This window comes from Pipistrellus kuhlii, unplaced genomic scaffold (assembly GCF_014108245.1).
Source record: "Pipistrellus kuhlii isolate mPipKuh1 unplaced genomic scaffold, mPipKuh1.p scaffold_m20_p_12, whole genome shotgun sequence".
NCBI classification, from domain to species: Eukaryota; Metazoa; Chordata; class Mammalia; order Chiroptera; family Vespertilionidae; genus Pipistrellus; species Pipistrellus kuhlii.
Window position 1 is genome coordinate 13,089,500 of NW_023425427.1, and position 288,358 is coordinate 13,377,857.

At 40.4% G+C, this 288,358-nt stretch overlaps 2 protein-coding genes across 4 annotated transcripts; one reads left to right on the forward strand and one right to left on the reverse strand.

The window, feature by feature from the left end:
• The first annotated feature begins 6,729 nt into the window (after positions 1–6,729).
• Positions 6,730–10,529, forward strand: LOC118716242 (acyl-coenzyme A amino acid N-acyltransferase 2-like). The gene is made up of 3 exons (XM_036433171.2): positions 6,730–7,344; positions 7,809–8,011; positions 9,749–10,529. The coding sequence occupies exons 1-3, from the start codon at positions 6,885–6,887 to the stop codon at positions 10,394–10,396; spliced, it is 1,311 nt and encodes a 436-aa protein (XP_036289064.1). The 5' UTR covers positions 6,730–6,884; the 3' UTR covers positions 10,397–10,529.
• Positions 10,530–17,134: 6,605 nt separating this feature from the next.
• On the reverse strand, positions 17,135–199,860 carry PLPPR1 (phospholipid phosphatase related 1). 3 transcript variants are annotated; one of them, XM_045579953.1, is made up of 8 exons: positions 199,630–199,860; positions 101,649–101,756; positions 53,618–53,743; positions 41,284–41,416; positions 32,919–33,169; positions 28,478–28,654; positions 24,741–24,872; positions 17,135–18,261 (listed from the first exon to the last, which is right to left on the reverse strand). In XM_045579953.1, exons 2-8 carry the CDS (start codon positions 101,709–101,711, stop codon positions 18,229–18,231), a joined length of 915 nt encoding a protein of 304 aa, XP_045435909.1. In that variant the 5' UTR covers positions 101,712–101,756; positions 199,630–199,860; the 3' UTR covers positions 17,135–18,228. The 3 variants fall into 3 exon arrangements, with proteins under 3 accessions (XP_045435909.1, XP_036289069.1, XP_036289070.1); XM_036433176.2 differs by having other exon boundaries at positions 53,618–53,806; positions 199,630–199,859; XM_036433177.2 differs by lacking the exon at positions 24,741–24,872 and having other exon boundaries at positions 53,618–53,806.
• Positions 199,861–288,358: the final 88,498 nt, after the last annotated feature.

A 288,358-nucleotide genomic window follows, 5' to 3' on the forward strand; every position in this document is an offset into this window, starting at 1 on the left:
ACAGTGGCTTTGTAATATAGTTTGAAGTCTGGTATTGAGATCCCTCCTACTTTACTCTTCTTTCTCAGGATTGCTGTGGCTATTCGGGGTCTTTTATTGTTCCAAATGAACTTTTGGAGAGTTCTTTCTAGGTCGGTGAAATATGTCGTTGGTATTTTAATGGGGAGTGCATTGAACCTATAGATTGCTTTAGGAAGTATGGACATTTTGATGATGTTGATTCTACCAATCCATGAACATGGTATGTTCTTCCATCTCCTTCCATCTTCCTCTATCTCTTTTTTCAGTGTTGTGTAGTTTTCTGCATATAGGTCCTTTACTTCTTTAGTTAAATTTATTCCTAGGTATCTTAATTTTTTTGGTGCAATAGTAAATAGAATTGCTTTTTTAGTCTCTGTTTCTGCAGTTTCACTGTTGGTGTATAGAAATGCCATGGATTTCTTGGCATTAATTTTGTATCCTGCTACATTGCCAAATTTATTTATTAAGTCAATTAGTTTTTTAATGGAGTCTTTTGGTTTTTTTATATACAATATCATGTCATCTGCAAATAAGGATAACTTTACTTCTTCTTTTCCAATTTGGATGCCTTTTATTTCCTCCTCTTGTCTAATTGCAATGGCTAGTACTTCCGGTACTATGTCAAACAGGAGTGGCGAGAGTGGGCATCCCTGTCTTGTTCCTGTTCTTAGAGGGAATGCTTTTAGTTTTTGCCCATTGAGTATAATGTTGACTGTGGCTTTATCATATATAGCTTTTTTTTTTTAAATATATATATATATATATATTTATTGATTTTGTACAGAGAGGAAGGAAGAGAGATAGAGAGTTAGAAACATCGATGAGAGAAGTCATCAATCAGCTGCCTCTTGCACACCCCTTACTGGGGATATTCCCGCAACCAAGGTACATGTCCTTGACCGGAATCGAACCGGGGACCCTTCAGTCCCCAAGCCGACGCTCTATCCATTGAGCCAAACCGGTCTCGGCTATATATACAATATATATCATATATAGCTTTTATTATGTTGAGGTATGATCCTTGTACTCCCACCTTGTTGAGAGTTTTTATCAGAAAAGGGTGTTGGATTTTATCGAATGCTTTTTCTGCATCAATTGATATGACTATATGATTTTTATCTTTCAATTTGTTTATGTGATGTATCACGTTTATTGATTTGCGGATATTGTACCATCCTTGCATTCCTGGGATAAATCCTACTTGGTCGTGCTGTATGATCTTTGTGATGTTCTTCTGGAGTCGATCTGCTAGAATTTTGTTGAGGATTTTGGCATCTATGTTCATGAGGGATATTGGCCTGTAATTCTCTTTCATTGAGTTGTCTTTATCTGGTTTTGGTTTTAGGGTGATGCTGGCTTCATAGAAGGAGTTTGGAAGTGTTCCTTCCTCTTGGATTTTTTCAAATAGTCTGAGGAGGATAGTTTTTAGTTCTTCCTTGAATGTTTGGTAAAACTCTCCTGTGAAGCCATCTGGCCCTGGGCTTTTGTTTGCTGGAAACTTTTTGATGACTGTTTCAATTTCTTCCCAAGTCACTGGTTTATTGAGATTTTTAGATTCTTCTTGATTGAGTTTTGGAAGTTTGTATTTTTCTATGAATATGTCCATTTCCTCCAGGTTGTTCAGTTTTTTGGAGTAGAGTTGTTCATAGTATTTTGTAACAATCCATTGTATTTCGGTGGGGTCTGTTGTTATTTCACCTCTTTCATTTCTGATTTTGTTTATTTGGGTCCTCTCACTTTGTTTCTTGGTTAGCCTGGCTAGAGGTCCATCTATCTTGTTTATCCTTTCAAAGAACCAGCTCTTGGTTTTGTTGATCTTATGTATTGTTTCTTTGGTCTCTATGTCGTTTATCTGTGCTCTGATTTTTGTTATTTCCTTCCTTCTGCTTACACTGGGCTTTTCTTGTTGCTCTTTTTCTAACTCTTTGAGTTGTAGAGTTAGATCATTTGTTACCCTTTTTTCTAGTTTTTTTGCAATAGGCTTGTAAGGATATGAACTTCCCTCGCAAAACTGCTTTTGCTGTGTCCCATAGATTTTGGATTGTTGTGTTTTCATTGTCATTTGTTGATTTCTTTGGTAACCCAGTCGTTGTTTAATAGCATGCTGTTTAGTCTCCATGTGTTTGATTTCTTGATTTCTTTGGTAACCCAGTCCTTGTTTAATAGCATGCTGTTTAGTCTCCATGTGTTTGATTACTTTGGATTATTTTTATCGTAGTTAATTTCCAGCTTTATGCCATTATGGTCTGAGAAGATGCTTGATATGATTTCTATCTTCTTGAATTTGAAGAGACTTTGCCTATGTCCCAAAATGTGGTCTATCTTTGAGAATGTCCCATGTGCATTTGAGAAGAATGTATATTCTGTGGCTTTGGGGTGAAATGTTCTGAAGATATCAATTAATTCCATTTGGTCTAAGGTAGGGGTGTCGAACTCAATCAGAGAAGGGGCCAAAATCTAAAATCCAGCCTAAATCGCGGGCCGAATGGTTTACTGAACAGTCATAAACTGTCATTGTGATGGAAACTCAGCGGAGTGCAGTGATGACAGCGTGGTGTAGGCCACATTGCAAGGCCTGGCGGGACGGATTTGGCCCGCGGGCCTTGTGTTTGACACATGTGGTCTAGTGTGTCATTTAGGATCGATATTTCTTTGCTAATTTTTTGTTTAGATGATTTGTCAAAGGGTGACATTGGGGTATTAAAATCTCCTACTATGATTGTATTGCTATTAATCTCTCCCTTAATGTCCTCCACAAGTTTTTTTTTATGTATTTGGGTGCTCCCGTATTGGGTGCATATATATTTACCAGAGTTATTTCTTCTTGTTGGATTGCTTCCTTTAGTATTATGAAGTGGCCTTCATTATCTCTTGTTATGTCCTTCACTCTGAGATCTAATTTGTCAGATATAAGTATTGCTACCCCAGCTTTCTTTTCATTTCCATTTGCCTGGAAAACCTTTTTCCATCCCTTCACCCTCAGTCTGTGTGCATCTCTTTTTCTGAGGTGGGTTTCTTGTAGACAACAGATGTATGGGTCTTGTTTTCTTATCCAATCTGTTACCCTATGTCTTTTGATTGGAGCATTTAAACCATTTACATTTAATGTTATTAATGATAGGTACTCATTTGACGCCATTTTTATTCTATACCCCTGTGTTCCTTCTTCGCTTCCTATTTCTTTATTTTTACAGTAGACCCTTTAGCATTTCTTGCATTGCTGGTTTGGTGGAGATAAATTCCCTTAGTCTGTTTTTGTCTGTGAAGCTCCTGATTTCCCCTTCAATTTTGATTGATAGCCCTGCTGGGTACAGTATTCTTGGATTCAGACCCTTTCTTTGCATGACTTTGTATATTTCACCCCATTCCCTTCTGGCCTGATAAGTTTCTGTTGAGAAATCAGTTGTTAGTCTGATGGGGGTTCCTTTATATGTAACTTTCTGTCTCTCTCTGGCTGCTTTTAAGATTCTTACTTTGTCATTGGTGTTTGCCAATTTAATTATAATATGTCTTGGCGTTGGTCTTCTGGGATCCATTTTGCTTGGGACTCTGCGAGCATCTTGGATTTGTGTGGGTTTTTTCTTCTCTATCTCAGGAAAGTTTTCTGTCATTATTTCTTGAAATACGTTTTCCATGTCTACCTCCGTTTTCTTTCCTTCCGAAACCCCTATTATTTGAATATTGTTTTGTTTTGCATTGTCCCAAAGCTCCCGTAGGCTCTCCTCCTGCTTTTTATTTATTTTTTCTAGGAGCTGCTCTAATTGGGTATTTTTTTCCATCTTGTCTTCTAGCTCACTGATGCGATCCTCTGCTTCTTCTAGTCTGCTCTTGATGCTTTCTATTGAGTTCTTCATAGTAGCGATGTCATTTTTCATTTCATCTTGAGTCATCTTCATTTCCTCTTGTTTTTTTTTCATTTCCTCTTGGGTCTTACTCATATTGTCAAATTTGTCTTCCATTCTTTTTAGCCATCTTAAGATTGTTACTCTGAATTCTTGCTCTGGTAGGTTGCTTGCCTCTAACTCGTTTACTTCCTTTTCTGGTGATGCCTGCTTTTCTTTCATTTGTGGGCTGTTTCTTTGTCTCCCCATGGTCTCTCTTCAGGATGTCTCTCTCCTGTGTTGATTTATCTCTCCTGCATTGATTTAAAGGCACAAAATACAACACAACCAGGTACAATACACAAGACACCAAACAGAAATGTGTTTGCAATATTAATAACGTCCAATAAAGGTAACCACTAGGGAAATGCAAATTAGGGAATAGGGGAGAAAGAGGAAGAGTAAAAAGAGAGGAGGGAGGGAGCAAAAGAAAAAGATAGGAAAAAGAGTGTCAAAATGAATTTGGGAAACAGGGAGGAAAGAGAGAGAGAGAGAGAGAGAGAGAGAGAGAGAGAGAGAGAGAGAGAGAGAGAGAGAGAGAGAGAGAGAGAGAAGGGGAACAAACTATATATATGGGGAGAGAATTTCAATTGAACAACCACTAACCCCAACAAATGGTGTCAGCAGTACCTGGAGAATAATACAATTTACAACGTCCCCTAATTTACAGCACAGTAAGGGAAAACAGAAGTAATAAAATAACAACTAACAAAAACCAATCAAATAAGAAAATACTGAGCAACAGCAACAACAAAAGATTAAGCAAAATATTCTCACTTAAAAAGCATAAAAATACAATATAATCATCATTCCCCCAAACAGCATCAAAAGAACCGTGAGGAAAACAATTTTTTTTTTTTTTTTTTTTTTTTTTTTTTTTTTTTTTTTTTTTGCTAGTTAATATAGCTCAGAGAGGGGTGTGTATGCACTTGACACTAGGGATTGGAGATTAGATATATAAGTAGGGTAGAAATTTTAGCAGGGGGGATACAGAGAGAGTAAAGAAATCTAAAGCAGGAAAGGGTGAAGATAAACAGGATAGCAAAAAGTGGGAGGGGTAGAAAGAGAATGATGGTGTAAAGGTCGTGTTGAGATAGGGTTAAACAATGTTAAAGGAGAAATGAAAATAAAATGAAGAATGCTAATTCCAAGTGTAAAATAAGGAGAAAATAAAATGGCACTTAAAAAAATTAAAATAGCAGTACTAAAAATGCTTATTGAACCTAAAAATGTAATAATTAAAAAGTTAAAATCTAGTCAGGAAAAAAGGAAAAAAATTGTTTCTTAAGTAAAAGATGCCAAAAATGAAAGAAAAAAAATTAGCAAAAAAATTAAAATAAAAAATAAAAAATGTCCAGTTGTGAAGGCCATTCACTTCTGTTATTCTATTTGACATGCCCGTTTCTTAGTCCAGCCCATATTGCAGTTCCCTGCATTCTGCTGCACCTCAGTGACGATTCCTTAGTTTCTTGGTTTTTGATCAAATAAAACTAATAATAAACACAGTCAGATTGTACTCCAGACCCTAGGTGGCAGTGTATGTGGATTGATGTCCTGTCTTTTTGGTTGCTTTAGCCTTCTTTTTCTGTGTCCCTCAATACCAGTTTTTTTATTTTATTTGTTTATATTTATTTATTTATTTATTTATTTATTTATTTATTTATTTATTTATTTTTGCCTCGGAGCTGAATCCTGGATGATTTCTCCCTGCTCTGCTTCTCAGTTTCCAGAAAAGCAGATTCCCCCTGCTGTCTCTTAGGGTCAGCCAATCTGGATGATCTCTCCTTTGTAATCAGAAGCAAAGTGTTGCAGGGGAACCAGCCTAGGTGTGCAATGGGCGAGTCTGCACGCACTTAGAAAAAAACTGCTTTCCAACTCCTATGTTCTCCCTCCGTGTGGGATCAGAATGAGTTGCTCCCTAGAGAACCCCACTAGTAGCAACCTTGGGGACCCCTGTCCACTCTCTCGAATCACTCCAGCCCCAACAGTGGGGGCTTCTGTGGACGCAGATTTCCGGGGTCCCAGCCCGCGCTTTTTTTTTTCCCTCTGCTTACCCAGTGGCCACTGCTGTTGTAGCTGCAGCTGCTGCTGCTTTCACTTTCGTTTTTGCGACACAGACACCCCGCATTATCCCTGCAAAATCCAACCTTTCTGTGGAATCCGCCTGTACGCGCAGGTCGGACTGCCCCGATTCTTAATAATCTGTTCCGTGTCCCTTGGCGTTTTAAAAGAGTCCCACTTCTGGGGAAGATTACGCCAGACCCAGACCCCGCACTGGGTCTCCCCAGGCAGGATATTCGCTGCAGCCAAGCCTTCTTTCGGCGCCGCTCGGCGTGGGGTGCGGTGGCTGCAGTTGCTGCCGGCACAGCGGGGCCCGGATCCCTCACGCTATCCCCGCAAACTCTGACCTTTCCGTGGGTGATTGAAGATCTCCCTTGAATCCACGCGTTTGCACCCATTGGGGTGTCTCAGCTGCTTGATGGTCTCCTCTGTGGTGGGTTTCCCAGGCCTCAGAGAAGCTCCCCCTTTCCTGGTAAGATGGCGCAGCCTTCCCTCCGGGAGAGCTCGCTGCAGCCACCGCAGTGCTGGCCACTCAGCCAGGAAATCCTGTCCAGCGGATCTTTCCTTACCTTCCTTGAGAATTCCACTGCCCCTTAGCTGCCAATCAACATTCCGGGAGCAACTCAGACACTGCCTTTATCTGTTCTGGGACCTGGGTCAGAACAAGTCCGTCTGTTCTGTCGCCATCTTGTCTCCTCCCTCTACTATTAATTATTTATGAGGCTTTGAACGTGTCACTTAACCTGTTTCCTGCTCTTTAAAATGAGGGTAACGGGCACTCCCTCCTCCAAATGTTCTGCAGACCTTGCACTGTTTCCAGAAAGCTAACTAGGCTGGACCTCACATAAGCCTGGTCTGGATCTTTTCCTTGGACTTTTCTCCAGCTTAAAGCCTCCTCTGCCTCTGCAGGGTGGGCCGCCAATGTTCCAGCTGACAGCCACCCCCACCAGCGCCCTTTCTGATGAGCCTGTGCACATCCGAGTGACAGGCCTGCCTCCGCTGCAGCCGGTGACCCTCAAAGCATCCCTGAAGGATGAGAAGGGAAACCTCTACCAGTCCAAGGCCTTCTACCAGGCTGACGAGGCCGGAGAGCTGAACCTGCAGCGGGCTCCTTCCATGGGAGGTGACTACGTGGGGCTCCACCCCATGGGCCTCTTCTGGTCTCTGAAGCCTGAGAGGCCCTTTGGGAGGCTGCTGAAGAGGGATGTGAACAGCCCCTTCTTGGTCACGCTGGACCTGTACGACTTCGTTTGCTCCCAAGATCCAGCCCCGACTCTGCCCCGGGCCAGCCAGGTGGTGCAGCGCTGGTTCTGCCGCCAAGGGATGCAGCGGGTGCCCATCCGAGAGGGCCGTGTGCGGGGCACCCTCTTCCTCCCTCCAGGTGAGACGGATCAATGGCGGTAGAGAAAACAGAGTTGATGGAAATAAAAATAAAATCAAAGAGCATTGATGAAACCAGTTTGGCTCAGTAGATAGAGCATAGGTCTATGGACGGAAGGATCCCGTTTTGATTCAGGTCAAGGGCATGCACCTTGGTTGTGGGCACATCCCCAGTAGGGGGCGTGCAAGAGGCAGCTGATGGATGACTTTCTCTCATTGATGTTTCTATCTCTCTACCTTCTTCTGTATAAAAAAATCAATAAAATAAAAAATTAAAGAGCACCATCAAAGTATTTCCCGCGATCTGTTAAAACTAACTAGTATAGCCCAAAATCTACTAAAAATGAGCTTGCCCTTGTGTGTTTGGGTGGGAAGGTGGAATTCATTTTGCTCTTCCTGTGCTCTCCACTGGATCCTCTCCTCCCCCTTCCTAATCCCATTCTCTCCTCTCTTTGTTGTTCTCAGGAGAAGGCCCTTTCCCAGGAATCATGGACTTGTTTGGGGGTATCGGGGGTCTCATAGAATTCCGAGCCAGCCTGCTGGCTGCCCGTGGCTTTGCAGTCCTGGCAACAGCATACTTCGCCTACGAAGACCTGCCCACGCGGCTGGAGGAGGTGGACCTGGAGTATTTTGAGGAGACTGCCAACTTGCTACTAGCTCATCCCAAGGTATTTAAAGATAATTTTCATTTTACCTTGCAATCTTATAGCAAAAGACAAAAACAAACAAACAAATCACAGATGTTTGTTCTGATCAGTTTACACCAGTCTGTTTAAACCTGGGCATAGTCCAACCGTTTACAGTTAAAATGGAAATGCTGTTGTCTACCTTGTAAGATTGATGCTGCTATCTACCGTAGGGGACGGTGGGATTGATCAGCGATCAGCGTAGTGCTTGCTGGCATGAAGAAGACAAGAAAATAAAAAAAAGGGTGGATATATTGTGATTATTTTCAGTGGGCAAAAAGCCAAGACTTCTTGCATTTAAAGCGCTTGCTTTTGATTTACATTGGGCTCTTCAATGTTTTATCAGGTGATTGAGAGGACAGAAAGGTGTTGGGGTTACAACTGTGAGCAAAATAACTTACCAGGTGGCTATGTGTGCGGTTGTCTCTCCAGCATGCTGGTCCTTTCCTCCCTTGTCTCTCAGACTCTTTGCTCCCCTCTCAGCCTGTCATAGAAGGAAGGACCCACTCTTTTGACCTACTTACTGCTTTTCCTGTTGGATGGGGTCCTGAAATTCACCTGTCAGTAGAATCCAAGTCTTTCCTCCTTAGGATTAGCCTTTGGAAAATCTCTGTAGCTGTAGAACGCTATTTAAATAGGAACTACTCTGACATAAGAGTTGAAAGAACCCAGGAAACCTCTTTTCCTAGCGGGAGAGAAGAATTTGATTCTTACCTGCCTCTGCTTTTAGGATGTAGATTGCGGCTGACACATTCGATCCTTCAGGCTTTTATAGAACTCTGCCTTTGATAAAGAGTTTTTTTAAAAAAACATATATTTATTAATTTTTTTCTTTTTACAGAGAGGAAGGGAGAGGGATAGTTAGAAAAATTGATGACCCAAAACCGGTTTGGCTCAGTGGATAGAGCGTCGGTGCTGGGTTCAATTCCGGTCAAGGGCATGTACCTTGGTTGTGGGCACATCCCCTGTGGGGGGTGTGCAGGAGGCAGCTGATCAATGTTTCTCTCTCATCGATGTTTCTAACTCTCTATCCCTCTCTCTTCCTCTCTGTAAAATATCAATAAAATATATTTTTTAAAAAAGAAACATTGGCCGAAACCGGTTTTGCTCAGTGGTAGAGCATCAGTCTGCAGACTGAAAGGTCCCGGGTTCGATTCTGGTCAAGGGCATGTACCTTGGTTGCGGGCACGTCCCCAGTAGGGGGTCTGCAAAAGGCAACTGGTCGATGTTTCTCTCTCATCGATGTTTCTAGCTCTCTATTTCTCTCCCTTCCTCTCTGTAAAAAATCAATAAAAATATATTTAAAAAAAAAAACATTGATGAGAGAGGAATATAGATCAGCTGCCTCCTGGGGACGTGCCCGCAACCAAGGTACATGCCCTTGATGGGAATGGAACCAGGGATCCCTCAGTCCACATGTCAACGTTTATCCACTGAGCCCAACCAGCCAGGGCTGATAAAGAGTTTTTATTTCTATTGTTTCTCCTGAGCTTCCATAACAATCCGGCAAAGTAGACAATCCTATCACCCCTCTTACCCCAACACAATAATAGGCTTAGGGAGGGGAGGTAGGTACTGTTCTCAGTCACAAAAGCTTGTGACCCCGATTGCCAGGACTCCCACCTCACATGTTCTAATTCCTGTCATACCAGCTCATGGCCGGTGGCACGGCTCCTCAGCAGGTGGCCTGCCATGGATTCCCTTCCTTGTGTGTTTCAGGTCCGAGGGCCAGGCATCGGCGTGCTGTCTGCGAGCAAAGGCGCGGAGATCGGGCTGGCCATGGCCTGCTTCCTCAAGCAGGTGGAAGCCGCTGTCCTCATTAACGGGCCTAACGCCGTCTGTGACTTCCCGTTCAAGTACCGGGGTCTGGTCATGTCCCCCAGCCCCGTGTTCCTGGAGCGCATGCAGGTGCACGTCTCCGGGGCCATGCGCCTCCTCCACTTCAGGGGGGACCCGCGGGAGAAGCTGAATCAGCCGAGCGTGTTTCCTATCGAAAAGGCCCGGGGTCAGATCCTCTTCGTCATAGGAGAGGATGACCAATCGATGAACAGCAAAGCCTATGCTGAGCAGGCCCTGGAGCAGCTGAAGAGCCACGGGAGAAGCAATGGAAGGATGCTGGTCTACCCGGGGGCAGGCCACATTCTAGAGCCGCCCTACGCACCCCTGTGCTATGCCTCCCGTTTCTACTCTGTTTCTGCTTCCGCTTCCAATAATCACCCCCTTTCGAATTTCCCTAATTACTCCATTTCTCAGCCCCTGCTCTGGGGAGGGGAGCCTGCAGCACATGCTGCAGCCCAGGAGCATTCCTGGGGGGAGATCCAGAAGTTCTTCAGGCAACACCTCACGCCAGCCAGAAGCCAGCTCTGAGCAAGGGTGAAGGCTGAGATGGAGGAGGGAGAGAAAGAGGAGGGTGAGGCAGAGATGTGGCCAGGAGTGGGGCCCTCCTGATTTCTCTATATTCACAGCCACCTTGAATGAACTGCAAGAAAACTGGACGAAACCAAAGGACTAGGTGCCTCTGATGTATTTATGACAAGTTTGTATGCACTTGGTATTTTTGTAAATGGAATATTAGTTTATATGCACCAGGAAATGCTGTTATTTCAATGCAAATGGAATAATCTTTTGTATCCCAGTTAGGGATATACCTTGAATTAAGGTATTGCCAATCTAGGTAAATTCCCTGGAATGTCCAAGTTAATTGTAGAAATACATTTTCTGTTTAAACTCTTTTGAGTTGAGTTTCTGACATTTGATGTGCAATATCACTATCCAGTGTAATGCTTGCTATAGATTTCCAGTTGATACTTTAATTTTTTTTTTTTTAGAGTGGGATGCTTCTTTTTATTTCTAAAATATATTTCTTATTATAATTTCAATCAGAAATTGGACTGAGTTGAATCAAGTTCCTTTGTAGCATTTATTGTAATTAAACGAGTTACTATATTTCAAGCTCTTAGAACAGTGCCTGGTGTACAGCAATTTTTATGAGTTAGCTATTATTATTTTCATAATGATTTCCTCCTTCAATCTGTTAATATGGTGAATTACATTCATTAATGAGCTAATTTTGCATATTCATCTAACTTTAATAGATGAATACTTTATATTGACTAATTTGGGTCTTTAAATTTATTGTGAAGCCAACCTGGTCATTATATTTTCTCACAATTTCACCCATAGGGAGGGTGGTGTTGGGAAGGTAATGGGGGGGTGGGGAGATGAGGACAAATATGTAATAAAGAAATTTAAAAGAAAAAAAATCAATCAATAAAGAAATTAAAAAGAAAAAAAGAAAAAGAAGAATTTCACCCATATTTTCTAGAACACATTTTTCCCTTATATTTTTTCCACATATTCCCTGTTGTTTATTTACATGCTATCTCTTTTTTCTCTTAGTTTGACTTACCAAATACTTGTCTATTTTAGTGATCTTTTCTAAGAATAGCTTTTGGTTTGGTTATCAGTCAAATCTGATTCTTCAATTTCTATTTATTTAAAATAAATGCATTCTTTCTGCCCCTTTGTGTTTATTTTTTCTGGCTTCTTGATATGCGGTAGTTCTCATTTTGTTAATTTCTAAATAGCCTCTAATTGATATCTCTTTCTCCACACCCCTCGCCCCTTAAAACCAAGAATAGTTTTAATAAAGCACAAAGAGCCATTCTACCAGATCACAGGCTGGTTATAAAAAAGAGGGGGGGGAGGGAGGAATGATGTCACTTTGCAGTGGAGAGATCACACTGTCACTACCTGAACTCTCCCATCAAAGTTAGCATCTCTAACAATGGTCAATTTGATGTTGTGTGCTTCATGATGAGATGTAAGGTAGAGTGCCCAGAACTACCTCTAACAACCATGTTGAATCTGAACTTAAGCCTTTAGATTAGATCAAATGTGTTATAAATGTGATGGCTAGAGAACAAATTACATGGCACTTACAAAGAGACAGTCATACAAACCCAGATTGTGGGTCATTCCATGATGTGGTCTGAAGGCCTAAAAACTATGAGAGCCACTATGTAAGTTCTAGTCTGAAAGCTGGCAGGGCCAAGTCCAAGAACCAATGCTTCATCTGAGCATGAAGGCAGGGAAAAACCAATGTCCTAGCTCCAACAGTCAGGCAGGGGGTATTCCTTCTTACTTGAAGGAAAGTCAGCCTTTTCATCCTATTCCACTTTCAACTCATTGGATGGGGTTCACCCACACTTTAGGGGAAGCAATCTACTCCATCTATTGATTCAAGAAGTTAATCTTGTCCAAAACACCCTCACAGACATACCCAGAATAATGTTTGACCAAATACCGGGGAACCTGGTAGTTCAGTTAGGCTGACATAAAATGAACCATCACAGCATGGGGAGACACTAAAATATTTCCATTTTATTGTTGTGTTAATTAAGCTGTGGAGAGCTTACTTTACCCAAACTCACATAAGTAGAGTTAAGTTTACAACAGGATTGAACTTACAGTCTTTTCCCAAGACTCAGTCAACTATTATTTCACCCAGCTGACAGCAGTATCTACCCAGGTTGCCATAACCTTTCTGTTATGGCTTCCACTATATTTGTGGCTGGATGTGGTGAGTGTCTTTATAATTTCTCAGTTTGATTGGCTCAGCATAAAATAGTAAAAGACAGACTTTGGTAGTTAAAAAAAAAAGTATTATGTAAAGTCTCTTACATAAAAGACAGACTTTCTCCTAGTTCAAAGACATGGGACCTTTGCAAATACTTGGATATTACCACACGCACAGAGAAATAAAGCAGGCCAAACAGAGTTGTGTTCTGACCTCAGTGAGGAAGGTTCAGTGAGTGTTCAGCAATGTCCTGAATGAAAAAAACTGGGACAGAGAAGAGAAAACCCACCAGTTGAGGAAAACCAGAGAAAAGTCATGTTGGCCATTAGACCAGGCTGTATAGTAAGCTTTTCCTAGGGCTTATTATATACATAATTTTATTTTATTTCTTGCTGAGATTTCATGCTCACTTAACAACATTTTAACTAATAAAATGGCTTTGTAGACATCTCAATTACAAGATGGGGTGTGGGTAAGAAATGTCAAATTCTGGACACTAGAGAGAGAGATGATTCTACAATCAATTAATAAATGTTTTTTTTAGTTTAGGTTATGATGTGTCAGAGATAATATTTTTAAATGTATTTACATGCATTTCCCTCTGCATTTCCTTGCTCCTTCCCCACCCCCACCCTGTGCTATTTACTTGCCTCGGGGAAATTTAGGATTATTACAACAACTAGAGGCCCAGCAGGAACCGGTTTGGCTCAGTGGATAAAGCGTTGGCCTGCGGACTAAAAGGTCCGGGGTTCGATTCCGGTCAAGGGCATGTACCTTGGTTGCGGGCACATCCCCAGTAGGTGGTGTGCAAGAGGCAGCTGGTCGATGTATCTCTCTCATCGACGTTTCTAACTCTCTATCCCTCTCAATTCCTCTCTGTGTAAAATCAATAAAATATATTCAATAAATAAATAAATAAATATTTAAAAAAAAATCTAACAAACTTTTTTAAAAAACAAAAAAACAAAACAAAAAAACACACAAAAAAACCTAGAGGCCCAATGCAGGAAATTCGTTCAAGAGACTCAGCTCTCCCAGCCCTGGATGATTCAGAAGGCCTTCACAACCCTTCTGGCAGCGTTGGCCAGCAAGCCCTCAAAGCCTAGCTTCGTCTAGAAGGTCATCCAGAAGGTCGTCTGGATGGTAGAATATGCTGTTCAGTCTAATTAGCATATTAGCTCTTTATTATATAGGATAATGTGAAGAGAAAGAAAGTGTTAATGTTCCCCAAAGGGATTGATTTTACCATTACAAGACTGGATTAAGTAATACACTTGATTGTCAAGTTAAGTTTATTTCCCTTCCTCTACTCAGTGGGATAGAGAGGCTTGTTAGGCAGTTTATATTAGTGTTAGAAAATATATATGCAGAGAAATGGGTTATCCTGCTACATTCAATATGTAACAGTCCTTCATAAAAAAAAACCTGGTCATCTTTGAGGAGTTCAGAGCCTGGTTTCAGCCCCGCAAGGCTGAGGTTCAGACCTGGCATGTGGTGACTCTTGTCCTGAGAATCCTGTCTGAGTGATCAGGTAGAATCAGAGACCACATCTTCTTTTGCCTTGACACCCCGCCCCACCAGTTGTGGTAAAGTTACTATGAAAAGCTATGGAAATACGGATGGGTGGTGGTGGTGGTAATTGTAACTCCCAAGCAGGGGAGTTAAATTTAGAAAAGTTTCTCTAAGAAAGAAAGTGTTACTGAAAGCTGTCGTCTCACCACATCTAATCCAGCTTCAAATCCTGTTGAGTCTACCTCCCCGCTGTTTTTCATATCCTTCCAACCCACGCTCTGTTGTTACTACCACTACCCTAGTCAAGTCATAATCATGGTTTGCCCCATACAGTGACCCCTTAATGGATCATCTCCTTTCCATTCTGGATTCTGTTCAACTCACTCTACACACAGAAGCAGCTCAGAAGGATTTCTTAGAAAGATAAACCTGATTCTGACCTTCTCTTGCTTATAAAGGGCTTTCTGTCTTCTAAGGGCTTCCTGTAACTTGAGAGCAAGTTCTAAAATCCACAACAAGCCTCCAAAGCCACCAACATGATCACCAGCATCATCAAATGCCTCTCCCTGACCTCCAGTCACTCTGGCTTCCCTTTACTTCTTCATGTGCATAAAGCTCTTTCCTGCCCCAGGACCTTTCCACATGCTGTTTCCTTGGGCTCGTATGCATTTCTCTGCTTCTGTCTAGTCACTTCGTACTCATTCTAACATACATGTCACTTTTTTAAAGAAGCCTTTTCTACCTAAATCAGGTTGCCCTTCAAAGCACTAATTACATATCAATTGGTTGTTTTCATTTTCTTCTACTTGATTCTAAGTTCCATGAGGGTAAGAAGTAGGTCAATTTATTTTGCTGCACATTCCCAGTTCTAAGCACAATTCCTGACACACAATAGAAGCTCATCAAATACAAATCAAAGGTATAAATGTATCAATCGATCCTGGGACATCTGGATCAAGAACAAAGACACAAGTGAGCCGAAACCGGTTTGGCTCAATGGATAGAGTGTCGGCTTGGGGACTGAGAGGTCCCAGGTTCGATTCCTGTCAAGGGCATGTACCTTGATTGCGGGCATATCCCCAGTAGGGGGTGTGCAAGAGGCAGCTGATCGATGACTCTCTCTCATCGATGTTTCTAACTCTCTATCTCTCTCCCTTCCTCTCTGTACAAAATCAATAGAATATATATTAAAAAAAAAACAAAAAAGACACAAATGAAAGGTTTGGTGTTCACTATAAAACTCCCATGGTAGTACCAGGGATGATAGGAAATGGCAGGCTGGTTCTAGTACACGTCTGGAATTCAGCAGGGCAGAAATAGTATAACAGCTTTAATGTAAATACTCCTTAAAACAAACTAGGGCAATCTAGTATTTGATGTATCTGCTTCCAAGACATTTAACACTCTTGAGAGGTTCTGGTAGTTGCACCTAACATGGAAATCAAGTCAACTTTTTGAAACAAAAATGCTACTCCTGGCTCTTCTGCTCTTTAAATCATCCCGACGATACCCACTCCCTCTCTTTCTGAGTATGGGATTATGCCTGTTTGCATTCTCTTATTCAGCAGAGCAACATACAGCCCTTCTGCCTATTACAGCCTAACAGGGAGATCTTTAGGCCTTACTGAGAGAAACACCTAACTGCTGAGTGCAGTCTCCTCACCCTTATCATTCCTGTATCTAAATAAACTTATCTTTCAGATACCTTTAGGAACCATTTAAATTCTCTTTTGTCCAAAGTGAGTCAGGTCTCCTTCAGGCAAATTAGGAGGAAGTCTGTAATCCATAGACGTGACACATTTTAACGGCTTACTCTGTGCCAAACCCTGTTCTGGGTGATGTATCAACGAACTGAAATATGTCAGTTATCCTCAGGGGCTAATAGTCTCATGAGGTTGCTTATATCAACACTCCTTATTAGCCTTTCTTTTGTTTCTTCCTACTTTCCTCTCACAGTGAGTCAGACTTCTCAGGCTCCGCTGGGCTTTGCTTAAAAAGAGGAAGAAAAGATCTTGGCAGAATTCATTCTTCCTGAGGCTAAGTGGCCACTTGTCCTATGTAGACAGGGGGCTTTGCTTTGGTAGGAGGCCCATGTGAGGGGTCCCTAATCCTAAGAAATGAAACTCAATTGGCAGGCTTCCAAGATAATGTGAGGCCCGTGAAGAAACTTGAGGCTACGTAGGGGCAACACCAAGGTTGCCATGGCATAATGGTAGGAATCAGACTGGCTCAGGGGTCCCAGCCATATGAACCCAGACATGCCCCTTAGTTCCAAGTACCTCAGTGTGGTGTCCTGTGGAACATGACTCCATTAGGTACCAACATACCCAAAGCCAAAGGCCAGGAAATAGGGGTCTGTGCCTAGGGCGCTTGGGACATTTCTTCTAGGTCCTTCCAGACTGAAACAAGAGAGAATAATATGAGGCTAATGCTCAAATTGCCAACTTAAGTTCTTGAAAATACTATCTGGTAGTTAGATAGTTAAATGGCCTCTCATTGAGGCAAGAAACTGGTAATGTAAAATCAGTACAGCCTGACAGCATTTTCCAGAATGCCTTTCTATGAGCATGAAATAGAGTTGAACTCTCACTGTTGTTATAAAATAAAAATCCTAAAATATGTTTAGAAAACGAATCAGTCTGAAATTGGGCTTGCAAGTTCTTTCTCATAAACAGAATCCATCCTTCTCATGGCATGCTTTTTTTTTTTTTTTCTTTCATTTTTTTTTACCTATACCACTCCTGAATCATCTAAGGAGGTACATTTTTGTTTTTGAGAAAACAAAAAGCCTTTGAATACATTGAAGGTATCTTGATGTAGTGGGAAGAGTGGAATTGTGAGCCAGGCAGACCCGGATTATAACATCGGTGCTGTATGGACAGCCTCTTTTAGGATTTAGCTCAGCAGGCTTGGAACTGCAAAATATAAATTGTACTGAGGACACTTCATTGTGACAATTCCAATACCTCTGCCCAGTGGATGAAGCTAAAAACAAAGGACATGAGCCAGAATAGATTTTGTGATAACTTTTTTCTTTCCTTCTTTTTAGAAAAAAAAAAAAATGTACAAAAAAAAAATGTAAGAACAGCCAACATGGAAGTGTCAAGAAAACATTCGGATAGGTACAGACAAGGGCTCTCTCTTAAAGGAGTTTCACATCGGTTATCACCATGCTAGGAAAATGAGATGCAGTAAGAATTCTAGAACAATTAAAAGTCACAAACCAAGCTGTTGCTCTGGGCTCTGGGTTGTAGACGCTCTGATAACCTTTCTGTAAAATAATACTGTGCAAACTGTAAAATATTCATTTTCATATAAAGTCCATACAATATGATATACAAAACTATTGAGTTGACAGGGGAGGCTGGTGCTGGCTGCCTTTGAAAGAAGGCTAGTGTCACATGTCTGCCTAAGGGCATAATTCCAGAATCATCTTGAGTTTCTTAGATGGGACAGACCGTTGTCTAAGAAAGAATCATATAATCCCAATACTTCTCAAATTCAGGATTTTTCTGCCAATTGTTTAACGAAGTGACTTCATTAATATATTACTTTAACTTAGAATGCAATGACACATTAAGAGATCAGAACACCAAGTTCTTTTGAAAAGTAATATTTCTTTCTGTACAATTTGATTTTGAGATTTGCCATTTTCCAACATTGTCCTCCCTGCAACTCAAAAGTTAACTTTCATTAATATTCAAAAATTCTGGAGGAGGCAGCAACTGTGATAATAAACGGTTAAAGTGAATTGTTAATATTAATTTTACTTCTGTGTCTATAAAACTGAGAAAAGATCGGTGTACAAATATCACAAAACAACATCAATCATTGAATATATGTGGTTCTTCAATGCACACTTGAACAAGAAGAAAATTTTGTTGGTTTGAAATTCTGGCATAAATATATTAAAGCTGACAAAAAATAAAAATAAAAATCAGGGCAAGCTACATCACTTCCTCATACAAAAATTTACAAAACATTAGCCTCTAACTAGATAAACATAATACTTGTCTTCACAGTTTGACATCGAGTAACTGTGTGTCTTGAAGTGTCGAATTGGAGGGTGATTAAAAACAAACAAACAGCTTGGGACACAGCAGCCGTCTCAGGTAACTTCGGTCATGGAGGCAGAGTGATTCTGCAAACACAAGCAGATAAAATCTGAGCGTTGGGTCGATTGACACCTACATGCACACACTCATTTTCTCCCCCTGACTATCTCTTGCTTTCTTGTCTCCTCGAGTTTGCCCTGGCTGTTCCCTCTCTTTGATATGCTCTTCAAAGACCTCTGAAATTATTACCTCTCCTGGTAAATCTTCCCTCATTTATCAACCCAAATCAGATTATTTTTTTCATCTAAATTTGTTCTCTGTATATAATTCTGCTTTATGGTATACTTTATTTTTTATTGATTTTTTTATAGAGAGGAAGAGAGAGAGATAGAGAGCTAGAAACGTCAATGAAAGAGAAACATCGACCAGCTGCCTCTTGCACACCCCCTACCGGGGATGTGCCCGCAACCAATGTACATGCCCTTGACCGGAATCTGGGACCTTTCAGTCCGCAGACTGACGCTCTACCGCTGCGCCAAACTGGTTTCGGCTTTATGGTATACTTACTCACTATATATAGGATCTCAAATAACTATAGCTATCTCCCACATCTTTTATAAGGTAACTAGAGGCCTGATGCATGAAATTCCTGCAAGAGTAGGCCTTCCTTTCCCTGGTTGCTGGCACCAGCTTCCTTCTGGCACCCGAGACCCGGACTTCCCTCAGAGCCCTGGCTTTGTCCTGAAGGTCATCCTGAAGGACATCAGTCTAATTTGCATATTACGCCTTTATTATTATAGTGTTTTTACTATTGGACAGTTCTAATTTTTGAAAATTTTCCATATTATTTATTCTTTGAGTCATGAGTTATATAGCAGTGAGTTTAATATTTTCAAATGTATGGGCATTTTTAAAAGTATTTTTGAAATTTTTTTCTAGATAATATAGTCTGTACAATATAGATTCTTTAAAATTCCTTGAAACTTATTTTATAGGTTTTTTTTAAAATATATTTTTTATTGATTTTTTACAGAGAGGAAGGGAGAGAGATAGAGAGCTAGAAACGTCGATGAGAGAGAAACATCGACCAGCTGCCTCTTGCACACCCTCCACCGGGGACGTGCCCGCAACCAGTGTACATGCCCTTGACCGGAATCGAACCCAGGACCTTTCAGTCCGCAGACCGACTCTCTACCACTGAGCCAAACCGGTTTCGGCTATTTTACAGTCTTCTACGTGGTCTGTTTTCATGTTTTTCGAGAAGGATTATACATAATGCACATTAGATCACCTTTTTAAATTTCATGTCTTTACTATATTTTGTTTGATTATTAATTACAGAGAGAAATGTGTTAAAATCTCCTACGATTGCAGCTTTTTGTAGTCGATTTTAGTTTATTTGCTTGTTTATATAACCCCTATTTTTTGTTTATATAATTTATATATGCAGTTGACCCTTGAACAACATGGGTTTGAACTGTGTGGGTCCACTTATAGCAGAGTTTTTTCAATAAATACTGTAAATGTATTTTCCTTTATGATTTTCTTTCTTTTAAAAAATATATTTTTATTGATTCTGAGAGGGAGAGGGAGAGAGAAATAGAAATATCAATGATGAGAATCATTGTTTGGCTGCCTCCTGCATGCCCCTTATTAGGAATCAAACCTACAAACCAGGCATGTACCCTGACTGGGAATGGAACTTAGACCTCCTGGTTCATAGATTGATTGTCAACCACTCAGCCACATTGGCTGGCTCCTTTATGATTTTTAAAATAATATTTTCTCTTCTCTAGCTTACTTTATTGTAAGAATAGAGTATATAATGTATATAACATGCAATATGTGTTAATTGATTGTTTATGTTATTGGCTTCTGGTCAATAGTAGACTATTAGTGAAGTTTGGGGAGAATCATATTTTATACATGGATTTTCAACTCTGTGTGTGTGTGTGTGTGTGTGTGTGTTGGAGGTCAGGTCCCAACCCTTAATGTTGTTTAAGGGTTAACTGCATAACCCCCACCTTTTGCAGCCCAAAGCTTCCTCTTTTGTTTGAACTTAACCTCTCCCCATCCACTTTCCTCATCTCATCCTCAGCTCCCAAGTCCTTAGAATTGGCAAATACCTTAAGAACCTGTGGCTATAACTCTAATTAATTATTACAGGTTTCCTGATTCCAGTTTGAGAGCTCAACTAAGAATTTTAGAAATTGACTATTTTGTATTTTTCAAGGTACTCTTATCTGTCATATTGGTAAAAATTAAAATTGGGTGCATTTTTACCATAAGGTGAAAAATAACTGTGTTATAGTATGCTTTATTTTTGAAAATCGATGTTTGACTAATACTTTGGTCATTTATACTATTCCGTTTAAGAGTAAAAGGTCAAGATAAAGTCATCCAACACTTTAAGATAATTAAATGGGTGACTTTGGGCAGATTTCTTTCTCTCTGAGTCCTCTTTTCTACTTAGAATATGAAACCTTTAATATCACTGGCATAAAGGGGGCCATTAGAATTCATCTGGAAATTTTTCTTAAATATAATCTTTTCACCTCCAAATTGCTGAACTAGAATCTCCTGGAGTAAGGCCCAGGCATTTGGATCTCCCATGGATTAGATTCTTGTGTGTGTTAAAGAAAAAAGAAAAAGAAAAAGAAAAGGTAAGTCCTTCCCCCACCCCACCCCCAATCTGGAGATTCAAGGAGACTTTACACCAAATCCAGAGTGAGTTAACACAATAGTCTCATCTCTAGTTTCTTTGTTTACAAGGAGATAAATTGTGCAATGCTAAGCTTGATTGCTCTGGGGAACATGGGCATGTAGAGCGTGGCTGGCTTGCAGCCAGTGTCTTTAAGATCACAGTAACTCTATAGGACCACAGAATAATGCTTCAGAAACGTGGCCATTTTTGTTGTTTGCATTCTGTGATTATTTACTTTCTGGTTTATCTTCAGTACTTGGGAAATATGTTAGAAAAATGCACCCCATTTCTATCGACCCAACCAAGGGGAATCACAGAAGGCAGACATTCAAATTTGAGTTGATATTTGAGAGAGGAAAGCAACACAGTAGCTCTGCGAACTCTCTATGGCATAGGGGAAAGAAAGTGTCAGGAGGAAGGAAAGAGGAGTGACTGGGTACCCTCCCCATCCAGACAATCTACTCTTCTCCTTGAGGTATTCTGAACAATGGGATGGATTTCATGGGTGTGAATGGTGATCTGAAGAGAGGCTCAAGAGGAGATTTGATCTCCTCTTGAGGAGAGGCTCAGATCTCCTCTCAGATTCCCCAGATCCTCCTCCTGGGTAGATGGCTCTAATTCAGAAATGGCAAAGGACTAGCTTCTAACAGAAAACACGGATGTTGGAATCGCACAGGGGAGCTCTTGCCCGCAGGGGAAAAGGCAGGGCATACATATTTATGTGGGAAGAGCTGTAACTCAGTTCAAGCACACCAACCCCTATGGCATGTTTCCATTTTCAATGCTGAGACTTGCAGACTTCAAAATGAAATGTCCCTTGAATTAAATCAGGGCTTTTAGAAATAGATGGTCCTTGCCCCAACTGATTCTGCTCAGTGGATAGAGTGTCGGCCTGTGAACTGAAAGGTCCCAGGTTTGATTCCAGTCAAGGGCATGCACCTTGGTTGTGGGTACATCCCCATTAGGAGGTGTGCAGGAGGCAGCTGATCAATGTTTCTCTCTCATCGATGTTTCTAACTCTCTATCCCTCTCTCTTCCTCTTTGTAAAAAATCAATAAAATATATTAATTAAAAAAAAAAGAAATAGGTGGGCCTTTAGAAATAGATGGGCTTGTGTCTTTATTTTGACTGGGCTACCTTGGGCAATTAAACCCTTTGTGCTTTACTTACTTTATCTATAAAATAGAATAATGATGCCAACTGCAGGATTCTTGTGAGATTGAATGTGGTGGCTCAGTATAAGCCACCTTTCTTGATCAACAAATAAAGGGAATATTCTCCTCACTAACCCTGTGGAAATATTTGACATTAACAGCAGGTGGGTGGTTACTTGACTCTCCCACATTGGTATGGAAGACATCACTTGAGAGGTAAGAACTTCCATCCAACTTCCTGTAGCTTCACTCGAACTAGTCTGCACTAGTCCTGTTTCACTGTTGCTCATACATTCCTAATTTCCATCAAGGTTCTATGGCCTGATTTTAGGTTCTTCGTTTTGACTCAGGTGTCTAGTTCAGGCTTTGGTTCTGGCTTGCACCTGTCTACTCACCAAACATTATTTCACACCTAGTGAATGCCAGGAAATAAGAAGAGTAAGGAAGACATAGTTCAGATCCTCAAAGATCTCTAGGTCTTTGTAGGAGGCAGATGTGAGGGGATATTCTTGGCTTTAATTTTGAGGGTCCTCTGGCCAAAGCCTGGTCTTCAGGAAAGACCTCAAGCTGTACCCAGATGAGGTGATCTACATGAGTGCAACGATATGTGAAAGCAGTTCCACCATTGCCTCTTGTGAGCAATAAATCACTATATTAATTAAAAGAAATTTTAAAATCTTTCCTGTGAATAGCAGTTTTTGAAACCCTGTTTGGCACTTCATTTTTCAATGTAAATGAAAATCTCTCTCTCAAAATATGGCCTGGTTGTCTCATGGTCTGGTCAAATACTCATGGTCTTGAAGAGAAGAGAAAAGGGATCTGGAGAAGGCTTCAGACAGGGGGTAACACTTGAGCAATGTTGGGAGGAAGGACGGTTGGGAACGAGGTGTCCTTAGACTGGAATGTTCGGGGCGAAGTAAACAGCATTTACAAGGACAGAGATTGACATGTTTGTGGAACTCAGCAAATATTTCTGTTTCTTTTTCAAACCGACCTCTGTCTTTAGTTGCTTCACTTAAAAAAATAGAGGGAACCACTCTGATGTCACCAGGTACAGAGACATAATTAGATAGGGGGAAAAATGAGGGAGGGTCTATTTCACCATTTCATTACAAGGTCTTATTATTTAAGCTAATCTGCCATTCCTCTGCATCAACAGGCTATATATATAAATAAACCAGTAAGATATTTTTTAGTACATTCTTTCTAATTAGACTGAGTCAAAAATTTCATCTTAATACAGGTTAAGAGAAAATAAACAAATAAAATACCTGGCACTGGATTTAAGGGAGAGCCCTACATATTTTTCCCAAGAAGGAAATAGCTTTCTTGGATTTTTCTTCTGGTTTATTGATAACATTTAAGAGGATAGTTATCATAGAGAGATGACTGGTACTTAATAATATTTATTTATTTTTAAAATATATTTCTTTATTGATTAAGGAAAGGAAGGAAGAGGGAGAGAGAGAAAATCCAATGGTGAGAGATAATCATTGATTGGCTGCCTCGTGCATGCCCCCTACTGGGGATCAAGCCCAAAACTTGGGCATGTGCCCTTGGCCAGAATAAAACTTGGGACCCTTCAGTCCACAGGTTAATGTTCTATCCACTGAGTCAAACTGGCTAGGGCATTAATAATTTTTAAATAAAATAGTGAAAAATATTTTTTATGCTGTACTGATATAAGACACACACTAATTGTAGGGGGAGGTGACTTACTTTCCTTTGCAGGATCTATACAAATGGATTAATAAGAAAAGGCCAAATGAAAACAAGATTTCAAGATAGATTGTTATAGAAAGTAAACATTTGGGCAGAAATCACTCTCTACTTAAAGAACTGCCCACCTCTGACATACGAGGTGTGTGGTTTTGGGCAAGTGATTTAATACGGTGGTCTTCAGTATTCCTATATTTAACCTGGAAATGGGGATGATACTATTGATTCAATAGGTTTTTGTTCACAACAGAGTCTATTTGTAAAGCCCCTCGCAACTGTTCAAGGTAAAAGTGAGTGAGTGAGTAATGCCATCTTCTCCACGCTTTCCCCATCTTCTCGGACAGAATTTATCTTTCTTCATTTATATTCACACAGAAAATCTTGGACCCATCATGCCAATTTATGATGGTTCACTGACATCTGCCTTCCCTAATCATCTGAGAGTTCTTTGAGGGCAAGGAGGGTGTGGCTAAGTGTGTTCTGTACCCCTGGTGTAAATAAGTGATCAGCAAGAATTGCTGCATCGAGGTTTTGATGGTTGTCATCGGAACAGATCCGAAAGGACGGGTGCATCTATTTTGTTAATAACCTTGTAAAGGTGCTTCTAGTGTACACCTGTCCGTACATATAACAAAACCGCTTTCTTTTCAAATGTTGTCCTCATAACTACATCAAATGGACCTCCCACGCAACTGGTCTGGATTTCCTAACTGTGCTATTCCCCTGGAGGCCAAGGTATCTTGAAGCAGCTGAGGTTTACATGAGGCTAAGAACTTCCTGAGGTCTTATGATGGCCACGCCCCAGAATAAAGGTGGGACTAATGGAGGGAAGCTGTGAGGTTCCTGAGGGCCTTCCCACCAGACTTTTATTGCCGCTGGGCAGATGCGGTGGTGCCTGCTTTTAATAGAACAGTTGAATGGAACAGTTGCCCTTCTCAGGGTAAGGCCTGAGCCTGTGGGGTTGGTTGCTTCAGCCACTTTACTATACCTGTGCGCTTAGGGTTTCCAGAGGGCTCTCTATCCTTGGGAAAGCCATGAGGGGTACTCCACGGGGATCCTCAGGTTTGGGTTTGGAAGGAGATCCTTGTGTTCCTTTAAAGTTATGGACCACACACATTCCCTGCAGGATGAGGGGTGAAAAGATTGGGTTAGACCACAGACATCAGTGCCTGGCCATTTCTGAGAGTGGCAGGCCATTCCCTTAGAATGTCATTGCCATAGTGACTTCTTCCTTTGAACCAGTGGGCAGGTTCCATGGAAAGACCTGGGGCATGGCCCAGGTTGCCTGCTGAGCACATTCTAAGTGCCGAGGAAGCACCTGCTTCATCCCCAGACGGCCAGTGATAATCCATCCACCCAAGGAGCCTGACCTGTGAAATGAGGGTAATATAATACCTACCTCATAAATCCATAACGATGAAAAGACACGATGGTTATAAAAGATTTATTGAGGGCAACTATTTGTCTGGCATTGTCCTAGAGTTTTACTGACTTCATTCTCAACCATCTTACAACTTAGGGAAGGAGGCACAGAGAAGCTAGATAACTTGCCCAAGGTCATACAGAGATTTAAACTCCATAGCTCACACTGCTATAATAGTTTGCCTCTTAACAAGTGTCCAACATAGAGCAAATACTCATTCACTGTTAGTCTTTAACTTCTACCCAAAATGATCACCCTGAAATTATGTGACCACTATATGCTTGAGATTAAATAACTCCTTAGTGACACTTCTGTTGTTTTCATTAAGAAACTTTCCTTCTAAATTACTACATTCTCTTCTTTATTTCTCTTTCATACCTCAGTCTGCTTTTACCATCTGGCCTGCTTCTGTTGCCCATTAGAGTTTGTCTGTTTCTTCCCACGCTCTTTCTTTCATTGTTCTGCATCTTTGTCTTTATATCCAGTGCCTCTGAATCTTTCCTGTCATTCCTCCAACCCCTCAGAACATTTTTATAAATATTTCCTCCCTCCCCACATCTCTGTTTAAACTCCCTCCATGCAGGAAATGAGAGAAGTGGAGAGTGTTGAAGTTGAAGAGACTCTGGAGTTGAAAACACCCAGGTTAGATTCATGGCTTATTGACTGTAGCCATTGGGCAAGTTCCTTATCTTTGAGCCTCACTTTCCTCATCTATGACATGAAGATAAGAATCCCGGAGGGTTGTCCTAGTGGCACATGATTTGGTGCACATACAGTGTAGGGTATATAGTAATTGCTCAACTAATAATCTCCCCCTCCACCCACCATTCTCATCTTCATTGGAAACACAAAACAATAATGAACTTATGCCACAAGTATGCTCCTCTTCTCAGACTCTCCCCTCTTTCTGTCTACTCTCCAAGCTTCTGCTTTGGAATGCTCCCAGTCTTTTCTATAACATTCTCCCCTTCCCATATTCCAGGTTACTGAGTGTGCCTGTGAGGTTGTATACGTGTGCACATGTAGTTACGGTGTGGTCTGTCACCTGCCGAGCAACCCAACAGCAGGACTGGGTCTTACAAAAAGATCATTTGTGGAAAACAAATTTTGACATTTGCCATCAGTTGGGAAGCCAATGATAGGCTACACAGTAGGAAGCATGGCTATGAGCCCCTGAGAGAAAACAAGTTTAATGTCAAAGCAGAATCTGTATATGGGGCCTTAGCTAAACACAAAACATTTTTATAGATTTCCTAGAAAAAACCCATCACATTTTTGGGGGGATAGTCAACACTGCTCTTTCTCTCTAGCTGGGGCTGGCTGGCTCCAGGACTGAGGGACAACAAAACTGGCTGGATTCCTTTTGAGCCATCTCATTTATGCGGTATTGATGTCTCTTTGAAAACTCTATCCTCTCTGAAGTCACTTCTAGTCTTTCCTGCTTTAAAAAAAGCAACCTTAGGAAAACATCCCCTCGGAGACATCAGCGCCACAGAACATCCTCAGCACCACTCTTGCTGTGCCTTCACCCAGAGCTGTGGTTGGCAAATTGCGGCTCGTGAACCACATGTGACTCTTTGGCCCCTTGAGTGTGACTCTTCCACAAAATACCACCGTCTGGGAGAATCTATTTTGAAGAAGTGGTGTTAGAAGAAGTTTATATTTAAAAATTTTGGCTCTCAAAAGAAATTTCAATCGTTGTACTGTTGATATTTGGCTCTGTTGACTAATGAGTTTGCCGACCACTGACCCAGAGATTTTACACTTAAGTCCACCTTTCACTACAGAAAAAAAAAGCCTAAATCCGTTAAAAATAATTTTGAATTAGAATGGAGTTTCCCAACCAGTTTTCTGAATAAATGTGAGCATTTTCTGTGTGAATCTTAGCCGGCAAAAACACTGGGAAACTGTTAGTGGTTGGGAGAGGCAGGTGTGTATTTTATATATGTTGGGGAAGACAAGGAGGAGTGAAGTCAAAAGACTGTGAAATCCTTCTATGTGAGATGTCAGTCTGATTGACTGCAGAATGGGAGGGGACATACAGACCATGATGGCTTCGGTCTCAGAGGGGAAGCTGGCTGAATATTGTGAACATGTGGCTCTCCAGGCCTGGTGAGTGACTGTAAACCCTTTGGGCCTATTTTAAATCCTTGAGGATTATTAAAAACCCACACCTCCATGGTATGCCCATGCAACAGAATATTATACAGCAAGAAAAAGGAATGAATTGTTGATACATGCTACAACACGAACGAATCTCATAATAATTATGTTGGTTGAAAGATGCCAGAAAAAAAATTACATTCTACATGGTTCCATTTCTATGGAATCCTAGGGAAGACAAACTAATATAGGGTGAGGAAAAGAAGATCAGAGGTAGCTTGGGAGTGCGGGGAAGGAGAGGGCTAGTGAGAGAGGACATATCTATATGTAAAAATTGGTCAAATTGTACACTTTTTGTGCCATATGTTATAGGCCTATCATACCTCAATAAAATTGTAAAAAAAAAAAAAAAAAGACAAAAACAATAAAAATTAACCTCATCTCTTCCAATCCTGCTAGGATTGAGGGATTTCCTAATTGAAGAGGTAGCCAGATTCTTATGTATTTGAGAAACTAAAATATCATCAGAATTATAAAGATATGGAGAAAACGGTATCATTCACAGCTCTTCTCTAGGCAGAGTATCATATGTTGTTGAGAAGCCACTTGTAGCAGAAACAAGATGTCCGAGGGCATGCTCACATAATAACAGGCTTATAAGAAGGTTGTGGTTAGCTGAGAGTTTTCCTGTTTCTGAGTGAGATATGCAAGCTGGCCGGAGCTCAGTGTCCTGGGATGCTGGGGAGGGGGCTGCCTGCTTCCAGCAGCGTTCTTTGTTCCCTGTTCTTCCCCCAGGCAACACGTAGCTTCTCCCCACACACCGTGAACAAATATGCTAGAACATGGCTTGAAGGTATGCAAATCACTAGTCTGTCCAGCCCTAGTCCCAGCTCCATCCCAATCCCAATCCCAATCCCAATCCCAATCCCAATCCCAGTGTTGAAGAAAGTGGAGCAACCATTCTCCCCTGGGCAATCTTCCCCCCATCCCCAGGGGGATAGGCAATCACATTTCTGAAGGAAAGTGTGTTTTAGAAATCATCCTTGCAGCAATAGGATGCATAATACTTGGAGAATAATTGCAACTCGCAAGGTTCAGCCAGGGAACTGGGTTTAGAACTGTGATGACTCCTCATGGTCTTGGGCAGCCTCTCAGAGGGCACAGGAGGGAGGAAGGTAGGAAGAGGGAAGCTGACTTACCAGGAACAGGGCTACCGCAGTGCCCAGGATGAAGCCTGCGATCACATCGGAGCAGTGGTTCCTGTATTCGGAGACCCGGTTGAGGCCCGTCAGGAAGGCCATGCAGAGGGTCCCCAGGCACAGCACTGGCTTGGCCAGTCGGCTGCTCTTCGTCTTGATTGTGCTTGTGATGTACATCTGGAACAGGATAGAGACTGGGGAGTGACCCGGAGGCTCCTCATACAGTGCACACACATGCACTCACCAACACACGCAAACAGGGTCTGTGCCAAAGCAACCACATCAATCAGGTGAACAGCTTCCCTCAGCTAGGCAGTAGAGTTTGGGTAGAAAATGAGTGCCAACCCAGGCATGTGTCCTGACCAGGAATCAAACTGTGACCTCCTGGTTCATAGGTTGATGCTCAACCACTGAGCCATAACAACAGGCTCAGAAGCTGCAGTTTTCACGTAACAAACTTAAGCACCATTTTGGGTATTAGGAAATCCATGGGAGATTCTCAGATACCAAATAATCCTTCTATGAGAATGGAGTTTATGGAGAAGATCAGGTAGGTGAATGGCTCTCTACATTTTACTTCTTTGCATCCCCCATACTGCTAGCTGATTCTTCACACTGCTAAGTGAATACGAAAGCATTTATTGATTAGTTGATTGACTAAATTAGACCTTCCAAACCAGTGTTTCACACAAATAGATTTCAGTTGTGCTGGAAATTAATATCTACATTCCTTGGGACAACTGTGATCAGCTCTATCCATTCATTGACTCTAGTGTATTTTTTTTTTTAAGGTGAGTGCACTTATCCCCATTTAAAAAATATATTTTATTGATTTTTTACAGAGAGGAAGGGAGAGGGATAGAGAGTTAGAAACATCAATGAAAGAGAAACATCGATCAGCACACCTCCTACTGGGGATGTGCCCGCAACCTGGGTACATGCCCTTGATCAGAATCAAACCTGGAACTCTTCAGTCGGCAGGCTGACGCTCTATCCACTGAGCCAAACTGGTTAGGGCGACTCTAGTGTATTTTAAAATATTAATTTAAAAAATTGTGTCAGGACTTCCAGAGGACTGGGAAGACCTAAACTAAGTAAAGAATGATTAAATTTATGACACTTGAAATTTACAAAGTCTAAATGTAAGTAGGCTGTTCTTTAATTTTATTTTTTAACTACAGTTGACATTTAATATTATTTTATATTAGTTTCAAGTGTAATATGTAGGCTATTCTCATTTCACTGTGAGGAGCTGAGCCAAGTTGCACAGGCTCAGTTATTAAATGGCCTAGTTAGGAAGATGTGTTTCAAATAAGTACCTTGTTAGATCATCTTTGGTAATAGTTACAAGTAACCAGTAGAGGGCACTATTGATCCATCATTTCTTGAACAAAAGTGAGAAATGAGCTTGCAATGCTGAAAAATAGTATGCTGATACTTAATTTATAGTCTGTGGTGTGGCTGTGTGGCCTGAGCTCACACAAGTTCCAATGGTGCATTTTATAATATTACAATGGAAACGATTAATTTCCTAGGATGAAATTTCAACAGGGTGTGAATACCGGGTGATGGGATTCTTTTCATTACATGTAGCAGATACCCTGAAAAACTGTGGTTAGGTCAGAGCTACACAAATACAGCATGTTATTACCATTCTGAGGCCATGTAAGCAATGCTATGGAACATTTGTACTGGGAATATTTAAGTTTTGTTTTTCTAATTGTTTTTAAATATAACCTTTATAAATCTATCCTATTAATTTATAAGCTATTAAGAGTATGAGGCCTACAGTTAATTAGTATTCTTCACAGTATGAACTAGTACATAGGGAATATCTGTTGAGTAATTTCTGAAAGGACTTCACACATAATGGGGGCTCAGAAACATTTGCACAGTTAGAATCTGGTATCAGGGTTTATCTGATGATAGTGAGGCATGACTTGAATTGGATTATATCTGTATCCTTGAAAATGTGCTATAGCTGAATCAATTCTGAGTGAGCTGGCTCTGCTTACTTTTTCTCCCCAAAATAAAATTATATCTTACTTGATGAGAGCAGTTTATTACAAGTAATCTATTTAATTTTTATAATGGTATTGTAAAATTAATTTCACATAGCAGTGAGTTGAGCCTGATAAAAATATAGAAAATGGTGCAAATGTACATTGCTTCACCCATATACTGAAAGGATTCCTGGTCAGGACACATGTCTGGGTTGAATGCTTTCACATCTTTCTCTTTCTCTCTCTCTCTCTCTCTCTCTCTCTCTCTCTCTCTCTCTCTCTCTCTCTCTCTCTCTCTCTCTCTCCCTCCCTCCCTCCCTCCCTCCCTCTCTCAAAATCAATAAAAATATTTTAAAAGTGCATTGCTTCATATAATTTAGGTTCTAGATAATTTAAGGCAAGTCAATATTTTGAATATGAAAAATATAGTAAATGCCTGAGAGGACTTTTTTTTGCTTAAAAAAAGAAAGAAACCTGGCATAGTTTGTTTAAATAAAGAGAAGAAGCCTCATTGAGCTATAATGGATCTGCTTTGTAAACTGCGGCTTCTGTATGATTTATGTTTGTGTTTCCTTACTGTGGCGCGGGAAGAGGGGCAGCTGAAATAACTTTTATCAGGTATTCATTAAAGAAAGATCTTAAAGGAATCATTAAGAAGACATTTTGGATAATTGGTGGTGGGTAAATCGGTCCTATGGATGTGATCCTGTAAATGGGACTCCGAGGAAACTTTGCTTTAGAGAGAATATTTAGCGTTTTATTTTAAAGTCTGTCTCTGAAGGGACAGACTAATAGTGAGCCACTCTTTTTCTCCCTGAATGAATGTAAATCAGAGTTAACTGCAGGGATTCTCTGATTCTCTGCCGTCAGAGGTAGACTCCCAGAGGAGGGGATGGGAAAGTGCTGGGGGGGAGAGGGGAGGGGGGAGGGGCGGGCATGCTCAGAAGCTCTGGAAAGAATGGGCAGTTTGAAAGGGGTCTTTTCTCTGTCTTCTCTTCCCTCACCTTTCATTGAGAATCACCAGATCAGTCATCTCCTGAGTATAAAATGCGTAGGAGGAAGGGAAAGGGATATTTTCCACCAAGAGTTGGGCTTCCACGCTAACTGCCTATGATATTCAGCCTTTGATCTGATCCCTAACTCTCAGTGCTATGCAAGTGAAGGGACCAGAGTTTTTCCACCCTGAAGCTGCCTTTTTGGGATACTGATTTGAAGCTGTTTATTAGGAAATAGGACCTCCCCACTTTTCCTGCCCAGGGGATTCAGACAGAGAAACCTGGTTCAGGAAGGAGATCTTAGGATGCTGCTTTAGCCTAATTTGCATTAAACATGGTAAAATCAGCTAGCTGGCCCTGTGTCCCGCCGTTTCTCAGTTGCCCAGCAAGGGTTTTCCTGCCACATGTGTTCTGCTTTCTCTCAATTACCTGTGACTCACCCATCCTCACTTCTGAAATCTTAACTTCCTGTTCCCCACCTTTCCCCTTTGCCTCAAATGTCTTATATACCCAAGGCGGCTTCATGATTTTTGGAGTTTTCATGCCTATGAGAACTCCCCATGCACCTATATTGAACTTTGATTTTGCTCTTGTTTATGTATCTCTGTTAACTTGATAATCAGCACAGCCAGAATCACTTAGAAGGCGGGAGGGAAAGTATTATTATTTCTTCTAGCCCCCACAGAAACACAGGCCAGAGAAAGGTGAAATGAGATCATTTCCCGGATGGAAGAAATTAAAGAGAAGGAAAAAAAAAAAAGCGCGATGCCATCGTATCGCCTTGTATTTTAAGATGAATTGCACTTTAGGTTTTCTCTGTGAAAACAGAAGAAAAAAAAAAAAGTAGAGAGCATTATACCTCAGTGGGGGCACCAAGGCTTGAGTGCTCTGGAGAGCAGGGGGAAGTGAAGTGTCAGGTTGTGGCGTCAGCCATCAGGGTGGCAAAGTGATGGAGAAGGGTCAGGAGGAGCGGAGGAAAGCGTGTCTTTCCCCGGCTGTGTGCACTGCAGGCTTGGCCATGCCTTTATGGTGCACACCTGCACATCTGTAGGCAGGTGTGAGGAGTCTGTGCCGGCTGGAACCCACCAAAACTCTAGCAAAGAGTGCTGTCGTGGGCCGTGAGAGAATCCTAGACACAAAGCCAGGAAGCCTGGGTACCAGCTCCAATTGTGCGCTCTTAGCTATTCTCGGGACCTCAGTTTCTGCATCAGTAAAATGGGGAGATTTGACTAATTGATTATCAGCATTCTTTCCAGAACTCATCTCCTCTGAAGATGGGGGCAACAGCATGGTATCACATAGGAGAAACGCTTTGTAACAAGGCTCTAAAAACCACTAGAGGTGACAGTGATGAAAGAATGGGGGCGGGGAGGGCAGACAGACACACACATCCCAGCCGCAGTTCCACTTGGGAGAGTCAGACGGCCAGGCTCGCATACTCACCGTGGCGTATAAGGCGGAGTAGACGCTCAGGGCAGCGTGCTTGGAAGGAAAGGATCTCCGAGCCTTTTCGATCACTTCCAGGTCCCCGGTACAAATGTTGCCATTGTTGATGAACTGCTGGTGGGCTCGGCAGTCCGTGCTGGTGTAGTTGGGCTTGCACACCGTCAAGAAATATGGCGTGAGGTGCCCGGTGACCACTTGTCCGGCGTTTACAAAAATGTCAGTAGCAAAAAGCCCAAACGCAAACACCCCTAGAAGAAGATTTACAAGGATTAGAAATGGTGCCACACGCTGATGACTGGCTTTATCCCCAAGAGGAAACACTGAGTCCAGGACGACCCACTGAAAGGTCTTCCCCAGAGTCAAACTGTCCCCTCACCTCTCCCTTTCCAGGGTGTGGCACTTGCATCTTTCTCCATGCAGCATCTTGCTGTTAGCATGGCATGACTTTGTGTAAGTAAATTAGAAGCGGCATGTTCTACTGGGAAGGACTTCTGAATTATGGAGTCAGAGAGACCTGGGTTCTAGTCCCACCTTTGGTAGCTCATTCACAGAATAAGTTATTTACAGTGTCTGAAACTTGGGACCCTCGGTCACAAAATGATGGACGGGAGTGACGCCTCAGAAAGGAGTTGGAAAGATGAACGAAGGTGCGAAATATCGGGGATGGGGCCCAGCGCTAAGCGGTTACTCAACAGCATTCTCTTTCTATAGAAAACAGTTTCTCCCTGGCGCTGTTTGGAAATGAACGTCTCCTGGCAGGTGTTATCTATCAGAGTGAATGAGGCTGGGGAGTTGTCCTTAGAAGAGAGAGAAAAGATCATTCTGGAAACCTTGATTGAATTGGATGTGTCTTTTGATGTTGGCAAGAGAAAATGAGAAGTAAAGAGGGGTCAAGATAAACGTTGTTGACTGTATTAGTTTGCCTATTGCTGCTGTAACAAATTACCACACACTGTGTGGCTCAGAATAACACAAATGTATCCTTTGCGCAGTTCTGAAGGTCAGAAATATAAAGTAGGTTTCACTGGGCTAATATCAAAGTGTAGGCAGGGCTTATTCCTTCTGGAAACTCCAGGGTAGAATTCATTCCTTGCCTTTTCAGGGGTCTAAAAGATACCTTCATTCCTATCTTATGACACCCTCCCCCCTCCTGCCCTTTCAGCAAGCCTATCATTAGGACCTCGGTTTCTACATCTCCTTCTCTGACTCTCCCGTGCTTCCCTCTTATAAGGACCCTCTGATTGTATCAGGCCCACCTGGGTTAATCCAGGACGTGATCCTCACCTCAAGATCCTTAATTTAATCACACCCCTAAGTTCCCTCTTGTCATGTAAGGCAGTGTTTCCCCAACTTCTCTCATGATGAGAATCACCTGGTGGAGTTGTTAAACTACAGATTCCTGAATCCCACCTAAGAAGTGCTAAACTAGAATTTTGGGGAACTTAGAGGTAAAATTGTCTTAGAGCACTAGTTAAGTATTCTCATCATGAGAGAAGTTGGGGAAACACTGCCTTGCAGGAAGCCTCCCTGTGAATTCTTCCCAAGCCTAAGAGCGCCCACGTAGAGATTATCTGTTCAATATATCGAGAGAGGCTATTCAGACCCATGGTGGGTACAAGTTGCTTAAAGGGATAAAGCCGACTTTTCAAATGCAGCTCAATTATGGGAGACGTGGGCACCCGTGAGAGGCAGCGTCACCCTGGTGAATGTCAGGGGTCTGCTAGAGTTTCCATGAAAGCTCTACCCAACGTTGACTCCCATGTTCAATGTCCTGAACCTGCACATGGTGCTGATATCAGCACTCGAAAGTTAATCCATTATAGCAGGACGGAGACAGGTGAGGCTGAAAGCCCCATCCGGTCTCCCTGTGATCTGTATTGATTGCTGTAATTTTCCTTTCTGTGGCTTTGCCAGGATTCGCCTTCTCATAATGAGAACTGGCTCTTTCAGCGGCGTCAGCCAGCTCCCCCTCCCGGGGTCTGACCTCCCAGAGCAGCCGCTCATTGATCATTCCTGGCAGTTTTCACCCCTACATTCTGCAAGTCTGAATGGTTAGACATTTTTTATTTTATTTTTTTTCATCTTCAAGCAGGGTTCTCGAAGAGCAGGTCTGGGGCTTTATTGAGGAGGCAGTAAGTCCGTCTAGACATTCTTTTCCAGGAAGCGAGGGTAATTTATGCTTTGACAGGGGAACAGGGACAGCGTTCTCTGACATTGCATTTGTCAGAAGTGCTTCCAATTAGGGCGGGTTTGTTCTCCCTGAGACAGAGGATCCGGGGCTCCTGGGCTCCTGTCTGCAGTGTCAGCTCTGTGGCCACAGTGACAGTGACAGCCAGTTCTCTTGGCTGTCCTGTGATAACATTGCTGGAAGTTGCTTTCCCCTCTCTTCCGCCTCCCTTGGACTGGGTCTACCTCTCCTGACGGCTTAACAAGCACCTGCTTCTCAAAAATTTCATTCTGGTGCGTTAGATGTAGCCTCAGAAGGGCACTGCAGCAGCCTGAGTGACACCTACCTGGCACGGTCCAGGCCAACAAAGGGCAGTGGGACCTGCAGGGCTGGTGGTTCACAGATAATGGCAGATCCCACAGCGCTTTTTAAAAGAAACCACCAGCCATGCCTGGGCTTAACTCTGAGCTCCTCCCGTGTGTTTTACCAGCCTCCGAAGCTAAAAATAGCTACGTTTGTCCTTTGAGCCAGCCCGAACACCCCTGATGGTCTACATTGCAAGGTATTATCTGAAGGCAATTTAACCATGTTTAGGTGCCCTAAAACTAGTGCCTAAAACCCTTTAGGGGAGATCCTGTTTTTGAGAATTTAACAGTTACTTTGTTCATTCCTGTAACCCTTCCTCCCAGTGGTGCTCCCAGCTTTTGGAGCTGGTTATGTTTCTGAATGGATTCACAGCAGACACAAAAGTCTAAAGCTATGGGCTCCAGCCTTGTGGTTGTTGCTTTGTTTCTTTGGAATTGTGGCAAAAGGCTTGGCTGCGGTGACCCAGAGCCATGGTCTGGAGGACCAGCCCACTGGGTTTCAAGATCAACTCTAGGAAAGGGGAGGGTTTGGCTGAGGGTGTCACCCACCCAAGGAGGAGAAAGCACCCCCCTGATCTGGCTGCAGGAGTCAAGGGCCACTCCCATGCTCCCTGCCACATGCTGGCTGTCCAATTCCAGGGGAAGGGCAATAGCGATCTCCAGAATAATTTTGGGAAACCAAGTTGAAGTGAGTCCTGTGCCTCTCACGGTGTAGCTGGGAAGCCCTGTGCTCCCCATCAGAGAAGATTCATATTCACATTCAACAGGGTGCTTATTAGCATGATGGGAAGATAGGACAATGCTTTCGCCTTAACATGCCTTATTCAAACGACAAGTTTCCTAATAAAGGCTGCTTATCTGCAGTTACTATGTCCATCTCATTTTCTTGCAAGGGCATACTGAGTTGGAGACATGTTTGTTTAGGACTGCCATGGATACTAGAAAGTAATAATAATAAAAATAAAATAATGGAAGTTAGTACACTGTGTTTAATATGTATTGGGTGTTGTTGTAAATTCCTCAAAGTATTACTGCTCTTAATCCTCACCACAATTCTATAAGGTAGACACTATTATTATTTCCATATTTCACCAATGAAGAAATTGAGGCATAGAGAGGTCAAATAACATGACAAGTTCACATAGCAAATGAGTAGCAGAGCTGAGATTAGAAACTGAAATAGTATGGCTATAAATTCATACTTTTAATTATTACTATCTAAGCTTATACTTTAATGTACTGTAAAAAACATGGGTAGACATCAGGCCATGAAAAAATTGCCTTAGCTCTGTATGCACACACACACACACACACACACACACACACACACACACTGAGAATATGGGAGGATTTAGAGCATGACCCTGATGAATGTATTGCCTTGAACAACAGAACAAAATTTCTTGAATTTTTAGCTAGCAAATTTTCACCAAGAATATGACAGTATATCTGTATATAGTCACTAAATGAAGTGCTTTTCTCATCCCTTTGGCAATGAATCAGCTTTTTTTTTTTTTAAAAAAATAGTATAATATAAACATCATTGGTGTAAATTGATCTACAGATATAAAATATTATTCTATGCTTCAAAAAGAAGTTTCTGACAGAATTAAATGTATCGGTTCCTTGGATAGTTCATTTTAGGAATTCAAGATTCTCTGGTCTCTCTCTTCTCTAGATTTCACAAAAATACCCAAGTCTGATAGCAGTCTACTTGTATTGTTGATATGCTTTTAATTCTAAGTAGAGGTTTTATTTAAATTAATTAATCTGTGTTACTTTATATCACAGGTTTATTATGCAAATAATAGAAAGAGTTATAAAAACATTTTGTAAATTGTGAACTATACATAGATGTTATTATTCTTTTTATATCTGAGGAAAGTAGATGCCCACAGTATTTTAAATAGTTTTGAAACAGAGGAAAGAAACAAGAAGCTTATAATTCTAACAACTTCAAACAACACATTTAATATTATACTCATGATATTAAAAAATATCCTCTATTTGACATATTATAACTATTCATCATCATAAATGAAGATGAAGGATAACTACTTAATAAAGAAGGAGAGTAATCCACTACAAACACCCCAAACATTTTTACTAATTAAATAACAAATATACTTCTACTTCCATGAAATATACTTGCATAAAATTAAATAATTTTTTAATGACTTAAAAAAAAAACCTTAAGAAGAGTATCTTCTTTACTTCCCACCTCTAAGGACAGCAGCTCAGTGCTTTTTCTTTCAAATGTCATTTAAAGGTGAGATTTGTTCTCCGCACTGGGCAGAGCAACTCAAAACAGCCTCTTCACACTTCCTGAGCCTTGAGCAGAGCTGATCCCTGGCTATGCCTTTTAGATCAATTAAGGCTCCAGGCTTCAGCATCCCTCCCGCCTTGTACTCTTGATCGCCACTCACAGGGCCAATCCTGATATGTAGTAGGAAGTACCAAACATCTTTTTAAATAAATATATATGTGTGTGTATATACATTTTTTGAAATATATTTTTATGGATTTCAGAGAGGAAGGGAGAGAGAGAAACATCAGTGATGAGGAAGAATCATTGATCGGCTGCCTCCTGCATGATCTCTACCCAGCCATGCACCCTTGACCAGAATCAAACCCAGGACCCTTTAGTCTGCAGGCGGACAGTCTTATCTACTGAGCCAAACTGGTTAGGGCAAAAAATACATATATTTTTATTGATTTCAGAGAGGAAAGGAGAGGGAGAGAGAATTAGAAATGTCAACTATGAGAATCAATGATTGGCCCTTGGCCCTGCAGGCCCCACCCTGGTGACTGAGCCCACAACCTGAGCATGTGCCCCACCGGGAACTGAACCGTGGACCTCCTGATTCACAGGTCGATGCTCAACCATTGAGCCAGGCTGGGCAGAAGAAACCAACATCTTAGTCTCAAAGTCTGGTGGCTTGGCTACTCATGGAGTCTGGAAGCTGAGGTTCCATTTACTTCCCCTAAGATCCATCTTGGCTTTCCACCTGATCTATATATCTTTTCTTCAACTCCCATTCCTGCTGCTGAGTCTAGAAATATCTCTGCCTGGGTTGCTCCTGATATTTTTCTTTTAAAGTCTAGCCTCTCGTCTCAGAACTAAAGTTGGGTGCCTGGGCACTGCAAATTACTTTGAGAGCACTCACCAGACTCAACTTCCTCAATCAGCATGTGGAGCGAACCTAGTTCACTGTGCGCCTGGTTGGCAGGGATGGCCCTTGTCTTCCTATGAAATCACTGCCACCTTTAGACAATTCTCATTGTAAAACAGGTCCTCCCACCCCATTCAAAACTGCATCTCTGCCCCCACAACCTCCTTATTTCCCTTTTCTACGTTATTGTTTTCCCCCATAGCACTTTTCCAACAAACACTATAATTCACTTATTTGTTTAATGTCTGGTTTCTCCCACGAGAATATAAATTCAACGAGGAGCAAATCTCTTTCTATTTGGTTCATTAATATGTCTTTAATACCTTAATCAGTGCCTAACGTATAATACATGCCCAACAAAGTATTCATTCAAGGTTGAATGAATATGATCAGTCTCCCCGTTTCTGTAATTGAAGTAAAAACAGTAAATGTAAGTAGAAATGGATTGATTGAATCAAAAAAAGTCTCTTTTCAGGTAAAATGCATTTTAATGACTTTCAAAACTGAGAAGGATTTTCTAGTTCTTGAAAAGGCAAACATTAGGCTTGTCTCAGGGTATCAATTCTTATAACCATAAAACACTGTGACCTTTGAAACTGCATTTAAAATATTCATGCTTCATTTAGATCACACTTAATTTATGGCAATTAATTAGTGTTACATGAATTAACTGTTTACCATGGCACTTTCTATTCTACCCAGTGCTACCAACTCCTTAGATCTGACCTAAATGGCAGAAGACTTGCTTGGAATTTAATTAAATTTTTATTAGAAGTAATAATAAAGCAATTATGTGATTCCAAACGAAAAGGCAACAATAAATAGCTTCTGGATAACAGGCTATTTTAGGTGCTAATGGTCTAATCTTAGCATATTAGGATCCATTTTTTTTCTTTAACTAAAAAAAAAAAAAGAAGTACTTATTCAGGAAGAGAAAGTTAGTTTACTTTTCCTTCTGTATAAAACAAACCCAAAAGCCCTCAGCAAATTCTAATGCTTTTCAATATTAATTTAAAGAGTTACTATTGAATAGTTGATATTTACATGAATGTATTTATTCAAGTATATTTGTGTATGAAAAGGATATAACTCAACTTATCTTCATGCATTTTGGGGAAAATCTGACTTCCTTATTTTGTTTTGCTGCTGAAAAAGCAAAATATAGATGTTTATCTTTTGAGAATTTAAATCTCCATGTTGTTCTTCAATGTCATGCAATACCAAAGTAAAATGGTAATAAGGGAAGGGAAGGAGAGTGAAGAAATGAGAAAAGGGAGCCATTCAAATATGTTGCTAATTTGACTACATTTGTTTTTATTTAGTGTTGGTCAAATTTGTTAGTTCAGTCAATGCCTTTCCTTCCTTCACACATCATGTACAAGAAATTTAAGAAATTATGCAATGGTTTAGAAGTGGGTAGAAGAGTTTAGTTATGAGAGTTTATACATAATGCCAGGGAGGTGGGACATCTTCTTATAATGATAACCTTGGGGGAAAAAATATATTGTTGGATTTGTGAATCCAAGGAATTCAATCCTCCCTGTCAAGGTCAATACAATAACATTTATCTACAGGAGGAGATGGCTTAATTAGAATGTTTTCCCCTTAACTTTGCTATTCTTGTCATTTTCTCATTTAACATTTAATTTGGATGTGTGAATGTGGTGAGGGACTATCTGTTGAAGTCTATGCCACACAGACTGGAGAAGACAAAGAACTGAGGACCTTGGGGTACCACTTTCAGCAGTGCTTTGTACATTGAAGATACTGTTAAACAACGGGGCCATCTTTCTGAATAGCCTTTATTTTGCTACCCCTATTTTTTTTTAAAATAATGTTTAGCTCATTTTCTTAATTTAAAATTATATATTCATGATAAAAAAAAAACCTGGAAAATACAGGACAACAGAAAGCAAAAAATAAAAAAATAAAAAAATAAAAATTATTTGCCCATTATTCTACAAGACGAAAAAGACAACAGTTAACTTTTAGCATATTTCCTTTAAATTTTTCCTGAGATACACATACACAAATACTTATATACATACACATACATACATTTATATGATGTTGTAATCTTTTTATTTTGAAAGAATTATAGATTCATAGTGTCTTGACTTCTTTTCACATAACATTGTACCTTGAATATTTCTTCCTTCAATAAAAATTCTTACAAATACCATTTTCTGAGGCTGCAACTTATGGTGGTAGCATTATTTTAAAAAATTGTATTATTAGATATTTCTAACTTATATTATGATAAAGTAATTTTAGTCCATAAAAAGTTATCTATATCTCTGATAATTTCCTTTGGATAGATACGTTAAAGTGGAATGATGGGTTTAAAATAACAGTTATCTTTAAGACCATTGAAATACATTGTCAAATAACTATGTAGAAGGGTTTATCAACTTAGCCTCCCCAGAAATCTATTAGAATCCCAGGTTTCTTCTCATCCTTGGTAGCATAAAGCATTATTTTATTAAAATAAGTACTATTCCGCTTGAAGGATCAAAAATGTGACTTGGCACAATGATCAGGCTCAGTTTCTGCATTTGGCAAAAGCCTCAAAGCACCTGGCTCAAGTGTTTGTGTTTACTAAGTTTAGTAGGTTTTACCCATAGGCGTGACTCAGTTTAGCATGCTCTTGTACTCACCTATGAACCTGACGATCCTTCGGAGTAAGGGGTTCAGGTAACAGCATTCTCCGGTGAGAATGGTTTTCTCCTGGGCAATCAAAGATTCTCGGGTTGACTTTATGAAATACATGGATACCTCACCAATAAAAATCTGCAGAAGGAATGTGTATGAAATGTCAAATTGGAGAGCTGGCTGATAAAAAAGACCCATGGCTTCAAACACACAAACACAAAGAGCTTCTGAGGCTCCAGAATTCTTGTAAAAGGTATCATGTTGGGGAGATGGAGAGTTAAGTAATAGTTTGCACTGAACTGGTTGAGAGTATTAGAGAGAGCAATAATTAATAATCTCAGATCGATTTCAGACTTAATATTAAATTTTAAGGTCATAAAACATCAGTTAAAATAAACAATTGTAATAGAATTCATGACCAGGTTTACTCATGCTGGGATTGACTTTTTCTTAACTCAATATGTGAGTTGCAATACTGAGAAATAAGTGGAAAAGCCAGTGTTCCCAACAAGGCACCATATGCACACAGCACAATAAGTTATTACTTTGTGATATGCAACCCTACCTTTATTGGCATGATAAAGCCTTATTTGAATGTTTGCCTGAGCTATACTTCTCCTCTAAACTGGCTGACTGTCCCTTGTTTATGATTGGCTCCTCTTCCTTGTTATCTTGAACTAATACATGTATTGTATAATTTAAATATAATGCCTTTGCATAGATTGTAAGCTCCCTAATGACAGAAACTACATCTTATATTTCTTCCTTATGCTTATAGCTCCCAGCGCAATGTACTCCCATTTAAAACAAGGAGCTAGCATGAGACAAGTTGTCACCAACTCTGACACTGCCATAATTGAAGACTGAGAACCACCAATGAAGAATAGAACGTTGATAGTTATCATCATCCATTAAAAACTAGGTGTCAGGCCCTGGCCAGTTTGCGGTCTGCAGATTGAAGGGTCCCAGGTTGGATTCCGGTCAAGGGCATATACCTTGCTTGTGGGCATATCCCTCGTAGGGGGTGTGCAGGAGGCAGCTGATCGGTTTCTCTCTCATTGATGTTTTTATCTCTCTATCCTTGTCCCTTCCCCTCTGAAATCAATAAAGATATATATATATATATATATATATATATATATATATATATATATATATATATATTTAAAATCTATGATAAGTGTCAGACACCTTATCATAGCATTTTTCACGTTCATAAGATTCCCAGTGCAGGAATTCTTACTCTTGCTATGCTAATGAAGAACAAAAGTTCAGCAAGAATAAGTAACTGACCCTCTAGAACACACACTGGCACGTGAGGTACCCTGGACAGCAGAGTGCCAAAGTCCACACTTCCCCAGAAGAATGTTATCAGATAAATGTTCTTCTTTGCTTTGTATATCCTGTGGTTTCAGATAAACTCTACCAATGTTTAAGAATTCCCATGCCTTACATCCCCCCTGTCATTAATATCTGTTTGGATGAATACAAATAACAATACCATGAATGTCACAAGGTGATGGAAATTAAACTATAGAATTTTTTAAATTGGAATCATTCATAGATGTTTACCCTTTCCTTTTACAAGTAAGGAAAATGAAAGTCTCACGGACTTGACCACACACAGCCAGACTGTGTCTGAAGCAGCCCGAGGATGTGGCCTCTAAATAGACCCTGCCATCCTGACTGTGCAGCTAAGACCCTGAGGTATATTGGGGTTAGATAATTTGTCCAAGGTCATCATAGCTAATAAGTCACAAAGCCTAACTTTGAAGCCAGGAAAGCTTGGCTCCGGCTCCAGAGTTCTTCCTCTTAGCCACTACACTTACTTACTAGCGGCTCAGTACAAATATCTATTGAACTTGTGTTTAGCAATGAGAACATAGAAAACAAAACAAGTTAGATGCAATATGCCTTCACCACTGAAAAACTCATATGACACTAAAGTATAAGCAAGAATAGTAATGGCAGAAATAGAACTGTAGTGGGAAGTCAATTGGAACAGACAGACATCAGGGTCAGACAGGCAGACAATGGGCCAGCATGGATCACCTTGGCAGGTGCGGAAATACTCTGTGCCTAACACCCCTTGGAATGAACAATGAGTCAATGAGCCCTGTCATGTAGAAATGTCTGAATGGCTTCAGGAACCCAGTCCTCCCTCTTTGCCCCCAAGACCTATTGCTGCCAAAATAAGGTGCCAAGGGGCTTTGTTTGTCCTGAATGTTCATGATGGAACTGCATTGCTCTTCCTTATCTTTGTGAACAGATGGGGATAAATTCATGGATGCTCAGATACAGGAAATCATATTTCCTTGAGGGAGTTTTCTATTATTCCACAGACTAGCTCAGGCATTCTTGTTGTACATGAATCTCTTACCTCATGTTTCTCCTTCCTAGGTCTTATCACAAATAATTACATAGTATTATTGTTATTCTCTGTTATGGGATGTCATGCCTCTCTTATTCTCTATGGTATCCCAGGGGCTTAATCCAGCGGAAGGTACATGGTAGTTAATCAATGTTGAATGAATTAAGCATGTCAGATTAATGAAGGTCTTTTGGAATATAGGTTTAATGAGGAAGATTATAAAAAAAATGATTTCTATTATTTCTCTTTCCAGACTCACTGAAAGTGTCACTGCTCTTTTCAAAGCCTTTTCAGGCCCCCTCAGGAAAGGGAGACCCTAACTTGTCATTGCTCATACAATACATCATATAGATCTCTATCCTAACATCTAGCCAATTAACTACAATTACTGTTTGTAAGTCCCTTTTTATTTGACTCTGATGTCCTTATGGGAAGAACCTTTGCCTTTCCTTGTAGGGTGCCTAAAACAGGACCAGTATATAGTAGACTCAATATTTGTTGAACAAATAAAACATTGAATTTTTAGAGGACCTACTTATGGATAGAACCCTCTGACCTTAATTTCTCTGAAGATGAACACTGCAGGAAATTCCCAATATGGACTAGACAGCCTGCAATTCGTGGTGTATCGCTTAAGAATAAATAAAAACCAAGGACTAAGGAACACATAGTAAATGATCTTTTTCAACCTTGATTTACTTATATATTCATTTTTCATTCACCAGTTTTGGAGAGGGAATTGTCCTAACATTGGTGACACATCTGTGGTATTTAGGGGGATAACACAAACAAACTAATAAATATGTCATGTAATGTCATGAAATGATTAAAATGTAAACCAGGGAAATAGGATGAAGAGTGATAAACATGGGAGAAAAAAGGAAAAAAGAAAGAAAGAAAGAAAGAAAGAAAGAAAGCATTGCTTGCCACAGCCATTTCAGAAGATTAAAACATTCTTAGTGTATAGGAAAGAGCTCTGCAAATTCTAGAAGTTCTGTATTCATTGAAGCTATCTACTACTCGTGTAAGGGGGCAAAAAAGCAAGAAAATGGCTCTGGCTGGTATGCTAAGTGGATAGAGTGTTGGCCTAAGCACTGAAGGGTCATGGGTTCAATTCCCAGTCAATGGTATGTATCTAGCTTGTGGTTCGCTTCCCACCCCTGGTTAGGGTGTGTGTGGGAGGCAACCAGTCGATGTGGCTCTCTCCCATGGAGGTTTCTCTCTATTTTCCCCTCCCTCCCTTCCACTCTCTCTCTGAAAAGCAATGGAAAAGTATCCTCAAGTGAGGATAATTAAAAAAAAAAAAAAGGCAAGAAGATACATGAGAAAATCTATATACAACCTATTCTTGTTAAAAAAGTACATGAATAGCCCTGGTGGGTTTGGATCAATGGATAGAGCCTCAACCTGTGGACTAAAGGGTCCAGGATTCAATTCCATCCAGTCAAGGGCATATGCCCGGGTTGCGGGATCGATCCTCAGTGGAGGGTGTGAAGGAGGCAGCCAGTCAATGATTCTCTCTCATCATTGATGTTTCAATCTCTTTCTCCCTCTCCCTTCCTTTATGAAATCAATCAATCAATATATATATATTTAAAGTACATAAAAAATTGAAACAAAATCATTTCAAGGTATAGCAGACCAAATAGAACTTAGGCAAAAGGGTATGGGGTTCAAATAAATCCATAAGTGAAATGTCTCAAGACTCTCATGTCAAAGTGATTAGCAGCACACAAAAAAATATTATCAATAGCCAACAATATTCAAATCACAATTGAGGTATGAAGCATAAAACAAATCAGAGCAAGGATATCTATACTAACCTATATATTTAGTTATTGACCTAAAGCCTAGAATATATTAAGTGATAATGAATGTTTACAAAAGGAAGGAAGGGAGGGAGGAAGGAGGGGTTATCTTATACTTTTTTAGGAAGCTCTTCCTAGTTTTTAGTTAGGACTGATTGGAAAAATCTAGCTCTCGATCCCAGTGAGTGGGATTCATGGATGTTCATTTTTCTGATCACACATAGGGTGCTATTTCTCCATCCACTGGATCCTATCATCTCATAGAGGGCCTGATTCTGCCTGGCGAAAGGGAGAGGGAGGATTCTGCTTGATCAGGGGAAGGGGTCTTCTTTCCTGCCAGACCTCCAGCCCACGTTGGATGCCATTTAGCACATTGTGTCAGATTTATGACTCTGATTTTGGCAATGGCTGGGTTCCTCCATCTGTATCTTTGCCACACGCACTCTGCCTCCATCTACTACTCTGTGCAGAGAGCAGCTGGGGCATGTGGGATGCACCATGTGTTCCATCGTGGCTGCCCTATTATGGCCTTTCTCATTGTTAGCTGACAAACATCGTATCACTCATGGCAAATGAGAACACCCTCTGGTGAGAAATCATTAAGGCCAAACTCCAGATCTGGCAATAAATGAACTGCAAATGGATTCCATTAGTGCATTTCTCACCCTCCAGCTATACCTACGTTAATCCCAAGGGACAAAAGACATTTAGATAACAGTAAATATACTTTAAGTAATGAGGATAACTATTCTATATTGATAAACTTGTCTTTAAAATATGGAAACCCAAATGGCAAATAATAAACAAATAACCCTAGAATGTAGTATGTTAGTTTGGTGTGCTATCTTTTAGACTTCATTTCTTCACAATGTTTTGTAGGAGGTCTGGTGAGTGATTAATAAGTGATATAAATGCAAAATATTTAGGGAACAGCTTTTTAGATTTCAAAATATAAACAGCCTATAGAAAAAAAATTACACACTGTAAGATGTATTATAATTTTATATTGTAAGGGGGGTTCACTGCATGTTGTATGTAGTTGTCATTAAAAAGGTCCCAATATTAGTGTCTATGTGCCTTCAGAGCTTTAAGTTCTGGAGATTTTTATTTATAAATGTTTTTTTAATCCTCACCAGAGAATATTTTTCCATTGATTTTTAGAGAGACTAGAAGGGAGGGGGTGAGGCAGAAAGAGAAACATTGATTTGAGAGAAACACATTGGTGCCCTTGACTGGAATTGAACCCAGGATCCTTTAGTGCCTGGGCTGATGCTCTATTCTAGGAACCAAACCAGCTAGAGCAGTCCCAGGGATTTGTAGAAGCTTCCAATAAGCTCTCTGAGAAGCTTCCATAGGCACGAGCATTTCTAAGACAGTCAGACATGGTTTTTGCTGTAGGTTTTGTTTAAAAGTGACACAGGAGATTTTTATACGCATAGACTATGCTGCCAGTCCTGCCTGCCAACGTCTTCATACTCTGCTTACATCTTTTCTGATGAGGACTGGTCCTCTCACTGCTCAGTTTTGGTTGTTTTAAGGGCTCTTGACTTCTGCTTCATCACACCTAAGTGTAAATAAAAGAATTCAACTCTGGGCACTCCTGATGTCTTTCAAAGCTCAAGGCTTTCAATAAAATCAAGGTCATTGGGATGATGATGGCATTTTGAAAACCCTTCAGCAACTGAGACAATAAGTGTTTCAATTACAGCCTCCCTGCTGGTCTTAATCCAGGGGCTGCACCTACCCATTCAGAGGCTGCCTTAAATTCACCCTGGTTATAAAATGTAGCACCAAGGTGACACCCTACATTTCCAAAGCATAGTCGTCTCTTATGCCTTTTCTCTGACAGTGGATACAAAAGAAATGGGAATTTAAAACGAGTTAGCTAAAATACTGCTCTCAATAAAAAGTAAAATGCACTGTGATCACCAAGGAAATTGATCCGCATGTCTTTTAGGCAAACAATAGTCTTTTGAAGACACGAATGATCAAAGCGCCTTAACACAGTCACTAGTCACTGACCATTAGAAGGGGTATCTCGAAGGTGGTAAGCAAATCTGTCTGTGGAACAATGTCAGGGCAGAAAACAATCTGTAAAGGAATTGAGAGCACTCACGGACCGAATATAGGGAAATGAATTTTTTCTTTACATTTTTTAAAAATTAAATATTTATTGTTGAAGTATTACACATCTCTTTTTACTCCCATTGACCCCTTCTAGCCGGCCCCACCCAACAGGCCTTCACCACCCTATTGTTATGTCCAAGGGTTAAAAATTCACATAAACCTTTCCCAGAAAAAAATTGTAAATTGTACGTTAGCAACAAAGAAAATATGTTCATGGTAAAAAACAACAACAACAAAAGGCCTGTGTTAATGTACAAAAGGAAAAAAAGATGTGAATTATGAGGCCTTAAAGGGACTGGTGAGATGCTCAGAGCCTGGAAGGGTGGAGGATGAGACAGGACAAGGTCCTACAATGGCCCCTTGCTTCAGCAGCTGTGCGATCAGGGGCCCTCACACAGACTTGCATTTACTGAGCCCGCTCTGTGATCCACAGTGTGCCTGAGGCTTTCATATTCCCTGTGAGAGCTTACAGCCCCGACACCCCCCCTAAGTGAAGACTCACAACTTCCTCCACATTGAGCCTTTCTATCAAACCGTGCTTGTCCCTTTCTTCCCTGGGAAATTTTAGCTAAGCTTGTGCGTGCCTGCACACTTGCATGCAAATGGCGGGCTGTCTCAGCTCTCTCAGCTGGGCATCAAATGCTCTGCAGCTTCAGTGCTAAATACTCCCCTGTTAGTTTGTTGTGAAGCCGGGGGAGGGGTGGGGGATGGGTTAATAGCCATTTTCTCATGCCCTGTGGCACTGGAGCGGAGATCAAATAAGGGTAAATCAGATTCTCTGCCCAGTTAAATCCTCTTATCTAAATGGCTCTCTGCCTAGGATAGGAGTGGGGCTGAGTTATTGAGGAGGCCCGAGGCAGTAGTCAGCCAGGTTTCCTAGTTGGAGAGAGTGAGCTCCGTAGAGTTCTAGCAAGCGTGGGCCACCACTTTCAGCTAAACGGTTCTGGACACAATAAATCCTCCAAGCTCTAACCTCTCCTGAAGCTCTGGGACAGCGGGGCCTGCCCTGCGCAGTTTCTCCCACGTGACCTTGCCTCAACACGATGCTAATCTTTTCTGACAGAGCACAAAGGAGAAATAGGAAATGACAGGTCAAACTACACATTGTCTTTCCTCCCCCCCCCCCACCCCCCGTGTCTTTCTTGTGTGTCCCTGTAGTTTAAATAGGGCTGTTAATGCATGTCCATAGAGACACAGTGCAGGGTAGGGTGCTAGGGTTTCCTAGGTCTAGAAATGGGAATTTAAAACGAGCTAGTTAAAATACTGCTCTCATAACGTGCTTGAGAATGCCAAGGGAGCCAAGGGCTGGTCTAGTCGGAACTACTCTTTTGAACATTGTCATTAGTTAGTGCCACACGAATGAGGTACCCCAGGGGAGCCCTGCCTTCTTCTGACTCTAGGGAAAATAGGATATGCGTTTAAGGAGGAATATAAAAATAAAGAGAATATAACCAAAAAGCTACATTTCTATGAGTCACCTGACCAGGTACAGAGCTGTAAAATGAAACTCCAGAAAGAAATCTCAGACCTGGGGATCGACAATCTGACATTTGGAGTCTATCCATCAGATTGTTCTTTTTTCTAGCTCTCATGAAAATTAGAACCAGAGAGATCTTGAAGATCATTAGGTCAACCCTTCCTCTTATTTACTGACGAGACAGGGAATCCGTAGAGGGAACATGACTTATCAGAGGTCACACAGTCACTGGAGGCAAAACCCTGCTGGGGATCCCTGCCTCACCTGTCAGATCAAACCTGAGTCGGGTCACTCTGCAAGGTGAAGAATGAAGGGTGCACACTCAGAAGCAGGGCCTGTGTGGATGTAGGCTCTTGGGGTCTGTGTCCCCGTGACCCAATAAAGGCTGCTTTGGATGAGCCATCCCTCCCTAGGATGGGGCAGAAGAAATGAACATAGCTGCTTGCTCCCAGGCAATGTTTCTGAGTGTCTGGAGAGTTCTGCTTTTTGACCTGATGCTGCTGACTTACTTTCGGACCTTGAGGGGAGATCAAGCACCATCAGCAGGGTTCAAAGGCCACATGGCTTTCTGCCATTAACCCATAAGCTGTAATCAGCCCTGGTTCCTAGCAAGGCCTCTCATTCAGGAAGAAAATAAAAATGGAGCCAATATCCACCTAGTCATACATAGAACTAGCTGGGACCTTCGGCAAATCATTTGCACCCAGTTAAGCCTCAATGTTCTCAACTCAGAACGAAGGGAATTGCACCATATAACTTCTCTGTGTTTTTTGACATGTCTCTTTTCTGTTTCACTGGCATGTTGTAAGGATAAATTAGGCAGGGCTGCAGAATATAAGTAAATTAAAAGATGTTATTCTTATCACTATCCTTTATGGACTATTTTTCAGCACATATTTTGGGGACCTGCCAGCATCCTTGGTCACATTTTCATCAGGAAAAGCAAAGGAGTAGAAAGTCTGGAATCAGGGTTCAATACTTGAGAGCTGGAATAGAGCTATAGGTTCCTAATACTCAGCTTACTGTCCATTGGCTCTATTGCCTTGGCCTCCCATTGGAGCATTTGATCTTTCTAATTGTGTCATTTGGGGTAAGAAATCGATGAAAGAGAGATGATCAAAATCTGCAGCCTGGAGAAGAGTTTCTGCTGAAAAACTTAGTATAAAGGAGCTATAATTTTTGCCTATAGAGAAGAGAAAATTCTTCACAAAGTTCTATTTTTCTATATTTGTTTTTTGGACCAGGTGAGTCTATGCTTTTTAGAATTGCTATTTTCAAGTCTTATTAAATTCTAGTCATTTCATAATTTATCACCAGAAGAACTGGAGTATACAATTTGTTTTAAAATATATATTTTGATTTGACAATAATATGCATTCATGCAGAAGTGGAAAGAAATATATAAGTATTAGAGAGAATTTAAAAAATGAACTGTACCATTAACACTCAGAGGTAATCATTGTAAATTTTAGTTTATTTCTTACTAGTATTTTTTTTTCCAGATTTTTATTTTTATTTTTGGGGGGGTGAAATGGGCCAAGTGCTAGATATTGGCTTGTCCTTTCTAAAACTCACAGCAACGACCCAGAAGTGACCTCCTGTGCAGTTACTCCCCCCGCCACCCCCTAATTTCTTACTAGTATTTTTATATATAAGTATACACTTGGGAGTATACTTCAACACGCACAAGGTATCTTCTTAGGGTCTATTAAATATTCAGACCCATAGACAGCCACATCCTACACGTGGCCTTGGTCCCCTAGGGAGGAATCATAGCTTTCCCACAGGGCAGCATCACATGCTTCTCTTCAGCACGTGTGTGTGCCATGGTCCAACAGAGCATTACAGCTCAGGTGTAAGGGGACCACAGGTTTACAAGAGGATGCAGGAGCCACCAGGCTGAAAAGCCTCAGCCCCATAAGAGCTCCATTTTCATGGCTCCAAAATGGACATGCCGTTTCCGGCATCTCTGTACTCAGATGTCAAAGCATGGTTCCTCCTTGGCTAATTATAGTTCTCTGAGTCCAGATGTATTCACTTACCAGGGATTAGTTTTGCCTAGTAACACAGAGCATTTTAGACACATTTAAACATTTATTCTATTCCCTTTCTTTTTCTAGGGAAACAAAGCCAGAAAATTAAGAGAACCTTAGATTATCTTGGAGAAGGGAAAAAAACATGGTTGACCCATACTGTATTTACACAATTCTATATTATGTATTTAGTTAGTTCCAAGGTTGTTTTTTTTTTCCTCCCCTATTTAAGCTATTGTTTTTTTTTGTTTTTTGTTTTTTGTTTTTTAAAATATATTTTATTGATTTTGTACAGAGAGATAGAGAGTTAGAAACATCAATGAGAGAGAGTCATCGATCAGCTGCCTCTTGCACACCCCCTACTGGGGATATGCCCGCAACCAAGGTACATGCCCTTGACCGGAATCGAACCCGGGACCTTTCAGTCCCCAAGCCGACGCTCTATCCATTGAGCCAAACCGGTTTCGGCTATTTAAGCTATTGTTAAGATGAAAATTCCTATAGACAAATCTTTGTATTTCTTTAAAACTCTGGTTATTTCCATAACATAAGTTTAGAAAATGGAATTAATGCTTGGGTCTGAAGTTTATAAAATGCTTAATTCAACTTTGACAAGCTGCTCTTCAGGAGGAAAATACCACTTTACACTTGACTAGAAATGTACAATATAAAAGCATCTGCATCTTCAACAACGTGGGCTATCTGTCTCTTTAAAACATTTGTCAATTTTCTATGGGAAAAATGCTGTATTTTTAGATATTACTTTTCTTTAATAATCGATGAGTTTAAAATTGTTTATATGCACACAGCCAACTCACTGTTTTGCTACTTGTCTATTCTTGTCCTCCCCCATTTTTACTTCGGAAAGTTCATCTTTTTAAGTACGAAGGATATTTACATTTGAATCTCATATGCTGCAAACTTTTTTGCAGGCTTTATATACTTTTTCTTTCGATACAAATGTTTATTTTTAAGTAGGCAAATCTACTAATCCTTTTCTATATGCTTGTATCAACAATCCTAAGTAAAATTGTTGTGACTATTTGAGGGTGCTTTGTGGTTGTGTTTCCAGACAGGTTCTTTCCCCCCTGTTTCTAACCACTTAGTAATGCGTGCCAGACACTGAGCTAAGGCATGTTTATGTATCATCTGATCTAAGTCTTGATACAACTCTATGCAATAGTCACATTACCCCCATTTTTATTGGGGGGGCGGGGGGAGGCAAAGAGTGACTTGCCCAAAGTCACACAGCATCATTTGAATCTAGGTATCGGATTGCAAAACTAATTGTATTAATCACCCTGACATATCATGTTTAATCAGTGCTGACCCTCATCCCTACAGCAGCCTTATCAAAATAATTAAAATAATAAAGCGTTATGATTCCTTATGTCCACATTACCTTTCAAAAGTTTATTCCATTTCTCATCTTAAAGCAAGCAAAAATACACATAGAAAACAAGGCTTGAGCCGAATGTCTGATCAATCAGAATATTCCTCAGCACACCAGCAAGTATTTTTATTCCTGTCCAAGAAAGAGGGGGGAAGGAGAGGGCAGGTGGAGGAGGAGGCAGAGTTGGGAAGGCGTTTATTGGAAGAGAGGTGGGGAAATGATCACTGAGATTACATCCCAGACGATCTGACTTTGTAAAATGTTTGGGCACAGAAATGTTTCTTTTAAACCCCTTGCCAAGCCATTTTTAAAATTAAAATGTCTAAGTGTTAAATCACTCTTTATCAGATAATCCAGATATGCGAGCTTTGGGCTTTGAAACAGTCTCCCTAAAGGATTGTCTGGCCTTTATGTTGGCCTCATGAGAGGAAGGAACGAAATAAATGAAGGTAAAGTTACAACTTAATTGAATGTGATGTAACGTGAACAGAACCAGAGCGTCAAGAATGAATCAGAGCAAACATCAGGTCAAGCGATTGCTCTCATCTCTGGAAGTTCAATCAAAACAGCAGGAGACACAGGCCCCGGGGATTCTCCGCCACTCTCATCCAGGGGCTTTATATCAACCCTGGCAATTCAAGACCTTCTTAATGCACACCACCCACCGTATATTTTTTCAAGACCACAGTAGCTGTCCTTCACACATTAGCTCTGACCATGCTTGTTGAATTATGACATTCACACATGCTTAAAAAAAAAATATATATATATATATATATATATATATATATATATACACACACATATACATATAACACACACACACACACACACACACACACACACACATATATATATATATATATATATATATATATATATATATATATATAGATATATATATATAGATATAAATTCAGATACCAGAAAGCAAACACCACTTACAAAAGACAAAGACCTGTTTCAACGAGCTTTTATGCAGAGTCACACTGACTCTGTTTCAGCTGAAACAGGACGCCCCTGAGAAGGCTGCTGCTGAATGCCCAGGAAGGGAGGAAAGAGGAGAGAAGGCAGACAGGAATGTGGCTTAGCATCTGACGACAAAGCAGGGAGTCTATTTCGGTACTTACAATAGCGGTCGGGGTGGCAGCCAGCACACAATACAGCACCAGAGGGGTGATGAAGCTTTCTTCCTCTGTCCCCGGGTAAGGCTTCATTAAGTCTCCGTCCTGACAGAAGAATCCTTGGATGTGCACCTGAAAAGTGTCAGTGCATTCGAAGTAGTAGGCAAGCAGCACTGTCCCGGCCATGATGACAAGCTGAAAATACAGCATGGCCACACAGAGACATTAGCAGGGCTTCGCAGCAGCGCTCGCCCCTCAGAGCACAGCCCCTCCATCACCCCGCGGCTCTCCTAGTATTGGTATTGGCGAGTGCGTGCGTGCCTGGCTCAGCATGCTCTGGGCTCCGGGAGGGTGTGCTCGCCTGTCTGCCTTGTAACATCTGTGATCTAAACCTTCCAGCAAAGAACACACAGCTCCCATCTGAGAGGCACGGCACAGCAAGGCGTGCAGGAGACCCAGCCTCTGCGGCCACTCTCTCAGAGGGTACATGGGAGCTGAGGCAATATTTCCATTCAGGACAGAGGTGGAAAGTCAAAGGGCAGTGGCAGAAGAATTGGCAATTTGTAGATGTGAGATCTGTTCATGAGAAGTTCTATAAATTGTGAGAGGTAGGCTTACCTTATTATAAAATATTAGAGGCAGGGAAATCATGAATGAATGACCATGGAAGGAAGGGAGGAAGGAAGGAAGGGAGGGAGAGAGGGAGGGAGGGAGGGAGGAAACAGGAAAGCTAAAGCCTAGAATTTAGCTTTGGGCCAAGGGAAATTTTCAGAACCACATCCTAAATTATTGGTAGGGATGAAAACAGTGCAGGTATTCTACATTACTTATTACTTTTGTCCTTTTCCAAAAAGCTTTTATCTTTATTCCAAAATGCTTTCTACCAATAAATCAAGGACTCTGTTGCTGATCACATCTTATTATAGACCTGTATCTTTCATAGGGTTAGACATAAAAAGAGACCTGATTACCATTTAATTTTGACTCAGAAATGTCCCAGATACTCACCAAGGTTTAGATAGTGCTTTTAATAGGTATGTGGAGTTGAGGGGACATGGAAATGCCAACATTATTTTTCTCATTTGTATTTGGAAGAAACCAAAAGGCCAAGATAAGATGATAAAAGTAGATAGTAAACATCTTTGAGATGTCGAAATTTCAGAAAACTAAGCTGGAAGAGATCTTGGGGAGCTTCTTATCTAACATCCATAGGAGAGAAAACCGAGGCCCAGCAAGGATAAATCAAGCAAGCTAAACATGTGCTTAGACTGAAGCAGGGAAACTTCAGAATTATTTTTAAGTGTTGATTTGCTTAAAAGTGTCAATTATTTTTAAGTGTCGGTTTGCTTAAAAGTGTCAATGTAAGCTTTATGAGGAAAAATAGAGAACTTGGGAAGATGTATTGGTACATCATTTATGGCTTTAAATTGGGGCAGTAGGGGGAAACCATAATCTTTTCAGGGTTCTATTTCAGCCCTAGAATGACTAACCCAGGGTCATAAATAGTTATTATTAAAGCCAGAAACCAGTTTATAAAGTCAAGGCCATGGTGTTTCTATTTCTTTTATGCTTGACCAGTCAACTGAGCTGACCTGATGGGAAGGAATCTAGCTAGTTGACCTGAGTGATTTGAAGCTGAGATAACACTAAGATGCCAACAGTTTAGGGCTCTGCTTCTGGAGCTGTTTGTCTTCTGCCTGGGGCTGATCTACAATTTCTGTGTGTCTTATCCATGTGGCTAGAAACACATCTGTCTCTCTCGGCATCATCAGTCCTTGGGAGATATATGTTTGGGGAAAGGCAGGATCTCTGAGGGCTTTTTAGACAAAACAAAAATAGCATCTGGCTTCCTCTTTGAGAAAGATTATTACGTTTCTGTGCCTATGTGCTACCACTTTTCATTGAAAAAAGGGAAAGGTAAAAATGAAGTACACAAAAGCAAAAACATCCACATCCACATAGATATGGTGTAAATTGTAAATTGACTCAATAGAAAAGAGAATAGAAACTTTTAGGACATAGAATTGTCTTAACATCAAATACATCAAAATCAACAATAACAGTCATATGTTTAATTTGAAATTTGGAATAGCTGCCTGACGAATTGAATTCTGAAAGCAGCATCCAGAGAGCATTGAATGAATGAGTGAGTGAATCAATTAATTACAGGGCATGAAGTAAAGGGCAGGAATGTTTGGAGACTCAGAGTAGTAGGGTGGGTGGGAACTTGGGCAGCCTATGGGACAGAACGTACCCACTGGCATGAGTCCCCTTGCCCTTGCTCCCCCATGAGTAGCCATATACCCCTCCCTATCATTTTCTTTTTAAAAATTTTTTTATTGATTATGATATCATATAAATGTCCTCATTCCCCCATTCGCATCCCAAACCCCTCCCCACATATGCCCCCAACCCCCTGTTGTCCATGGCCACTGGCTAGGCCATATGCACCTCCCTATCATTTTCAAGCAATATCAAACTGCCCGGAGAGTCCCTAATGGTGTCAGAGACGCACAGATGCAAAAATAGAACAATTCAGTTCTTGATTTCTTGCTCACAGAACATTCTCTCGTGACCATGTATTAAAAAACAAAACAAAAACTTATGCATTACTGCAGGGACAGAAACACCACATTGGTTCCATTTCCAGGAGCAGAGAGGCCTGCCTGCCTTGCTGCACTGATGACACTGCACAATTAGCCATCAGCATCCTCCCTTCTTCCTCCCTGTCTGGGCCACGACTCATCACTGTCTAGGTTTACACCACTGGTGCCAGCTGGCACACTTGCCATCTCTGTTGCCTTCTCCAGCCCCCTTTAGGGATGCATGGAGGGAAGCCATAATGTTGGTGTCATATGAGCAGATGGTGAAGAGCTGTGCTGGACCCAAGAGCTGGTAGAAGGGTTGACGATGTCAGTGAGAAAGGAGCAGCTATGGCAGGGTGGGGGAGAATAACGAGGTGTAAGGAGCTTATGTACCAGGGATTTTCCTCAGTTGTCTCTTTCTAAGAATTACAATCCAATATACCCTGTATATAAAAATGCATTAATTCCTGATCATTACACAAGGATTCAGAAGGCAGAATCCACCACTACTTGAAATCCAGCGTCTCAGGGTTGAGAGCACTCTGTTGAGAGCACCAGGATCTCTGCTGATCAGAGAAAAGTGAATGTCACAAACAGTCATAACTGGGAAGGTCATAAAGTTGAGAGAAGATATGAATATTTTCCATCAGTCTGTAAAGTCTGGAGCAATTGCAGATTACTCATTTATATGACCTGATAGAACCTGAGAAAGTGGGTGAGAGATAATGGTGGTATAGAATCATATGAGTGAGTGTGAGTGTGTGTGTGTGTGTGTGTGTGTGTGTGTGTGTATAGTATATCAGCGTGTCCAGAGAGTGAGAGCAGACACATAAGCTCATGACTTACCCAAAATCAACCAATCAATTAGAAACTCCACAAAATTGAAGGTGCTGCCCACTATGTCAATCTGTAGAGGCCTGCTGCTCTGTGGGAGTAGGATATGGCTAACAAGGTATTGGGCTGCTCAGCTTTTAAAGACGATACTGAAGGTTAGAGAAAGGAAACACAAAGTGTTCAGTCTCTTCTCAGATAAGTACCAAAGGAAGGTAGCCCTGGGAATCATTCTTGAGGGTAGTTAAATGTTCTCTTGGTCATGATATGTTGTGTTTAGCCATTATACTCTGATGACATAAGGGAAAATTAAGAAGGAAAATACCCCCATAATTTGGAGATGAAGACCTAACCTTTGGTCTCTATTCTTCCACTGACTGGCTTTATAATCCTAGATATATAACTTTGGCTTTTCTGAGCCACATTGGGGGGAAATATTCTAAGGGGTACAACATAGTATGGAAAGTGGAATTAAATGAGAATGCGGTAGAGCCTGTATGCACAGCTGAAAACTTACTTAATATCAGAGATTTTTATCGTGGAGGAAAGTCTTATACTGTACAAAATGTGAAAAAGTGCCTGGCTGGCATTGGTCTGTGGTTTAGCTTCAACCCTATGAACCAGGAGGTGCAATTCCTGGTCAGGGTACATGCCCAGGTTGGGGACTTGATCCCCAGTGTGTGGCATGCAGGAGGCAGCCAACCAATGATTCTCTAATCATTGATAGTTCTATCACTCTTTCCCTTTCCCTTCCTCTCTGAAATCAATAAAAATGTATTTGTTTAAAAGAAAAGAAAATCTTTGGAAATACGATTGCCCAAATACCCAGGATAGTTAACCCTACTCTAGGGAATGGAGACTTGTGTCACTTCTGACAGGTGAGATGTGTGCAGAAGACTTATTACGTAAATAAGTAGCGGGGGGAGGGCCTTTGAGTGGGAATTCAGGGAGGAAAAACTCATTAATCTATAAGGCTGAGGCCTTCTCAATTTTTAAAAAGCCAGTTGAAGAAACTACACTTAACCTATAAATTCCAAAGGAGATGTAATTTTCTTGCCATCTTTAAAATTTCCTTCATTAATAATCAAAAGAGGTTTCCAGTAAAAGAGATATGGCTTTAATCAGCAGACATAGCCACCGGGTGAGCAAACCCCGCTAGCACAAGTGAGTACACAAGCCTAGTGCTTGAATCATCATCATGGCAGTTCTAACTGAGCACTGCACTAACTGGTTTGGGGGAGGTTAGGTTGTCTTTCTGCATCAAGAATGGCTTTCTAATGGGTCTTAACAAATCGTTTTGAGTCTTTGCCTCCACTGAAGAAAAAAAGAGAACTTCATTGTTGCTTCCTTTGGCCTGTCCATGTTATAATAATACCCACATTAAAAATCCTAATGTATGATGTTGCAAATAAAAGTAATTTACTTAAGAACTGCGACATTCTAATCCACTTAATCTTGGAGAAACAGGAGAGAATAGGATTTCACCCCAACAAAAAAAATTTGCCTAGTCATTGTGGCTCCACCGGAATGGGATGGAGCCCAATGGGGCTCCATGGTATGTCTGATCCCGTTCTTTCCTTATTTAGGGATGGGGGCATGTAATGTGTTTTTCATCCCTAGGAATGCTTTGGTATAGAACACTAGGTACAGATGCTGTAAAGAAGAACCCAGAGTGGATGCACACTGGCTTAGAGGAACACTAGAGTTCCTGAAATGGCTCCGGAAGACTCCCTGAGAACCCCATGCAATGCGAAGAGATGTCTCCTTCGGTGCTGCTACAGCTCCCTGGGAAGACCTACAGGACCCCAGCCCTTACAGTTCTGCATTGCCATGTCTGATTTTCCTGTGTCTCCCTCCACCAGACTGTGAGGCCTGAAGGGAAAGTGTCCTTCATATCTGTGACTAGTTTAGCACAGGTCCAAAATAGATTTTTAAAACATATCAGTTGAATAAGTGGATGAGATTCTAGAATTCATTTTACTCACAGTTATTCTGGCATCTGTCCAACAAACATATAACCTGAAACTGTTTAAGACATCTTATTAGTATATTGGCTAAATCTAAAGTTTTGAATATAAATCAACATATTCTGAACAGTATGTCTGGTATGCAAGATCTTAATAGGTGTTTTGAAAAGAGAGTTGTCATTATTTTGCTCTAAAAAATGAGGGATATTTTCATGGACCTACTGTTTCATGGTTTTAAGTGGATATATATATATATATTCAGTTGCTTTTAGGTATTAAAATCACACTGTTATCTCTTAAATGAAAATTATTGAGACTTCTTGTTTGTTATTTAGAACATGAATCTTTCTCTCATCATGAGTCTTTAAATTACAGATCTACTTGGGGGAAAAACAAATGATTTTATGACTCTAAATTAGAATAAAACCTATAACAAACACTGAATATTCTGCATGCAGTATAGAACAAATGTTAAAAAACTCAGCAACACTAACAAAAACACAAACAAAAAAGAAAAACAAGGTAGAGCTTCCTGTTTCCTTTAAAATACTTTTCAACAGACGTACTTAAGATACCATTTTCATTTCCCTACCAGAAAACAGCATGATTCTTCTTTCTCCAAATGCCTTGCTAAGTTTCTTGGGAATTAGGCAAATGAGAAGAAAAGGAAAAACATTTTTCTAAATCAACCAGTTCATTCTTCTTTCTAATTAAACAGGTAAATCTTATTGTTGCATAAGATTTAGGTGTTCTCATTTTCCTTTAAGAATTACCAAGTAGGGATTTTCCATGTGTTCCTGAAAATTACTGGTTAAGTTGCCTCTGTAATAGTGCCTCTCCCAAACACACTACGCTGCATAAATGAACACAGACCAGACGATCACTCACACTCCTGGAGATTGTCAGATCACAGGTGCTCAGGCCTGCACCTGCTTCACTCCGGCTGCTTCTAAGCAAAGTCAATTTTTCTACTGAAAGCAATTTCATGAGCACCTAGGTTCAGTTTGCTTGTCAGGTTTTGCTCTGTGGGAGTAACATTGAACATCGGTGGAAATGTTCTTTGTCTGTACTCACAACATGGTAGCAACCAGCCATGTGGGGCTACCAAGCCCTTAAAACATGGCTACTGAAACTGAAGAACAGACTTTTAAATCTGATTTTACCTTAATTTATTTAAATTTAAATAGCCACACATGTCTAGTGGCTTCATATGGGACAGTACATGATGACTTTGCATTAGCAGGATTGTGCCGTGAACCAAACATAAATTTGAACCTCTTAGAAAATGCTAAAATGCTGTAATCAGAATTTAACTCACTGGAGATTAATCATTATTAACATGTAGTATCTACTTATTTTTCTAGATTTCCCCCCATATGAACACACACAATCGTAGGTAGATTCATAGATAGAATTACACTGTGCATGTTATTCCATAGCTTGCATATTTTGATTATCTTCCTCTGTTAGTAAATAGCTTTAGTTACATGAGTTAACATATTCCCCCTTCTTTTTTTTTCTTTTCTTTTTTTTGCTAAGCCATTCTCAAATTTCCCATCAAGGAAACTGACACAGATGTGCTCAGGGACTAGCTTCACCTTTAGGGGTAGCATGCTGGGTGTACCAAGGGCTCCTTCTCAGGATGAAAGATGACAACTCAGAAGAGGAGAGCTGTGCATGCAGGCAAAGTCGTTAACATTATTTATACTCAAGAGGAAACAACTGAAGGGTTCTGAGCGGGGAAGTGACACCTTCAAACCTGTCACTGGAGAGGGTGACCTTGTCAGTAACCCACATTAGAGTGCAGCAGAGTCCCTTGTCAGAGAAATCAGAGTTGGTAGAAAGTTCTGTTTACAGGTCAGTTAGTGGGAACTCGGCATATCACTGATCCTGCTGTGCCATGGCATTTCCGGAGCAAGCTCACAAAATCCCACTGAGTTCTCTCTCAACAGAGAGGAAGTAAAATACAGTGTCAGGTTAGTTTTCAACTATTATTATGAAGATATAAAGGAAGTCATTCATTGAACTTTTATTGATAAACTATGCCAGGCATTAGGGAAACAGAAGTGCACAAAGGGAAGTCTCTGTCACACGGGGAGGCCAGAAAAAAAAGAGTACATGTGGGATGGGAAAAATAAGACGTTGAATTTTGAACATATACATTTTGAGATGCCTAATAGACACCTAAGTGTATATGTCCAGAAGGCAGTCAGATATGCAAGTTAGAGATACATTTTGGAAGTCATCGGAGTTTGTGATTACCTAGGAAGTGAGCCCACAGAGAGAAAAATGAAGTCAAAGAAATGAGATGAATGAGCCAAGGAGACAGAGTTGAAGAGAAGGTAATAGTGAGCCATGAACTAGAATCTTCAAAGAATGGGGGAGGGACTGGTCCAGAACTTTGGGTAATTGTGCCAAGGAGGCAGAGTGAGTGGTACCAATTGATGGCATGAGTTTCCAAACTTAGTGGTTTTGAAGGTGAATAGGGCAACTGTCTAGAAGTGATGAGGAGCAAGGACCCTACCTTGTCTCCAAGACTAATAGCACAAGGATGTGAGGAAATAAAATCTAGCACTGGGGAGAGTTCTAGGAAGCTATATAATTGCAAAAGCCAAGCTCACAGTAAGAAGAGGAAGGAACTGTTCAGACAAGGTTACAAAGCCAAGGGACTTGAGTGATGACAGACTTGTGAGTTGTAGAGTTCACAGGGCTGCAATTCAGGGTTGAAGTAGGTGGGAGATAGAGTCAATGAGAGATGGTATTGTGTGAGCACAAGAGGCCACATGGTGAGAGATTACCTGAGCCCTTGTTTTCTAATTGCGGTGAATATAGATAGGGATGAAGGACATAACAGAATTAGCCCCAGTATTCTTTGAGGCAGATCAGAGCGGATGCACTGAGAAGGAAGGAAGAGACAGTTAGCTCTTCTGTGTTGTGAATTAAAAAACAATAAACATTTGAGTGCTAATGCAGGAATGTGATCCCTTAATAAATGATTTCATCGTAAAATGTGTTTTCTAAGTTGTGCCACTGTAGCACTAGGCATCTCTAGGGAGCATGGATTCAACCCTTATCACAACAAATATGTGTCAAGTATCTATACTGTACTGGGCATGGGAGAGGATGAAGAGAAAGGAAGGCAGTCATCTCTAGAAAACATGTGTCCTCAAATGCAGCTGTGCCTCTTGCCTATCAGGTGACAAGAAGAGTCATGACAGTTTCAAGCCTTTTGTTGCTCACTGGAGGTGCAGCTCCTCCTTTGTCTCCAGGGCAACCCACTTGTCCACTTCTCCAAATGCTCCAATGTTGGATAGTTGTGTCTTAGAAATGCCTGCACCATTTTATAACAGACCTAATAAACCATGACACGCATACTGGACCGGCATCTTCATTGTTCAAAATGTGAAGGACCTAAACCCATCTGCCACACCCAATTAAGCTCCCTGCTCCCTGTATTTTTTAAAGAAATGAGAAAAAATAGTAGTTTTCAGTCAACAGGACTAGAATGATCAAAACATGCCAAACTTCTCCATCCATAATTATGAAAGACAGCAGTAATTCTTGGGGTTCTTCCCTGATAACACCAGTAGGGTCTTCCAATCTCTTTCCACATGGTATTCCAGTCATATCAATTGATTAGAACGAGGCCACCTCTGATGATCAAAGGAGCATCACCTGTTCAGACATATAAAATGGGTCCTGAAATGGAACCCCATAAGATTTTTAGTAGATGCTGGAAGGATTTCTGTGCTCCTTCACAGTACTCTGTGTTCCTGAGACAAGAAAACTAGTTCCAAAGTATCCTCTCCAGGGGAGAGGGCACAAGAGGCAACCTAGCATGGGAATATGACCAGTTATTTGCTCATCAATGAGCACCTCCAGGTGTTGGAGGAAGCCAGTAGCTTTGGTTAAGATGGTTATCTCCTGCCCCAGGGATGGCTCCAATTCTGGCATCTGATATTATTGCTGTGTCATGGAGTTTGGCATGAAAATTGATGCAAACATGGTAATTCTACAAAATTTACAGCATTGAATGGAGCAAAGACTTTTCTTCCCTCTAATCTTAGGCTAAGGTGCCGGCCAACGTATTTTATTAGGAAGATGTTATTATAGCCCCCCTAATAATCCTAAAACTGTGTCTCAATTTGAGTCTCTTCTTGGGAGAGGCTTTCTTTACCTTGCCTTTGAGAGGAATGTCCAGCCATGAGGCCAACCACATAAACTCAAAACTTGGAGTCATCTGAACAGTTTCATTTAGAGAAGCAGATACTGAAAAGATTTGGCATTTTTGTTCCTATGTTCTCTCTAAGTTGCACAGAAATTAAGCTGCTTAGAGATCTGAATTAGGGGAGCAATTATTCTAACCCCCATGATAGGGAAAGGCTCCCAGAATGCATAATCTCTTGATGCTTATGAAAAACTGTCACTCTCTGGCTATGTATGCTTGACTAGAGGTTCTGCAAAGTAATCTAAGCCTCATTTTCTTGCTTTTATACTCTCAGATTGATATTTGTTCCTTTTGAAATGATTGTTTCATTTTAAAACGTTCTGAACAAGGCACAATGCATAATCTGTATCACTTAGCACTCTAAATACTCTGCCATTACACCAGGGTTCTTATGGTTGAGCATGCCTTGTCAATGGAAATTTATTCAATGAAATGTGAAATTACTTTAGAAGATACATTGAGAGCGTTTGCTCTAGCTGGGCATGCTGAGCTAAAAAGGTTCAGGGATTTAGTTATATATTAGGAAGTTAATAATTGTTTATCATTGGGTACCTTGCCATTCTTGACTGCTGCCTCTGCCTTTTGACCAGCCACATGACCTCAGAGGGCAGACAGTCCAGTGTGTGAAAGATAATTTCAATGGTGTCTTTACATTTTCATGACTTTTTTATTTCTTATTTTTATTTTTATTTTTATTTTAATGTCAGAACCAGAGTGTGTAGCCGGGGTGCTGGTCTGAGCTTTGCCAACTGTCCCCTTCCAACCTGCATCATCACCATCATACAGTCTCCAAAAGTAGATTCTGATAACTATTAGTATTGCTGTATGAGCTAAGCCAGGTTTAGCCAAAGCCATTGCCAGGCAATGGCTCCTTTGTTTCCTATGAAGGAGGACAGCAACTCTATTCCCTTGAAATCAGAAAAAAAAAATATGTTTAGCTGGATATATTCAAGAGGCGGTTATATTCTCTCAGCAAGGTCAAGGACTCAGAGGTGCTGGAGAGAGAATCTATAATAATAAAAGCATAATATGCTAATTGGACCAGATGTCCTTCTGGACAACCTTCTGGATAAAGCTGGGGCTGCAAGGGAAGCCCAGGACCCAGGTGCCAGAGGGAAGCCAGTGCCAGCAGCCAGGGGGAAGGAAGGCCTACTTTTGCAAGAATTTTGTGCATTGGGCCTCTACTAATAATAATCATGCAACTTTAATTCCTAAAGAGATTTCAATGAGTACCCTAAGTCTGAATGATATATCCTTTCATGTGGGAGCCTATAAAAAATCAATGCCCTGGACCAAGAGGTCCCCAGGGATGGTGAATGCAGCAGAGCCATTATGTTCCCAGAGCCTGGTATGTGGTGGGTGCTCCATGAGAGCTTGTTCAGTCAATGAATAAAAGCCAGACTATGATTCAAGATCCAGATGCTAGCCAGAAGGGTGCCAATACCCACAAACCACTGCTCCTATAGTCCACGTTCTCTCAAGCACCTCAGGACAACCATTAATAACAAGGAATGCTCTGTAAATTACCATGTAGTAAATCTAAACCCCATTAGAAACCAAAAACACATTTCCTCCTAAAAAGTCCCTTCCCTTCTTCATGATGGTTGTAAAAATCCTCTTCTCTGACACTACAGGTGAAGAGCAGGTTGATGTAAGCCCCCAGTGACACTATCTAGAAGCCAGGAGGCAGGAGGAGTGAGAGGAAGCTGGAGTTGCTTATTTTCTGTGAGTTTCTCTCTTTTTGAAGAATCTCTTCTGGTGGCCAGGTTTCTGAATCTACTTTTGTAAAGGGTTTTGCTCCAGGTGACATATTATTGGGGTCTCCCTCCTTCTGGGAGGTGCTGCCCATGGTTTCAGGGAACAGCGTGGATGTTGGGAGAATCCTTGGGCACTGCAGCAAAAACCTCACTGGCTGTGACTACAAGCAGAGGCATAAACAGCATGTGTTCCCATTTGCTCTTGTACCCCTGCTTTCACCAGGAGGACATGCCTGGTTAGCCTACTAGAGGGAGCCATTAGATATATGGAGGAGAGTCAAGTCACCCCAGGTGACAGCCAATTAACCCACAGAGATGTGTGAGCCCCAGACAATAGCTGGCCAACTCTCAGACTTATGAGTGAGCCAAGCCAAGACCAGGTCTAAAAAGCAATCTGCAGACTCATAAGCTAAATAAATGATCTATTGCACATCACTGAGCTTTGGAGTGGTTTGTTGTGCATTATTATTGTGGCCAAAGACACCAGATGCAGCCACTTCCATTACTGTTAAGGGGTAGTATAATTCAGTGATAAAGGCACCTGACTCTAGAAGCTGAGAGCTTAGGTTCAAATCCTGCCTTTGTCCCTCACTGACCCTGGGAGAGTCACTTAAATTCTCTATATCTCAGTTTCTTCTTCTATAAAATGAAGACAATACTATCTACCACCCAATGGGTGATTTGAAGATTAAATGAACTAATTACATATGAAAAACTTAGAATAGTCTCTAAGTAGCACTATACATGTGGTATTATCACCTGTTACTTGTTGATTTGCAACTTTCTTTGCTCTTAGAAGAGGAAGCATTGATCACTCTGAGCCAGGATGGATTCAGTAAGCATGAGTCAGATCATCTTAGACTGATCTTATTTCATTCTTTAATGGAGTTACTAGGTTGGCACAGCAGGAAATTGAGTTATTTGTGGTATATTTAGATCACATCCAGAAACCTGGCAAATGTGACCTTGAGAAACTGGTGGACAAGATAAAAAAGTGGACTGGATAATAGGTATATTGAATACTGGAGGAACTCAAAGTGAGTTTATTAATGAATCAGTAGTAATATTAATGGAGAATTCTAGATGTGGTCATTTCTCAATCTTATGCCAGCGAGTTGGAAGTCAGCCTGATTAAATCTGTGAATGATGTGGGCTTTGAAGGATAACCTATGTACTAAAAGACAAAATCAGATTCCGAAAAGTTCTCAGCAGTCTGGAATGAACAACTAAATTTAACTTAAAGAAATTTCATAAAGATAAACAAAAGCCCTAACACTTGGGTCTCAAGTCTATTGTACAAATACTGGATGATGGTAATGAGAGGAACATTAAATGTAATTTAATTGAACAGTAATACTTAAACAAGACAGGGGAAAGTCTGTTCACTCTCAATTGTTAACTAGTTTGTCTTCCTTGGAAATACTGCTCTCTCCTATTCTTCTTCTTTCTGAGTCGCGGTAAGATGGCAGTGGTGCTTATTTTACATCTTTGCAGTTAGGCTTTGCCCCTTCTACCCCCTCTGAGCTGCTACTCTGTCTCGATCAGTGTTGAGGTCACTCTCCTCCTATAGGCTTCCTGGGCCCAGATTCTCCTGTGCCCAAAGCCTTAACAGGAAGGGTTGGGAGGAGAGAACATGGGAGATTGGCAGAACCATGGGAGGTTGGCTGGTCACCAGTTGAAGGGACCACAGGAGGTTGACTGTGGGAATGCACTGAACACCAGGGGGAAGCTCCTGTGTTGAGCGTCTGGCAACTGTCAGTGAGCATCATAGTCATTCAGGTCATTCAGTTGTAACAGCCACTTAGGCTTTTATATATATAGATTATACAACTGCACACTTGAAACTTATAAACTTATATAATTTTATTCCCCAATGTCACCCCAATAAATTCAATAAAAATTATATATATATATATATATATATATATATATATATATATATATAATAATTTGTTCTCTCAAAAAATAAAACTATCTTGCATTATCTTAGGAACATTATAATAGCAAAGAGCAACTTTTAAGACTTAGTGGCAGAATAAGCCTAGCAATATGAATATGGCTATTGGTGCTTGGTTTAAGGTCATTGCTTGTTTTGTTATTGATTATTGGCTACCAGGACAGCAATATTAACTGCACATGAAAGGAGGGGGGAGTGGGTTGCATAAAAAGCACTAGGAGCTTTGATTTTGCATCTGCCTGAAGAGTCGTGGCAGAGCTCAATGGAATGATGAGTCTCACAAAGATCCAGCTGGCCTTGTGCTGATGAAAACATCTCAGCCCAAATTCACTAATTTTCCAACCTCGTGAGAAATCCGCAGCTGACATGACACTGCTTGTTTAAAAATATGTGGGCTGAGCCAGGAGATCTAATAATTTCTGGGCATTTATGAAGATGCCCTGAGATTGCATGTTCTTGGGAACATTCAAATCACACTATACAGAAATGGAATCTGTCTCCTCTTTCCTTTACTGAGTTCAAAAATAACATTTAAAAAATATTTTTACTGATTTCAGAGAGGAAGGGAGAGAGAGATAGAAACATCAATGATGAGAGAGAATCATTGATTGGCTGCCTTCTGCAAGCCCCCTACTGGAGATCCAGCCTGAAACCCAGGCATGTCCCCTTGACCAGAAATAAACCTGGGACCCTTCAGTCTGCAGACCGATGCTCTGTCCACTAAGCCAAACCACCAGGAAGGGCCAAAAATAACCTTTTTAAAAAGTGTAGTGTAACCAATGAGAGAGAGAGAGGGAGGGAGGGAGGGAGGGAGGGAGAGAGAGAGAGAGAGAGAGAGAGAGAGAGAGAGAGAGAGAGAGAGAGAGAGAGAGGAAATTAAAAATTAACATACCATTTGAAAATAGGAATTTTATATTCTACTGGAATTCTGACATTTTGTTCCTTTGGTCAAACATAAATGTATTTGTCTTTTTAAACATTTTTTTTTTATTTTTTATAGTTGACAATATTCTTCCTGGGAAAGAGAAGAATGTCAAGAGAAAAACATAATCTTTCTTTTCAACTTCTGAAGAATTAAGAGGAATTAGATTTATTATAGCAAAAGCTGTTAGAGCAGGCAAAGATGGTTGGTTTGGTAGGTGACATGTTTTCTATCACTAGGAAACCAAGGAATTACTTGATGGAGGTGACATTAGAAGGCATTCAAGTAAATCAAGAGCATTAGGTTTTAAAATCTCATTATGATACAAGTTCTAAAATGCTAAAGAAACAAAGACAAATGCAAAGGTATTTTGAGGGACTTCTCCCATTAAATGTAAATATAATGTAACAGAAATTATGTTATTATAATCAAATGTAAGTTCTGGTTCTTATTTTGTCAAGTGCAAAGCTCTGTAGACACCTTTAAAATTGTTTTTCTAATACAGGCAGCCAAGCATGCAATAACTTCTAATTGTGTTAGAAAAGGCTAATAGAGGAAATTACACTAATGAGAGGCTAATAAAGCTGACTAAGATGACCCTAGAAGCACCTGTCCCTTTCAGACAAGGCTGGTAAATACCAGGCTTGTTGTAACAGAGGGTTATGTCCTCATTTTCCAAAGGAAGGTTCTGGGGAATTTATCAGCAGGGGGCATTGGTGTTCTAGCAGCAAGAGAAGAACACGTGCTCTTGGTAATTCTATAAGCACTATAAAATGATCAACAAATCAAAGTGGACAGGAAACTATTTTTAAAAAAAGAAAAATCTGCATAGAAACATCATCTGTTTTAAATGAAACTAAAGGAAAGAAAAGTACAGCCTGTATATATTCGTTTTTCCCCCCAAATAAATGAAAGATGCTGGTGGCCTTAAAAATTAATTTTGAGCAGAAAAAAAGAAGAAAAAAATCACAGCAGCTGCAGATTCAGCATTTCTAAGTCCTAGGAATCGAGGAGACAGCCGAATCTGCATGGTGGTGAACTAGCATCAGTGATGCTTAAAGCTCCCCCTTAGCTGTAATGAGAGTAAAATTCAACAGTTCTCTGGGTAGGAAACTTCTCCCCCTCCACTGGTACAGACAGGCAAAGGCACACAATCATGAAAGGAATTGGGAGGGAAAAGCAAGAATATGTAGATTTGGAATGCACAGTGTATGACAAGAAGAACTGCATTTCTTCACTCTAGAACACACACAGCCCTGTAATTTGTCAGGGATAAAAAATATTAAATACCAATAAAAAATAAATGCAAGTTTTCCCATATCTACCATTATATAATTGCCAGATGGCTGTTATAATTTCTTAGGAATGATTATACTTCATAGAAAATTTTAATATCCTAGCTTTCACACCCTCTATCCTCAAAAATACTTTTAGTGTTATACCTTAGGATTTAGAATTCTAGGATTTAAAACTTGATATCTTAAGGAACAACACAGAGGAAAAATACTTCAAATTCTACTTGAAGGATGGTATAGCTGTCTAATTCCAACCGACCCTAAGGCTCAGCCAGGTTTGTACCTTAGTTCATTTGTACACCTTGATGAAACCCTTCCAGGTAAGTGACAGACTTGAGCTAGGACTAAATACTCCTCTATAACATTTGCCTTCACCCCTGAGGGTCATACTCTGAACTCCTAGAACATGAGTTTCCAATTGAGTTATATTTTCCTCAACTTCATAAACCCTTAGAGTAGTTCTCCCTGATACTGCCTACAGGCACAGGAAGAAAACAGCACCACTCTACAAGTGAATAAACAGTGAGCAAAGTTCACTTGGATGTTTCTGTAAAATATGGGTTCTGTTATTGTGGTGACATGAATGAATCTTCACCTTCTCATAGGGAAGAATTCTCTGATAGATAAGCTAAAAAAAAGTTGACTTTTGTAGTGACATTTTCAAATCAGTTCAACAAATTTGGAAGAAAAGAGTCATCAGAATAGTTTTGCAATTGCAAATAATTTTTAGACCAAAAAAGAAATCAAAAGCATATTCAAATAAGAATTTTTTTAAAATGCGGGATCTCACACAAGTCTTTTTCACAAGGACCTGGAAAAATTAAATTATTACAGTAAGATAAATTTTGCTAAATCCCTGTTTCATGTAGCTTAATCTATTTGGGGCAGGAAAAAAAAATACACACTCCTCAATACCTAAAAAAAACACACATCAATTTATAGCTAGCAGACTTCCAGCCCAGCTGGTTAACTCTGTGGTTGAGTGTCAACTTGTGAATCAGGAGGTCACCATTTGATTCCTGGTCAGGGCACATGCTTAGGTTGTGGGCCCCATCCCAAGTAGGGGGGCATGTAGGAGGCAGCCAATCATTGATTCTCTCTCACCATTGATGTTTCTATCTCCCTTTTCCTCTCCCTTTTTCTCTGAAATCAATACAAAAATATTTTTAAAAAATGGCTTCCAGGCAAATCACTGCTCTCTACTGACAGACAGAGTGCCAGGGAGTCTCCCTCATTGACCAAGATGGCTCTGGGGGAGGTTAACACTGAGCCACTGAACATGCCAAAAGTTAGAAAGATGCATGGATAGGGCCCAATACATTGAAACCTAGAAAGATGAATGGATGGGATCTGAGTATGCCAAAAGGCAGCAAGAAAACTGGATAGGGGAAAAAAAAAATCTCTCCCTTCTAAGAACTGCAGGCTTGAGCAGGAAGGGGAAATGGTCTTTGAGATGAGAGTTCACCATTCTCCCAGGTTGCATGACACCTGAATAAATCTCTTTCCTTTTGTACCAAAACCTGAGTTTGTCTTTCATTGCAGCAAGCAGCCAAAACTACATTTTTTGGTTACACTTCCAGCAAGTATTATTTGTCAAGGCACCAATTTTTGTTCCTTATTTCTCCTCCCATTCTCCTAGTGGCCTTGATAGCAAAAGGGTAGGTAAGGGTTGTGGGGAGAGATATAATGAAAGTTTATGTGAAGAAAAAGCTCAAACTGTAGAGTTCATTTCCCTGATCTGCTGCTAACCAGCTGTGAGGAGTTGGGCTAGTCATTCAACCTTACCTCATCTCAGTAAAATGGTGAAAATCATTCCTAATACAACAGGGGGAAAATAACAATCTGTGAAGATAACAGCCTTCTGCCAAGGAAAATTCTGGCCACTGATAGCTAGGCTTCTTCTTTATCCTTCCTTTTAATTAAACAGATCCAGAATTAAATGCTAAAAGGCAGGATGTGTTACAGAATTTATACTGAAAATTTAGAATAGACAGTGACTAAAGAAAAAAAGCTCCTTAAAAACATGCCTAAAAATAGAGCAGGGTATGTGTGTGTGTGTGTATGTATGTGTGTGTGTGTGTGTGTGTGTGTGTGTGTTTTAATTTTTATTACCAGCCTTTGTGTTTGGTGATGTTCATTTGTAAGGGAGCCAGTCAATAGCACCCTTTTCACCCACCAAGTATTTTGGATCAATTAAGAGAGAAGATGTAAGAGAGATCAAGCTAGTTTCCCTTGATATTCCTAACTGCTGGTTTGGAGGATGTGGTTTAGATGGATCTTCTCATACTGAGCCTCAGAATTGGGTGTACTTACCTACTTAAGCACAGACAGTGCTAGAAAACCACAGTCCTTCCCCACAAAGAAGGCACAGACCAGAACATGTTTCCCATGGTATCTGGCTCCCAGTGGGTAGGAGGGAGGGAGAAGCTGAGCCATGCATGTCCAGTGCTTCTTCCGAACTTTGCCAGGGATGAAACATTCTGCCCCAGAGCAGGGGCCGTGGAAGGGGTGGGAAGGCCAGGATTTACATATGCCCTCATCCATATCTCTCCACATGAAAGGAAAAAGCAGGAGTGGGAAATGTGTTCCTGAGATCATCAATCATGTCAGCATTCCTGTTCAGCGGAATGAATTGGATTTTGCAATAATGAAATTTATCATAAGTAATAGAACTCCGCATCTATATCCTTAATGTTTAAACAGACCGCACATTTCATCACTCTGATGAATACATTCTTTTTTTTTTTATTTTTTTATTTTTTATTTTTTTATTCTGGAGTGGCTTAAAAGGAGACCTGATATGTCTGGATTCCCCACCCCCACTCCCTTCTCCATTTTATTAACCCTTTTACTGCATTTAATTTCCAGAGAGGACTGGATCGTTTCCAGGGGAGGGAGGGGAGAAGGATGTACGCTGCTGTCATGATCTCTGACACATAGCACTGATTTTGACAGCAGTAATCAAAATCACAGTAATTAGGGAAAATATCCACATATTTATAAACAGAGTGTTGACTGATGCTACGAAACTTAATGAGAACTTACTAGAGGAAGTGTACTTCTGCTGCTGAGAATTACACGTTAATTAAAGTCAGAAGGCAATGGTTACACTGCCTCGCCACCTCAGTCCCTTGGCAAGGCACAGTGACTGAGGAGGCCTCAGAATCTGCTGACCTGCTGCAGCAGCTGCCAAGTGGGTCCTCTAAATTTATGGTCAGTTTTAAGGCTGAATTTTACTTCCCATTAAAGAGCTTTTTAAGATCTTGTTGCAGAGATGGAAGCATTCAAATACCCACTACTTTAGATTTAGGCATCTTATTTTGTGGGGGAGGAGGAAAGCCTTTTTAATCGCCCTTTTAATTACAAAGATAAAAAGGGCAATTAAAAATCTACAGCTAATAATTTGTAACAACATCAAATTATTAGCAGTAGACTTCTTTGGATGATTGGACAATGGATGGTTTCTTTTTCTTTTCTTTTCTGCATTTTATGCTCATTGCTTTTATAGATGGAAAAAAATAAAGAAAAATTTTCATTTCTAAAGGGCTACTGATTCTCCAGGAAGAGTTAATCAGTGATGCCAACTTAGATTTAAGACACTTAAGAAGCTAACTTTTGTTTTTGTTTCTATGATCTTGGAGATGTGGAAAATTTGACGAACTGGAAAAGAAACAGATATTATTTAAGTTTTACACTGAACTTTTCTTCTTTTCTAAATAACTGAAAACACTATTTTTATTTCAATATAAACTTGAGAATTAAGAATTAATGTGTCACTTTATATGTGGAATCTAAAGAACAAAATTAAACAAAATAGATACAGAGAAGAGACTGATAGTGGTCAAAGGGAATAGCGTAGGAGACTGGGTGTGAAAAAGGTGAAGGGATTAAGAAGTACAAATTGGTAGTTACAGAATTGTCACAGAGATTAAATTACAGCACAGGGAATCCTATAAAATAAAAGCATAATATGCTAAGTGTCTAACTATTCATTCTAATTGTTAGTTAGTTCGACCGTTCCATCAGTCACTATGGAGACTGTGCGAGACTGGCCAGACATGCTCTGGACCCCTCTTGCAGTCCCTCCTCAGCCATCTGGCTCCCATTGGCGCGATCAGAACTGGGTGAGACAGCCCTGATCAGCTCCAATCACTGACCAAGCCAAGGGACCCCACCAGTGCACAAGTTTGTGCACTGGGTCTCTAATATAGTCAATAATATCGTAATAACTATGAGGCCAGGTGGGTACTTGAAATATCAGGGGAGAGAGGGGACAGGCCCACTCTAAAAGTACATGATTGTCTAACCACTATGCTGTACATCTGAAACTAATACAGAATAATACTGAATATAAACTGTAATTGAAAATAGGGATTAATATATCATTGTGGCTTTGATTCAATAACAAACCTCTAACCCAATAATAAATAAGACAAACTTATGGAAGCAGACCTAATCATTTTTTTCGTTCTGAGTTAAGAAATGGTTGATTTTGACAGGGTAGGTCATGGGAATGGCCAGTTTGGTCATAAGAATCTCCTTGGGGGCTGCAGCCCAAAATACTTTATATCAACTCCTGGATAAATAATATAGTGACTTGGGGAGAGGGATCTTTTGACATTTGACTCCTTCAGCTCACATAGTTTGTATTTCACCCCTGCAAATTTCTATTGTTCCTCCCAGCCAATTCATTCTCCTCCAAATTTAGCAGCAACCCTATCCAATCACCTTTATAATGAATTGACTATTTTATTCTTTTAAATTACGGCTTCTCTAGTTTCTGTACAGCATTTATGGTGAACTCAATGAGTTCTGCTTTTAAATAATATCATCTTTCCCAACCTATATCATATCTCCAATAGTCCCACTGGAATTCATTGTCATTTTCAACCTCTGTCCAGTTTCTTTTTTGTGTGTTTAAATTTATTGATTAAATGCACCTTATTTATCCTTTCTATCTCTTCATATCCTATCTTCTCCACTTAATTCCCTGATATCTGTTTTATATACTTACTAGTGGCCCAGTGCACAAAATTTGTGCAAGGGTAGGGTTCCTAAGCTTGGCCTGGGATCAGGGCCGATCAGGGCCTTCCTGGCTGCTGGCCAGGGCCTTCCTTTGTTCTGTGCCATTCCCTGGTGGTCAGCACATCATAGCAAGCAATTGAATTCCTGGTCTCCTGGTCAAACTTCTGAGGGAGCACTTTGCATATTAGGCTTTTATATATATAGATGCTTTCTTTGATAGCCTTTTTATACTTTTTAAAATACTGTACTTTTAAGTGTGATATATTCTCACCAAACTTCTGAGGCAAATACTATATCTACTTCCAGATCCAAATAAAGGATGTGAACTCCTTGCTTTCAGAATCTAGCCTTTGTACCCCTACAACCCTGATGTGACTTGCACCGGCTGGTCTTTGTACCAGAGTTACAATCAGTTAGGTTTATGCTAGTCCTGGAAGAGAGTCCTACAGCGGGTATGATCATAAGGGAATTTGCAACATGGTTTTTACTCACCATTTGTATTGGTTTTGCCTACCCTCCCCAACAGGCCAGGAACTTCCAGATTGTGTGTGTGTGTGTGTGTGTGTATATGTGAACACAAAGGCACACTTTTTCTCATAGCAGAGTGCCCCAAATATACTAGTGCTCCCCTTAAATTTATTGAATTGTCAGAAATTGAAAGCAATAGCAGCAACAAATTTGAAAAGCTAGACACCACCTCACACCTTCTAAATAACTAGGCTTTCTGATTTTCATTGGGTCAAATGAAGAATGCACAAGGTTTCTTTTATTTGTTTTTTACAAACTTCAAGATGAAGTGACATGTAGCCTGTGCTGTGGATCCCCAATTTGTCCTTAACCTCTTTTCAGGAAAAAGGCTCCGGCCAGCATAATACACACCCACTGATTTACCGACATGCCCGAGTTCGTGCTGGTTCCCTGAAGACTAAGGCACACACTACAGTTAATGAGCTCACAGTGTAGGAAGGGAGATAGTCCTATACAGAACCAGTACAATGCAGAGGGTCAAGCACAATTCTAGATGCATTTAGAAGAAACAGTAGATGCCCAGAGAGGGGATGTCTGGTCAGGAAAGGTTTCACAGAGCAAACAAAACCTCCACCTCACCAAGCCTTTTGGGGCAAATCATTAGTTTTGAATTGGGTCTTTTTATATTCTGAGAACAAATGTTGTTAGGATTCCAGTCGTTGAAAAAAAACATAATATCTATGCTTTCATAACAACTTTCATACAAATTTAGCAGATAAAAATGTTGCCTTTAAAATAGGATATTTTTAAAAATTCCTTTTTAAAAAAATGTCAATTTATATCTGAGTTTGAGCTGCCATCACAGGGGACCACAGAAATTTATCCTGAAGTAATTAATGGGATTCTTCAGGATCTTACAAGTGCATCAGAGAGCCCTCAGGGTGCTGGTCTGTACTGCACTGGGCAGCCATGAAGCCCTCAGATTCCTGCTCACTCATGTCCTTCTACTTCCAGTGGCTCTGCTACTTCTGTGCCACAGTTTGGTCACAGGTGTCTTTCCAGGGCTCCAAGCTCTGGGCCCAAGGTCCAGCCTCCTTGGTGTCACATGTGGTTTATCACATTGGAGGTCTAGCTAAAGTTCTGACACACCGTAGGACATATGCCCCATTAATTGAAAGACCCATCCATTTTTTCCCTCTTGTCTAGTCTTGGAGAATATCCTTCTCCTCTGAATATATGCTTTGCTAAAAGACAAGAAAAGTCAGTGAATATAAGTAGCTTTTGCTGTTTTCCTGGCATGGATCCCCAGTATTTGAGAAGTACACTGAGCCCCTGGCTACTGGCTTGGTGTTGAAATGGAATGGAATGGTGTGTGTGTGTGTGTGTGTGTGTGTGTGTGTGTGTGTGTGTAGGGGTAAACACACATACAAATTATTATCTAACTATATTGTTCTGCCACATAAGCCACATGTTTCCCAGGAAATTCACTTTTAGAAAAGTTATTGTTCACCTGCCAGAGGACATGCAGTGGAATCCTTAGGTCAGATGCAAACTCGGGGCTCAGAGAGAAGATGAGAAGGGGGAGAGATCAACCAAAGAATCTGTATGCATAACCCATAGATACAGATATTAGGGTGGTGAAGGCCAGAGAGTGGGTGGGGGGTGAAAGTGGGCTAGAGAGGTCAATGAGGGGAAAAGAAGACATATGTAATACTTTCAACAATAAAGATTTAAAATAAATTAATTAAAATGTAAAATAAAATGAAGAGAGAAAAAAAAAAGACTGAGATTGTAAAAGATGAAAAGAAGTCATAGGCTCTTTGGTCCTGTAGAAAGAACGCTGAATTGGGAGTCAGGAGGCATGGGGTTTGGTCTTAGTTCTCTCACTAAAGTTACTGTGTGACTGGACAAGAGATTTTAATCTCATGGGCCTCAGTTTCCCCAATGTTAAATAAGTGGTATGGATGGGTTGATCCTAAGGGCCCTGAGAGCCCCAATATGTGTATTTGGTTTGGTGTAACAGGAGTGGGTCTATCACTTTTACAAAAGCATCTTAATAGTCACCAACTTATTGTCCTAATCTTGACACCTTTAAGTGCTATTATTTGGCTGGACAGGCATAGGGAACAGTGGGGGAAGTAATGTGAAGTGGGGGTGTATGGAGCCTCCAGAGGCAAATGTGGTACATACGTAAGCATGAGCAGAAAGGTGTGTCTGAAGCATGTCACTCCCACCGACTGCGGTGGGCCCTCCTATTGTTGATCCTTTCTGGCCATCCTCACTGCATGCTCCATGGTCAGCTGCACATGTGGCACCTGAGATATGAAGTTCTGGGAATCTGGGAGTTTACAGGTGAATTCTTGTAAGGTAGCGGTCTGTCTGGCTCTTGTTTGGGGCGAGCTGCGTGGGACCAGAATGAGCCAATCAACCCTACACAGTGAGGTGAAGAAGGATCCTTGTTAAATCTGTCTGCAGTGTCTTCTATTTTTGGGACCCTGTCATGTGAGCAGTGACAGTATTTCTCTCCACAAATGGTCCATCAGAAATATTAAAGATGCCATGTGCTTGAAAGGAATTGACTTAATGATTCTTTCCACTTAAGGAGAAATGCCTGGTAAAATCCATTCCTCAAATGACCCCAAAATGACAGATTGCTGAGCCAGCTCAAATTCAGGCCCCACATGTGAACATCCTTTCACACCCACAGATCATCTCCAGAGTGTTGATAAGTTGCCAACCCTGGGCCATCGATGGGCACTGAGAAGGAGCCCACAGGGCATTTTCTCCACCAAGTGTAACTGTCACTAGGGTATCCTCTTCATAAGGAGGAAATAGAACACTCCCTTAAGGCTCATGACAGAGGCCGGACATCAGCAACTTAGGGTTCAGTGAGAAGGAAAAAGAAGTTCAGTCATCTAAGTGGAAGCTTTAATTAAGTTTCCCACCATATCTGAAATGAATGATCAAAAGGTAATAGTGGATCGTATCTTTTGGGTCCTCATTATTTTCTGAGCAGAACATTTTTAACCATTGTTAGTGTGTAACCATCAACAACAGCAAAGATTGGGAGAGAAAACTGCAGAATCTTTCCATCTCATTCAGCCTCTCCCACTGTCAATTGTCAGAGCCTCAGTGGCATCTTTTTATTATTCCTTACAACAGCTCATCTCGGGCAGAGAGAGGCTTTGTGAGTCCATCTTTATAAGATGGGGGAGATTTAGTCCCAGATATTAAGCCACAGGCTCCAGCACAGTAATAGGAACAGGAGAGGAGTTGGAACAGGGGTTTCGTATTGGTCCATAATGTACTGAAAATGTTTATAAAACTGTAATCTGAAGATTGATTTGTTTTCTACAATGATGAAGTACTGGTTTGGTTACATACATCTAGGTATTACATGTATATGTTTCACATCTATATTTATATATAATTTTCTTTAAATGGACAGAGTTAAACTAACTGGGCTTTTCATTTATACTAGAATTGTCATGCCATCATTGCCCAGAGGAGCTCAAGCTACCTCAAAATAGAGCATAATTTTCCCAACCCATGTATTAAATGCATTTCCTGGGCAGGAAACTGGCTGGTCAGGCAGAAAATAGTCTGCGGCTTTCTTCCACTCGCTGTCCCATAGTTGGGATGGGAAATCCAAAGGCTTAAGTTCCCTGTAGAAATTATCATTATAGGTCTTGTTGCTGCAGGTAAATTAGCAAAAGGATTTAATAATTGGGCGGGGAGGGGGGTTGTCTCTCAGAATATGATGGTCTTCTCTAAACTTGTGGAAGTTCTATCTTCTGGATGTCATGGCCAGCACTAGTCTATGCCAACTAGAATGTTGCCATCCAAATCCGGGAGACATTTGTCCCCCAAAGTTTGTATCCTCTAGAGCTGTGGACTTCTAGTCATTTTAGGGCCTGTCACCCTGAGTCTAGCTCAGACCTTTCAGAGGCAGAAACTGGGTGTTTCCTTCAGGACTGTAGTTTAAAGTCTTGTGAATAGTGAAATGTTTGCAGACACAATTTCCTCCAGGGCTCCAGTATTAGAAGCATACCTCCATGGGGGTGCCCAGGAGATGGGGTGGAGGGAGGAATCACACCATCCCCCGCCTTCTTTGAAATTGTCAGAAGCCTCATTCTCTGCAAAACCCAATTCAAGGGCTCCTGCTATAAGCTATCTGCAGAGAAAAGCCAAACCGTTTACAGCTGTCCGCATTCTCAGAACATATAATAGAGAAATGGCTATTTATGTTTGTGCCATCCTACTATATAATATGGATCATGGCAAAGAACTGAGTTTAACTCACAATCTGTGAAAGGTTTACGTGGGTTTGGGATGACAGCTAAAAGGCATATAGAGATGGATTTGGATAGCGGGTTGCCTGATGCATTCTGGGGTAGCTAAAAGCCATATTCTCACCAGAGCTGAAATAAATCCACATGACACCCTCTCTGGCAAAGAGCATGCACAAATTTTATGGCTAGGTTGGCTTTTCAAGGTAGCCCAGGAATGAGCAAACATTCTTTTTGTTCTATTCCAAACGGCAGAGTTAGAATTTCAGCAAAACCCATGCTCCTGTGCATTTGTGTACTATCTTTCTTCAAGTCCCTAGACCAGGCGTCCTCAAACTTTTTAAAGCGGGGGCCAGATCACAGTCCCTCAGAGAGCTGGAGGGCCGGACTATATGAACTACTAATTCCTACTGTAACACCTCAGCTGCGCTCACTGCCCAAAAAACCTGGCGGGCCGGATCAGACTCCTCTGCGGGCCGCATGTGGCCCGCGGGCCGTAGTTTGAAGACCCCTGCTAGACTCTCGGTTCCAATAATTACAGGCTGTTGTTGTTCCCTGTGATTAAGCCCTGATCCCAGTGGTCGGCAAACTCATTAATCAACAGAGCAGCAAACTACCGCTCGTGTGCCGCAGTTTGCCCACCACTGCCTTATGGCATACCTATCTGGGGGCAGAGCCGGGATACTTTATAATTGTCATACATATTGCTGGCTTGCCCTCTTCTCAAGTGCAACTTTGGTTCCCACGTTACTGTAGGCTGTCCTAACTGTTGCTAATTTCTCTGGAGACTCGGTGTCCCTGCCTGAAGAAGTCACGTGCTACACTTCTGGTGAAGAACTTGCTTTGCCATTGCTACAGATGCTCTTGTTGTCACATGTTGATGCTGATTGTCCAGGCACTCTGCGCACCACTAGAAGGACTAAGGATGCCATTACACTCAACTTTTATCTTTCCTATTTCCTTTCTTTCCCTCTTCCATTCATTTATTCCTGAAGGATAGGGGAAAGGCTTTATATTCACTCTCAAGCAAATAATGTTGAGCATATGTCTTGATAAATAATAGATGTTTGTAAATATATATTTGTTGATCTTTTTGGAATTTACTTTTGTTGTTGTTGTTAATCCTCATCTGTGGTATTTTTCCATTGATTCTTAGAGAGAATGGAAGGGAGGGGGAGAAACAGAAAGAGAAACATCGATGTGAGAGACACACATCAATTGTCTACCACACGGAGATCAAGCCTACACCCAAGGCACAGGCCCTTGGCTTGAATCAAACCTGGGACCCTTGAGTCCACTGGCCAACAATCTATCCACTGAGAAAAACTGGCTAGGGTGGGAGTTCACTTTTGATGACAAAAAACACAGGCTTTGGCATGAATGACGACATATCAGTTTGAATACATGGTCTGTGGTCTGTTTTTTGTAAGTGGTATAACTTTGGGCAAGCTCCTTTACCTCTCTGAGCTTTCATTTCCTGATCTTTAAAATGGGATAGTAATATCTGTGTCAGGGTGGCTGTAGGAAGACATGATACAGTGTACGTGACTTGCTTGGAATACACTAGCTGCTCAACAAGGTTAAGTCACTTTCCCTTGCACTTGAAGAATGAAGAGCAATCCTACTTGCAGTGTGGACAGTTGGGCACTGCAGTCCCCCTATCATTCAGGTTCTAACTGAATGATAGAGACTGCTGGGAGTCTCTCCAAGAAGCAATGGGCTGTCCCCTAACTTGGCCCTTTCCTACGCTGAAACCTGTTCTGTGGGTACTGGTTTACCACATTGGTCAACTGGGCAGTTGTCTCATGGTTTTCAGAAATGCCAGGTAAAAAATAAAATAAAACAAAAACAAAAAAACCCACTGCCGAAAACCAATTTCAGCATGTAATAATTACAAGTGTTTCATCAAAAGGTTGGTGAAGCTTGGGAGACTCAACAAGGGCTGAGCCACATATGTAATTACCTGTTGGAACGGCTGGAGGGCATCTCCCCCAAACCTGAATAGGATAATCGTTTGCTGCCAGACAGCTCAGGGTATCTTAAATCTTCATGTTATTGCCTCCTGTTGGCCAAACGCCTGAACATCTGTAGGCTATTCCCCAAAACTGGCAATGCTTCTATAAACCTTACCCTTTGAAGTGTGTGTCTCCACCTTGTCTTAGGACAAATTGTGTTAATAAATAGTATGGGGGTCCTTAGACAAGGGGTAGTCTTCAGTTCCTTTAGCTGAAACTTCTCTGACCCCCAATGCCTTTCAAAATTATCTTTCATCTTTGGACTCCTTCTTGAATCTATGCATCAGTCCCTTTCTCCAGATTGCAGAACACTTCGTAAAGCTGGAACAAGAACCCTGGCAACCCACACAAGTGTATGGTAAAAACTCTGTGATAGAATATGAGGGTATTAAGTAATGAAAACTACCAACTGTAGGAGACAGGTTAAAAGATTTGGTATAAAGACATATTATTTGGCCCTCCCTAGCAAAACTGAACCGAAAACAATTCTGGTTGCCATACCTGGAGGGGAGCTGCTGCTAGCATTTCATGGGTGGAGGCCAAGGGTACTCCTAAACATCTTTCAATCCACAGCACAGCCCCCACCCCAAAATCATCCGGTCCAAAATGTCACTGTGCTGAGGTTAAGAAACGCAGATCTAGAAGACAGGCCTACTGGTGTCAGTGGAGCACTCAAACCAGGTGTGGAGCTGCATTACTTCTGCCAAAACACTATGGGAAATGGCAAGTACATGAGATGGTACCACCGAGGGGAAATCTGGGGGGACCCTGCTCCTGTCCTGAGGCCAGAGGAGTTCTACTTGGGATGGGTGGGTTTAAGAGTGTACCAGGGAGGTAAACATCAGCTGAGAAAATGCCGAGTTTGTGGAGTATTGGGGGGGGGGAGGTGTGTGTGCAAGTCTGAGTTCCCGGTGAGGGCTCCTGACAGTGCTGCAGTAGGAGGAGGAATGTCACCCTGGAAGGGGGAGGGCAGGGGAGGAGACGCAGGACACAGACATAACTCTGGAGCACTCCCCACATTTGTAAGGATTGTGAGGTGAAATGTGGTCAAAATGTTGAGAACTTGGAGTCAGAAGGAATAGAACATCTTAATTTCATTAACCAGCTACTGAGCTCCTCGACGTGATATATTGGTTTATACACTTTAAACACAATTGTATATATTACTATGTCATATTATTTGCTATGTGTGTGTGTGTGCATGTGCTGAGGGTGCACATTATAGAAACTTCTAACAGCTGTCTTTAAAAATGTAACAACGAAGACTAGAGCAACATTGCCTAATTCAGCCTAACGGGCATTCCCAGGTATAAGAGAGAAAAAGCGTGGGACAGCCCCAGCAGTCATAACCCGGCCCTTAGTGGTAATGATAATAAAAGACTGCTGTAAAATGCGCCTAGATTTCTGCACCAAATGCTTCCTTTCTCGTGAAGCTTTTGTCACCAAATGGTGGGAGTGAATTAAGGGTCATGCACCCAGCACCCCAGACCCTGAGCAGAGCTGCTGAGAATAATTTAACTGGGGGAACCCTCCCTCCCCCTGCCTCCTGAGACTATCCAGCTGCAGGGTGACGGGGAGCCCCAGTCATCTTCAGTGAGAGGCAAGGGCAAGGACTGGGCGTGAATGGCAGAGCTTCCTGGCAACGACAAGATAACATGGTTCCTCTTTTCCACGGGGGAGAAGCCGGGCAGAGGGGAGTGTGTTCACTACACGACTGACTTAGCTACCACCTCTTTCCCTGCTCCCGTGCTGGCTTCCTCAGCCTCTCTAAAGGATACATAGATGAGGGTAGGTTTGCACTGTGCGTGGACCCGGTGGCAGCTTTAATTATCACCACTCATTTCCCTCCCCTGTGCTCTCTCTAATTGCCTTCGTGACTCCGCTTAGCAACTTCTGTTAAGACATTTGAGCAGTTCTTTTTCCATTGGTGAAATCTTTAAAATAGTCTTTCTGTTTTCCATGTTTCAATAGGTTTAGTTTGCTACCTGCTGGGGTTGCTGTAGTCTTAATCGTTACAGTTTTAACGGCAGCTGTTAGAAGTTTCTGTAAGTGCCCAAATCACACCATAACAACTGAATTAAAAATTAAGTAAATTTTTACTTTCCCGTGCAGTATACTAAGATGTTTAATATCATATCAACCTCATCCAGCCACCCACCCTGTTGGTTCTGTTCCTTTAGAGAACCGTGACTAATATGCACTTTCAGTTTGGATTCCAAGGTGACTCTTTCTGTCCAAAGGGCTACACTCTTTTCAGCATATAAACCCATTAAGAACAAATCTCTCAGAAGAACTGAAGTCAGAGAGGGACAGAGCTATTGTATCAGCAAGCCATGCCCAGGGTCAAGAAGGTGGGCATAACTAGAACAATTGAGATTTGTTTTCCAGAATGGATACAACCAAATAATAAATGCACTTCCAGAATACTCTCTAGCCAATGCCACCAGGGACACACCTGCAAGCTGGGTGTGTCACTCACTGCAGGGAGGGAGAAGGCACACCACGGGGCACTGTGGCAGTCTCTATAAGAGGATGTTAGAAGGGACGACAGGATTGGGGATTTGACAGCGATTTGAAGAAGATCCCAAGAAGCAGGCTTCTCTCTGGGTCGGGTAATTTCAGAAAGAAGGAATCATTTCATGATTATCTGAGTAAATCTTATCTAAGGGCAGGCAGACTAGAGAGAGACTAAAGCTGTGACTAGTAAAGAAACAACAGTCCTATTTGCTGAGACAGGGGAGGTTTGGCGTTTTCTCGCTTGGATGATGTGTGTGTTTTGTCGGCTCAGATGTGAACTCGGAGTGGTCTTGTTTTTGTCTTCATCCGTCATCGTCACAAAATGGCCTTGTCTGACGCTGACGTCCTCTGTAACTGTCTGCGTCCCACAGAATGCCACGGCCTCGCCCCCAGCACCAGGCCAGCTCCTGGGTGCCAGGGCTGCTCTTCTCTTTCCTCCTTAATGAAGCTCATTTCTGACTGGGCGGGTGTCCCCTGTGAAATCTCCACTCCTATCTTCTTTATTACTATTTTCAGCAGCAAATTTAACTCTGAAATTAGCCAGGGGCTCATCATACTATAATTATAATTAAAGCATGAGTATAAAATTAGTTAAGATTAAAAAAATGGAGGGGTGCTTCATTTCCATTGTAAAGATAAATAAAGAAGAAAAATTGCATTCTTCTTCCAAGTTCCTGGTTTTAAATGCCTATTTTTGCCAACAAAGTTGCCAACAGGAATGTGTACATTCCATCATATTCACAGGCTACCCTGTCAAATGTTGGGGGAAACTGATGAGAGACTATGAATCCTCTTATACAGTGGTTGGAAAACCGTGGCTCGTGAGCCACATGCAGCTCTTTGGCCCCTTGAGTGTGGCTCTTCCACAAAATACCATGGCCTAGGTGAGTCTATTTTGAAGAGGAGGTGTTAGAAGTTTAAGTTTAAAAAATTTGACTCTCAAAAAAAATTTCAATCATTGTACTGTTGCTATTTGGCTCTGTTGATTAATGAGTTTGCCAACCACTGCTCTAATACTCAAGGCAAATCAAGTACCCCTTGCAGAGGGCTCTGTGGAGTGAGGTGGGTGGAATGCACCACCTCATTTTCCCTGTCTGTTCCTAACCACTGGGTATTCTCCACACAGACCCCACAGAGCCCAGGGAACTCCTGTGTCCCCTGAATTAGGAACCACTGGCCCCTGAACTGCTTGCTTCATGAACTACACAAGTCTTTATCTTTTCCCAAATGATCCCCTCAGAGCTCTGAAGAAATAGCACGACTATATTAATTTCTTGTGAGGTGCGTGCAATCTATACCTCACTACCCCAAAGCCAGTGGTGCATTTGCCTATGGCAGCATACCACTGCTTATTTGATTGCAGCACTGACCATTGTTTGGGGGCTTAGCAGAGTATGGTTCATGATCACAACTTAAGGCAATTGTCAGGACATAGCAAATATGCTTAAACCAATATACTTGGTTTCATAATTCTAATAATCATTTTACATCTGAAGGAAGCTTAAGTGGTTATGAAAATAATCCACATATTTCCAAGAAATACTGCTCATTCCGCACAGGTAAGGCTCCATTATTCCTGGGCTCAGACCTGGGTTAATAGTCACTGCACAATCAAGCTGTCTGCAGGAATCAGTGTTAATCTTGAAGACAGAACAAATGATTAAATCTGCAAGGCTGTGATCCAGAAGATAGATGATGTGCTATTTTTAAACCTCTCACTGCTAAAATAACCCACATTTGCAGAAATTCGTTCAAGGGACTACCTCAGTTGCTGGAAAAAAAGGGGGGCAAATCTGGAATAAGCAGATTCATGTGATGTTGAAATCAAATACTCTGGCCAGCAAGGAAATTGCACTGTCAACTGCTCACAATATGTTGCCAATTTTACCCTGTGCATTTCCATGGTTTGGACTAAACGTGAGTCCTTCATTGTGAGAATTGGTTGATCCTATCTCTCTGATCAATTGACAATGGAAAGGAGGTTGTGGGAAAGGAAGAAGCATTGACTACTGGGCTGTGGAGGTACTGGCTGACTAAACATGACTAAATCTGAGAAATTGCCTTAAATATAAAGATAAATAAGAAGCGAATGTTTCACTCTCTCCAGAATTACCTTAAAGGTTGGTCCTGTCTATAACACGTCTACACTGCAATACTCATGCAGCACACATCTCTACCAGACAGGAAGAACTTACAGAAGAAAAAAGGCTGCCTCTTTGAATACCATGGACTTCACCCCTTTGTTTATTTGTTTAGTTTCAGAGAAAGCTTTGTGAGGAAACTCAGGGTAGATTGCTGTACATGGAACACAGAACATCCTAGCCCTTAAACTTTAATATATGTCAGAATCACCTGGAGGGCATGTTACAACACAATTATGGGGGCCACCCCTAGACTTTCCAATTCATTATATCTGGAGTGGGAGTTGTGAATTTGCATCTCTGACAAGCTCCAACATCATGTTGATGCTACAGGTTGGAGATTACTCTTTGAGAATCATAGGTCTGGTTCTTTCACTTTATTAGTTTTTGAGCTCTCTCTTTCATTGCCCAGGGCTCTTACAGGCACACTCAATAAATGATTGCTAGAGAGTGCATGAGGAAATCAAGGACCAGAGGGCCAAAATGGCATACCCAACTTAGACATTTCTCTTTTTTAGTCTGGCCCAAAGGGAACCACTAAAGAAGGTAGTAGTGGCCAGAGAGATCTCTCATTGTAAATGGGAAAAGCACCAAATTACAGTTTACAACTAATTAGAATTTGTGTGAGTCTTTTAGAAAATCACTCTAAGGATTCAATAGAAATTTTCTATCTCCCTTTCTCACTGCTACAGAAAAGGTAGCTAATAAAATTACCTTTACAAATGTATTAATTTATTCTGCCCCAAGGATATTATATTCAGTGATTTGGCAACACTAATCTGAACTAATAATAGACACACATTTACTGAGACTAAGCAAATTTTCCAGTAGAGAGATAGTTATCCATTTGGAACAAATGAAGGTTGAAGTATAAAGACGACAGAATAGCTGCAGTATCCAGAAGAGGTGAAGGTGTTTACAAAGAGAGCAGCACAAATTGACTAACATGCAAAGCTTGGCATGCTGACAAAGAAAAGCATCACAGGGAGTGGAAAGCCCACCCCCACTACCAAAAAATTCTCAACCACCAACAGATACTCAGATTCAAAGAGACATCTCCATGTGTGTGTCTCCTAAAGGTGCCCAAGCAAGAACCACAACTTCTCAGAGCCCTTGATTTTCTCCATGTAGTCTGGCAGTGACGGCCCATTCACTTCCATCCTGACAATGAAATACATATCCAGTGAGTACTGTCCCTTTAATTTTCCTAAATCTATTGGGTCGGCAGCTAAGTAATTGCGGGTTTCACACATATATGGCTTCAGTTGAATTTTTAGGTTTGCAGACATAGTACAAATGTAAAACACATTTTGTTATTTGATAGTTGGCTATTCAGCTGTTAATCAGTAAAAAAAGTTTTTTGATCTGTTTTGTAGTTATCGTTTGGCGTTCGTTGAAAAATGGAAAATCAAAAGGAACATTTTCGTCATATTTTGCTTTTTTATTTCCGCAAAGGGAAAAACGCATCCCAAGGTCATAAAAAGTTATGTGCTGTTTATGGTGACGAAGCCTTAAAAGAACGGCAGTGTCAAAATTGGTTTGCCAAATTTCGTTCTGGTGATTTTTCACTCAAAGATGAAAAACGCTCTGGTTGTCCAGTTGAAGTTGATGACGCCCTAATCAAAGCAATAATCAATTCGGACTGTCACAGTACAACACGTGAGATTGCAGAGAAGCTTCATGTATCACATACATGCATTGAAAATCACTTAAAACAACTTGGCTATGTTCAAAAACTCAGTACATGGGTTCCTCACGAACTGAAAGAATCACAGTTAACGCAACACATTAGCAGCTGCGATTTGCTAAAGAAACGTAATGAAAATGATCCATTTTTAAAACGACTGATAACTGGCGATGAAAAATGGGTTGTTTACAACAATATCAAGCGGAAAAGATCGTGGAGCAGGCCAGGTGAACCAACTCAAACAACATCAAAAGCTGATATTCATCAAAAGAAGGTTTTGTTATCAGTTTGGTGGGATTACAAAGGAATTGTCTACTTTGAACTCTTACCACCCAACCAAACGATCAATTCTGATGTCTACAATGAACAACTAACAAAATTAAACAATGCAGTTGAAGAAAAGTGGCCCGAATTGACAAATCGAAAAGGTGTTGTATTCCATCATGACAATGCAAGGCCACACACATCTTTGGTCACTCGGCAAAAATTAATGGAGCTTGGTTGGGATGTTTTGCCACATCCACCATATAGTCCTGACCTTGCACCATCTGATTACTTTTTGTTTCGATCTTTACAAAACTCCTTGAATGGTAAAAATTTCAATAATGATGATGATGTCAAATCGTACCTGATTCAGTTTTTTGCTAATAAAAACCAGAAGTTTTTTGAACGTGGGATTATGATGCTGCCTGAAAGATGGCAAAAGGTCATTGATCAAAATGGGCAATACATTACAGAATAAAGTTATTTAGTTCCATAAAAAAATTCTTTGATTTTCTTTAAAAAATCCGCAATTACTTAGTTGCCTACCCAATATTTACAGACCAGAGCTGAAATCCTATAAGCCTATAGGGACCAATATAAGTTGAGTGAACTTAGAAGAACATAAGATTATAGTAATAATGGGACTTGGTTAAACAAGATCTCTAGCTTCTATTTAAAGGTGATGTTGTTTTCATGATCTAGGATATTGTTGCATTATGGGATATGATCCCAGTATTACCACATCTTTCAATTTTTCAAGAGGTATAGAGATTGGTAAGTTTTCTGATTGTTAAAATGGTGTGTGAGCCCTAGCCCTAACTCGTTTGGCTCAGTCGTTAGAGCATCAGCCTGCAGACTGAAGGGTCTCAGTTTCAATTACTGTCAAGGCATGTACCTTGGTTGCGGGCACATCCCCACTAGGGGGTTGCAAGAGGCAGCTGATAGATGTTTCTCTTTCATTGATGTTTCTAACTCTCTATCCCTTTCCTTTCCTCTCTGTAAAACAAACAAACAAACAAACAAAAAAACAAAAAAACCAAAAACAAAACAAACAAACAAAAAAACCAATAAAATATATTTAAAAAATATATAAAATGGTGTGTGACCTGAACAAACGATGCTTGTAGTTAGGACAGAGCCACTAGCCTTTCATTTAGGAACTCTCCTCAGACTCTAGTCCACACTGTTTTCTTAACTATCTCACTATTCTTCTTCCTCTAATTCCTGAAGGACAAGCCAGGCAGATCATGGTTCCAGCAAGAATTCTTTGATCAGTTCACATGCTGAAATACAGTCCATTGACGATGAAATTCCCCATTTGTGGGGAAAAAGAGTGGCCCAATGTCACATAGCCTGGAGCTGACTTAAGGGGTAGAAACTTGGGTTATATTTCCCATGGTTACCCCCACTTTCTCCTCACCCCATCCTTCCATCTCAGCCTCCTGAAAATATTCTGAAAGTGCATGTGGGCTACAAGAAAAGGAATACTTGCCCAATAGTTTAGACTTTAGAGTATGAAACCTTTCAAACCATGGCTGGAGAAAAACCACAGTATCAAAAAAAAAAAAAACCAAAAAAACAAAAACAAAAAACCAAAACCACACACACTAACTCAAAACATTAGAGGGTATAAAGACAACTCTGTTTAATTCTCCCAGTCCAGGTACAATGAAATAGAGGACAGCCTTTGTAATAATCCAACAGGTTAGTGTGTTCTGATGCTTCTAGCTCATTCTCTATCTATCTCATTCTTCTTCGTTTCTTGAAAATGGAAGTAAAAGGGTCTGGATATTTAGATTTTCCTTGAGGGTTTATTTATTCATCCACTGAACCAATATTTATTATCTTACATTTGCTATACATAGAGTTATAGTACACTGAGTGAGACAATAAAAAAAAAAACCCACAATAAAATTAAGATAATTGCAGATTGTAAAAAGTATAATCTGGCAAATAATCAAGAGAATGCAAATAAATAATCACTGCAGAAAAACCTCTTATCACATATGTATTTGTTGTATGTCTACTCTCCCTAACTGTGATAAGTAATGTTTCTTTTTGCAGGGATTCCAGTAGGAAGGGGCTATGATCACTCCAAGTCCTGATAGGCAATAAGGGGTTGTTCTGTGGCCCACTCTGCGTCCTCAGCTGAGCATTGCCAAGCCTGGGAACACCCACCCTTAAAGGATCCAGGTGGGGATGTCAGAGCCAAAGGTGATTCAAGGCAGTGCTAGCATGGGAAGTGAGTCCTCCTTCTCTTTGACATTTATATCATGATATGACTTTTCATCGCTATCTTGAAATACTTGATTTCCCTTATTCATAGTGAGATATAAAGTCCTCAAAGAGACAGGGGTTGGGGCAAGTGAGCTCTACAAATCCCCCGTGGACGTGAGCTTGGTGCTAGTAACCACTGCACACAACTTAGTCTAAATCAGCAAAAAATACCTAAATTAAAAATACAAAGCTTTTTTTTTTTAAATATTAAGAGACGGGGTATCTTTTATACAACTCTAATTCTACTGAGCTTAAAAAGACAAATGAGAAATTCAGAGAAATTTACATCACATGAAGGAGCACACAAATTTTCAACGATATTAATCTCCACAGACCACTTAATCACTTCAGCCAAAGAAAAACAAAAGACATAATTTTATTCCTCAAATTCCTTCCCCTGTTCTGATACATGAAAAATGTAATAATCTCCTTTGTAAATGGGAAAAGAAATCATTTAAAAATGTTTTTATTGATTATTAGAGAGAGAAAGGAAGGGAAACAGATAGTGAGGGAGAGGGGAAAAAGGAGAGAAAGAAACATTGCTGTGAAGCAGAACATTGATTGGTTGGTTGCCTCCACACATGCTCTGACCAGGGATCAAACCGGCAACCCAGGTATGTGCCCTAACTGGGAATCAAACCCATAACCTTTTTATGTTTGGGACGATGCTCCAACCAACTGAACCATCCAGCCAGGGCAGGAATCATTTGTTTTAAGGAAAAAAAAAAAACAGAACAACCATTTAAAAAGGGCATATTCTGAATTCCATGAAAATTTGTTTGCTCATTTTGGGAGTAAAAATAAAGACAGAATAAGTAGACACATCACATCTTTCAGGAATAAATATGTGTATTTGCACATTTGTTTTAAGGCTGTATATATATTTTTAAAAAATATATTTCATTGATTTTTCACAGAGAGGAAGAGAGAGGGATAGAGAGTTAGAAACATCGATGAGAATCATCTATCAGCTGCTTCTTGCACACCCCCTACTGGGGATGTGCCCGCAACCAAGGTACATGCCCTTAACCGGCATCGAACCTGGGACCTTTCAGTCCGCAGGCTGATGCTCTATCCAATGAGCCAAACCAGTCCCGGCAAGGCTATATTTTTTTCTACCAGTTCTTACTTCATCCATATAACAGATATAGGTGTCATTGCTTTACTTCATAGGACAATCATACTGGAAGCTAGTAGAAACCTCTGTATTCAATCTGTACATTTTACAGATCAGCAAAATGAGGGTTAGAAGGTTCAAAGTGAATTCTGCAAGGCCACTTGGCTACAGGTCACACAAGACAAAAGATGGAAACCTACATTTCCTACCTCCTGGCCTATTTCTGTTTCCAAAGGACCATGAAATTTCCCCTCTCTCTCCCCACCGCTTGCATTTCTACTGGGATCCCATATACTTGGTTTAAAAAAAAAAAAAAAAAAAAGCACAAAAAGTACTTTTATTGCTCCATCTATAACATAGCCTGGGCATGCGAGACATCCCAAAAGTGATGGAGTCAGAAGAAAAACTGCTTTGCTACTGCTTTCAGGGATGGCACTGCCCTCAAGTCACTCTGTCCTGACAAAGTTGAAACTGTGGAAAACATGTATCTGCAGGAAGTGAGTAAAAATCAATGATTTCAGGCTTTGGGATCACTTGACATTCTTATAGCTCTTGGCAAATCCCATTCAATTCTGTGCCAGGAGTTTATTGATCATTAACAGCAGAAGCAGCCAGTGCCCTGCCCATAGTCCCTTGGCACTCACTGTTTCCTCACAAAGCACCTCTCTACCTGAGGGCTTCCTGAGGGGCAGGCTTATGCGGGCTGGATGCAGGGCTCACCACAGTGTCCAGAACCAGCACCCCTTGGAGTAAACCTTGAACAACAATGCAGCTACCGTATAAATACTAAATAAAAAAATAGATATGAAGATGGAAGAAGATTGTATTGGCCACAGTTGGGATAACTCTGAGGCATAGCCTGGGTAGCCTTCCACCATCTCCAGCATGCACTGAGCCCCAGACCTCTACATGGGAAGCTGTTCTTTCATGTCCCCTGTATTTACTTCATTCCCTCCTTTTTCCTGCTCTCCACAGGGACTTTCTGGGATTATCATCCAGATAAACTACTTGAATTCAAATCTTTGTTTCAGGAGGAATCCAACCCAAGATAAGCATATACTCTGTAAAAAATGACTTCTTTATAATAGCTATCAAGAGATATAAAAACGAAAAAATAGATATGACGATGAAAAAGATTGTCTTGGCCACCATGCAGAATGCTGCCATGCACACAGTAGTACATATATCTGTATGCCAAGACATGGAAATAACCAAAGCGCCCTTTGATAACTGACTGGATAAAGAAGATGTGGAACATATATACAATAGAGTACTACTCAGCCACAGAAAAGAGGAAATACTGCCATTTGTGATAACTCGACGAATCTTGAGAATATCATACTAAACAAAATAAGTCAGGCAGAAAAATAACATATGATTCACTCATGTGGGATATAAAACTAAAAACAACAAATGAACAAATAAGACAAATAAACAAATGAAAAATAGTACTGTGGTAACCAGGAGAAAAGGGAGTAGGGGGCAGTAAAAAAGAGTAAAGGAGGTCAAATGTATGGTAATGGTAACTTTGACTTTGAGTAGTGAATACACGATGTGCTACACAGATGATGTATTACAGAATTGTACACTTGAAACCTATATAATTTTATTAGCAATGTCACCACAATAAATTTAATAAAATTTAAAAAATAAATAAAATTAAAATAAATATATTCACTCATGAAGGAGTTTCACAATGAAAAGTGGGATTTGCCATTAAGTATTCAGCATGAGCTCTAACCAGTTTTGCTCAGTGGATAGAGCATTAGCCTGGACTGAAGGGTCCTGGGTTCGATTCTGGTCAAGGGCATGTACCTTGGTTGCCAGCTCGATCCTAGTAGGGGGTGTGCACGAGGCAGCTAATCAATGTTTCTCTCTCATCAATGTTTCTAACTATCTCCCTTCTTCTCTGTAAAAATCAATAAAATGTATTTAAAACAAAAAAGAACTCAGCATGAAATTCTATACAGCAGGAAGGCAATGTGGTAACATTATACACATCCAGTAAACAATGAAGGTCCTGATTTCACCTGGAAATATGTGTCAGGATTTGTCGCTGCTTATACAATGCAAGCTTGAATGTTCAGTCTGAATGGAAAAATTTCATCCAACCCAAGGTTGTTTTTCAGTGGCCAGATCAAGTCAGAAACCCCCAAACTGGCTGGACAAGTTTAGTTGGCTGTTTTGCATCTTATGCTTGAAGTGTGTCAAAACTATGTCCCTTCAACTCTGTCAAAACAATCTAATTTCTGTGGAAAGCAAACAAATTAAACAGTGAAGAAGTGTGTGTCTTTAGGTTGACAAGTCAGCAATTTGAGTTTTCACTTGAGTTAAAGGCCATGCCAAAGTCACCCAAACACATACAGGTCGCAGACTTTGTCTGCATGGAATCCTATAAATAACTCTCCTTCAGTCCACGACAGGTTACCAAATAAAAATGACAAAAACAAAGTTGAATAAACATAATGTAAAGAAAACTCAAGGGCACCCTTGAGCTGATCAAATGCCTGCTTTTCTAGCTGGTTTGTCCTGTGAGCTAATGATTAGAGAGCATCTACCTGCAGTGTGCTGGGACCTTAAAAACGATTTATCCTCAAAACTACCTAATAAAGCAGGTATTATTATTCTTTTATAAATGAGAGAGCGGAAACTTGGAGATGCCTCGTATCTTGCTGAAGGGCATACACTATTTTTTCAGAGACTCAAATCTGAAGTTTCCCCAAATTATCACACTGTCTTCCTTCAGGGCTGAAAAGAAAGCACACCGGTATTTAAGCTCCAAAGGGTTTTGTCTCAGGAAATGCCGAAGATGAATTGGAACAATTATCAGTTGAGGGAAACTTATATTTTAGTAACATGGAGTTGAAATTTTTACTTGATGAAATAACATATAGTTCCAAGGAAAATGAGTCTTTGAAATGCCTTTTTTTTTTTTTTGGTCTAAGTATTCTTTTGTCTATTATTAAAAAAAAAATGAATTTATAAGTTATATAAATTCCATGTAATTTATCCCAAATTAAGTAGTTCTACTTTTGTATAAATAATTCTGTACTTCATACTAGATGTCAATAACTTACTGCAGACTTAAAAAAGTTATTTAATCTTTTTTCTGATGGAAACAGTAATTAAATTCACACACATACATATACATTTAATTCCAACACCCGGAGATGAGTACTGATTTTTGTGCATATCTCGTCTTTCTAGGTATATGAGTACTGATTTTTGTGCATATCTCCTCTTTCTAGGCATATGGTTGCATAGGCATATATATATATATATACATATATATATGTATATATGTATGTATATATATATATATATATATATATATATATATATATTTCCAAAAAGGCATCACATTTTATGTCTCTACTGAAGAATTTGAATGAAAAAGTGATCTGGCTTGAAGGCTGCAATATCTACTGCCATAATTCTAACATGTCTGAGTCTGATGGTCCCCCCCAAATTTTCCCATGAATTAATCTGCAGGGAGAAAGCAGAAGGGGAAAAAAACAAAACAAGGGTAGGAGAGTTAAAGTGTGTGCTTTTAGGTATTGGTCCTTCCACATGGATTCATGTCTAAGTGCTGTGAACAGGAGGGCTGTAGACAAAAAACATCAGACACAGCAGCATCCACGGTTGCTCAGGTGACAGAGTGAGATGTGGAGTTCAGGAGCAGGGCTTCTTCCCAGCCTCTGTGTGGGGAAAGTACCAGGGGCTCAGAGATCAGCCTTCCCCATCTAAACAATGACTACAGCGAGGCACCTTTTGTGGCTTCTTTGCTTGAGGAAGTGAATGTGCATGGCTGGAGATAATGAAAATTCTCTAATTCTCTGAGTAACAAGAGCCGGCTTCATGGGCGCACATGACAATCCTGGGTTTAACTTGGGGAAGACCACAGGGCTGCTGGATGGTCTGTGAGCAGGTGTCAGCAACAGACAATGAGATTTTGGTTCTTAATGATGTCATGCCAGCCATATGCACAGTCCGGTGAAGCCTAGAGAAACACAAGTCATATACTGCTCTGACCATTCCCTCTCCGCTAGCATTCTAATTTAAGTATTTTTCATGGAATTAAGTATTCTATAATATAATTTTATGGATGCACGTTGTTTCACTTTTTTAATGAAAAAAAAAAAGAATTTTTAACCTCCCCTTATATTTTAATATTAGGGCTTTTTCATCATTAATGATTTTATGATAAGTAGCCTTATAGCAAAATATGCCATATACATGATTATTTCTGTAGAGTAGAATTAAAGTGTACTTTTGGTGTCAGAAAGGGGGAATGCAAAAGCTTGAAGATTTTGGTACCCAGTTCCAAACTGCTCTCCCTACAGATTGCTAATTTATACTTCTTTTCTTATAAGTGAGCATTCCTATAAATTGCATTTTTATATGCTATAAGATAGATCAGAATGCTCTTGTTTGATTTTTTTTGGAATAAACAATCATAACTTTGCATTGACTTAGAAATTAGGTTTCATATAATCTTGGAATTAAGATTCAAAAAAATAAATAAAGAGCTTGGCCAGCCACACATACCGATGACAACTCAGACTAGTTCATATTATACTTAAAGGATAAATTTTATGCAAGAAAAATGCATCAAAATCATTTCACCTGCAGACTGTGCAAAATAATATACTGTAGAGAGTTATGTATTTCATCACAATGTCCTTTGAGCAAAGGTGCTTTTCTTCTGACCTCATCCCTGCCTATGCAAAATCCTGCCCTGACATTTTATTGTTATGACCATTACCATTTTTAGAAAACAAAAAGAGGGTGTGCTGGGAGGGTTACAAAAAGAAGGAACTGGAAGGTCCTTAGGTACAATGCCCAGTCCTTCCCTCGGAGTCCAAGCACTTGATTTCCTGCAGAGCGGTACCTCCACCTCTCCAGATCCTTTGTCCTCTGGGGTCAGATGCATTTGCTTAGTCCCAGTTTCTCTTCCTCTGGTGATAATTTGTTTTAACTGGAACCTTGATCTCAAAACACCCCACTTGGAGAGACTCAGCGCTGTGGAACAGAGGAGCCCTCCCTCAGCTGGCGAGCATCTGAGGATAAGGGTGAAGGGTAATGACCACCACATTTCATTTTGAATATCAGCACTGGTGTTTTGAGACGATGGAAAATAAATATTGGTATTGTTCTTTTGCTCCAGCATGACAAACACTGGTCCAAATGATGATTAAATAATAAAAAATGGAAAAGTACTTTACAATTTGCGTTTGTCATTGAAATGTAGAAGGCCACAGTTTTTTCATTGCCTTGTTTAAAGATTATCCAATAGCACCTCAGTACACATTCTATAAATATTGGTCCCTTAAACCTAGCAGTATTTGCCATATACATGGTTATTTCTGTAGAGTAGAATTAAAATGTACTTTTGGTGTCAGAAAGGGGGAATGCAAAAGCTTGAAGATTTTACTAGGTTTAAGGGACCAATATTTATTACATACTTATTACTTGGCAAGTACTTTCAGGCCCATTACCTCATTTATTTCTTAAGAGTACCCATGAGGAAGTTTTTATTTCCATTTCACAGATGAAGCAACTGAGGTCCAAAGAAGTTACTGTGTAGCAACAACAGATGGCTGACTGAAACTAGAACTTTCAACATCAAGTTATTTTCTCATTCTACTCAATGATACACGAGGATTAGAATTCTCCTAGCATACACCAACTAAGTTTTAAAAAAATTAGAGAAAACGTTCTCAATGTGACTTAAACATAAACATCTAAGACAGTAACAATCTAAGTCTCAGGAATAAAGCATTCAGAGCTGCTAAATCTAAGCACCTGTAAGTAAAGATCAGAAAGCCAGACCAAGAATCATTGTTTTTTATAACCTGAGGCACACAAAAAATAAGAAACACTGAGATGGCACATTTCCAAAAATTATATGAAATTCTTTAACTTCTGTCCCCTGAGAAAAATATTCAGAATCATCAAGTTTTTGCAGAACTTCATGAGATTATTTATCTCCAGGCTGGGATTTATAACATCCACCTGGTATGTTCGAGCTGAGAAAAATGAGTTGTCAAAAATAGGCAATAAAAATCGCAGGTACAAGCAACCGTCAAAATGATAAAACTGTCACATCTGTACACATTAAGCAACAATTGCATTCATTGCACCCAAAGTCCTGGTACTTAATATTGTCTTCTAAGGAAGCTAAGCTCCACTTAAGAGTTTTGCTCTTAGCATAGATATATTTGAAAGAGACTTGACTGAGTTATTTACGAGTTTACAGAGAATTCAGTGAAATTGTTGAGAAGAATCTATTGATATCTGGGAAGATTTGTCAAAGGGATATCTCAGTCCTGAGTATTTTTGGAAGAATATATCTGGAACTGATTGTGAAGGCATAAAAGACCTTATACAGCTCATGTTTTTATTTTTAGGGGAAACCTGATACTCTAATCATCAAAATGAGTGTGTTTTCTGCCAGGAAAATCCTCCTTCTGTAGGTCATCAAGTATGAGAGAAGTTGCTGAAATGACAGAGAGAAAAGGAGAGAGGAGGAACACAGTGAGAAAGGGAGAGAAGAAAAAAAATACATTTTGAAAGAAAGGCAGAGAAGAAGGTAGGGAAGTGGAAGGAGGGAAGTAAAGAGAGAAGGAAGTACCATGGGTGAAAAAGTACAATAGAGAGAATATTTGATTATTTACATCACTATTTTTTTTTAGCCATTTTGATGTAAGTACCTTTATCCTCACCAAAAGGTAATATTATTGAGTTCAAGGAACAGAAATGAGAAAGTACATTTCCTCAAAAATAAGAGTAGTAAGTGAACCAGGGGTCCTCAAACTTTTTAAAGTGGGGGCCAGATCACGGTCCCTCAGAGAGCTGGAGGACCGGACTATATGAACTACTAATTCCTACTGTAACACCTCGGCTGCGCTCACTGCCCAAAAAACCTAGCGGGCCGGATCAGACTCCTCTGCGGGCCACATGTGGCCCGCGGGCCGTAGTTTGAAGACGCCTGGTTCAATAAACTGATGATACAGTGGACCTAGATGGGAGTAGAGAAAGGGTTACATGTCAATCTCAGTGACAGGATTTGGGCTTTGATATCCGTGGTGATAGGACATGAGGACTCGAGTTGGAACAGAGACTCCAGTAAAAGCCAGAATTCTGAAAGTTTGCTTTTCATTTCAGAGAAAATGTGTTTTACCTAAATCCACCTGCTGGCATAAGAAGACTACAAGGAAAGTGAACTTCGACTATTACATTTTCGGGATGTACAAGTTAGGGTTCTGAATAAAGAAGCCTAAGCTCAAGAGAAATATGCATGCAAAATTCCTTCAATGACATACTCTTAAAACCCAAGGCCCACATGAATCCTACAGAAGAAGCAAGTTCTGCTAAAAATTAGCTCAAAACAAAGTATAAAAATAAACTAGGTAATAATTCACCATGTGCTAGAGACAGCAGACACAACATTAAGGAGAATTAGGATACCAATAATTTCAGATAACAGAAAGAATGTAAAAGAAAAACCCTAAGTATAAAAACAGGCAGATTTTTTAACAACATAAATGGTTTAAACAAATCTAATCTAGCAGTAAGAGAACAGAAAAAAAAGTGAGAGTCCACACTCATTTAAAGTCAGAAACAAGGTAAAGATATCCTCTACACTGCTTCTATCCAATATAGTACCAAAGCAATAAGATAAGAAAAACAAATTAAAGTCATAACAATCAGAGAAAATGAAACAAATCTGTTACTACCTGCAAATGATGTAACTGTCTGAAAAGAAAATCTAAAAATTACAGACACATCCATAGAGTTTAACAACGTTTTTTTTCCCAAGGAAACTGACATATATTATCAACATTGATCCTATAATGCAGCAATAAACAACTGGAAAATGTAATTATCCCCCAACAATTCCATTGCCATGTGTTAATCCAAGGGAAGCTCGTACACATGAAAACAGAAATAAGAATATTTTCTGCAAAAGAAAAAGTTGTAAGAGTAGAAAAAAAGCAAAACTTTTAAAGTGAAAAAAATTAGGAAAACAAACAAAAAAATCAACAAAAAATCAACCAAATTGTCCCTCAACAGATATAATCACAAAACAGGATAAAATGCAACAATTAAAATGAATAATTGCCAATCTGGATAAATCTCAGACACTTAATGTTGAATGAAAGGGCAAGTTGCAAAAGAAAAGAAAAAAAAAGAAAAAAAAGAAAGAAAGAACAGAAAAAGAAAAGTTTAATACAGTATAATTTATGTGAAATCTCCCTAAAATATTATTTATGGATATATACACATGTAGAAAAATTATGAAAAGCACATGTGAGTCATACAGAGGAATGAAGCCTCTAACTTCACAAATCTAGTTACTTCTGGGTTCAGGACAATAAGACTTTAACCTTAGCTGCAATGTTTTATTTTCCTTGAAAAAATCCTTGATGAACATATAGCAAGATTTTAAGATGTGGTCTTGATGGTGGGTGCAAAGATGTCTATTGCATTGCTTTCTATGTTGGAATTCTTTCATAATTAAAAAATAACATTGAAAAGGTATTCATTGATTAAATTGACATTTTACCCAAGTTATCTTTGACCAAGTTTTTTTTTTATTTATTTATTTTTTATTTCAGTTATATCAGAATACCTGGAATAATGTAGATAAACAAGAAGTGTTTGATGAATGAAATACTTGAGAATTGTAAGAGCCATTTTGAGATTCACCTCCTTCTCTTTCAATTTCTACTTAATTCTATTTCCTTTTTTCTTTCTCCTCCTTGTTTCTGAGAGAAGTAATTTCCATGCAAAATAAGGATGACAATACTGCAAGAAAAAGAATAAACTATCTTTCCTCTCCCAGATTTTTAGACTGATATTTATGTTTGTGTCATGTTAAGGCACAGAAAAACTGATTTATGTCTTTTGTTGCCTGCTCTACCAGTAAAGCTCAGCATTCACACATTAGTGGGCTAAAAAATCTGCAGAGAGATAGTTTCCAGCAATAAATTAAACCTCTTACTTTGAGGTTTGTTCCTGTTTGATTTTTAAGAAAATATCAAATAAAATTGCTTTCAGGCGCATAAAGATGATGACAGATGACTTATACTCCAATTTCTGCAGCTCACTTTAAAAATTCATTTTTCTTATAACAAAAGAAAAGTTTTACCATCAAAAACTAATTCTATAGTGTTCTATCCTTTCCTGGGTGAGCAGCAGGAAAAAGGACTCCTTTTCCTACATTCCAATCCCAATATGAACAACAGTGACCAGAACCCACAATATACATGATGGATAGTTCTGGTCTGAATGGAGTTACCCTTGGTCTTGGATAGCAAATTAAAGGAAGAGTATTAAGAATATGTGTTTATGATGAGAGATGAGTTCTTTGCCTACCCTTTCAGAGATTAATTTAGTTCTAGTCTATGTGCGACTCAGCTTATATTAATACCTCTGTCTTACTCCAATTCCTTATTTCCACCTGATTCTGCAACACATCAGATTCACAAATATCACTAGAAAGTAAATTATCAAGTAATATTTGTTCATCTAAACTACAAAGAGGCATCTATAAGGTGCAACTTAAGGATCAAACACATATAGTATTGGTCCAAAATCAGAATGTTCAAAATTATCCAATTGACTAAGTAGATAGCTAAAGTTATTTCAAGAGTTAGAAGATAAAAACACTTGTCGCACTAATTCACAGAGTGTGTTTAAACAGCGTGTGTGCTGAAAGTGAAGTAAACACTTCATCCAAGTGTTTGTTTTCACCTGGCGAATTAAATGGATCAACATCCATGTTCCTGTGACATTCAGCTAAAAAGATCCCACAACACAAGAACATGCTACAGCTGACTGACGCTTGGGATATGGAAACTGCCAGGCAGTTACCCAGAAAGGAAATTCTGACAGTTACTTTTCAGCTGTTTACATTTTCATAGTTGAAACCTGATCTTCAGGATAAAAAACATACCATTACATGCCTAATATCTATTGAGAAGGGAGAAATACCACTGTCTCTGGCAAATGAACATCTTCCATTGAGATAACCTGAAATAGTTTTTTTTTAATGTGTGTGAATCATATAATCCCATCTTTCTTGAAATTTTTATGTCTTTACTCCATAGCAAACACATACAGAAGGAGATACAAGAAGTTTAACCAAAAAGGTGCTAGAGAAACTGTTTCCGGGTACAAACTTCGAGCAACTCAACAAAATCATTCATGACCAAAGGAAATTGCTTTTGTAAAACAGTACACAGGCTTTCAATACCCCACTGAAGAAAAATGCCTGGCAGAGATAGACAACTTTAAGACTTTTTTCTTTATTTGGACTCCAAGGCAAAGGACCATCAACTAACGTCATCTGTAAACTGCCTGGTGTACTGAATTCCTGAAACATGACATTGATTTTTGAAAAACAGCTTAATTGAAATGCTGCACTCATAATCAAAACTATATTGAAGTTTCCACTGAATATAAAAGAAATATAATAAATACAATTATGTTGTACCCCTATGGAGGTTAAGTGTTCTATGGCTTCCTATTAAAGAAACATTGCATGATTTATTAAATCTTTATCCGGTTTGTGCTATCAAAATGTAATTATCAATCCCAAGATGAAATAATTTCACCCCAATTTCTCAGCATAAAAATTGCTACTATGATTCCAATTTTTCTATAAAGGCAAAAAAAAATACACATTACCTCCACAAATATAAAACATGGGATGATGGAATAACTCCGCTGAGTGTTGTTTCCTACAGCCATTTCTCACACCATGAAGCAAGGCTGCACCGTCCACAACTGTCCAGGCTGAAACAGAAATACGTAGCATCATAATGTGTAAGTCCATATGTTTACCAGTCCCTTAGGTATTTACATAAAAGCATCACTTGTCCTCTAGATAAGCAGGCTGTATACAAACAATGCAGAACAGTGTGATCTACAATGCAGTCAGGTCAAATGAATCATCATTCCAGGGAAAGGAAAGTAATATATACAAGCCATGCACAGTCTTAGAGACAAAAATGACCGGATAGGGAGCCCCTGTGCACACAGCCATAATCAGCAGAATTCTAATTGCCTGGTTCTTCACAGTGCCCCGTGCCATGAAACGGTTTCTACTATAAGATGTTTGGTATTGTCCACCCTGCATGGATTTCCTCTTTCTGTGCCCCATCCTCTGGGTTGGCAACTTAGGGACTCATTTGTTTCTGCCCTTGCTGACAACTGTGCCCACACACTCATCTCTGATTTCCTTCCATGGCCACTCTTTGCCCTGGCTCCCTTGATTACACGGCTATTAACCACTTTGGATCAATACATCACTAATCTTACTCCCTGGGTTCCTTCAGCCGTGTGTGTGTGTGTGTGTGTGTGTGTGTGTGTGTGTCCCAAATACAAATACATTCTCTTCACTTATAAGGATGGAGCAGCTGGGCAGCAGTAGATAATTTTAGAACATTTCTGTCCTCATTTGACCCAAAACTATTTTATTAGGAAATGAGTCCATTTTGGTTCTTCTTTTAAAAAACCTAAAACTACCAAGCAGAGATTTTAGACTTTTATAAAACTTCCGAGGCCAGATAAAAAGAATTTTCTTCTACACCTTTTATTCTCTATGCAAAGGAATGCTTACTTAACACGCTTCAGGGGTGTGCTGTTTATTTCCTCTTTTCTGTTTGTCTTGTTTCTGTGTCACCCTTCCCCGTGGCATGAAGAGTGACACGGGCTACTACCGGTAGTATCTATGGCCAACCGCACTTTTCTTAAAGGTCATGAATTAATGCCAATTTTTTTTAAAAAAACTTGTGTTTCCTTTAACTAAGTCCTTCCTTATCTCTTCCATAAAACATATTTCCTTTTCTAAGATACCAACTTTGGACTTGTTGATTAACACTTTCTCTGATCAAATGCAACATTATGTGTGACATGCAGCCCACACCAGTACATCCACCTGCGAGATGCCAAATAAGGTGACCAGACGTCCCGCTTTTGGTGGAACAGTCCCGATTTCTAACAATTTGTCCCGCGACCCAAGGCATTTTTTAAAAGTCCCGATTCAAAAATCGGGACTTTTTTTTTTTTTTTTTTTTTAAAACACCGCAGGATGCGGGACAAATTGTTAAAAATTGGGACTGTCCCGCTTTTGGCGGGACGCCTGATCACCTTACAAAAGCAGTATCTATCCTGCCCAAGCTGTGGCAACTGCACATGCCTCCAGCCAGACACTGACAGCTGTCCCCTCAAGGTGGGGAGGAGAAACAGCAAAGGGGGCATGTGGCCCCTGGCTAATTTAGGGGGATAGAAAGTGATCCCCTGGGGGATATGAGACATTTTTGGCTGAAGAACTTGCTTCATCTGGGATAAAGATCATAGTTTTGCCAAAGGGGACAAACCTTTTCTTGCTTGGTACCTAACAGAAGAAAAATCTGAAAATGATTGGGGTGCCTTACTGACATTTGGGGAAATGTAGGACACCTCAAGCTCAGACACCATGATTGGGGTGATATTAAAGCTCCTGCAAGTGGTGGTTATTACCAGTTCAAACCCTTAAAGCCGTGGTTGGCAAACCACAGCTCGAGAGCCACATGCGGCTCTTTGGCCCCTTGAGGGTGGCTCTTCCACAAAATACCACGGCCTGGGTGAGTCTATTTGAAGAAGTGGCATTAGAAGAAGTTTAAGTTTAAAAAATTTGGTTCTCAAAAGAAATTTCAATCGTTGTACTGCTGATATTTGGCTCTGTTGACGAATGAGTTTGCTGACTACTGCCCTAAAGGAAAGCAGGGCTGTTTTCTCCATTGGATGCAACAAGACTCAATTCCTAGAGCCTGTGAGCTAGTTAAGAGTCCATGAACATATACAAAGTGAACAACAAGGCACCCAAACCATGACAAATCAAATGGAAAAATACGTACGTATATACCTAAAAGTGTAAAATTCTCACAACTTCATTCATGACTGAATATTAGTGTTCATAACAATTCAATTCATTTGAAAATTATTTGTAGGTTAAATTTTCTTAGTTCTAAAAGTTCCTTTGCAGAAAAAAGATAATGATTGCAATTAAATTAATGACACAGGAACATAATTCCAAGAGTTTTGAATTTTCATTTTGCCACAAAATAAAAATATACCATCAGATTACTCTCTCTGTGTTTATAATTATATGAAGTGGCACCTCAGAAAAGCGAGCACAGAAAGCAATCTTAAACAACCTTAAAATAGCCCTGGAGGGATTTTGCCTCCAGCCAGGAGGAAATGATTGTGACTCGATTTCACGCCTGACACAACTGTAAGATAGAGATAAAATAAAGGAGACAATGGTATTCAAGGCATTGGCCTTGGGGCAATGAAGGGCAGTGATCCCTGAAAGGTGGGAACCAAAAGAAGTGATTGCCCTAGTTTACTGCCTGGAGACACTTTCCAGGACACACATTGAGAGGGAGAACCCAGGAAAGTGGCTGGTGGTCTCCTGGAGTTGAGTAGTTAGAGCTGGGAATGTCGGGTGGCCAAAGCAACTAGAGTCCACAAGGCAGAGACCAGAGAGGAAGGCTGCACAGAGTGGGGAGGATGGGGGGCGGGGGGCTCTGCAGAGGTCCCCTTGAGTTTTCTGCAGAGTACTGAGGGGCATGGGAAGAAACCACGGAAGGGCCAGAGAGAAACCATCTAAGGATTGAGGGGAATAATCATCAGGACTCACGCAATACTCAAACAGGGACCCCTTAGTGGCGCTGAGTATTCCTTGCTGGGTATTTGTGTGTGTGTGTGTGTGTGTGTGTGTGTGTGTGTGTGTGTGTATTTGTGTGTGTGTGTTCCCTTTAATTTCTCTGATGCAGAATACTGATTATTTATTGAGATTCTGGGCCACTGAGCAGTGTCCTTTTCCCTGGTGTCAGGGGACACCAGAAGCAAGAATGTGACAGCACAATCCATTCTCAGGTCTTTGACATGAGTTTCACAACCTTCAAAGTGGTGAAACTTTCTAAAAGTTCCTCAGAATTCGGTGGTGTAGGATTTAAATGAGATAATGTCTAAAAGGGGGAAAATGGAGCTTATTTCTATGTGGTTCAAATCTTAATTGGAAGCAAGGCGAGGGTGGGAGATTTCAGTAGAAAAGAGAAAATTAAAAGGCAAGAAAAAATAAGTTGTGAGAGTTACATTTTATGTAAAATAAAACATATTTTAAAATATAAAGGAGTGGCCAAAAATAAAATATAAAGAGAAAGAACTCATGGACACGAACAACAGTGTGGTGATGGCAGGGGGCAGGGAGAGTGGAGGCAGAAGGGAGGGATATAAGGGGATAAATGATAAAAATAAAATGAAGAAAACTTTATGTTACTAGTTAGCCACAATCCCTAAATCCAGCTCATCTTTAACACTGTAAACATCTTTAACATGGTAAAGAGGCATTGACTTTCTTGGTATCACTGAGCAACCCCTTACTGTTCTGGACCATTTCTATTCATTACATTATCTCCAACCAGGATCGCAGTCTGCATTTAATTTCCCAATGCTGAAAAACCGTTTTTTCTTTCTTTCTTTCTTTTTTAAAGCACCAAAGACATTAAGGAATAGGAACAAATTAAATGGGATTGTAGATGAGTGCAAACTAGATTTCATCAAGAGATGGTGTGGGATTTAAGAAGGCACTAGTGAGGCTTTCAAGAGAAATACTTGACTATTAAGTTTGAGAGTGGCTTTTCAAAGCTTGTAAGGAATGACAATGTGAAAACCCACACATGACATTAGGGTGGAATTGGCATTCCCTTTTTTCTCCTGTCTATCTCCCTTGACATTCTGTCACAGCTAGATCCACGATTTAGCCGTTGAACTATCCCGGATTAAAGCAGAGAGATACAAAGGGCAAAAAATCCACAATCCAGGGAAATCCAGAATTGAGTCTAATTTTCACAAAATACACAGGACTCAGGGGTCCTGTGTAGATACCAGGCTCCCACATTGTTGCCTGTGGCTTTTTAGACCTAAGGGTCATTCCTGGTTTCCTCGGGGTTCCCATAGTGCACTGGCCTGGTCCTTGTGACCAGTCATTAGCTCTGTCCCCACTACTTACATATGAAGGGTCACTCTGATTCAGGTGTCCAATTTACCCAGGGCTGTCCTTCAAGCAGACTAGCTTGCCTGGCTCACACTTCAGCCATAAGCCTGAATGGAGAGTCTGCAAGACAGCCACTGCCTCTTACCACCAGAGTAGTACTTGATGTGTAGGGCCCCTGCTCCTGGGCGGAAGGCTGCCTGTTAATGTCTAAGCTTGCAATCATTTCTGACTCTCTTAAACCTCTCCAGTCCCATTTTATAACAGTCTCCACTCCCTGCTCACCCCAACCTTTCTGTACTTTAGCCTCTCACCGAGTCTCTGCAAAATGCCAAGCTCTTTCTCAGGCTGGGCCCTCTCATATCCCACCTCTTAGAGCACTCTTCCTCCTCCATATTTGCCTAGCACATGTCTGCCTTTCCTTCAGACCGGCATTAAACACCAATTTTCAATGGCAAAGTATCCTTAACTGCCTGACTGGCTCCTATCTCTCTATTATACATTTTCATCCTCCTCCTTCATGATATTGTATAATTGTTTAATATCTGCTCCTTTTCTGAACTGTCAGTCTGCTTCATCTCCAGTGACCAGAACAGTAACCTTAGTACCTTACATATAGTAGGTACACAAATATTGACACTGACAATGTGCTTAATCTGCTCAGCTCCATCATCAGTATCACTCTTGCGCTGGGTCAGTTCCTTAGCCCCTGACCCAGCCCTAATCTAGGACTGGGGTCCATCCTTTCTAGGTCTTGCATGAACCCAATAATACGGTCCTAGGTCAGTCCCTTCCACTTACTCCTTCCAGATAAGACCCACTCTACCTTGGACCCAAACAACAAGGAAAAATAAAGTGTCTGGAAAGCCTGAAAATAAAAATGTAAACCTAAAACATATTTCAAAATGTAAAATTGAAAGGAGAAATTATTCTACTGAATCTTACCTCTGCATCTCTTTGATGGTTAAAAAAAAAAAAAATCACTTTCAATTGCTGTTCTAAAAGATGTGTTCCTTAATTAGATATAACAAAAACTTAAAAAAAGGTGGGGGGGGAGGAAGGGGTCCCAAGTCTATCTAGAAGTAAGCCATCTCTGGTAGAGACCAGTCTTTCCAAAACAAGCTGGAGCACAAGGATGTGCTGAGCACAGAGCTCAGCAGACGCCTGGAAGCTGGGGAGAAAGCAGAAAGCAGAGAGCATTCTACCATCTAACTGGCTGATGGAAGGGGGACCCTGGGTCATCTAGGGGCCACCACCAGGAGAACTGCTTAATAGGAAAACACATGCCCAGACATGCAGAACATGGTCCTAACTTCTTTTTTAGTTGTTAATATTGTTTACGCCTAATTTTCTATCAGGAAAACCAAACAAAACACCCAGCTGGAAAAAGTAGCAGGGCACAAAGAGCTTTTCTTAATGAAAGCCTAGTTAATGTTCCCTTCAGTAAAATCAAAGGCTGAAGGAAATAAGGTTTTGATGCTCAGTTAAACTGGAATCTCGATGCCCGGAAACAAGAACGCTCAGGGACACACATGTACGCACCCACCCCTAAAGGGTGCAGACAAAGGGTAAATTCCAGGGAAAGTTGTGCTCAGCTTAAAGTCTGGGAGAAAACAAGCAGAGAATATGTCCCAAAAGCTCTCAATTGAAAAGCAGTGAATGTGATTTTATATATTTTGTTTTGTTTTAATCATCACCCAAGGGTATTATTTTCTTTTTTTTTTTTAGAGTGGAAGGGAGGGTAAGGGGAGGGGGAGAGACGGGAAGGGAAGAGAGAGAGAGAGAGAGAGAGAGAGAGAGAGAGAGAGAGAGAGAGAGAGAGAGAGAGAAACATCGATGTGAGAAGAGGTAATTTGATTGATTGGTTGCTTCCTGCACTTGCCTGGACTAGGGCCGGGGATCGAACCTGCAACTCAAGTACGTGCTCTTAACTGGGACTCAAACCTGTGACCATTTGGTGCACCACACCAGCCAGGGCAGTAAATGTGTGTCTGAAATGTACTTCAGTATTTGCATCCTCCTGCATCTGGCTCTGATTGTAACATTTCAAAAATGACTGAAGTTATCAACAACAAACTTCCCGATGATGTTGTCATCATGATCTATGTTGTAGGACTGACTAGATTAAAGGTAAGAATTCTCCTTTACCTGGAGTGGTTGTCTACTGGAGTTAGGAAGACTTATCAGGAACTGCAATCATCTAGGTGAGAAGGAATCAGACCAATGTAGGAGCTGGCTTCAATCCAACTGCTGTATTTCTGAGATTAGCAGAGGGAAGAGATAGATAAAAGCCCCTGGTTGTGCCTGGGCCTCTCAGAAACAGCCTAGAAAGGAAATTTATCTTATGAAGGTTGGGGGGTGTGTGTGTATGAAGGGTGAGGGGGAGGATCAGAGTGCTTTGTCAGACTTCCCAGCCACTGGGCCCTCTACATTTCCCTTTGACATCTGTCGTGGTCCTCATTGTCAGGGCCATGGTGGTTTCTAATGATTCAAGGAATGGGATCAGTAATTAAGTGGAGAGAAAAAAAAAGCAAAAGATCAATCCAGGGTGGGAACTGCTGGAGAGGAGAGGAAGTGCACCGCTGGAGTAGAATCTTAAAGGAAACGTGCAGGGGGTGGTTCCAGGATATTACACAGCCCTCTGTGGCCTTGCCTGCAGGGACGTGTATCACAGGCTGCTCCGAGCAGTGGGGAGGCTGTGACACTGCTGTTCTGCCAAGGAAGACTGCATTTCCAATTTAAAGCTCAGCTGCCCAGGAGCCAAGCTGCTTCTTTTTCAGAAGAGAAGACAGGGGAGGAAGGAGGGAGGGAAGGAGGAAGACACAGAATGAGACAGAGAAAGAGGGAGAGAGAGAGACAGAGAGAGAGGGGGGGGGAGTGAGAGAGAGAGAGAGAGACAGAGAGACACAGAGACACACAGAGAGAGACATAGAGAGAGAACCATGAGTTGAGATACCAAATCTATCCTCACATCAAATCTCTAGAACAGAGTAGTTTCGTGTGTGTGTGTGTGTGTGTGTGTGTGTGTGTGTGTGTGTGTATCATTAGCTCCTTGGTCCTTGGGTGCTCTCAGGATTCACTGCCAGGAAGTCCCTGTGCCCTCGTGACAGGTTAATTAAATAGCTCTGTTGGGCCCTGTTGGGGTCTCACAAAAGACAGGAGAAAGAAGTGAGACAAATTCCCTTTCTCCATGAGAGATTTCAAAGGAGGATTCAGACAATACTAGCACCTGCCTTGCCTTGTCTACACTGCTGAATGATCATAGGACGATTGCATCTGTTCTGTTATGGAGGCAACCTTGGATTTTGAATGAGTATAAGTATCTATACTAATAAAAGGGTAATATACAAATTGTCCAGGATGCCCTCAGTAATGACCAGACAGCAGGCTGAATGGGATGACAAGGCCGGCAGGAGATTTAGCGAGAGATGACAAAATGACTGAACAGCAGGCTGCATGGGGTGACCAGGCCAGCATGGGGGACAGTTGGGGGTAACCAGGCTGCAGGCAGAGGTGGTTAGGGGTGATCAGGCAGGCAGGCAGGCGAGCAGTTTGGAGCCAGTGGTTCCAGATTGTGAGAGGGATGTCCGACTGCCAATTTAGGCCCAACCCCTAGATCAGGCCTAAATCAGCAGTCAGACATCCTCCAAGGGGTCCTGAATTGGAGAGGGTGCAAGTTGGGCTGAGGGGACCCTCTGCCTCCATGCATGAATTTTGTGCACCGGGCCTCTAGTATGAGTGTATAGCCCACTTGTCTCTTTGATCAACATGTATTGAAGGCTTACTATTCCATACCAGGCTTTATACAAAGTTATAGCTTTATAGTCATAGTTTTTATGTATACCATAATACAATACTTCTTGAGTTAATTGGCATATAGTATTGGAGATATGCTGACCATCCTCTTTTAATATTGCAACCTGCTTCCCTCATCTGGCATTCCTGGTCTTTCTTTCCTATTTATACCTCTGTGGTCTAACATACTTTATAATTTATTATGTTTATTTTATTATCTTTCTCTAGCTGCGAGAATGTATGCTTCACAACTCCTTGCCTAGTTTGTTTGCCAACTGAACCCGAAGTGTCTCTTGGAAAGATGATGACATTCAACAAGTAATGACAAGTCAGATAAAGACAATGTCACTCTGAGTCCTGTAATGGGGTTAACCTATAGGGAGCCAGGAAAGTCTCCTCCAAAGAAGGTGCCCAGGAGTGAAGAGGGTGGTGGGAATAGCATATGCAAAGTGCCTGACATGAGACAAAGCATGGCCACGTGGCTGAAGCATGAAGAACACTGGCAATGGGACATGTAGAGACCGGAGCAGAGAGGGCCCAGATGATCAGGGCCAGGAGGCCTTGTTAAAAAGTTTGGAATTAGTTATAAGACTACTAGTCAGCCGAAACCGGTTTGGCTCAGTGGTAGAGCGTCGGTCTGCGGACTGGGGGGTCCCAGGTTCGATTCCGGTCAAGGGCATGTGCATTGGTTGTGGGCACATCCCCGGTGGGGGGTGTGCAAGAGGCAGCTGGTCAATGTTCATCTCTCATCGACATTTCTAGCTCTCTATCCCTCTCTCCTCCTCTCTGTAAAAAATCAATAAAATATATTAAAAAAAAAAAAATAAGACTACTAGTCAACTATTGAAAGGTTTAAGGAAGAAAACTGCTTATGCCCGGCTTTATTTTAGGAAAGAATTGTTTAGGATAGAGAGTAGTTTGGAACAGTGGGGCAAGAATAAAAGCGTCCTTTCTGTCCCTTTCTGGCGTTCGAGATGCAGAAGTGAGGATAGGATGTGTTGGGTCCTCTGGTGGGAAATTCCGGGTTTCCCCAAGTCTTCCCGTAGGAGCCGTAATCAACTGTGCTGACACCACAGGAGCCAAAAATCTGTGTTATCGCCTCTGGGAAGGGGATCAGGGATGACTGAACAGACTGCTGACCGCAGGTGTGAGTAACACGGTGAGGGCCACAGTCAAAAGAGGCAAACCAAAGCTCAGAAAGAAGGCGCATCCAATGGTGGTAATTCCACAACAAAGTCATACAGTAGAAAAGATGGCGTGTTTCTTTATTTTGAAGATAACGTGGGGGTCAGAGTCAGTAGACTCTGAGATGAAAAGTCTGCCATCACAGGACCAGTTGTGAAAGAGTGATGATCTGTGGCCCAGGATTTCGTCCAGTGCTGGCAGCATCGCACGATTCTCTGGTATATTTGTAAAAAACAAACAGAAAGCAAAATAACCAACAATAAGAAAAAAAAAAGCATTAAAGATTATCTCTCCCTCCCACCCCCTGGAAAAAAAAGAAATGAATACAGTGAGGTGGCCAGTTGAAGAGACCTTCGATCATCTAGACAAGAGGAGAAGGTGGTTTGGGGTAAGGATGAGGCAATAGAGATAGATCCAGCAAGTGAATTCAAGAGATAATTAGAAGAGCAAATAAGATTGAGTAAGAAAAAAAAAGAAAAGAAAAAAAAAAAGATTGAGTAAGGATTAGAGTGGGAGTGGTGAGGATGTCAAAATGCCTTTTCTTATTTGTTTAAATCCCTCAAGCTAAAGCACGCATCTTTTTGTGTGCTGTCTCCAGCCGTGATGAACAGGTGCTAAGAGCTTTCTGTTTGCTCTGCTCAGTCAGCTGCAGCCTCCTCTTCCAGCTCCCCTCCTGAATCCCAATTGTGTCCTTTCCGCATCCACTTCCTCCAGCCCAGAATCAGGCGCAGCGTGAAAGTGACTGTTCTTGAAAATCAACATATTGCCTTTTAAAATGCCGCACTTAAAGAAAAATTTAAAAAACCAATATCTTGTTGTAAATGTATTCCCCTGATAAACCGGGGTTCCCTAAACATATATGAATGCCTTTTCTTATTTCCTTTCTACTTTACTGATCTCCATGTACCCTTTTGAGGCACAGTTCCGTTTATGCCTCTGCCAGGAAGCCATTCACAACAATTGATCTGCCAATAAGCCACCAGCCATTGGTGAGGCATTTAGTCTCAGGCAACAGTAGGACATCAATGACAGGATGAGGCAGGGCAATCTCTTAGCCTCTTTCCCGTCTATGATTTCCCTTTTGTGCTCTCATTTTGCCTTTCAGCCAAACTCCAAAATTTTTGGTTAACTTTCCATGGGTGAGTGGATTATGTTTCCTTCTGGACTGAGCTCACTTGCAAGTCTGTGTCTCTCACAGCAGCTACCATGGCGCTAAATGACAAAAGTGGTGAATACTTATGCTTGTTCCAAGGAGAAGTATGGAAGAAGTGATTAAAGTCTGCCTTAGCTCCAACACCCTCTTCTTTCACTTCCCCACCTCTGCAATAAATGTCCTTTCTCCCTGTACCATGTCAGCTGGTAGCCTACAGAGTGAATCCTGGCCAGGTTCGCGAGCAGCCTACGCGGCAGCCTGATGTCTGAGAAGGCCCCTGAATGGTAGGGTTTCCTCCAGGGTCAGCCACAACCCTCAACACAGGAGTAAATGTAACTGGTTCTCGATGAAAAGTCCAGTCCTATGGACGTGAGCACTGGATGTAGAGCTGTCAGCTATGCATCTGGACCCAGGTCACAACAGCAGGAAAATTACATTAATTCCCTGAGCCTTGCTGCGTTCCTGTCTATTCCTTTGTCTCACGGGGAATGGTTCTGAGGGGCAAATGACACAATGTGCATGGTGATTAGCACCTGCCAGGTGTTCTGTAAACATCTGTTGAATGAAAGCTCTTCATATTCAGCACTTGCAGCTCAGTTTTCTGCTTTTCCCTTCCCTGTCCAGACACCATCAATTAGGGAAACACTGTACTGTACTATTCTGCTTAATCAGAAGGGACTGCTTTGAAAGCACAACAACAAAACTTATTAAACATCTCCTTCTTCACCCAGATGGAAAGATTATTAATTATCGAACATTGGCTAATTCCCAGGACACCTAATTTGCTCACATCCATTTTCAGAAAAGCTTCAGACTTGGATATGAGTTAATTTCACATTTTCCCCTCACAGAGAAAGCACAGGGCAGCCAAGCAGGTAGTGGTCTGCAGGCCACCTTTCAGCCAGCAGGGATTTACAAGGAGGGAATTCATGCTGGAGTTTGGAGGAGAAATGTGGATAATGAGATAAGGGGAGCAGTGGAGGAAACAGCAAGAAAAATGAAAAAAAAAAGCACTTGTGGGTTCTGCCTGGAGCTTTTAATTAACTACACTTTCCACAACACAGAGCACACCCATCTGGGCAACCCAAAATAACAGGGATGGGTCAATGCTGCAAAGTGATAGGTCAGGCCCTGAAGAACTTAGAAGTAACCCTCCCCCCCTGCCCCCCACCAGATAAGAATCAAAAGTAATAGCTACACTATTGATATCTGGGGAAAGGAAGTAGTGAAATATTTACCCTAAGTAAATACTATGAATCAAATACCCAAAAATAATGGAGTCTCAGGATATGAAGTCACTTATTCCAAGGACCCATCCTATGCTTAGAATTTCAGGAAAGGACTTTTACACAGTTTGCAATAAGATAATAACATTCCGCCAGGACCGGTTTGGCTCAATGGATAGAGCGTCAGCTTGGGGACTGAAAGGTCCCGGGTTCGATTCCGGTCAAGGGCATGTACCTTGGCTGTGGGCATATCCCCAGTAGGGGGTGTGCAAGAGGCAGCTGATCGATGACTCTCTCTCATCGATGTTTCTGACTCTCTATTTCTCTCCCTTCCTCTCTGTACAAAATCAATAAAATATATTAAAAAAAAAAAAAAAAAAAGATAATAACATTCCATAAACACAAAAAATCTTGGGGTATGAGGAAATATCTTTACAAGGCACTATTTACTCCTCCTTTTTAATAAATAACATATTTTGAATGCCTACCATGTGCTATGTTATGCTAGGCAGGCCAGCTTTGCCTTAAGAATCCCCACAATAATTTAACAAGGCAGGCACTATTATTAACATCCCCATTTTACAGGTAAGGAAACTGAGGACTAGAATGGCTGCAGAACTTGTCCTAGGTCACACAACCAGTAAGCCTCTGAGCAAAGATTCAAACCCAGTGTATTAATGTGTTCTTTAAGATATGTGGAAACACAATGTAATATAGAAACAAAATTAATGAGTTCCTACTATTCTCTGACATCCGTAGACGGTTGTGCTTATTTGCAAGTTATTGGAAAGATATCCAATAACCCAATACATTCTTCAATCTAAGGCACATCCAACTTCTCTTTGGTTTCCTAGAGTCAGAGCATTTTGGAGTAATTGAGGCAACATGCTAACTACCATGTATGGAGCCTGTATTTGAATATCTGCCGTGAAGGAAAATACTCTCACAGCTCGTTCCATGTAGGAGCAGCTCTGATGATCAGGACATCATTCTTATCTTCAATTGACGAGGCAATTCAGTTAGGAACCTCCCACTGGTATCTCTTGTAGGTCAAGGGCAAAAACAGTCCTGTCGATGAAGTGACATTATCAAAAGCAAAGAGGTTTAATGCTATTCACTGAAGCACAAGTGATCTTGAGGGAAATTGAGAGATTCTTTTTCAAGGACAGCTTTAATAGCTGAAGGGGAGTAATGTTTTATATCCAGCCACCCAATCCGCTATAGACAACTTGTCACAGGAAAGTGGCCACATTTTTTTTTAAATATTTCAATGACATTTTGAATGCACATAAGAGGTTGGAGTGAACAAGGAAGATAAAGACTTTTTTAGAAGTCGCATTTGCATTTCATTTGAAATTCTTTCCAGTACGATGACTTCGGCATAAATATTTATGGAATCCCAATGGCTAATTAGATTATAAGCCTTTTTATCCAGGAATTTGTCCAATTTTATGCTGTCCGTGAAACCTGAGCTCTTTGCTGATTTTGGTTTGGTCCGTATTAAATAAGCATTTGTTTCAACAGCCTTAAAGGCCATGTTTTAAATTCTCACGTTTGTTATGCATATTTCATCATGAAATGTATAATCCTTGTTTTTAGACAAAAGTCTGAAGACTCAAATCCCATGATAAAATGGCTTTCCTGGGTGAATGCTTTCATGTTGATCAAAGAAGAGTAAAGTACCAAATGCCCCCAAAACCAAGAGAGGAAAAAGCACAAATTGGTGCTTTATGTCATCAGCCAGGCAGTCTTCTGCATTAATGTCTTCATGTGGTCCCCACAACCACCCTTAGAAGTGGAGATTACTGTTCTACTTAACTGTGAAAGAAACTTCAGTATCACACATAGAATTAAACAAAAGTAGTTCTCCAGCTGGGTCTTCAGATACAGCACCACTTCTTTAGTTACAGAGGAAGGCCAGAGAGGAATAAACCACTCTCTGTATTCTACCCATTTCTAGAAGTTCAAGGTCTCTCCAGCTCTACACTTTAGGAACCCAACAGACCTTTCCATCTATACTTAGTATCATCACTCCATCTTTTTGTTTGTTTTATTTTGTAAATCCTCACCGAGGATATTTTTCCATTGATTTTCAGAGAGAGTGGAAGAGAGGAAGGGAAGGAGGAGAGAAACAGAGAGAGAAACATCAATGTGAAAGAGACACATCCATTGGTTTCCTCCTGCACATGCCCCAACTGGGGCCAAGGATTGAGCCTGCAAACGAGGGACATGCCCTTGACTGGAACTGAACCTGGGACCTTTAAGTCCATGGGTCCACTCTTTGTCCACTGAGCCAAAACTGGCTAGGGCCTCACTCCATCATTTTATCCCCTAAGGTAATGCTATCACCACCACCAAATTTTTCTAGATATAAAATTTTTCTAGCTGCATTGCGTTCTGGTATCATCATGTCATAAGCAAAACAATTCCTTTTTGTGGGAGAATCTTAATTGCAGTCTTAAGGGTCTGACTCTCAGGATCTTGGTCCCCAGAAAGTGAGGTGCAAAGCGAAACTAGCAACACCCTCTTACAACACAAGGGCTGTTCATTTCAACTAGCTTAGCCCCCACCAATGCCTTCTTCTATTCACGTGTGTTTCGCGTGATATTCCTTCCAGATTGTTTCAGATGTGGCCACTTTATCATCCTCACCTCCCTAGAGTCTTTGTTCTTTCATCCTGTAGCTCTGACTCACCACCTCTTCCTGCTTGTCTTTCTTTTAGCCTTTCTTTCTTATTCCACAAACCATTATTTATAAAGTAATCTATGTGTTGAGTTTAAAAGGTCAGATAAAACTACAAACTTATGACCCCAATAGCAGTCTCCCATTTCCTCTCTTCTCACTTCTATATTCTACTCTTTGGAGGCAATCCATTTGAAATATTTTAATTTTTTCTTCTGGTATTTAGTAAGAAGACTCATATCTTTATGGAGGGAAAAAAAAGTCATTTTCAGTTTGATCTAAACACCAGAGAAGAAAGTCCAGAAAAACTTATATATTAGTATAAACTAAATTACCCCTTAACTCTTTCACACCAAGATAACTCAAAATAAGATGAATCTGAGATTAATACCTGTATTTAAATCTCTGAAATAAGAGAGTCCAAACATGTTATGACTTATTTTTTAAAACTGATTTTTACAGAGAGAGGAAGGAATAGGGAGAGAGAAACATCCATGTGAGAGCAATACATCGATTGGCTTCTTCCTGTACACCCCTTATCAGGGATTGAGTCCTCAACCTGGGCATCTGCCCAACCAACCAATCATACCAACCAGGGCTCTAAGACTTATCTCAAGGATATCAATTCTATAGGGGGAGAATTTAACTCAGATATTTAGACTGCCTGATGGATGATTTTTAATTTCTATGTATCTAGTCACATAAATTTGATTTTTCACAGTGAAATTTCATTTCCAGGTGTTTCTGAAAGATCTGTTGTGAGAAATCAAATAAGACTTCCTACTTCTCTTGAAAATGGAGTCAGGCATCATTCAGGTGATCAATTATATATGTAAGGTGGAAAAAAGAAGGTCTTTATCTTGTAGATTTCTATCTAGACACACTTTTAACTCTTAAAATCAAGGATATATAACAAAGATCTGAGCTAAATTTAACACACATACACCTATTACACAAAAGGTAAGGGTGAGTCCATTAAATCCCATTCTTCCAAGCACAGGAGAAGCTCTTGTTGCCAGCACATATCCCTTGAGCCTTACTACTTCAGTTAACTGGCCAAACCCCCAATTCTGCACTATCTACATCTCTTAGCCTGGGGACGTTTTACCTGAAGCAGAGGACAATGGCTCAAATCCTGCAATGCAGGCTGCAAGTGCCAGAGAAGGAGAACTCTTGGGCCCAGATGTTTTTATACTAACTTTGTCTGAAGGACTTCCTGTGGTGGATTGAATTTTTGCCACAATGTTATTTACAACTGGAGATTCTTTCCATCGGACTTCTATTGGGTTGTCTGGGAGTGGAACTCCCAGATATTTTGATTGTTGGTTAGGTTTGAGAACCACTGCTTTTTTCCAACCAGAGTTTGTTTTATTATAAGTTCATTGACTATGTCCCTCGGTAAGAACAAGATGAACTGTGTGGTTGCCAACATCAAGGCTGGGAACTAAAATCGAAATTTGTCAACACTCTTTAGTTTTCTGTTTACTCGGTTATTCAACATTTACTCATCACCTACTAAATTTCTGACCTATGTGCTAGGGATATAAAGATGAATAATCATCATCTCGGTCCTGGGGGAGCGTTGGCTACAGGAGAGGCAGATAAACAAACGAATATATCACAATGTAATCTGAAATGTAATTTTAAAACACTTTATCACATTAATGTTTCTTTTCTTGTTTTTCTCTCTCTCCTCCTTCATCTCTGAAATTAGTAAAAAAAAAATATATATATATATATATATATATATATATAAATACATTTTATTGATTTTTTACAGAGAGGAATGGAGAGAGATAGAGAGCTAGAAACGTCGATGAGAGAGAAACATCGACCAGCTGCCTCTTGCACACCCCCTACCAGGAATGTGCCCACAACCAATGTACATGCCCTTGACCGGAATTGAACCTGGGACCTTTCAGTCTGCAGACCAACGCTCTACCACTGAGCCAAACTGGTTTCGGCAGTAAAAATATATTTTTAAAAAATAAGACAAAGTCTACAGCCAAATTGACCAGGTTTGAATCCCAGCTCTACCATTACCAGTGAGACCTTGGGCAAAATATTTAACCTCTGTGCCTCAGTTTACTTATATGTAAGAGGAACTCTTATATATTGAATTACATGTTGAATTACACTCAGGTTTATTTTCTTGGTGAAAGAGGAAAGTTGGATCATCTAGTGAGAGGGATGTTCGGATGAGGTTGGATTGAGAAACACAGTAAAGGGTTGGGATAGAGAACAGAATTTCATACCAACAGGGAGAATCAAATTGGGACTGGGTACAACATGCAGTGATGTGGCCAATTAGCACGGTCTTGCTTTCTTTCCCCCTATACCGTTAGGCAGCAAAGAAACAGGAGCAGAGAAGCTCAACCAAGGAATTGAACTAGTTGGGGAATCACCGAGGGAGTACAGGAACTGAAATTTAGAGAACATAAACATACAGGGTGCTCGTGACATAAGTTCAAAAATCAGGTAAGGACATTTCCTAATGCAGCTTCTCAATTTCAGTTACATACTTATTCAAGGCTTTCCCGTATCCATGCTATAGCTAAAAATTTACCTTTAATTCAACTATTTTCACTTAGTCTCATTTTATTTTTTAAATATAATTTTATTGCTGCTTATTTTTTTTTATTTTTTTTATTTTTTTATTTTTTTATAATAGAGAGGAAGGGAGAAAGATAGTGAGTTAGAAACATCAATGAGAAAAAAACACCCATCAGTTGCCTCCCGCACACCTCCTACTGGGGATGTGCCCACAACCAACGTACATGCCCTTGACCTCCCTTGACCGGAATCAAACCTGGGACCTTTTAGTTTGCAGGCCAATGCTCTAGCCACTGAGCCAAACCGGTTAGGGCTACTTAGTCTCATTTTAAAAATACCCAGGATGAAATCATGACTTAGATTTCTTTCTAATCTTCATTCAATAAATAAATAGGTTTTTAAAGTGTTTACTCATATACAACATAGAATCCTCTTGCTCATCTTGTGTTAGAAAAAAGCCATCGTTATTATTAAGGCATGAGCTTTGACCCGAGTTCGATTCCATCAAGCAGGGTGTACTCAGATTTGCCACCTACAGTGTGAGCTTTGGCAAGGTATTTAATCTCTCTAATCCTCTATTCTATCCTGAAAACTGTCAATGATAATAGCTACTTCATAAATCATCATGTGAAATAAGGTAATTTACACAGAAGGCTTACCCCAGTGATTGGCACAGAGTAGATGCTCAATAAATTATGGTTGTATTTGTTATATCAACCCCAATTTGTGCCTAAGATTTTACAATGCTAATGATTAAATGTCAGGAGACAGAAGAGCTAATATTTTCACAGACTGGAATGTTTCCCATTGTCAGAGGAGATTCCCATAAGTTCTCCTAGGAGACACATTTCTCCTCAAAACATCTAACAGAACCCCATGTCCTTTGCAGTTGGTAATTAATGCTTATTTCTACTAAAATAATTTTTATTCCATTTGACACTACCCACACAGGGATATTGGGGTGTTATACTTTTTTTTTTTCCAGGTAGAAACTTCCATATTTTAATCCTTTTCTCATGGGATTTCTGCCAGGTGCCATCATTGTAACACCTCTAAGCAGAGAGTGTTACCTACTGACAGGCCTTGGTGTCACTCATCTGTGCAGCACGCTCTCCCCCCGTTTCTCACACTCATGTCTTGTTATTCTGCTCATCCTAGCACTGTGGTTGCTATACTTTCTGTGTGGCTAGGAAGAGGACGTACATATCAAATTGTGCAAGTTCAATAAACCTTGTTACACATTCTATCAGAACAATCATCCCAACACAACAGCCAAATTCTACGGTAGGTAATTGGCTACTACCTTCTCACCCCCATTCTCTCTCACTGTTCCTAAAAGGTAAAGCTATCTTGTTGGTGTTTTCTCTATTATTCATGTTATCATGTGTCATTAAACAACACTATTCTTCAGAAGGGGCCATTTATCCTTCTACAACAGATAAAATAATACGAAGCACTTCAATGGGGGGAAGTCCCTGGAGAAAGAGACTGTTCTGTAAATACATAACGCACCTTCTCTTGCCTTTCAACCACCCGCCAAAGCACATGGAATGAAAAGAAACTTTCACACCCCTAACAATATCCACCCTAACCATTTCAATGCCATTTCATTCTTGCTGGTGTTTCAAATACCTGTATTTCTTACGCGCTGTGCAGAGCAGAATCTCTGGTATATAGAACCTCAACAAACACTTGTTGCATGAGTGGAATTTAGACTCAGCTTCAGTCCATTTAGGGATTCTGTTGTGTGTGTGTTTTCTCTACGTATTGACCTTGCTTTTAGCCTTTGCCCTTTAGATAACAAAAGGAGGGGAGTGGAGAGAGGGACAAGGACACCTACTAGATCACATCATCCCTCTGGTTTGAAGATTCCACAGGTTCATGAGTTTTGTCTCATTTAAGGGTCCAGTGTGTGGTAGATATTCATTCCATTTGTTGGGGGAGCAGCTGAGGCAGGAGTAGAGAAGCTCTTAGGCTGATTCAGGTCTGGATCTGGTTTCCAGGCCTACAGCTTTTGACACTGGCCTCACAATCACTCACATCTTTTACTTCAAAATGGCCCTTCTACTGATCAATTATAATCATACATACTTTTGTTTCCCATTTCCTTGCCTGCAAAAATTACTATAATGATGTCATTCTTAATGTGAAGGCACCTCCTGCGCCTCATCTGCCTACCCACTTACCACACTGGCAACCCTAGAGCTCCCACGAGGCCAGGTCGGCCACATCTGTCACCTCCTTTAGTTCTCACAGAGTGCCGGCGACGCAGGAATTGCCACTCTGATATGAGAAAGGATGGCTGAGGCTCAGAAGGGAGACTATCTCACCCAAAATGATAAGGCTAGAAAGTGGCAGATCTAGGATCTGAACCCCTTACTTATTTATTTTTTCAATTACAGTTTACATTCAATATTATTTTATATTAGTTTCAGGTGTAAATCATAGTGGTTAGACAATCACATCTTTATAAATATTTCCAGTGTCCACCAGGCACCATGCATAGTTATCACGATATTATTAGCTATATTCCCTATGCTATACTTTACATCCCCGTGACTATTTCATAACTACCGTGTGTTTATTTTTATTTCAAAGTCATGTTTTCTCTTTGTAGATGGGGTTTGGTAGAATGGGAGCTCCCTCTTTCCATGAACAGTGGTCACTTCTGTGTGTCTATTTTATTGTTGGCACACAGTGCTTTTCATATTAAGGGGTTATGGGGTTCCAGCAACTCTGCCTGTATCATTAGAATTTATTATAACTGTTTAATTGATATTTTCTAAGTGACATTTTTTTCTGTTTCTGAAAGGTGAAGAAATAGATTACTGATTACACACAAAAAAACCTACCAATTGCAATAGTAAGTGCTTTACTTGAGGCCTCTTGGGATGCATACATTATGAAGACAGAGAACTGTGTCTACCACCATATGGGATGTTAGTGGCTTTTGGCCACTCCTCTATCCTTGGAGAGAAGCCAGTATCATTGTCTCCCATGCTGTGAGACGGTGAGAACAAGCCTTACCAAAGCTAACGTGGGGTAGGTGTTTAAAGAAGAAAAAGCCATCAATTGGTTCCCCCAAGAAATTGTCATCACGGAGAGCATGACAGGGAGAGAGAATCTTGTTAGTGAGCCTTCAGAAACTGCGCTTCCACTTATTTACCAACTAAAACCTTTTATTCCTAAGACATTTTAATTTTTTAAACATATTTTTATCGATTTCAGAGAGGAAGAGAGAGGGAGAGAAAGAAAGAAAACATCAATGATAATAGAGAATCATTAATTGACTACCTCCTGCATGCCCATACTGGGGTTAAAGCTTGCAACCTGGGCATGTGTCCTGACCAGGAATTGAACCATGACCTCCTGCTTCATAGGTCAACACTCAACCACTGAGCCACACAGGCCAAACTTCCTAAAACATTAGGAAACAGACTTATAGATACAGAGAACAGACTGACAGCTGTCAGAGGGGAGGGAGTTTGAAAACTGTGTAAAAAAGGTGAAGAGATTAAGCAAAAAACCAAAATAAAACACACACACACAAAAACCAAAAAACAAACCCAAAATAACACACATACAAAACTCATAGATACAGACAAAAATATGGTGATTACCAGAGGGAAATGGGAGTAGAGGGAGGTAGAAGAGGGTAAAGAAGGATAAATGGTAATGGAACTAGATTTAAATTGGGGTGGTGAACACACAATATACAGATGATGTATTATAGAACTGTATACCTGAAACCTATGTGATTTTATTAACCAGTGTCACCCCAATAAATTCAACAACAAAATAAAAATACAAAAAATAAAAGTGATAATGAATTTTGCATTTAGAATGAGAAGGGAAATTCTCACTAATCAAGCATCTCAGTGCTGGATCCGGTACCTAATTTTATTTAATCTTTCAAACAACTCTAGTAGCTAAGAGCATATACTGTAGAATTAGACAATCTTGTGCTTCAACCACAGCCCTGCCTCTCACTAGCTGTGTGACATCTGGAAGGTTACTTCACCCTCAGCGTCATGATTTCCTATCCTGTGAAATAGAGGTTACTATACCCAGCCTGCAGATCTGTGGCAAGGAATAAATAAAATAATGTTTGCCCAAAACCCACAATACAGTAAACATTCAAATCCATGTATATTTTTTTTAACAAATATATATTGAACACCTATTTGTATCAGGTATTGTTATTGTCTTTGGAGATAGTGACTATAGGAAACACACAAAAACCCTGCCCTGTGGAGTTTAATATTCAGAAATATAATTATGATTATGAACAACCCAGTGAGATCTGAGGTAGATATTACTAGCCTCAGTTTACATTCGAGGAAACTGAGGCATAGGAGTTCATTCCTCCAAGTGACCTTGGTGACAGGAACCCACCAGTTATACTGGTATAGACAAGATGCAGAGTTATCTTAATTATTGCATACTCCTAGCATAATGAAGCTTATCCCCGAGGAATGGCAATGATTACTCACAAACACAGCCTCAAGTATTCTATCTGGGTGCCATCAGTGCGGATAGCCTGATAGAGCAGAAAAGCTCAGGACTTCTGTCAGAGGATCTGGATTTAAATCATGATGGCTTGGTGTCATGTGTCCTCTGTGAGCAACCTGATCTCCTGAACCTGTCTGTTCGTCACCACATGTGTCAAACACAAGGCCCGCGGGCCAAATCCGTCCCGCCAGGCCTTGCAATGTGGCCCGCACCGCGCTGTCATCACTGCACTCCGCTGCGTTTCCCTCACAATGACAGTTTATGACTGTTCAGTAATCCATTTGTCCCGCGATTTAGGCTGGATTTTAGATTTTGGCCTTTGCTCTGATTGAGTTCGACACCTCTAGTCTACACACAGTGGGGATAGCAGTATACTCACAGGGCAGTTTAGGGGAGCAAACGAGGCAGGGATGTTCAGAAAATTTGTAAATCCCACTAGATTATGTAAAAGAATATTACAATATGACCACCAGAGAGGAAGGTTTCTCTCCAGAGGTAACATACTAAAAGTAGACCACTGCTTACAGCATATTCTTCTTCAGTCCAATCGGAGCTGCATGGACAGTAGGCAAGCCATGCTTTGCACAAGGACACCGCACCGAGGAGGCAGACAGGAGCTAAACTCCAACCTAGTCTCTGCTCACCAACTGTGCACCTGATCCCAGACCCTCTCCCCGCAGAGTAACAGGCTACTTCTAATTCGCCCAAAGGCTAAGTATGGGCTAGCAGTGTCCCTGCTTAGACTTTGTGCTCTTCTTTCATCTTTGTCTATCTATTTCTGTCCAATTAATTCTTTTTTTTTTTTTTAGTCCCACTGACTTCCATTCCTTCTGGTCCCCCCACCCCACCTCTTAGCTGGTGGTACTGCCAATAGTTGTTCAAACCAACATGGCACCCTCTCTGCCAGCTGCTTCTTCTCTTGACTATATATCAAAATTTGAGAACCCAAATTTCTCTTGACATCCTAGGCCCAATACACGGAACATCCCTCCCTCCAGATCTGCCATCTAGTCTGCTGAAGAATGTCACCTCTTGGACTGCCCTGAAGGCCTGAAGAAACAGGTGTTGTGAGCAGTCCATCTAGACTACAGGTCAAAGGAGCCAAATGTTGCTATTCAGAAAGTGGGTAACCACAGTCCACAGTCAAATCCTAACCAGGTAATTGTGGTTTATAATAATAACAACCACACAATATATTTTCATACATAAATGTACATAAAGCTCTGCAAAGCACACTTAATAGAATAAATGCAGTCCATAAAGAAAGACATATACACCTAGTGAACCAAAACTGAAGAGGAAGCAAGGGATTTCTGAGCAAAATGTTCAGTAGTAACAAGATAGAGAGATTGGAAGCTTGACTAGAGTGATAACAACAGCTCAAAGTAGGAGGAAAAGAGAACATTTTCATGCAAACCATGTTTGAATGGCATCAAATGAGACAGCAAAGGAGAACGCAGGAGTCTTTCTTATTCTCAAATTTTAACACATCCAGTGACATAGGCCTCCAATTTGATGAGCGTACATACCTTCATTTATTCTCTAACTCTAAAGCTGGCAGTATGAGCTGTCCCTCTGGACCTACATGCTTCTTTAGGCTCTCTGGGCACTTTGCAACACGCAGGCAGTATCTCAGGTTGCAATGGGAAGTGGGTGGGTGATAAATGGTAAAGGAGAAGCAGATGAAGTAATTATTCCTCCAGTAATTCTGACTCACCTGCCTCTAGGGGCTGTGAAGGGAAATGGAGGGAAGGGAAGAGGAGGAGGAGAGGTGGGGAAAAATTCTGAAGTAATTTACTCCCACTCAGAGGTGAAGGAGAATTAAAGCTGATGAAAAAATAGCAGGGAAACTCCCCTACATCCCCATAACCTCAATCACAGCTCATGCTATATAGTACTTTTGTATTTTATCAGTAGAATTTCTGGCTGCCTCCCCTTCCCAGGACAGCCATGTAAAATCAACCATGGTTGTGCAAACACTCCATGGAAAGTGGGCTAAGAACAAGAAGTGGTGGCAAGTCTTTCATATCCATGAGCAGATGCCGTGTGTGAAAAAGAGCCCTCCCAGAGCCGGTCCAGGGGCTTCCTGCCTTGAGGAGAGTCCATCTCCTTGGCTCTCTCTGGTCCTTTCTGCTTCCATCTCCCAGTCAGAGCTTCTGGGTCCAGCTCCTGCTCAGGTCCCTGTATAACGGATCGTCCCAATATGGACACACCTGGACCAGGGAGTGTGGGCCTGCCTTAGAAATTAGAGGCTTGGTTTGGGAACCTCCCTTGATTGCTTTGAAACAAAAGTACTGCTTTAGTTTTTTGTTTGTTTATTTTTAAATATATTTCTTTATTGATTTCAGAGAGGAAGGGAGAAAGAGAGACAGGAACATCAATGATGAGAGAAAAATCATTGATCGGCTGTCTCTCCCCTCCCCTCCCCCCCTACACCCCCCCACTGGGGATTGAGCTCACAACCCAAGCATGTGCCCTTGGCTGGAATCGAACCTGGGACCCCTCAGTCCACAGGCTGACGCTCTATCCACTGAGCCAAACTGGCTAGGGCTGTTTGTTTTGTTTCTTTGCCTTCCAGCACTTAGTGGGGTTTTTGTTGTTATTGTTTTTAAATGTGCTTTTTAAAATTAATTTTTTTTAGAGAGAGAGAGGAATAGAGAGACAGAAACATCAATGAGAGAGAAACATCATTGATCAGCTGCCTCCTGCACTCTCCCTACCGGGGATTGAGTCCATAACCCAGGCATGTGCCCTGATCAAGAATTGAACCAGTGGCCTCTCTGTTCATAGGTCAAAGCTTTACCACTGATCCACACTGGCCAGGCTCAGCACTTAAGTTTTTAATGTGACAAAATTTTCTCCTTAAAAGAAATATTAATAGAAGGACCGGAGAGATGGGGCAATTTCACACACACACATACACACACACTTATTCCAGAATAAGTTTTTAAAAGGCATTTTAATAGTTTGGTATAACACCATTACTGTCAGGTTAAATTGTGTGTTTATCCTCAGTACACAAGTTGCCCTCCTCGATAATAAGTAGTTTAATAAAGGCCATTCTGCATATATTTACTCTTGAAATTATTCCTAATATATGTTACAGTGAATTTGCGATATGTGGACTGCTATTTACATTTCGTAAATGAGTAAAGGGAGGACCTGAGAAGTTTGATAGGGTTTCACATACACATAGTAAGTGGCTGAGCTCACATTTAAAATCAGACTCTCTCAATAAAAACCCACCCTCTTTCAAGTACCTCTGGCTGCTTGTTCAGGGGTCAGTTCCTTCCTGGCCCGTGATCCACATTCTCTGTATGATCCTGTTCTCCACTTAGAACATCTGAACACACATGTGCTGCCAACTCAGCTGAGCACGAATGATGGAGAGTGAAGTGGACAGGTGCCCAGAAGTGGTTCTGTATTATTTATATTTGCAACTCTTTCTTTGTTGCTGTATTCTCAGTAATTGGTTGGGAATCAGTGAGAGTTAAATCAAGCTGGGAAAGTTCTCAATAACTGTGTGCCAGTCTCATAAAAAAAAAAGAGGAAAATAAAAGGGTCTTAGTAATATATAATGTGTTACCATTTACAAAAGTGCTATGCCTTTTACTTAGTTTATTTTTTATACCATCTCTCTAAGGTGGGTATATAATTAGTCTCATTTTATAGAAGAGGAAACTGAGGTCTAAGGACTCGGAGTAAGTTGCTCAGGGTTATTCACTGTGTAAGCAGCACAGTTGGGTCCCACCAGCTCTGCCTGACTGACATGTCCCATCTGCTCCATGTCATCTCCATGCTGGCCTCAAAGGGGAAGCTTCTTACCATGGAAATATGGACTCAGTGGAATACTAACGGGAAAGCGATGGGTGCAGAATAGTTTCAGCGCTTTCCTTTTGTTTTCCCCCTATCTTTATAAGGTGCAGTTGACAATAAACCAAACACATTTAAACTGAATGATTTTTGACATATGTATCTATCTGTTAAACATCACCATAATCAAGATAATGAATGTATCCATCACCCAAAAAGCTCCCTCATCGCCTTCATAATCTACCCCTCCAACCTCCCATCCCCAGGCAGCCACCTGTCATATTAGTTTGCATCTCCTAGAATGTCATATAAATGGAAATAAAATATGTATTCTTTTTTGTCTGCCTGTTTTGCATCAGTATACTAATTTGCAGATTTATTCATGTTGAATGAGTTAAGTTTGTTGCTTTTTTAAAAAAACCTCACCTGAGGATATTTTTTTTGATTGCCTGTTTAGAGAGAGTGAAAGGGAGGGAGAGAGAAAAATGGATATGAGAGAGACACATCGACTAATTGCCTTCTATGCCAACTGGGAGTGGAGAGTGAACCCGAAACCCAGGTGCGTGCCTTTGGGAATTGAACCTGCAATGCTTTGGTGCACAGGCCAATGCTCCAACCACTGAGAACACTGGCCAGGGCAATAGTTTGCTGCTTTTTATTGGTAAGTAGTACTCCAGTGTATGGATATATCACAATTTGCTTTATCCATTTACCTGTAAGTATATTGGTTGTTTCAAATAAAGCTGCTATGATTATTTGTGTACAAATCTTTGTATGAGTATATGTTTTCATTTCTCTTGGATAAATAACTAGGAATGGAATGGTTGGGTCATATGGTAGATGCAAGTTTAGCGTAAAGAAACTTCCAAACTGTTTTCTAAAGTGGCTGTGCCATTTTACATTCCCACCAGCAGTGAATAAGGGTTCCAGTTGCTCCACGTGTTTACTAGCATTTGGCACAGTCAGTGTTTTTAATTTTCAACAAGGATTTCTTTGGCTCCTACAGTGTTACTGTTCATTGTGCAAGCGGGCATGGCGACATTAGACAATTAGAGGACAAAGGAAACCCCATGGAGCTCAAAGTCTCCCTGGGGAGACAATGAAGTAGTCAGATCACTGTTAGTTCTGTGTGTACCTATGTCTATGATATATTATTATGTATATGATAAGGACAAACAGGATAGGATATCTAAATATGATTAAAAAAATAATGTAGAGGAGAAATAGAAAATAAGAGCATAGCATTATTAAGTATAGTTGGTCAGGTTTAGCTTCTGGGAACAAACAAATTTTGTCCCAATCCTGAGAGAACAACAGGATGCGTGTTGCTAGAAGAAAAGGGTGGTGTGTCTGAATCCTGTTGCCTGGGCTAACTTGGGTCAGTGGTTGAATCTCTGTTCCTCATGACAGGGGGTTATACTTGAATGACCCACATCAAACTTTAAACAGAGCATGGTGGAGTCACCTCCTGCCAAAGTTCTCATCAGAGACGTGTGTCAACCCTGCAGATTTCATGGACTTCTGCAAAGAAGCGAATGATTACCGACATACTGTATTTTGAGAGAGAACACCAATTACCTTGGGCGTATCAACAGAACAAAGGCTACCCTTCTGTCACCTTAAACTTGCTCTCTGCTGGGTGCCAAACATCCTATCCAACTACTGCTGTTCAGAAAGTCCAGGTTTCCCATACCCTCAGGGCAGCCACTGGAAACTCAGCTTGGCACTTGGTAAGCTGTCTGCCACAGATCCACTTCAATGACACAAAGATTTGGCAAGAGTAGATAAGATCATTATGACAAAGGAAAATGATTTCTATCTACCTTAAGAGAAAGCATTCATTCTTTTAAGAACAGAACTTCTCTGAATTTAAACAAAAAGCTATCAGATTCTAGTGTGGTTTTTCTTCTTTGGAATTTCTCCATCACTGAAATGTTCTGGGGGTTGTTCCAAGCAAAGCCACAGACCTCTTGGTTCTTTGATACTAGAGGTCCCTGTTTTTCTTTAAGTGTAAGGTAACCAGACATCCCGCTTTTGGCGGGACAGTCCTGATTTTTAACAATTTGTCCCAGGTCCCAGCAGCATTTTAAAAAAGTTCCCGATTTTTGGAAAGAATGCACGACAAGCTAGGGAACGGTGGGGAGAACAGGAAGGGAATATATGGTTTTCAGCGGCCATGTGGCTATTTAGCCAGGATATGAATTTTATATTATTTTTGTTAATTTTATAATGTTAAACTTTAATAATAACAAATAATTGTTGAGAACTGATTATCGAGAACTGCTTATCAAAGTTCGCATTGTTGGTCAGTTGTTAGAATTCGACTACCATTGTTTGGACTTAATGAACAATGGCATTTTGTCTAAAACCAACAGTTGTAGACAGTCAGTATTTGCTCAACGATGAAAACATTTTGTAACTGTCTCTCAGATGATACACATCATACTGCGTGCTAGTAAGCTAGTTAAACAAGTGATGTAATTACAAATCAGCTATTCAGATAATTTAGGTAAGTAATTTATTTATTTATTTTATAAATACATAAATTTTCTTGAATTTAGCAGACAGTACTCATATTATTTATATTTTACAGTGGCGGCAAAAAGTCTAGCTCCGGCCTTGAAAGTGACACGACTATAAATAATTTTTATTTATTTATTTTATTTGTAAATTGTACTTATGTTGAGATTTAAAAAATATATCACAATACTATTTTTGCGTTCTATGAAAATTTTTGTTGCTCCATATAGATCAAATTTTTAATCAAAACACCCCCTTCTTCCCCCGGGTCAATGGTGTCCCGCTCTACCAATATTAAAATCTGGTCACCTTATTTAAGTGTATCTCCAGACACAGCACCCAGGCCCTTCAAGAACTTCCCAATATCCCAAAGTGCTAATTCTTTTCTAGATCCCCACACAAATCCCTGGACTACCCTTTGTAAACATTCTGTCAACCCTAATCTGATAACCCCTACATCATGTCAGCTGTGGTCTCATTTTTCCCTATCCTGTCCCATTGCTCACTGATCCTCTTGAAATGATACTCCAACTATCTACTTGCTTTCACTCTGCTCATACCCCACCCCTCACCATGGACTCCCTACTGTCCCATGAGCACCCAGCCATCACTGGGGACATTACATTTACTGTCATCCATATTTGCCCTTCCTGGTATAAACCAGGCTGTCTGGTCTCCAAGTGTGAAGGCTTCACTGTGATGCTCTACTTAGTGTCCTAAAAGCATTGGGACTGGCTTATAGGTAGAGCCATTCAGCATTTCTAACATGGGGGGACTTTCAGACTGTTTGGTTTCGATTTCCTATTAAGAACTCAATGTATCTATACATTTCCAAAACCCCTATGGAAATGTATAATACATTGAGTTTGCTTATAGGAAAACCACCCATAACAAAGTCTCTGAGCAACTTCAGGAACACCAATTCCTTGGCATAAGCCCAGGAAAATCATCTATCAAAATGGAACTAAATTCAGGTCTAAGGGAAAGAATGATATTAAAAAGCCCTAAAAACATTGTATGGGGTATTTGTCTTAAGGAAGCCATACTCAATTTCATCATTTGCAATTCTGGAGGCAAGTATAGAAGAATACTGACCTAGCTTCTATAGATAGACCTGAAAGTCAGCAGTCTCTGAAAGTAATTAGGTGCTAACTAGATATTAGAAGAAAGATGGGTTAGGTATTGGGTTAAGAGATGGAAATTATAAAAAAAAAAAAAAAAAAAAAAAAACAAAACAAAAAAAGCAATGACTTCAACTCAGAGTTTACCCTCGGTCAGTTTTTTAACAGGCAGCTTTTTTTTTCATAGGGACATCAAGTATCTCACAATAAATTTGATTAAGTGGACTATGAATTCTGATTAGCTACAGAAATTGTTAGATAAGGTTGAAAACTAAGGTGAACGGTAAATATGACTCTACAAATAACTTCTAGAATACACTTCTTTGAAATTGTTTTTCGTTTTAAATTGAATATCACTCTAAAGCTTGTGGAGAAGTGGTTGTGTTATTTCAACATTTAATATTTCTCCTCTGTTTAGGAAAAAAAAAAATTAAGCTCGATATAGTGTCTATCTCTGTAAAAATGAGAACTACTTCAGAGTTGTGAGATAAAAAGCTCTCAGACCGGTGATGGGCACAGAACAAGTACAATGAACTGTTTGCTAGTCATACCATGAAAACCAACAGTTGTAGACAAAGTCAGTATTTGCTCAACAAAGGGAAGACGGCAAGGTTTAAAATGTCTGGAAAGGGTATGTATCTCTGTAACGGATGACAGAGCTCCTGCGGTGAGATTAGCTTTTAGTGGCAGATCCGGGAAGACTGCCAGATAAGATTCCGCATTGAGGCTCAGATACTACTTCTGAAAAAAATCCCTCTCTGCCCATTCAAAGCAAATTGCAAAAGCTAACCTGGAAAACAAATGAATACAAAGTAAGTTTCAATGTCTGCTTTTATACACAGGAAATAAATACTGAATGGTGGACTGTTTGGATGGGCTCCCACGTTCCAGCTAGCACTGGGAAATCGATATCCTTGCTCCTTGGGGTGAGTCTGGCCTCTGAGCTCTTCAAACCACAAGTCAGTGGAATCGCTTGACCATATGCCATGTCGCATTTGGGATCAGACCTCAAATAGCTTGCCTTGTGCACATCCCATATCCAAAGAAGAGGAAAGAAACTCACCAAGATAAAGAGTGGCGTGAAAAGCTGCTACCTTCTGGAAGAACTCGTGCTTCCTGCCCCCAATTTACCATTCTGGCAGCACACTGGTAACCAGTAATCAAAACCTTGCTACCCCTGCAAATCCAACCTGACCAATTATTCTTCACCTTCCTGGAGCATCACTCTACTTGCTGGGGTGTGACAACTGATTGACTGTACACAAATGCTGAAATGAATGTAGAATGAGGCTGAGCTATGTTTGCCCTGCAGTGATTTATGAAGAATTACAACTGCTCCTTGATCATAAATTAGTATTGTGAATGTTGTTGCTTGTGACTAAAATGCATGGTAATGCTCAGAGGACAAAGCTTTGGCAAGTGTAGCTTTCTTTTCTTTTCTTTTCTTTTCTTTTCTTTTCTTTTCTTTTCTTTTCTTTTCTTTTCTTTCGTTTCCTTTTCTATTTTTATTAAAGGTGGCCCAGTGTGTTGAAAAGACAGACCTACAGACAGATCTGGCCCCAAATCTGGGCTCTATTATGATGTAAACTGGAATATGTGACTTAAACCCTCGAGCCTCAGTCTTAGTTTCCATATCTGTGGAATGAACAAAACAAACCTTGCCTCTGATAGAGTACACAGCACACAGGAGTTTAACAAATGCAATATGTTCTATACACATAACCTATAAACACAGACAATAGTGTGGTGAAGGCCTAGGAATGTGTATGTGGGATGGAGGTGGTCACTGGGGAAGAAAAGGGGACATCTGTAAATACTTTCACCAATAAAGATAAATAATAAAAAAGCAAATCCATTCCTCATCAGGTAAAAAAGAAGCTAACTGCTACTTCTAAGATGCATTGCACTATTCTACTGGCTAAGGCTCAAGTGAATCCATTCTGGAAGGTCATCCTCATTATGTGTCCTGAATGCTATAAAAGACTTTAAAAAACAATCGGAGCATCAGAGAGATCAGTGATGGTACGGAGCCTTCCACCTTCTGCCTAAGTGGCTATCTTTGGGCAGGTTCTTCTGTGAGAAAATGCTTCTTTAAATTGAGCCCAAATTTCTTTCTCTGTAATAACACCTGCTGATGGATTCTGATTCTGTCCTCTAAGCCACCAAGAATAATTTCTGATTGTCCAATGCGATGTAACTGTGGCGATGAGACTGAATAGCCACTAAGTCCTGGAAATGACAGATGAGGAAAGGCTTCATAGGTACAGAGATTCTGAAATGAAAGTGGGATCAGTGGCTGAACAAATAACCCTTCAGTCTTTCCATTCCTGAGGACCCCACAGGTATATCCATTAAAAGAATATAGGCCTAACCGGTTTGGCTCAGTGGACAGAGCGTCAGCCTCCGGACAAAAGGGTCCCGGGTTCGATTCCAGTCAAGGGCATGTACCTTGCTTGCAGGTATATCTCCAGTGGGGGGTATGCAGGAGGCACCAGATTGATGTTTCTAACACTCTATCCCTCTCCCTTCCTCTCTGTAAAAAAAAAATCAATAAAATATATATATTTAAAAAGAATCGTGGGTTTTTTGTTTTGTTTGTTTGTTTGTTTTTAAAGAAAGGCAGCATGCCAAAACTGGTTTGGCTCAATGGATAGAGCATCGGTCTGTGGACTGAGGGGTCCCAGGTTCGATTCCGGTCAGGGGCGTGTATTGGTTGCAGGCACATCCCCGGTGGGGGGTGTGCAGGAGGCAGCCAGTGGATGTTTCTCTCTCATCGACTTCTCTAGCTCTCTACCCCTCTTCCTTCCTCTCTGAAAAATCAATAAAATATGTTTAAAAAAAAATAAAGAAAGGCAGCTTTGGGCGTTTCAACTGTAAATGTAAATCACTAAAACCTCTCTCTCTCTCTCTCTCTCCCTTCTTTTTTTTTTAAGAATATGATAGGAACCATTTCACTTGTTTAGTGAAGAAACAGAATGGTCATAGGTAAAAAGAAGAGGATGGTACTTGTTACATACGGCACCCACCCAGCCATTGATTCAATAGCACTTGCTGCTAACTAAATAACACCTATTGCTAACCAACTGGGCGGGGGGGGGAGGGGGGAAAACCATAGATAACATATTTAGAAAAACACTTTATCAGGCAGTGTGGCTCTAGCCAATAGGTATTGGTGCTTCTTTGAGGAAAAATAAACTGAGATGACAAAAACAACAAAGACGTTGATTAATAAGATGCACTGGCCAGTGAACTTGAAAAAAGCAATAGAATATGCAAACAGTACCTCTCTTTTAAGTAAGTCACAAAGCCTAATGCCCGTAATTCTAACCATCAAGGCCAACAATGAGAATCCACAACAATTGATGCCATTGGCAGTTACAGGTAGGGTAAAAGAAAAAAGGAAAAACACATTGTGAGAAAGTCTCATTCCATATCTCTTTCTTCCCCTTTGTGGATGGTTATTTTTATTATTGTATGGATAAAGATTTCTTTTTCTCCAAGGAAGCCACAGTAAGAAGAGACTGGAATACCACATTCGATGTGAAGATGTGGGACCTGAATCAGCCACCAGAAAGAACTCAGAGATCTCTCTTAGCCAATAAGCAAAAATGCAACAAGCACAGGCTAAAAGTAGGAAGGAACATCTCCTAAATTCTGCTAGTCGTGGCAGTAAACTGAGATCAACAGCCCCTACTGAGGCTGTTGAGATACCAACAGAATCCTGAGTTTGTACTTCAGGGACTAACCTCCACAACTACCTACCGAACAAATGGATGAGGCAGAAAAGTGTGGTTTAGGTGAGGAGGAATGTGGGAAAGGGTATGGGGAGGGAATTTTTCCAGAGAGTAGAACCACTGCATTCTTTAAGCAAATCAAAAGGCAAAACTTCACCTGAGGTTCCCTTTGAGGTCCTCTGGCAAGGGGATCTCATCCAGCTCACCAACTATTCCGGTGGTCTACAGACGGTGGGATTGTATAAAGGTTGGGCTCCCACCGTCTGTAGACCACTGGAATAGTTCTCCTTGTGCTCAGCTAAAGTTCCTAGAATCCCATTGGTAGTTCCCAACCTATCGTGAAGTTTTCAAGGGGACAGCTCCTTAATTTCTCCTAAGAGGCTATTGGCTCTTCTTCTTGGTTGCCTATGAACATTCCCTGTCAACTCTTCACCCTTATGTCCTCCATCCAGAGATGCCTCCTGGTAGTTCAATGGCCTCCAGAGGAAAGTTGAGAAATGGGACCTTGCTCTGCAGCCCTCTGCTGCCCTCTGCTGGCCACCTTTATGGCCAGGGTTTGCTCTTCAGCTCTAGGCAATACAATATATAAGCATTTCCCAGGAGACTGGGTGGGCTTCCACATTGCTAAGGCAACATACTACCATGGCTGTCTGTAGAACAAACAGATACCATAACAGAGGGGAAAGCAACAATATGAAGAAGGTTCCATCCAGTACCACCTTCCATAGAAGAGGTACCAGCTTTTCATTTATTAAACATACGTTGAGTGCTATGTGCCACGCATAGGTTATGGCTGGAAAACACAGATGAAAAGGACACAGGGAAAGGACTCTCAGAAGCTTCCAGTGCTGCCTGCCCAATTACAGCGGACCCGTTTTAGTGTAAGGGGGGTGGGTGGGTGGTTACTTCCTACAGGAGCCCTAAGCCAACAAGTCTCTGCAAACAAACTTCTCATGGGATGTCATCCAAAACAATACTTTATCTGTGTGTCCTTGTCTCTCTCTTATGTATCTTATTGATTTCAGAGGGAGAGGGAAAGAGACAGAAACATCAATTATGAGAGGGAATTACTGATTGGCTGCCTCCTGCACGCCTCCTACTGGGATGGAGCATGCAACCTAGGCATGTGCCCTGACTGGGTATCGAACCCTGAACTCCTGGTCCATAGGTTGACCCTCAAAGACTGAGCCACACCAGCCAGGCTTTTTGAATGTATAAAAGTCTCATGCACCGGGTCTTCTTTTAAGGAATTTCATAATTGGAAGGAGGAAGACAGTCATGGAAAAGAATAACTGGAAATAAGTCATAATGTGGTAAGACCCGAGCTTGATGTGGAAAAGCCGAGGGAGATGCAGTTAATTAGGACAGTGGGGATAAGAAGAAGCCTGTAAGGAGGTCTTTCTAAAACAAAAATGTCATCATGCCATTTAAAAGAAAATAATTTTATGGCTCTGCATTGTCTATAGGCTCAGATGGAAAGCCCTTAGCCTGTCCAAGGTAGGCTTCATCACCTTTGCCTCCCTTCCTGCAGAGCCTCTCTCGTCACTAACATCGGCTGGGCCAGTGGAAAGTGCACTTCTATGTCCAGGTTGTGGCCAGTACCCAGAGACAGTGTGCCAGGCATCCCTCCTCAGTTCATGGGACAAGTTCTACATCTTCTGTGCTTTGCTCCTCCTAAACATCTATCTCTTCATCTCCCATTCCATTTACTCAGCTCTCTCTTTTAGACCCTGCTTCCAAAAAAGTGAATTTGGTCTCTAAGATGTGGCTCCAGACACATTCTCTCTCTCTAGCTCCCTCATATCAGCTCCACTGAACCCAGAACCCCAGAATCCACGCAGGCAGCACTTTGTTCCAGGCAGGCAGTGGCATTTAACAAGTTAACATTATTTACAAGCTATGCTTGCCTTTATTGCCTCATGCCCATTTTTTCTCCCAGGATGTTAGTAATTAATCAAAATTGTTACAGCTACACCATGCCCTGAGTAATTTCTTTGGACTAAGCCTCTACTTTCTACTCTGAACATTTGATCTTCTCTTCTGTCCCCATTGGCTGCCATCTGAGTGATTCCATCATATACTTTCCTCTGGAAACCATTTCTGACATAGAATCTGTTTCTGTTGACCTCTTCTGACAAATCAGCCCTTGGGCAGAAAACACTCAATATCCTATGGCTCCATTGATTTCAGAAGAGGGTATCAGAGGTAACTAAAGTGATGATGAGAACACGAGCAGGATTAGGTGAGGCTGGCTGAATGCTCATCATGTGCCGGGATCTGTGCTTGGGACATTATCTGATTTAACTCCCACAGCTAATTCTTTTTAATACATTTTATTGATTTTTTACAGAGAGGAAGAGAGAGGGATAGAGAGTTAGAAACATCAATGAGAGAGAATCATCGATCAGCTGCCTCTTGCACACCCCCTACTGGGGATGTGCCCGTAACCAAGGTACATGCCCTTGACCATAATTGAAACCATGACCTTTCAGTCTGCAGGCTGATGCTCTATCCACTGAGCCAAACCGGTTTCAGCGCACAGCTAATTTTTGAAGGAGGTGTTCATAATTATCTTCACTTACAAAGAAGGAAACAGAGACTCTAGAGATTAAATAATCTATTAATATGTTTTTCAGACAACTTATTTCAGAGCCTGCACTCTTCACCACATCTTTTTCCTGATTGCCTGCCTTGTCCAGATCAGTGGTCGGCAAACTGCGGCTCGCGAGCCACATAGGGCTCTTTGGCCCCTTGAGTGTGACTCTACCACAAAATACCATGGCCCGGGTGAGTCTATTTTAAAGTGTAGTTAGAAGAAGTTTAAGTTTAAAAAATTTGGCTCTCAAAAGAAATTTCAATCTTTGTACTGTTGATATTTGGCTCTGTTGATTAATGAGTTTGCCGACCACTGGTCTAGATGATACTGACATCTGGCCACAGGGTCACGTTGGGATTTGTGGTCAGTCCTATTAATAGAAAATCTTCCAAGTTCTGTGCTTCTACGGAAGCTTCTAAATTGGAAAGATTTGAATAAAGCCCAAGAATCACTGTTAGGCAGTGAGAATGGTCTGGAACTCAACAATAAGTGATGGCCCTAAATAGAGTGGCTTATTACTATTGCTGCTATTAGAATCACTCCTACCTAAATCTGATGGAATGCTATCAGTATACAGAGAGGAAGTAATCCCTCTCATTAAAATGAGCTGCAGCTAAGTGTACATCCAAGTTACATGATAAAAGCGTAATGCACACATCCATATGGTATACAATCTTCACCACCAGGTTTTATGTAATGGTTGTTTTAAGGGCTATTATGCAATGTGGTTTTTTATGCTTCTCGCAGCTATGATTTTTTTTAGGCTTGATTCCTGGTCCTCTCTTTATTCCCGAAGGGAGAAAAAGACACATTCTTCATTCTCAACTGGCAATTTGCATTTTTTAAAGTGAAATTCTGAAAGAATGATGAGACCATGTCTGTTTTGCTCATTATTGTAGCCCCAAGTGTTGGGTAAGCACTCAATAAATAATCGCATAATTGAAATCAGTCCCTGTTCTCACAAGGATCACAACCGCCCTCGTAGGCTAATTTTGCACAGGTTGCTGATCCTCTGTGGGAGTCAGCCTTGGAGCACAGATGCATGTAATGTATAGGTCGCCTCTTCCTCCATGTGTTCCAGAAACTCCATTTGGAAAGAGGAAAGCGTCCCCCTAGGAGTGAACAGGGCACTTTGTTTCCCTGGGCCTCTGCTGTGAGCACGGAACAAGGTGTCCTGAACGCATGCCCTTCTTATACTGCGGAGACTGGACAGAAGGGATGAGGCAGCAGAACCAAATGCAGGATGGCCCAGGAGTGTGATGCCGAAGTTACCTGGAGAGTCATCCCAGCAGTTGCTAGGATCAGACTATTCTAAGAAGCAAAATTAGCTATGAGCAGTTACAAAATCCCTCTCCCACCCCTTCTAAGTACTGAATAAGTGGATTAATAAACAGCCCTTAGCTCTCCCCTGTAGAGAAGCAGCATTCACCTACTCTGCTTTCGGTAACCCTCCCAGACCATTCAGGTCTCATTAAACGGGAACCAGGACCAGTTAAGCACTTTGTACCAGAGAGACAGACATATGCCATTGATAACAGCAGCTGTTCTGGAACCAAATTGAAATCAAATCCCTGTTCCATTGCCACTTGCCTTGCAGTCGACCTATCTTACCCCCACCCCTGCTCTGGGTCCTAGGGGCCACTCTATTTGAATCACATCAGCGGCCTCCCTTACCTTCCTGCTTTGCAAGGAAGGGCACCAGCAGGAGATTTAGGGAGAGCACGTGGTCTGGTATCTCCACCTCTGCCTCCTTCTCTGCATGCTCACCTTATGCCAGCTACGTTCCCCTCACACAAATATCTCAGTCTTTTGCAGGTGACCCTCTCTAAGCAACACTGTCTATTTCCTGGACCTTCAGGTTTACGGGCTCCTTAAGTCAGGCAGGTCCAAGTACTGCCTGTCCCCTGCTGAGATCCTGCCTGACACACAGATTATTAGCATGTGATTTGGCCAAGTTACTTGATCTCCATGAGTTTCAGGCTTTCGTTTATATTGAGAAGGGTGATAGGGCCTAGGTCACAGGGGTAACAGGTGGAGAGTTCAAAAGGGCTACAACAGAGCAGGCAGGGGTTATACCCCTGTAAGTTGAAAGGTCAGGAAAGGCCTCTCTGAACGTTGCATTGAAGTAGGAGCAGGAGTCAGCCAAACTGGGGACCGTGGGTGGAAAGTAAGGGAGGATATTGGGCAGAGAAAACAGCATGTGGAGAGGCCCCGAGTTAGGAACAAGCTTGAAATATTGGAGGAACCATAGGCAGGTGAATTTGAGGGGGCATAGAAGACAGGGGAGGGTGGTTAGGTGGGAAGAGATCAATCAAATAACTTGTATGCATATATGTATAAGCCATGGACACAGACAATTAGGGTGGTGAAGGCCTGGGGTGGGCTAGGAGTCAGTTGGGGGGTGGATGAGGGCATATGTAATGCTTTCAACAATAAAGATTTAAAAAATAATAAAATTGTTTGATACGAAGAAGAAGAAGAAGAAGAAGAAGAAGAAGAAGAAGAAGAAGAAGAAGAAGAAGGAGAAGAAGAAGAAGAAGAAGAAGAAGAAGAAGAAGAAGAAGAAGAAGAAGAAGAAGAAGAAGAAAAAGAAGAAGAAGAAGAAGAAGGTAGAAGAAGAAAGAAGAAAGAAAAGAACATCATGGGCCATGTAGAGTAGAGAGATGGGCCTAAAGGGGAACGTGAGAGCCAGACTTTGCAGGCCTTCGCAGGCCTTGGTAAGTAAGGATTTTGGACTTTTCCTGTGTGCAATGGGAAGCCTTTGCCAGAATCTGAATCCTAGGTCTGGTGGCTGCTATTGGCCTTTGTTGATTTTTTTCAATGTTACCTATTTTCCGACTCCTGTCCACTTTTTAGGACATGGACCTCACTCTTCGCCTATCTCCCCTGGGGCCACCCAGCTAGCTCCCCTATTGTCTGTCAAGTCATCACCCACTCCTGCTGCTGCCTCTCCCTCCTTCTTCAGCTGTGTCCCTCCCACCGGCTGCTGACAGGCCTGCTTCCAGGTTCCAGGCCTCCCCTCCTCCTCAGCTCACCAGGCGTCCATGCCTGCTGTCACTTATTGCTGGGCAGACAGAGACCTCTCTCCACCATTCAGTCACAGAACCAAAGAGCCATAGAGGCTTAAGTTTCCACAGAAATGCACAAATTATTTTGTTAATATTTTAAAAGTTTTTTTGTGAAATAAAAATCATTTGTTTATCAACAGTGCAAGGGTTTGGTTGGTTTTTGTATTATTTTTTTTAGGGGGGGGGCAGGTTTTGCATGTGAAACAGCTGCAGTGTCAGCATAAAATAAAGTCTGATTTTTACTCTTCTTTATTAACACCACCACATTTCCCCTGAAGCAGACTGAATACTGACTTTAAGAAGCTGCAAGAAAATTTTCATTAGGAATGCAAATTGCGGTTCCATAGTATATGTGAATTCTGATTTGTACAGATCTTGGAATGATACATTTTCCCATTCGTGCATCTGCAGAAAATCTAAGAACATCAGTAACAGTCATCTATCTCTTACTCATGTCACTTTCTTGTTGCTCCTCTAAAGTATGAACATCACTTACAAAGTATGAGGGAAAAATGCACAGAAACACAAACCTGGCTTCTTTCTATTGTGTTTGGGTTTGTTTTGGTTTAGCATAGTTTTTATTTGGGTAAATCAGAACCAGGGTTTTCACTGAAAGCTACTGAGTCATGCTCCAAGGTAAGAAGCATTAAAATGCCCCAAATAAAATTTTTATCATGTTCTCTCTCATTTCTGATGATCATTCTAGCACCTCCTAAACTTGAGGGTCTGCACCTTAAAGAATAGGACAGCCAAAGTTGAGGTTCCCAAGCATCTACAAATATCCCAACAGATAGTTAGGGATACCTTTCATAAATTATCCCAAAGAAGTAAAATAAATAAATAAATAAATAAATAAATAAATAAATAAATAAATACCAATACAAAACAAAAAAGAGGAAAGGATCAACCCAACTGTGTTCATTACAAATGGCCAATATTGAAGCAGATGTTTGAATAGTGAAGCCAGTTTCTGCTTCATCCTGAGTGACTTGACAAGAACACATTTCTGCTGGGTTTATCCTATATAATACTATCTAATAAAGAGGTAATATGCAAATTGACTTTCACACCCTCACATAAGATGGCCACCCCCATATGGTCAAAGATGGCTTCCCCATGTGGTCAAAGATGGCTACCACAAGATGGCCAGCAGGGGAGGGAAGTTGGGGGTGACTGAGCCTGTAGGAGAGGGCAGTTAAGAGTGACTGGGCAGGCAGGGGAGGACAGTTGGGGATGGCTGGGAGGTGAGGACAGGAGAGGGCAGTTGGGGGTGACAAGCAGGGGAGGGTAGTTGGGGGTGACCAGCAAAGGAGGGCAGTTAAGATCAACCTGGCCAGCAGGGGAGGGCAGTTGGAGGTGATCAAGCCAGCAGCGAAGGGCAGTTGGGGGTGACCAGGCCAGGAGAGGAGGGCAGTTGGTGGCAATCGGGCCAGCAGGGGAGAAGTTAGGCATCAATCTGGCTGGCAGAGGTGTGGTTAGGGGGTGATCAGGCTGGCAGGCAGGGGAGTGGTTGGGATCCAGCAGTCCTGGATTGTGAGAGGGATGTCTGACTGCCAGTTATCCCCCAATAGGTCCCAGGTTGGCAAGTGTGCAGGCTGGGCTGAGGGACATCCCTCCCTCTACCCCTGTGTATGAATTTCATGCACTGGGCCTCTAATTTCAACATTAATGATAAACAAGCAAGTGCCACTCCCTGGAATTTGGCTGTGCAAGGGTGAAGTTTTCACACACCTGCTCAAGCTATCATAGTCAGACAGCTGCCAGCACCCCTTCCTATCTCAGTTTGGGGGGCAGAAAGTGCCCCCTCAGCATTCCTTACTCCCACATTTCCCCCAAAGTGCGAAGCACCACTCGGAAACTGTCAAGCTCAGCTCTGCACTGCTTGGGGTAACCAAGTAACAGTGCACGTGTTCTGCGCTCAGGGGAGACAATGATTAAATGCAGGAAGAGGGAATTTCTGTTCTTCAGCACACAGAATACTGAACAATACTGCTTGCATTTGAAGCTGATCATCTGGGATATTTTTAGATGGAAATAGTAGTCAAACTCGAAAGAGCTATGGGAATATGAACACAGTACTAATGGAGAAGGACAGTATAAATAGCCAACTCGGCTAAATGTTATTCTTGAAGATGGGCTTTTATTTCCACCTGTGCTCACTGTTTAGTTCTATGTGGAGACTAATTGCCAGTAGGTTTAAAACAAAGACACATTCATGAGCCCCATGATACCATATAGAAATGACAGCACCTCACAAGTTGTCTCTGCCATTCTGAGTGGTTTTGTGGTGTAAATGATTAAGTCAGTATTAACCTAATATACAGGGTATTCAAATAGGGTTGGAAAACCACATGGTCTTTACGTATGATTATCAACTGGCATATATACCTGCCGTTAAGAGTGTGAAGATGGAAGTAGGGAAATGCCAAATGATCCTCTGAGCTCAAATTTGCTTAAATAAAGCAAATTTGGGGGTTAGGGAGGGAGGCACTAATGTTGAAGCAACATTGTATTGATTTTTTTTAAATAAATCTTTATTGTTCATATTATTACAATTGTTTCTCATTTTCCCCCCCTCCATTGTTTCCCTCCACCAGGTTCCCACCCCACCCTTTGCCCTTTCCCCACCCCCCATTGTCCTCATCCATAGGTGCACAAAGAGTTGAGAGAAAAAAATCTATCCTGTTCTGCTACAAAGTCTTTCTAGTAGCCAGTGCCCCTCTAAATTTCTCATTAATAGGCTGGTTGGATTGGTTGATACCTTAAATCAGCGTTTTTCAACCGCTGTTCCGCGGCACACTAGAGATGTTGCCTGGTGTGCCGTAGGTGCAGACAAGACAAGAATTTTATAATTTTTCACTATTTTGTTTACTTAATATTTCATAATAAAGTAATTATAAAATACTTTCTTTGTGTTTATTTGATTCCTATTCAAGAGAATTACTTTATATATAGTCAATATAGGCACAGAGTTAAATTTTTTAACATTTTCTAATGGTGGTGTGCCTCGTGATTTTTTTCATGAAACAAGTGTGCCTTTGCCCAAAAAAGGTTGAAAAACACTGTCTTAAATGACATGGTTCAATCAGATCAAGCATTGCATTGTTCTGTGATCAGGGAGGGAGACTCAGAAAATCCTGAGTGTTTACCACTGTGTGGTTAAGGTTTTACCACCTGGTGTCTGAAATTTTCACAGAACAACTGACAATGCTTCAGTTTTTCCATTTTACCAAAATAAATAAAATCTATTCAGAAAGGCCAGAGTAGCACCAACAGAATAATGGCAAACCATAATGAACTGCATTGATCATTTAATGCTGTTTAGTTACATAAATACAAGTATAAAAGAAAAATGTTATTCCCAGAATATTTCACCACACAAGCTCCAAACATTTTTATTAAAGGGTCTGACCGCTACCGAGACAGCGTTTTATGAATGCATCAGTATTATAGGAATTCCACGGCATGTGAGCCAAGCGGTGAGTAGCATTACTGAACTAAGAAAATAGAATTGGGTTATGAAAATATGGAAGCAGAGGAGGTTAGATTAATTCTTAGCAGAAATATTGCTCTTGTATTTGGAAATACTTTTTAAAAGGCTCCTCGCCTGGTTTTAAAGGAAGAAGTTTGAAAAAGAGAAGCTAATCTGCTCTGTAGCATACCAACAATACAAAGGTTGTCTTTCTTAGGTTCATGGACTTTTTCTTTAAATATATCCAACAAATAGTTTTTTAAGCACTGGTTTCTAGGTATAGAATAGTAAAGAATGCAGTAAAAACAAACAAACAAACAAACAAATAAAAAAACAAAAACAAAAACCAAAAAACTTTGCCCCTATGCAGCTTACAGTCTGCAAGGGTTTAAACTACCTGGCTCACTGCCATCTAAAGAGTCTATAGATTTATTCTTCCATTCATCCACTTATTCCATATATTCAACAAGATGGCCAAACATTGGGTAAAGTGACCAATAAAAAATTTTGGGGAACGTTACGTCTGATAACCAATTATTAGTTTTTCTTTTTTTTTTGTCCCCTCTTGAAGTTACCCTCAGGTCCCAACTTAGTGTCCAGAGCTGGTTCTGGAGTTTCAGCTGGACCAACAGGTGACATATGGCAACAAAGGTGAAAAATTAAAGAAGAAGTATAAACCAATTATGACACAAAGCAATAAGTGATATCATAAAGAATACACAAATATCCTGTCCCAAGCTAAGCAAAACACAGGCTACAACGGGGAAAAGAGGGCACACTTCCTTAGGATTAATTTACGTGCACATACTTTTTGTACACACAGGTATTGCATAGTGACTCAAAGCCTGTGTTTCAGGGTCAGGCAGGCCTGTGTTTGAAATGTGACTCCACCACCTTTAGCTGTGTGACTTTGGGTAAGTACATTACTGTGCATCACCAGCACGGTTCCCTCAGCTATACGGATGGGGGAAATAGTCCTGAGTGTGGGCTCTAGCAGTGTCATTGTAGAGCTAATGGTGGCATCCTACCTGTGAGGATTAAATCATAAAGAACGTGGAAAGCACCTTGTTATTCAAAGAACTCAATAAATGTGAGCTATGATCACAACTACACACACACACACACACACACACACACACACACAAAGCAACAGTAAATTATTTCTGACAATTGTTCTTAAGTTTACCCCATTTAATATCAGAATACACATTCTTAAAATTCTTAAATGCTAGCATATAAAAATGTATCTTCCAAAATACATTTCTGTTATAATTACAGTATTTTCAACGGTTGCGATCACTGATGTTGTATTTCAAGGAGGTGAGCTGGGCGAAGTGTGAGGAGTGGGGATGGAAGACGTATACAGACATGAGCATTCAACTAATACCTAGAATATGCAATCCTAGGTTTTTTTCTCAAATAAAAAACATTATTTTTTTAAAATATATATATTTTATTGATTTTTTACAGAGAGGAACTGAGAGGGACAGAGAGTTAGAAACATTGATGAGAGAGAGTCATCGGCCAGTTGCCTCCTGCACACCCTCTACTGGGGATATGCTCACAACCAAGGTACATGCCCTTGACCAGAATCGAACCTGGGACCCTTCAGTCCGCAGGCTGACACTCTATCCACTGAGCCAAACCGGTTTTGGAAAAAAAACCACAAAAACACATCAAATTCTTATTCCTTTTACAGGTGCAGTCTTTACCCAACTAGGTCTCATTAGCCTGCCTTTGCATGGAGATGAGAATTGCAAGTAGTGGTTGTCACCACAAAAGTAAAATCTTTTCACTTTCTGAGTGCAACTCAAGCCTTTATACTTCTACCTTACTGGGTCCTAGATTTAGTCAGAGAAATTACCCTTTTTGTAAACTTCACATATTTCTAGATATGCCTGGGATGTGACTCTCAAAGGAAGTAATGAGATCCTCTGACCAGATGTGATAAAAGGGAGAGGACTAATCAGCCACCACATTTTCCCCAGGCCCATAACTCTTTCTCATTTAACTGCAATATTCTGAGAAACAAATAATCACCAGCCGCAGTGACTGCATCTAGGAAACAGTTTATTACGGGTCATCAGTTTATTCGGTTCCATGCCTCTCAGGCTGCTCAGCTGCTTCAAAGGGTTGGGGGAGGGGCACTTTTGCTGAGCCATATTTTTTTTTTTTTTAGTGCATTTGCATTTTATGCTGTTTTTCAAAAAATCAGACTAACCTTCTCTTCACTGTGTATATATGTCAGAAATCAGAAGCCAAGTCCTTCTTCCTAGTCAATATTTAGGCCATAAAGTTATCTACTGAGCCCCTCATCACAGGATCACAGGAAAAAAAGAAAAAGAAAAGAAAAAAAGGGCAAAGGGTGCTGAGTGGAAGGACTTTAGAGATTATCTAGTTCAACTTCCTCCATCATCATAATTTTCACCAGGTTTTGTTGTTGCCATTGTTGGTTTTTGTGTTTGTTCATTTGAACATGTTGCACTAGGTATAGTGTGTGAAGCACTTTACATGGCTTGTTTGAATACACAACACACACACACCCTACAACTCTACTGCTGCTAGCTTTACTTGATAGGAAACTGAAGCTTGGAGATATTAAGTAACTTGCCCAGGGTCAGAGAACTGGTAAAGGATGCCTTCAGGATTTTAACCCAGAACTGAGCAACTCCAGAGCCTGCCCTTGTACCAAGCAGGCCAAGGACAGCCTTAAAGCCTCATCCACAAAACAGAAACCACCTTATTTTTTTAATTTTAAAACTCAGACCCAGCCAAAGCCGGTTTGGCTCAGTGGTAGAGCGTCGGTCTGCAGACTGAAAGGTCCCAGGTTCGATTCCGGTCAAGGGCATGTACATTGGTTGCGGGCACATCCCTGGTAGGGGGTGTGCAAGAGGCAACTGGTCGATGTTTCTCTCTCGTCGACGTTTCTAGCTCTCTATCTCTCTCCCTTCCTCTCTGTAAAAAATCAATAAAATATATTTAAAAAAAAACAAAACAAAACAAAACAAAAAAAACTCAGACCCAGAGATTCAAATTAATGGAGCAAGGTCACAAATGTATCCAGTGGCTTTGCAAGGATGAAACGCAAAGGTCCCTCTTGAACCATACACTCTGTCTGGGACCACCTGTAAGTCACTTACATGACTTCCCCTTCCTTTAGAAGGAACTCGCTGCTTCATGAGGCCACATGCTTGCACCCCCCTATATTTCTGATGGTTCCATATAATTTCCTTTTACTTGAGTCTTTTTTTCTGTCCACCTCTCGAATGTTGATGACCCCTTGGGTTCCCCATCTTTGGCCTCTTTGCTTTTCACTCTTCTCACCAAGTCAGTCCTATTTCCATGAGTGTAGTTATCACTAACAAATCATTTCCAAAGTTGTAACTTTGGCCTGAACTATATACAAAATCTCCTTCTGAATGCTTCATAGCTGCCTAAATTGATGGTGTCTAATCCCAAATACATTATTCCTTCTAATTCCTTCTCCCCTCCGCCCCTGTCTCTCCCACCTGATGCACAGGTCCACAAGTCCTATTGATTTTTATCTCTTAAACTAGTTTCTTTTTATAAATATATTTTATTGATTTTTAACAGAGAGGAAGGGAGAGGGATAGAGAGTTAGAAACATTGATGAGAGAGAATCATCGATCAGCTGCAGCTGCCTCCTACTGGGGGATGTGCCCGCAACCAAAGTACATGCCCTTGACCGGAATCGAGCCTGGGACCTTTCAGTCGCAGGCTGACGCTCTATCCACTGAGCCAAACTGGTCTCGGCTCTTAAAATAGTTTCTAATGCCCTAGCAAGTTAGGCTCAATGGACAGAGTGATGGCCTGTGGACCAAAGGTTTGATTCTATTGATAGTCAAGGGCTTGGCCTTTGGTTGCAGGCTCCTCCCTGACCTAGGCCCTGGTCAGGGCACAAGCAGGAGGCAACCAATCAATGTGCTTTTCTCACATCAATATTTCTCTTTGTCTTTCCCTCTCTCTTCTGAGGATTAAAAAAATAAAATAAAAGTAAGCTAGCTTCTAATTTTCCCCCTTCCATTTCATTGCATTTATTATAGTTTAAGACTTCATCATCCGTCATAAATAGATGATGTGGTTGACTTCTACTTCATTTCCAATCTACTTCCACTCAAGCTCCGGAGTGATATTTCTAAATCTACACTGATGACGTTACTCCCCTGCTTCAGATCATTCACTGATCCTCTAACACGGATTGGGAGGAACAAAACCGTGTTCTACATCCTGGCCTGCAAGGATCTCCGTGGTGTGAAATCTAGGGAACACTAGCCTCAGCCCCCTGATCCTTCTTTATGTTTTATTTTATAAATTCTGAGCTCCTTGTGCTTCCCTAAAGCTATTTCATGCTTTGTGCCTTTGCCTATGCTGGGCCCTCCCACAGAAACACCTCTCCCATTTACCTCCTCTTCTCATCACAGAGCATCCCTAGTCAGCTTTTAAAACAGACCTCACATGTCTTCTCTCCTGCCCACACACCCTCCCCTAGTAGCTTCTGCTCCTAATGTAGATAACGTTTCTTGTGCATCCTTGTTCCTTGAACATCCATTGCTGCATTTCTCACAATGTACAGTAGTTATTTCTGTAAATGTCTGTCTAGTCCTACAGACAATGAATGCCTTCAGGTATAACACACACACACACACACACACACACACACACACACAGCTTCTATGTTATATCTACTCAGATGGTGCTCATCCTCATTCAGATCCCCCACAACTCCTTAGATTTCACATGTACTGGTCCAGAGGTTTTTAAAAACATATTTATGTTCAGTTTATCTATATACATCACTTAGAAGATGTTCCAGTTGTTTGTGTAGATGTTAATCAGTGCACTTAAACGTCACACATAGGTGTCACATACACTTAACACAATGGTTCTCAAAATGTGGTTCCTGGACCAGCAGCAGCAGCACCTGAATGCATATGCTTGGGCCTGACCTGAGACCTTCTCATTCAGAAACACTGGGGATGAGTTCCCAGCAATCTATTTTTATACATCTGGAGGTGATTCTGGTGCATTCTCAAGTTTGAGTCCCCTGACACAGATGCTACGCATCCTTATTCAGATGTTCTACCTGCCTGTGCAGATTATAACCTTACTACTGCAGGTGATACACGTTTGATAAAATAGCACACGTGTTAGCTTTATAAAACATATACACTTAGACAGTAAACAGCTTAAAGGTTACACACTGATATTCAGATCATGCTATGTACTTTTATGAAAATTACACCTGAGGCATCACAAACCCCCCTCAGACATCACAAACCCCCCTCAGACAGTACACATGCCTGCTGAGATGACACACAGATTTGCTAAAAATATTTACTTAAATCTTACATAGGTTAAACTGTTCACTATGATCTTCCACAGATGTCACCTATCTTTTTTCAAATAATACACATGCTCACTCAGATCTTACACATGTTCATACATGTTTCACAGCACACATAGGTGTTTCATAAACTGATTCTGATGGTAAATATGCTTATTCAGATCACCATGTTCAATCAGATGTCCATGGGATCATTCAGTTGTATGCTCACTCATTCAGATACTGCTGTCCATGCCCTGTATGCACTGCCAACCAATCCACCCTAGACATAAAGGCCATCTGTTCTTCTGGCCACTTCTCTTCTTTTTTATTTTTATATTAATTAATATGTTTCTATTGATTTTTGAGAGAGAGAGGAAGGGAGAGGGTGAGAGAGATAAACATCAATGAGAGAGAATCATTAATCAGCTAACTCTTGCATGTGGTCCACTGGGGATTGAACCTACAACCTGGGCATATGCCCTGACTAGGAATCAAACTTGGATCTTCTGGTGTATGAGACAACACTCAATCTACTTAGCTACACATGCCTGACTCCTCCTTGTTTATGGTTTTTGGAAAGTTACTCTTTGCTTGGTCTTCTATGGCACCTGGCCTCCCTTGGTGTGTCACTCCCTTCACAGAATGTACTGAGTCACCAGCTGCCTCACTGCTGTTTATGATCTTCAGGGTAGCCCGATCATGCCATTGTTTGTGTAGAATTTTGATCAGTTTGCCACACTCAAACACCTTTATCTACTTGTGCAAAGTTGTTCTAACAACTGTAAGCCTTTCACCGAATTTGAATGTACTTTTACCCACATGGTCTTTACTCTGTGAGCAATAGCTAGCCATTGAAGGTTTTGAAGCAGGAAAGTGACTTGAGTTGATTTATCTTTTAGGAGAATCACTCTGAAGGAAGGCAAAGCAGGACAAATGAGGCCCTGCTAGAATTGCATTGATGATGGTCTGGATTAAGCAGTAGCGGGAAAGATGAAGATGGGAACACAAATTACAGAAAGTTAAGAGCTAGAAATGACAGGATTTGGTGATTACTTGAGCAAGGTGTTGGGGAGACAGAGATGTATGTCCTATCACAGTTTCAAAATAACTGCAAGTTTTAAGTCAAAAACTTGCTCTGATACCTGGCACTCCACCTTAGTTGAAGCATCCAGAAACACTGGCCACGAGCCACAGATATCCAGTCAGTAATGCATTCTGGGGCTTTAACTGCTTCTTCTGGGATGATAAAGCAGCACAGTTGAGCTAATGAAAAGAGATGGTCACAATCTCCATTTCATTTAGCAGAGATGGTAGAAGCAGCTGCCACAGTGATGGACTTACATGTCAATTGAGTTGACGAATGGAAATTCTAAAGTTAAAGCGGAAGGACCCAGATCGAGTGAAAAATTGGTCAGTAGCTACAATGTATTTGCTGGCTGCGTCAGAACAGACAGGAAACCAAATATATGACTTCTGAATGGACAGAAGTTTGGCATTCTGAATTTCAAAGCTCTACTATAGTTGCCACAACCAAAATATTCAGTTATAAGTCTCAGGGTTACATATTAAGTGGGCACTGAATTGAGTGACTAAATTAATGAATAGATTTCTCTGAAATATTAAATCTAGCTTTCAAGATTCCCTGGTGATTATATTACTGTTCGCATTCTCTACATGGGCTTGGTGATGGCATATTAATAACTGAAAATGTTGATTAATGGATCATTATTAACATAAGTGGAAGTTTTAGTGGCATACCCAGGTTTCTGTTCATAGCTCAATCTTGTTCAACATTTCTGTCTAGAGTTTGGACGATAGCACAACTGTTCATTTTTATCAAAATGACTCAAATATGATGCCTTCCCTGTCCTTCCTTCCCTGTCCTCCTTGATGATCATGGAAGGTCTGATCCTGAAGAAGAAAATGCAAAGTAGAGATCATCTAGTTGCTTTATATTTTGGGGGAAATTCAGTAGAGAAAAGGAAGAGGAAGAGAGGAAGGAAACAAAAGGTCCAGGGGAACAGGGAGCAGGAGGGAGGAAGGAAGGAAATAAAGCAAATCAATAATGAGAAGAGGGAGGGAAGAAGAAGGGAAGAAGGGAAAAAATGGGAGAAAGAAAGGCGGGGAAGGGAAAGAAGAAAGGAGATGAGAAAAGTAAGAGAAGAGCCATAAAACACAAACAGGGTAGTGATTGTTGAAAGGAATGGAAACTAAAAAATAGTACTGGAGAAGTCTTAACTGCCTTTAAATACTTGAAGGGAATCAAGTAGAAGAGAAAATCACTTTATCTTGTATTGCAACAGAGGGCAGAGATAAGATTAATAGAAGAAATTTAAGAAGATGGTTGTTGGTTTGGTAAATGGAAAGTTTTCAAACAATCAGAACTATTGAAAAATATAATGTACTAGAGGCCCAGTGCACAGATTTGTGCACTGGTGGGTCCCTCAATCTGACAATCCAGGACCCCTTGGGGGATGTTGGACTGCCTGTTTCACCCTGTCATCCCCTGAGGGATGTAGTAGTGGGTACAGTGGCAGGTGGCTTGGGGGGAGCCCGAGCCCAGGCCTGGCACGGCACCACTCATCCTGGCCCCACTGTGCCTGCTGCCACCACTCGGTAGTGCTGCTGCAGAGGTGGGAGAGGCTTGTGCCGCAGCAACTGTGCTCACCAGCCATGAGCCTGGCATCTGGCACCCATCGTCAGCTGAGTGGTGCTCCCACCATGGGTGCGCACTGACCACCAGGGACCAGCTTTGTGTTCAGTGTCTTCCCCCTGGTGGTCAGTGTGCATCTATGACCAGTCACTTAGGATTTTATACATATAGATTGACATGTCACAGCCACCAGTAACTGAAAAAGTTCATAAGTTATCCATCTAAGCCCCAGGGTTGGTGAATATACTTCTGCCTGGTATGAATGTCCTGATGATCTCAGGATCTTGCCATTGCCATTTGAATGTAGACAAAGAATCTCTTTCTGTGCTTACATGTTTATGATAAGTTGCCTACCTAGGTCAGTGGAGTGGAAGAAGGGAGAAAAGGAGAGAGTTTAAAGGAGATGATAAAAGGAGAGGAAATCATTCATCCATTTATTCATTTTTTTTTTCATCCAACAAATACTTATTTGAGGCTGAATGTAGATATAATGATGAGTCAAAATAGATAGTTTGTGTTCTTATGGAATTTAGTTTGTTAGTGAGGCAAACATTAAATATCTCCTCTAATTAATGCATAAACACTAACTGAGATAATGGCTCTAATAGAAGTGTTTTTTGAAAATATATATAACAAGAGATTTTGACTGGGAAAGGGGGTAGGGAGTGTCTTAGTGAGTTTGAACTGCCACAACAAAATACCATAGATGAGATGGCTTAACCAACAGTCACTTGTTTTTCATAGCTCTGGTGGCTGAGAAGTCCATAAGTACCAGCCAATTCAAGTGTCTGGTGAGGACCCTTTACCTGGTTGTAGGTGACTGCCTTGTCACTGCATTTTCCCATGAAGTAGAAAGAAAGAGAACTCTGGCCTCTCCTTTTCTTATAAAGACACTAATCCCATTATGGGGGCCCCCACCCCCATCTAAACCTATTACCTCCCAAAGGTCCAACCATTACATCGTAGCTCAGCGCTTCAACATACAAATTTTTTGGGGAGGGAAACAAACATTCAGTCCATAACAGGGCGGGGAGTCAAGGAAATTTTCCCTGAAGCAGTAAGCCCTGGACTGAGGTCTGGAGGATCAGAATGGGCGTGAGAATTTATTCTAGAAAGAAGGTGCAGCATGGGCAATGATTCTGAGCACCAGGGAGCTGCAGCCCTGAGAGGCCAGTGTACGCGGATCACGCACATCCAGAGTGAGAGAGGGGCAGAATGCGCTTCAAGAGGTGGGCAGGGCTGGAGCCCACAGAGCCACTGTATTTGATTAAGGATTTGAACTATACTGATTCTTTCTCCAGCTCTACAAATCTATATTGAGAATGTACATCAAGTACCAACAAGGCACTAAAATACTCCAGGCCTAGGAAGCAAGATATGACTCCTGGTATTCATGGAACTTAGAATTGCCTTATTTTGCATTAGGAAAAAAAAAAAAAAAAAAAAAGACTCCCTCTGTGAAGCTCTGATTTTCCAACCTTTTCTTTACCAAAAAAGTCATCTTTCTTTCTCTCTCCCCTGTAACCCAGTTATCACATTGGTATCAACTTCACAGAGAATTGTGTTGATTAAAGAAAATAAAGCAACTTGACTCTGGGCCTGCATTGAGTAGCTTTTAATAAATTAAGTCATCGTCACCATGGTTATCATCATCTTTACCTCTATATTCACTCTTAATAGGTCCAGCCACAAGGCTGTAGTGATGTACAACAGAGTTTTGGACTTCCCTCACATTGATAGTGATCACCACTTTGCACTTTGTTGGGCAAAGCATCCCAGACCCACTCAGATCCTGGAATTTAGAAAAGAGAATAGGCCATAGCAGGTCCCAATGGCATTGCACAGACCACCTGAAACATTTCTAACAGATTTTCCCTGTTTAAACAGCCTCCAGGCATCCCCACACAGGCAGCTGAGTCCAAGTCCCCTTGTGTTCAAAGCTCAGAATGGGCTCCATCACTGTGTCTGTAGGAAGATCCGTTAAAACCAGCTATTCAGGGCAAACATGATTCATCTCTGTTCCTCAGTTATTAGATCTACAGATTGGAGGACATTAAAACTGCATCCTCCTTACGGGCAAACTGTAAAGATTAATTAGGTGACACCAGCCAAGTGGAGTTCTCCTGAGGTTTACATAGAAATATATTCGCTCATTATTATGGAGCTTAGAAATATTCTCTTCCTCTCTGTCATTTAAGGTAATGAATCTGGTCATTAATAAGTAAACAGATGAAGGATAGACCTTTGTATTCACCATGGCATTCCTCACTCAGGGCTTCTCCTTTAAAATGGATAATGGAGCTGGTACTGCATGGTGGGCAATTACCCGTCTTAAGGGGCCACTTCTTGATAGCATGATACAGTTCCCGATACCATTTTGATTCAGTCTTTTATTAAAGATCTACCTGCAGTAGACAATTGATTTTCATTAGTCCCTGGAGGAACTGCTTAAAGGAGGCCTCATTGCATTTATTTGCAGAGGCTCCTGCTCCTTTATGAAACATATTTGAAATGATAACAGAAAAAAGGAAAAAGCTTCATTGACTAAGGGCTATTCTTTTCACAGTCAACTTTGCAATCCTTTTTTTTGTTGTTGTTAATGCCGGAAACCTGGTTCTGAATCATGGATCTTTTGAGTCTTATTCATTTTCCTGGTTCAACTTTTTTCTCCAGATCTGAAAATATATCTGTGAGGAGGTTTGAAAACAAGGCTATCTGGTGTGTGATAAAAGAAATTATAGGGAGAACTGGAGGACATTCCATAAAGCAGGATTCATTTTCTTTAAATCGGACTTATTGGGGTAACATCCTATATAATAAAGAGCTAATATGCTAATTAGACCAGATGGAGGAACAACCTTCCAGAATGACCTTCCTGAATGACCAGTGGGCAGGGGGCAGGTCTGAAGCTGAGGGGGGTGGGACTGCAAGGCAGCCAGGGATGAGAAGGCCTATACTTGCACCAATTTTGCGCATCAGGCCTCTAGTTAATTAATGAGATCATGTTAAGTTTCAAGTATACAATTCTATAATACATCATCTGTATATTGCTTTGTGTGGTTACCACCTGTAGTCTAGTCTCCGTTTGTCAACATATATTTGACCCCTTTTATCCTTATCACCTCCCCACTCCTGTTCCCCACTGACTGGCAAACTTCCTATGCTTGTCTGTGTCTATGAATTTGTTTGTTTGTTTTGTTTGTACACTAGTTGCTTTCTGTTTCACACCCCATATATGTGACATTATATGGTTCTTGTCCTTTTCTGTCTGGCTTTTTTGGTTTAGCATAATACTCTCAATATCCATCCATGTTGTTACAAATGGCTATATTTCTGAATTCATTCACTAGTCTGCTGTGGAACCAAGTTTACCCAGATTCTGCAGGAGAAGCAGGCTGAGCTCACTGGTTGTCTTTGGTCACTCGCAAGCCACTTCTGAGATGTCCCCCCCCTTCTCCCTCTGACAGTCCCATTCCTCCTTTGACCAGTCATAGTCATGGTGATGACAAAAGCTGCCCCTCATTGGTATGTGCTGGGCAGTTTACTTATACTTGCTCATTTAATCTTCACAGACATTACATAATGAACATAATCCTCATTTTACAGACAAGGAGGCTGAGATTCAGAAAGATTAAGTAGCTTGATCAAAGTCATTCACACACATTTGTCCCACTGCAAAACTCACTCTCTTTACTCACATGTGACAATGCCTCCCAGAAATGAGGGGTTAGAAAATCCTGATCAAATAAAGAAGCATTATATTGGTGTTGTCCTTCCAAACTTAAAATTCAGAAAAGACAAGGAGTTGCCAAGCTTCCACTGCAAAGTACTGAATGGCTATTTCATTTTCCTGAGTTTGACTTTTCAGTTCAACATAAATCCAATCCAATTTCTTGATATGGCAACCACAGCTTTCTCCCCATGGCACTGGTTTCTCAACATGTGGGAACATTCACACCTAAGGGGAACTTTGCGTGTGTGACCATGTTAAACAATTGTAATCCTCTCCTTGAAAAAAAAAAAAGCTTTCCTGTTCACTCCCACACCTCAACTCTGAACATAAAAAAGATGTGAGCTGATCTCAGTGGCAACTTTGCAATATCTAAATGTGCATCTATGAGAGCATTACATTTGCTTATAATGAAGATATTTCTTAATCCCAACAAGGAAAAGACAGCACTTGCTCCTGCACTAATTGCTGGGCCTCACCAAGTCAACGCCAGCCAAGAGAAGATCCACACCTATGCTCCCAGCTCTTTGTCAATTCAGCTCCTCAATTCAGCTCCTCAGTTTCAGTGGATTCCCCTGATAATGCATTTCAACATCGACACCGTAAGATTTCTGCTATTATCTAATCTCCATTTCACTTTCTGAAATTTAAATACATCCTGCTCATTTTAAGCAAAGATGAAATCAAACCGTGTCAACATGCAGTACAGGGGAAAAACTAAATCTAACTTACTGTAGCTTTTTCTGCTTTCTGATGAGACGTGTAGGGATAGAGGTGCCACAATGCATATGACTCTCTATTTCTCCCAACCCAATGCAGAGACAAGAGAGGAGAAAATAAGTTTGAAACCCTTCTGGTTGAAAATAGTGAATGAAACACATGCATTTAGTTCTGCTCCCTCTCAAACCCTCTTAAGTCTCATGTAAAATATTTTTATTTAATGCATGCACTCACAACGGAAAATGGGAGAGGAGACGATAAACCAAAAAGCTGGGGGTTAGAAAGTGGGTGGTTGGATGGTAACTGACTTAGTAGACATAAAAAAGCAAAATTCCTAAATCAGCAGCAGGGAAAGGCAAGATGCAATTTGCTTTACATTGCAGAACTCCCAGCAGGATCAGGAATAAATGGCATCCAGTGCTTCTGGAAGGGGTAGAGAAGATGAAGCTAACAACAAGAAATGTGTTGAGAGAATGTTTAAGAAGCAGTGGTCTCCCCAAAGTTTTTTTCCACTGCTCTTCTTTCATGTTGTGGAAGCTTGGAGCTTTATTAGCCAGAAAAGGAATAGAGGCTCTCTGAGCTGGCGAACACCAAGCACAGTTGAAAGTTGAGCCCCATATTTAAAACAATGGAATTGCACTGCATTTGCTTACTGAAGGTTCAGACCTCATACCTTTTCCATATCCACTCAGTTCCCAGAGGTTGGCAGCCAGGCAGAGAACTGGCATAGTTTTCTTGGGATTGTAAAGAAAAGAAAATTCTAAAGATGCTGATATTAGCAATTCCCCAAGATAAGACTCCATCCAATCATTTGACTGTGAAAACCAGAATCAACAAACCTCTTGGCATGCTCAGAACTTCCAAATAGATTCACAAAATAAATAAGTAAAAAAATTAATAAATAATCACCAGATAGAACAGCAGAGCAGAGAAAATGGAGAGGAAATCAGTAGTGAAATAACTCAAGAAAATTCCCTACACAGATATCAGATTTTTAGTTATAACCAGCATAATGGTTTGGTATAATAGGTGAAAATAAACCCACATTAAGGCATTTCAAAATGAAATGTCAGAATTCTAGGGAGAAAGAAAAGATGCTAGAGACTCCTAAATGGAAAAAATATATATTTTTACACAAAGATTCTGAATGGCACTGGAAATAGAAAATGGAGAGATGTCTTCCAAATGCTAAGGATAAAAATGATTTTTAATCTAGAAGTCTTTCCAACTACTATTATTTAGTGTGAGGATAAAAGAGATAATTTCAGACTTGAAAATTCTAAAAAAACAAAACAAAACAGCCATATCTCTCATGCACCCTTCTTGGAAAGTAAGGAGTGTGGTCCAGCAAAACAGAGTAAAGTAAGATAAAGTGGACACTATGCATCCAGGGAACAGAATCTTACACAAGAAAGCAGAGAACAGGATCCTCCTATGTCAGTGAAGAGCGGTGTGCAGCCTGCCTCGAGTCACCAACCAGTCTGGGCTATGTCAGAAGACTCTAGGAGAGACTTCTCCAAGAACATCAGATGTAAAGCTTGCCTAATGAGAAACAAGAAGAAATTTACTCTAAATCATGGAAAGAAGTTGTCGTGGGGGGTGGGGTGAAGTAGAAGTGTCAAGTATCCTGCCTGAGTCCCAAGGAGAGAGAAGTTAAACAGAATGGAAAAGTGGCTTTCTCTCACAATGTCTGAGATTTGGAGAAATAGAGTCAGCACTCCTTTGGTATTAGTGTGTTTAATTGTGGGAGCAGCCTTAGCACTAGCCCAACTGGGGTGCTGGCACAGGGTCAAAGGACATGTTACAACAGGCAACACCGCCAGTAATGGGAGATAGCTTAGGTACACCTGTGGTAGTTGTGGCACAAATAGCACACCCTCATATAACTTCACTATACATATCACAGGAAGTGAGGAAAAGAGGGACGAAGTGAAGGGAAAATGGCAGATGTAAGTGAGGCTGAGAAGACTTGTTCTAGAACACTCTTGAATCATCCCTTAGAAACTCCATAAATATCTGAAGGGATTTAATGGTAGGAAGGTTAAGTTCCCAATCTATGAAGCATGTTTTACACCACACACAAACTACCAAATCTGGGCCCTGATACCCAGGGTATAATAGACAACATTAATTTATAATTGCCCTAATTACATTTCATTGCTAAAAACCAATTGTTTGTTTCAACTAGAAAAAAATCATAGTTGATAACGGGTTTGCATTTCCACAAGTATGTTTGAATTTCAGTTATCTGACATCTCACAGTAGGGAATTACTATTTGCATTTTTAGGTAAGGACATCTGGAATTCAGGCATGAGATTGAACACAATTATCCTTCACAGTAAAAGTAAACAGAGCCCGGCATGAATCCGCTAATTGTTCTTTCCTACTGAGCTACAATTTTTAGTTAGAATATATCCATTAAAAAGTAAGTACCAATCTGTCCATTCTCCTCACTAAAGCCAAAGCTATCTTTTCAAGGCCTAACTCACATTATTTTTACACTAAAAACCCTCCAATGTGGAATAAAATTCAAATTTCTTATCATGGCAAACAAGGCCGTAGATCATGGGTATGGAGCTTGCATGCCCATCACCAGGAGAGCTGGTTAAAAGTCATTTTGGCTGACCACACTCCCGAGGCTCTGATTCCAAGGTCTTAGATGGGGTCTGAGAATCTGCATTATTCACAGACTTCTGGCAAAGCTGATGCTGCTGGTCCAGGGTCAACACTTGAAGAGCCACTGCCCTACCTGCTCAGGTTTCTGTCGAATCTAGCAACATTTCCTAATGCTACCCACCTTCTTGCCTATTATGCTTCCGCCACATTGATCGCCTCCTGATCCCCAACACTTCATGCTTCTTTCAGTTCAGGTTTTTGCACTTATTATTCCCTCTGCCTAAATCTGTTCTCTCCTTGTTCTTCCTCTTGTCAGATGGGCCTTCTTAACCACGCTAGGTAGAGGAACTCTCCACTGACCACTTTCATCGATACCATTGTCCTATTTCATTTTCTTACCACAGACATTTGTCTCTGTCTGAAGGTATGCTATAATTATCTGCTTGTCTCCCCTAGAGAGAGAGTAAGTTCCGTGTGGGCAGGCACTATCTCTGGCTCTTAGGTTTATCGGTAGCGGTTGAAAGCAAATAATAAGTAATTTTTAGATGAACAAATAAATGCGTGGAGATGCGATCTAGTCACAAGAGGGCTTTCATCTCTAACCAAATAGGCATCTAACAACTCTATATCAATTGGTCTCTTTCCATTACTCTCATCCAAGAACCTTTTGTTCCCTGTGTCATCTGTAATTAGAAAATTTATTCCACATGTCATTTGTAATTAGAAAATTAGACCAGGAGGGAGAATTTATAACAAAGCTGGTGGAATGCAGTTCAGCTAAGCAGAAGTATAGTAATATGAGCCTTAGTCAAAGAAAATCAAGCTATTTTACAGAAAAGGAGAACGATGTTGTACGCAAATTAAGCACGTTTTAAAAAGAAGCAGAATGGGATTTATTTTGATGTGAAGCTACATCCGTGATCCCAGGCCTATGACCCTTGGCAATCACCGAACTTCAAATCCATAAAAGAAAAGGCTGACTTTCAAGATTTTTTATGTTGTTAGAGCCATTAGAATGATGCAATTTTCAAACTAAACAAAAACATTTTTTTTAAAAACCACTTCTCAATAAAATTAAATCAAATATTAAAAAATTAAATTAAAATAAAAAAATCACTTCTCTTAGACAATGGATTATATCTAACAATTGTTTGTTGTCCAGTTCTTACAAAGATCTTAATTTTTACAGCACTCATTTGAGTGGTTTTTCACAACTGCTGGCCATGAAAACTTGCTTCCAGGAGAAGCCGGATGTTTGGTTCAAATCCTATGGCTCACAGTAAGCGATCTCCCTTAATTTCTTTCAGTTGTGAAGGGAAATGAACCCCTGCACTTGAGAATCACATCACTGCTGGGGATTTTAATGGCACTTCATAAGCTCGTGTCTGCAATCTTTGCACTCACAGTCGTTGTACCGAATATGTTCCCAGGATGTGGACTTTTCTCTAGGTAATCATGTGATAATTAGCCCACTAGTTGGCCCCATTCGTATATAAACATACTTACCCTTCTCTGGCTACATCCTGCAGGATAACCACCCCATGTGATGCTTACCAGGTACTTAATGAATAAGTGACCAATACAGCAATCAAAGAGAACAAGAGAATAAAGTCATATTTAGGGAAAGGAAACCTGTCTTCGTGGTGACCTGTACTGCCCATGACCTCAGAAAAATATTTTATGTAACAATAGGCAGACCTTTGATGTTTATTTTAGGAGAGGAGCATTTATGGACCTGTTTATGAAAATGGGCCCAGTGATCCACAAACTCATTATAGTCAACAGAGCCAAATAACAACAGTACAACGATTGAAATTTCTTTTGAGAGCCAAATTTTTTAAACTTAAATTTCTTCCAATGCCACTTTTTCAAAACAGATTTGCCCAGGACATGATATTTTTGTGGAAGAACCACACTCAAAGGGCCAAAGAGCTGCATGTGGCTAGAGAGCCGCAGTTTGCCAACCATGGTGCTATCCTGTAGCAAGTTAGTCATTAATTAGCTGGGCTGTCTTAGGCAAGCTTGCTTCATCTCTCTGAACCTCGCTTTTGGGGGAAATTTTGGGGAGTTAAGATGATTACTGAGGTCTGAAAAGCCAATATTTGATCCATTTCTAGCAACCCCTTCTGGGAAAATGGAAACATATTACAGCCTATATGATTTCTGTAATAGTTACTGTATTTTCCGGCATATAAGACGACTTTTGAAACGAAAAAAAGTCAACCAAAAATCGGGGGCAAAAGACCAAAACTGCACAAAAATTACCTGCAGATCTTGAATGCAAAGTAAGTCTTTTCTTTGAAGTGGGGGGTAGTCTTATACAGCGAATATAGGCCTAAACCTGTTTTAACTGTAAAATTAGCGGGTCGTTTTATACGCCGGAAAATACTAATCACCTAAGCTGAAATATAAGCGAGCATTCACAAACCATCAGGCTAACTAACGTCTTTCATTTTATTGATCCACAAAGATATTGGATGCCTGCTTTACTTTTCCCGAAGTATCAATACACCACCACGAACTTTACAACCGAACTAGGAGTGGGAGCCTCAGAACCACAGCTTGTTCCTGTGGCAAAGTGTTTTCATGCTTTTTCCTAGCTCATTGCTTTCGGAAGCAAATGATACAGGTGACCCAGGATTCTTTCCTTTCATATTTTGAGATTTTTTATGGTGAATGTGTTTAGAATATCTCGCACAATAACAGGATATTAATATTCATGGTTCTGTCTTCTTTCTCCATGAAACATTCATCTCGATTAGCCCCGTCTGCTTCAGTACAGACACACACACACACACACACACACACACACACACAGGAGCCAGGGCCTGGAAATCTGTGTAACAACTTCACTAAGAAGGAATGAAACAGATCAATCTGCTTTTATTCTTCGAGCCGAACACATTGTAAAAACGAAGCAAAACAAAGTCAAGTGTGACAAGGGCTTTAGCTGGAGAAGATAGTAGATTGCCATCTCAAAGCCCAGAGAGAAACGCAAGGCTAATCTTATTAAGGCTATCTGGGCATGCGGCAGCCACCAGCCCCAAGAAACCCACGGTTCAACGATCAATTTCTCTGCCAACGGGATTTAGTTTATTCAGGCTAATGAACTGGGGGAGGACATGGGACTGGAAATATCATCTGAGAAAAAAAATTTTTTTTTAATGAAAATGCAAATAATTCAGGCTGCACACAAAACTTATACATTGGTTCATTCTTAATGAAACATGCAAATTTTAATTTGCATGCAGCTCTGAGAAGTTGCCGGTGGAAGAGAGCCTTTCCCCGGATTAGTGGCCCTTTGAATAACACCCTTCATGATGCGGTTATAGGGATGAAATGCATGCTGTGCACAGCTGCCTCAATTTGTGCAATAGATCTGCTGCAAAACACATCGCAGCTGAGAATCCTGTTCTGGTGAGCTACTATTGAAGTACAAGTTCCTTTGAGAAATAACCCAGCAAAATTACACTTTTAAAGTATCATCGCGCTGTACAAACATGCTATGATTTATTACTTGGTGCCTCGTTCACTGGACCCATTCCTCCAGAACTGCCTTTGTTATAGCCACATAATGATAGTAGCTACTTTTTGTTTTCCAGGCGCTAACCATTGTGGTAGGTATGTTACACATAGTCTCTCCTCAATCTTCAGAACAATCTGTCAAGGTATATAAAAAAAAAAACCCACAGATTTTCCCCCCCATTTTGTTGCAATGTTTATCTCTTATTAAACCAATAAGTATTCCTAAACCTCACTGATTTGGATGCATGCTTTCTTAAGCTTTTAACTAACAGTATACATGAATGGTGACATTATTCTCTTTAATAAAACCAAGGGGAATAAAAAGCTTTCATACTGACGCAAGGACTTCTAAACTTCTCTGTAAACCTTCCCATAGTTGCTACAATACTATTTGTCTCCTCAAAGATAAAGCATCAGGGAAATAACAATTTCAATGGCCTGTGAATCTTTTCATTTGGAAAATATATCCTTTGCCCATAGCCAACCTTTTCCCCCACCCCCTTCCCCCGGCATCCATGCCCACTCAACTTACTGTCAGTGGTACTCTCCCAAAACATACTGAATGCAAATCTTCCTCTTCATTCCCTCAATTCCTCTTTGTATCTCTCACCGTCATCACTGTGGCAGAGTCTAAGTCATAAAACAAACCAGCTCCCTTTTCCTCCGGGCCCACAGACTCCATTTCCCAGCCTCCCTTGTGCCTGGCTAAAGCCATAGAGTTGTGCTCTGGCAAAGGGAATGTGCCTGCAAGTGTTGTCTGCTCCTTCGTGATGGTCCACAGGACCCTCTGGAGAGCACATATCTTCCTTTCTCTTTTGCAACCCCTGAGCTAAATGGAGGAAACTCCAAAGAGCTAGAGAGCATAGCTGACCCACCACATACAGGGAGGCTGGGGCTTGGCTTAACTAACCATTTGGAGGAGAGCTCTCTGTCCGCATGAGCCACCTAACCAGAAACACCTGCAAGGAACTGCAAAAACCAGACGCAAATGTTCGTGGTGTTGATGCTAAAATATAGTGACTATTTGACAGAAGCCAGTTGATCTGAACAATACACTAGTAAAATAGCCTCATTTCCTGAATTCTCCTCTTTGTAATCCATTATATGTACTGAAATCATGTTTATCTTCCCCAAACAGCACTTTATAACCAGCGCCCCCACTAAAAATGATTCATCGATGTACTGAATAGACACGTGCTGGGCATCTATCATGTTTCAAGCTAATTTCTTACAGAATCCTACAGCTGAAAACCCTTCCCGTGGCTTTCAGGGTTCCCCATCTGTGTTCCCAAGTTTTTCTCTCATTGCACCGAATGCCCTATGTCTCTGAATGTCTGATCATCTAAGTTATTTGCTATTCCTAAGATATGATTTAGATTTTTTTTTTTGGCCTCCATGCTTTGATTCCATTGCCTTCTCTATGTTTCTAAAAAAAAAAAAAAAAAAAAAAAAAAAAAAAAAAAGTTTCCTTTATGCTCCAGTGTAAACGCTACCATTATCAGAATGTTGCATTTCCCTGACTCTCCTTTGGGGTCTCTCCCAATCTCTACATTCATTCTCCATCTCCCTCCCCCTCTCCATTTATCTTTCTTCCTTGAACTGCCGCAGCACTTGCTTTTTTATATAAATTCCACAACTGCAGGGAGATATGGAATTGTGCATCATTGTATCCCTTGGTGCCAGAGTTTGTTTTTCAAACTCTCAGAGAAAGTTTATTTAGAAAGTCAGAGTTCGAAGAAGTGAGCTGTAGAGGGAAAGTGCTCAGGAAGCATATCACAGAGGCAAAAGAAGGGTCCTAGAAGTTGGGAGAAAGAAAGGTATGCTCCGGAAAGGGTGTGCATGCCAATATTTTTTGAATGACTATCACTTACTCATTGGCTTAACGTAATGCCAGGAATTAAAAATATATAGTTATTTAATGTATGTGAAATTCAAATTTCCTTCAGGTTGTAACAGTCTAGAGCTTAATGCTTTACATCACTTGGCTCTTTCTCTCCAAATTATCTGTTCTTCCTCAGCACTCTCCATCTCAGTGAGGCTGTTCATCCTTCTGGTTGCTTAAACCAGAAGCCTGGGATGAGTTTTCTCTCCCTCAACTCCTTAAGCTATCCCTGGGGATGCTACTTCCTAAACAGGCCTTGAATATATCCCATCTTGTCCAGCCCTGTTCCCCTTAGCACAGGCTGCCACTGTCACCAAACTGGCCCTCCTGCCTTTAGTCAAGCCCTTAAGCTCCCCACACCCACAGTCCACTAGCTACATGGCAGCCAGAGATTCTTTCTAAAATCAAATCTGATCTTGTTCTTTACCCATTTGAAGTCCTGAAAAGGCTCTTGAATTTCACAATCACATACGGAAAGTCAGTGTGACCTGCTCAACCCTTCAGAACTTGATTAGTTAACTGAAGCAATACACAAGAAGCAGCTTTTCTAAGTGTTAGATGGTGTTCTCTGTGCTGGTGCACAACCAACTAAATCAGGGCACTCCCTGAGCTGGATTCTTGCTTGGAGGCATGCAGTGAATTAGACAAAGAGTAAATACATTAGGTAGTGTGTTGGAAGTGTCTTAAGTTTTACAGGGGGAAATAAAGGAAATAGTGAAATCTGGGGAACAATGAGAGTGGAACCTTGTTGAGAAGGTGTCCTTTGAAAGAGTATGGAGAGAGCTAGAGGAAGTGGCCAGCGCCAAGTCCTGTGGCCAAAGCATATCTAGCCTGTGCCCAAAGGTTGGCTTTATACCCCCTTGGTAATCTTTGCTTCAGCCTCAAAGATCCACTTCTGGCCCATGAATATGCCATTCTTCCTCTTCTGGGAGTTAAACCATCTCTCTAGAATGCGCCCTCTTCTCCCCCCCACCCCCCCCACCCCCGCCACTTCTGTAACTCCTCGTGAGCCAGGCACTGCCGTTCTCCCTCCCCCCCCTTTTTTTTTATTTCAGAGAGGAAGGAGAGGGAGAGAGATAAAAGTATCAATGATGAGAGAGAATCATTGATTGGATGCCTCCTGCACACCCCACACTGGGGATCAATCCCTCAACCCAAGCATGCGCCCTGATCAGGAATCGAACTGTGACTTCCTGGTTCATGGGTTGATGCTCAACCACCGAGCAACACCAGCTGGGCCTGCTGTCCTCTTATACTCTAGCGTGCATACACGTCACCTGAGTGGAATCTGGCAGTTTGCATGTCGAACCAACTCCTGATGCTGATGCTGACAGTCTGTGAGCCACAGGAGTGGCCTGTCTTGAAGGGCTGGTCTAGGTCAGTGGTTCTCAGCCCTGGCTCACATTGGAACCACCTGAGGGCCTTCTAGCTACTTCTCCCCTCCGTAACGAGGCCACATGAGGCTAATCAAATGGGAGGTCCTGCGAGTGGGGTTCAGGTATACCAGTTTACTTTCAAATCTCCAGATGATTCCAACGTGCATACCAGCTGAGAACCTGTAGAGGCTCTAAAATCCCTTCTAACTCAGAAAGCTACCCCTGTGATGACTAGGCCTTCCCACACTGAGCACCACAACAATGCTCAGGTCTGACATGGACGTGGCCATTCTAGACACATGTCTGCAGCACAATGACTCTGATCATGGTCTGCAGCACAGAGCTCTAGAAAGGACAGGTGTGGATGGGTTCACATCCCAGCTCCGTGGCTTAACCTCAGACAAGTTGATTTACCTCTATCAGCCTCAGTTTCTTCATCTCTGCAGAGAAAGTCATATTGTCTAACACGTTGGTCTGCCTAAGGATTTTAAAAGGTGGTTATGCACAGCATTTTGCAAGGAGCCAGTAATTTGGGCTGCTGTTGATTTGAAATTTTAGATTTTACAGTGCTGCAGCTTCTTTATTAAACGAAGATGCTAGTTTGTTCTTTTGTTTTCCTCCTTAAAAGCATCTGCATGGAAAATAGCCACTGGGGAAGCCTGGATCAGCGTAAGCATCAGCAGGGGAACTCTTTCCAGTCGTTAATTTCCTCCTCTGTCTTCAGCTCCCAAAGCTATCCTGGGAGAAAGCCACTGTTTTATTTTATGAAACATTTGTCCACCATAATAAACAGTAATTTTAAGTAGTCTTTTGGCTATCAGACCATTTTTCTTATCCCCAGTCACACTTGTGCAAATTAAGCAAAATGATACACTCACTAGAAATAACCCTCTTGTCTGTCATCATTTGCAAGCCATCGGTTATGGTTCTGATGGCCTTACATGAGTCACACACTCTCCCAGTGGAAGCGGCAACAGACATGAGATCGTTCAGATGTTCCACATAATTAATAAGACATGGGCACTTTTGTCTCTTGCTGTTTGGGGAAGAGATCAAGGAGTCAGTGAGGCCAGATTTCCATTTCTTACAAGCCATGAGCTTTCTAAAAGTGAGACCATTTTCCCTGCTCTGAGTGGATGAATTCTCACCCATATGAAATGTTTAAGCATGAGGGTGGTCCTCAAAACCTGCCTGCCCCCACTCCACCAGTCCTGGCTAGCAAGTCCTGAGAAGATATGGGGAAGTGTACCATAAATTCAGGTCTGTAGAGCCCTTCAAAGATGGCTGAAAACTGTGCTCTAATACCTGTTTAAAACCACACCTGTCTGCTCTGTTCACTTCCCTCAGCTTCCAACAATCTACCAACCTGCACATCTACGCTACTCCAATGACTTTACTCATTCTGGAATGTTCTCTGTCTTCTTTCCCATATCTGAAATTTGAGAAGTATTTTCCCTAGATATACTATCATAAACACTGGTTGGATTTAGTAATTTTATTAGTACAATTAATTCAGTTCACATGCACAAAGTGCTTACACTAATGATGTGTACATGGTATATATTCAGTAAATGCTTGGCATTAATATGATTATTATTGTCAGCTACATTATACCTTAAAGAGTCTTTTGTGGGCTGACCTGCATTTTAGACACCTTTGAATAATAACTGTGCCTTCTGAGCACTGAGCATTATGCTAAACACAGTATATACTTTATATACCTCAATTAAATCTCACATCAGCCTAAAGTGAAGGTACTACTATTCCTCGCTTACACATAAAGAAACTGAAGCTCAGGAAAGTGAAAGAACTTAGTCAAAGTCATACAGTGGTAGGTGCCAGAACTAGGAATCAAACACATGGTCTTCTGTCCTTGAGTCTTTTTTTCTCTTAGTTACGATGTTCAACTTCCTAACAGAAAAATGCTTAGTGTTTCCCATACATTTTTGCTGTTCTCAACTCAAAATCATTAAGGCTGCCAGAAACAAGGAGAGCTTGAAAATTGTAAGGGTGTGGAAGAGAGTAAGGAGACATGACAAATAGATATAATGTGGTATTGTAAAGGGACCCAGGAACAGAAAACAGACATTAGGTAAAAACTAAAGAAAAATAAGTAAATATGGACCTTCATTACTAATAATGTATCAGTATTGATATATTGGTTTTGGAAAATATACCATAATGATAGTAACAATATGGGAAGTTGGAAGGAGACATAGATAATACTTTAATCAATAAAAAGTAAAGAATAAATAAAATAAAAACACTACATTATTGTAGTAGAGCCAGAGAAAACACTTGATAAAATTTAATAACTATTTTAAAAAATACACTATAATATGGGAAGTTGGGTGCTAGTTATATAAGAACTTTTGCTAATTCTTACAAGTATATAAAAATCAATGAGTCTTTGCTCAAGGTCACACTTGGAACAGTATATTTCTTTCTTTAATTTCTTTATTGATTAAGGTATTAAGTTTCAGTAAAAAGAGTACATTTTGAAGCTTGGAGCAGTTTGTGAGTTTTCTAAACCAAATTATCCATGTTTTAAAACATCTCATTAAGTAAGTTCAATGAGATGTTTAAAAAGCAGGATCACAGAATTCACAGTAATTCCTTCCTCTGGAATTCTAACCAAAGTAAAACATATTAGACACATTTGTGTGTGTGTGTGTGTGTGTGTGTGTGTGTGTGTGTTTTAATTGCTTTAATGAAAACAGAGAATGTACTATGAAGAATGTTAAGGCTAGAAAACCAAAACCAATTATTCTGAGAAAAGCTCTTTTCTCCAAATGTGCCAAAGCAATGGTAAAGATTTAATGCAGCCTAATTCCAATGGTGTGAAAAGAAGTGAATACTCAATTCAAGGCCAGAGTCCTCATAATATGATATCTACAACACCCTGCAAGGAGGCACTTTTCAAATACAAAGTCCTGAATACATACATAGCTTGGCTACTTAAAGAGTTCTGTGCAGGGAAATAATCAGTGCCAGGGAATTCCTTGGTGGCCTGTGTAAAAAGTAGGGTGAGAGAGAAAGCCTGGTAATAATAATTCCTTCAAATACTTTACAATTCAATGATTTGTTCTCTCCTGGTCAGTGTGGTGGTTTAAAAATGTGTCCACAAAGTCTTAGACACTCATCCTACCCAGGTCTGTGTCCTCCATGCTTGAAGCTGTAGGCTTCGACCAAGAGCATGTTACACAATGCCTCCCAAGGCAGGTCTAAACAATCCACTCGCTCCTGCTTTGCTCACTGGAATACTTGCTCTTGAGGCCTTCAGCCCCTGTGCCTGCTCTGGCCCCACTGTTGTTATAGCTCTAGCGCTGTTTGACCATAACCACATGAGGAACTCTGGAAGGCAGCTATGCTCACCACTATACTACCAACATGAGGAACTCTGAGCCAGGATGACTAAAGTAAAATACTTCCTGAATTCTTGGTCCACAAAATCTGTGACAGGGGATAAAATTATGCTGTTGTCTTAATTCACTAAATTTTGAGGCAATCTATTGTGCAGCAACAGCTAACCGAAATAGTCACTTTATTATTGTCTAAGTGTTAGGTTACTATAAAGTGTCAGCACAGAGTAATCATGATCCATTAGCTATATCAAAGCCAGCCATAGAATCATAAATATTTACGTTTATATTAATGATAAATAATGGTGTTTTAGTTTAGTATTATAATTACCTAATTTTACCCACAGCCTCTGCCTTAATTTATAAAATATTTGTTGAGCACCTACTATGTCAGGCACTGTGACAGGCATTGGGAGTTTTGTGGTATAAAAGATAAATATCTACCTAGTTTCATGGAGCTAAGAATCTAGTAGGAGAAACAGAAATGAACAAGTAAACAAAAAAGAAGACTACCAATGATGATAAGTGTTGCAAAGGAAACCAACAAGGTGCTTGGAAAATCCTACTTCTGACAAGTGATTAAGAATGGTGTCTCTGAGGAGATGGCATTTAAGACAATATCCAGAGGTGAGGAGAAAGCAGAAATGTTCCCAGAAGAGGAACAGCATGGGTGGCAAAGGCCCAGTGGTAGAAATGTGTGAGGACCAGAGTAAAGTCAGTGTGGTTTGAGCTTACTGTGTGAGAGGAGTATGAAAGAGACAGCCCATTCTCCACCAAAGATGCCCCTTTTGGGTTGTAGAGTTGTTTTGGAAAGATCACTTTCCAAGAGGCGATTTTACTTCTCATTCTAACGTAGTTGAAACTGATTTCCAGAGATCTGACCAACCATCTACTTGTCTATTACACAACCACGAATGAGCCTTCACTATGTAACAGTTACGATACTATATATTGAGGACTTTGCCTGCAAACATAATCACATGACTGAATGTGGGTGGAAATGCCACCATGAGACTTGGCCATACAAATGCTCCACTGTATTTACGTAAGTGCCTGTTGGACATTAATACCTAGAGTTCTTGAAAATTGGGTGTGAGATGCCCTATCACTACCAATGTGAGTCTCTGAGTGACTGCATGGAGCAAAGGACCGCCCTTTCTCTCTCTTTCTACCAACTGGGCTTACGTGAGTAAGAAATAAACCTCAATGGGTGTCAGACCATGAGATTTCAGGGCTTAACTATTAGAGCAGCTAGTACTACCTTAACTCAAACAAGGGAGAGTGATGTGAAATTCAGTTGCAATTCATGGTGAGGGGCTGGATCAAACAGTGGGGAATTTGGTTTTTATTCTGAGAGCACTGAGAACCCATTATTATATGCAGGGAAGTGAGATGATCTAATTTATACGTTGAGTTTACTCTGGTCTCTGTAGAGATTGGATTGGGAGGCAAAAGAGTGAAAATATTGTGCTGGGCTATTACAAAAGGTCAACGTGAAGTAAAGAAATCGAAGTCCCATGCTCTGTCAACTGGGAATTCTCAGCTTGGTCCAGAAGAGTACGGTTCACAGAATCAAAACCTTTTTCCCCCCCTTCTTAATGAAAAGGAATAACCATCTGGTTCAAGAGAGTGATATGGACATTACCTGGCAGCTTTTAGATTTTTCTGGAATTCTTAATAAACACTTCAAATGTTAGAAAACATATACTCATCATCTCACTCTGGGCTACATTAACTAAAATGTCAGGCTTCTCACCACTTGAATTGTATGTACAACAGGTGGCAGAGACCACACAGACAGTGCGATCTGCATCAAGCCAAGCCTCTTCCTGCTGCTCCAAAAACCAAACTCAGAGCATGACCTAAGACTCTACCATCATTCTGAAGACTGAATAAATCAGGTGGACCCAATGATGAATAACTAATACAAAGCCAACCATACTTTCAAATGCAAATCCAGTGGAAACATGGGAGACAGGACACTTTCAATCCAAATTATCCAGGAGGCCAGGAGTTATCCAGTTGGCCAGGAGGTGGTCTAATGGGGGTAAGCAGAGCCAGAGGACAGAGCTTGAGTTTATCTAGGCAAAGAAGCATTATGTCAAATGATAATATAGAGTCTATCATTTCTTTGCTTTATCTTATAATTGTTATTGACTGGATTTTTCATTAGTGTTCTTTCTACAGAAAGACCCTTTAGCCAAAGCATGAGGGAGATAACTGTTATCTTTCCTCTCTACATAATATTCCATGAATCAGTATACTCTTAATGCACTATTATGATTTGTCATAAGATAGTCTTAACATGTTCCCCAAAATATAATTGGTTAAATCAGTCTGAAACATTAGAGGCTAAAGTATGTAAAATATACCATGTGTATAATTTAGCATGACAAGGGTGTTGTTGCTTTCTATTTTTAAGGTTAGTCTATCAAAAGGCTTCTAATTCTGCAAGACTCGGGGTCACCAGTATTTAAGAAATATACAAAAAACTACTAGACTTAATAAATGAATTAGGCAATGTAGCAGGATACAAAATTAATGAAATCTATGGCTTTTTATACACCAATAATGAACTCACAGAAAGAGAAACTAAAAAAAAAAAAATCACATTTACCATTGCACAAAAAAAATCACATTTACCATTTTTTTTAAATTAAGATACCTAGGGATAAACTTAGCTAAGGAGGTAAAAGAACTTTACTTGGAAAACTACAGGGCATTAAAAAAAAATATGAAGGAAGACATAAACAACTAGGAGAACATATCATGTTCATGGACTGGTAGAATCAACGTCATTAAAATGTCTGTACTACCCAAAGTAATTTATAGATTCAATGCAATCCCCATTAAAATACCAATGGCATTCTTCACAGACCTAGAACAAACTCTCTTTATCATCTGCTTAAAACCTTCAGGTTTTGTGAAGATCCTATATAACACATACACACATCAAACCTTGTCATAATGTGAGTGCCCCAGAACTACTTACAAAAGGCAGAATCTGATTGATAGCAAGCAACTGTATGCATTAGCAATTTCTAACTTTTACCCTTATTTAGCTTTGACCCATGCAATTACATGACCCAAAAAACAAAAATGCAGCTGTTTACAAATATTCAAAGTGATTCCCAAATGGCATGATAGTTCTTGTCTATCCTGAAGATTCTAGATTCAGGCCAGCCATATTATACTTTGTGATTTTCCCACCTGAAGATTTTGTTCAGATTTGAGAGAAGCTGTTGAGGGTTATCATCCTAATGTATTTGAAACTAATTTCCCGAGACTTCAACCAAATATTTATTCATCCATAACACAACCATTAATGAGTCTTCACTAGGTACCAGTTATGATACCATATATTGAGTATTGAGATAAATATGATATCATCCTTACTCTTGATGACAGAACCATCTCTAACATAATTCAAAACATGTTTTGAGAACATAGACAAGGACAATTCACCCATGTAGTCTAATGACTTCATCTTAAATGCATTTTCAAGTTTTGCTTGTTCAATAATTTTTCTCCAAGACCTCAATCCTGAGGAAAGCCTTTCCTTAATATTTCAAGGCATCTTTAGGAGGCATCTCATATAATCTTTCCATTCTCCCACCAGGCCTCTCTGTCCACTGGTCATCCCAGTCTCCTTCATACTCTATCACTGACAGGCCAGGGCATCTAATGGTTGGAGTGATATTGAGTGAAGGGAGATTCCTCTCTCACAGTCAGTATCACATTTTATTTTCTAGTCATCTAAGCAGCTTTCAACTTCTGTCTATAATCTCCTTCTCCATGGAGCTCATACTCACTTATGGCAGGGACCAGAATTATTGGAACCAATTGACGTGGGAGAGACAGAGAGACAGACCAGACCAAGCCTTTTAAAGCTCTTTACACTCTCCTGCATGAGTATACTTTTTACTATTCAAGGAGGGTGCCTCGCTGCTCTCTGTGAGTACCAGATTTCACACAATCTTGCCAACCCCAGATATTGTCAATTTGGTTTCTACCAACCTGATAGGTGAAATATGGAATCTCATCAATTTCTCCTTGATAAAGAGTGGTGTTGAGCATTATATTGGACACACCTTATCTGCCTACTTGTACCTGTTTCTGGGGCTCTCAGTTTCTTACCTGGCCTTTGCTGAGGCAGCAACCAAGGGACCTCACACATGCCTGTGAGAGTCCTTCCAAGAGCCAAGCAATCAGGAATGCAGGATTCCCTTGAGCTGTCAGTGCAGTCAGACCTACCAGCTCTATGACTCCTCCTGCCACTGACTGGTGGAAGGCCACCCACAGGCACAAGATCCGACTTCTGAGCTGAAAGTCACAGCATGGGGTAGTTAAACTCCATCAGACTTTCAACAATGAAGAACAGAAGATGACAGGGATCCAGAGAGATAAATGTCATCTCCTCCCTCACTTCCATGGCCCACTGTAGGGTACAATATCTGTGTTACGAGCAGTTCTGAAGATAGCTCATACAGCAAGTAGACAGACATGCCATTCAACTCTCTCTTTTTGGCTTTTTGTGAAGCAGTGGCCAGAGTATCATCCACACATCATCTTGGATTGCACCCTCCCTTCCTTCTTCTTTTCAAAGCCTGCAGCAGCTTGTACTGTGTGTGTGTGTGTGTGTGTGTGTGTGTGTGTGTGTGTGTAGATAACAGGATTCATTAACAATTTCTAGAGTAATGTGATGCATGGATTGGATCTGTTTCAGAAAGATCACTCTGGAGACATAATGGAAACAGAGAAGGACTTAGAGAAAGACAAGGCAAGGAGACATGTCTTTAGAAGTTTATTCCATTGGGACAAAGGCTAGAGTGAGGGCGGTGGAAGTGGAAATAAAAAAATCATAGTCAAGAGAGTGTGGGGAAATTAGTGTTGATTAGTTCATGCATGGGAAAAATGTAGAGGAGGGGAATATAAATCACAGGATAACAATAATTATTAAAGTTTGAGCATACTGAGAAAGACAAGTCAGAGGTATGAGAACTGGAAGAAAATAGAATTTAAATAATGAAAGACTAACTGCAAAAAGTCAAATAGCCTAAGAATGTGGGAGGACAACAAGTCCACCATCAGATATTACTTTAATAATGATAGTATTACAGTAGAGCTGGAGTCCAGCAGAGACAGTGGATTTCAAACACAGATAGGTTGGTAAAAGTAGATGATTAAACAATGGTCTGAAGTAGGAATGGGAACCCAGGGGAAAATGCGGGGTACAGGAGAACAGAGGGCATGGAAACCCCAAGTGAGAGAGGCCAGGGTTGCAATTTTAATGCAGGGCAAGGGGAATGTGTTGAGATTTCTCAAGCAAGAAAGTAGAAGTATTTTGGGGGGAAGCTGGAAAGGAGATGCTTATTAGTAACTGTAAAGAGGAGCCAGAGAATTTGGGGAATGGGATGAGAGAGGATGGGGGGAGGGGTTCCTTATTGCCAAGTAAAAGTATCACCTTCAATGATTCCAAGTTTTGTGAAAATTTAGCCTCTATTTTCTAGCTAGCCCTGGGGGTCTACAGTCATCAGTGTGTTTGGATTTATGGTTTCCTGGGAAGCCATTCTGTCCCCAATTACTACATATTACCAGTGCCTGAAAGACCACCAATACCAATCTATTGCTTTGAAAATTAACCTGTTTACAAATGCTTCTGGGTCATTAACCTCCACTGTGGTTGTGAAGATGAGAAGCATGCACTGTGGCAATTAAATACTAGAAATGTCAGAGGTTCCAGGAGGTAGGAGAGGGGCTCTGAGAATTTTCGAGAGGAGGGCATTAGTGATAAAATGCAGCTACTTCATTATTCTTATTTAGGATAATAACTTCTTCTAAATTCCAATAAATGAATTGCTCCTTTACATGCAGTTATTACTTCTCCAGTACACACACACACACACACACACACACACACACACACACACACATCCCCCACCCCCTTTTTTTTAAAGTAAACTCCAGAAAATGCAAAAAGAAACTCTCTACCAGTCTGTGTGAATTACTGCAAATCCAAAAAAGGAACCAAATCAAAAGAATATGCTTCCCCTGTTTAATATGTGACTTATGCTCCATAACCAAGATGTCTGGCTGAGCTGTTTTTTAATTCAGTGTCAGAAGTATATCCTGCAGCTAAAATCCTCAATTACTGCAAGCCTCCTTCAAAAGAAATTACCAAGTGTCTTGCAAGTTTTTAATTAACATGTTATTTTTAAAAATATCAGAAACGAAAGTTAATAGGATGAAGAGTTCAAAAGAACACCTCACAATATCTAGAAATTTGCTTCTGGATTCATTGAAAAATGAATGGCAATATGAGATCACGGAGCTGGAATGCTGTTTTTTAAGGACAGACCTGAATCTGTCCACTCAATAGTACATAGTTCCAGTCAGGTATTATCCACCTTGGGAAGTTACTAAATTGTTACCGGCATTTTAGGGACTTCCTCCAGTCCTCTGGTTCTCTTCAGAGGTGACACTGAGACTCTGGGATTGGTTTGGGGACATAGTCAAAGCAGTTCAGAGCTTGGTTTGGTAAGAGAGATTAGATATAGGATAGAAAATCACCACTTTTTAAAGAAAGAATGGTGATAAATTAATGAAAATTACTTTCTTTCTCCTTATAAACTGGCTTTGGGAGAAATTCACCCAGGGATGTTTTGAAAGTGTCTTAAAAATGGAAGTATTATTGAAATAAACTCTAAAATGACGACTTTGGAGAGGAAACACATGTGGAGATATATAAAGTCCTTCAAAGCTTGCTCTAGAGTAGAGAGCTTATACTAGGTATACTATTTTTAATGTATTTTAAAGAAAATTTGTACCAAGGATTGTCTACAGTCTTATATATTTTAAATGTCATTATTTTATAGCCATATTGCATTTCCTCTCTGTGATGATAGAAAGCATTTTTATATGCACTGAATTCAAAAGTCTTCTGCAGACAGGTGGCTGATGAGTTACCGGATCTTTAATTCACAAATTTAACTTGTTATACTCATTAGGTTTATTGTCTGTAATACACACAAACCCTAAATGATTCCACAAACTATTTTTTACTCATAAAAACATGCCTAAACCTTTTCAGAGAGTTGTTTTTGTCTCTCTTCAGAGAGCTCAATCTTCAATGTGTATAAACAAGCAAAGCTTTGATATTCAAATTAATGAAAGCACTGGAAATGAGAAATGAATCCATCTGAAAATTATATGCTTCCATTTGATTCATGAAAATCTCACATACACAAAAAACTTACTGGAAGAGGGTATCTACCTTACATGCAATGAAAAACTCCCCTGCAGGTAAAATAGATAGAAAGGTTATTTTATAGTTAATCACAAAATCTGACTTCTTTGGTTCTGCTTCTGGCACAATAGTAAGTAGCTGGAAGTGCAGGCTTTGAGGTCAGGGAGATACAGATTTAAAGAACGACTCGGCTATTTGACCTTGTATGACTGTGAGCAAGGTAATTAACTTTTCTGAGCTTTAATCTATTCATCAAAAATAAGAAAATTCTAACAATATTTGTTTCACAAAGTGATTTTAAGGATTAAATAGAAGAATGCATGTGACATTCTTAACATAGTATCTGGGGCTTAATTAGTTGTTACTATTAATATAATTATTAAGTTGAGCAACTCTATTTATTCGGGGCATCAGTTTTTCTCCAATTAAATGGGACAGTTACCTAAAACCATGAATTGGAATCCTGATGTTTAACTCATACTGGTTCTGCTACTCAACTTTTCGGGAAGGCTCTTTTTCACTTGAGGATGATGAATAATAACAGTACATACTTCCCCAGAATGTTGAAGGATTAATGAGATAAATATATATAAAGCCCTTATATAGGACGTAGTACTTAAGAAGACTTAATCAATGGAAACTTATTGTCACTGCTTTTGGGTTAATAACAGGAGAACGCAGAAGTTGCCAACTGCAGAGGGAGGAGATGGTTAGCTCTGGGGAACTGACATCATGTAAACAATGTTTGTTCCTGTATTTTCAATAAACTACAACTATGACAACTCAAAAGAGATGAAGTTAATTGTGTCCACTGGCAAGAGAAAACTCAAAATGTGTATGTCTGTTCACTGCACCTCTCCACCCCACCCATGTGACCTGGAACCGTACATCCCAGCAAATAAACCAGGTGGATCAATAAAGTTTAAACAAGAATTCCTACATGAGGTAATGTAGGGGGGAAACCCATCAAATTGGATTATGACATAAAGGGCCTTTGTGTACATGTTGGAAATATCTGTAAGTGATTTTCTATGACCTGAAGCAGACTACCCAGGGCTAGTGATTACCCAAGTAATGGAGCAGGAAGGTAGCGATAGCACTTAGGGATATTCCAGACAATGAGTAAGCAAGCATAAAGCTGCCATGTGAAATGAGAATGTCTAATCCAGTTCTATGAGGAATTAATAAACTGATCTCTGAGTTACTTGAAACACTTGAGCAAACTGCTTTCAGAAAGACAAACACAACCGTCTCAGCTGGAAAATTAAAGGTAAGCCCTGTCTGGAATGAAATAAGAACCCATAACACATCTCAATCTATTATTTGGTTTTAGAGATTATCTTTATTAAATGGGTATCAAAAGGATGCTTCTGGGATTAGCAAAGGAGAGGAAAGGACTAATACATTTAAGATGATCTTTTTCATTGTCAGCTTAAAAAATAAAAAGCAAACTGGTATTACAGATGATACTGCACAGAAGGCAGCTCCTTCAAGGTCTTATTTGAAGCGTGAAAAAAAACCCTCATTCCAATGATACCCTCTTTATCCAATCATTGGTTTCAACTACTAGAAAAAGTGGCTCCCAATCTTAGACACTGAACTGAGGCACTCAGGCTCAGCAGCCCACATGGACCCTTCTGTTTATGAAATGGCCATGCTGTTACCCAGGAGCAAAGAGAAGTGTACCTGGCTCCACGCCTGCCACAAACCCTTGCCCTCCCCCCCTTCAGCCTATTCCCTCCCCCTCTTCCCCCCCCCCCCCCCCCTGCTTCCCCGCTGGCAGCAGGGCCAGTGACTCTTGTTATCGGGTTCCTGCTGGTTCAGCTCCTAATGGCCTTCCTCAATTCCCATTCTGTCTGCTTCACTTCGGGCTGACACAGCAAATGCACACACACGGAGGAACTCTGCAGCCTGGCAGGAGCCAGAGACTTGAAACAAAGAAGGCTCCTTTTAGACTTATTTATTTGTTTGTTTGCAATTCTCTCCCTCCATCGATGGTCAAGGATTTCAGTAGCTGGCACCAGGGAAAGGCAGTGGGAGAAATCAATTTTCAATAACCTCAGAGATCACAGGGCACTGGATAATCAGCGCTAAGTCTTTGTGAAGAGCAAATCCTGTGAGAAAGAGAGCTACTGGGTTTGTGCAAGGCACAGCTGAGGACAGGTGGGAGGGCCTCATAGAAATATGACACCTGGACTTCAAGACTCCAGAACCATTTTGGATTCTGTTCCAATCGACTGTGTCATTGCCACAGAAATGTGACCAGTCCCATTTTCCCACACAGGTCAAAGGCTGTGTCTAAAGAAATGACTGCATGAGAGGGGCTCCAGAAATTAATTTGTGAACTTGAAGACTCTGTGGAAGTCGGGTTATAGAATGCAGGCTATTAAGTGGATTAATTTTCATCAGGGAATTGTGATTCAATATGGAAAAGGACATTCACGATAATCATTTTTTGACATTGAACTACACTGTAAATAGGGTTTAAGAGTTCACTCCCTAGTGATTATCTCAAGGAGCAGAGGCTCTCATATGCTCCTGGTTTCTTGCAGAGCCACATTCTGTCTTCTCGGCCTGACACATAACGCAATTTATAACCAAGTCTCAGCTACCCTTCAATCTGCATCTTTTCCCAACAACTTTCAAATCCTTTATGCCAGCCACACAGGAGTACTTCCTTTGTGTTCCTTGGTTCGTTTATTGATTCATACACCCTCCATCTATTCAGCCTACACACAGCATCTCATGTATTTACCTGAGTAATCTTGTAAGATGGGTAGAGTATTACCATTTCTCCTGGAGCAGGGACATAAATGCTCTGCTAAGGCATTTGAACTTAATTCCTGAAGGACATACAGATTGACTTGGTCTGATTTTTTTTTATTTTGGAAACACAACTCTGGAAGCATTAGAGTAGGCGGTGTTCTGGGGTAATTGATAGTGGACACGGAGGATATTGTAACGATCCAAGCAAGGAGTAATAAAAGTATAAATTAATCCTGTGCCGATGGGAATAGGGAAACATGGGATCAATATGAGAAACATTTAGGAGATATTGTAATGGGAGGCTAGATTGAAAAAGGACGTAAGGGAGAGGGAGGTTCCTGGAGGAGAGCTGAGTTTCTGGCTTAGACAATGCTGGTGCCACTAACTGAAATGGGAAATATAGGGAACGCAGGTTTGTGGGCTTAGATATTGTGTGACATCCACATGGAGATGCCACCAGCCTGTTTACCACATGAATCACGGCTCTTCTGAGAGGAAACATCAAAAATGAATAATATAAAGTATCTAATTTGTTCTGTTTCTAACCTGCCCTTTTGCTTTCACCTAACTGACCAAAGGCTCTAAGTGCTAATATCTTTTTTAACACCAACTTAGAAGTTTCGGGAAGATAATGAAATACAGGCAACTGGTGAGTATACTGGCACAGCCTTCCTGGAGGGCAGGTTAGCACAATGAGTCTCAGTTAAAATGTGTGCCCAACCCTACGTGGTAGATCTTTAAACAGCCAGTGGTTTGTAGCTCCTCCCAGCAAAATGTGGAGTTTATTTCTCTATCCCTTGAATCTGGGTTTGGCTGTAGAACTTGATTTGGGCAGAGGGCATTAGAAAACCAACACAAGCAGAGCAGTGAAAAACATGTGCACAGTGGGGTGTGCCCCCTCTTACTGCTGGGAAACCTTCCTCCACCATGTGAACAAGCCCCAGCTAACTTCCCACAGGAAGAAAGACAATGTGGAGAGAAACCTCACCCACCCCGTCATCGCAATCATGTCAGGAAGGAGACAAAGGAAGCCGTGGGATGAGACAAAGTGAATCTAGAGTGACAGTAGAGTTTGAGTGAAATGTTCTATTTGTGAAGAGAAGGCTGAGTCCAGGTAAGAGGTGATGGAGGAAAGGACAAGTGCAGAGTCAGGCAGATGAAAGGCTAAGACACAGTGGCACACAACTGCTCAGAATTACAGGTTTTAGAAGCAGAACAGTTCTGGTTTGTCTGGGATCAATCAATAACACCATTAATTGGCATCAACTTGGGCCAATTTTGACTCATAGATATGTTTTCTATCAACTTAGCATTACCAATAGCGAGACAAGATCCAATTAGTACTCTCTCATCATCCTTTGGAATCTCCTCCCTCTCCTGGAATCCTTCATCTAGCTACTCCACAATACTTGAAAGTCTTCTTACAATATCCCCCGTCTCTTCACATTTACTTCTTCCAGGAACAACTGAAATAGCAGAAAAACACAGCAGCTACTCATTTGGGATATCTTCTTCACATATATTACAGTATCAAAAATTAGACCCAAGCCCCACTTGGAAAACTCAACTATACTTAGTTTTCATTGCTTTTCTGTCTTTTATATTCATGACTTCATGTTTAAAACAACCTGCTCTGTGAGTGCTCCCTACTAATCAGAGTGGACAGTAAATTCTCCCACTACATACGCTATTTTGCTAAAAACAACAACAACCAAGAACCTTTGAGGGGGATTCAAATTAATTTTGAGAACACAAAGATCACAGATCCTGGAATATCCTGGAATCTTTAAGGAAGCTCTTGTTTTACTTGTTTGGGTGTGATAAACTCAAAGACAAATGGATCTCGCTATCTTATTTTTTTAAATCATTAATGCTATTAGAAGCATCATTTTTAACATAATAACATATGCATAGATATGTACATGTGGTTATTTTTATGTTTTTATACAAAAATGGGATTTTACATTAACCATCACTTGGGGAAACATGCACCATGGTCATTAATAGTGCCAGCTTTGGAGCTTTGGAGCTACCCACAAAGATTTAAATCCTAGCTCTACCACTAAGCCTTGTGTGAACTTTGAAAGTCATTCAGCCTTTCTCTGCTTTGTTTTCTCTACTGTAATTGGTAGTTTGACATTTGAATGAAGTAATGTATTCAGCTTAGAATAGGTCCTGGCACATGGTAAGTAATACATATTTTAGTTACTATTATTTTATTTTCCTACTTGCAAGGGGTAATGGACATCCCTCTAGGTAAATAAACATAAAGCCTCATTTTTCAAAGTGGTGCAATATTTCATTTTATTTTTGTATTCTATAAGTTATTCAATGCCCTATTGATAAGCATTCAGTTTCCCCCCCCATAATTTATCTACTAAATGCTGTATTATTGTGCACGTGGGTACGTGCATATAAATTCAGGCCCTCACTTCCTTAGGATATCTTCCCCAAATTCAGATTATGGAATGAAAGGGGACATACATTTTCAGTTTTGAAAATATTTTCCAATTAAGTTCTGAAACTGTTGTAATAACTCATACAATCAATAGCAGTACAAAGTGTCCATACACATTTGTGACCTTGAATAAAAACATTAAAACGATTTTTAACCCATCTAATGTCTATAAGATGGTATCTTGATTTTCTTTTTTGCGTTTTTCTACCTACTAGTAAAATTGGACATCCCTTTGTATGATGATTGCCTATTTGCATTTTACTTTTTATGAGTTTCTTATTTGCACCTTTGCTCGCTTTATTGTCTATTTCTTATTATTTTGTAGTGCTCTTTGATAGCACATTTATTAACCCATTGTATGCCATGTGTACTCCTATCTTTTAAGGCTTCATCATCCATGTTCTAATGAATGGCCACTCTTGAGACAATGACTCTGAATCAAAATCTCTGCTGGCCTCTGAGGATTTGTGGCTATTGAAGGATGAGCATTCAATGCAAAAGCATTAGGAGATATGCATAGTTCCTATTACAAAAATCAATATTTCTAAGAATCTCCCTAAAGTGAAACAACATCACATCAATCTTCACAGTTTACCTTAAAAAAAGAAACCTTTTTCTAAAAAGGGATATCTGGTTTGTTCACTATTGTGTTATGAACATTGTACCAGAACAATCTCACATCCCAAAGTGTTGTGTTCTCCTGTGATACTTGATAGGAATATAGGACTCACTAAGAAGTTTGCACTAAGGGCTCTAGGACCCCCGTGGTCTTCAATTAGCCCAGGGCAGGCCTGGTGTATCTTACCACAAACACTCCTAGGTCAGGAGCATGCTCTGTCTTATGGCTATGTTTTTTGTCTTCCCAATAAAATGGTAAGCTCAGTTGTCATTTTTCATTTTGCTTTTCAGGAGCCCTGATGTTTTCTTGGATCCAGAACAAGGCCATTTGGCATTTCTCCCTCTGAGCAATGATCTATTTATGGACTTGTTTCTTTGGCACATTTCTCCTGACACAGTTCTCAAGACACAGAGAAAGAAAGAATGAAATTAGGCCAAATGGCTCCTGAGTATGGCAAATGGAATGAAGGAGTAGGAGATTCAGTCATTCAGTCAATATACAAATACTAATTGAGTCTCTTATGAAATAGGCTGAGTGCCCACCTACCGATATGGTACTATTTGAGGAAAATCACAAGACTTATCTAAGCTAAAAGACCTCCCGCCACAGTTTTCACAAGATTCAGTTCCTAAATATCTTAGTAGCATTAGCCAAAACCAGCAGTCTTAGAAAAAGAAACACATGACTAATCAAGAGGGGCAAGAAGAAAAGAAATGGAAGCGTTGCTCAAAGATAGGAGGGCGTTCAAGGAAAACTAGTCACAGATGTATTTAGTGACAGAATTTTTTTTAATCTATAGCATGACCATTATAAACATGTTTTTAAAGAAAATTAAGTTGATTTTATTTATTTTTTACAATCAACATTATCTTGTATTAGTTTTGGATGTACAGCATAGTGGTTAGATAATCATATACTTTACAAAGTGTTCCTTTCTCTCCCCACCAATATTTCCAGTACCCAACTGGCACCATACATATTTATTACAATATTATTGACTATATTCGCTATGCTATACTTTATATCCTCATGACTATTTTGTAACTACTGATCTGGACTTCCTAATCCCTTCACCTTCTTCACTCAGCCACCCAACCCCCTCGCCCTCTGGCAATTCTGCCTGTTCTCTGTATCTATGAGACTATATCTATTTGTTTGCTCGTTTATTTTGTTCTTTAGATTCCACATATAAGTGAAACCATATGGTATTTTTCTTTCCCTGATTGACTTATTTCATTCATTTTTATGGCCAAGTACTATTCGATTATATATATATATATGTATCACCACTTCTTTATTGTGTACTGATGGGTATTTGGGTTGCTTCCATATCTTGGCTATTGTAAATAGCACTGTAAATATTGTAAATAACAGTTCCATTTTTTTATTTTTTGAGAAACCTCCGAACTGTTTTTCATAGTGACTGAATCAATCTGCATTTACACCAACAGTGCATGAGGATTTCCTTTTGTCCACATCCTTGCCAATAATCATTCAAACACATATTTTTTTAAAGCACAAATACAGATCATCAAATGATTAAGAAATCACATTGTTCAGACTTGGGAGTGCTGGCTACAATCTAAAATGGAGGTAAAGACAGTAAAAGGAGAGATATATTAAAATGGTAACTTTGTAAGAGTATAATGGACACTGCTTGGGCTAATAAAGAAAAAAAAATGGTGTGCTCCTGATATAAACCACAGAATGGACAGCAGAGTAAGGCAGGGCAGGGATGGAAGATACACTGGCTAAATGAGAACTGGATTTACCTGGTGCTCAAATACACACTTAAATTCTGTTTGTGATATCATTTCTCAAGGAGCAGATGAAGTCATTGGATGGATGACTCTGTAACTTATTCTGATAAAAAGCTTTGAGGAGTGAAGGAAACATCCTTAAAATAGGAACGTGAGGGTTCATGATAGCCAAAGACAAACATTTTAAGAACTGCAGAGAAGAAAGGAGCAGTATCCCTTAATTTAAAACTCCAAAAATGTTAAAAGGGCTAGGAGTATATATGTGGGGGTGTGAGGGGGAAGACTCAAGAGTGAACATATGACTCAAAAACAATAAATGATTCTTTTTTGGAAAGGAAAGGTAAGTTATCTAGACAGGACAGTATGACTACACAAGATTGGGTTTCAATAAGCTTCAAGTTAAAGACTACATGCTAAAAGGGACACATAACCAAGATAGCTGCATTACAGTAAATTATAAGCTTTGTAAGAACAGTAATGGCAAGAATAAACTGAAGAAAGTAAGTGTTCAGAAAAAATTAAGAGAGAAAATGGGGGTTTCATTGGCTCTGATTAGCATAAGAGAGATGGCAAATGGGGGCAGATAATGGAAAAGAAAAAACATGGAATTTTGTAATTCTCCTATTGATCAGGGAGGAGATATGGACTTCAAGGTTGTCTGAGGGAGAGGGAGGGATGCATTAGGGGTCAGCAGCAAGGGCTGTCTAAAATGGTCAAGAGGTTATATAAAAAGATATGCAAAAGAAAGGTAGCTCATAGAAAAAGGGCAGAAGAATGGAAAAACATCAAAGGAGAAGCTATCTTGGGTGAAGTCCATGTAGAACTACTGATAATGTGAAATTTGTGTTTAGCAGGTCCTCAATTTAGTGCATTTTTAAACACAAACATGCTTAAGAACACATATGTTAGATATTATAGGAGTAAGCCAGTGTTGGTTAGTTAATATGCATTTCTGAATGTTGGAAGAAGTTACAATTCTTTGTTCATTTTCAACATGTCTGTATTTAATGGTGTTGACAATATAAGAGTGAATAAAAGAGAAGGCAACTGACATTTATTAAGAAGGAGATTTAGAGACAGCTTAGACATTCCTTACAATAATCATATGAGGTAGGTGTTATTGACCCACTTTTTCTAATGAGGAACTTGAATGTCAGAATGGTTAAATATCTTGCCCATATTAAAGCCAACAAAGAAGAACTGAAAATTATCCACACATTCATCTCATTCTATACTATGTATATCTCTGGGGCAGGACAAGGATATCACAAACTATATTTTATAAATACATTTTTATTGATTTCAGGAAAAGAGAGATAGAAACATTGATGAGAGAGAATCATTGATCCACTGCCTCCTGCATGCTCCCACTGAAGATGGAGCCCACAACCTAAGCATGTGCTCTCACCAGAAATCAAACTGTGACCTCCTCGTTCATAGGTTGGCGCTTACTCACTGAGCCACACCAGCCAGGCTATCTCCTTAAGCATTAGGTGGCATAATAGCTTACTGCCTACACAGCTTTGGGACAAGCCACTCAACTGACACCGTCTAGCTAAAATGCATTTGTTAACAGCAATCATTTGAAATCTCTAACCTAGCATATTTTTGCCTCACTGTCCCCTACCCTTTGCCTAATTAAGTTGCTCCATTAGGCATCTGGCTTTCAGCTCTCAGAAGCTCAGGGTTAATTCCATTCATTCATGACTCCTTTAGCTCACTTACTTTTCCATTCATTTACCCATTCAATAAATATTTGCTGCATACTCAAATATGTCTAATAATCAAAGAAAAGGAATGTGTCCAGTTTCAACTGTTGCCTGCCATTAAGACCCCAATCAGCCTCTCCAGGTTTTGCCTATTCATCCACTTGAATTTTTCTGGTGATTTTCATCCAAATGGTTTTGGTTCCTCTAACTCTACAAAGGTAAAAGGCATGAGACCTCTATTTCTTTATTGAATTTGATGCTTTCAAACCACCCAGCCCTCTATGGCAGGCCTTATCCTTCTATTTTAGGTTCTTATTAAGTGGTCATTTCTGGGTCAGTTCAGACCCTTCCTCCCTCTCATCTCTTCATTTTCCTTTGCAAGCAGCCTCACTTTCCACGAACCTACAGTTTTATTTATTTATTTATTTATTTATTTATTTATTTATTTTCACCCACCTACAGTTTTAAAATCAAGGCTGAGGACCTTCTCAACTCCTCTGGGTAATCTCAGACACACTTCATATTAAAACGGGGACACAGTAACCGTAAAACTCATTAGCTTTAGGTAAGTAATTTTGGGCAAATTAGGTAAAGCGATTCCTGTATGAGTGCTGAGCATGCACTCTGTTTACCAGAGAACACTTCCCAGGCACATCAAAAAGAAACACATCTGATCCCAGGGTGATTTATATCTGCAACCAGCACCGGCATTTCCATCTGATTCATTGTACATGCTTTGAATGTCAATTGTGAAATGAACAGTAAAAATTTGAGCCTTGCATTCCTGGAATAGTTACTTCATCTCCTTTCATTTTCTATAGAAAAAATGATGTTGCTGAGGCTAGGAATAATGTATTAATAAATGAGCACTTTTGCAGAATTTCAGAATGATTCTTTATGAATTACATTTCCTATAGAACAATGATGATAAATTAATAATAATGTATTAATAAATGAGCATTTTATTTGCAGAATTTTAGAATGATTATGAATTACTCTGGTCCACATTTTACAAATGAAGCACTGAAATCTAGAGAGTTGTTAAGAGAACTCTCAGGTCACGCTGTAAGTGATGTAGTCAAGGCTCAAACTCATACCTTTTCATTGAAATCTCATCCTTTCCACTACATCCTCCTACTTCCAAATGATCTTTATGTTCTCTTTCAAGTGCTGGGGGTGGGTAAGGGCTGCAAAGTTACTAGGAGGAGGGTTGGGAGTCATGCACTAAGGTTTAGCCAGCAGTGGCTGTCTACAACCAGCAAGAAGGCAGACAAAAACAATTGCCAGGGAAAGGGACTCTGGAGGAAGGGGCAGAAGACTGGAAAACTGTCAGAGAAGAAACTACCCCGAGTAAAGTCCATATAGAACAATTGTTACCATCAAGTCTGTGTTTCAGCTTCTATAATAATAAAACAATCATTCGTTTTCATTCACAACTTAACAATATTCAAATCACCTTCCTTTATGAAATATTGCCCAGGTAATGATAATTTCCCCAGGTAATTATAATTTGATAAAACATCCTTCTGTTCAAAAGTATAATCCCTTAAGTTATAGTCATTCAACCCAAATTAAGAAATAATTCAGAATTACTTTTGAGGGAAAAGAAGAGAGCTTAAGTTCCTTCCTATAGTTCTAGATGCTCTGAAGCAGGTTTACCTGAAAGCAGAATCTACCTTAAAAGTTACTTACCATTATTTTTACTTGTAGGGTGGGAGTTAGGAGGGAAGTGGGGATCTCACACCTGGGAGAAAAAAAATGAGTAAAACTCTTGGTGTGTAGATATTTCTCTTTGCTACTAAAGGATGTGGTAGGCCAGAAAAATTCCTTGACAGAAAGTATCCTTTGGGTGATCTCTACATGTTGCTGGAAGAATAAGAGGAAGAAGATTCTATGCAAATGAGTGGAATCTAGAGGACCTACCAGTACAACCAAGGAAAATGAGACTTAAAGCATGCAGTTAACCAAATGGAATTAATAACGTTGGCTTAATGTTTTAGAAGGGCATACATTTTCATCTGTTCCAAAGCATTGCCATGAAAGTACAATTATGCAGAGAAAGAGGGCTGAGATTTATTCTTTAAAGCAAAGCTTCAATGTATAATCAAATCCCTCCATTACCCACTTCTTGCTATGCTTCTGAATTCCATGGTTCATGCATGGGTCAGTAGCAACTGATGGTGATATTCTGATAAAGACCCACAAATTTTGGGAGGTTTCCAGGATAATGAGACATAGTTATAGTTTCAGGTTGAAGCCTTAATTTTTTTTAAAAGGAGATTAAAATGATATGGAAGAAAGGGGAATAACCCAGTATTTAATTTTATTTATTTTTTATTAACATGAATCTCTACTTTTTTATAATCCAGCATTTTAAAGCTTGAAATCCAAGTGGTTCTGAGAGCTATATCAGCTATATGTCATGTGTATATCATAAGTAATGATTAATAATTGCTGCAATTTCCTTAGTCCTTATATTCTCAACTCTGTGTTAAGGCAAATAAGTTATTCATTCTTTACAAAATCTCAGTTGTGTGGAGGGATACTTTGATTATCTCCATCTACGCTTAGATCTCAGACTTAGAAAGACTAAGGGATTGGCCTGACATGGCAGTGCCAGTGAATGGCAGAGCTGGGACTGGAACCCAGCTCCGTCTGACCCCACAGTCCAAGCTGACTCCACAGGATCCTGTCTCCACAGCAGGAAAAGACAGAGTATTTAAGAATCAGGGCTTTGCTTATGCTTCCATCAGGGAGAAAAGTCATCAGTTAATGTAAGAAAGGGTTCATACCTTAATTAAAGTTGGCAGGTAAAACACATTTATTGTGGAAATCATTCCTTCAGGTTCAAGATGGCAAGAAGCAAAACTGAAAAATAATCTCTGTAAGTAGGTTTATAGGCAATGTGAGCACCATCTCTTCTCAACATTATGGTCAGGTTGTCTCCTAAAGCCAGGAGGAGGGGAAGATGGAGCTTGGGCAGAGATGCGATGGGCACAGAGGAGTATGAGGATAGGGAGGCAGTCTCTGGAGCTATTTGTAGGTAAAAATGTTTACATAAAGCATGAGTTTTGCCATGGCTGGGAAGCTCAGTTGGTTAGAGCATCTTCCTGATATGTCCAGGTTGCAGGTTCAATCTTTCATCAGGGCACGTATAAGAAGTAACCAATGAATGCATAAATAAGGGGAGCAACAAATCAATGTTTCTCTCTCACCCTCTCTCTCTCTAAAAATAAATAAATAAATAAATAAATAAATAAATAAATAAATAAATAAATGTTATAAATTTCAATCTGCTAGGGATTCATTGCTTAAACTAGTGTTGGAAAATGAATTCCCCAGTTCCCTGTTCCATATGTGAGGGTTGTTTTGCAGGCAGGTATAATGGAATCAGAGCTGGCTTAATAACAGGCTGAAAACCAGCCCATCACCTCAGCCTCTCCAATCACCAGCTGTGGGACCACGGACAAGTCGCTTCACCCCGATGAACCTCAATTCTCGTCTGGAAAAATAAGACACTTGGAATAGATTATCCCTTCCAGCAATTCTGTGAATCAAGGAGAATTTACAGCTGTTGCTATTTATTGGATTCAAATGAAATCCTCTCATTTCTTTATCTCTTGTTAGAATGTGACCTTCTGAAAAGCACATGATATGGTAGGTGGCTCCTAGGAGGAGCTCGGAAAGTTGTTCATTGATGGTATCTACAAAATATACACGACGACAGATGGCCAAAGACCCTAGGGTATGTCAGCTGAGCTCTATTTTAGGATGGAAAGTAGCATTCATCCTAATATGTACCAAATGCTTGCTAATCTAAAGAAATCGCTTTCATTTAAAAGTGTAACTAAAAGTACATAGTAAAATAATATGTAAAGTATATTCCCACCTTAAAAAAAAGAAAATATAATAAGATATATAACTGTGAATGCATCAAAAACGTTGAAGGAACGTACACAAAACAACTGAGAGTCGTTTTCTGGGAAAGAAGTTACAGCAGCAATATGACTTCTACACCATGTGCTTCATTATATCTGCATTTGTACAACATTGTAGTGCATATATAACGGGCTTAATTAGTTTTTATATTGCACAATTACTCTAATTGTTCCAAACTAGCTAGGCCAGGAATTGTTTATGCCACATGTTCTATGTCAGCCCATGATTAAAAACAAAAAACAAAAAACAAAAAACAAAGATTTCCTCAAACCTAGAGATACTGTTTTGCTTTTACATTGAGAAAAAAACACACACAGAGAGAAAATGATTTTTCCAGTTAAAACAAGTGTGAATGAAAAGGTCTTTTCTTTCCCCCCCCACCCCCCACCCCCAGTTCCTCTGACCCTCAGGGGAGAAGGCTGCAGGCTGATTATTAGAGCATTTGATGTGGGGGTTTACCTGGAAGCGACAGCTAGCCAGGCCTGGAAATGGGAATAATGAGAAAGCATTCTCAGCTTGTAGAGCTGTGAACTGAGCAGCGTTACTCTCAACCAGATTCTATTTCCTGTTAATTATATCTGATTTCACTTTATTATGAATATCATTGAATTTTAAGTGTTGGGAGACTAGCAGGGGGAGGGGGAGATCACTGCTCCATGCTATTCATCAGAAACATCAATAGAAAGAGCACCCTAGGAGCCCTTGACCATCAACCGTGTAAACACATTACCCCTCATCGTGACAGACATGCTCCAGTAATTACGATCACCTTTTCTTCGGTCTGCGCCTGGGAGCATTGCTAGCACACTCGATGCCATCATGCCTGAAGAAAAAGCCCCTTCGAGCACAATGGAAGCAACGTAAGATCCATGCGTTCCTGTCGCATAAAAACTTACGACATTCGTACAAAGAGGGGTATTTATTTCCTGCGTGTATGCGTTTCTGCTTTCTGCCGTTATTGATGAGTGGGAGAAGATAAATGTAGTGCGGGGAGAGAAAATAATGGCTGGCGAGGAGTTGACTGCTACTTGCCATCCATCGAACCCAGACACGCCCCCGGAGCCCTGCACCTAAGGATGCGGTGACAGCGGAAGGTAACGGGGTGATCTGAGACTCAGAAGGATTAAGTGGGATGAGTAAAGGTTTACACCCAGACCTGGGTTTGACTCAAGCTCTAGCTCTGAGAGCGTGGGTAAGCTAACACACCTTTCCGAGGTTTGGTTTGCTCATTCCAGCAAGCTATAGAAATTAAGGAAATAATATGAAATAATATAGAAATAATAGATGTAAAGCCCTTTCTATACTTGACAGTTGTACTTGGATTCCACTTAGACGATAGATTCCTCCTCAAAATGTCCTCCATTTATATCTCTTTCTCCTTTCCATCAATGCTTTTTTTCCTAGCTTTTCTATTTTGGGGGCAGAAGACCAAGTTTTTATTTGTTTGTTTGTTTGCTTGTTTTTAACTTCTGACCTCAAATCTTCAAAATAGGCCATAAGTGCCATAAGTCAAGACTAGCCAAGTTGATGGGTAGAATAATTACCTTCTTTTTCCATCTTGGATCTTAAAAAACTAACATATATATATATATGTGTATGTATGTATATATATATATATATATATATATATATATATATATACACACACACACTTAATAATGAAGACAATCTCTACAATGTTCATTAGCCCTGAGATGTATGAATAGATAGACAGGTAAAAGTTAGATAGAGCTTTTATTCAACTTTTATTTTTTTTCTCTTGGCCTTTTATACTGTGAATATGTGTACTAATTAGCAGGTCAGCCAGGCCAAGAAACTGCTTATTAACTGCTCACACCACCATGTCGAATGGTGTATCCTTTGTTATTTTCAATTAGGGCCCATGCCATACACAGTGTAACTGTATTCTTACAGCAGTGTTGGAAAGAGCAGAGCTGGGACCAGTGTGAGGAGAGTAAGGCACTTGCATCCAGGCACAAAATTTAAAGGGATGTAAAAAACTCAGTAATCAAGATAAACAGTATGTTTAATGCAATGTTTTTAAAAAGCAAAATTAATGCAAAATTATCCATGGGGAACAAAACATCAACATTTAAATAAAGACAGGAATCAATCCTGAACTTCCCAAAGCTCACCCTGATCCTGGCCCTGGGTGGCCCCGCACTCCGAAAAATCAGGAACTGGGGTTCAGGCGGCAGTTCTCACACTATTTAGCTACATGGCCCCGAGCAAATCACCCAGCCTCTCTGGTTCTCAGTCTGCCCATCTGGTTTCACTTGGAAGACTGATTCTAAAACTTCCACTGAACTTGAAAATGATGATTTCTATAACATGAAGTTGCATTATAGGGGCATTAGGAATGACTCAAACGAATAAGAGTCATTTGCTCAGTCAGTCATTCAATCCAAAATGTTTGCTGAGCAATTATTATGTGAAAAGCACTTTGTTAGGTGCTAAAAATAGAAAGTGGAGGACTAGAGAAACACACGCAAAAGGAAGACAACCCTAATGCTAAAAGGTCAGGACGCTTTTCCCGAGAAAATGACTTTGACCAAAAGGACTAGTGTATTAGGCTTAGGAAGGAAAGGATGGAACGAGAGAGAGAGAGAGAGAGAGAGGGAGGGAGGGAGGGAGAGAGAGAGAGAGAGAGAGAGAGAGAGAGAGAGAGAGAGAGAGAGAGAGAGGTGGCCAAAGACCTGCAGGGGAAAAGCAGAAACCTCAGTTGGAAAACTATGAGTTTTGTATGGCCGAAACACAAATGGGATCAATGAAACAAACGAACAAAAAAATCATTCTGATTGCAGAACAATAAAAAACGTATTTGGCAGAATGTAATGCAAAGAGCACTGGTCAGTCCTCGGTTCCAGTCTCTGCCCTATTGCCAACTAGCTAGATAACAGGGCTTCCATACCACCAGGCTTCTATTTTCTAATTCACCACAAATATGTCTATGAACAAGGGAGGCTTTTAATTCCCCGCAAATGCGTAACTTCATAGATGAACTATATAGAGTTTACATCCCTTGGTAGCAAAGAAGCGCTGTAATTAATACACATGGTCACTTCCCTGAAAACAATTGGCTGAGTAGCTGTTGTGTGATGCCCATGAGCCTGAATAATGTGAGGACCAGCCTATAAGCAAGCAAGCGTTTTGTTGTTGTTTTGGGTAGACACACGTAACATGTGTCTCCTCCACCTAGATGTATGATGGTAGAACTGGTCTGCTCCTGCCATATTCATGTCGGTTGGTTTAATTCCTGCACTCAGGAAGAGAGGATTACTGCCAGATATTCATAACCAACTAAAATATTTTTAAACCAATGAGGAAACACACAATCTCTAGAGCCTCAAGCATCAAGTCAAAGCTTGGTGTATTTAAACTCACTGTTGTCATACATAATACCTACTATTTGTTGAGCACTTACTCTCTGCCAAGCTTCACATATATGAACTCATCTAATCCTCACAACTGTAGGTGATGGGCTAAAATGGTTATCTCCGTCTTAAGAGCAGGAGTAATCTGAAGCACAGAGAAGTAAATCGTGTGCTCAAAGTCACACAGGTGGTAAGTGGCACAACCAAGATTTAAACACAGCCTGTCGAACTCCAGAGTCTGTGTTCTTGGTCACTGTGCTACACAAACAGAGTTTATCATCCTGCGTGCCACAGGGACACCCTTAAAGTACAGCACTCAGAGGCTGCTTAAGTTTCCAAAGCACTCAAGGATCTGCATTCTCTGAGCATCAGTAAGCAGCTCAGTAGTTTAGTTTTGGGGGAGAAGAGTATGCCCCGTATCTATCTTCAAATCCACCTTTCCATATTCTTGGAAAGAGGTACAGTATCCCTCTTCCCCTATCTCTTCTCTCATGCTCTCACTTCTCCTTAAACACCAGCTCTTTTACTCCAATACTCACTGCAGTTGAGGCTCACTGAACCTTCTCCCTTTGGCCCCATAACTCTTTCCCTCGGCAGACATCATAAATGAGTAATAGGAACACCTCACCTGGATTTCCTCAGCTACAATCCCCCACCGAACTCCCTGAAATATAGCTTCTGAGCATGCTGTTGGAATAAAATTGCTTTCTTAATAGTCACTAGTGAACTTCTCATTGTCTTTTCTCAGTTCTCTACTTTCTGTCCTTTCAACATCTCTGCACTTAAAATCATCCTGGTAATTTATACCTCTGATGAGAGGAGGCAGTTTGTAGGATTATTAAAATAGGCGTTGAGACCTCATTCTGCCACTCACTGGCTTGGTAACTGTGGACCAGCTAATGGAATCTCTGTCTCAGGCACCTCAGCTGTCAAGTGGAGAAGGGAACCTCAGGTGCTTGGGGATTAAACAAGGTTCCACATGTGGGCCCTCACACAAGGCCTGATCCACAGGTCAGATGGGTTCAGTGAGATCTGACCACCACGTCTCATGATTCTCTTAGGCTTTTGTGTTCACACCAATTCTTTCCCATCTTGTCTATACATTCTATGGTAGTTGTTTCTCTCCTAGTTCCTAAATTTCGCTAAATGCTAAGACTTAGTCTTTGGCTTCATGGTTTCCTGCTATCTCGGTCCTCTCTCTTAATGAGTTGGCATTTACCATGAATTCACTACACACCGGGATCTATGTGATGTGCCTTCCAGATGTTCCAGTGTCACCCAAAATCAATTTCCACAAAAGAGCACTAAGCCTTTCACTCCTCTGAGTTTACCTCCCGCCCCATTCCTCATCCACCATTCATCCAGCTACCAAAAGTCCTACCCAAAGTGCTTGCTACTGCCAAAACCAGTTTGGCTCAGCAGTAGAGCATTGGCCTGCAGACTGAAAGATCCCAGGTTCGAATCCGGTCAAGGGCATGTACATTGGTTGCGGGCACATCCCCAGTAGGGGATGTGCAAGAGGCAGCTGGTCGATGTTTCTCTCATTGATGTTTCTAGCTCTCTATCTCTCTTCCTTCCTCTCTGTAAGAAAATCAATCAAATATATATTTTTTTAAAAAAGTGCTTGCTACCTTTGACAACTGTTCTTTCACCCCCTGTAGTCAACCTGAAAACAAAGTCTCATGTTTTTGTCCATTCTAACATCTCTTATTGGAATTTTAAGGACTTTAAGATTGTGACTCAGTATATGTGGGGTTGGTTCAGTAAGGGATTCAATCCCTAAGGATGATTATTACTAGAATGTGGGTGCTCAGGCCCACATCCCAGAATACCAAGATGCTGTGGGCTCTTTATATGAGACCACGGGGCTTACAGAGTCCCTGGCCCAAGATTATCTTAAAAGTTAGAGCAAAGCACATGGAATCAGAAAAATCCTAAAAAATCAGCAGGAAAGAGAAAGAGACTTAAATTTACTAACAGCCTACACGAATGAAGAATTGCACTAACTTGTGCTATCGCTTCCAAGATGGACTGACAATATAATTTTTAAATATAAAAATGTGATGTCACAATGCTGCTTTCTTTTCAGCACTTCCAGGACAGTTCCTTATAGAGGTAGTCTCCTTGGATCATTTGTCACTGACTTCCCAAAGGTTGATCACCGTGGACAAAGGGAAGTCTACTACTAGGTGTACTGGTTAACAATGCGGATTTTTTTCAATAGATGGAGTTACACATATGTTGATATATATGTGATTTGATATATATGCTATTTTGTTGTATTGACAGCAAGCTTCAGAACTTCATATGTCAAATTTTCTAAAGGTGTTATCATAGATAATTTTACGCTTAAAAATGTCAATTACCATGCAAAAAAAAAGAGCATTTGAGGGAAGTTTTAATTCATTACTTTATTTTGAAGAAAAGTGCTGCTGAAAGTTATCATATAGTTTGTGAACATGCTCCATCTCAAGATACTTGTGAATGCTGGTTTAAACACTTTAAAAGTGATGATTTCTATGTGAAAGACAAAGAACGTCCAGGTCAACCGAAAAAGTTGGAAAAAGTTGAAGACCAACAATTACAAGCATTATTGGATGAAGATGCATGTCAAAATCAAAAACAACTGTGGAGAGATTAATGTTGCTCAGCAAACAATTTCAGATTGTTTACAAGCAATGGGAAGGATTTTAAAGGAAGGAAAATGGGTGCCACATCAACTGAACGAAAGACAAATGGAAAACCGAAAAGTCATCAGTAAATTGTTGCTTCAACGACACGAAAGAAAGTCTTTGAAAATCCAAAACACATAAAATCTGAATTATCAATCGGTTAATGCTTAATCTGCATTAACCAGTTAATACTTAATTGTTAACCAGTTAATAATGTGGATTTGTACATTTGGGATTCTCAAAATAAATCCACTTTTTATCACCAGTCACAATTCAAGGCAGAAAAGACTTTCTTTCATGCCGTTGAAACAACATTTTACTGATGACTTTTTGGTTTTCCATTTGCCTTTTGTTCAGTTGATGTGGCACCTATTTTCCTTCCTTTAAAATCTTTCCCATTGCTTGTAGACAATCAGAAATTGTTTGCTCAGCAACGTTTAATCTTTCTGCAAGTTGTTTTTGAGTTTAACATGCATCTTCATCCAATAATGCTTGTAATTGTTGCTCTTCAAACTTTTTTGGTTGACCTGGATGTTCTTTGTCTCTCACATAGAAATCACCACTTTTAAAGAGTTTAAACCAGCATTCACAAGTATCTTGAGATGGAACATATTCACCATAAGCTTTCTGAAGTATATGATAACTTTAAGCAGCACTTTTCTTCAAAATAATAAAGAAAACGCTCTTTTTTTGCATGAAATTTGACATTTTAAGTGTAAAACTACCTATGATGTTAACACCTTCAGAAAATTTGACATATGAAGTTTTGAAGCTTGCTGTCAATACAACAAAATAGCATATATATCAACATATGTGTAACTCTATCTATTGAAAAAAATCCGCATTATTAACCTGTACACCTAGTATTTTTATGCAGGAAACATCACTTCATGACTGGATTTCCTCATTCACTGATTTAAACATTCATTCAACAAGTACTTATTGAACCTCTACTCTGTAGTAAGCCTGTGATGAATGTTGGAGGTGCAGCTGTGAACACCATCCTGCAAAATACAGGAAAGTGAGCTACACAAGTGAATGTGGAGGCAGTACAGGGTAGGATGGGAGCACACAGAAGGAGGCCCTTCTTAGATTAGCAGGATTCTTTTCTCACTTGTCTCCAGTCATGGTTCTTTTGCTCCACCCCCACTGCCTCCATCCTCATCATTTCACACCTATATTTCCACAATAAGCTCCTTGCCTCCAGTCTCACCACCTCCAATCCATCCTCCACACAGTAGTCACAGCTTTCTTTCTATAATGCAAACCTTATCCTCCCAAACTTTCCCAACTAACTCTCTCCTAGCCTTTTGAATAAAACTGAAGCTCTTTTGATTGGAATATTTTCATGCATACTTGATCTCTGTCTCTCTGGCCTAATGATTTGCTATGCCATGTTGCTAAACATCCACATCTCTCACTGCAGCCCTCAGAACTACTTCCAACTCTCCTATAGCTTTTCCTGCCTAGAAAGTCCTTCTCTACTCCTTTAAGGCGCAGCTCACCTCAGCCTCCCTAAGACACCTTTTTGACCTTCTTTCCCTCCTGTAGATGATGTCTCCTCCCGTTGTGCTTACAAGAGCAACCTGGGCTTATCTGTATCCAAACACTAACTCCATGACATTAGTTGTTAATTAGTGTCACCCAGTTGCTGTTCATCTCTGAATCCACACTCCAGTGCCATGTGCTCTACCCACACGGCTTACAGTTACCCTAATTCATTGGGCAATCTCACAAATTTCCTCTGCCTGCAATGTCCTTTCTATCCTTCCCTATCTGGTAAAAGACTACTCATGTTTTAAAAAATATCTCAGAGATCACCTGCTCCAATTCCCAAGAGGAAGAAAAAAAAAATCACTTACATGTCTGTGCTATTGGCATTTGATCTGCCCTACAGTTATACCAATTAATCAGATTGCATCACAGTTAGCTAAGTACTATATTATGCTTCCTTTTCCTTGAAAGCTGCAGGTTTTTTTGTTTTTTGTTTTTACTTCCTTTTGTGTTTTTCTTCTCTTTAGCACCCAGCACATAATGAGTGCTGAGGTATGTTGTCTAATTGTGGGAAATCCCAGGAGTAAGGATGGAGTGAATAGCATGTATATTAAGGACTTACAGTCAAGTACAGAGCTATCCTATCTTTTCATTATTTCATGTGTGTTAATCTTGTATTTACAACTAGACCATAAACCTTTTGAGGGCCAGGACTATGCTATACATTTGATATGAACTCCAATGCTAGTATGGAGTTTTTTTGTAAGTACAATTTAATATAATCAAACGAATTGAACTTGCAGATATAGGAAAAAGAAAATAGATCATAAAGGGAGAAAATACAGCTCTAGTAAAAAGCAAAAAATAATAATAATAATTGTAATATATTTTTGCCACATTTGGCAAAGAAAATGACAATGTTCACCATGAAATAAAAAGGACATATCCTGACAATTATATTTAAACCCCTTCTATGCCAATTTCAAATTGAAAACATCCCTGGAAAGGTCTTTACTTCACTAGTTGTTTTAAAGATAAAAAACAAACTTTCAGGTTATCTCACTTAGTGCTTTTTAAGTATCATAAAAGCAAAGCTGATTTTAATAATATGCATCACTATTCCAATTTCCTTTTTTTCTTTCTTAAAAACTTCACTTTTCACTATGTTAACTTCTGAATCAAGGTCCCTTTCATATGTGAACTTCCTCAATTAACACCATGCATATCATGTTCTCTCCCACTTAAAAAAAAGTTACAAAATGTTAAAAATTTTAAAATGGTCTCAGGGACAGCAGAGAGATGACCTCCATCTGTCATCTCAATGGAAAAGAAATCCCTCCAACAGCCCACAGCCACGAGTCCTGATGTGAGCTTCTGGTGTTTCCCTCCATCAGCATCAGCTTGGCTTCCAGGTTCCCACACTTTGACAAACCTAAAGCTCCTGAGGTACAGGACCCAAAACATCCCTGTCTGCCCATCCCACCGTCCAGGTCTACACAGAGCATCAAGGCAGACATGCTCCCCCATGGCACTTTCTAGACTTGAAGAACGGATTTGTAATTGTGCCAAAGGTTAGCCCAGGAATAACCAAGTCTTTTACCCTCCAGATGTGACATTCCAGAAACCTCCAAATTAGAGTCCCACTGATGAACAAAAGCCGCTAACCACAGCCGAAGTAGAAGGTATACATGCATTCCGTGAAGGCTGCTGAATAAATGCTTTGCCTCACGCTCCACCTTTTCCTGCCTCAATGGGCCTCCAGTCACTCCTCTCCTAAAGGACCATAGACTGGCCCTCTTCCGCTTGCCTTTGTCCCAGTCCGGGACCCCTCACACGCTGACCCAATCTCTGCGGTTTCCAAGAGCCATTGGATATGAAGCAATTCCCAGGAGCATCCTGAGGCCCCGCCCCAATGGACCTGGCATTTTAGGGAATCCTTTTCTGGGGATCTCTTCCCTGGGGCCGAAAAACGTCAGGATGGTGCCTGTCCGCCCGCTAGACATCAGGCTGCAAAGAGTCTTTCCCACGAAAGAGGCTAAAAGGGAAAATGATATCCCCCACAAAGAAAAATAACCCAGAATCCTCCACATAGTCCACGTGTGTCACAAAACCCCAGGGCAAAAAAGCCCAGATTCCCCTGCAGCCGCCGCTGCTGCTGCGGCCACAGCAGCCCAGCCCAGCGCCCGCCGCCGGGTGTGCGGGAAGACAGCACCTTCCCGGGGGAGGCGGTCCCGGCGCCCAGCGTCTCCAGAGGTGATTATGGCCAGCCTTTCAGTAACTCATCATTCATCCCGCGCTGACCCGAGCCTCACCCCGGCGGCGCCTCTGGCACCGGCTCTGAATGAGAAAAAGCCGAAGGCTGGCTGCCCCTCCGATTCTCCAGGTGACACCCCCCACCCCAGCCCCCCCCACACGCCTGGAGTGCGGGGGTTGGGAGAGAGAAGGCAAGGATGACAGGTGCCCACGCCTGAGGTGGGAAATCAAAGCCCAGGCTCACAGATCTGGGGGAGCATCCACCCCCCCCCTGCTCAGGCGGGAGACACTTGGCATCCGTTACCTGCAGGGCGCCCCCGCCCGCACACCGCAGCCCGGAACGCAGCCAGGAGGGTGGAACGGGACGGAGGGAGCCTCCACGCCCCCTTTGTCTCCACGTTCCCCAAAGGACAGGGGAGGAAAGTTTACGAGCTGAGACGGTGCAGCTTTCTGCCGGGTCGGTGCAGCTTTCTGCCGGGTCAGCCTGACACCTCTGGGGATCACCAACCTCCCCGGGATCCCCCCACGTTGCCTCGCACAGCCCCGGCGCCGCTGTCCTCTCTGCACCTGGAAACCCACCCGCCAGATCGGGGCCACCTGCGCCGGCCGGTCCAGCCGGTACCTGGCCCCTTGGGGGACCTGGCCCCTTTGCACGGCGCCTGGAACCTGCCGGCGGCGGCGAGCGCCCTACTCACCTCTGCCGGCGGGGCGTCCTCCCTCCCGCTCGCCCTACGGGGCCGCCCGGCGCCCGCGCGCGAGGTGCATGCAGGCGGCGGCCGGAGACGCGCTCCCCGGGCTCTGCTGCATTCCCCGGCGTGGGAGAGCCAGCCGGCGAGCGTGCACGAGAGTGTGTTTGTGCGTATGTGTGTGTGTGCACGAGTGTGTGTGAGTGTGTGTGTGTGTGCACGCGTGTGTGAGTGTGTGTGCGCGCGCGCGCGCGGGGCGGGGGTGCGCGGGATCACCGATCCCCCCCGGCGCCCGGCGCGCGCTCCGCCTCCGCCCCCTCCGCCCCCTCCCAGCGCCGCGGCGAGCGCGGGGTCCGGGTTTGGAGATCGCGTGTTTGTTTAATGAAAGGAAGGAGCAAAAGGCTGGCGTGGAGGGGGCGGTGAGAGCGCCGGGCGGCGCATGCTCAGAGAGGGCCGCCGAGCGCTCGCTTCGAGTTAAGGCGGAGAGGGAGGCGGGGAGAGGCGAGAATGACGGCGCCCACCCGAGCCGCGGGGGCTCCGCGGGGTTCCCGGAAGGCAACTGGGGAACCCGGCAGCAAAGGTGCGCTCTGCGCGGGGACTCCCGGCGCCCGCGGTGGTGCGGGGAGCCCAGGGGGGTTCCCGATCCATCCCTAGGGGACCGCTTTCGCCTGGAGTCCTGGCAACGTTGAGCTCAGCTCGCTTCTCCCTGTATCCTTAGGGCTGGCTCCGCGGTCTCTCCCGCCTGCCTCCTGCGCTGCGGGGAACCGAGGTGCGTCTCCCCAGAGGTCCAGCGGGAACCGCGGGCAGCAGGTCTCACCTGAACTCAAATGAGTTATCTGATCTGTGCTTCCTTCTCTCCCTCCCAACTTCCACTCGGTGAAGCGCAGAAGACAACCGTCCACTCGGGTCCCCAAACAGGTTTGATGGGACAAGGGCGGGGAGGGTCACACACAGACCCCCTTCCAGAGCACAAAGCAGGAGTGGAAGGAAGGTGAGTCTCGGAGGGCTCTATACTCAGCCTCCTTTGGTGACAGGGTTAGAGCGGGAAGGCAGGCCCTGGGTTCAAGAAGGCCAAAAGAACAATAGGTCCATTGTTCCTCCTTGCCCCCCTCACCCCGAAGCCAAAGAAGCATTTCTTCATAGGTGAAGATTCTGCTACTTGGTGAAGTGGAAGAACTGTCAACGCGAAGGGAGACCAGTAGAGAACCTGAGCCTGCCAGTAACCTGAGGCCAGTGGAGACACTGGGGGAGAGGCTTTGTGAGTGGAGTGGAAACTCTTCTTTGGTGAGATTGTTCTATGAGCAAAACAGGCCGGATAGGACCCAATCAAGAGCTTCCATTTTCAACCTCCTTCCTGTTCAATCACCCTTTTCCCTCCCACCCCCCACTTGCTCTCTGCAGAAGGCAGGGATGCCTGCCTCCTGTTTATTCCGTTTGGGTCCTTCCAGGAAAGGGCTACCTTTTGGCCACCCGGCTTTGGAGGGACAGAAGACAGCCTACTCTGTGCACATCTTTCCCAAGCTTTCCATATAGGTCATCTCTGAGCACGTCTATGCAATGCAAGTGAGCAGATGCCTTCTTGCTAAACTCTGACCCCAGTCCCATTCCTCTTCCCAATAATGCCTGGTGACACTAGAACAACAGGCCAATTAGATCAGACCTGAGGGCACGCCCGAGGAGAGAACACTGCATGTCTAAAGGCCCCCAACAAAGACAAAGTTTAGAAGAAAAGACAGAGGAAGGAAAGAAGAAAGGGAAAGTTGTTCAAAAGTAAAAGTGCCCTGAGTGGTAGTGCCTGCTTCTTTCTATGAGTAGCTTGTCGATAGGAATAGAATGGCAGCATTTCTTTGTTTAAAGGGCAGTGAGTCTGAGTCTCTGTGCACCAGGTAAGGGAGACCAGGTTCTCCTGAAAAGCAGCAAAGTCGCTATAATGAACCACTAGCAGTACCTGGGGCTCCTACCTCCCTGCCTGTTTTTCTCAGGCCTTCCTTTAGGCACCAGGCTTCTTGGAAGGCATCCAAGACAGATCTGCCTTGTTACCACATTATCCTCAGAACAGTGAATCGTGTTCCCTGGGATTTCAGGGTGTTAGGATTGGCAGGGCCTTGGGGCAGGAAAGCCATCCTCCTGCCCTGGCCCTGTATGTTCAGGAAGTGAGTGAGGGCTCTGAATCCACGAAGTGGGTGGGAGCTGAAACAGGGAGGTGGGGCTGGGGTAGCTGTAGGTCTCAACTCTATAGTTCTATCAGTAGAGATCTACTGGGACTCTTTCTGCTGTTATGGTAAGCGTGCAGGGCTGCCTGACCAAAAAGCTCCTTTGTCGGAGCCTGGCCTTGGGTGGTGAGAATAGGGGCATCTTGTTCATCAAGGCACCTTTGTGATTATAAATAAAGCTTTATTTTTGCCCTAGGGTTTTGTGACATACGTGGACTATGTGGAGGATTCTGGGTTATTTCTCTTTGTGGGGATATCATTTTCCCTTTTAGCCTCTTTTGTGGGAAAGAGTCTATGCAGCTTGATATCTAGCTGGTGGACAGGTACAGGAACCATTCTGATATTTTTCTAACAAGGTCAAGGGTGAAGGAGACTTTGTAAATCTGGAATTGCAAATAAAGTAGAATGCCTTTGTGGTGCTGCTATGAGGGGGTGACTTGGCAATGCTAGAAGAGAATTTTACTGTTTGGGGAGCATGGAGGAAGCACAGGGGATATTAAATGAGATGATATACATAAAACACAGTGCCTCACGCAAAGCAAGCCCTCTGTGACTAATAGCTGTTATTATTTTGGTTATTAGCATTTTCATTATTATAGTATTTTTTTAAAGGCTGAGGAGATATTTTTTCCTCTCTAAGCTTCAACAAAAACAGATGAAAGCTCACTGCCTTCCAATTTTCCTGCTGGCTTCCTCCATCTCCCCCTCACCCTGATCACTGGTGTATTCAAACCAGAAGATGGAAATGTGTGGCAGGGGGGATGGTGAATAACCCCATCCTCACCCTCCACCCTAGGATGCAGACAGGAGTGTGAGATGGCATGGTTTTTCAGGAACATGCCTCAAATGCCTTTTGCCCCTCTCATCTCGCAGAGATGGAGGCCCCCTCCCGCCTAGCAGTTGTGGTCTCCTGCTGTAGCAACCCCCACCTACACTAACTCACCAAGCTTTGTATTTTCACCTTTTTTTATTTGTTGCCTCCTTTCTAATTTTAGCCATTTAATGTGTTACTCCTCCTAGGTAACAGAATGCCCAAAGCCAATTAATATGCACACATCTGCAGATGGTTTTGAGAGAGATTAATGGAAAGAATTTCTGCGGCTGCAGGTATTTTTCAATGCTCCTTAAATTCAGATTGCAGACTTAGCATTCATCCCCCTACCTAGTGGACAATCACTAAACTCAGCAACTCTTCAGCAAATGTATTCAGTAGCCTTACTTCCTATGTTAGTAAAATAACCCAGAACAACATATATACAAAAGAATCCAGAAATAATTTTAAAAAACAGGAATAGGCACAGTGTTTGAACATAAAATTCTCCAAAGTTATGGAAGCAATGGAAATGCCTCAGTTCTTAGAAGAGTATATGAAAGTAGCACCATTGTATTATGTATTGCTGAAGTAATACAACAACCCTATGGTGATCAGTAAGTTCTGCCCTGAATATCTTCTAATAATTATGATGCATACTTACCATTTACATTTGAATTGTTTTCTACCTATATATTTTTTCAAATACACCCTAATGAGAAAAATATAAAAGTTTTTCTTTTGGTATAAATTTCATATACTGTATATATAGCAATCTTTCTGGTTCAAAAAAATGTCAAGTGCTAAACTAGTGATTTATTTTAAGAATCAAAATGTTGCTCCAGCTGGTGGCTCAGTTGGTAGGAGTGTCATCCTGTGCACTGGTAGGTTGCAGGTTCGATTCCTGGCCAGGGCACATACCTGAATTGTGAGTTCAATCCCCCCGTTGGGGTGCTTTTAGGTGGCAACAGATCAATGCATGTCACACTCCGCTCTCACTCTCTCTCTTCCTCTCTCTCTAATGTATATATTAGTATATACTTATCACACTCACTTTGTACCTAGTGGACAATCACTAAACTCAGCAACTCTCCAACAAATATATCCAGTGGCCTCACTTCCTATGTTTGTTGCTACTTCACTCCTCTTGTCTGGATGATTTGTATTGTGGATTACTACCTTATGTGGCCCAGCTCCCACGATCCAAGTACATTTGTTGCTGAAACTCCTATGTGGTCTTCACATCCATAAAAGTGGGACCCAGATACCTATCCTTGAGTGCCACACTGTTGGGTTCTGTCCTCAGTGCCACCTTTGTTATCTCCTCTTGGAAACTTCTCCAGGAATTGGTAGAGTTATGACTCAACCTCCCATGGTCTTTACACATTGTAGGCATTCCACTGCTAGCATTTCTGTCTGCTGACCCTTCCCCAATCCAGGAGAGAGATACCAGTCAGTAAGAGCTCATCTATCCCTCTTCTTCAGTCTGTTTCATGCTGCCCATATGGAACCCTTCATTCCCAATGGTATTACAGTCTTCATTTTTCTCACCTTCAAAATAAGAGGTCTGAACAAATTGCTCAATTATCACTTATTAATGGTCTGGCTCAGGGGTCAACAAAATTATTCTATAAAAAAAACCAGAAAATATATAAAGTAGTGGATAAAAGTAAGTTTACAGTTGTTCATATGGAAAAGGATACAATAATTAAAAAACAATACAGTAAACTCTGTGTTTTGTGTACTCACAATTATAAACCTACTTTTGCCCCTCCCTGTGTTTTAGACTCTGTGGGCGGGTCGTGCAATTTCTGTCACAGCTACTTAATCAACTCTGTAAGCCACAGACTTACACGAATGAGAATGGCTATGTTCCAACTTTTCTTTCTTCCTTTCTTTCTTCCTTTCTTCCTTCCTTCCTTCCTTCCTTCCTTCCTTCCTTCCTTCCTTCCTTCCTTCCTTTCCTTCTTTCTTTCTTCCTTTCTTCCTTCCTTCCTTTCTTTCTTTCTTTTTTTCTTTCTTTCTTTCTTTCTTCTTTTCAAAACCAGGTGATGGACTGACCTTGGCCAACAAGCTATAGTTGAGTCAAATCCTTCACTTTCTGCCCTTTACTTCTGCCACCAGCAATGCATTGGGTAGAAGGAACCTGAAGAACCCTGCTTTCGGTAGGAAAATAATAAAAACCATGAAACTGATACAGGAAATCTTACTTCATTGTCAGTTTAGAGGATCCTTGTCAGTATGGCTTCCACACTATTTTAAGAATATACTCAGAAAATTATTTTTTTTTTTTCTACCCAGCAGTTGACTATGTTTTCCACATGGAACAGTGGCAGTAACAGCAACTATTCTATTTTTAGTCTAAACCAATGTGTATAGTGTAGGAGTTTAATGAGAGCAATATTTTAAAAGAAAACGGGGAAAAATAGTGTGAGCACAATATTACTGCCTGTTAAAATAGAGCAGGTAAATTTATTCTAATTATGACTAGACCTTAAGAAAACTGCGTCTCTAAAAAAAATAAACTCAACCCCAATAAAAAAAATACTTTCTTATATAAATCCCAATGTAAGAACAACACCTCTACTAAGTTGGACTCACACAAATTGAGCTACTAGCTGAACATTTTTACACATTTAGTCCAAATTTATGAAATCAGCCTACATAAAAATTTCACTCCCCCAAAGAAATCTATAGAATTAATGCAATCCCCATCTGGATTAGATTATCGAGGTTGTCATAGGCAAAGGACCACAGACTTGGTGGCTTAAATTTTCTCACAATTCTGGATCTAGAAGTACAAGATCAAGGTGTTTGCAGGGTTGATTTCATCTGAGGCCTCTCTCCTTGGCTTATAAAAGGCTTTCTTCTCCTTGTATCTCATCTTGTCTTCCTTTTATTATATGTATATGTCCAAATTTCCTCTTCTTTGAAGGATAACAGCCATATATAATTAAGGCCTACCCTAAAGACCTAATTTTAACTTAATCACCTCTTTAAAATCCTATCTCCAAATACAGTCACATTCCAAGGTATGAATTTTAACATGTGAAATTGGGGGAGAGGGGGACATAATATAGCCCACAATACTATCCAAATCTCAATAATGTTTTGGGCTTGTTTGTAGGTTTTTTGTTTTGTCTTATTTTATTTATTTATTTATTTATTTATTTATTGCAGAAAAAATCCATCCTAAAATTGATATGGAATCTCAGGGATCCAAATCGCCAGAACAATCTTTAAAATGATAGAAATATCACACTTCCTGTTTTCAAAACTTACTACAAAGCTTCAATAGTCAAAACACTGTGCAACTGGCATGAAGATAGATATATACTGACTGGCCAGATTATTATGATCTCTGAACGCATAATAATCTGGCCACTCAGTGTATATTCTATATAATCCTATAAAATAAAAGGCTAATATGCAAATTGTCCCCTTGACCAGGAGTTCGACCTGCAGGCAGGCCAGCTAACCACCCATGTCCCTCCCCCTGTTAAGACTGGCCGGACCCCACCCATGCACAAATTCATGCCCAGGGCCTCTAATTACACACACACACACACACACACACACACACACACACACTGAGTAGCCAGATTATTATGTGTTCAGAGATCATAATAATTTGGCCACTCAGTGTATAGACCAATGTATAGAACAGAGAGCCCAAGAATAAATCCTTACATATATAGTCAAATGATATTCAACAAGGATGTCAAGACAACTCAATAGCGAAGGACAGTCTTATCAACAAATGGTGTTGGGAAACTAGATAGCCACATGCCAAAGAAAGAAGTTGGATTCTTATCTTACACCATGTATAAAATAAACACAAAATCAATTAAATACCTAAAATAAAATCTAAAACTATAAAAATCTTAGAAGAAAACAGAGGAAAAGTTTCATGACATTGGATTTGGCAATAATTTCTTGGATCTGACACCAAAAGCTCAAAAACAAAAGAAAAAATAGACAAATTGTATTGCATTAAAGGACACTATCATCAGAATAAAAAGGCAACAATCAACAGAATAAAAAGGCAATGGGATGGGAGAAAATATTTACAAATTATATTTCTAATAAAGGGTTAATAGGATTTATAAAGTTCAACAATAACAGTGTTACGGAACAGTACAACAATCACATGAAAATTTTATTTTAATTATCTAACTTTGATATATAAATAAATTGTAACAAAATTATTTGATAAAACTTTTTAAGAGTATGTCTCTTAGTCCTTAGATCATCCCATAGTCCTTATAACTGGAATATAATACATGAATTTAGCAAAGTGCCTAAACTATAGAATAGGAAATCTCGGGAAATGACTGAACTATCTACCAAACTATACAAATCTCTTCATAAAAATATCAATGATAATTAGCATGACCATCATCATCAACAGATCATCTTCATCAAAATTAGTCAACTTTTGTTTACATAGCTTGGTAAACCAAAGATTGAGTGTCTGTTATTTTGGTTTGCAATATTCCCCCTTTGACCAGTAATGGCATCCATGTTTCCTCCAAGAAACCACCATTTTCCAACTACTAAGCCATATAGTATTGGGATAAAAATTACCTCCAAGTGTAAGCATATATGGAACCCTGACCTAACTTATCAGAAATGCCCATTGTCCTAGCCATTGTAGTGTCTCAGAATGGCAAATGATCCAGACCAGGAAAATTACAATAAAATCCAGGACTTTTGCTAACAGGAAAGATAATATCTCCTTTTAAAAGGCTTTAAGGAGCCCAAGCCAATTTGGCTCAGTGGATAGAGTGTCAGCCTGCAGACTCAAGGGTCCCAGATTCTATTCCGGTCAAGGGCATGTTGTTGCAGGCTCCATCCCTATGGAAGGCAACCAATCAACGTGTTTCTCTCACATAGATCACATCGATGTTTCTCTGTCTCTCATCCCTTCCACTCTCTCTCTAAAAATAAAAATCAATGGAAAAATATCCTTGGGTGAGGATTAACAACAAAGACTCTAAGGAGAGAAGCCTTAACAGTTCTGAACTCTTGAACCTAGCTGCGCCTTAAAATATCAATGAACTTTTCAATTACTTGAGAAATTAATTCATTTTTGCTTAAGGCATTTTGGATTAGGTTTTTATTCCCTGGCCCCATTGAAAATGTCTTTATGATATATTAATTTTGGCATCTCTTTAAGAATAAATGGCAGAAGGGAAAGCCAGCACAGAGTGGGAACAATGTTTCAAGGATCATACACTGTGACTGATTTCTAGGCCTGAACATTTTAGGCAGTCTTCCACCCACATGCATACATCTTGTGTGTCCTTTTCCCCTTTTCTGAATGGCCAGATTCAAAGGCTGGCACTCTTCAAGGCTGACACCTACCGTTAGACAGATGGAGCTGAGGGGGGCAAGGCAGAGGCCAGGCAGACCCTGCCAACTCATTTGGCCTGAGGCCCAGCCCTATTCTATAACCACTGCTGCTGTCAGCGAAGGGTGGTCTCGGTTCTTCAGACTGTCAGCTTCTCTAGGCTCCTGAAGATGACAGTGGTGTTGGAAACTCCTTGATCCTCTCAGGCCTGGTGAGTTCATGTGCCAATCACGGCTTTGTATAGTCAGACAGGTGTCCCTTGGCACTCGGGCAGGCTGAAGCTGCCCCCCATCCCAGAGGCACCTGCACTACGGGGGGAGTCAGGGAAAGTGCCAGGAGCAGCTGTCACCTCTCTGACTGCCAGGCCCATCTGATTGGGTTGATGGGCGTTCCCTTCTTTCAACACAGCTCCCAAAGCTGTTCAGTTCATACACATCAACTCCCCAGAGAAAGAGGAATGTTCTTGTTTGACCCCCCAGCTCCATCTTTCATTCTGTGCCCAGAAGTGACCTAAAACAGCGGTCACCAACCTTTTGGACTTCATGGACCACCAGTAATCCACAGACCCCCCCATTGGTAACCGCTGATCTAAAACGTCATCTGACCGTGTCACTGACTGGTTTAACTCTTCAGTGACTTGCCCCAGCCGAATGCTCAAGGATTTTTATGATCTCGACTAAGACTTCATGAATATCAGCCCCAAATCTAATCATCCATAACCACCCAAATCTTGTCACCCCTCCCCAACCATTCCAAGTGTGCCGAGTGTTTCATCCCCAGTACCTCCCACACGCTGTTTTGACTTTCCCCATCGTGTCCACCTAAATCTTACTTGTCCTTCAACTGTCAGCTCAGACACTACCTCATTCAGAGGGCCTTCTCTGAAACCCCCCAGGCTGGATGGAAGAACTGAAGCACCCTCTCCTCTGTGATCTCATAGCACCCTCAGTTTACCTCCAGTCCTAGTACTTCTCATACTGTATTGCAATTACACATTTATATTCATGACTCCCTTTATTAATGGTGAACCAATGGAAGAGAGGATTTTGGTCCTCTACCTGGTATATAATAGGTACTTAGCTTATCTTAATTGAATGAATAAATAGCATATGAATAGGCATGCTTCTCTACTAGAATTGGGGCATGAAATGTGGCAGAAAATGCTGAGTTCTTAAGGGATATCTCATTTCGGGGGAAATGCTACTGTCTTTTCCTGCTCATCCATAAGAGTGCCTGATCTAAAGGGAATGTGGACTGTGCAGGCCTGGACATAGAGGAAGCAGGAGGACTCTCGCCACATTATCCCTCCACTGCTAGGTCTAAGAAAAAGGAAGTCTTTGCTCTGGAGCATCCATCACCACTTGCCCTGAGCCAGATCACTTTGAGCTCTGTGCCCACTCCCCAAATAGCAGCATGCCATGGCTGTGCCCAGAGAACCAGGGAATACAGCCCTGCTTGTCACATTAGTGAGTGGTGCCAGTACCCCCACAGGTCCGGTAGCTTCTGTGCCACCTCATGCCTATGTTAATAAGTGTCAATAGTATTGAGGGCAGTGGGTCTTCAGTGGCACCTGCAATGCTGGCTCAGTGTGTTGGTTTTGTCACAAAGATCAGCATCCGTGCCAGTAATGATGGGCATCAGCAGCATTTGCAATGTTGCGGCTCCTCTTTCAGTCTAATGGGTTTCCCTTGCCAGCAGCCAGGATGAAACAGAAAAATGGTTGGCTGTTTCTATGTGGTAGAGAGAGGATCTTTTCATCTCTACTTGACCCCATTTGATAACCATAACAAACTGAAGAAGCCAGGGGAATACTGTTTGCTTCCGTGCCCCGCCCACCCCACCCTCCACCTCGCCCCATTGAGATAATTCCCTCTACACAGGTATAGCCTAAGATAACATTACAACTCTAGGGACTGTATTGAGATAGAGCCACAAAACCTGAGATTAAATCTTTGTTTTGCTCTTTTCACACTGATGTAAGGTCCTTCTAAATTTATGGATTAGGTAAGATCATTTAAATCAGCGCTCTACAAACATGGTTTGTGATCAGCAGCCACTCTGCCCAGCATGATATTTTATTCAAAAGATGCTCAATGAATATTTGTTGAATGGAAATGTGACATATCTGTCTCTAGCTCTGAACACAGAACTGAAATGTTGCCAGGATAAATTGATAAATCCTTACTTTCTCCATGTCACATCATTCTTCTCAGGTTGGGGGAAAGGATTGACATTTGCTAATGGTTTGCAGCTGGGTAGAAAAAAATATTCAGGACCTGAGTCTTCATTTCAGTGAAAAAGATGCCTTCAAGGTTCTAATGTAGCAATCCCACTCCCTGGGTATCCACAGAGGTTCCCACAGTCCCCCTAAGCTCTGCCTTGTGCCCTGAGGAAGGGGAGGGGTGAAGAAGCTGCAGGGAGTAGTTAGCCGGACTCTCCTCTGACTATTTAACAGTATAGGGTTTTGCTGATTGTGGATAGATATCACCAAGGACAACCAAACAAAAGGACAGCTTCACCTCCAGGTGTGAATGGAAGAGAGCCACTCTTCAGAGACTTCTTACTTTAATGAAGGTCACAGGCTACACAAGAGCACGTCCTAGACTAGAGCATGTGGATGGTGGGATTATGCTGTAGTCACAAGGAAATTACAAGGCACAGTAGGATCTATAAGAAAGAAACAATGATATCATAGGATACAAGTTCTTGTGAAGCAGGGGCAGTAAGGTGAATGATGTGATGAAGGCTTTTCCTATGCAGCTCAAAGAGCATAGAAGCACATGTGCATTCTCTCTCTCTCTCTCTCTCTCTCTCTCTCTCTCTCTCTCTCTCACACACACACACACACACACACACACACACACACACACACACAGATCTCATGGATTCATCATATGGATAGAAACATATACATCAAATTCAGTAGAGGAGTGCCATAGATGAGAGGAACTAGCATCATGCTAGGAAACATAGATTCTCTAATGACTGAAAATCACCCAGCTTGGTTTCATCTGCAAAGTAGTGATATAAATAAGATTCAATAAGATAACATGTTAGGCACCCATCACAGTTTCTGACAAATAGTGTATTCTGTCATCGTTATTGTTGTTGAAGTTAAGCCCCATGCAGGCACAGGCTTCCCCTTTAACACCCATTTAATATCAGCTAACAGCCGGAGTGTTGGACCCTCACCTATGGTGGGCAGCTCCATGCTTTTGCTAATGAGAAAGGCTCTTTAGGATCCACCCGGGAGACTGGTTTGGAAACTGTAGTTGCACTGCGTCCTCCTGCCGCTCCGTCATAATTCTCCGTTGGGATGGGAGTGAGGAGCAGCAGGGCAGGCCCTCAGAAGCAGTGCTTTCTGCCAATGATGAAATCCTTTCCATAGTGAGAAATTCAGCAGAAAAATTAGGCCATCACATTTTTTATTATAGACATATTTCACTTCACTGCCTGAGCTAGACCTTTGGGAAAATGGAGAAACAAACACTTAATGACACTTTCCAAAGGAGTCTGATATGTCTGGGGGTCTGATCCGCTCCAGTTCAATAGATGGAGGCTGCATGGAAGCAGTCCTGAATCTGTCAACCCGTCCACCTGTCAGTGTCAATGTGCCTTTACCCAGATTCCCTGCCAGTCTTTCAGGCCTGCTGTACTTGAATGACTGGTATATAGACAATCTATCATAAAGTGGGAAACACATGTAAATGTCTGCAAATAAGAAACTGTAAGATAGACAACTCCTTACTGGTCTCCAGTCACATATGTTTATCAAGGGGAACAAACTAGCCCAAAAGGCAACACTCAGTGAGATTCTCATTTCTTACTGCCTCTCTTCAGACACCCGGGTGAGTGTGCTAACAACTATAGGAATTGTCAGTGAGAAGACATGGTTATTATTTTGGGAGAAATAATAGGTTTCCTTTCTCCTATGTTTTGACAAATGTTGAAATTTATGGTTTCCATTTTAGGGATTATAAATTCTAATTTAATATATTAGTGGAAGGCTTCTTTTGGGGGGTACACACTTATTGTTATGAGTTGAATTAACTCCCCCCCCCAAAGTTCTTTTCTAGAAGTCCTGTCCCCCAGTACCTCAGAATGTGATTTTATTTGAAACAAGGTCATTGTACATGTAACTGGTTAAGATGAGACCACACTAGAGTAGGATAGGCCCTAATCCAATATGACTGATGTCCTCATACAAAGAGGAGATTTTGACACAGGCACACACACACACACACACACACACACACACACACACACAGAATGCCATGTGAAGACTGGAGGATGCTGCCACAGAGGAAGGAACTGCCTAAAGCTAGGAGGGAAGCCTGGAACAGATCCTTCCCTAAAGTCTTGAGAGGAAGCATGGCGCTACTGACACTTCGATTTCACACTTCCGGCCTCAGAACAGTGAGACTACACGTTTCTGTGGTTCTGGGACACTCAGATTGTGATACTTTGTTACAGCACCCCTAGAAAATTTATATACCTATAAACCAATAAATTGGATTTTGGTCAATGGAATATAATAGAGAATCTGGATAAATAAAAGGAATTACTTGATTCTTACTATAAAATTTATCCCATAAGGCTGCAATGTATATTAATTTGTTACACATTTATACATTAAAGCATTCATGTTGTGGTACCTTCCAATGAAGGACAGTTATTTTTTTTTTTAATAGTTAATACAATGCATTTAGGAAGAGAACACTTCTTTTAGAAGCTTTAGGAAGTTGGATTTTCTGTTTAGGTCTATTATCCATTGCAAGTTAATTTTTGATATAGTGTGAGAAAGATATTGAGACTTTCTTTCCTATGGATAGCCAGATATTCCAGCAACATTCACTAAGCTGACTTTCTATCTTCATTTAATTGACTTGGCACCTTAGTAAAAAATCAATGAATGATTGATGATTAGGGTTATTTTTAGGCTCTAACTCTTTTTATACTAATATTACATTATATTAATCACTCTAGTTTTATAGTGTAGCTTACAAGCAAGTAGTATAAGTTCTCCAATTTTTCACTTCTTTTCACACTAACACTGTATTCTGCAATCTTGCTAAATTTGTTAGTTTTAGTTACTTTTTTTACTTCTATTTCTTCTATTTTTATATTTATGCCATTATTTTCTTTTAATTTCTTAATAAATCTAGTTAGAGCAGACATCCTTTCCTCATTTCTAATTTCAGAGGAAAGACGGGTTTCAATAGTTCACAATTAAATACAATGTTATGTTCAAAGATACTCTTAATCAGCTTGAGAATTTCTCCTATTTCTAGTTTACTAAGAATTTTATCATGAAGGGTGTTAAATTCTGTCAAATGGTTTTTCTACTGTGCTTACTGATATAATTTTAAGGCTCCTTTTTTTAATTTATCTTTTTCTTTATTCTTTTAATGTGGTATGTTACATTGGTTAAACATAAAACCAACTTTGTATTACTGGAATAAGTACCACAAGCTCATGACATATTTAAAAAATTATTTTTGGATTAAATTTGCTATTATTTTGTTTAGGATTTTTTAAATCTATTTTCATGGTAAATGTTAAGTTAGCAAACTCAAAATCATCTAAATAAGAAGTTTTCCTAAATAAGGTTTCAGGGAAGTCATTTCCTTTTCTGCCTTTTCATATAACTTTTTTCTTATGCCTGTAAGACGTACTAGTAGCAAGATAGTTTTATTACTTTTTATATTTTTCAGCACATCCCTTAGGCTCTTATTCTTTTTCTTATTGCTAGTCTTTACTAACTGTTTATCATGTGCCTAGTGTGCTAAGTGCTTTACATTACTATTGAATTACCTCATTTAATTCTTCAAATAATTCTATTTGGTTGATATTATTACTCTCCCAGTTTTGTTTTTTTATATGTGGAAACTAATACTTCGAGGAATGAAATATATTACCCAAGGTCATAAGTGATAGAGTTTGGGTTTAAACCAATATTTTTATGACTCCAGAAACATAATCACCACACTAGTTTGCCTCCCAGCATCATTCCAGGGTTTAGGAAAAGTATCCATTGAATATATAATTTCCCAAGTAAGAGTTACTAGTAGGAATTAATTACCACAAATCTGATGAACTAAGACAGCAGAAATGCATTCTCTCACCGTTCTGCAGGCCAGAAAACGGGAAATCAAAGTGTTGGCAGGGCTATGCTCCCTTTGAGGCTCTGGGAGAGAATCTGTTCTTGCATCCTCCAGTTTCTAATGACTGCCAATATCCCTTGGCTTGTGGCAGCACCTCTCTGTGGCCCACCTTCATATCACTTTCTCTGTGCGTATGTGTCTTCTACGTTCTGTCTTAAATCTCCCTCCATCTCTCTTTTATAGAATACACGTGACTACATTTAGGGTTCCTCCACCCCAGGTAATCCAGGATAAACTCTTGCCTCTCAATATCCTTAACTTAATCATATCTTTTGCCCAACAAGATAATAGTTACATGCTCCAAGGATTAGGAAGTAAATTTACTTTTTGTTGGAGGAAAAGCCTTTTTTTTTTTTCAACCTGCCAAGCAAGGTAATCATAGTTGAAAATAGCAGGCTTTCCAGGTCACAAATAGTTTTGGGGGAGAAGGGCTAAAAAACCCATGGACTGTTTGGATTACCTAGGCTGGCTCTTATGCTCATTTCTACAAATGCTCGGTCTATAAAATCAACATCGTATAATTTATTCTTGCCTTCTTAGAGGGCATGTGGAAAAACAAAATGAGATAGGACATATAAATCACTTTCTAAATGGTATCGTGGGAAGAATATAGGACTTAATTGTACATTCTAGGTCCTGGAATCAGACACTGGGATTACTAGTATATCCTGAGCCCTGTCGCTTATTAACTTACTTGACCTTGGTCTTTTCATTTATAAAGTGAAGGGAAGATACCTATTTTTCAAATTTGTTGTCATAATTAAACGAGATGATGTATATTAAAATGGTGGGCGTGCTGCCTGGCTCATAGTAAGATCCATTCTCTTTCTTCTCTGCTAAAAAGGTCCTGAGCACACTTTATGTATTGCTAAAAGATGTTACACAGATAAGCTTAGATCAGCAGTTTTCATTTTAAGCAAGAAGGACAAACATAGATAATCACTATTTAAATAATTAATAGGCTGTAGCAAACTATTCAGGGATGTTATGCCTGGGAAATAAGAATTCTCTTCCATGACCCAATTCTTGTCCTTGGTTGATACATTTTCCCTTCTTTGTCCAATGGAAGAGTAATAATATCGTGCACAAAATTGCCTAGTCAGAGCCTGGAAAAGTATAGACCAGTAAATCGTAGTTATTGCTACTCTAGTTATTATCATTTCCTTGCATTCTAGAAGACTCTACTGGCAGTATTACTATTCAAATATAAGAGCAAATGAGACTGTGATTCAAAGTACTAATAGCTAATCCTAAAATCATGTAGTAGTTCTATTCACTTCTATTCATTTCTGGCTAAATGGTCCCATTTATTCGTTCTACAGACTCGTAACATCAAGCTTATGGACTTAAGTGCTAAGTGACCTTTTACCCATGACCTCTTACATGATCACAGAAAGAAGCCGTGGTGTCCGGAAGAGGACTCATAAATGGGGGCCTTTGATGAAAAGCAGGGCTTGATGAAGGGCTGTTCTTTGTATTTAAAACAAACTTCTACTCTACTTCCCACCATTTAATTGTTTCCCAGAGATTCATTCTCCATATTCCTATTTTCGGGAAGAGGGGAGGGAGAAGATTCCCCAGGGAATCTTACTCAGTCTCCTGCATTCATTTATGTTTTATGACCTTCAAATATGTAACTCCACCTACAGTGCGGCCTTTTATCCTCTCCCTCTCCCTCTGCCCTACTTCAGGTCACCTGCCATAGCCTGTAGCTTTTATTGTAGATTACTCAGGCAATGACCATATTCAGTTTGCTGAAGACTGTCTCACCACATTTTCCCTGGCCCTATATGCTCAAAGCAGAGAGAGGTAAGATAAACCATCAGAGGGTTGAGGGTGGAAGCATTAGGAAAGGTCTCACTTAACTGCTGACTCAAGCCCCTTCTTGGACCTGGCAGATGTTTCTAAATGACTCTAGCTGTTGGGATGTTTTTCTCACCTATTGATGACTTCCTACCCGATCTGCCTGACAATTAGATGTGGTTCCCCTTCATCTGGCCATCACAAATATCCTTCTACTAGAGGCCGGGCATACAAAATTCATGCACGGGGGAAAGAGGGTCCCTCAGCCCAGCCTGCACCCTCTCCAATCTGGGACATCCCTCTCACAATCCAGGACTGCTGGCTCCCAACTACTCACCTGCCTGCCTGTCTGCCTGATTGGCCCTAACCGCTTCTGCCTGCCAGCCTTATCACCCCATAACCACTCCCCTGCCAGCCTGATCAATGCCTAACTGCTCCCCGGCCAGCCCAATTGCCCCTAATTGCAGGGCTGATCACCCACAACTGCCCTCTCCTGCTGGCTTGATTGCCCACAACTGCCCTGCCCTGTCGGCCATTTTATGATGGCCATCTTGTGTCCACATGGATGCAGAATCTTTGACCACATGGGGGTAGCCATCTCGTGTGTTGGTGTGATGGTCAATTTGCATATTACTCTTTTATTGGATAGAATTTCTGTGCCTAGTGACTCACCCTCAGCTTCTATTCGCTGAGATCACCTTATTCTCTGGAAAGTACCCTTTTAGACAGAATGTCTTTTAAATGACTCCAGGCCAACATAATGGACAAGAATTTCATGCCAGTTCCTCATGATCTCCCTATCATTCACTCCCTGTTGGAGGGAAATTTGTTGTTCTCCAGATTCAGGCTTTCTTATGCTTCCATAGGCAGCTTCAATAGCTCCTCTCTGGTATTTTCAGGTATTGGTCAAACATTAGTCTAAACATGAAGGAAAGAATCCTCCCTTTCATTAGACCTGAGGGGAGGGAAATATACTCCTTCCTCGTTCCTACCCTCTTCAGCTATCAAGTATAGTTCTATACAAAGAAATTTTCACAAAATCCTCACATCACTAATAACATTACCCTGTTACAGTCTCAATTTGTGTGAGTTGTTTAGTTTTATAAAAGTACTCACTTTGGAACATACTATCTACTGTCTTTATGCTTTGATTAAACGCTAGAGATGATGCATCCCATGATAATATCCTTCTTTTCTTAAATTAAAGGAGTTTTATAAGGTAACCTTCATGTTTCCTCCTCTTGTTCTTATGTCACTATCTTGAGTCTGCAAAGGTAAAATCCTGCAACTATTGCATCTTTATGAATTTTTACATAATGAGACTCAGCTTTAGGTTGTGAATGTAGACTCCTTTTTTCATAGGAAGAAATATTGATTTGTAAATTTTATACTCACAATCTCATTAGCTGGATTCTAGTAAAACAGTATGGATGGACATAACTGGGACTGGATAAATAACTGAGTTAGTTATGGACTTGCTCATTTTAAAGAAACATTAAATCATGAAGTATTATGAATAGCTGGGTAATTTTTCCTGATCTTAATCCCTAGAATAGAGAGTTTAGGGAACTGATACCTTGTTAGTTTGCATAACTTAGCTGCAAAGGAAGTGAGTAGTGCTGGTCTTAACCCCATTCTCCATGTCAGCATTCCGCCTTCTCCTGATGCATAGGGTTCCTTTCACCCCATTTACATTGCTAGCCCTACTTCCAGATATGAAAGGCGTATTAGTTGCCTATTGTTGCTGCAACAAACTGCAGCCAACTTAGTGGCTTAATATATCACAAATTTACTCTTTTATGTATCTGGAGATCAAAAGTCCCAAATGGGTAGTTGAAATGGGTAAAACTAAGGCTCCATTCTTTTTTGGAGGTTCTAAGAGGAATCCATTTTCTTGTATCTCCCAACTCCTAGGGCTGCCCGAATGCCTTGTCATATAACCCTTCCTTCTTCAAAGCTATAATGGCCAATCAAATCTTTCTCACATCTCATAATTCTGATTTCTGCTGCTGTAGTCACGTCTCATTCTCTGACTCAGATGGACTCTTTTTCCTCTCTCTTCCACTTTTAAAAACCCTGTGGTTATATTGGAATCCCTTAGGTAATTCAAGATACTCTCCTTATCTTCAGGTCAGCGGGTTAGCAACTTTAAATCCATCTGCAACCTTAGTTTCCCTTTGCCAGTAACAAAATATATTCACAGGTTCTGGGGATTAGAACTGGGACATTATAAGTGGGGCCTTATTCTGCCTACCTCATAATAAGCAACCTCAAACTTCAGTTACCCGAATCCCTTCTTGTCTTCCTCTCCCACTGAGAAAGCAGGTGTCTATCACTGAGGTTCTTTGGTTAACTCTGGCATGATGGCCAACAGCTGCTCCATAATCCCGAGTGTTAATGGAGGCTAGAATCCTAGGTCTGAGTTTATAAACAAAATTTTATTGGAACTGGCAGTCATACCCATTGGTGTGCATATTGTCTATGGATGTTTTCATGCTACAACAGCAGAACTGAGTACTTACAACAGAGACTGTGGCCTGAAAAGTTGAAAATACTGATCATCTGACCCTGAAAAATGTTTGCTGATCCCCAATATAGAGGGCTGCTCTCCTTCTCCCTCTGATTTATTCTCTCCTAGGTCTAGCCTTTCATGGTCTCTACTGAAAGCCACATGTGTGGACTAGGACCTCCCTGCTTTGGTGGACTCTGAACTTGATTTTTCACACCACCACAGCCATTCATCTGTCATGAACTTTAGGCTAACACATTCAGAATCAGCAACTTTCTTAAAAAGAAAAACAGTACTAGATGCAAGGTTTGCTTCTTTCCCAGATCTTGTTCCCTTTCATTTTAGTGGCTCAGCAATGGTTTCAAACAAATAGTTTATATTTTGTCTAGCTTTTCTAGGTGTTCTCAACAAGAAAAACAATGTAAGACATCTGGTCCACCATTACAGGTAGCAAATACTGCTATTGCATTTTATTGCCTCTAAATCCTTATTATAGTATCCATATTCCTTCATATCTTGTTCTGTTTTCTCCCATGAATAGTTTATAATTTTTAATTTTCTTTATAGTACTCTGTCTCTTAAGAACTAGGCTTTCTTGCTTTCTAATGACAAAGTCAAGTTTTATGAAATATTCTTTCGAATCCCACAGTTAATTGTTTCCTCAGACAAACTTATTCTTGACTCTTGAGAATATATCCTTCCCCTTGTTTTGTACTAATTTACTACAGCTTCTATTTATTTAGTTTTGTTTATATCTCTTTATCTTCACACTAGATAAAGTCTATCCAAACTTAATAGGGTTGAGTAGCTGTAACAGAAACCATATGACACACAAAATAAAAATATATATACTCCCTGGCTTTTTACAGAAAAAGTTGCTGATCTTTGCCCTAGACCTTTAATGGTAAAATGCTTTAATCTCAATGCCAGCACAAATTAGTTAGGAGTGGCTGCTTGGGCTACTGTGTTGAAAACTTTAGAACCATATTTCTCACCTATGAAAATGAGTGCTGAGATCAATTAGCAACTGCTGCTATAGTCCCAGGAACTAGGATTGGTGGCACTTGTGCCAAGTGTTTGCCATTTCCTCCTGTAGGCTTTCATTTTCCACTGCTGTGAGACCACCCTAAGCCAAGAAATTCCCTTAATAAAAGGGCTGTCTTGAAAAAAAAGACAGAGCAGGTGACAGAGTGTAAGGCAATTCCAGCACCTTACCAAATAAATTAAGAAAAATAATCATGGATATGGCACGAATGCCATAAAATTTGCTCTACACTTGATGAATCCTATCATATTTATCCCTATACATCTGACAGACATTTTAAGACTGAGGCAGGAAGTTCAGCTATGTTTAGTATTGAACCCAAATGTGGTTCCAAATAGTAATTTCATATGTCTGTTGGGTTAAGTTCAATTTGAGAGGAATCACAATGTCATTATCAGTCTTTCATGCTGCAAAACGTTCAACTATTAAAAATTAAAGCTGAATCTCTAAGAGAAATATACCTGAGAGGTTAAAACTATTTGCCTCACCCCTCAACTGCCATTGGGTGAGGTGGGGAATGGGTCCCACCTCTAAACTATCATTGGGTGAGGTTGGGAGTGGGTCCCCCCCCCCCCAGCAACCATTGGGTGATGTGGGAAGTGGGACCCATACCTCAACAAACATTGGGTCAGGTTCAAAGTCAGTCACACCCCTCAAAAACTAGTGAGTTTGGGAGTGGGTCCTGCCCCTCAAATACCATTGGGTAAGGTTCAAATGGCTCACACCTCTCCACAAATATTGGGTGAGGTTGGAAGTTGGTCCCACCTTTCAACAATCATTAGTTGTGGTTGGATGTGGGTCCTGCCAATCAACAACCATTGGGTAAGGCTGGAAGTGAGTCCAACCATCAAACCCAGTTGGCTGAGGTTGGAAATGAGTCCCACCACCCAACAACCATTGGGTAAACTTGGAAGTGGGTCACACCCTCAAATACCATTGGGTAAGATTGGCAGTGGGTCACCCCTTTCAGTGTCCATTGTGTGAAGTTGGAAGAGGGTCCCACCCCACAACTAACAATAGGTGCGGTTGGCAATAGATCCCACCCCTCAAAAACCATTGATTGATGTTGGAAGTGGGACCAACACCTCAACAACCATTAGGTCAAGTTCAAAGTAAGTCCCACCCCTGAACTACCATTGGGTGAGGTTGGGAGTGGGTCCCGCCCCTCAGCCACAATTGAGTGATGTGGGAAGTGGGACCCACACTTCAACAACAATTGGGTCAGGTTCAAAGTAAGTCCCACCGCTCAACAACCTTTGGGTGAGGTTGGAAGTAGGCCCACAAGGCAGGCCACAAATTAATTACAGAAATACAGAGCTCTCTGAACAACCCCCACCTTTAGGCCCAGCCCTTTGGACTGGTCCTGCCTCTCACTCACTGCTCATGCCCAATATACCATCAAGAACTCAGGGCAATTGTGTTATCTCAAAGCACTTGCCCACCCCGACCCTCTCTGCCTTCCTCCAATTACCAGGACACACTGTGTGTGTCTCTCCCCATGCTCAGACTATGGAATGGAAATCACAGCAGGTGTACAGTGAAGTCCCTAGCAGACACCCCAGGATTCTAGTGACCAAGGCCAACATCAACAGGAATCCAGGCATAAATCGTGTTGGTATCACGTGCCCTGACTCTGTGCAATGAGCATGCTCCACACATGTGGTGCTCTTCCCTCAACCCCAGTCTGTTCTGAGGAAAACCTCAGAGAATCCAAAAGGCATCCTTCAAAACACAGGACCAGCACTGTGCAGCCAGATAAGGCCCAGCGTGGCACTGAGAGGGGGCGGCTGAAAAGCTAGGAAAAGACAGACAAGAGAATGAAAGCTTGGTCTCAGTGGGAAGCTGCATGCTGAGAGAGAGCACCCAAGCCCATAGGCCAAGTCTTTATTTCATAGCAGATGCCACGAGGCAAAAAACTTGCTCAAGATGTTTACACCATTCTAAAGGGTTTCAATCCTACTCCATTACATGCACCTGATCAAACCTGGATTACTTGCAGCCAATCTCACTCAGGCAAGTGGGGCCACGTGTTCAGACCACAGGTTCAAGTTTACAACTCTAGCTCAGTGTTTCCCAACCTTCTCTCATGATGAGAATCACCTGGTGGAGTTGTTAAAACACAGATTCCTGAATCCCAACTAAGAAGTGCTAAACTAGAATTTTTGGGAACATATAGGTAAAATTGCATACCTAACTTAGTGCTCTGTATATAAAATCTGTCTTAGAGCACTAGTTAAGTATACAATTTTACCTATATGTTCCCAAAAATTCTAGTTTAGCACTTCTTAGTTGGGATTCAGGAATCTGTGTTTTAACAACTCCACCAGGTGATTCTCATCATGAGAGAAGGTTGGGAAACACTGCTCTAGCTGTTGGATATAATTGAGGTTGGATTTACCTTCCAAGCTGGGACATGCACCTGGCCAAGAGAACACCGGGTACTCTCAGTAGTCCCGGTCTTGAACCTGTCCAAATGCTGTAGCCCCTCTGCTCCCTCCAAGCCTGTCAAGGTCATTAAACACAAGGACGCCTGGGAGACAATACACAGAGGGGGCTAAAAGCAGTGTGGGATTCTGGGTAGATCCTCCAGCAGAAGTAGGCTATTAGTGAAAGACTAGAAATATGCAAGTCTATAGTCTGGTTCAAGCACGGGACCAGCATTCGCTTGTTAGCTGTGTGGGCGCCAAGGTTATGGAAGCTGTCAACAACCGGAGAGACGAGCTTTGTATACCAGCGTGCAAGGAACCCTGTACTAACTATGCAATTGGGAGGGAAATCTAGAATTATTCCAAAGTAAAAAAAAAAAAAAAAAAAAAAAATATATATATATATATATATATATATATATATATATATATATATATATATATATATTTAAAAATGTAATGAACAGCTCTGGCCAATTATGTTCAGTGGTAAGAGCATAAGCCCAAGAACTGGTTTATGGGTCCAAACCCTCAACAACCATTGGGTGAGGGTGAAAGCTGGTCCCCCCCTTGACCCCGAATGGTTGAGGTTGCAAGTGGGTCCCGCCCCTCAACAACCATTGAATGAGGTAGAGACTGGGTCCCACCCCTCAACTACCATTGGCTGAGGTTGGCCCTTGGACTCGCCCCTCAAATACCATTGGCTGAGGTTGGCAGAAAGACCTGCCCACATCCACTACCATTGGCTGAGGTTGGCAGTGGGGCCCACCCCTCAACTCCCATCACGAGCTTGGCAGTGGGACCAGGCCTTCACCTACCATTGGCTGAGGTTGGTTCTGGGACCCGCCCCAGAGCTATCATTGGCTGAGGTTGGCTTTGAGACCCACCACTCAACTACCATTGGCTGAGTTTAACATTGGGACCCGCCCCTCAAATACCATTGGCTGAGGTTGGCAGAAAGATCCGCCCATCCACTACCATTGGCTGAGGTTGGATTTCGGACCCGCCCCTCAACTACCATTGGCTGAGGTTGGCTGTGGGTCCCGCCCCTCAAGTCCCATTGGATGAGTTTGGCAGTGGGACCAGGCCTTCACCTACCATTGGCTGAGGTTGGTCCTGGGACCTGCTCCAGAGCTACCATTGGCTGAGGTTGGCAGTGGAACCTGCCCCTCAGCTACCATTGGCTGAGGTTGGTTTTGGGGCCTGCCCCTCAACTACCATTGGCTGAGTTTGGTCCTTGAACCCGTCTCTCAAATACCACTGGCTGAGGTTTGCAAAAGACCTGCCCATCCACTACCATTGGCTGAGGTTGGCAGTGGGACCCACCTCTCAACTAACATTGGCTGAGGTTCAAAGTGTGTCCCACCCCTAAAAAACGATTGGGTGAGGTTGCAAGTAGAACCACAAGGCAGGACACAAATTAATTACAGAAATACAGATGTCTCTGAACAACCCCCACTTTTAGGCCCAGCCCTTTTTTACTGGTCCGGCCTCCTACTCAGTGCTCACGCCAAATCTACCCTCAAGGACCCTGGGCAGTTGTGTAATTCCTAAGCACTTTGTCTGCCTCCCCCACCTGCCAGGCATTGTCAATTGGCACTATTTGTCTCTCCCCCGATGCTCAGATAGTGGGATGGAAATCACAGCAGTTGTACAGTGAAGACCCTGGCAGACACCCCAGGATCCTGGTGTCCAAGGCCATCATCATCAGGGACCCAAGCACAAATCCTGTTGGGATGACATGCCCTGACTCTGTGCAATGAGCATGCTCCACACATGTGGTGCTCTTCCCTAAACCCCAGTCTATTATGAGGAAAACATTAAAGAATCCTGCCATCCACTACCATTGGCTGAGGTTGGCGATGGGACCCGCCCCTCAACTACCATTGGCTGAGGTTCAAAATGTGTCCCACCCCTTAAAAACCGATTGGGTGAGGTTGCAAGTAGGACCACTAGGCAGGACACAAAATAATTACAGAAATACAGATCTCTCTGAACAACCCCCACCTTGCAAACACAGGACCAGCATGGTGGCCCTGAGAGGGGGCAGCTGAAAGGCTTGGAAAAGACAGACAAGAGATTGAAAGCTGGGTCTCGGTGGGATGCTGCATCCCGAGAGGTGGCACCAGAGCCCACAAGCCGAGGCTTTATTTTGTAACAGATGCCACGAGGCAAAGTAAGGACTTGGTCAAGATGTTTACAGCATTTTCATGGGTTTCCATCCTACACCATTACATGAATTTGAACAAACCTGGGTTACTTGCAGCCTTTATATCTGAGGCAAGTGGGGCCACCTGTTCAGACCTTAGGTTCAAGCTAACAACTCTAGCTGTTGGATATAATTGAGGTTGGCTCTACCTTCCAAGCTGGGACATGCACCTGGCCAAGAGAACACCGGGTCCTCTCATTAGTTCAGGTCTTGAACCTGTCCAAATGCTGTAGCCCCTCTCTACACAGCACCTTCCAAGCTGATCAAGGTCATTACAAAGAAATATGACTGGGAGACAAAGCAAACATGGGACTAAAAGCAGTGCAGGGTTCTGGGTAGGTCCTCCAACAGAAGAAAGCCATAGTGAAAGACTAGGGAAACACAAATCTATAGTCCGATTCATGCACAGCACCAGCATTCACTTGTTAGCTGTGCCGGCGCCAGGGTCATGGAAGCAGTGAACAACAAGAGAGACAAGCTATGCAGCTCTGTGTGCAGGAGCCCTCTAATCACTTAGGCAAATGTGGGGGGAAATCTAGAATTATTCCAAAATGAAAATTTTAATTTTAAAAATGTAATCAGCAGCTCTGGCCAATTATGTTCAGTGGTAAGAGCATCAGCCCAAGGCCTGGTTTGTAGATCCTTTGGTTGAGGGTGGAAGTTGGTCATGTCGATCTACTACCATTGGGTGAGGTTACAAGTGGGACCGCCCCCTCAACAACCATTGGGTGAGGTACAAAATGGGTCACACCTTTCCACAACAATTGGGTGAGGTTGGAAGTTGGTCCCGCCCCTCAACAATCATTGGTTGTGGTTGATGTGGGTCCTGCCCTTGAACCCAACTGGCTGAGGTTGGAAGTGGGTATCTCACTTCAACAACCATTGGGTGAATTTGAAAGTGAGTAATGCCCCTCAACTACCATTGGGTGAGATTGGAAGTGAGTCACGCCCCTCAACAACCATTGGGTGAGGTTGGAAGTGGGTCACCCCCCTCAACACCCATTGGGTGAGGTTGGAAGTGGGACCCAAACCTCAACAACCATTGGGTGAGATTCAAAGTATTTTTTCCCACATCTTCAAGCAATTCATTTTTTTCTTTATTGATTAAGGTATTATATATGTGTCCTTATTCTCCCCTCTTATCCACCCCCCTCCCAATTCCCTCACTCTCCCTGGTGTCTGTGTCCATTGTTTAGGCTTATATGCCTGCATAGACATCCTTTGGTTAATCTCTTCTCCCTTATCTCCACTCTCCCCTACCTTCCCTCTGAAGTTTGATGGTTTGATCAATGCTTCTCTCTCTTGGTCTATTTTTGTTTATCAGTTTATGTTGTTCATTATATTCCACAAATGAGTGAGATCAAATTATATTTATCTATCAAGGATTGGCTCATTTTGCTTAGCATAATGCTCTCCAGTTCCATCCATGCTGTTGCAAATGGAGAATATTTGAACCAAATTCTTTTTTATAGCAGCTCAGTATTTTATTGTGTAAATGTACCACAGTTTTCTAATCCACTAGTCTGTTGGTGGACACTTAGGCTGTTTCCACATCTTAGCTATGGTAAATTGTGCTGCTATGAACATAGGGGTGCAAATATCCTTTTTGATTGGTGTTTATAATTTCTTGGGATATATTCCTAGAAGTGGAATCACTGGGTCAAATAGGAGTTCCATTTTTAGTTTTTTGAGGAAACTCCATACTGTTTTCCACAAGTCTGTATTCCCACCAGCAGTGCATGAGGGTTCTTTTTTCTCCACAGCCTCACCAGCACTGGTCGTTTGATGATTTCTTGATGATAGCCATTCTGACAGGTGTGAGATGCTACCTCATTGTCATTTGTGATTTGTGATTTGCATCTCTCGATGGTTAGTGACTTTGAGCATGTTTTCATATGTCTGTTGGCCTTCCCTATGTCCTCTTTTGAAAAATATCTATTTAGTTCTGTTGCCCATTTTTTGATTGGCTTATCTTCCTTCTGTTAAGTTTCCTGTACATGTTGGAGATTTAAACCCTTATCCGTGATAGCATTGGCAAATATGTTCTTCTATGCAATGCACTTCCTTATTAATTCATTTTTTGGGAACAAGTGAAGTAGATAAGGCTGTATCATCATCATCATCATCATCTCCATTTTATGGAAGAGGAAAGAGGTTCAGCACTAAGTGCATTGCTCATGATCACATAGTTGAATTTTAGAGAAAAGGATTCAAATATAGGTCATGTGATTCTTCCCACAGTATAATATTGTTTAGATCCCAAAACATCCTAATGCAGTTACCCAAAGTAGAGAATGTCCAGTGTGTTTTTTTTCATAACTCATTCAAAGTACCAAATTCCTAGATACCAAAGCAGCAACTTTTAAGAAAAGGATTAACTTATGGGAAGTATTTCCATTGATATTAATTTGCATTTTTGTGACTAATTTCTCAAACCATGCTATTTCTTTGAATCTGGAAGATTCACACTTTAATGTATAAAACCTTAATAAGACCACTTTACCTCTTAAAAAACAACTATATTTTTTATATGTTTTAGCAAAGAAAAGTTGAGAAGTAATGTTGTAGCCTAAAGTGTTCTTAGGTGAAACCAGGATAGTTGAAGATCTAAGAAGAATAATCATGAAAGGATATGGAATCAAGGAAATTATGTAAATCCTGTTCCTGGATTCAATTCTGTATAACAGTTACTGGTAGTTGATACTTACCTTTAATTCAGACTTCCTAGAATGCAAAAATAGGAACATAAATATAAAAAATAGCTTTCATGGCAATACAAAAACTAAGATTGATGGGAAATAAAGTACAAGCATCTGAGAGAAATTTCTGCTAAGACAGAAAGAGCAGCTTTGAGAAAGACTTCGATAATCTTAACTAATAAGAGAAACATGCAAATTAACTATCACTCCACTATGCCCACAGCCAATCAAAGTGAGTATGCAGATTAACCCATCAAAGATTGATGTTAATTTGCATATGCAGGCTCAGAGTAGCCAGAGGGGTGTGATGCCTACTATGAGGGGAAGGGGGGCAGTGGAAGGAGATACTGGAGCAGTGCTCCGGACGGAGGTGAGGACTTGCCAGCTCTCATGAACATGCTGGCTCTGGGCTGGCCAGGAGTGGGGACTTGCTGGCTCCCGGGCAGCTGGGAGTGAAGCCAGGGGGAGGAAGGACTACTCTTGCACGAATATCAGGCAATGAGCCTCTAGTTTGCATACAGAGAACAAAGCAGGAGGGTATTCCTGAAAGAGCTGCTGATGTACTGATAACACAGGATATGAACAGAAACAGACTGATCGAGAACTGATGGCTACCAGAGGGATATTGGAAAGATGATGAAAAAGGTGATGGGAAATAAGAGGTACAAACCTCGTTGTAAAAAAGGAAAGTTTCAGGAATATAACGTACAGAAGAGGAAAAACAGCCAAAGTTATTGTAATAGCATTGTATGGTGACAGATGGTTACTAGACTTACTGTGGTAATCACATAATAAGGAATATAAATGTCAAATCACTGTTGTACACCTGAAACTAATATAATATTATATGTCAACTCTAATTAAAAAACTGAAGGGTACTGTATTGATATCTTCTAATACCACTGTGAAATTGATAGTAAGTGGATTATTTTTAAATGCAAAATCTTTTATAGTGTGCTTTTTGAAAACAGTGCAACCCCATTCTGTCAAAAAATGTGAGAAATTATCTTTAATTAGAAAAAGATTTGTAAATCCTTACTCAGTTTTACTAACAGTAGTGGTTATAAACTTGCTTAGATGGAATGTTACAATTATAAATAATTAGCAATAAAAACTTCAGATTCCTCTATTTTCCCTTAGATTTCATAATGTGCACTCAAGATGCCCATTTGAGCCTACAAATAAAATTATTACTGTTGTAAAATTTTTATTGTTATTCATTCTTGTTTTTAATGTTGTTATTGGGTGACTTTCCTGGACACCAAAAATTATATGATGAAGATTTAAGTAATTACAAAGTACAGAAAATTATTACAACAAAATATTCATAAGCTTACTATCCAGAAATAATTGTTGTTCAATTAATTAAAAAATTTTTTCTGTGTACACAGCCAGCTACATTTATACTATGTTTTGCAAAAATTCTGTCATATTGTGTATTGTTTTATTTAATAATTTTGTGCTTTTTACTTAAAATTCATGAATATTACCCATGTAAACTGGATATTCTTCAAGAGTATGTTTAGTCAAAACCGGTTTGGCTCAGTGGATAGAGCGTCAGCCTGCAGACTGAAAGGTCCCAGTTTCGATTGCAGTCAAGGGCATGTACCTTGGTTGTGGGCACATCCTCAGTAGGGGGTGTGCAAGAGGCAGCTGATCGATGATTCTCTCATCAATGTTTCTAACTCTCTATCCCTCTCTCTTTCTCTCTGTAAAAAATTAATAAAATATATATTTTTAAAAGAGTATGTTTAATTTATGAGACACATATACTAATTTTGATTTCCACAACCTGATAGTAGAGAACTCATTACATGGTCAGTCTATAAATACTTTTTAGTGGTAATTATCAGGTAATCTTTAGAATTTTTTCCATAATTACAGAAGTTTTTCTTCAATTTCTATTTCATTCTGAAAGCAATTAATGTGTGGTCTTGTTTTCTTAATATGATATATAATTAGATTGCATTCTCTATAGTATATATAATAATGTAGACAAAAATAAACATAATTAATCCTTAACCTCACCACATGGTTAATTTCTATTGATCTCATATATACCTATTAGACCTCAGCTCTTAAAACCACTTCTCAGATAAACATAAATCTGCCCATGAGATTTGCCCTCACCTGAGGACACACTGTTACATGACTTGAATTCCAAACCAGTTTTCCAGCAGTTTCTTCCATTTTCTGGTGCCTCTTTGCTCTACTATTATGAAATATCTTATTCCCACTGCTTTAATTCTCTCTGATTCTGAACTGATAAAAATTTTTTAAATTTCCTGTCAGAGTCCTTGATGGGTTGGCTCAGTGGCCTGCGGAGTGAAGGGTCCTGTGTTCAATTCCAGTCATGGGCACATGCCTGGATTGTGGGCTCGATCCTCAATTGAGAGCATGCAGGAGACAGCCAATCAGTAATTCTCTGTCATCATTGATGTTTCTATCTCTCCCTCTCCTTTCCTCTCTGAAATCAATAAAAATATATTTTAAAAACTCCTATCAGAGCAGTTATAGCAATTAAAGGGTACATTTCTCACATCTTCCAGTTAACTTTTCTGAATAAATACACAAAATGTAAGATACAGTACTTTAGACATCATGTGGAGAAGCACCTGTAATCAGAGATAACTTGTACATTTTCTGATTCACTGGTGCAGTCACTGGTCCTCTAGTTCAGGAGACAGATGAAAGGAGAAGTACAAAGTTACTCCTGAACTTCTCAGATGGTGTCTATTTCCATATGTAAAGCCTGAATAGCATGAAGGCAACCAAATATAATATGTAAACAAATGAGGGTGGCCATGCTCCAATAAAACTGCATTTACCATTGTAGGCAGTGGGCTAGATTTGGCTCATAGCCCAGGGTTTGCCAACTCCAGGTCTAGGGCTCTCCTAAAATCAAAGGGGGTCATTATAATGGCACATCTGTGGGAATAATTTCAGGAGAATTTGCAAAGTGGTATATTTTGGCTGCCTGGCAAGGTCAGAGGTATAAAAATGGGCCTGAGGCCTGAGGGCTTCCATTGCTTAATTCTACCTGAAATCCTGCTGAGCCCATTGTCCTCAGCTCTCATAGATGGCAGAGGTTTGGTGGGCTCCACTTTTCTTGAATCTTGGCTGATTCAGTTGGTCTGGTCTGCGTGTTTGTGTTGATGCTAAAATGCACCACCTGAGGTCTCCAACCCAGGCCATTTACTGTTAATGTTAGATTACAGCACTGGTCTTTTTATTTTTTAATATATTTCATTGATTTTTTTTACAGAGAGGAAGAAAGAGGAATAGAGAGTTAGAAACATTGATGAGACAGAAACATCAATCAGCTGCCTCCTGCACACTCCCTACTGGAGATGTGCCTGCAACCAAGATACATGCCCTTGACCAGAATCAAACCTGGAACCCTTCAGTCCGCAGGCCGACACTCTATCCATTGAGCCAAACCAGTTAAGTGGTACAACACTGGTCTTTAACCTTGAGTTTGAGGTTCCTTCCCACTTAAACTCACAGTCAGAAGATCATAAGGAGACTTCCATTGCCCCAGAAAACAAAGTAATGCTTAAGTGTTGCCTCCCTCATGACCATGCAATGAACTGAGTTCAGCTAAGTATATCAAAACCCTGCACTTTCTCTTGGAGAATTCTCACACTGAGAATTTTCTTCAATGGGAATAAAAGATTGTTGAATGTAGGATACTGGGCAAGTTGTTTTACCTTTCTGAGCTACAGTTTATTCAACCATAAAATAGAGCTAATAATAATACCTATCCATTTCATAGAGTTGTATGAGATTCACTGGGTACCTTTTTAAAACTTAGACTTTCAGAAATTAAAATTAGCATTTCAGGATGTGAAAAACATTTATGCACCCTAAAATAAAAATATAGACAAAATGAACAAACTTCTCTAAAAACAGGACTTTTTAAAACTCATAAGAAGAAATAAAAAATAAAAAATGTATAAAGATATTAAATCTGTAATTAAAAACTTTCCCACAAACAAAACTCTAAGTCCATATGGCTAAACAAGTGAAGCCTACCAAACATTTACTATTATTTTTATTTATTTATTTATTTTTAATTTTTATTTTTATTTACTTTAATATATTTTTAAAACTTAGGCTTATATGTGTCACAAAAACTACATCATCCAGGAAAACTCTTTTCAGCCTGCCATTCATTTCCACCCAACATCACCATAATTACATCCTGTGACAAACATCAGGGTTAATGTTGGACGAAATAAGTTTTCTAATGCGACTTTCACTCCCAAGTCAGAGATGCTTATCCTGATGAGTGTTCTACCTTCTTCATCCATCAGTCCCTTGTGACAGAGAACATGTAAAAGTCTCCAAATGGATCTGGTTTCATTGCCTTTTGGCACCAAGATGCTTCCAAGTATTGAGCATCAGCAAGACAGACTACTCTAAAGTTACTTAATCCTTACATGTCTATGCCAAGGAAGTGATAAAATATTCTGAAACATAAAGGACTGAAGCAGTGACTGTTGCTATGGAGCGTTAGGTAAGCATTATTTACCATAATAGCTTTGATTTTGGGGGAAGAGCCCTTCAGATTCCAACTGAAGTCCCCTTCAAGAGAAATGAGTGACTAATAGTACTTCTATAAAATCAAATCTGCTGTTCACCTTTCAAAGTCCCTAAATTGCATGGAAATAGTGTCCTTGATTTCCTGGAGAAATTCAGATTTGTCAGCGTTCCCAGAGAACTCTGAAAACATTCATTTCAGAACAATCTACATTTTCTCCATACATGTATTTACCAAATGATTGTAAATATTACCCTTTTGGTGTCAAAAGGGATCCATAGCAATAGCTTTTTCCAAGGTCATTTATTTCCTTTGTTCCTCCGTTTCCCTACCTTACAAGTACTACTTTGGCCTTTGCAAAGCAGATTTACAAATATTGGCTTTCCTTCCTCCTAAGGATATAAAAAAGAACAAATGGAACAATACCCATGAAAGTACATTAGATCTGAAAGAGCCAAACAGCCAAGTCCAGTAAACTTTCTCAATAGTTTCTTATAAGTTAAATAGAAAGAATGAGCTCTTTGCAAGCAGCATTTGTCACAAAATAATTTTTGCAATAGAAAAGCAAAAACTAAGGCTTTTAGTACCTTTGCTTTTCCTCATACTTAAGAGACAACTAGGTGCCTTGCCCCAGCTGGTATGGCTCAGTAAATAGAGGCCAGCAGACTGAAAAGTCCCGGGTTCAATTCCAGTCAAGAGCAAAGGCTCACGTGGGAAGCAACCAATCAATGTATCTCTCTCCCATCAATGTTTCTCTCTCTCTCTCTCTCCCTCTCCCTCAACTCTCTCTAAGAATCCGTGGAAAAATATATTCATATGAGGATTAAAAAAAGAGAGACAGCTACCTTTTATTAAACAAAGTCTCTGCTATTCAACAGTTTCCCACTATCCTATCTAATAAAGAAGGTAATTACTAATTGACCATCATACCCTCACAAAGATGCCAGTGCCCACTGCCAATAAGGAGGGAATATGCTAATTGACTGTCATGCCCTCAAAGATGGCGGTGCCCACAGCCACAAGATAGCAGCGCCCAGTCCCCTCAGCCCTGCTGGGGCTGCTCCACATGCCTGCTTCCGGAATCCCCCAGCCCCCTCAGCCCCCCAGCCAACTAGGGCCAGCCTGAGGCACAGGCAAGCCTTGGATGGAGGCTGCCCAGCCCCCAAGGGTTGGCTTGAGGCACAGGCAAGTCTCAGATGGAGGCTGCCCAGCCACCCAAGGCCACAAGAGGCTCAGGTAACCAGGGCTGGCAAAGGCTTGCACTGCCAGCAGTGGCAGCAGCAGAGGTATGATGGGGGCGTCACCTTCCTCTGATCACCCGGTCACCTCCTGCCCCTAGGGCTCCCAGACTGTGAGAGGGGGCAGGCTGGGCTGAGAGACACACACACCCCCACCCTCCAGTGCAGGAATTTTCATCCACCGGGCCTCTAGTTTATTCATAAACGAATACAGTGACCAACTTTACTTATCAAGCAAGACATAAATCATTTTTTCAAAGTTCATCATGTTCACTCTTCGCAAGTAACAACCCCTCAACCTCATGAGGACTCCACAAGCAATGAAGCCCACTGGCTTCCTCCTCAATCCCCTTTCTCTCATTACTCTCTGAGTTTCCCCAATCCCTACCCTCCCTTCACCCTCAGGTTAGGGACTTTTAACTAGTCTTCTGTCATCCTACTTTCTATTGTGTATGTATTAACTTTGTGCTCTGGTTCTTCAGAGCTATACCTTTAGATTTCTGAAATGCTTTTTTGCTCTCTAATAGCCTGGTTCTTACCCATGGAAACCTTTGCCTTTCACAACTATTTCTCTTCAAGAGCTACATTTGGAAGACAAAAAAATCAAACAGTTTCTCTTTTTATAATAATCCAATCAATCTCAAAATAATGAGTATCTCCAGTTGAACTGAGAAAGGTGACATACAGGATGTAAGTGCATTGCAGATTCCAATACATGGTCTCCTTACATTAGCCAGTGCTCTCTACAGCCTTTGTTCACAGGCATGAGACCCAAGATGAGGTAATATTCTTCCGATTTCATCTCTTCTGCTCAAGGATTTGCACAGACTAAATAGCTGCTTCACATTCATAAAAGAAGGAGAGAGCCAGGATCCTGGCAGTCATAGAGCCATTCTTCTATTACATGTGTCACATCTATAATAATAAAAGAATAATGTGCTAATTAGACTGGACAGCCAAACGACCTTCCAGAAGTCCTTCTGGATGACCTTCCAGATGAAGCTATGAGGACTGAGCCCTTTGCATGAATTTTGTGCATTGGGCCTCTAGTTAAGCAATGTATTTCTGTGAGACACCAAGAGTTTTTCTGAAATCATGTCAAGGTGCTTATTGGAAGTCATAATAAAACACAAATATATTCATTTTTTATTGAATCCATAATTCCAAAGTAAGCCCAAACAAATAGCTATAGATATAATCACCAATCCCAATCCCACACCATGTATTAATAAAATGTTGATAGTTTTTCTTAAGTCTTTGTGTTTTTAGAGCAGTTTTAGGTTCACAGCAAAATTGGTAGGAAGGTAGAGAGATTTCCCAAACACCATGTGCCCCCATACTTGTATAGCTTTTCCCATTATAAACATCCCCCACCAGAATGGTACATTTGTTGCAATCAATGAAGCTACATTGACACATCCTAATCCAAAGTATATAGTTTAGTTGTCCTTAGGGTTCACTCTTGGTTTATATTCTATAGACATGGGCAAATGTTTAATGACATATGTCTGTCATTGTGATGTCTTATCAAGTATTTCCCACATCCCTAAAAAAATCCTCTGTGTTTAGCCTATTCATCCCTCCCTAAACCCCAACCCTTGATCTTTGTACTATCTCCATAATTGGACTCATATAATATGAAGCCTTTTCAAATTGACTTTTTTAGTTAGTAATATCCATTTAAGTTTCATCTATGTTTTTTTCATGTCATGAGAGCGCATTTCTTTTTACCACCACATAATGTTCCATTGTCTGGATGTACCCTTTTATTTATCCATTCACCAATTAAAGAACAGCTTTGGCTTTGAAGTTTTGGCAATTATGGATAAAGATGCTATAAACATTCCTATGCAGGTTTTTGTGAGAGCACAAATATTCAACTCCTTTGGATAAATACCAAGGAGCACAATTTCCCAATTGTAGAGTAAGAATATGTTTAGTTTTGCAAGAAACCACCAAATTGTCTCCCAAAGTGGCTATACTTTGCATTCCCACCAGCAATGAATGAGAGCTCTGTTGCTCCACATCTTCATTAGCATTTGGTAGCATCACTGTTCCAACTTTTGGCCATTCTAATAAATGTGTTGTGGTATCTCATTTTAATCTGCATTTCCCCAATGCCATATTATGTGGAACATCTCCTTATTAGCTTATTTTCCATTTGTATATCTTCTTTGGTAAGATATCTATTTGGATAACAGCACTCTATCAGATATGTCTTTTGCAAATATTTTATCCTAATCCATGACTTGTCTTCTCATTCTCTTGACATTTGATAGAGCAGAAAGTCTTTAATTTTAATGAAGCCCAGATTATCAATTATTTCTTACATGTATCATGCTTTGGGTATTGTACCTAAAAACTGATTTTCATACCCAATGTCATCTAGGCTTTCTCCTATGTTGCCTTCTAGGAATTTCATAGTTTTGCATTTTAGATTTAGGTCTGTTATCCATTTCAGGGTAATTTTTGTGGATGTAAGGTCTATGTCTAGATTAATTTTTTTTTCATATGGATGTCCAGTTGTTAAAAACCATTTGTTGAAAAGACTATCTTTGCTCCATTGTATTGCCTTTGCTCCTTCATCAAAGATCAGTTGGCTATATTTATGTGGGTCTATTTCTGTGCTCTCTGTTCTATTCCCTTGACTTATTTATCTGGAACAATTATTTTTTCACTCATTTGTGAAATACAAAGTAATTTTAAAATATAATGATCATAATTTGTTAAAATTTAAGTCTCATCCATGTTTAAGGCTGACCCATGATTTTCCCCCCCAAAATTATAAAATTAGAATGCAGGCTGCCGGTATATGGGCAAACATTAGTACAGTTCAGGTAGCTCTTGCACAAAGCAACCTATCCTAATTGTGTTTAATAAACATGTTGTTCACAAAGTGCTACCCTCTTTATCAAACTATTTCTTCATTTTAGAGAAACAGAAGTACCTGTATATTGAATTTCCAGATCATCTTCTTACTCACTATCAATATACAGAATTTAACAGTAATTTCAAAAAAAGTTTATAAGTGAAAAAAATAATATGTCATTATGAGGTGTGGAGTCCTTTTGAAGAAAACAAAAACAACATTTCAGATGTGCTGAAGTAAAAAAATATATAGTTAAATATAGTTAAATAATATTTATTTATTCATCAATTCCTTTTGAATGCCACCAGCATTTCCAGTTCTGCAGATGCTCAATAGCCAGGTGATTCTCAAAATTAGTATAAATTCATGGCTAGTAAATATGAAATTCCTTTTCATATTCTAAATTCTTTTCACAGTTATTACTATATTATTACTATATTTTGCCATTAAACTCTATTTAATTTTAAATCATATCAATTTAAAGTATTTTTTAAAAGAATATGGTACATTTCTTAATTTAAATTATAGCATGAATATTAAATATTGACTACTTGCTCTTTCAAGTTACATGTAAGAAATTTACACCTTGTTTAAACTATACTTCCATGTGCTTAATCCTTGTTTTCAAATGCATTTTTAAATTTGTACCTAGAATTAATGTTTCTATCCCAAACATTTAAACTAAATCATTTGTATTTTTATTGGAAACCAAGTCCACTCTAGCACTAATTATGTTTATATTCCGTTTTAAGCATTCAATTATGTTTGTGTTCTATTGCAAGTATTCAACTCCCTGGGCGAGAATTTTACAGGGAAAAAATGTATATGTGCTCTTTCAGTGTCTCTGTTTTCTGCCCCCATGATACCATTTGTCTTCATTGGGGTAAGATTCTAATCAAGGAAAGAAGCATGTAGATAATGAAAATACCAACATAAAAAAAGATTTTGATATCAAATACCAGGTTTATGAATTGTTTCCAACTACCTCTCCAGAAATAACATAGTCCTCTATACACTGACCATCTTAGAACTTAACAGAGGACATAAATGCTAGCTGAAATCCTCCACATTTGGGAAATGCTTTATTTATTTATTTATTTATTTATTTATTTATTATTTATTGTTCATCTTCATCTGAGGATATTTTTTTCCACTGATTTTTAGAGAGAGAATGGAAGGGAGAAGAAGGGGGATAGGGAGAGACACAGAAAGAAAAATATCAATGTGAGAGAGACTTATCAATTGGTTGCCTCTCCCATGTGCCCTGAATGGGACTGGGGGTTGAACCTGCAACCCAAGTACATGTCCTTGACAGGGAATCAAACCTTTGGTGCACAGGCTGACACTCTTAACTACTTAAGAACACCGTCCAGGGCAGGGAAATGCTTCCTTTATAAACTACACTGTACTGTTTGCTTTTTTAATTCTCACCCAAGGACAGGCAGAGAGAAAGAGAGGAAGTGGGGGGGAGAGAAACATCCATGTGAGAGAGAAATATTGCTTGGTTGCCTTTGTATGTGCCGTAACCAGGGACCGAATCTGCAACCCAGGTACGTGCCCTGAAGGAATTGAACCAGCAACCTTTCAGCATATAGGCCAATGTTCAAACAACTGAGCCATTCTAGCTGGGCCTACACTGTACTTTTAAATTTCTGCTAAATGTCCTGGTAATAAAGATCTTCTCACGGGCCATAAAAGAGTTTTTTCTGCTGTACACTGGAATTCAACACAGGAGTCATGGATTTCCAATTTCCTCTAAGCTGTGGTATGCCCAGCTCTGAGTGATGAGAAGATGTGCCTCTAATAGTTACCAAGATATTTTAGTTGACGTTCTGGGACTTTGGATCCTGATTAACTTACTCTTCCACATGGATACCACTCCTGGGAAACTGTCACAGCCCAGCACAAGTAGTCTCTGGATCTCCTCTCTGGAGCTGCCTTCAGAGCCTAGACTTTTCAGGATGTCTTCCATGCCCTCTGTGGGCTGATTAGTAATTCAGAAACAGCCAAAAATCATTTTGCATTCAGACAACCTGGCAGGTGGTGAAGCTGGGGTGACAAACACAGGAATGTTTTGGGCAATGACAATAAAATTGCCTCCCAAGGCTTTACTTTTCAAACACACAACTAGGAGCATTTGTGGGCCCGTTTATAAAACAGACAAACAAACTAGCCCACGCTCCTTTTCAAAAGTCATGTTCCAGTTATGAAAATAAATGTATGCTACTATCAGAAAGTGGATGATATTAAAGTGTTTTTCAAGGATTTAGAAATAAATTTCACTCACAATGGATATGACTAGTCAGAGATAGAAACAAACCAGAAGAATGCCTGTGAGATAAAAAGCAGACCTTGATTGTGATATTATTTGGTAAGCAGAAATCCAATGCATTCCATGTGTAGAAGAGAGTCAACATGATTCATGGGAAGGGAAATGCAAAAAGCCAGTTCACTGTTTTGCTCAGCCCAGTTCAGGGGATAAGCACAAGCTTTCGTGGTGGGCGGGGTGATTTATTGCCTTTCCCCTTAGCCATGATAAAATATCTCTCAAGAAGAACCACCTTCCTTCACTCTGATTGCAGGCTAGACAAGTGACCTTCTGATAATGCTGCAAGGTGATATCTTAGGGCTGACCCAGGGCCACGGCAAACTCTCCAAGATAATGCAGTGTTATAACGCCCTATAAAACCCCTGCCAGTCTTCCGGCAAAATCCACCCTTTCTGCCTACAAAATATGGCCATGACGGGAAATCTGAAAATACAGCAAATTATTCAGAAAATTGAAATCAGAACCCAGAAACAATCACTAACATGTTGGTATATTTCACTTGAGCTATATATAGATTTTTTTACAATATTTATATAACTTAGATTGAATTATATATTTGGTTTTTCATCTTTATTTTTTTATTAAGCATTGCAACCTAGGTATTTTCTGAATCACCTAAAGTTTCCATAAATATAATCGTTAAAATTGTATAATAACCCACCAAGTGGGTTTACTTTTTTTTTTTCCAGTGTACTTAATTAATCCTCTGCTCCTGGAATTTGGGTAGCCTCTAATTTTTCTTTTGTAGGAATACTATAGGTATACTAATACAGAAGTCCTAGCTCCATTTTGGATTATTTCCTTGGCTTGAGTCCTCAGGAATGATTTGCAAGCTTACTGAGCTCCCTGTTTCTAAATCCAACTGCACATTGGACTCCTCCATTTGAAAATTAACGTGGCCCAAGCCGAGCAATATTGAGGGTGAGCCCACCCCCTGGCTGGAGCACTCTGATGTGCTTTCTGCTTCAGAAGAAACCTGTTCTTAAGTGTGAGCCAAGGGATTGCTGGCAGAGGAAAGTTACAGCGACTAATGAGCAGGAGTGCCAGGCAGAGAGGAACTTGATTGTAAAGGCCCTTACCACCAGCCTTTACAATCTGGGCCCATGGATTGCAATTATGTAAACTTTGATGCTGAAGTCAGACCACTGTGATGCTTCATTCTATAATATTTCAAAAACTCTCATTTACTGGCTCCCTCATTATTAATCTTCAGAATAGTCCTAGTTCGGCCATAGATTCTAATACCCAACCCATTTTACTGAGAAGTGTCTTGTCCAAAATCATGCATGTAGTAAGTGGTAAAACTCTATTCCATCCAGATCTGTTGGCTCTGAGTCTGTCATATTTTCATTTCATCATGATGTTTCCTCTTCAATAGTGATGTTGGGGTGGAAGAAAAATGCAGCAGGATGCTAGAGCTTTTTACTGTTCCTTTTGAATGTGTTTGAGAGATAGTGGTAGCAAGCATCAATCTGTAATTCCAAACAAACACAGTTCAAAATCCCAAGTGGACTATCTCTCACACAGGTCCACCTGAGACCCCCAGTTTGAGTGATGATGAAGCAGCTGGAGATCTGTAGCAGTTACAGGAGATTATATATGTTCTGGGAGCTCAGGAGGTCTAAGCACTCCACTATCTATAATTGAAAATGTACTGAAGCAAATGGAGGCTTGTGGTCCCTTGTGTATTTTATCAGATGCTTTGGACATTAAAGGAATTCCTGAAAAATTATAAATTGAAATACTTGTCACATAGTGGTAATGGGGAAAAATAATCAGACTTTGGAAATAAAAGAATAAATTGCCCATAAAATAATTCATAATAGATTTGCAGCGAGAACTGGCTATGAGAGAGTAATGTGGTATAAAAGATAAGAAACAGAATTTCAAAAATGCATGGGAACCACTGCTAACTCTTTATACAGGAGCAAGAGTAATTGTACAGAGACAGTTAATTGTTCTGCGTGGAATGCCAGAAGAAGACAAATATAAGATAACAGCGTTACTTAAGGCATGTGAGACAGAAATAAAGGAAATCTATTTTCTCTTTATTCTAAGTGTATAAGAATGAAATTCCACTCAAAGTAAAAATCAACAAATTTCTGTCACAATAAAAAGTATGATGAAAACATTAAAAGTATGCCCTTATTTTATCATTTTGTGATAAGGACTCTTTAAGACAAAGAATCTAAGAATTGGTTTTAGTAAAGTGTACAGGAATGTTCCTTAATTAAGTGCTGCAAAGATACTTCCACACAGGATGTTGGCATGGGCTTCCCTTCCCCAAATTCCCTAGAAAATGAAGAACAAAATGTACAAATAGGACCCACACATAAGAAATCAGAAAGGCCCAGCTGGCGTCACTCAGTGATTGAGCTTCAACCTATGAACCAGGAGGTTATGGTTTGATTCCTGGTCAGATCACATACCCCTATTACAGGCTTGATTCCCAGTGTGGGGTGTGCAGGAGGCAGCTGATCAATGATTCTCTCATCGTTGTGTCTCTCACTTCCTCTCCCTTACTCTCTAAAATTAATAAACTTTTTTTTTAATAGGAAATGTGTCTCTGTGAGAATAAATAGTAGTAAATGGACCAGATTAATGGAATCCATTGAAAACTGATTGAAGAGCTGTTAGTGAGAAGGAATAACATACTTGGAAACCAAATGTGAGAAAGCTCCTATCTTGGAGGGTAGGAGCTTAATGAAAAGTGTAGGCTGAGGAGTTGATGGAAAATGCATTACCTAAAACGTTGACAGAAATTGGCCCAATACTGAGGACTACTACAGAGATGTGTACAGGTAAAGATGCATAAAACAAACAGAGAAGTAGGTCTGTGTATGGTGTGATATGTGTGTGAAAGCTTTGTGTGTATGTGTGTATGTGTGCATGTGTATGTACTGCAGAGAAGACTTCCATGCGGATCTAGTTTGTAAACGTAATAAATAAAAGAAAATATAGTCTTAGGCTAGAGCTGATAATCTATTTCCCTCCCTGTTTGTTCTTCCTTCTTATCTGCATTTAAAGTTTCATCTATAAAACATTTAGACAGAAACACACAGAGTCTCTGACAGACCCTTCTGAATTTCATCCCCAATAGTGTGCAAGCATAAATTAGGATGATAAAGCTATCAAATATTCCTGCTATTCAAAGAAAAGGAGAAATTGGGAGGTATTTTTCTTCTTGCCTTCATCAGGTTTTGATGTCAGAATTACCCTTTAAAATGGAATGAAGAATACCTTCTTCCATGAATAGGACAGGTTAACTAGCATGGAAATCACCCATTTACAAGGTTGACCGAAACTAACTTGAAAAAAAAATCTAGACTGAGTGCTATTTTAGGAGAGAACTCTTAGACTCTGTTTAAAAACCTTTGTTCTAACTCTGAACTCTCAGTTTTAGAGGCCTTCATCCATGACATATCACACATTATTATTATTACTATTTTTTTGGCAGAGGACTATAAAATAATTGGCTAAAGAGATTTTGGCAAGACTTATTTTTTATTTTTATTGTAATCATGTGAAGATAATATATTCATATGATTCAAAATTCACCACATATTTTGGTGCATGTATATATAATGTGTAGACTTCTTTACTAGGACCTTGAGCACTGCCTGCTGAAATGGAACCAGCAGTGTCCATCCACCCTGGAAGAGAGGGGATCAGGGAAGTTATTTTTTAAATTGAAGGAAAAAAAAGATCATGGAAGTTGATTAGAATAAATTATCTTCCCAGCCTAAGGCCAGTCGCCTCTGATTTCTGCATCTCAACTTTCCATTACGTTAGTCATGGTGCTGCTGCAGACTCACTCAGATGAATGAAAACAGGCTCATTTGTGCTCATAGCCAAAATGCATTCCAAAGCAGCTGAGAGCCGAAGGCAGTGATGACTTTTGCATCTCAGTGTGTGAAATAACTTCCCTGAGGTGAAGGATCACTCGCTCCCCCTGAGCATGCTGAATTGGACAACTACTGTGTCCGGTGCAATGCCCCCTGCCAGCAAAGCAGAGCTCCCAGGGAGGTACAGCTCTCCCCTCTTCATTCACAAAGCAAGACTGCTAATAAAGACTTGGTTATCATATGGCATTTCTTGACTTCAAGCATTTCATAAATATTAAATACTAAGACTTCTGGAGAGGTGGAAGAAAAAGAGCTGAAGGCCAAGAGCCAGGTACTCAGCTGCAGTTCTGATAACAGTGGGAAGACTGGCACAAAGTGTAATTCCCTGACTCAGAATTCAATCATGGCTGAAACTGGTTTGGCTCAGTGGATAGAGCGTCGGCCTGTGGACTGAAAACTCCCAGGTTCGATTCTCGTCAAGGGCATGTACTGGTTGTGGGCACATCCCCAGTGGGGGATGTATAGGAGGCAGCTGGTCAATGTTTCTCTCTCATCAATGTTTCTAACTCTATCCCTCTCACTTCCTCTCTGTAAAAAGTCAATAAAATATATTTAAAAAAAAAAAAAAGAATTCAATCATGTTTGTGAAAGTTCAAAGAGTTTCAAATTTGCCTGGAACTATTAATATTCTCATCTAATAACTACAGTTGAAAAGTAGACATTTATGTAAAGACATTAATATGTCTGTAGGAATGAAGAAGTTTAGGCATGAAATTGATGATTCTTTTTCCTTCAACTGTAACTTTGAATAATAAATGCAAATTTGTACCAATAATATTAAAAGGATGAAAAACAGTAGAAGCCAAAATGGAATAATTTCCAAAAATATACCCTGATCCTTGAGAAAAGCAGTAGAAGGAAACTTTTAGGCCACGAGTACCACTGAAGATTTTCAGAACCAACTGGAGCATTCTCGGGAGTCTTCAGCAATCACCACTAAAATGCAGCAATCACAAGCAGAAAAAGACATTGGGAAAAAATAAAACTCCCAAATCAGAAGCAAGGACTATGTCTCTTTGCAGCTGTAATGTGGTTAGTAATTACTTACATTTAGGATGATTATGGTAGAGGTGATTGTCACGGTGAAAAAATATGTATGTGCTACTTAACACCATATCAGGAATAGAGTAAATGTGTAATAAGTGATATCTGTCATTATTATTATGAATTCTAGTCAACAAAGAAATACAGAACTAAAATTGAAATAGAGAGCACACTACTGAAGAAATTCAGCTCACAGCAGGTTCTGTTATTAGTGAGTTTACAGATAATGGTAATGATGCCACTCTAAAATAGAGAAGAGCCAGCCTAGCCAGTTTGGCTCAGTGGATAGAATGGTCGGCCCTTGGGCTGAAGGGTCCCAGGTTCAATTCCAGTCAAAGGCACCAATTAAGGAAGCATGTGGAGACAATCAATCAGTTGTCTCTCTCCCCACTGATGTTTCTCTCTCTATCTCTCCCCCTCCCTTCCACTATCTCTAAAAATCATAAAAGTCAATGGAAAAAAAAAAAGAGAGAGAAGAGCTAAAAAAAAAAAAAAAAAAAAAAAAAAAAAAAAAAAAAAAAAAAGTAAAAGTAAGATAAGATCCCTCCAAAATCAGAATTTAACATTAAGTGACTTTACCCATCACTATTCTGGCAACTATCACTCATTAGAGGTCTGTCCATTCTAAGGACACACCAGAAAGTCACATGAGCTCTCAGACCCAGTGACAGTCTAGAGGCCACCGTGTGTCCCACCTTCAGAATCAAAAGCACACAGCTCCAATCTAGAATTAGAAGAAGACAGTTTCTAATCATAGGCTCTGAGTGTCCGGTTTACCAAGAGTTAAGCCTCTGCATCCCAGAGCTGCTCCCAACTAAAAGAATTAAAAACAAAATCTTCTCTGATTAAGGAAATTGCAGGTTTCAATATATGTTGATGTTTGAAAGGATATTGTAATGTAAATATTCCTAAATGATCCTGATTATTGTCTTTGAAAAGTAAGAGACAATGATGAGGTTTGTATGAAATGTCTCCTAATTTCCTTTCCTTTTCCTTTTTTTCTCATTTTCTAACCATGATATCACAAATACATGTCCCTATATGGCATATCAGTCTGACAAGAAATCCTCACACATGGTCATTGAAATCCCAAACTGTACTTCCTTATTTGGGCTAAGTTTTAACTTGCTCAAGTTTATATCAAAGAATAATATACAACTTATGTGGAGGAGTAAAAATTGTGGGGTTTTTTTCAATAAGTCTTTATAATCTTTTGTAAAACAAAAAGGTATGGAAAATACAGAAGCTTTCAAAATGCTCCTAGATTTCTCTCACTGTACAATATACACACTAGTTAGAAAATATATTCTGACCCAATAACTATTCTTGATATATAAAATAAATTTGAGCTCTTATTTCAAAGAACATTAGACTGGTTAAAACGCACACAAAAAAGTTTCTTAGCAAAACCTATAATCAAGTGTAAGGAGCCTTAGATATTTGAAAAGTGACCTAGAAATAGAAGGAAATTAGATACAGAAGGTTGACCCTTTGATCTCCTTGAACTAACTTTTATTAAACATTTACTCTCTGACTTCCAGAAAATTGGATTAGATTCAGGCTCTGATCTCATGGAGCACACCATATAACATGGAAAGTAAGAATAATAATAACTTCCACACTACTCATGATTGTCCAAACTGACATGGCACCCTTAACAGTTTCTTTACCAACCAAGAACTCCATCCAGCAGTTTTCAAAAAGGCTCCTCCGATTCAGTTCACCTTGCCTGTTTCCTGTTTCCAAACCTTCGCTTTAATGCACTGCTTTCTCTCTTCACTCCTTCCTACGTCTTGGAGTTTCTCTGTTACCTGAGCTCATCCTTGCCTAGGACTTAGGATCTGATTCTCTCCTTTCCACACTCACAGTAGCCTGCTAGTCTCATTCATTCCCTGACTTGGGTGGGTCTTGGAACTCCAGCTGGCCCTGAGCTCTGGGAATTCTTACACTCCTGTTGAGAAGTCAGGCAATCTTCTCAATGAACTCAATGCAATAAAATGAGGTTTAGAAAGATGCAGGAATACAAATCAATCCCATGAGGACATTAAATTGCCAAGTGCTTGAACAACTCAAAGTTAATCATCATCCCTTATCCTTAGGTAGTCTATTCCTATTTATAAGTGAAGAACAGGTTCATATGGGTTAAATAATTTATCTAAGTTCATACAACTTATCAATGTGGGGCACAGAGCTAATATTCAGCCCCAAGTTTTTTGAGCTCCAAAGCTGTATTTGATGTAAGATTATGTACTTTGTTTTGTTTTTAATGACAGTATCATTGGATTCAATTAAGATGGAAAAGAGTATAATGGAGGAGCTGGAGGCCATTGCCATTCAAGAAAATAATTGCTTACTTTCTGCCAGGTATGGGGCTATGACCTTTACATAACTATCTCATTTAAATCTTCAATGTAACCCTTAAATGTAAATAGTACATATTTACTATTATTCTTATTTTATTAATAAAAGAATAAAACTAAGGTATAAAGAAGTTAAATAACTTGCAGAGGCCCAAAACTACTAAACAGTAGAGCTAAAATATCCCGATTCCATACCTATGACTACTCACTCACCATGCATCTCCATCCTCCCAGCCCCTCTGCCCGTTTGTCAACTAGACAGATGTGAGGGAGTTGGGTCTCAAAGGGGAACTGCCCAATCTCCCTTGCTTAGATGGCACCCCTCCCCTCTTACCATCCCTGTACCTTCCAACTCAATCTATAAGATAAATACTTGCTGAAACAAGATCTTACAAATGAGTATAACTAGTAAAAATGCCCTGCAAGAACATAAATTTCTATGTCATAAATAAGGGCTGCTATAATCTCTTCCAAAACTAGAGATATAAGCACTTAGAAGGTATGAACTGGCAAAAGGGAAACCCTGGATTAGGAAAACTGGATACATTTGGCTAGTTAAATGATATAGTGGGATGTTTTTACATGAGTATTACTCAGACTGTTGTCCACTAACCTCACTGCTTTAGAATCATCTAAGACAAATTGTAAATGCAGATTTCTAGGCCTCCCTATGTCTGTTTCCAGAAACCCTGAGGGGCAGGCAGGGTTCGGTAATCTTATTTAACAACGAACAAGCTCCCCTAGTATTTCAGGTGTAGATGCACACAGTTCCATGTGCTCACAGGGTCTTCAGTATTATCAGTTTTTGCAACTGTTTAGACAGATTACAATGAGAACTTATGTTCTTTCAGGGTTTATAGAATAATTTATTATTCCAATCATTATTAGGATAGATTATAGATGACACAGATATATTCAAATATTTAGAAATTTTCATTCTCTATTGTCATTGATGTCTCGCACATACATCCATACACACACACACACACACACACACACACACACAAAACCTCTAAAAATAGCATAAAAAATTCAGTTCAAGCATATTTTTATATCATACTTATTTTAAATGCATTATCCCAAGCACTGCAGAGAGATTCTAATCAGTACTGTGAAAACAAAGTGTTTTTACACACACACACACACACACAAAAAAAAAAAAAAAAAAAAAAAAAAAAAAAAAGTTTAGGACACTGCTTTGTTAAATCCTTCTCCTGAATACTCATGATACATACTAAAGATTTGCAATGCTCCGGAGTGAAAAAGAAACTTGCTATCTTCAGTTACTATTTAACAAACTTACTTGCACAGAGAATGATTTTTTTCCTTCTTCTCTGCATATTCTTTATCACCAATTTGCTTAGCTCTGAATTCATTTACTCTACAAATACAAGTTACAAACATATACAGCAATTATAAACTAGGCAGTGTGTTAGATGAGGGATAAAATGGCGAGTAAGCTAGACAGACTATTCAACAGCTACATTCATTACCACTTGAAACTTATCAAGTCACAAAGGCTTCTCAGAGCCCAAGGGGACCTGATGCAATGGGATGGGCCACATTGCCTCACCAGTGACCTTATTTTAGTTACAGTTCGCAAGGAACTTGGAGAATTTCCAGATTTAGAGATGTTCTTGGGCTTGATGCTGGGAGCTGCATACCCAAATTCATTCTTTAACAAGGTACAGTATTACAGGATCTGTCTTGGTGTACTCCAGAGCACCATGGCTACTTCAAAACAGGCAGTTAAACTAGATGTTGAATCAAAATTTAATTCATAGATTTTATGTTTGTCCTTTGTTAAAAATAAATATTTATTGAGAGACAGAGAGAGAGAGAGAGAGAGAGAGAGAGAGAGAGAGAGAGAGAGATCAATCTGCTGCCTGCCCTGCATGCCCCCTACCGGGGATTAAGCCAGGTATGTGCCCTGACCAGGAATCAAACCAGCGACCTTTAGGTACATGCACTGGGCAATACCCAACCAACTGTGCCACACTGGCCTGGGCCAGTAGTTTCTTTATATTTTGGAATACTGCTAATCATTTGCAAGGCTATTTTAAATGTCCACTGACTAATAAACTTGAAGAATTGGGGTATTTGACAGCTCAGATGTACAGTACTTTGTCATTATATTTTTATTTTTGTTGGCTGGTTATTCTTCTCTTAAAATAAGGAGCACTAAACAATCCCCTCAAGGAGCCAGTCTCCGTATTATATATCTCATCGCTTTGAGAATGATTAAAAGAATGCTAAATCACTGGCTCATGTAAGAATTGATTTTGTGGTTTTATTATGTTAGTGACCATGCTGATGATAGGTACTCCAGGCTGTAAATCCTATGCTGCTATGTATTGCCTCACATCTGTTACAGGGCCAGCAGTTTTGATTTTGCCTTCCCACATGGAAAGCCTGTAACTTATAAGAGGTTTTATTCCTTAAACATTAGCCCTCCTGCCTAAGTTCTCTCCTGTGGCAGAGGAGATAGAGGCAGAAATTCAAGAACTGAAATGGTTTCAAACCCCAGGTCATTCACCCATAGATGTAACAGTCTTTCCACTGTCACGTCTTCTGGTTCGCCCAGCTGTAACTTAACCATGTATATACCTACATCTAGGACAATGTAAGACTCCTGGACTCTTGAGAAGAGTAAGTTCACTCACTTTGGAACCCCAAATTCTAGACTTCAACTGGATCAGCCCTGCTTACAAACATATGGTAAATATTGCTGCCTGGTCACACACACATCTACATTAAGGAGATTAGCTTTGGATTTTTATGTATTGCTCTACTCCTCCCTTTCTTCCCCCCCCCCACCCCGCTCCTTTCCCTCCCTCCCCCCCTCCCTCCTACCCCTCCCCCCCACCCACACACACACCCACACACACACAAATAGTGGAAAGTTTTGCTTTAGAATGTGAACAAAATTGGGGGGGTGGGGGGGAAATCACCTAGATTAAAGAAAATATATTTATTTCTTTGGAAATGTCTGAAATAGCAGAATTACGCTCCATCTATTAATTCAAGAGCTATTTAGTGAAAGTTTACTATCTGTCAGATAATCTACTAGGGGCTAGAGATACATCAGTGAGAGCAAGACAATGTCTGGAATTAAAAGTCCATTTTCTGCAGCCATATGAGGCTCAATTCTGAATGAGCAAAATAACAAGTGTCTTAGCTTTGAAGCTGCCTGACCAGTTTGGGTCATGTAGCCTATCACACTCTTCCAAGCTCATTCCTACTCACACCCACTTTGAGGACATGTGTGGAATCTTACTCCCAAATGAAGGGCTTCCAAAAAGAAGATTATGAGGAAAATATGAAGGGAAAACATAAGGTTCATTTGAGAGGAAGATTTTTAATAAATGGTATTTTGAGTGGAGATGGAATCAGATGACCTAATTCCTTGTGCAGGGGAAGATGGTGCACAAGGTCAGTCTCCGCCATGAGAAGGTAGGTCATCAGAGAGAGGTCCACTCTGCCAGTGCAAAGTTTACCGTTTAACACAAAAAGGGGAATATATATGCATGTTGTGCTACAGCTTTACAACCTGAATTTTGAGAATTACCATCTGGTCTCAAGAGGGAAAACAACACAAGTAGGAAATCAGCATTCCATTACCAAATGGCTAGACTTCCACCCACCATTTATTTACCTTGTAACACAAGGGTTTCTTATGGGTCTGTATTTATGATTTTTCCACTGAATAAAATCGATATGGAGTCTCCTAAAGTGCTCTTGGAGAGCAGAGTAGAGTTCCATGTGGCGTGGAAATGCAGCGTGTTTGCACACAAATAAACCTTGTAGCGCTGAGCAATTCATCCTCAGAGCCTGTGTGTGATAGCACTTTATGAGGTGCCTTAAACAAAAGCTGGAAAGAAACTGGAGCTATTTGTGTTTGTCTCAAGAGAATAAAAGCTTTTTCCTTGAGTTCTCTGATGCATATAATGTTTGAGATTTACAGAAATAGCATCCTTTTCCCCCTGAGTATAAAACCCCCAGGCAAAAAAAAAAAAAATAACCCTGCAACATGTAACTAGCAGGTAGTCTATTTCATCAGCTACTCAAATAAGAGCTGCAGAAATCTGAAGGGAAAAAACACGTTTTAAATTATATTGCAGATGCACCTAATTTCCTGACGGAGCTGAGGGTCCATTGTGCTCCACCAAAATAAACGAGGTAGAATTACTGACGTTGCCTCTTTTTTTGCATGGTCCCTCTGCTTATCCAGTCTGCTTCTCTGCCCCATAGAAATCCTGTGGTTCCCAAGGAGGCTTTGCAATCAAGGAGCTATGCACAAGCTCAGGATTTAGCTGTTTACATTGCTGCAAATCCCCAGTGCTCCAGGGATTCAGGAGGCAGGTAAGTGGAGAATGAATCTTCCCTCTTTTGCAAGACAAAGCTGCTTCATCAGCAAACTCCCCGGTTTCCTTCAGCCCTTTCCTCAACCCCTTTCCCCCACAGGTCATTGGTGTACCACAGTCCTGGGCAAAGTATGCTTCTGCTCAGCTCCGGAATCCTAGACACTTCCTTCTTCCTGACACCCCTCCGGGTGGGGTGGGGAGGGGGTCCGTATCATTCCTCAAATGTGCTCTTCCAACATGTCTGACTCTCCATCTCAGCTTGTCTTATCTTCTTATCCTTACAAGTAGGTGTTGCTAATGTTTCATCCTCAGTCTTCTCTCCTGTATACTCTCCTTAAGCTGCGCTTCCTTCGGTGAATCACTTCTCCTCTCTGGTCTTCCCTTTACATATATGTGGAGGGAAGAAAATAATGGACTAAATGAATCTGAATCCTATCTTCAAATTCTGTGACAATAATTCAGAAGGTAGACTTGACACTGGAGCTAGAGAGCTATAGGTCCCGGGTGAGAAAAAGATGGGCTTGGGAGAATGAGTCTCAGGAAGAACATCGTGAGAGAACTGGTACCACAGCTCAGGGCAGGGCCAGGGATGACCTGATGGCCAGGTGCCCCCCACGCCCCCCCACCCCCCCTACCCCCGCCCAACACTGTAGATCTCACCCCCTTGGAGCCCCACTGAGATTCTCTCGCATAAACACCAAAGGTAGCTTGAAACGGGGAAATAAGTCACCAGAGGGAGGACTGAGAAGTGTCTAGAGCTTGGATGTGTTGCCTCCTTTGCCTTTTTTTTTCCTGACTCAGAAACAGAAAAAGCAAAATAGAAGCAATACACTCTCAAAGGCCACTCAGGGCTCACTTGGTCTTGCTCCAGGAAGCCCAAGCACCAGATACCTGACTCTAAAACATTCAATTAGGGTGCACCTAGGATTCAAAACTAGCTAAAGTACTCTTTAATCAAGGACTCTATAAGCTAAACTTGATAATGTGAGTGTTCTGGAATGAAATTCTATATACATGGTTTATAGGTTACTTAGACATAAAAAGTATAAAGTTTATTCATTTGGAAGTTTATATAAATGTCCAGCTGTTCCTCATTAGGGACCTGGTAAGAAGCCCTCACTAGATGTGACTGAAGGCTTCTGCTCTGTCCCCAACCCCAGCCCCACCTGCACTAGGATGTCTCTGTTGGTTTGGGGCCCAGAACGCTGCCCTCTAGCACTGCTAAAGAAGTTTGCTTGGGTCAATAAGTCTACAGAATGCCTGCAGCACAAATCACTTGTTACCCAGGTGTAATGGGCAACAATTATAAGGCTAGTCTACAGGCTCAGGTTCAAATAATGTATTTTTCCCATGCTGTCATATTTATTTAGAACAGTGGTTCACAACTGAAGAACTTGGAGAGATATTTGGCAGTGTCTGGAGACAATTTTTGTTATCACTCTGGTGAGGTGGGGGTGATAATGAAATCCAGTAGATCAAGTTCATAGGTGCTGCCAAACATCCTATAATGCACAGAACAGTGCACGCGCGCGCACACACACACACACACACACACACACACACACACACACAATTATCTACTGCAAAATTTCAATAGTGCCAAGGTTGAGAAACTGATTTATAACCAATTCAGAGAACTATCTGTCCAGTATCAGTTACACAGGGACTCTCTCCCTTCCTCCTTTTCCTTTTGGGGGCTATGCTAGGGTTGAAAAGAGATCCATGGGACTTCCAATTTGGGATGGTGAGCTCGGCCTCTCTATCTATGGTTACTTGATGTTGCTTCTTACAGCCACTGGCCATAAGGTACCCTTACCTTTGGTCTCCCTGCAGCTGCCCCTGATAATCCCCAGAAGTATCTTGTTGTCAATGGGATGTAGGACTACCTAAGAGCTTTTGTTTGGCTTTTCCCCCCTCTAATTTGCCTTTTCTGAAAGTAAGGAGAGCCACAGCCTTGGGCACCTATGCCTTTATTACCCTTTTAAAAGAGTAATCTACATGCCTTTCTGGGTCTTACTGAAGAAGCCACAGTAGCAAAAAAGATCGCTAGTAGGTCCTCTGCTATGTTAAATACTCAGTAACTTCCCAGCTTCTGGTAAGGATTTATCTTACTCTGCCAGCCTGACACTGTCTAGGACTCATCTGTCTTCTCCCAAGCTGGGGCCTCTGAGTCCTGAATTCTGCCCCTGGGAATACTGCAGGTGGATTTACCAGCTCTGAGGGGATGGGAGAGATGAGAAAACTGGCGCCCTTTGGAGAGAAAGGCAACTCTGTTACAGGATTAGAGCTACAGCTGAGCATGACTCTTCACATGGCCTGTACTTACACATCCTCACCATCAGTGATGGTGTGAGATTTTCTCATTTAGCCATGCCATTCACACTGTGTGCTGACTCCAAGTCTTTATTAAATTACTAGTGGCCTGGTGCACAGATTTGTGCACACTGAAAGAAAATTAATTAGAAGAAATATTTTAATATTGCTATTCACCCTTTCTCTATAATAGAAGTGTCAACCAAATCCATAATTGACAATGACAGATCAAAACACACACATGCAATTGGTGCCAACAAGAGCTTTATATGCATCGCACATGTGCAATCAACGTTTATTTTTAAATTGCCATTGCCCATCATATGTACCAGCTGGCTGGTTGGTCAGACGGTCAGACAGATGGATGGTCAGTCAGTTAGCCTTTTATATATATATATAGATCATGGAATTATAATGCTCTGTGTACATATTCGCTTGCCCATGGGCTTTGAGGAAGACTGTCTTTCCTCTCCTCAAAGTCAATGCAAGACACAGTACTCAGCACATATGAGGAATCTGGAATTACCAAATGGAAAAAGCAGCAACTGAATAAAATATTTCCAAGTAAAATATTTCTAAGGAGTTAGAAAGAAAGGTAGGGTGGGTGCAGCTATCCAGAATTCACAGGGTGAAAATTTATACAGACAACCGAAAGAGCAGCACACAGTTCTTCTGAAGCTTTTAGTACAATGCAATAAAAATCAGCAAGATATATATATATTTTTTCTGTCACTCAGAAATTGTGGCAGCAAATAAATTATTTTTTATTTGTGGAAGACACAGATAAAATTCCACATGTCATCATTTGAATTATCCCACAAGGTTAGTTGAAAAACTTAACTGTAAATTAAGCAGTGCGGATGCTGGGATGGGATTCCAGAGGACTACCAACTCTCACCAGCCTCCACGGGAAAAGGACTGACATCAAAGTGCTATAGACCTGCAAGCAGCTTCTCTACTTTGATCTGAAGGCAGCTTAAAAGCTGCCTGCTTTTAGGGATAGTTTTCAGTTATATAAATTATCTTTATACTGGGCTTGTTTAGCCCCAGGTCAGGGAACCAGCATGCAAATGTATTTCATGAAGAGAAACTCCTATTTTACACCATTGGGTTTACTTGACTCACAGGAGTGAGAAATCAATGATGTTAAATTTGCACTGAGAATTTTCCTGACTCTTGGGTCCTTGTTACCAAACTGTTAAACCACCTGAATTAAATCTCTAGATTAAGTATGAAATTGTTTTATTATATAGCAAATTATAACCTGTGTTAAAATTATCAATACAACTTATTTTTATTTATTATCAAAGATTGCACTTTATTGAACAAAGAATGAATTTAGGCAAAGATTATAATATCAAAGTAATAGCAACTATAGCTGATATAGATAATATTTATCTCAGTTTATGTATCAGATGTGCAAATAAATATAACTTTATAATAATTATTAATAATTTGATGTGCTGTCTATTTCCCATTCCACTAAAATGGCAGAAACTTTTATTTGTAGTTCCTTAATGCCATAGGGAATTCAGTGGTGAAAATGTGCCTCGTACACTGTGTGGCCTAATCTGCAAAAACATTTGTGGATGGAAGAAGTTCCAGACAGAAGTCAACAAAGGGCATGTGAAACAATGGACACACAGCTTTGACAAGACAGATACAGGTGACTTGAAACTCTATAGCAGGTAATATGATAACAAAGGGAAAGTCCAGGCTTTAGGTTTTGATGGTCCCAGATCCAAATTCCTGCTCTGACATCTTCAGCAACAATTCTGAGTCTTGGCTTCTGATTTGTTAGTAGCCATTACATCATAGAGGTAATGATGTTCACTTCCAGGGTGGTACATCTATTAAAGGAGTTTATGACTAAAGTTTTGGACATGCACAGAAGGTACATGAAAGATAGTAGTTATCAGGTGAGATTCCAAATAACAGAATACCTAACTCAGATTGACTGAATCACAAAGGAGATATCATCTTTTATGTAGACTGAAAAGTTCTAAAATAGAGTGGGATTCACATGCAATTTCACACAATAGCTCGTAATGCCAATCAGGACTCCAGGTGTTCTCTGAAATTGCCTTTTTTGCTCTCCTCCTTAATTCAGCTTTGTGTCCCTCATGCTGACAAAATGGTTCATTGTACTCCGCAAAGGTGGAAAATGAGTATTTGTTGCAGAATTACTAGCTGGGGTCTTGAGATTCACTCTGCTTTATCATTCCAGAACAAGTGGCCAAGAAGATGAAATCCACTGATTGGCTCAGCTTCGGACTATGGCTTGGGAGCAGGATACAAGACCACTCTTTGCAAACCCTCAATATCTCTATTGTTTTACTTTCCCTCTATTGCTCTCCCAAACCCCCAGCACTCTTTCAGAGAAAAGCATTTCTAGCCTGGGTTTTAGAGGTGAAGAAAGGGACCCCTCTCTATTCAAACTCCCAAATATTTTGTCTGTGCCTCAAGTTCCCTACATAATCTTAAATATTTAGGATTTTGAAAGCCAAAGCCAGAAAATTCTCTTTGGTTCTATGTTTCACCCTAGCATATCCCTCTTATATGACAATGTTCACTAAATACTTCATTTTTCATTTCCTTGAGTCAGACAAGTTAGAAAGTCTTGCAATTTTTTAAGTCAAACACTTATATTTGTCTATGGAGACAAGATACACTACGCACATAATACTTATTTCAGTAATCATCAGTATTTTCATCTTGATGTAATTTTTTTTACAGCTGCTTCAGTATTAGCAATAAACTCTAAGGATTAACTTGCTGATACTGTTGAACACATAAATAAGGACATTTCTTATCCCCAGCCTACAGGTGCAAGGACTTGAGCATGCACAGAATATTAACATATTCCCTAAGGATCCTTGTGGGGGCCCTACCATCTCTTGATTCAGGTTCTTATTAGCAGTTACAACTGAATCAAGATGTTCTCAATTCACTCAACTATTTGGGTTTTGATACTTGAACCTAACAATCATTGTTTGGAATTATCCTTTTATTCTTATAGTTTAAAAAAAGAGAAAAAGCAACAACCCATAGCTGAGAAAAAGAAATGCAGCTTTTTCCATTCCTGATTGGTGGTAGCAAACTATATTTAGTTGCACATCTTGGAATATTTTGGCTATTGTTTGTCCAAACACGACATTGCTTCAATAGATCTATGTATAACCACCAAACAAATATCCACACAGAAAGACAACCAAGAAAACTTCCTGGCTTCTACAATGGCTCTTTCCCCCCTTTATAAATGTGAAAGATGGGTGACATCATAATTAATGTATGGCACTTAGCCTATACTCAATTCTTGGTATCTTGACTTATTATTATTGTGTGAAGAAAGGCCCTAATTGGGGCCTTCAAGTCTCTCTCTCCTTACAGCCTCAGTGGAAGGTGGTAAGGGCTTGTAGTAGAGGCCCTAATGAAATTGGATACTTGGGCTTTTCAGTGAAGCTGCAAGCAAGGGTCTGTGTTAGATTATTTTAAATACTGCTCTGTGTTGTTAAAGTTGTATTACATATGTGTTAATGTTGAATGTGGCTGAGATTTTTGTCTGAAAATAATTTATTCAATAATTTCATAAATGATAACCCAAGGGAAAACATTTAAAACTTTGAGGAAGAAAAAACCTGGTAGTTCATAACTGTGTTCCTCAGGCACCCTTGCAAATAATGAACCAGAACTAGGAGTTGCCAAGTCCTATATGGGCACTCAGGACTCCTGGTATATAAATGAATATGACCTTGATGAACAATGCATGAGAGTATCAATTCCTAACACTGGACTCCAGCCATCTTTTATAGACAGAGTCCTTTAACCAGGCTTCTTCCTTTAATAGTTTGTCTAGAACCATAGTTGACTCTTAATATACACATGTACAAATAAATTAATGAGTGACCCACCTTCAGATTTTGCTGTGTTCTGGCATTCCAATAACCTTCATCCCAAGCATTGGCTTTCAACATTAGAGATTTTTCAGCTAGATATGCAAAGACCCTAAAATGAAAACAGATTAGCACCGAATCACATGTTAAAAGAATCAATATTTCCCCCATAACACATTAACCCAGAAAAGATAAGCATAAAAACATGCTACCAAGACCAATCCCAACCCACTCATCAATTTAGAATAGCCAGTGTTTTTTGGGGGGATAACAGGTAAGTGTAAGAATGGGATTCATTCCGAAACCAGTTTGGCTCAGTGATAGAGCATCTGTCTGTGGACTGAAAGGTCCCAGGTTCGATTCCAGTCAAGGGCATGTACGTTGGCTGTGGGCACATCCCCGGGTAGGGGATGTGCAGGAGGCAGCTGGTCGATGTTTCTCTCTCATCAACGTTTCTGGCTCTCTATCTCCCTCCCTTCCTCTCTGTAAAAAAATCAATAAAAATATATTTTTTTAAAAAAGAATGAGATTCATGGAGGATGGTGTGGGGGAAATGCAACATGGATTTCTCTTTGAGTATTTTCATTAGATTTTCCAATCTGGGTCAGTAAAATGCAAAACTAGAAAAGGAGAAAAGGAAACAAGTGCTTCTGAGCAGATTAAACAGGGAAGTGTTCTCTGTCATCCTATTAATCTAATCTCATTCATCTATCTGCTGTTGTAGCCTCTAGAGCAGAAAGTCAAGGCCAATCTGCCTAAGCCTCCCAGACTGCCCTAGCTCTAAGGATGTGTACTCTCTAGTTTCTCCCCTGATATCTCTATCCAGCCCTGCAGACACCATAGAGAGGATGAATCTGTAGACCACCAGGTGAGAGTATGAGTAAAATACTAAGTAGACAATCAAAACAAACCTTTTTCCCAAGGAGTGCATTAAACCCACTGGGTATTGCACAAATTAGTTTACAGAGCTCAGTCGTTTTAAATTCATCAAAACAAACAAACCAAATGAATAAAAGGAAGAGGGAAGGAGAGAGGGGGAAATGGAGGGAAGACAAAATTGAGTTTTCATTTATTTGCCATTTAAAAACATAGCTGATACCGTTCTAGAAGACTGAGTAATGTAACCAATACTTGATTTCTACAGCTACAATTTGGAAATAAAGAAGCCTTCATTTCTTAAAAACTGAGTAAATAGTAATCTTTTTTTACTTTGACTTATCAAAGTAAATCAAATCATGAGCTGAATTATCGACATTTACAAAACTCAAACTGACTGTGTGGTTTTTCATGTAATTTCATTTTTCAACTTCTCTCATTTATGTCCCCCAAAGTCCCTCTTCCTTGCTAACGGTCATTATGTGGCTGGGCTATAGCCTTCTGAAAACACTACCAACCAGTTTATCTGCTGGTGGGAGATCCAGGAAATGATTGCCCTAAAAGATTTCAAGTAAGGAGGCAGACTAATTTAGAAAGTCTTTCCTTATGTTTCCTTCCAGCATAGAATAACTATTGAATAAATGCTTTTAAACTATAAAAAAAAATTTCCTACCTCTTCTTCTTTTATTCAAATATAGTTTAAATTCAAAAGGCTTCATTTGAAACATCGTTGGCTTCCTAGGTTTAAGAGATTATTGCCTGTGGAATTTTTAAATTACCTTTTGAAGGAAAAAAGATGTTGGATTCAGGATTTTGGTAGTAAATGGGCACTTTTTTGACTTTTAAAAAAACTGTATTTTTAAATTTTTTGTTATTTTGTTTTATATATTTTATTGATTTTTTTTTTAACAGAGAGGAAGGGAATGTTATAGAGAATTAAAAACATTGATGAGAGAGAAATATCGATCAGCTGCCTCCTATACACCCCCTACTGGGGACATGCCCAAAACTGAGGTACAGCCCTTGACTGGAATTAAACCGGGGACCCTTCAGTCCATAGGCTGACACTCTATTCACTGAGCCAAACAGGTTAGGGCAATACTGTGTTTTTGAAAAGCAGTTTTAGGTTCACTACAAAATTAAGGAGCAGGTTTAGAGATTTCCCATATAAACCCTGTTCTCACACAGGCATAGCCTCCCCCATTATCAACATCCCCACCAGGTTTTATGTGAACATAAACTTACAATTCCTTTGGATAAATACCAAAGAGCATGATTGCTAGATCACATGAAAAGAGTATATTTAGTTTCACAAAAAACCACCAAACCACCTTTCAAAGTAAATATATCATTTTCATTCCCACCAGCAAAGATCTACAGTTCCTGTTGCTCCGTATCCTTGCCCACATTTGTTATTGTCAGTATTTCAGATTTGGCCATTCTAATACGTGGGTAGCAATATCTTGCTGTTTCAGGTTGTATTTCCTGATTACACATAATGTGGAGCAAATTTTCCTATGTTTATTTGCCATGTAAGGTTTGGTGGTTTTTTTTTGTGTTTTTTTACCTATTTTTTAAATTAGGTTGTTGGTTTTATTATTGTGGAGTTCTAAGCGTTTTTATATATTTATGATGCACACTGACCACCAGGGGGCAGATGCTCAATGTAGGAGCTGGCCCCAGCTTACAGGCCCCAGGCCAGCTAAGGCAGGTGCCACAGAGGGAGGCGACTGGTGGTGATGGTGATGGTGGTGGTGGTGGTGGTGATGGTGGTGGTGGTGGTGGTGGTGTGGGGAGGGGCAGGGCCAGCAAGCAGGCTGTGCCAAGCCGGCCAAGGCAGGTACAAGTGGGGGACCCCCAGTTGCCCTCCAACTGCCCCACTGGTCGCCCCACAGATCAGCCCTGATTGCCAGACAGGCCTAGGGACCCTGCCCGTGCACAAATTTCATGCACGGGGCCTCTAGTGTTTTAATAAAAATTTCATAACTTAATTTTTACAATATTCTGTTATACATAATTATTAATAACAAACTACAATGTTCGCTAATGACTGATTACTAAAATCATGTTGCATTCATTTCCCTTATGTGCCTTACATATAGGAGCACCATTTCTCTCCACTAAGACTAGCAGCGAATATTTTAGCAGCTGATTGCCACATCATTAGTCTTGAACTGGCTTGTTTGGTGTGTGCAACAGGAAATACTTTGCTTTTGAAGAACAGAAAAATAGGCTAATTTTGTTACGCTTATTAATTTGTGCAGTTATGCAGTGTCTGATAAGTTCATGTTCAAGAAAAAAATATTAATTTTTATTAAAATGTTATAATATTTTATGTTACTGATTACTCATTTATTTCAAACCTTTGTATTCAGCATGTCTCTATCAAAATAAACCTATGTTTCTATAAAAACTGAAGCTTTTGTTTTTTTTGCGGCCCACGTACACTTAAACCTTGTTTATTTGGTCCCAGTTATCCTTTGAGTTTGACATGCTTGTTCTCTAATGATAGAAATGTTCTATAGCTGCATGATCCAATGTGGCAGGCATTAGCCACATGTGGCTCTTGAGCATTTAAAACAATATTAGTAGGGGGGAAAAAGAAAAAGAAAAAAAAAGAACAACACTGGATTTTCATGTTATTTAAATCAATTTGTATTGGCAGAACTACTTTAGAAACAACCTGAGTCCAAGTCCCTCTGCATTTTCTGACCCCATTAAAGACTCTGAGAAAGAGTCTTTAATTCTCTGAGATTCAGTCTATAATTATATCTGGGAGTCATATATTAGTTACCTCACAGTACTGCTGCAAAGACAGGATAAACTCCAAATTGAAGCACCTAGAGAAATCCAGCTTCTCCAGGGGAATTATTCTAGAGTAGTGTTTCCCAAAATGTGGTACGCGTACCCCCAGGGGTACGGGAAGAGTTTGGTGGGCTATGCGTTGCACCAGAGTTTGGCGGGGATATGCACTGCACCATGCTTAGCTGTGCCTAATTCTACGTTCTCATGAGTATGAGGGATACTCGGCGTTATGAAAATTATAGAAGGAGTACACATATGTCAAAAGTTTGGGAAACACTGTTCTAGAGTAAGCTTATTATAGAGTAAGCTTTCAAGAATGTTAGCTATTACCGTATTTTTCGGACCATAAGACGCTCCGGACCATAAGACGCACCAGTTTTTAGAGAAGGGAAATGAAGAAAAAAAGATTCTGAAACAAATAGTATCCTAAAATATTTTATGTGCATTAAAACCCAACATCACAGTCATAAACACATGTAATCAACCCTGTAAAGTAAACAGCAGCATTTAGAACCATTTTAGAGCCGGGCAAGCACACAGAGACCACACAGAGCAGGGCAAGTAAAAAAACTTTTTTTTTTAAAGTATATGTGTAGGCTATATTTGGACCATAAGACGCAGGGACTTTTTCCCCCCACTTCTGGGGGGAAAAAAGTGCGTCTTATGGTCCAAAAAATACGGTATATTTATTTAACAATACTTACTTACACTTTCCCATGATTGAGCTGGTTTTGCTCTTCTCAGAGTATTACTGTATTTTTCGGATCATAAGACACACTTTTTTCCCCCCAGAAGTGGGGGGAAAAAGTCCCTGCGTCTTATGGTCCAAATATAGCCTACACATATACTTTAAAAAAAAAGTTTTTTTACTTGCCCTGCTCTGTGTGGTCTCTGTGTGCTTGCCCGGCTCTAAAATGGTTCTAAATGCTGCTGTTTACTTTACAGGGTTGATTGCATGTGTTTATGACTGTGTTGTTGGGTTTTAATGCACATAAAATATTTTAGGACACTATTTGTTTCAGAATCTTTTTTTCTTCATTTCCCTTCTCTAAAAACTGGTGCGTCTTATGGTCCGGAGCGTCTTATGGTCCGAAAAATACGGTAATTGAATGAAGTAGTCACACCAAAATCATGTTCAATTGTTGAGAGAGAGAGAGAGAGAGAGAGAGAGAGAGAGAGAGAGAGAGAGAGAGAGAACATCAACCAATAGTACCTAATAGAAATATAACAAAAGCTATTCTCAACTATACCTTGGGGAAATGCACGAACAACCAAGCCTAGTTGAACCTTGGAGAAACATACCTCCGCCTTTTCTTTTCTTTTTCTTTTTTCTTTTAAATATATTTTATTGATTTTTAATAGAGGAAGAGAGAGAGATAGAGAGCTAGAAACGTCAATGAGAGAGAAACATCGGCCAGCTGCCTCTTGCACACCCCCTACCGGGGATGTGCCCGCAACCAATGTACATGCCCTTGACCAGAATCGAGCCTGGGACCTTTCAGTCCGCAGACTGACGCTCTACCACTGAGCCAAACTGGTTTCGGCTTCCTCCGCCTTTTCTTATCAAAAAATGTATTCTGCCTTGACTGGTGTGGCTCAGTTGGCTGGGGGTCACCCTTTGCACAGAAAGGTTGCTGGTTCAATTCCAGATCAGGGCATATGCCCGGGTTGTAGGGTAGATCTTAGATAGGAGGCATGCAGGAGGCATACAATAGATGTTTCTCTCTCTTCCCCTCCCTGCCTTCCTCTAAAATAAACAAACAAACAAACAAATAAATAAATAAATAAATAAGTATTCTGTGGCCATTTCAAAGGCCAAATCATAAAAAAGTTTCTTAAAGCAATGACATATTTTGTTTGGTTGAGTCTAGAAGGGCCTTGCCTGAAATACCTGACATAGATATTTAATGAAGGGCCTTCAACAATCACTTATCAAAGCAGGAAATCAATTTAATAACCTTTTATTGAATACCTGCTCTGGATTCCACAAGAATAATATGATGTTGTCTCTGCTTTGAAAAATTTCACAGTGTTTTTGGAGACACAATCTTTTCAAAATACGAATGGCAGATAAGTGAAATACAATAAGTGCCAGGGGGCTTTGGAAGAATAGAGCTCAGTGTTGGTTTAAAAGTTTGAGGGGTCCTTATAGATGGGAGGTGGGCATCAGAGCATAAAGCCCAAAGAAAGAGCACTGCTCATGTTCCAGGTCTGAAGAGGGCAGTACAGGAGGAATCATTCTGGAGCCACATGCTTGTGGCATGCATGATTTCAATTGTGCAGATGGGTTTGCAAGTTACATATATGAGTTTCCTTTGAAATCAATTCCCTCAACAAATATGTATTGAGTATCTCGTATGGGCCTGACAAAGACACATCATAGGTGGCTTATGGTTTGCTCAAAATTCATGTGGAGTGGGGAATCTGCCCTATGCATGGTAGCTGTGTATCTCCAAACTCATATATCAGAATATTCTGGTGCATGAAGATGCACATTTACATTTTTATCGTGACAATTCCTACAGAAACATTACTATCTAGATGTCTAGGTATTAACTTTAAATCATTACCGGAGGGCATTGTGTTTTTATAATTTTCAGTTTCAATGCCCTTTATTATTCCTTTGATAAAAGAATATTTTTTATAAAAATTTCTAATTAGATAAAAGTTTTATCATTTTTTAAACAGTCACAAGTAAGTTGAAGGGATTAGCTAAAGAACATATATGCATAGCGCATGGACACAGACAACAGTGTAGGGAGGGCCACAGGAAGGAAGGTGGGGCTGAATGGAAATGGGCAAAGAGGGAGGGGGGATCATGGAGGGGGGGGACATGGGGAACAATAAAAAATTTTTGTGTCAACAATAAAAAATTTTTAAAAAAAAAAACAATAGTGTCAACAATAAAAAAATTTTTTAAAAAAAAACAATCATGAGTATAAGCCTATCAGGGCTTTTGTATCTCTTATTCTAAGCAGCAACTTCAAAATGTAAAGTCTAAAAATCACAGAATCATATAATTCTCTCCTAAAAATATAACTTCCATTTTTGACAATATATGTAAAATAAACAGGGAATTTATTTAGTATTTACTTACCCCACCCCCCATGGGTAACTACTTACCCCACCCCCCAAAAAAATGTTTTAAGGGGATATATATATATATATATATATATATATATATATATATATATGTAAATAAGTTAAAAAAAAAAAGCACCCTAGCTAATGCATCCCCCCTTCAACACACAAATACAATTTTTATATGGAAATATTAGAAAAGGTAAAGTAGATAAGGTGGCATCCCCCACACCCACCCAAATGTGGTCCCTGGCCCAGCACCATCAGCACTGTGGAGGGAAGTGGTAGGAATGCAGAATCTCAGGCCCTGCCTCAGACAGACAATCAGAATTCACTGAACCTGCTGTCAACAGCATTCCCAGCTGGTAGATACGCACATGGTAAGTTGAGAAATGTTTCTCTGAGGAGCATTCAAGTATTACTTAATTAACTTGAAAATAGGGTGCCAGTTAACTCAGTCCTGTGTTCTCAGTTCCTTTCTCAACTAACCATTGGAACATGGAAATCTCAGCCCTGCAGAATAGATAGGAACAGTGCTTTCATGCTGAAACAACAAAATGTTCTTCACCAGTGCAGAATTTCCTCTTCCTCAAATAAATATTGAATGTGCAATTTTAAAATATCAGTTTAAAGCAATGACAAACTGCTTTTATTCTAGGTCACATACACAACTGTATAGTCATTGTTCCCATCAACTATTTATTTTTTAAAATTAAAGTGTAACATATAATTGCATCTTGATAAGCAAAATAAACAATCAACTGGAATAATGATGAAAGGGGAATTGGAAAGATTGAGGAAGAAAGAGTGAGGTGGTCAAGAAAAATGGAGGGGCAGCTGGGTCAAGGCCAGCAGTGTTCCGGACCCCTGCTTCCTTCCTACTCAGGGTCTCCTCTCCAACAACCTGCTGGCCCCAAGCTCAGGGTGAGGAGCAGAGCTGGGAGCAGGGCCCTAAGCCGGAGGCGCTCATTTATAAAACACTCTCTAGGGCAAAGGAAATTAAGTCCATTGTTGCTATAAGGAAGCATTCAGCCTCCAATTGATGTTAAAGCTTTAAAACAACAATAACGCTGGAATAGAAGTGCAACTTCTAGTTTGAAAAGATTAATGACTTAAAGAAACAGGATCTAGCTCATGATTGTTGCCATTTTTTGTTATTAGCTACAACTAACAATTCCTTATGAAAAAGAAGGTACAAAAACCATTGCTTGAATATGAGTTCCTACTTTTGGGTAAAAGCAAATTTATTAAAATTCAAACCCAATATCATTTGTGGATTCAATCGCTATAAGGAAGTCTGGGAGTTAAATATAAATAAACCAAATATAACCATGTCATCATCAGGAAAGAAAGTATAAAAGGGGCCTTAATAATAGTGGTGGTTCTGATCAATGTTTATCAACTGGCTCTCTGGGGCGGGGGAAAAGCCCCAATTATATAATTTTCCAATTTCTATGACATAAATGCTTCCCACATGGTTGGTTTCTGTCTACCACTATGATGTTATTGAGTGCGGAGCTCAGAAGAGACTTGTACAATTGGTTCTCAGAAATCAATAAAAGCTGCCCCAGCACACTCCTAAAAAATAACTACATGTGCAGGGTTTTTTTGTTGTTGTTTGTTTGTTTTTGTTGGTTTTTTTTTTTTTGGTTTTTTTTTTGCTACTAATCAATAGGTTAAGCAACACTTGGCCACTGGTCCACTGATACTTCTTTATACCAGGGTTGGGGAACATCCAGCCAGAGGGCCATATAAGACCCGTGAAATCATTTGGTTTGATCTTGCAAAAGCATCAGGGTAAGTTAATTAAATGACCTTTGGCAGAAAAAAAAAAAAAAAAAAAAAGGTTACCCACCCCTGATTTATACCATGAAAAATTGAGTGGTTCTACTGTTCATCTTAACCAAAGGTTAAAGGCCAAAGTTCAAAGTTCAAATTAACAAGCAGGTGAATTTGAAGCTAGGCTTCCTTTTTTTGTTTTTTTGTTTTTAGCATATCAGAAAAAGCCTTCAAAAGCTTACACTTTTATGTTATCCAGTTGGACATCAATCACTCTCAGGATGAGGTTTTTAATGCCTGTTAAAGACAGAGGAGTATTTTGCATGGCTTATGTTTTGCTTTTTTTGGATCTCGTCCTCTGAATTTCTGTCACTGTGTTGGATGTAATCATGAATTCTGAGGATAGACATGAAGCAATGGCCACGAATATCTACACTTTGGAGCATTCTGTCATAATTTTTGACAGCAATATTCCTCAATATCAGAAGGTAGATTAAAGTTAGGTTGTTGCCTCAAAAATGATTTTAAGGTAGACATTTATAGCACATTCAAAGCAGGCTTATAAAATTATTTGCCATAGATGATATTTTAAACCTGTAGTAGAAACTAATGTTTTATATAAATAAAGTTTAAAACACAAGAACTCACTAAGCCTTATTGGTATACATTGTGTTCAACTAATTAGACAAACCCTGTGATGCAATTACTTTAATAGACCTGAAGATGAGATTTCTCATTCAAAAGAGTGTCTCAGTAACATTTACTTACCTCATATCTCCCAAACTTTCACAGAAATATTAATAATACATTAAAAGAAGACAATTCAGCTGAAACCGGTTTGGCTTAGTGGATAGAGCGTTGGCCTGCGGACTGAAAGGTCCCGGGTTCGATTCCGGTCAAGGGCATGTACCTTGGTTGCGGGCACATCCCCAGTGGGGGTGGTGCAAGAGGCAGCTGAGCGATGATTCTCTCTCATAGATGTTTCTAACTCTCTATTCCCTCTCTTTTCCTCTCTGTAAAAAATCAATAAAATGTTTTTTAAAAAAAAGAAGACAATTCACTAGACCACTAGAAATTAAGACTCTCGTACAAAGTAATAGGTATTATAAATATGAACATGAATTTAGAATATTCACTCAAGCACCAGCTCATGGCATCAACCTGCTTTGCTTTAGGAAAAACATACCAAGTAAAATAAGATAGGGAAAAAAATCTAATGTCACCCTTGCAACATAACATGTTTCTTAAACATGTTTGTAGGGCCTGCTCCGAGAAATCATCTCTCTAAAATGCTTAGACCTGTACTGTACATTGTGGAAATCTCTGAACTCCTAAAACTAATCCTTTCCACTTTCACTGGCATTCTCCTACCTCCTTGTAGAGTCTGTAAACACTAGAAAGTAACTGGACAGTAAGCAGGGGGAAGACCTAATAGTGGGCACAATTAGAAGTGACATGGGACATTTAACTAAAAAATTTGACTATGGTTGCTAATGTCCCCCTCCCTCCCCAAAATTAGGCAATGATGAAGAAGCCCTCCTGGGTTCGTGCCTGCTAGAAAGTGGAAATTTTCCCAGGACCTGTGTACATGAAACTTCCCTCTCCTAATAGGGAACCTAAGAAAGGGATTTGATTTCTGTGCAAATAGAAAGAACCACATGGGCCAACACAATCACCCTATTTGTTGATAAACATGAAATCTAGATAGATGTACAATACTTTGCCAAGGATGAGTAGAGAAGAAATCTCAGTATGAACCAAAATATAAAACTACAGAACAAGAGGGAAAACCAACAGCCAGAAGATCCAAGAGAAGAACAGACCACTATTATATGATTAAGTGCAGGATCCAAATGAAAATTTAGTAAAATGTAAAAGATATGTCATATCTGAAACAAACAAACAAAAAGTCACTTTAAAATCCAGGATGAGATGAAAGGGACAGATAGATGAGATAATGAGGAACTGGAAAAACATAATAGTAAAGTTTAAGACCACACTGGGGGCATAAAGAGCAAAACTGATGCTGCAGAAAAGTGAAGGAGCTTTGTGGGTAACAAACTTGAAAAGCCTTTTTAGGATGCAGGAAATACAAACAAATATACCTAAGTTATAAGAGATGTTTATAGATATGGAATAAGAAAATGGAGAAGGAATATTCAGATATTTATCGATGCTTAATCTGTTAACCGAGCGGGATGTATAAATACATCAAATGTAAACAATATCAGGTATGGGTAGGACATATGAATACGTCCTTGAAATATATGTTGCGCCCTGAAATGGGCGGGACATATATTTCCGAACAACAAAGGTATTAGTCATCCATACATGTCTCGACATGAATTTAAGACGCGGAGGGAATCAGTATAATTTCGCTATTGAGAGTGGTGGACGTGTTCTGGGTGAGCAGTGACGGGTACTTACTTACAATTACCTACCTATTTTCGTATTATATATTATTTACTTATATTTTTTAATCTCCAACCTTTATATAATAGAAAAACATATAAAATTGATCCAATCATCAATAATTTGTCAGAAAAGTTTAAAAGTTTTTATGTATGTGAACGAGAAATATGCATAGATGAATCTCTTTTATTATGGAAAGGGAATTTATCTTGGAAACAATATATATCTACAAAAAGAGCTAGATTTGGAATGAAGTTGTTTATTTCGAGTGAAAGCAAATCTGGATACGTACAAAATATAATTTTATACACAGGCAAGGACACAAATTATGGTTCGAACTACCCACAAGAAAAACAATCAAGAATTGTTTTGGAGTTAACACATGACTTACTGAATAAAGGGTATAGGATTTACTTAGATAATTTCTATATGTCAATTCATTTGGCTGAACTCTTGTGTCAAAACAATACAGACATTGTTGGAACAATGAGAATAAACAGGGTCGAAATCCCCAGTGAAATAAAAACAAAAAAAATTACAGGAAAATGAACATATAGTAAGAATAAAAAACAAACTTGTGGTTTTAAAATGGAAGGATAAAAAAGACGTATTGATGCTCAGTTCTATTCATAATGACGAAAAGACAATGATTGAAAGGAGAGGAAGAAGGCAAGAAAAACCGAATATTGTCCTGGATTATAACAAGAATATGGGCGGCGTAGATTTGGGAGATGGAGTTATGGTGGCCTACACGGCTGCCCGTAATAGGGTAAAAAAATTTTATAAAAAAATTTTTCTATGATTAATTGATATGTGCTGCTTCAATGCATATATTATATACAAAAAAGATAAAGGTCATTTGGATCGATTACACTTTTTGATAGAGTATGTAGAAAAATTGGTAGATAAAAATATAGTGAAAACCCACCCAAAGACATCAACAAGCATACATCTAAACCATCACGCTTAGTTGAAAGGCATTTTCCAGAACAAATGAAAAGTGATATAGGAAAAACTAAATCCAGGAAATGCAGTTTGCTGCAAAAAAGGTGTTAGGAGAGAATCTACATACTGGTGTCCGGATTGTAAGGTACCTCTATGTATCAACATTGTTTTAAAATACATCACACGGAAGTTGAGTTTTGAATTTTTACATCTATATTTCAATTTTTTAAACTCAATATTTCTATTTTATTTGTGTGCTTTTGTTTATTCTGTAATTGTTAACTTTTTTATATTTTTTATTGTGTATAGAAATAAAAATATATATTTTTGTAATCTTTATAACTATTTGTAAAATTTATAATTTTTTAATTCAATGTTTCCATTTTTTTGTTGGTATTCTTTTCTATTTGTTTGTAATTTTGCATTTTCCTTTGTGCTTTATATATAAATAAATGAAAAATATATATTTCATTTATTTTAATTAAGTATAAATAAAAAAATAATAATATAAAATTATGTCCACTGGGCATGACGTTCTGACACGTCCTAGTGAAAGAGTATGCGCCCGTTGTACGTTGAGTAATTAAAAAGGGAACTCCCTGGTTAACAGGTTAATGATATAGAAATGAGACCAGAATAAATGAAACTTCATGAAGAAATCAGAAAGAGCCGAAATCAGTTTGGCTCAGTAGATAAGAGTGTCAGCCTGCGGACTGAAAGGTCCCGGGTTCGATTCCAGTCAAGGGCATGTATCTTGGTTGCGAGCACATCCCCAGTAGGGGGTGTGCAAGAGGCAGCTGAGCGATGATTCTCTCTCATCGATGTTTCTAACTCTCTATCCTTCTCTCTTCCTCTCTGTAAAAAAATCAATAAAATATTTTTTTTAATTTAAAAAGAAGAAATCATCAAAGTTATAGATAAAATCCTTGAACTGAGGTAAGACCAGTGCATATTTTTAAAGAGTTTCTAAAGTCCAGGGAAAATAAGTTAAAGAAACGTAACTTCTAGGCAAATCAGACGAAATTTTGGGTAATCAAAATACATATATATTTTGAAATCTTTTAAACATCCGAACAAACTCACCTAAAATAACTGTCTTGTAGTGGGTTCCCCCAAAATCAGATTCTGAGATAGGGGTTTGGTAATCCCAGGAGGCATCTGTAAGGGTGTGGAAGCATGAGAAAAGTAAGATCATCCAAGGGAACTTTACTGAGCTGGTTTGAGCTATGGGCAATGGAGACTCAATCCCTAAAGGAGAAATCTAGGAATATTGAGGACACACCTCTATTATCCATCCAAGGAGCTAAGAAGTGGAATATCCATCCTGAACTGCCACCCATCTTCAGCCCATATGCTGGGAGAAGCCCTCAGACAGGAGAATCCTAATGACAGCAGTCAGACAATACTGGCACATACATACTGAAACGGCGGATATTTCCGTGATGTGAGGAGAGCACTAAAAGGATCTACTAACAATGACCAAAAGTCTACTTAGTCTCAGACTTCATCTCTACAATAACAACAAAAATAATAGAAGGTAGTGAATTAATGTCAGCAACATTTTAAGAAGTGAATACATATCAATATGTGGATACTCAACTCTGCAGGTAAATGCAACAGCGAGACACCTTCATATGCAAGACCTCATAAACTGTATTGCCTATGCAGCTATCTTTTTAAAAATTAGTCAAAAATTTCCATATAAAAATAACATGTGATCTTGCATATTTAACTCCCTTCCCAAGTTCCCTTTGAAGCTTCAAAGCAAAATTAAATTTTCATCCCGGGTGTGACCCAGAAAATAAATGCATTAATCAGCCAGCAAGTTGGAGGAATTTCTACGAGATAGAGTAAAAATAGAATCTGGCTGAGAAAAGTACCACTCCCAAGTTCAATCATGAATATTTAGAATATGTGGAGTAATTGCTGAAGAAGAAACCAAGGATGGCAAGCAGCACCTGAAATGACTCCCAAAAATCTCTGCCTTTTGGAATTCACACCCTTGCATAGTCCCCTCCCCATGTACGTGTGTGTGCTGAACACAGTGACTTGCTTCTCACTAATAGAATACAACGAAGTTATGGGATATCACTTCTGAAATTGGGTATAAAAACTATGATGTCCGTCTTGCTAATCCTCTCTTGCCTTCTTATTTGCTTACTCTTTCATGTTGTAAGATGCTCCATGAAAAGGCCCATATGGCAAGGAACTGAGAGTTGGGTAATCAAGATAAATACATTTGTAAAAACCTTTTAAATGTCCGAATAAGGTTACCTATACCTGGAAAACAGGGCCTATAAAGAATTCCCACTTCCTGACGCCTCTGGTCAACAGCCAGCGAGTGATTGAGGCTCCCAGTCCAACAACCCTTGAGGAATGGAGGCCAGCCAACAACTGTGTGAGTGAGCTTGGAAGTGGCTGCTTTCCCAGCTGAACCTTGAGGTAAGACTGCAGACCCTGACTACATCTTGATTGAAGCCTGTGAGAGACCCTAAAGCAGAAGACCCAGAGAGGCTGCCTACATTCTGAGCACTCAGAAACTCTGAGATAATAAATGTTGTTATAAGCCATTAAGTTTTAGACTAATTTATTACAAAGCAATAGATAATACACCCAAACCACCCCACCTCCAACATCAAAATTCAGGACTTTGCAATAAGCATGGGTCATCAGGAAGCAGGGAACAAGTTGAACAAATTCAAGATCTGCATCAGTGCCCGCACTAACCTTCCTTGCAAATGACCAGTGTGCTCAGTGATGAAGGTTATACCACTACTAGAGGCCCAGTGCAAAAATTCGTGCATGGGTGGGGTCTGACTGGCCCATCTCGATTGGGCTGGGCTGACCCCGGGGCGAGGGGGGGGGGGTGGCTGTGTGTTGGGGGGAGGGTGGGATGGGACAGGGCAATGGGGAGTTGGCTAGCTCCACTCCAGATCAAGGTGTGGGGGCCAATTGGGGGTGGGGCTGGCAAGGTGGAAGGGCTGTGGGTTGTTGGCCAGCTAGCCCCACCCTCTGGTCAAACTCCTGATTGAATTCTGGGTCAAACTCCCGGTCGAGGGGACAATTTGCATATTAGCCTTTTATTATATAGGATGAGCTGGTAGGCAAATACTGGCCATAGTTCCTCTAATGCCTTGTGATTGAACAAAAACTCACAAAGAGCTGTAATGTAAAGGAAATTCTGCCCATAGGAGCATTTCTCCAGAACCAACTGAAGTACATGCAGTAAATTAGATACCTGCAGTAAATTCTAATGAAGGGCAGTAGAGAAATGCCTTTAGGAAGGAATGCCTACAGAGGAACTATAAAGAAGTGAATAGTTTAATTCCCACTCTACTCTGCTAATTCTATACACTTTTAAATCTCCAGCCTTCACATGCTCTTTTTCCACCACCCCCTCCCATTTTTTAGTAATTGGTTAATGGATGCTAAAAGCCTGAGGAGGAATGTAGCATACCCAATTTATTGCTGCATCTCATTTCATAGATAGCATGCTTCGATGAATATATAGGTTAAGTTTATAGATCGATATCACTTGGCTGCAATTTGATAAGTGCTTCTAATTTAATTTCTAGCTATGGCATTTACTTAGTCAAAACTTTGGCAATATACTCCAATTCAAACATAATATGCAATAAGCATACTTGGAAAAGAGTGAGGAGAAATCACAGGGTGAAGGATCAGAACTTTGACTCTTGAGTTCAGTTCAGCATAACTTTAATAAAAGCTACCCCATCACAGAGGAAAAACTATAAGACATTCTAGATGGAGGGACTCTGAGTAGAAGAGAGATAAAATCAGAAATTGTACCATCAATGTATGGAAAGCAATTAATAAGTGCTAATAGGAAATGCCTTATTAACTAAATTACATATGGATTATGTCTTGATATTGCATTATGATATGATGCTTTTAATCACTTCAAATATATATTAAAATGTGATTTCTTTTACACTATAAAAATGAATCCTAGTCAGAATATTTTAAAGGCACCTTGAACACTTTTCTTAATATACTTAAAAACTATTCTATTTAGGTGTTCACTTTAATTTCTTCAATCCTTCATGTAGAACTATTTTGTTATAATTGATCAAAATTATTTCTATCCCATTTGAACTTCTGAAAACATGATTTTCATTTTATATTTTAATGGCATTTTGTCATTATGGTAAGAGTTATTCGACCACATATGAAATTGTTTACAACAGTCAGTTTGTTTAAAACTTTGGGCTTTAGGAGAATATGGTTAAAGTAAAACGAAAAGGAAAACAAGCTTCAATTCAAGCCTAAATGCCTATCAATGAGGGAATAGAAAAGTAAAATGGACATATTCAAATTATGAAATATTATCATAAAAAGAATTAAGTGGTTCTATGTATATCAACATGAAGAGATTTCAGAAATAATGAGGAACATGAAATGAGGTAAAATGAGGGACTACAGCGTTCTTTAATCCCAGTTTCCTCATCAGTAAAATAGGGATTAATTCATTTAAGAAATGTTGAGTACCTACTAAGTACCAGGACCTGTTTTAGGCTTAATAAGGACCTAGCACTGAAAGATTAGATTAAAAACAAAACAAAACACTCTTCCTTCATGGAGATCATGTTCTAGTGGTACAAAGTAGGAAGATAGACAAAAAGCAAGTAATGAAGCTAATGAAACAAGTGATGTTTTTAAGCTATGGAGAAAAATAAAACAGGGAAGACAAAATATAGCATCAGAGGAAGAAGGCTAGGAAATTTTGACAATAAGGACTTACTAGGAGGATAATATTCCAGCAAAGATCTGAAGGAGGGCAGGACTGAGGAAGAAATCTGTGTTATGACAGACGCACAGACAAGCTTGAGGAGGCTTTCTCAAGCCTGTTCTAACATACATTCTTTCCTATTTTCCAGAGATGATATAAAAATGTCCTCTAACTTTATATCTTTTCAACCATTTCAGAGGGAATCTATTTGCTGGGGCTGAGAGGAGGAGGATTTAAATGCTAGCATTTGAGCCACTATTTAACCTGGAAATGATTTCTCTTTAAATCAATATGTATATTTTAAGGAATTGGATAGAGAAAACTTTTATTGCTATTGAGTTACACAGAAATAATTATGCCTAATATACCTGGTGCTTACGCAAGAGAGTCGATATTCAAAACTCTGATGTTGAGCATTTGAATAGGCTGAATGAAACGATTTGGCTTATTTCCTGAAGAACAATCAATATAAGTGAAAGTCTCATAAGCTTGCCTCTGAAATGATTTGTTTAACCGAATGTTACAAAAAGTGAGTTATAAAGCTAATATCAGAAGATACTCTGTGACAAATGGAAGGAAATTAATGTCTAGAAAGAACTGAGTATGAAACTCTACTTTTTCACACACCTGCTGTATTAAGCAATATAGCTCACGTCTTTGGGCCTTAGTTTCCACATTTTTTTTTAATGGAAATACATTCCTGCTTTCCATGAATTGAAGAAAAGAATACGCAAATGTTTGCTCTGCTTCTTTCCCTCTGCTAGATTCTAAGCTCCATGAGGTTAAGGAGGATGCCTGCCGCAGTAATCCCAGCACCCCAAGACCTATCCTGGTATATCATAAGTGCACATCAAATTTTTACGAACTGAATTAATGAATATGTGACAACATACGAAACAATGTCTGATACAGAAGAGACCCTCACACAATAAAAGGTTAGTTTCATGCTTTCTTTTCTTTCCTTTAGCATTCTAGGTAACTTGCTCTGACTTAACCATTTTAACTGGTCCTGTGTTCATCATATGAATCTCAAGAGATTTCTTTCCTGTTTGATAATTGACTAGTCAGGAGCATAATGTAAATCTTTAAGGCATGAACATGACCCATGCACTGAAAATGAACTCCTTTCACCAGAAGGTGATCCCTGTGTGGACATGGGGTCGCTCAGCCAGCTCTGGCATCCTAAAGTATAGGTTGTGACTCTTCAGAAGGCTTTATTGTGATGTGGAAAAGAGCATTGATCTGCTTCCCTCAGTGAGGGCCTTAGTTCAGTTGTCCTGCTCTTGAGAGATTTACACTCTGCCCTAACCAGGCATGTTCACTCAACGTATTGAGAGTACAGGAGGGATCAGCAGATGACAGTCACAGCCTCGACAGGAGTCAAGATGAAGTGTCTGGAGGCACAAACTGGAGCCACCTGCTTTCTCTCCATGGATTCCATTGCATCTCAGAGTAGAGGGAGGTCAGCTACTAAGAGTCACAGAGTTCTGAACTACCTCAAAGGAAAAAAGATTGAGGATGAATTGCAAGTATAAATGTTATAAAGAGAAGCCATGGAGTATAATGTTTGGGTACATTCGAAAGTCAGATTTGGTTCAAACTCCAAGTTCACGATCTGGTTACAGCAACTTGACAATTGCATAACCTGTCTGTGTCTCAGTGTCTTCTTTTATCATACTTTCTATGGTATGATATCTACTGATCAGGCTTTATGTGTTAGGCACTGTTAATAAGTGCCTGTATTAAATCCTTGCAATAACTCAATGAGATAGATGCTAGTAGTATTATCCTTATTTTCGGATAAGAAAACAAACACTTGGAGCAGTTACTATGCTTACCCGATTTCAATACCCAATGCATCAAGCCAGCACTCTTACTATAATATTATGAGGAGAATATAGTTGGTGTGTGAAAAGTGGTTAAAATAGTGCCTGGAATATCATCGTGCTTTGGAAGAACCATGAACAGAACTTCCTGGTCACAAATGAGAAATCATAATGTTCCATATGCAGTGGAATTAATTAATAAAACTCAGACAGCTTTGGATATTCTACTATAAGCCACGAGAAGCAATGACATTTGGATCAGATGAGAGAAAGTCAATTAACAGACCATGGCAGTGATTTGTGAAGCAACAATGGCCTGAGCTTGGTGGCTTCGAAAACAAGAAAGCAAACGCACATGAGAAGGCTACTGAGAAGGGTGACTATTCAGAGAGGCAATTAACAAAGAAGAGGACTTCAAGGTGGCTCCTTGAATTGCACTGGGTGAAGATAATGCCATTCCTTTACAAATATATGGTGGGCTTGGCCACGTGGCTCAGTGGTTGAGTGTCAACCTATGAACTAGGAGGTCATAAATGGTTTGATTCCCGGTCACATGCCTGAGTTTCGGGGTTAATCCCCAGTAAAAGGGCATGCAGGAAGTAGCCAATGAAAGATTCTCTCTCTCATCATTGAAGTTTCTATTTCTTTCCCCCTCTCCCTTCCTCTCTGAAATCCATAAAAATATATTTTTTAAAAATAAAATAGGTGGTGGGCTAAGAGTGAAAGTGGGCTTTTAGAGAAAGTAGATGCATTCCATTTCTGTCACATTAAATTTCAAAAGAAGGTAAGACATGATGGCCAGACAGAAGATGAAGAGGAAAGACATTTTGTAAATACATGAATGTAGACATGAAAAAAAAACATTAAAAAGGAACATTTCCATTAAAAAAGGGAACTCTAAAATGGAACCACCTAGAGTAAACCTCTGCTTTTAGATTTTTCTCCCAACAATGACAATTTGTTGGACTCCAACTCCTCATTATTACATTTTAATGCTTTCTTTTTTTTATATAGGAGTAGGAGAGCTTTATGGAAGATTTAAAAACTTTCACATGAGCTTCTTTTCTGAGTAAGTTGTTCTGTGAAACAACTTATTTTGGTGGATTCTTGGGGCTTGAGACTTTACCTTGAAAAAAGGAAATAAAAGTCTTTCTCTTAAAGTGCCTTTTCAACAGTAATAACTACAGGGACAAAGGGGGGAAAGCTTTCACATCCTTTTATCTGAATATTTGGTTGAACTATTCGAATTATAAGAACTTGTTTCTGGGTCCTTAAATTTGAAAAGTGCACAAAAACTTTTTGCTCTCCTCAGAAATAATGTGGATATTATCTTTGCTGGGAAAGAAAATGCAAAAGTTCAGAACATTCTTTAGGCTTTTCAATTGATGTCAAATCAACGAGATGCCTTCATATGTCAGGAGGCTCATTTGCTGCACTTTGTGCCTGCCAAAGTCCAACATGCTAAAATCCCCACTCAGTTGTTCATCTCCATGGGATGCTTTATGCCAGTAGGCATTAACTCTTTTTTTTTTATTATTGATTATGGTCTCACATAATTGTCCTTATTCCCCCATTCCCATCCCAAACCCCTCCCTAGATATGCCCCCCACCATCCTGGATCCTATGGAAAGCAGAACATGAAGTAAAAATTAAGGAGCTAACACCTAATTTGGAAGGTATAAACCCAAGACACTAACTATTGTATAACAAAAACAGAAAGGACATGAGGGAAAATGTTATACCTGGTGATGCAATGCATACAATAGCTACAGCTTCACAAGCAAAAATAGAGCACATCACTCAGAAGGATGTTTGCTCAGTACCTCTCCAGATGAGCCACACCTGGGAGCAGTGCACAGGGGAGAAAAAAGTTACATATATTTCCCCATCTGTCTAGATTCTCTCCATAATGGGTGTACTGGCCCCTGACAGCTAATCAAAGATCCAGACCCCACATTGGGCAGTGATGCTCATCCATCTCTGAAAGTAAAGGGATGACCTGATGCAGGTGGTGAGACAACCAAGAAGGGAAGAATTGAGGGGTGAGGGACCCTGAGAAGCTATTGTGACTGGAATGCAGAAAGCATGGAGAAAGAAAGAGGAAGTATGGGGGCAGAAGCCGCAGAGATTAATTTGTGAAGGCCTTTATGTTCACCTTTAGAGAGCTTGTATTTTATTCTGTGGGTCAAGGATTCTTCACAAAAGTGAAGCCAGATATAGTAAAACACGGTTCACTGAGCATCTACGTAAAAGGAGATCTGCATTTTCTACTGATTGTTTCAATATTTGGCCAAGGTTACAGAAATTCTTTTCTGGCTATTCCAAGCTGAGATGTGGAGACAATCAACTGAAATGCTATAATTGATACAGAGAGCAGACATATTGACAGTGAGGAGGCAATGGCAGATGCTCTTGTCTCTTTTATTTAACTGCAAATAGGAATTAAATGATAATTTTCTCAACCATTAGAGGGCCAGGTACCTGGAGTCGGTCTAGAAATGTGGAAGTTGGCTGATATGACTGTTGATACTCTCTGGTCAACTGTCTTCTTTTCACATCTGGTTTACAAAGCAATCACCCTGAGGATACAACCACATTTAGTGCGATTTGAAACACAACCAAGAATAATATCTGGTGTTTTCTGGAAGAATGATTTTTTTCACTATATAGAAATAGTTGTTGTCTAACAATAACCAATATTCTAAACAGCTTTTCATAATCTATAATCTCACTTAATCATCACAACTTAGTGAGAAAGGAATTATTATCCCTTTGTACAGATGTCAAAATTCAAAACCCAAAAATATTACTATACCCAATGCCTACAGATAATGGTGCTGCTGAAATTTGAATCTTGGACCACAACCCATTTGTCTCCATCCAAGACCCACACATTTTCTGGTCTACCTTAGTGCCTCACAGAGTTGTTTTGTGAGAGGATAAAGCTTTTTTTTCTTCTCTTAGGGACAGAAAGCCTTAAAAGTTGAAAATGTATCCAAATATCCATAATTTTCCTATGGCAATTTTCTGAAAATCTTTCTTGAACAGACTGATCTCAAATGACACTAAATCTTAAGGAAATTACTTCCATAATTGAAGTTGTTCTTCCCATTATAGGATTTTGTTCACACCCTTAAAACCTATTGAGTTCACATAATTTTAGTATTTCAGAGCTCATCTCAGTGAGTTCAAAGATTCTTAAAAATCATGCATCATCCTTCATGGTCAATAGACCTGAATTGAAATCTGTACTTCTTTGTTATCACATAATTTAACTTACCAGAACCTCATTTTACTTGGGATCTAAACTGGGCTTTTTGGTAGCTCTCTTATAGGATATCTAGTTTAATAGATATTAACACAAAGGTAGATATAGGCAACAGTTGTCCCTGAGAGTTGCAAGAGCATTGAGTATCAATAATCCCAGTGGTGCACACACCTCCAACTAATCATGACCTGAAGTTTAAACTTTCCACTGCCAATCCCCTTTTTCTCTGAGGGTCACAATGATAAGCTCTGCCTTCAGAAATAAAGATGCTGTAAAATTGAGAAGTGACTAGAGCATTTGCCTTTGATCGGTACAATGAAAGAAGGGAGTGACAGGTTGTCTATAGCACTCTCTTTTGCAGTTGATGACAAACAGGATGGGACAAAAGAAAAATGTATGGTCCCTTAGAGTCCCTTAGGTCTCTGGCCCTGCCTGTTGACCATGGGATTCGCCTTTGTGTCTCCCCTTCCTTCCAGTTTTTGATTCTGCTGTTTCTGACATTAGCCAGCATGACCCACCCCACTCTCCAACCTGTATTCCTAGCTTTCATGTGGTAACTTGATTCTGGTTCCTTCTCTTTCTCAACTCATTTGTACAGAAATCTTGCAAGATTTCTTTACAAATGGTACTAAGCTAATACATGTCTTACCCCTTCCTCAGCCTCCACTAAAGCAAACAATGAATATACAAATTAAACTGCAGAAATATTTTTTATATTTGAATTTGCAGCTATGTAACAATATCTTTAAGATATGCCTTTTATATAAAATAAAAGCCTGATATATATATATATATATATATATATATATATATATATATATATATATAAAATCTTAAGTGACCCTTACAACCAGTCTACTGATTGACCAGTCAACTAGTTGCTATGATGTGCACTGAAAACCAGGGGGCAGATGCTCAACACAGGAGCTGCCCCGTGATGGTCAGTGTGTTCCCACAGCCAATCTCCCACAACCAACATCCCCAATTGGCCTGATTGCCAGCTAAGTAGTGGGACCCCACGCTATGCACAAATTCGTGGGGTATAGTATATATATAAAACCCTAATATGCAAATAGGCCAAATGGCAGAACAATCTATTGCTATGATGTGTGCCAACCACCTGGGGGCACATGCATGGAACACAGCAAGCATTGCCAGCAGGTGGCAGAGTGCGGAACATGGTGGGTGTCTGCTGCAACGGGATGGTGGAGCTCCAGACCAAGGCGGGGCACCGGTTGCTGTCATTGGTGTGAGTCTCTGGTGGTTACTGAAAATTCTTTGCTCCCCTGGGCCACAGTCCCACTGCTGTCGCTCACACCCACTGCAGCACCCAACACTGGCCCCAATAGCTTGGCACCATCAGTGGGTGCAAGAGGCAGTTCCCAGCCCCAATTGCCCCTCAGGGCTTCTCCACTTCCCCCTGCTCCTGAGGGCAATCAGGGCAGGCAGCAACTGCTGCTCACATCCACTGACAGCACTGGCCATGCTCTCACCCACTGTTGGTGCCAGCCCCAATAGGTCCACACATCAGTTGGCACGAGCAGGGCCAGCACCATCAGTTTGTGGGAGTGGCAGTGGTGGGAGCAGGGCTACTCACAGGGAGGAGATTGGCAGCTGTGAAGGGAGGGGCTGGGCGGTTCCGTGAAGGATAGGCTGAGACCTGCCCTTGTGTACACCGCAGTCTCACAGCCCAGTTCCTTTCAAGGTGCACACATTTTTGCACTGGCCCCTAGTAAAATATAAAATAAAATGTTGGGTTATGAGATTATGAGAGATTTTTACTTTGTTTTGCTCTTATTTGCTTTCAAAATGTTAAACAATTAACCTGCATCACTTATATATAAATGTCATATATAATTATCTAAATTTTAACAAGTAACAGAGACTGTACTTCATTTTTATTTTGTCTACTTTAGATCATAAATAGCAATACCAAGTATCCCAAAACATGCCTCAAGGCTAATAAATAAAAAGTGGCATATAATTTCCATAAGAAAAAAGAATAATGCATATTTTAATGACCTTGTGGTTACGGCAAAATGTAGATATTTAAAATATTATATAATGAGTTTTATACTAAAATTTGAAATATGCCAGTATGATGCCACAAAATGCTTAAAAAACATGACTATTAAGCTGGTTTTAATTTTCTGTTTAATCATAAAGAATACACAGATTAAATTCAGATTTCTTTTTAGCATTTTATAGCATCATGTTTCTTTTCAGAATTATTATAGTATCCCCTGAAGCATTCTTCATCACCTCTCTGGCGAAGAGAATTTAATATCTCTGTTTAATTTCTCAACTTTCTCTTTTCCAAGGAACATTGCGACCTAAGAGTGTGTGTAAGAAATTAACCCAATTATGGTGTTCCAGTCTTAGAACATGACACAATATGGAAGGTGAAGAAAAGAGAAGAGAATTAGAAAATTTTATTGAAGAGCTTACGAAATTACTAAAGTATTAATTTTTAAAAACTCCTCCAGTACCATCTATGACAGCTGCACCATGATTTATAAATTCATGTGTCTCAGATTTTCTTAATATTCACATCTGCTTATTTATCTAAATTCTTGGAATAGACATTTTTAGAGACTGCTTTCAATCATACTTTTAAAGAAGGCTCAAATATACAGTCTACAAAACTTATCTCCAAATTTCTTTTTTCTTTTTTGTACAAACTGAGCACCTATCATGTTCCTGAATACTGCAAGAAGCCAGATGTGGAAACAAAATAAGAGACAGACCTTGCCCTAAAAGAGCTCATAGTCTTTAAATCAGGCATCTTCAAACTACGGCCCGCGGGCCACATGCGACCCGCAGAGGAGTCTGATCCGGACCGCCAGGTTTTTTGGGCAGTGAGCGCAGCCGAGGTGTTACAGTAGGAATTAGTAGTTCATATAGTCCGGCTCTCCAGCTCTCTGAGGGACTGTGATCTGGCCCCCACTTTAAAAAGTTTGAGGACCCCTGCAAATAGAGGTGAACTTACAAATAAAGAATTTTAAGTTCTGTAACAACAATTTTTACAATTTCCCTAACAGCACAGAGTGGGGGGGGGGAGGACAATTTTTGGTAAAGTGGTAAAGACAGTGGACAGGGGAGAGCTTGGGTGTAAGGGGATTAGTTAAGACATTACTGCAGTTTTCCCCCAAAAAGAGAATGAGGTCTTCAGATATATCTTGTTCAAAAGATAAGGTCAAGAAGAGATAACTCTGGTGGAATAGAAAACTGAGGGACTGCTAAAGTTACCTAGATTATTCCATGTACAACCAAGTTTGGAAAACTCTTCATTTTTCTATTCCTGAAAAAGAGGGAAGGTAATATTGAAATTACAATTGAGGGATCAATAAGAGTTTAGAATACAGAAAAGTAGAAAAGGGTAGACAACCAAGATGGCAGCATAGGGCAGACACCCGAATGCAGCCTACCACAACAAGTTTGAATTTAGAACTGAAAAACGGGGGAAACATCACCCTGAAGCGCCGGACGGCTGGCTGAAGGGAGGCTCTACCATCTGGGAAGGAGAGAGAAGGCACGCTGAACCTCAGGAACTGTGAAGGTACGCAAAACTGTGCACGCAAAAAACCTGCAGAGTTCGCTGCCTGCTGGCTTGCAGAGCGTGGAGAGGGCAGGCCGAGTTTGCTACCGGCTTACTCCCTGCTCGAGGAGAGGGCGGACAGCTAATGCGCGGCTGGCTTTCTTGTTCGGGAGGAAAACAAAACCACCCTATTGTGCTGACAGAGGCCAGTTTGTCAGGCAGTGGGCAGAGATTTCTCGGAGGTGTGTGAAGCCAGCGGCCATTACTGCGGGACTCAGAAACCAGGCCCTCGTAGGGAGGGGCTGAATAAAGCTTGTCTGCACCACCTGAGACTACGCCCCATCCAAGCAGAGCATAGAGGCCCTTCCAGTGGCTAGCTTCCTCGTTCGCTGCCAATAGGACTCTCCTAGGGAGGGGCAGACAGGAATCTAAAGCTTGTCTGCACCTATACCAAAGAGGTGCGCGTGCCTACAACCAATTGTGCATTGTGCAGGATTCAACAAAGCTTGTCTGTGCCACCCCGAGACTCCACCCATCCAAGCAGAATACAGAAACCCTCCTAGCTGAGACACTTCTGATCCTCATAGCCAATTGGCTTGGAGATCAACGCTTCCCAGTTATACCAACAACAAGCAAGGCTTAACAACAAGACTGCCCACCCATCCCACAAAGGGCTACACCAAGACTGTCCACCTCAGGTAACTGGGAGGCTGACTCACTGAACCATATAGGACACCTTAGCACACAAAGCCACCCTACCAACTCAGGGAAGCTGTGAAAATGCCAAGACAAGGAATTAGATCACAAACAAAAGAAATGGAGGAAAAGAAGAGACTGGATATAGAGTTCAAAACCACACTTATAAGGTTTTTTAAGAATTTCCTAGAAAAGGTCGATAAGACCTATGAGGAGATGAAAAGGGATCAACAAGAACTAATAAGGGATCAACAAGAACTAATAAGGGATCAAAAAGAACTAATAAGGGATCAACAAGAAATAAAAAATACATTGTCTGAATTTAAAAATATTATACAGAGTCATAAAATATTATACAGAGTCCTGAAAAGGGTATTCCAAGTAGAATAAGGAGCATGAGCAGAGGTATACACTGTTAATACAAAGGATATGCAATCAAAAAAATAGGCAACAGACCTAAACAGATACTTTTCAAAAGTGGATATAAGGAAGGCCGAGAGACATATGAAAACATGCTCAAAGTCACGAATCATCTGAGAGATGCAAGTCAAAACAACAATGCAGTACCATCTCACACCTGTCAGAATGGCAATCATCAACAAATCAATGGCAAGTGCTGGTGAGGATGCAGAGAAAAAGGAACCCTCATGCTCTACTAGTAGGAATGCAGACTGATGCAGCCACTGTGGAGAACAGTATGGAGTTTCCTCAAAAAACTAAAAATGGAACTCGCATTTGACCTAGTATAATCTCACTTCTAGGAATATATCCCAAGAAGTCAGAAACACCAATCAGAAAAGATATATGCATCCCTATTTTCATAGTAGCACAATTTACAATAGCTAAGATTTGGAAACAGCCTAAGTGCCCATCAGCAGATGAGTGGATTAAAAAACAGTGGTACATCTACACAATGGAATACTATACTGCTGTAAAAGAGAGAGAGGGAGAGAGAGAGAGAGAGAGGGAGAGAGAGAGAGAGAGAGAGAGAGAGAGAGAGAGAGAGAGAGAGAGAGAGAGAGAGAGAGAGAGAGAGAGAGAGAGAGAGAGAGAGAGAGAGAGAGTTAGAGAAACTCTTCCTATTTGCAATAGCATGGATGGACCTGGAGAGCATTGTATTAAGGGAAATAAGCCAGGCATTGAAAAATAAATATCACATAATCTCACTCATATATGGGATATAATAAATACCATAAACTGATGAAGAAAAATAGATACAGAGACAGGAAAACATCAAACAGACCGACAAACTTCAAAGGGAAGGTGGGGGTTAGGAGGTGGGGTAAAAGATCAACCAAAGGACTTATATGGATGCATATATGCATAACCAATGGATACAGGCACCAGGAGGGTTAGGGCGTGTACTTGGGGGTATGAGTGGCCGGGAGAGAGGTCAATAGAGGGCCAAGGAGACATATGTAATACCTTAAACAATAAAGAATTTTTAAAAAACACAAACCATAACAGAAAATTTCAAAGGGGAAATGCTTGAGCTTAGGCAGGAAGAAAAAGTAAAAATTTGAAAGGCAAATACGGTAGTTGTGAGAGGATTTTAGAAACAGAGAGAGCAGCATTTGAGAACATGGGATTTTTAGACAGAGCCTGGTGTTTAAGGTATCATGGGAAGTAGAGTGAACAATAAAGCTAAAATGTATGCGATAGCAAGATTTATGTCCACCAGGGAGCCACTGAAGAGTTTTTGGCAAGGGGGAGACCCAGGAAATGTAAATGTTAGAAAGACCCACTGTTTGTTGGTAAAAGAATTTAGTTTAAGTCATTTAAGCTAAGAACCACATAGAATGCTTTCAAAAAATGTGTAAAAGTCAGAAAGGAATCATATTAGATGGAAGTAAATGAGAGACACTCTGTGGAGAGCAAACAATGGCTATGCTGTGTGCAAAGCACAATTCTGAGCTGTCTAATTTGAAAAGGGACATATCGGGCTGTTTTGAAGTTGAGACCAGCCTGTAAGCCCCACTCTCCCTGGTTGAAGGCTGGTGGTTGCCATGGTTACGGTTGCATGAGTAGGCTTATTTATAGCTGTATACTATCTTTAGTAAATTCCACAACAGATGAAAAAATTCAACTGTGAAGCCATCTAAGTATATTGAATGCACTTGGGAAGAGCAATAGAATTAAATATATACCAGAAAATCTCAAAAACACTATCGAGAGCTTCATTTAAAAATAACTGCTTTGTGAATAGTGTTCTGAGTAAGTTATAAAAATAAACCCAGGATTTTGCATGCCTTCTGCTAGCTTCACCTTTATAATTTATAAGCACAAGTTCCAGGTTTTGGAAATAACCGAATAAATTTAAAAAATATTTTAATAGCTATCATATATAAAACACCTACAGATGTTATAAATCTTACAATAACAACACAAGGTAGGTGCTATTTCTGCCTCCATTTTGCACGTTAGAAAACTGAGGTAAAACAAGGTTAAGAGTTTTCCAAAGCCACATAACTGGTAAGACCAGAGCTAGGCAAGAGCCTGGCTGGTTTGCGTCCAGTGCTCTTAAGCACTATGACTTCTTTCAATATGTACAACAAAATGATCTGAAGACTAGAACACTCTGGAAGACCAAATATCCATATTTATTTCAATTAAAGTAAATGCAGATCTAAAATGATTATTTGACAATGGAGAACACTTAGATGCCATGCTGCAAAACAATGTATACTCAAACCTAAAATCTCAAATAAAACTAACTAGAACAATGCAATTCAGGGAAAATTGTGAGCACACACACACAAATTTTTGGAATACATCCATTTATACATCACCAAGTAAAATAGTGGGCTTATTGAAAAGGAATAGTGGGCTTATTGAAAAGGAATTAGTGATTGAGTGTTTTGGTTTTTTTTGTGTGTGTTTTTCATTTATTTGGAACATCAATGAGGCAAGTTTTTGATCCCTAGTTAACAGATGGAAAAGTGAAGACTCACTGGATAAAAACTTCCTCAAACACATATCCCTAGAAGGCGGAAGAACTGGACCTGCAAATAAAATCCTTCTAAAGTCTGAGGACTTTCCCCTTTTATCTTTCTGTGTTATTTTGACTTAAAGGGACCAAAATTTGGTGCTTCTAATAAAAGCTCTCCCCAAGACCAAGAAAGCTATCTTTGACCAACTATAGCTTATTGTAGGAGGCAGAATTTGCCTGGACAAGTTCTAATCCAATGCAAAAATCACTCACTTTTTGAACAAACATGTATGATATTACCATGAATTGTGTTGAGATTATGTGACTTGGATGGAAATAAATATACATCTTGCTGCAGATGTCCCTCATTGAGAGAGGCTTTGAATAAAAGTAATATGGTAAAGCTTTGGAATTCATACTGTGGTTAGTGATCATATAATCTAAGAATCCGATAATATTTATTTATTCAAATAAATATTTACTAAGTTTACCATATGCTAGATGACTAAAGTGAAAGTACCAAGAAGCCAAGCACATGTCCAAAATCACACAGCAAAACTGGAGTTAAAAGCAAGGGTTGATAATTGGATCTTTGACCTCTGAACTTTTCTTAAGAGTGGAAAACAGCCCTAGCCAGTGTGGCTCAGTGAATAGATTGTTGGCCTGCGGACCGAAGGATCCCAGGTACGATTCTGGTCAAAGGCATGTACCTTGGTTGCAGGCTCCACTCTGGCCAAGTCCCTAGTCAGGGCTCATGCAGGAGGCAACCAATTGATGTGTTTCTCTCACATCGATGTTTCTCTCCATCTTTCCCTCTCTGTTCCACTCTCTGTAAAAATCAATAGAAACATATCCTCAGGTGAGGATAAAGGGGAAAAAAAGAAGAAGAGTGGAAAACACTGTGAAGTCTCCTGCCATTTCTAATACTGTGTGGTGTGACATAACTGATACATGCTATCCTTTCTCCTGAATTGGGGAAGGTGCTGGGAAAAAAGAAAAAAAAAAGGTAAAATCACATCTGTCATAAAGATGCTGGAGCCATTACATCAACAATAGATTAATGTCAAGAATGTCACGGCTGCCTGGCTGGCTTGACTCAGTGTTGCCCTATGTTCCAAGAGGTCATGGTTTAATTCCCAGTCAGGGCATGTGCCTGGGTTGTAGGATCCATCCCCAGTGGGGGGCATGCAGGAGGCAGCCCAATGAATGATTCTTTCTCAACATTGATGTTTCTATCTCTCCCTCTCCTGTGCTCTCTGAAATAATAAAAAATGATAATAAAGATAAAAGAATATCACAGCTGAGAAACTCTAATCTAGTCTAACTTTTTAATAAGGGCTATAGAATATATTTATAAAAATTATATATGATATTTGTACCAGGTCTCACTAATGTCACTGATGAACTCTGGCTAGAGTTTGTCTTAACACAACACACATGCACACATCCATGCTAATAGAAGGCTGTCTTGTAGTTGAAGATAAGAAACTCTGACAATACGGTTTTCACGTTCATGACCAGCATAATTTTGCTAAAACTACTAAGCAATTTTTCTAAGTGATTAATGTGCAGCAAAGTGTTCTGACTGCTTGCAGAAACTTTTTTAGCCATTGACACAACGTGACAATACTTCAAATTGCACTTGAGCCCTCCATCTGTGTAGCACAATTTCTACCCCTGCTCTGAAACTCATAAAACTTATTCTCACATTAGTCCTAGAGTTGGAGTCACATGAATTATCCAACCTCCAAAATGTTGGGCTGAAAAAATGAGGTAAACACCTGGAGATCCTTATTCATAACTACACAGGCATCTCTTGGGCTGGAGCTTTATTCCTTATCAATGCCAAGATGACTCTGGCTTAATTGTGCAGTTTCTTGATCTTTGGCTGACAGCATATTGTCAATCTGCTTGATTATAGCAAAAACTCATAATTATTTTCAGCTGCACACAAATGCAAGGATGATTCTATAGACTAGAGGTACGTGTCTTTTGTTCCTTTGATCAACAGCTTTGGTTTGTACCATCAATGTGCCCTCAATACCCAGCATCTCAAAGAAGATTGGGCACATTCAGTAGAATATATATTGTTAGATTATTTGACAGGCATGACAGCTGTTAAATTTTCTTTTCTTACCAGGTAATTAAATTGGAACCACTCAGTTATTACCAAATGGGCCCATATTGAGCTTTGGATTTCAAGGGCCAGAGCTAGGACAGAGGAAAAGCCAGAGTATGAATCTAAGCCAACATACAAGCATAAAGGACTTGCTGAGTTCTCCCATCCAAGTACTAACCAGGCCCAACCCTGCTTAGCTTCCGAGATAAGACGAGATTGGGCGCGTTCAGGGTGGTATGGCTGTAGACAGACTTGCTGAGTTCTAATCCTGGACTTTGGAGCAAGTTGCCTAACTTCCCCTCTCAGTTTCTTCACTTGAAAAATGGAAACATTTTTAAAGTGGTACCTAATCAGAGGTTTGTGATGATTAAATTATGCAATTCCTTGAGCTGCCAAAAAATATTACTTATTAGTAGCTAATAATATTAAATGTCAATAGACATTTATATACATCCTATATAATAAAAGGCTAATATGCAAATAGACCGAACAGTAGAACAACTGAACAATAGATTGCTATGACGTGCACTGACCACCAGGGGATTTGCATGAAACACGGTGGGCATCAGCAGCAGAGTGCAGAACATGGTGGGCGTGGGCTGCAGCAGGATGGTGGAGCAGGTGAGCGGGGGCACCAGACTAAGGTGGGGTGAAGATTGCTGTCATTGGGGCAAGCCTCTGGTGATTACTGAAAACTCTTTGCTCCTGTGCACTGCAGTCACGCCCAACGCTTGCACCTGCTGCCAATGCCAGCCCTGCTTGCACCTACTGCCAGTGCTGGAGCCACCGCTCGCACCCACTGCTGGTGCCCAGTGCTGGCCTCGATCGCTCAGCACCATAAGAGGGTGTAAGCAGCAGCTGCTGGCCCCGATTGCCCCTCAGGGCTTCTCCATCTCCCTCTGCTCCTGAGGGACAATTGGAGCTGGCAGCCACTTTTTACACCTGCTGCTGGCAGACAGGGGACCAGAGGCTGTGAGGGGAGGGGCCGAGAAGAGGTGCGGAGAATTGGTCAAGACCTGCTCCTATGCCCACTGTAGTCTCAGGGCCCACAGTTCCTTTCAAGGTGCATGAATTCATGCACTGGGCCCAAGGTTAATAAATAAACATTAAAATTGATTAGCAATAAACATGATCTACTAATATTATTGCTGTTATCATCTAGAAAAGTCCTTACTCTTCCTTGAATTTCAGGTTTCTCAACTGTAAAATGGGAGTAATAACTTCTGAAACTTTTTTATACTCAAATATATACTCAATTAGAGCATCTAAACACAAACGCTTTGTACAGTGTAAAGTGTATCAAAATATATGGTGGTATTGTTGTTACTTCTGCTATTGCTGTCTTCAATGGCATTGGGGTTTTCACCCAGTACAAGGGGAGAGGTATCTTTATACATTCAACTTAAAGATACACTAGGACTCTAAAATATAAAGTTGATTTATTATTGTATGCCAGGCACTGTGCTTGTTCAGTACAAGTTTACACTGTTTCTACATTTCTAATGGCAAAAGCTAACAGATGCCCTTACAGTCTGTTGTCTTTTCCCATAATGTCTACTTCCCTTGTTCTCCAGAATATATGTTTGGAAATTCCCCAGCTCTGTAGATACTGCTTATAATATCC

Bases quoted from the DNA above. Each gene is read 5' to 3' on its own strand.
- PLPPR1 (XM_036433176.2), bottom strand. From the start codon at position 101,711: ATGGCTGTAGGAAACAACACTCAGCGGAGTTATTCCATCATCCCATGT. The intron at 28,655-32,918 runs GTGAGTATGCGA...ATCCTGTTCCAG, and splicing joins ACTCCGCCTTATACGCCACG to ATGTACATCACAAGCACAAT. The intron at 18,262-24,740 runs GTATAGTAAAGT...TTGTGTTTGCAG, and splicing joins TGGAAACCCTAAGCGCACAG to AATCACTCTGCCTCCATGAC.
- LOC118716242 (XM_036433171.2), top strand. From the start codon at position 6,885: ATGTTCCAGCTGACAGCCACCCCCACCAGCGCCCTTTCTGATGAGCCT. The intron at 7,345-7,808 runs GTGAGACGGATC...TGTTGTTCTCAG, and splicing joins CACCCTCTTCCTCCCTCCAG to GAGAAGGCCCTTTCCCAGGA. The intron at 8,012-9,748 runs GTATTTAAAGAT...TGTGTGTTTCAG, and splicing joins TGCTACTAGCTCATCCCAAG to GTCCGAGGGCCAGGCATCGG.